Here is a 268,389-nt window from a genome sequence, read left to right as displayed (position 1 = left end):
AGTGAACTTTTTCCTAATACAAAGGTGCGCGCTCGTCGTAATCCGCAGAAAACTTTGCCTCTGCCGGAGGAACTAAATTTATAGTCTCAATCTCGGTGCGATTCGGGTGCACAAACATATCCTCGTAAGTGGATGGAATATGTTTGTAAATAATATTTTAAATATAAGCTCCGACACTAGACATTTTATCTAGGCAGTCGATACCAGCGTACTTGTAACCGGCAAAGCAGCAAGGAGTTCTTTCAGAAGCCAAACCTAGCAGTGAAGAAACTAAATCATTGCGCTGGTAAATGGGCTAAAAACAAACACGGTCGAAAGGAAAGCAGGATTTGCCTGAAGAAAATGGGTAATCCAGTCCTATCAAACTCAATGCCGGTCGAACCAAGGCCTAAAGTTAAGGCCCTATAAGTTGTTTTTAATGAGATCCTCTCTAAAGGCGCGCATGTACATACTGTTCACCTTAATGCATCTCTAATTATAGAAATAGTTTACCGCCATGGATGTTTACTGGCGCAAAATATCGTTATGTTAGTTTGTTTGAACTTATTGGCGGCAAGAATTAATTAATCTAATTTCGTTTCCGGATCCACAACTCAAGGAAGCCTACAAAGAAAGTTTTCTGCAAAGAAAGTTCGTAAGAACTGTTCAAAATGTGCCAACCCCCTTTCACAGCTCAGAACTAAGCATTAAATAGCAGGTAACGCCAATTAGAAAAGTATACGACAACGCATTTGCAAGAGACTCAAAGAAGACTTAAATACTGAGTCTGGTTCTTAGGCACCTTTAACTAACCATGCACTGTCTCCACCTACAGAACCCAGATAGCAGGGAGACACGTGAAAATACATACGGACAACAAATGAAAGAGAACAGTCAGCCAAGGCTGCTTAAATGGCGAGATAAAGCATTCGCCTTAATATATTTAACTTTAAAACGCTGCGCACAATTATCCTGAACTCCTGAAAAAATGCGATAAAAGGTCCACATCCTGTTTTTTGTTCGGTTCGCTCTGTAGGTCGGTTGCATGCGTACACTCGCAATAGTTTGGGTCTCTTTTTCGTTAGGAGCCAGCCTTACCTCATCATTAGTGTGGCGTTTTTACGCGATATGCCTAAAGTTATTTTTAATTAGCGCAATATTAATATTATAATTGCTGTTTTGATAGTTTGCTTTTTTTGCTGCTGTGCTATTTTTGGACTGCTGCACGAATGCCTATATAGAGGCGTGGAACTATTGTCAAGCTGTCCTCGAGATAGCTTTCATTCATTCATTCATTCATTCATATTCATTCAAAATCCTTCTTACCGCAGGGTATCGTTATTCGGCAGTTGTGCATTCCTCGCTTGATTTGGACACAAAGTTCGGTCGCAGAAATGTAGGTTGGTTTATTGGGGTTTAACGTCCCAAGGCGACTTAGGCTATGATGGACGCCGTAGTGAAGGGCTCCGGAAATTTCGACCACCTGGGGTTCTTTTAACGTGCACTTACATCGCACAGTACACGGGCGCCTCTTGCGTTTCGCAGAAATGTAGTGAGACTATTTAGGTGTCTGCTTGGCGTGAAAGGCGCCGCCGTAGACCCTAAAGTCGTCGTTGTATTGGTTATTTAGTGCGAAATTTCCGCATTGACACGTTATTGGGATGGAGGTACAGCCATCGAGCGCCTAAAGCACGGTAACAGAGGTTTACTTTTTGCATCAAGGCTCCATGATAGCTGGTGTTCCGCCGAAAGATGTCAGCCACTTCACACCTCCTGCACAGCGTACTGTGTCAGCTTCCCCGCGAAATTTTGCAGAAAACATGGACAGTGGAGCATTCGTGGTCCCCGCTGGAATGGACTACTATGAGACATTCCTAAACGACGGTAATGAACGCCGTCAGGGCCGTGGTTTGGTTCAGTGAGGTGAAGCGTCTGGGGCCCCAGACTCCCTTCACGTTTCTCCTGCACCTAAAAAAGAAAAAATTGAAAATAGTTACAGTGGAAGCAAGCCGCCGCACCATGATGTAGTGTTGCGGCACGGATCTCCGAGGTTTTGCAACGGGTGGAAAACTTCTTCGAGCGTCAGAAGGGAAGAAAGAAGGGGGGGCGCATAATGCGTGGCGGAGCGCTTTCCCCTCACGCTTTCCTCGCCATCAGTCATCGTCGGCAAGGCTACGCGCCTGTAGACTGAATCTCCCGCGCTGCGTCTTCCTGTACGCATCTGCTCGCCGGCAGGACAAAAAAGCTGGATTACGTAATGTGCAGAAAAGCTGTCTGAATCCACGAGGTCTCTCTCGCTTAAGTCAGTCACAGAAGCTTACCATCCCGGATTACTGCGCCGCGTTGTGGGCCGGGGCTGAATCGTGATATTTGCGACAAAATTTTCTTACCACACGGTGAGCGTCAGAATGAGTTGAGGCATACAGGATGTTACAACTAAAGGAAACCAAAATATTAAAGAAGTTAGAGCGTTCTGATTTCGTAAAACCCACCGAGTGCAGTATAGATAGATTATATTAACTTCTACAATTTCTATTGCGTTTTTAGATTACGAGAACGCATTCGACGCCGAGCGGAAGCCTCCGCAATCACGCCGGCATTACGAAATCAGTGTGTACACGAGAACATGTACAACTAAAATTCAAAGAGCAGACAGCCCTATCCTAAAGCATAGAGGTTTTGCCGCTGAATCAGAACTTACGTAGTTTAACTGCTGGAGCGCGACACTTGATTTGCTGCGTAACATATCGGAGGGTATGTGGAGCCCGGGTCGAAGCTCTACGAGCGGGCATATGCTGCATCCTTGCTAAGAGGCGAATGGCAGTACGGCGCCTTCATCGTTCATCCTGTGATCTATTTCTCCAATGTAAAGAGAAAAGAACGCAAACAAAAACTGAGATAACACGACATTTCTTAACCTGCCCTTTGCGTTCTTAATGTGTGACTACGGGTGGGTTTTAGCTTTGGTTTAGAAGTGGCCGGTCGCTGAACGCAACGGTGGGCGTAGGAGGGAAGAAGCATTCTGAGGCAGCGGTTAACCTTAGAGAAAGTATACGCAGCGCAAAAAACAGGGACAGCAGAGAAGACACAAACAACAGAACTGGCGCTGTCTGTCGCCCGCGTCTGTTGAATATACCATGACTAACGTGAGAGACCCCTTCGCGGGCGGGGCTTGATCTCCAGCACCGATGTTCCGACGAAGTCAGTTCCGTGGTGACATGTTTCGCAGTGCTCTGCCACAGCGCTTGAATTTCTCCTCTTCATTTGCCTGACATCAGCCATGTGCTGCTTCATACTTTGGGGGAAATTCATGCTTTCGCTGACATACCACGTCGAGCATACCAAGGAGGGGATGTTAGCCTTGGGCGTGCTCTTCATGATGGCGGTCTTTTCGGCGGGGCAGTAGGCTTCGGATGGTGTATCGTTTGCAGCCCTCCCGTTCACATGTGGAGTGCATAACGGCTTTTTCTGATGGCATGTGCTTGAGTCATAGGTGGAATAGTTTTGTTTTTGTTAAGCCCTTTTTTGGTTTTTAAATGATATGTCGAAAAAAAGAGTTCGAATATAGGTTTTTTTTTCAGCCTATATCCAAATGGTCAATAATCTTTCTATACACTTTATAGAATATATTGGCGTCCTTGAGCCCTTTCCTTCTGTCTTTCCTTCTGACCTTTCCTTCAGACAAACTGCCGCATTGCCATTCACTCACCGTCCACCGTTCACATGGACGGGTTGTGAATGGTAATGCGGGCGGACATCTGGCGGACCACTGAAGTGGTTTTGCGAGTATGACTGCGGATCGGACTGCGAGTTCAAGTGTGAGCCTATGCCTGGGGAGTCCGAAATTAGGGCCAGGGCGAGGGACCAACGCCAGAGGGAGGTATCGAGGCCTGGCTCATATCCAGGGGAGGTGACTGGTGCGCATGTAAACCATCGATTGCCTTATCCAAGAAAGAAATTGGGTTTCTGGACGGTAGCATTGGTTATCCCCGTCTTTGTGTGTTTAGGTTTCCCTTCGCTGGGTGCCTTGTTTTCTCGTACTGTTTTCTCTCACTTCATTGTCACTGCTTTTGCTTCGTTTTTTTACGTTTTTATTTATGTTGTTGCTGGGGGTCTCCTGGGGTGTTATTTCATTGTTTCGCTTATACCCGTTTGATTCTGCGTTTGCTACGCTTAATGACTTCCGCGTCTCAGCCTTTGATACGATATGACTTCCTGTTCTGTTGCGGTTCGTGAGTCATCCGTTTTTTTACTGGAAAATTGCAGCGCAGAAGAAACAAGGACGAGACGAGAAGGACGCAAACACAAGCGCTGACTAACAGTTGTTAACAGTGACTAACAGTGCTAGTCAGCGCTTGTGTTTGCGTCCTTCTCGTCTCGTCCTTGTTACTTCTGCGCTACAATTTTCCAGTATGCAGAACCAACTAGCCAGTCACTATGTTTTAAGCAAATCCGTTTATTAGTAGCTGCATGAGCCTTCCCGTGATTTTCGGGCTGCATGTTGTTCACGCCCTCTGTGATAACCATTTGAGTTGTATTGATGCTCGTTAGAAAATCTTATGGCAATTCATTATCTTCTTGGACACGTGATGGCCTGTCTGTATTTAAAGCTCTGCCGTTTTCAATAAAATTTCAGTCGTTACTTCAGCGCCATGCCTGTTTGTGTCTCCTCTTCTGTCTCTGTTTTTTGCGCTGCATATACTTTTACTTAAGATTCTTCGCGTTTGGATGAAACGAGAACTATTTCAATCTGCGAACATTTCTTCAGATTAACAGAAAGCAATTTTAGCAAACCATCCACAAAGACACCACATTCGTATTGAAGAAGCGTAGCTTGTTGGTCCAGTTGGTTCATGGTAAGTAGAAAACCAGCGGAAAGGACGCGTTCACAAGGAGGAGAAGTACACAGGACAACGCTGGAAACACAAGTGAAAATTCTTTACTTGGTGAATCGCCAACATCAGAACAGGATACATATGCGCGACAGCAAATACAAACGTTAACAAAACAACAATAACAACATTGATTAAGCGAAAGAAGATTGCATGTGGCAACCTATGTCCCATTCATGAAATTGTACTCTTTTGCCGTGAACCTAACACAGCTGTCGCTGAGGCATTCAGTTCCTAACGGCTTGATTTTGAAGACTTCTAAGATTTCCTGTTCTATCTGCGTTTTGCCCCAGCTGATGATTCTGACATTATGGAACAGAGGGGTGCAGTCTGCTGCCACTGCAAAGACTGCACCTCTCTGTTCCATAATGTCAGAATAACGACCTTCGTAGTGCTGCGGCAATGTTCCCGCGAAGTGATCTTGGGCATGGATTTCCTCAATGAGCATCAGGCGATCATCGACCTGCGATCCAAGCTGATCACACTTTCCACGGACGAGGCCACCCCGTCGATGAGGACTCCGGAGTATCACGTTGCATTTAGTGTCCTGGAGGAAAGAGTGAGTGTTCCACCCCGCTCAAGCGTCATCGTCACCGTAGGCTCCACAGAAGCGAATAACACTGAAACCATTATCGAGGGGAACATGCAGTTGTTTCTCGACCGAGGAATTGGCATCGCAAGAGGCATCGCACATTTCCGCAAAGGACAGGCCGAAGTACTGCTGACTAACTTCAGTGAAGAATACCGGCACGCTAGCAAAGGAACAACGATTGCTTTCCTCGACTAAATATCCGACGTACGAGACTTATTCGTCCTCTCCGACCCATCCGCAGAAGATACGCCTGACAGAGAACTCGCCCAATTTCGACATAAACCCAGCCCTGCCCCAGATCCGCAATCTCTTTTGAAGGTACAGCGAGCGCTTTTCGTCTTCGCCGAAGGTCCGACCAACGCCGATTTCCAAGCATCGCATTATAACCGTCCAGCACGGCCGACCACTCCGCCGAACCCCTACCGAGTGTCGCCGCGAAAACGATAAGCTATCCGGAACCAAGTGGAGGAAATGCTGCGCGAAGACGTCATCCAAGCTTCAAAGAGCCCCTGGGCCGCACCGGTTGTTCTAGTGAGAAAGAAAGACGTCACAGTTCGATTCTGAGTTGATTACCGCCGCTTGAACAACATCACAAAGAAAGAGGTCTACCCCCTCCTCGCATCGACGACACACTGGACCGGCTCTGCAACGCTAAGTATTTCTCATCGATGGACCTCAAGAGCGGCTACTAGCAAATTCAGGCCAATGAAAGAGATCGTGAGAAGACCGCATTCATCACTCCAGATGACCTCTTCGAGTTCAAGGTGATGGCGTTTGGTCTCTGTTCCGCACCAGCGACATTTCAGCGAGTAATGGATACAGTGCTGGCAGGCCTGAAGTGGCAGATTTGTCTGGCATATTTAGATGACGTCGCTTGTCTTCCCCTTGAACTTCGAGGAGCACCTAAAAAGGCTTTGAACAGTACTAAACGCAATCAAATCGTTCGGCCTAACTTTGAAAGCAGAGAACTGCCACTTTGCCTATAAGAGCTGCTTTTTCTAGGCCACATTGTTAGCAAGGGTACGCCGGGACCCGCAGAAAGCAGCGGCTATCGCGATGTTTCCGCCACCGGCCAATAGGAAAGCAGGCGCAGATTCCTCGGACTGTGCGCGTATTACCGACGATTTGTCAAGAATTTTTCGCGCATCGCCGAGCCAGTGACCCATCTGACAAAGATAGACGTGCCATTTAAATGGGAAGCGCCGCAAGGGAAAGCCTTCAAGGAACTTCAGCGTAGTTTTAAATTCCCACCGATTCTCGCGCATTTTGATGAAAACGCGGAGACTGAAATTCAAACCGACGCAAGTAATGTGGGCCTAGGCGCGGTATTCGTTCAGGAAACTGACGGAGTGGAGAAGGTCATCGCATACGCTTGACGTTCCCTGTCCAAAGCCGAAGCTAAATATTCGACAACTGAGAAGGAGCGCCTTCCCATCATCTGGGCTACGTCGAAATTCCCCCTACCTGTACGGACGACCCTTCAAGGTGGCCAGCGATCACCACGTACTGTTCTGGCTCGCCAGTTTGAAGGACCTCTCCGGCCGCCTCGCTCGACGGAGCCTACTGCTCCAGGAGTTTGTCGTAACCGTCGTTTACAAGTCCGGACGCAAGCACTCTGACGCCGACGGCCTCTCACGAGCCCCTGTAGATGCTCCGCCGCCGGACGGCGATGAGGACGCCTTCCTGGGACCCATCAGCTCCAGCTCTTTTGCGCAACAGCAACGCGCGGGCCTCGACATAAAATGCCTCATTGAATACTTCGAAGGCAAGGTTACTTCACCCCCCGCCTCGTTCAAGCGAGGATTGTCTTCGTTCTGTTTACAGAACGATGTCCTCGTGAAGAAGAACTTTGCAGCGAACAAGACAGCCTACCTCCTTGTTGTACCTGCCAGTCTGAGCGGAGAAGTTCTTCACGCCTCAGACGACGAGCCGACAGCTGGACATCTCGGGTTTTCTCGCACCCTCCGCCGCATTCAAGACAAGTATTACTGGCCCCGACTGTCTGTCTGTGGCGCACATTATGTGAAAACCTGCCGAGATTGTCAGCGACGAAAGACCCCTCCAATCCGACCAACAGGATTTTTGAACCTCATTGAACCCCCCTCAAGGCACTTTCAGCACATTGGCATGGATTTGCTTGGCCCTTTCCCGAAATAAACGTCTGGAAATAAGTGGATCATTATAGCGACCTACTACCTGACCCGCTACGCCAAGGCAAAAACCCTACCGAACGGAACAGCAGGAGAAGTCGCCAAATTTTTCGTGGAGTACATTCTTCTGCGACACGGCACCCCCGATGTGCTCAGCACTGACAGAGGAACAGCATTTACGCCGGAACTGACGCAAGTCATCCTGCGTTACAGCCAAACCAGCCACCGGAGGACAACTGCATACCACCCGCAGACCAACGGACTGACCGAGCGCCTCAACAAAACCATCACCGATATGCTCGCCATGCATGTCGGTGCAGAATATAAGACCTGGGACGTCATCCTGCCTTTCGTCGTTTTCGTCTACAACACCGCAGTGCAGGAGACCGCCTAGATGACGCCTTTTAGGCTCGTCCATGGCAGAGAGGCCACGACCACGCTAGACGCCATGCTGCCCAACGTTACCGAGGGAGATAACGTCGACGTCGCTGTCTACCTCCAACGCGCAGAGGAAGCCCGAAGACTTGCCCGATTAAGGATCAAAGACCAACAGCGGACCGACGCCAGACGCTACAACCTACGAGGACGCAACGCGCAATACAAGCCAGGAGACCAAGTCTAGGTTTGGACGCCCATATTCGCCGCCGACGATATAGTGAAAAGCTTTTGCGCCGCTATTTCGGCCTGTACAAGGTTCTTCGTCGGCTAGGTGAATTGGACTATGAAGTGGTCCCTGACCAAATATCTGCATCCCAGCGACGCCGCGTACGACCTGGGGCGCGATTACGAGTCGCTCGAAATCGTCTCAATCGGAAAGTGTCTCAAAAAGTGTCTCATTTGCCCCGTTCCTATTGGTCGGTCGTGACCAGTGGCCATATTGTTTTTTTGCGTCACCGGCCGACGTCATAAAACGGGCAGAAGTGTTGACGTTGCTTACCTAATTATGCGAGCCGATTGAGACGATTTTTCGGGATTGGAACGAGTGGTCTCAAACCGCTTGAGACAGAAAATGGCGGTTGTTTACATGGCCGGTGGCCGCGCGAGCAACGGTGTAAGAGGGTGCATGAAGACGGTTTTGCCGTGCTGGACGAGCTGTTTCGACGTTTTAACATAGGAAGGAGCATAATGGCTGTGCGACGAACTCGCCGTTCAACTTGGAGGTGTGCGGGTGAGTGCGCGGTCAGTGGAGCGGCAAGTGCTGTGCGCGCCTTCGCCGCCGGTGGGTTGCAAGACACCGTCGGAAATGAAGTAAACGTCGGCGTAGCCCAACCGACTGTGAGCAAGTGTTTGCGGTGAGTTGCGGAGGCCACTGTCAAAGTTAAGTCGCAGAAGGTGCGCGCTTTCCGGCGAGACCCCCAAGACAAGGCGGCGGCGAAGGAGGACTTCCTTCGCATAAACTTTCGCCACCGCAGTATCCCCGGCGGCGTCATCCGAGCATCATCCGAACGGAACGGCAACAACACCAACACGAATGTCAAGTGCTTAACCCGAAGCGGACGGCATGAGTTGGTTACGAAGCGTCGTGAGTGATTGTTGGCGCAGTGACCGGGCGCGTGCCGGCTCTTAATTCCCGCAGTGAGATTGGAAGCTCCCAGCAGCTGCACCGGTCTGCTCCCATGTGTCGGCAGTTTGCTGCAGTGTGATTATTCATGGTCGCCTGGTATTTTTTTAACAAAAATAAATAGAACCACGCATCGCCCTTAGAGCTCATTTGCCGTCGATATCAGGCTAGGTGAGTTCACATTGGCGAGTCGCGGAGGTCGCGCGACAGGCTTAAATCGATTTATTACGCTCCCTCCCCGCTTTACATGTACTTCGGAAACCGTAACTAATTGACCGAAATCGGTCGCCTAGAATACTAGCGCGACGTTTGCAACTTGCCAGTGTGAACTTGCCTTGAAGCTGCCTTCGCCGGTTTTCAAGCCAAGCGCTCCTTCCAAATTGACCTCGGCAGACTCGTAGCAATCACTGCCTTTAAACAGATTTTTCCGCGCACTTAAGACGTCTGCGCAGTACTTTGATTCAACGTAATATTTAAAAAAAGAGGACAGCCGTCGAATCAGCTGATTTTTTTCCTGGCTGCCATGCTTACGATGGGTGAATATGTGGGTGGAGGGATAAGGCTGAATGTAGCTGAATCCTTTGAATCAGGCGGCAGCTCACGCCGCCTAGCCGACGCTTTTCCAGCGTCAGTGCGCTCTCGCGGCAGCAAAAGTGACTGAAGAGCAAACTTAATTGCATAACTGAGGACGCTTCTTGTTTTGCTTAATGATGTTAGGTTTGAAACATAGTTTGTTGGGAAAATAAAACATTGTTCATTTTATTAACGGCTTTTTTACAGCAAAACGTTTGCATACGGTCCCCTATTGCGCAACTAAATGCTTCCTGGGTGGAGCCTTGCTACTAGCCGCTAAAGCCCCTAGCTAGGGACTTCACTGGCCACCGCTGATTGGTTGACTTTGCGTTCGCATCTCGCGGTGTCGTCATTTTGACGTCAGAGTCTCAAAATTGAGACAAAAACTCGTAATCGCGCCCAAGAAGTACTCCACGTCGTTCGTCTTAAGCCCTATCATGCACGCTAAAGACGTCGCGTTTCCACATTCGGTGTTTATTTTTGCAGAATTCGTTTTTGATTGGTTGTAGCCGCATTATGTTCTAAAGCACCGAGTCGTTGCTTCTTTCTGAGGGGAGTAATGCCGCGAATATTTGTAGCGTTTGTTTGTGGTGTTTGTTTGTTCGTGCTTCAAGGCTGCCGACATACCGCTTTATCGCCTCGTTTGTGACGCAAGACGCGCCTAGATTTTTCTCGATTGATCGCATCTATGTGGAGCGGGTTCTACTTTGAGCCAGAATGTTCTAGTAACTTTCCAAGCTTTATCTCCAAGTTCGCTATCAGCTTTAAAAAGAGCACGGCCGACAGCGGCGGGCATTGTGTTCGACGACCGCTGAGCACGCTTGTTGCTTACGCCGCCGCCGAGTGATTCAGTTCTTTGCGGGTCAGCCTAAATAAAGTGTTTCGTTTCGAAGACATTCTCGCTGTTTTCCTGTTCGCCGGACTGCAGTCACCACTACGTGACAATATTATCATGCTCTTTGTGAAGCCTGTGTGGTGACGTTTTTAAATGATTGTGGACTATTTGTAAGCACTCCAGCGACAGTGATCTACTGAAGGAACAAAAAGTGCAAAAGGAACAAAAAGGAACAAAAGTGCAAAGGAACAAAAAGATGGAATGTCATGGACAGTCGATAAACCTGTGTCTACTGGAACAGCAGACTTTGTAGACTGTCTAGATAAAAATCTACAAAAAGTGTAACGTTGCAATCCATACGTTGTCTGTAGACAGACTATGGACATCATTGACGAAAGGCAATAGAGTCTAAAGAGTGTCCAAATGAACTTTACTCACAAAGATTAGAGACGACTTCATTGTTTTCGCTTCTTTTTTCTTGTGCGAAGGAAGAGATGGTGTCCGCTGTCTTTAATAATGGTGCTACGACGCATGCCTTGTGGTGTGAGTAGAGTCGAATTGGAGTTACCGTATCTTGTTGGTTAGCTGTCTGTACGCCGAGAGCCGTAAGCCTTTTTCGTGCCGTGTGAGCAAAACGTCTAGAAAGAAAAGGCTGGACTACTATTCACGCTCGACGCTGAACTGTATGGCTGCTTCGCTGTAATTTTGATGGGAATGAAGGTTTTCTATTGGAGAACTTTTTGTCATGCAGAAGCAATTGCCTACTTAAATTAGGAACTTTAGGTCGGGACTGAAGGTGCAAAGCGCCCGTCTCTCCATCTTAAGTTAACTATTGCGGCTCATACCAACGCTGCCACCGCAGTTCCGGTTGTTTTCTTAAAAATTGCCCTTGGAATTGAAGTAGGTACTGCGGGGAAAAAAATTATTAAGGCAGCGTGCCTCGTAGATTTTCAGTGGTATTCACTCGTGCATTGTGGTGGGTAGTAATTTACTGCGCTGCGAGCAGCAGACACAGCAAGGGGAGTTGAACACTAGAGCAAAAGGGCCTCAAGTCAAAAGAGACCAAGCTCTCGTCACATTCAATGGACGGGTCCGAGACATGTTCGACGAAATGTATGGAGTGTCACACGTGTGGCTGGGCTCTGCCGGACAGTGTGGCTAGTAGCTTGCGCTGGTAGTCTGCAAGACACCTCCTGGGAGGTAAGGTGAAGTCTACAACTGTCCGAAGGTGGAGGTCAGGTGTTTGAAATTTAGGCACGCCGTAGAAGCTCGGAGCGGAACCATTTCTGGAAATGATGTAGAGCCTTTTGAAACCCGGTTGAAGACTTAATATGGCTGCAACGCTTCTGCTGAGGCTCGCTTGAATCCCCGAAGTCTGATTACAGGCAAACTTCTGATATGCCCCACTGCTTAGGAGCGCTAAAGCCTCGACCTCGCAGTTGCGTCGGTATATTACCAAAGCAGAACTGCCTTTGTCAGCTAAGAACTATGTTGGCATCGTCCAAGAGTCCGCGGAGGGCTTCATTTTCTTGTGGGGACAGGCTATGGCAAGACTGAACCCGTCCGGTTTTCGAAGCCGAGAATTTACGCGGCGCTACGTCATGATAGAAGAGGTTCTTTATGAAACCGGTACTTGGTGTGTTTGGTTGCCTATGTTGCAACTTTAGTAGGGTGGACTGTTCCCGTTCTTTTGAGGAGCGGTGCTTCCTGGCCTCATTCGCAATGTCGTCTCAGGCCAAGGCATATACAAACGGTAAGAATCCTGGTATCGTAAGTTCCATTTCGCATCGGGCGAAAAACAGGTCCAGCTCTTCTTTGCGCAGATTCGAATTGCACTCCATTATGCGCGTGCTCCACAAACGTTGCTCGAATTTTGGCACCAGCCATAGACATATCCTGCAGCATGTTTTCTGTGTAATCTGTGTACATTCTTCTACGCGTGTATTCATGTCGCCTAGTATAATTACCTCGCCCTCTCCTCCAAGCTCATCAATGTCAGATGCATTTTTGTGTTTTCCTCTATGACATTACCTCTTGTCCACACGCATACAACGCCAAGGTTCGTTTCCGACCCTGCCACTTTTCCTTTTAGCCATAAATGTTCCTTTAATTCTTGTTTTACCATTTGCCAATTCATACTTTTATGAATGAATGCCCAACTCCACAAACCTTACTGCGGTCCTCCATTCTATTGAAATATTCCCATGGGTTCCATCTCGGTCGCGGCGGTCGAATTTCGGTGGAGGCAAAATTATAGAGGCCCGTGTACCGTAACGATGTCAGTGCACGTTTGAGAACCACAGGCGGTCGAAATTTCCGGATCCCTTCACTACGGCGTACCTCACAGCCTGGCTGGCTTTGGGACGTTAAGCTCCATAAACCAAAGCAAACCGCGCGTAGTCAGGATTACAGGAAGGTGCTCCAAAATTTGTTTCTACCAACCGATATAGCAATACTTCCTCCCGCCTTAACTGTTCTATTTCCACCCAATTCAGTCTATTCTTCCACGCAGCGACGAAGTAGAAGCAGAGCATCCGCCCCGCGTGCAAGATGACCGGGGTTCGAATCCCGGTGCCGCAAAATTCTCCCCCGGGTTTAAAAAAAAAACTCCGCGTGTCGACGAAATTGCATAACCAAGCCAGGGGTGCAGCCTGATCTCTGTCACCAGCACCGACAACGCACTCAGTCACTAGTACACGATTTGGCCAATCTGCTTTAGTACTTGGCTAGAACCTTCTATGAACAAACCACTCGACTCTCGGCCCTCAGCCCCCAGCGCCTATGGAGAAACTGACCAAGACAGTGGCCAGACCTGCGACAGAACAGAGGGTGATAAGAATCACTGGCTCCGGACAGGCCACTAATGGAATCTGAACCTGGAAATGTTTAACGCTGCAATCCTGTGCAAAAGGGGCCTCGTACACGGCCCTGTTAACGTCCGTTACTCAACTAAAATTTGCTCAGGGTGGATGTTTGGGCGAGTTGGTTGCTCATGATGAAAAACTGTAGCGCTCGAGGACACAACGAAGACGACAACACATGCGCTTTGTTGTCGTCTTCGTTGTGTCCTCGCCTCGAGCGCTACAGTTTTTCATTAAAATTTGCGTTTGGGCTAGCTGGCTCATACTTGAACCATAAGAGGACAGCGAAAAAAATGGCAGAGAACATAGCCGTAACACGGAAAATTACACCCCATCCAAGTCGTCGACTCAGTACCCTAATGCAAGTTATGCCTCAACGACCCTCCTTTCCATCCCGCTATAGAGTACCTCTGGACCTCTGGGATTGTGCATATGGCCACATGCACGCTCTCAGAGGCTTCTCTAAGCCGACGCATCCCCGCTTCTGACTGCCTCTCGATGTTCTGGCTCCTCCCTTTCAGCACATCATTGAGACCAGCGTCGATAATGACAAGGTTTTCATCATCCATGTTGTTCCGAACCACCACCTGGGCTTTGGCCACTGCATCTACCATGCACTTCCCTCCACCTGCACACCCCCGTTTACCTTCAATCTCGTTAAAACGCCTTCCTGTACACTCGCTACGTTCGAGTCACCCACTACCAGAGCTCTCCTGCGCTCTAACCATTCCCTTCCTGCCTGCGAGTACTGTTCTCCAGATCACGCTAGCTTGCCCTCCTGCCGATGTACGCTACTTTCGCACGTCACAGCGCCCGTTGCTACCTTTCCATCATCGCCACTCTAAGTCTGCAAAGGTCTTCAGGTGTATTACGCTGTCCTTCTCCACCATCTGACGCTGCCCCGAACCTGGGTGACCTACTGGCAGCCACTTTAGCGCCTGTACCTGCTCGTCTAGCTCTTCTAGCTTTTCCCAATCTTCTTTCAGCTTGCCCACAATGCGCTCTAACAAGTCGGCCGAAAGGAGGATTCACACTGGCGAGTCGCAAACGTCGCGCGACGGATTTCGGGCAATTAGTTGGTGTTTCTGGAACACTAGTAAAGGGAAGAGGAACCGTGGCAAATCGATTTAGAGCTGTCGCGCGACCTCCGGATGGATGAATGGATGGATAGGAGCGCCCCCTTTGAAACGGGATGTTGGCTATTGCCACCATGCTCAGCTTTTCTTTCTTTATTATTTTTTGTTTACTGTGATGGCAATTCTCATTAAGAATCGCCATCATCTTTACCTACGGTTTCCTACAATTCTAACCTTATGCCACATCTCTGCTTTTCAGCCACCAATCCTCCAATCGCTTTTTGCTGACTTCCACTGCAGATTTATTTACGTGATCATTGTTATCTTTAAACCCTAGGGCCTCAGAAAGAGTGCCTGCATCGACATCCGGATGGATACCATCACATTTGATTATGAGGCGTTCAATTGTTTCCACATACCTACCACACACTGCACATGTGTCATCTTGTTCGTTAAATTTTTTTTTTGTAGCTGCGCGTTCTAAGACACCCTGACCTAGCTTCAGAAAGTAGGGCACTGCCTCTTGAGTTTTCATAGAAAAATTTGAGTTATCAGGGATAGCAGGTAGGGTGTGGAAATGCAAAATCTTCCACGAATCGTCAGTGTGCCCCCGCCTTTAGCCCCCTCCCCCTTAAGCAACTCGGCGAACTGAGTTTCTAGCTTAATCCGCTCCTTTCATGCCACCTTCAGGTCCCCTTTCAGTGCCTTAATTCTAGGTGTCCATTCCTCTTCTATCGACAAAACGGCCTCCCCAATAGATTACATAGCCTGCACGCGAAGCTAGCCTCCTCTGCCTAGGCTACACTTCCGAAATCCATCTCTCCAAGAAAGAACACTTGCACACCTCGCACTGCACTAGCTCTCCGTCCACCCTTGCTTTCCTAGCTTGCCGACCCATCGTCTGCTCGACCACGTACCGTAAAATCACGGCAAAATTCCTAAGCAAAGCCCGATGGCACATACTATACTATATCCTGCTACGTTCGCTATACTTCTTAGCTCTATCACGTTTTACAACTACGGCCCCTACAGCGTGCAAAAACTCCCTACCAGAAATCAACCAATAATACCAAAAGCTCTTAGCTTCGGACGAAGTTCATGGAGCTTGAATAAGGCGTCCTTCTCCGATGACGTCACCAGCCAGAAAACAAAAACAAAAAAAGAAACACCTAGTAGCGCCATCTGTCGGCCGCGGGCGGCGACCTATTTGTACATGGAGGAGCCACTGAGGAAATGTTCACGCTTTAATTTTAAAACAGCTGTTAAATTTTAATAGATGCTGTGAAGGGCTCTTTAATTAGGAGGGTCTGATATTCAGACGCTTTGCAAAATCTTCCTTACGAAAGGTTTCCAAAGTTCTGACCGACTAGTTGCGACAGCAAAAGAAAACGAATAGGTTGTATATTTGACGGCAAAGGCGCAGAACTACAAACCTGCCGTGAGCAAATTTTCGGATAAAATTTGTTGCTACGATGAAATCTGACGTTAGGCGCAAAAATAGCGCTCATAATGTCTGGCACGGGGAACTGGCAAGCATTTTGGAAGCGAGTGTTGTGGTGAAATTCACCGGAAAGAAGTAGTAAGTAGTGATTTATCTAAAAAAAAACAAACAAAGGAAAATACTTTTACTACCCCCAACTTCTGCCATCGCTGCGGGAAGCACCTGAGCTGGGGCAGCGGAAAATGAAGGGATAGCAGGCAGGGTGTAGAAATGCAATGAAAGAGGTAAGGGGACAGTCAGAAAAGGATAAGGGGGAGAGGAACACTGTACATTAATTCTATTTAAATATTAGAATATAGGTCGCACGCGCGTGATCTTGTTAAAGTAGAATGCAAGCACACGCGCACGACACAATGCACAGTACAGCTGGAGTGATGCGTTCAGCTGATAATCATCCAAGGTAGCATGCATGGAGCGTTCGTTCACTGCGCCTCACTCCGTGGCGGATAACAGAGGGGAAGTCAAGCCCGTCTGTTCGAGGAATGCACAGATGCTCACCATTGTTTGCTCACGGGTGCGCTCACTGCCGTGCGATCACATTAGCGTGGTGAGGGCGTCTGGGAGTATGCCCTGCGTCCTGTAGGCCGCGAGCATGTCGCGACGAGCATCGGAGCTCGCGGCACAGCGAAAGAGCAGTGGCACCAAAGTTTCAACCTCAGAGCATCCGCCACACACACCCCTCGTCGCGAGTCGTCGTTCCCCGGGCCACACGGAGGATCATCGCGCGTTCTGACCGCGTATCTGAGCGGCAGCCGATAATGATGTGGATGCGCTCACGTCCTGCGATGCGTGGGTCGGGGACCGGTAAGGAGCGAGAAGCCGGGTTTTCGGCAATTCATTGACATAAAAAAATAATAAACATAAAAATACGCACAGAGCGGCGCTTTCTTTTTTCAATTTTTTTGCCTGTTCTTTTGTGGTTGCATTCATCCATGCAGTCGACTGCTGAGAGCTTCGGTGTTCAAAGCCATATTCTTCGTTGGAAGCGAAAAATGGGCGCCAGTGCTTCGTTGGGCGGCTGTCAAGCTACGGAATGCATTGTGGCAGGAATCCGGCACTAAAGGTTCATGTGGCCGCAGCGGTGGCTCAGTGGTTGTTGTGTTCGGCTGCTGACCCGAAGTACGCGGGTTCGATCCCGGTCACGGCGGTAGAATTTTAATGGAAGCGAAATTCTAGAGGCCCGTGTACTGTGCGATGTCAGTGCACGTTAAAGAACCCCAGGTGGTCGAAATTTCCGGAGCCCTCCACTACGGCGTCTCTCATAGCCTTAGTCGCTTTGGGACGTTAAACATAATAAACCGAACCTAACCAAAGGTCCACGTGTAGTGATAACTAAGCTCGCGCTTTCACCGCATGACTAAACAGCAACGATGCGAACATCGATATTTCAAGATCTGCCATGGTTATTATCAGTGCGCATCAATATGGAGGACATCAGTGGCACCTTCGGAGAGCCAAACAGCGGTTTCAGCACACATCGAGGGACAATCGGAGTGCCGCGGCCGCAGTTTCTACGCTGAATAAAATTAATGAGGGCGGAAAAATTCTAATGATGATTACTGTACTCCCTAATGCGAAATTTAAGCGCAGCTCTGTCTGCTTCGGTGGCGCGAAAGGCAGCTTCCTCTAGGCGGCGGCGCTTAGCTGCTGCTTCGGCAGCCCTGAGCCTTTCCTCGGGTACTTCGTATAGCAGCAGTGGCAGGCGAAGCATTACAGCCGGTTGCGTCACTCATTCTTCCCTTTACATAGTGGTACATTGCTTGTGAAATCATGGTTGAAAGAAAAAGATTTGTCCGTTCTATGGTCGATTGACTGCTTAATATACCGCAAACCGGAAACCACGGCCACATTTTTCTTGACTGATGGGACGCAGTATTTCTCTGGGACGTCTTGCAGCGGACTTTGGAAAAGGACGTGCCAGTCACGCCAAGTCGTATAAGCTGGTTACCTGTCGATAATGAACGGGGCGTGCTATACGACATATTCATGTTGCTCTGCCTGGACAGCGTATTGAAATCCAGAATGGCTTTAAGACACGCTGATGTGGATACTCGCCCAGAGAACGAGTACTTCATGGAAAGTGTGACCTGGCAAAAAGAAATGTACAATGCTCAGAGCGAGCAACCTGAATGAATGAGTTTCGACAGATCTTGCAAACTTGAAACGTTTTTGAGTCATAGGTAGCCTCAACTGCGGTTCTCACTTTGAATACCGTTTCATTGTTAATGTTATTTTGCTCTTGTGGCCATGAACCAGAAAAAAAAAGAAAAAAAGGTATCGTGGTGTAGCAGTCAGCGTGCTGGAAAACTGGATGCAATGACTGCAGTTTGACCCCCTCGGTTCCCTTTCATTCGTCATGGATTTAGTTTTTAATTTTCATAATATTTTGTTTCCTTCTCCAATATATCTATATAGTCATGGATTTCTTTTTTAATATTCATAATATTTTGTTTCCTTCTCCAATATATCTATATAGTTATGTGCACTTATCCCTGCAGTGGTTGTCGCCCTGTTTTAGTTATGGTGGGTTCACAGCGACATGTGTGGGCGTTGAGTTGTGTAGGGCCACAGCCAAAGCCTCCTAGAACACTTAAGGCCTGCGCACTACCCCCCATGACGTGGCGCAACTAGACCGAGTCATGCGGGAAAGCATCTGCCGGCAATTCAGGCGAAGGGCTTGAAAGTGGGTTCTGTATAAGCGTCCCGCACAAGCTCTAAATATTTGCGCAAAAGCTCGTCTTGGCATATGGCCAGGTACGGAGATGTCCTCACGAGTCCTGAAAGATAAAACGAGGATGACACAATTTCCGTTCAAAATAGAAGCGCCCACGAGGAGAAAACTTCCGAGATTTCTATTTTAAAAGTAGTAGTGCTTAAAAAACGCTACTGCTATGTCCTCTCAATCCAGACACCAGCTAGCCCAGCTTTCTGCTTTAAAAGTAGATTTGGAGTCTAAATATTGAGACAGAACTTTCTGTCGTATTTTCCAAAAACTTCTTATAGCATTGTTTCCGGTAAAGTTAGCGTTGGCCCTAAATGTGGCCGATTTCAGTAAAATCGATATATTTGTAATTAATTGACAGAGCAACGCAAAGGCATAGTCTAATGCAAACCGTGCTATAGCAGGGTCTTATACAATACTCCTAAAAAGTTCTGCCTCAAAGTTTAGTCTCGAAGTTTACTTTAAAAACGCGGAAATCTTCAAATTTGTTACCTGCTAAGTGTTTCTATGTTGAACCAAAGTGACCTCATCCATGGTTTATTTTATGAGGCATAACAGGGATTCTCAGTACCTGACTACATGCGGAAAGAAACTTTTTCGGCACGGAATGGTTCCTGAAAATATTTTTGTTAAAGTACCCAGATCAAGGTGATTTCTTACATTTTAGAACATGATTTTTGGAGAAAAACTAATTCTCTTGCAAATAAAATCTCTACAATTCTATTGGGACTTCTCGTAATTGAATGGATTTTTTTTTCAGCTAAATCTAAAATGTTAAGAATTTCGCACGTCTCTCTTCGCGTGCAATGACCCCACTGCCGGAAGCCAGACACTTTTTTATTTACATTTGTCTCTGCATGTCCCTTCCATCAACGAAACCCCGCGGCGTTCGTGCACAAGCAAGAGCTGCGTTTTTCCCGAAACCAGAAGTGAAAGTCAGAGTAAACCACATCCTATTAGAGAGCTGCCAAGCTCAAGCCCACCAGGAGGACATCTAGAAATCACGTGATCCCTGTGGGGGCTAACATCCGTAGGCCAGTCGACAGGACTCAAGATCAGAATGGATGCACAAAAAGGCGCCGACGTGTTTATTCTTTTTTCCACTTAGAACAAAACCACGTTGGAAACAAACCACTCGCAATACGGTGCTGCTGTACGGCCTCCGAAGAAGCACAACAACAACTGATGGGCACGTTGGTCAGACGTAATTTCTTGTGCAACAACGCAACGGCACAAGGCCAGAGGAAAGGAAGGGACTATACACAGCGCTGACTAAAAACATAAGTTTATTCAGAAAGCTATGCTTTAAAGGTGCCAGCGACACTGGAAAACAGAAAAATGCAAGTAAAGTTTCAGGTTCTTTATCTTCCTCGCACCAGAGGTGCCCCGCCAGAGACGGTTGGTTTAACTCGAAGACTGAAGCTTGATCTTCGCACCAGGGGTGCCCCGTCAGAGACGGTCACAAGATGAATTACGATGTAGGGGTGAGGCGAAGACTTGAAGTTTATATACAGCTATTTACAGCATATACAAGTTAAGGCACTGAAGATATATTAAGCAGCAAAAGGACAAAACAACAAAAAGGCGGAACTCGCTAACACTAGGGGAGGCCCCTACTCGGCGTAGCCGAAGATGCATAGCGTCTCACCTTAGCCCAGAACCCCGCTTCCGGCTCCGGGGCCCGGTTTTAAAGCCCTAAAGGCCCGGCCCACATTTGGTAGCTTCCAATCATGTTGCCTTCTTAACATGATTGGCTCTTCAAGGGCATGGCCAGCCCTCCGGCTTCTGCAAGGTAAACCACCCTCTCTACCACAAAATAAAAATAAAAACAAACACTAATACACATTCGTGCCAGCACGTGCGCGAATCCGTAACGCGGGGCGGGGGGACACCCGTAGTTCCCGGCGCGTTCGCGAGCGGCCGCGTTCCAAAAAAGGAGACGCTTCGCTTTGAGCGCCCCCAGCCGCGTTCCGATGACCCCGCGTACTCTACCGATCCCTTACACGCCCTTCCCAAGATTCTACAAAGGGCTCAAATGCCACTTTTAGAATTACAACAAAGAAGGGATCGGGTCACAAAACCACCCTGTGGGTGACATCCCGCAGCTACACCAGCACTGGCATCAACAAAACCAAAAGTAAAAAAAGCACACGGGCACCAACACTACATTACGCAAAATGCTTACGGACACCAAGAAAACATAAGCAAATTGGACACTAAAATACACACAGTGGCATGCCTGCCGTGCGCGTAACACGGCGTCCAAGTTGGTGGGTTGCACCCAATTCACCACCTCCAAGTACACACTCGTCCTCGCGAATGGGCACACGTGCACACAGACATTTGCAACCGCAGCGTTCATTGGCACTCATATTGGGTCCGTAAGCGGCCACGTGAGCCTCCTTAGTCGCACCGCGCGTCCCTGTGTGCGTTCGAGCCAACAGGTGTCTCGATCGACACGATTAACGCCTAATGGCCGCTACGCTCATTTGACTGGTGCCACAGCGGGGCAAGAACTCAACAGCTGGTGCCCTCCAGGATCAAACACGTCCCGGTACTCGATGGGTCCAAACCCCTGATCACACAACGCACCTAAGGGCACGCTCTCTCCGGCGCTCCGGTACGAACCGCGTGCTGCGCAAGGAGCATGGCCCCTGGCCCGTCCAAATATATCAGTACGGTCAGTCTTGCTACACTTGATTTGGCGACCTGTAGCACGGAGCGTACTGTTCCTCGCACCGACTTTCAATTTGAAAGCCTCGCTCTTGCCTCCTAGTACTTTGCCTCGCTTCAAGCCATTTGTCTCGTTCCTGCAAGGGCAAACATTGAAATTGCCGCTCCCTACTTTATAGGCGCTTGCCGGCTTCACGGCATCATCTGACTCTGAGGCTGTATGAGGTGACTTGTAGTCACTTGATCCGAATTTGCCTTGAGTCAAGTCGTCACGCATTTCCTTCTCCTCGAAGGACCTGGTCGGACGCCCATCGGGTGCGTTCGACAATTGCGCGGCGCTCCGCCCGGTAGGTTCAACAGGCCCACCTCCGTTCTCTGGCTCGGATTGAACGCTCCTGCCATCACTAACGCTACGAGGCACTTCCTGCCACCTGCCCGACACCGCCTGCCGTTGCGGCAACGTTAGACTTCTTCCTGACACTAGCTCCGTGTCGGAGATCACACTCTCATTCATAGAGCCTGCAGGAATTATATCGTTGCGCTGATTGCTATCGGACAGCTTGGTCTCGATTGGCCCTAGATCATGAAAATTGGGCTGCTCCTGTTCTTTGCTAGCCGCCCGCGGTGGCGTAAAAGCTGTGATATTTCCGCGCCCTTCAGGAATCTCGTTTTCACTTCCTGAACCTTTTGAGGCCTTTCCTAACGAAGATGCGTTCCCGCATACCGGCTGATTGCTTTCAGCGTCCTCACTGCTGTTTTCCTGACCTGTGCATGACAAGCATAACGCTTTACCTTCCAGCACAGGTGGCCTCTCCTCTCGGGACTCGGAGCATTTCTCCCTGGCTAGTTGGCTAGCTCTCCTAGACTCTTTGAGCTTAGCCAGCTCGAGCTCTAGCTGCTGGCGCCTTGCTTCTAACGCCTGCAAATCCGGAGGTTTTTCCTCGCATTGCGCCGCCTTTCCTCCATTCACTTTTGCAAGCTCAGCCTGATAATAAGCTAAACGCGCCTTCGCCAGTTGCACTCGGTACTTCACATCAAGTAAGGGCCGGCTTGGATAAATCTCCATACCGCCTTCCGTACCCCTCAGCTGTCTTACCAGCTCGAACACAGGGACGTGAACAATGCGACCAAGGAAACTCACGGTTTCGATGCGTCGATCCGCATTGCCAGCTCCTTGGCGTCGGAGTCCACCGCCACTTTCCCCGGACGCTGCGATGAGCTGTCGCACGCCGCTGGTCCGCCGCCGGTGACCGTCAAGTTATCGACGCGCTGCTTTTCTGGACCGTATGCAGTCCCGCGTCGCTGGACTACTGCCGTGGTCCTTGCATCCTTGCCGCCGTCTCTCCACAGGTCCTGTCTCGAACGCTGACCTGTTGCCTTGTCGTCGCCTTTCTCCCTGCCTTCAATCTTCTTCCTGCGCCGTCTTCCGATGGCCGCAGGATCCTGTCGACTGCGCCAGTAAAGTTTCAGGTTCTCTATCTTTCTTCCTCGCACCAGAGGTGCCGCGCCCGAGACGGTTGGTTTAACTCGAAGACTGAAGCTTGATATTCGCACCAGGGGTGCCCCGTCGGAGACGGTCTCAAGATGAGTTACGATGTAGGGGTGAGGCGAATACTTGAAGTTTATATACAGCTATTTACAGCATATACAAGTTAAGGCACTGAAGATATATTAAGCAGCAAAAGGACAAAACAACAAAAAGGCGGAACTCGCTAACACTAGGGGAGGCCCCTACTCAGCGTAGCCGAAGATGCATAGCCTCTCACCTTAGCCCAGAACCGCGCTTCCGGCTCCGGGGCCCGGTTTTAAAGCCCTAAAGGCCCGGCTCACATTTGGTAGCTTCCAATCATGTTGCCCTCTTAACATGATTGGCTCTTCAAGGGCATGGCCAGCCCTCCGGCTTCTACAAGGTAAACCACCCCCTCTACCACAAAATAAAAATAAAAACAAACACTAATACACATTCGTGCCAGCACGTGCGCGAATCCGTAACGCGGGGCGGGGGTGGTGGTGGTGGTGAAAAACTTTAATTTGCAAAGAGAGTTTGAGGGTCAAGAAACCCTGCTACATGGTCGGTATCCTTAGTCCGGGACACCGCACGACGAGGCCCCGTCTCGCGCCCGCTTGACCAGAGCTCTTTGAGGCTCCAGCGTGGAGCAGTTGAGGAGGGCAGTCTCCCATGCCTCTCGGGTGGGGGTGGGGGAAGGGGGAAGGTGAGGATTCCGAGTACATGCCCACACCATGTGAAAGATATCGCAGATCTCTCCACAGTGAGGGGAGCGCCCATCTGTGTTCGGATCGAAGTGTTTTGCTATGGCAGGACAGAGAAGAGTTCCTGTCTGCAGGCGCCGCAGAGTTCGCTCCTCCGCCTTACTCAGCCCCTTGGCAGGTACTGGATAGAGACGGTGGCTGTCGCAATAATGAATTAGGATTTCGCGGAACCGCAGAAGCGGTTTATGAGCTTCTGAGCCAGGAGAGCTAGGATGTGAGGAGCCCGGTGTGTGAGCGCTCGGGCGGCCGCATCAGCGGCCTCATTGCCTCGTAGACCCTGGTGGCCAGGAGCCCAGATCACTTTTGTGCGAGTTGGATCGGAGGGAGCGCGTCTTAGAATTTGGGAGGCAAGAGGGGATATTTCGCCTGCAATATCCCTGCAATCGCCTGCAATAGGTGTGGCTTTTATAGCCACACCTATAAAAGGTGTGGCTTTCACCGAATAAATTCAGTTGACAGTTAGCGCTTGTGTGTGTGTTTCCTCTCTTTTTTGTCCGTGTCTTTGTTTGCGCTATAATATTTCTAATTCAATATGAACTACCAACTCGCCCAACAGGAAGTTTTAATGAAGATAATGTTCACAAGCCCGGCGAGAGTCCGTGATAACTGTTCTCGATTTTGGATCGGCGGCAGCGAGAGCTATTGCGACTTCCTCCGCTCGCGTTGATTTTGGGGCCTGAAAAGATAGGCCCTCGACATTCATTCCCCGGTGGACTACGGCAGCCGTGAAGAATCCCGTGGGCGACGGCCCTGTGATGTACACGTAGTAGACGCCCTCTTTATATCCATACTGCCTCTCAAGCGTGCGAACCCGCGCTTGTCGTCTGCCTTCATGTGAAGCCATGTCCATGTAACGAGGGAGCGGAGCGACCAAGAGCATGTGGCGCCACAGCACCGGGTTGTTCTCCGTCCCCTCTGGTATGCATGTGTGTTGGATGTGTAAGGGGTTTATCAGGCGGCGCCCAGGAACCGTCTGCAATATCCGCGTATATTGGTTCACGAGGTGGGCCTCCCGCAACTCCTGATAGGAGTTTACCACTCCCAACGCCTTCAGTTTGGCGTTGGAGGTAGCCACCGGGAGGTCCAATGCTCGCTTTGTTGCCTTCCTGATGATGGCGTCAATGCGCTCGTCTTGTTGTTTGGTGGTGCGTAGGTACGGCACGGCGTAGAGGATCCGGCTGGTCACGAAGGCATGGGCGAGCCGTAGCGCGTCCCTGCCCCGCAGGCCACCCCGCTTGTTGGAAACACGGTGGATCATGCGCCCTACCTGTTCACCTATGCTCTTGAGTTTTGCTACAGTAGAGTCCGGCTTAAGTTTGTTATTGATGAACAGACCCAGGATCCGGAGCTCTGCCACTTCTCTGATGGGACCGTCCGACAGAGATATTTGTAGAGACGTGTTGTCCTTGTGGTTTGTCCTGACGTGTAGAAGCTCTGATTTGGCGGGAGCACATTGCAGACCACAGTCGGCAGCATATGCATCGACTATGGAGGCGGCCTGCTGAAGGCGGTCCTCCATCTCCCCAAGGTTCCCCTCGGTGGTCCCGATTGTAATATCGTCTGCGTAGAGTGCGTGTTTTATGCCCTCCACCTGAGCCAGTCGGCCGGGCAGGTGCGTCATGGCGATGTTGGAAAGGGGCGGTGATAACACCGCCCCCTGTGGTGTACCTCGTGTACCCATAGAGTACGGGCCGTATTCCTCGTCCTCGATCCGAAGGAGTGCCTGACGCACAGAGAGGAAGTCTCTGACATAGGCGAAGGCCTTCGCCCCGCAGTTAGTGGTGTTCAAGTTAGAGAGTATGGTGGCATGTTTAACATTGTCAAACGCCCCCTTAAGATCGAGGGCGAAAATGGCCTTGTCGTTTTGTTGCATGGCTGTGGGTCGTATTATGTCCCTGTGTAGTTGGAGTAGGACATCCTGTGCAGACATGTGCGGGCGGAACCCGAACATAGTGTCTGCAAAGAGGCCCTTACCCTCTATGTATGGAGAGAAGCGATCCCGAACCATCGTCTCCATGAGTTTTCCCACACACGAGGTCAATGAGATGGGTCTCAAGTCGTCCGTAGTCACGGCTTTTTAACTGCTTTGGGGATGAACGTTAGAAGCGATGTTTTCCATTCGAGTGGGAGTGGACACCCTTCCCAGATCTGATTTATGTATTGTAGCAAGTGGAGGTATGCACAGTCGGAGAGGTTCGCCAACAGTTTCACTGTTATGCGATCCCGACCCGGTGCCCCACCTCGACGCATTTTAGCCAGGGCCGTCTTAAGGTCATGCAACTCAAAAGGGGCGTCTAAATCCTTATTTGACTTGCCAGAGTACTTGTACTCGGGCCCAACCGGATCATTTGTGCGGCAGAGATACCTGTCGCACAAACTGTCCGCAAGTTGCGCCGTCGTACCTTGGTACCAGTGCAGAGCCCGCCGGAGCTGTTTTTGCGTCTCCCCTTTCGTTTGAGAAGGGTCTATGAGGCTGCGTAAGAGACGCCAAGTCCCCTTCGAGCTCATCTGACGCGCTGCCGAGTTGCACCGTTCTATCCAATTGGTGTCTGTGAGCTGGGCGGCATATACCGCAGCCTGCTCCGTAAGTTGTGTAATGCGAGCTCTAAGCTTGCGAATCGTCTTGTGTTTCTTCCATCGTTTTGTTAAACTCCGGCGCGCCTCCCACAGGTGCAGGAGGTGATTGTCCAATGCGGGGATCTCGTCTGTGGTGTGAAGTGTTTGCGTGTGTTGTTTCTGTATGTTGGTGACCTGTGTTGCCCACTCCGCATTGCCGTCGGAGAATAGTACGGGAGGGATGTCCTGAGTTCGAAATTGCTGCCAATTGGTTATTTTCGCCTGTCCCTCCTTTTTACGGGCTGCCTTCGCCAAAAGCGTGATGCGGAGAAGGCAGTGGTCGCTGCCCAGGGTATCCCTCAGGTTCTCCCATGTGGCGTTTGTAGTGTTCCTAACCGAGATAAGTCAGGACACGTGTCATGGGTGACCGAGTTGCCCACACGTGTGGGGCAAGACGGATCCGTGAGCAACGTAAGACAAAGGGTGGAGATGAGCTCCGCCAGCTTGCGTCCCCTGGCTTTCTGGAAGTGATAGCCCCAGTGTAGACTGGATGCGTTGAAATCCCCAATGATCACCAGGGGTTCATTGCTAGCCGATTTGAGAGCACGATAGAAAATTTCGCTGAAAGTAACACGCGGCTTATGTGGGGGGCAATACACATTAAGTACATGTATTGACGGGTCGCGGCGCCTGAGAGGCAGAACCCTCACCATGGTGTATTCCTGCTCAGTCTCCAGATCAAGATCGACCTGAATCGCGGTGTATGCTTTATGCACCAGGATGCAGGTCGAGGAGCCCCCCTGAAACGAGCTATACCCAGAGAATTTAGCATCATTACCGGGCTCTTGCAAAGCAAGAAGCGCCGGCATGTCACCAAGGGACTGCAGGTAGAGCTGGAGATGTGACCGTTTTTTGTAGGCTCTAAAACCCCTGCAGTTCCATTGAATGATTTCGAATTGGTCTAACTTTTTAGTTTTGTGAGAAGGTTTGCCAGCCATATTGATGTTTTTATTTTACGGTGCTGGGTAGCCACTCGGTTCGGGGGCCGGCGCAGCCCCAGGTAAGGGCTGCATCAACGCCGCGGCTATCGGGCCGGAACCGCTTTCTTCCGCTGCCTGTCGAGGAGCTATTTTGCGTTTTAGCTGCGGGGAGTCGCAGGAGAGATAATTTTTTATTTGGGAGCTGACCCAGGGCTGCACCGCCTTAAGGACAGAGTCAGTCACCTGGGCCGCAATGTCGGGAAGCATTGCAGCAAATGCGGACCTGAACATGTCCTGAAAGGACTCGCGGACCGCAATCATAATTTGGTTCGGAAGCGCTGCCACCCGCTCCTCCAACTGCTCGGCTTTATGCTCCAGGGCCTCGAAGCGGCCAGCGTCCGCAGGGGCCGAATCGACCACCGTGCCCGCGGTTTGCCGCGAGACGCTAGTTAGGCAAGATGATACTGAGGATCCGTCATCGCTATCCTCGGGCTCAGCGTTCTGCATGGGCTCGGACTGCCCGGCCTGCTTAGCTTCTAATTCTTGAATTTTACGGGCGAGAATTTGATTTTGGCGCCTGAGCTCCCCTACCTGCCGCTGTAGGGCGGATTCGGTGGGGGAGGGAGGGGGGTGGGTCCAGAGACTAACCCACTCCAACTGCTCACCTGATTTTGGCGCGGTACCAGAGGCGGAAAATCCTCGGCTTTCAGGACCGGTGGCCTCGTCGGGTTCCCGGACTTCACAAATTTTGGCGGCCCGGACTGGGCCTTCTTGGGTTCGGGCTTGGGTCCCGGAGCCTGCTTGGGTCCGGCCTTGGGCGTCTGGGTCTTTTTGGGTCCCGGCGTCTGCTTCTGCTTTGGGGCGGGTGGGGGTCCCGGCTTGATGACCTTGCGGTACTTGCCCGCGCAGTCAGGCGCCCCGGTGGGATGGCTGCCTCCGCAGATGAGGCAGCACGGGGAGCACTGATGTTCTGCTGGGCCGCCGTCAGGAGCAGCAGGAACCTGAGCCCCGCAGCGTTCACAGCGTCCAGGCTGCGGCCGTGGGCAGGCGTCGGCCCGATGCCCCACCGTGCCACAGCGTGGGCAGGCAGGGATCGTTTTCTTATAGAAGCGGACGGGGAGACGCTCGCAACTATAGAGCACGGTCCGCGGCACCCTTGTCCCCACAAAGGTGATCACAGCAATCTGTGTTTTACCCAGTTTCCGCACAGATATCACATTGGGATCCTCACTCAGTTTCTTCCTCACGGTTTCGGACGTCTCGTTCGGGGAGACTGTAACGACGCCCTTGCAGAAGTCTCCGGAAAGCTTGGGGTGGCCCCGGAACAGTATCTTGCGGCCTCCTATTGGCAGCATGATGTCCCGGAGCAGCTTCTCCGCAGCTTCGACAGATTGCAGAGTGCACACGAGAAGGTTCTGGTCCCACACGGGCCACACAGCAAGTCCCACACTTGCCGCGTTCCCGAGGATGCTGCGAACGGCAGCGCCGGCTTCGCCAGGACCTAAGGTAGCCTTTAGGTCGATGGTGTCGCGTGGCTTGAGCACCACGATAATTTCTTCTTTGCCGATGCGGGGCGTGTACTGTGGCATCCATCGGGGCTGTTTGGCTTGTTGCGCATCAGCGCGCGACGCGTTCTCACCCTGCATATGCGCAGAGCACCCCGCCACCCTTTGCTGGCCGGCGTTCGCGTTGGCGTTCCTGGGGGTCTTCGTCTTCTTTCGTCCGCGCCACACGTGAACCATATCTTGAAGATATTCCTCTTCGCTGGGAACAGGCTCCTCAAGTTGCACGGTTTCCATATTGACGATCCTTAGGGAGGTTGGATCGTAGCCGGTGACTTGGCCTGGGACCGCCATAGCCGGGCAATCCCCGAACGCGGCCGGTGCAGGCCTTGCCACCGTTAGGCTTAGCGCCGCAGAGGCGTGGCGGTCTTCAAGGCTCTGAAAATTCAACAAAATTGAGCGCACCTTGGCAAATGTGGTATCCAAGGATGCCGCCTAGCTTGCCGGAAACGATGATTCCAAGGTTGTGTGTGAAAAAAGTTGAGGATCGCAAATAGCATCGATCATTGGCAGAGCCGACGTGGCGTGCGACCGCTCCCGCTGCCGACCACCGCGTTCTCCTGGGCGGGGGGACACCCGTAATTCCCGGCGCGTTCGCGAGCGGCCGCGTTCCAAGAAAGGAGACGCTTCGCTTTGAGCGCCCCCAGCCGCGTTCCGATGACCCCGCGTACTCTACCGATCCCTTACAGTACAAATAACCGTGACAGATATCCCTCGGACCAAGCACGTATTTGATAACACAAGGCTAACACGCGTGCAAAAATTCATGTTCTTTCTGCAAGATAGCGACAGAAGGGGTGCACACACTTCTGACCCAGCTTCATGATCTCAAACGCTTCGATAACTTCTCTAGTCAGCTGATCTTTGTTTGGTTTGGTTTGGTTTATGGGGTTTAAGGTAAATAAATGAGAAGAAAACAAAAGCTGTCATATTTCGTCCTAAAAACAAAGTACTTCCTTCCCCCATCGAGATTAAACTAAACTCGTGACGTATAGACATAGTTGAACAATTTAAATGCCTTGGAGTAGTTTTTTCTTCCAGCATGTCTTGGGAACACCACACGGACCATATTGTTACGAAACCGGCTCAAATAACCGGAGTCATAAGTCGGCTCAGATACGTCATTCCAAGAACAGTAAAGTTACTCCTCTATAATTCACTTTTCTACTCCTATTTAAACTACTGCCATCTAGTGTGGGGCACAGCTACGGTTAGCTGTCTTCAGCGTATCTACATTTTTCAGAAAAAGTTTCTTCGTCATGTTTACAATGTCCCCTGGGACTCGCCAAGCAAAGATCTGTTTCTACAAAGTGGTGTGCTAAAAATACACAACTTGTATAAATATCGCTTGAGTGTCCGGTTTAAACTCGAAACACGTAGAAATGTAAACCACATACGTAAACTTGCTGAACTACATACCCGAGATGCAAGCTACACAACAAGGTATGCGGAGACATGGATAGTCCCGACCCCACGGTTAAACTCGGGTAGAGAACGCCTGCAGTTCACTCTTCCGTCCCTGCTAAACGCGTATATAAATAATAATTTTGACCTTTTCAGTTCGTCAAACAGGTCTTTGCGTGCTTTGTATGCTAGTATGTAAAATTTTTGTTTTGTGCTTTTTTTTCTTCTTTCTCTTTTTTTTCTTTGCTGCCATTACCTGTGTCTACCCAATGTGAATATTGTGTCAATATTGTATAATGTTCTTTCGTTTTCTCTTGTACCTGCTCATTATTGTATACTTGTTATCACGCTTTGAAACTGCATTTTGTATTAAAAGCCTTGCTGTCAAGCTGCTGCCAAGGGAAAGGGGGCTGCGGCTTAGTCAAGCTGTCTCTCAGCTTTTTCTGCGCCTCCGCTGTCTGTATCTTTACAAGGCAGAAATAAAGAATTTGATTTGATTTGAAAAAGCGACTAAGGCTATGAGAGACGCCGTTGTGTTTATCAACAATCCTGCTTTTGTCATATAAAGGCTGGCAAGAACAATCACGGCAGTGAACACCGATGTGGCGGGCAGCATTCTTGACATCGTTTTTCACTGTTGCTGGCACCTTTATAAGCATGGCTTCCTGAATAAACTTCTGTTGTTAGCGCTGTGTATCGTCCCTTCTTGTCCTCTGGCCTTGTGCCGTTGCGCTGTTGCACAAGAAATAATCTCCGAAGCAGGATGGCCTAAGTTTAGGCGACGCCAAGAATCGGCCTCCTCAAGTGGTGGCGCCTGCACTCGTTTTTCGCGTTTTCGCACCTCGCCGCTGCCTGGTGCTCCAGCACATCACTGTGCAAGACACACACACGCGCACACGTGTCACACTCACGCTGCGCAGTGACGTGCGCTGGTTATCATTGCTTTGTGTGTACTCGAAGTCACGAGCTGGCTGCATGTACATACACACCCTTCCCTGGCCGCACACCCTCCCACGCCCCCGAACTTTTCGAGCTGCTGAGATTTTGCCTTGGCAACACTTGTTTTCCTTGCGGCGGCAGCTTCTGTCAGTAGACAGACGCCACGGAAATGGGTGCGTCATATCCGTTACAACGGCCAATTTAGTAATGGAAGCCTTAGAAGAAAAGGTACAACCACCTTTAATCCTGCACCGACAGCCTTCTACCGCTACGTAGAGGACTGCTTCTGCATTTTGAAGAAGCAAGACGACTCACGCTTCCTGGACCGCCTAAACGCCAAGAATACGCATACACAGTTCACCCTGGAACTTGAGAAAGTCAGCTCATTAACTTTCTTGAATGTACTGGTCAGTAGGGATGAGGGTGCCCTCTCCTTCTCGCTCTAAAGGAAGCCTACGCACACAGGTCGCTACCTCAGTTTTACCTCTTGTCATCCGGCCAGCCACAAGACGTCAGTGGTGCCATCTTTAATAACATCTTCCGTACGCATCTGCTCATACGACAATTCCTTGAAAAACGAACTGAGTACGATCCATCGTGAGCAGTTTTAAAACGGCAAGATTGACAAGCGGATATTGAAGCCGGGAACACAGAGCAACAATACAATCCAGGAACGTGCAGCTATTCCTTACGTGCAGGGAATCAACGACGCCCCATCGCGTGTATTTCTCAAAATACGAGATGTGCATTGCCCAGATCCCGACCAGCAAGCTCCGTAACCAACTCGTGAACGTGAAAGACAGACTGCCGATTGAAGCGTTTCCAGGTGCCATCTACCAGACCCTATCCGCTGCACCCAGGCTTAGATTGGCGAAACGGGAAAGTTCTAACCCTTTCACTGCCAGGTTTGTTTACTCACAGCTGCACCCACCCTGCCGGTTTTTTTTTTGCATGTTAGTTTCCTGGAAATTTTTTGCTAGTAACGCCCTAAAATGCTCTGCAGGGCATGTAGACATGTTTATTCAGGATAATCGTATAGATATTAGCTGTACTGAATCAAATCTTCGAGCACCAATCGTGCCTCTCGGATTTCCTCTTCTTACGCCGGTTTTTCGGTGGAAGGGGGACTTCATCGCTGACATCACTCGAGAAGGCACTTAGGTGGGCTCCTTCCTCGTTCTCATTATCATTGTACTCCGAATTCACAAGCGGTTTTGAAATTCTTCGTCCGTCAAAGCGCGGACGAGTGTGGCACATTGCCTCACATGGCTCCTGTGCGGAACCAAAACGAAGCGACTTGGATGTGGAAACATGCGCGATATCTGTTGTGTAAAATTTACCCTACAAGATCTATGAGTTAATAGCGTCTCTCCCTTGACGGCGCTACATGTTTGCATCGTTTTTTTTACACGAGTATTATCGGGAGCGGCAGGGGGGGGAGTTAAAAAGCCAAAACGAGTTAACTCGGGAGAGGCAAGGGGTGTGCATATGTGGTAGCCCGAGTTATCTCGGGAGTGGCAGATTACGGGCTAAAGATGTCTTACCGACCACAAACGTGACGTAAGAAATAATAATCATGCGGTGAAAGCCACTTCCCAGCATGTGCAAGAATATGATCACGCGATTGACTGGGACTACGCCACTGTCGTCGCGAAGGAAAGGAACATGTCATCTCGGGGGCTGCTGAGATTGGCAATCATCCAATCGACACCCGGTACCATGAACCGAATGCACGTAACTGTGCTACCCATCTACGCATGATCGTTGCGCCAAGTGTTGCGTACATAAGTAGCTACGATTCTTTGTCCCGCTTAGCGATCAAGCAACCCATGCGAGGTTCCGAAACGTCTCGAATTTCTTGACTTGGTCAGTAACCGTGTTCTTTTCCATTAATTTAGTGCCTGACGTGGCGAATTTTTGTTGAACAATTGATTAAGATTTATACAGGTGCGCTTGATCGCTGGACATCGTTGCAGAACAGCGGAGGGCGCAGTGTTCAAATGTAAAATATTTTAGCGTCTGTTAAATTATACAGCTATCGGTTGATAACATGATGCAAGACACGCCTGATGTTCAATAACAACCATTTTTATCGCTGTTTAATCTGAAACGACCTCTCGACGTATAGTACTCTCTACGCAACCAGGACTCATGGTCAATTCCATCTTCCAGGGCGGGCCATGGAGGGAACAGCATGGAAAAACGTATAAGCAGGCTTCGAAATGAGTTAATCTCATAAGATGTAAATGTATACACCATGAAACCAGTCGGACTTACGGCATATCTGCTGAACTTTGAATAAATGTGCGTGCAACCAATCACTGCTCTAGGTCGAAACTGCTTAATATTTGTGGCAGTTTATCTTCTTTAGTGTGCCTCATTTCTTTTTTATTCTCATTACTATGTCATATTTTTTTAATGCTTGATTTTGCGATGATTTTTGTTGCACTATATGAAAACAATTTGTAAGGGCACGGAGGCCCTGTCAAGCTATCTGCTAACAAGCGTTTTGTCCACAAGCCCTGGATTTCCTCGTATGGAATGCAGAGTTACCTGATTTCATTCAGTCGCATTTTGTAAATTCTCAAAACTGATGTGACTAATATTTTCTACCAGCCTAGAATCTCAACCTACAGCCAATGGCCTAAACTTTATAGCTGAAAAGCTCTTTGCTGTAATTTATTTAGCCTGATCTCTAGTGGTCACATTCACAACACATATTGTCTATTACGGTTGGCACCCCTTTGTAGAAGGACACTACCTTATGAGTGTAGAGGCACTATTGTGAGACATTCCAGCTGCTGTAGAAGCACACAGCCTTGGTTAATAAAAAGGTGCAGGACCGGTTGTGGACGACAAATGATAAACACAATGCTACCACAATTCTTAAAATTTTGCTATAGACATGGTATTACTCCCGAGCTAACTTAAAGAAGTGAACTGAAATTGCTTTTTTTTTTCACAGAACTCCGTTCATGTGATGGTGTATTTCTCGCATTCTGCATATGTACGCTGGGCCCTTGATTGAGTAGCGTTTGTCTCTTCGTACTACACAATGCGCATTGTTTTTCTTCGTCTTTTCCTTTAGTCATATAACGTTAAGTTTTCATTTTCAAACTTTCTCAGATGTGTACGTTCACTTATCGCCGGTGTCTCAAGTAGTTCAATTAGAATTCTTGGTTGTTTTGCTTTTATCAGCCGATGTGGGTTTGTAAAGAAGTTATTTATGTATTGTGTTTTGTGCTGTTCTTCTTAAGTCGCTCTGCCAAGATTTTTGTTATTTTTTATTTTTACTTCTTTTCTCCTCTTCTCTTCTTTTTTTTTGCTGAATTTCTGTGGTCTGGGGAGCTGGGAACTAGTCAAGTTGAATTTTCATGGTTTTTTTCCCGCACTCCCTCACTTCTTTAGTGAAACAAAGAATTTATTACTATTATTCTTATTACTCTTATTATTGTTGGCGGCGATTCGCTGGGCACATCAGTGATACCTTGTACATTTCACAGGAACTAAATGGACTCAGCTTGCTACATCACCTTCAACGGACATTGCAATATTCCCATGATTACAAGCCACTAGCTGCCGCCAAATCAGGATTCAGCCCAGGCCACCTCAAGCAACACTGAACCAGAGTTTCAAGATAAAAGGAACCGCCTTCCCAGACCCTTCTGCAGTCGGCGGCGATGCGCTGGGCACATCACTGATAGCTTGTACATTTCAAAGGTAGTTTGTCTGTTCTCTTTTGTCATTTAATTTTTTTTTTTCATTTTGCCGCCGACTGCTCACTTGTGCTATTTTGCCGTACAATGTTATACACGATGCATAATTGCATAGCGTGTAAAAGACCTACCAACTGATGGGCGTATAATAACGTGTTCTGAATGCGAGCACTCATATCACCTAGGGCAGGGCTGCTCGGGAATAGCACCCAATACTTTTAACACAATGGGCCAGGTCAAACGCGATGCATGGACTGGTAAACCTTGCAGGACTGCAAAAAATCGCGCTGGTAGTTCATCACAGCTTGATGCTGAAGGCGCAAACGAAAGCGCGGAAGCAATATCAGCCTTGACAGATGAGATTAAAGAAATAAAAAGAAATGTTGTAGCGCTACCAGCACTAGTGGTTAAGGTAGACTCTTTGCTACTCCGAAAACAGAAATCCTTAACCTAGCGAAAACTGTAGGAGACCTGGAAGAATCAGCTGCTTTCTTGTCGAAAGAATACGACACATTGAAAGAGCAGTTAAAGACGAGCCAGGAATCAGAATGCGCTCGTGACAAAGAAATACAGGCCTTGAGGGAGATCGTAGACGAGCAGAGTGCGCAGTTGCACAGCATGCTCAAAGAACAAAATGATGCAGAGCAATACCGCCGAAAAGCTAATCTTGAGATATATGGAATGACAGTCACTTTAAGTGAAAATCTGCTTCACAAGTTACAAAACGTGGCGGAAAAACTGGAGCTGGAAAACTGACGACATTGTCGCAGTACATCGCCTTCCTGCCAAGAAAGACAGCATTCCTATCATCTTGGTACGCTTCTCTAGCTTAGCAACTAGAGAGAGGTGGTTTAGCGCTCGAAGCAAGCTCCGAGAACTTCATGGAAGAGAAGTGCGGCCAAAGATATTGCCACCGTACGAACCATTCAGTGGCGCCGTACCGCGGCCGAACTGTTTAAGCTGGGATTTGCCAAGCCTTGGGCACTCGAGGTGCTCGAAGAATGTCTTCTTCCTCGCTCGAGCTGCCTGCTGGCTGGCACGCCCACCTCGTCTACTTAGAACCTGGTCTGTTTCTTCAACCGTTTGTCGGTGACATATTTGGTGGAGGTGCGGGGTAGCGTCCCATGTACTCTGACTGCGAGGACTCTCTCGACACCTGTTCTCCACGCGTGGACACAACACCCGTCCACAAAGCGAGCCGCCGCCTGCGAGGCCTACAACCAGAGTTCGGCCAACTGGCAACGCCGGTAAGAGCGGTAAGAGCCATGACATCAACCGTGGCTAGCCAGACAACACAGCGTTCCGGAAATGCCCCGCCATTCGTGCTTCACACACCTCGGTCGCCGCCACCGTTCCACGGGGACAGGTTCGAGGACGTAGAAGACTGGTTGGCCAGCTTTGACCGAGTGGCGGGTTTCAACGAATGGGACCGCGAGCGCAAATTGCGCAACGTATACTTTGCGCTGAAGGACTCGGCCAAAACATGGTTCGAGAACCACGAAGCTTCCTTTACCACCTGGGAGGCTTTTCGCCGAGAACTCCTAGCGACGTTTACTACCAGCGAAAGAAAAGAAAAGGCTGAAATCGCTCTGCACTCGAGGTCCCAGCAGTCCAACGAGAGCGTCGCGATGTTCATCGAGGACATGACGCGACTGTTCAATCGGGCCGACCCTGCTATGCCAGAGGCGAAGAAGGTGCGCCACTTAATGCGCGGCGTAAAAGAACAGCTATTTGCCGGACTGGTCCGTGACCCCCCCAGAACAGTGGCCGACTTCACAAGGGAGGCAACGAGTACCGAGCGCTCTCGGCAGGAACGGGGTGCGCACTACGGACGTGAGGCTACTGTAGCAGCCGCTTCCCAGTACACGCCTACGTCGCTGCCCGCCGAGGAGCTTCGGGAGCTTGTAAGAAGAGTTGTGCGTGAGTAATTGGCTAAACTTCGTTTTGAAGCTCCACAGGCCAATGTCGCTGCCGTAACCGACATGGTCCGTGACGAAATCCGACGAGCTGTGCAGCCGCCCCCAGCTCCACACCCGGCGCCCTCTGTTATGACGTACAGCGAGGCACTACGAAGTCCTGGGCCAGCGAGGCAAGCCTTTTCCCCCGTCGTCCCCATGCCAGTGCCATCTCTGCAGTACCCGAGTGCAGCAGTACCATCTGTGCCGCAGGAGTACAGGGCCCCCATGAGCAAAGCCCACGTATGGCGAACGCCAAACAATCGGCCGCTCTGTTACCACTGCGGGGAGCCCGGCCACATCCTCCGTCACTGCCCCTACCGGAGAATGGGTTTAAGGGGGTTTTCACCTGACGCACCTCGACCGCGCTACGGTGAAAGACCACGGGATATCGAGCTGTACCTGGCTGATAACGTCCAGTCCTCGACCCCGCAGCGGCGTCAGTCCCGATCGCCATCCCCAAGGCGGTTCTCTTCGCCCGGCTGCCCGTCGTCCTCTGGCCAGTTCAGAGGTGCGTCCCCACATCGGGAAAACTGAAGACGGCGTCCTCCGGGGGTAGGGCCGCCGCTACTGAACCGTGTCAAGAGCCTCCATCCGAAAATTCGCTGCGACGCTCCGACCAACGACGCCCTGACCCGACGACCTCAACGACGCGCTGCGACCGACTGGTTTCTGCCAAAATTCCGGTATCCGCCGACCACCACGACGTTACCGCCCTAGTGGATACCGGCGCCGATTTTTCTGTAATGAGCAGTCGGTTAGCCACGGCCCTGAGGAAGGTTCTGACCCCTTGGTCTGGGCCGCAGATCCGGACAGCTGGTGGCCACGTCATAACTCCGATCGGTGTCTGCACTTCACGAATCCAGATCCGCGGAGTTATTTTCCCTGGTTGCTTTGCTGTGTTACCCGAGTGCTCCAAGGACCTCATACTTGGTTTGGATTTTCTTCAGGAGTACGGTGCCGTTATCAATCTGCAGGAGCTAATCGTGTCGTTTTCCACCCATGGCTCTGTCGACGACGATACTGAGCCACGCAGGGCTAAGCTATGCGTCTGTGACGACCAGGTAGTAATCCCGTCAACCCACCGCCGGGCACCCACCGGTCAAAAGGGTACAAGCGTCTCCCGGCCTGGCGCTCGGCTTCCTTTAGGGGTGTAGGTTTGGGAGAAGTGAAAAAAGGGCCACAAATTGGGCTTATGCCGAACGAGGCGGACTTATGGTTGCTTGGCAGGGGAACTTATCACTCATCCGCCAAGGCAACTGTTTGGTCTAAGACCCTTTTCCCAAGCATTTCACCCTAGAAGAGCCGAGCACCAGGCCAGGGGAAATCTTGTACCCATTAAAGAAACCGCTGGGTACCCGGCGGCACTGGGGATCGAACCCAGCACCTCCCAAATGCGAGGCGGATGCTCTACCACAAGGGCGCGCTTCGGTCCAAACGCCAAGCAACCATAAGTCCGCCTCGTGCGGCATAAGCCCAATTTGTGGCCCTTTTTTTCGCTTTGTCTACACGACTCTCTGCCCACCCTATTGAAAAATCCGGTATCGCGGCAAACCGGATTTTACCGGAACATATCGGTTTCATACCGGTCCGGTATCACTCTCATACCGGCGAGACCCGTCCGGTTTGATGGCTATACCGGTTCATACCGGTCCGGTATCGATTCCAAACCGGACAGACCGCTCCGGTACGGAGCTCATACCGGACAGTCCATTCCCGGTTCGAAGCTCAAACCGGACAGACCATTCCGGTACGGAGCTCAAACCGGACATACCAGCCTGTATTCAGAGCGATATGTGCCGCGGTTTTGGTGCTTGGTCTGCAGATTGACTGTTGTACGCCAGCAGATATTTTTAGGGGAAAGGGGGGGGGGCAGCGCGCGCATAAGTGCGATAATCAACACATACACGGTTTTGTTGAAAGGGCTAGGAAAAGAAAAGGGCTAAGCGTGAGCTTCGCAGTGGCAAAACATGCAGTTTGTGCATGATTTGGTGATTTGAGGGCAACCGCCATATTGGCTTCCCGTGCAGCACCCTGACAAAGTCAGGGCGGCTGTGTGCGGCCACACGGCTAGTATATATCCGCCAGCAGCCTTCGTAAGTCCTGCGCAGATTACTCTGGATTTCACAGTGCAGAACTTCACGACTGGCTGATAAACATGGCGAGCCTCCGGTGACTGCGCCAGAGGCTCCAAAAGGTTTGTTACTGTCGCGTTCATTGCAGCAGCTTTTTTAATGTTCGCTAGCGGCAGTCTGTAGCGACGCATCGATGAAGAAAGAAAATTCTTGGTTTTCGTGCAGGAATTCTTTGCACTTCTTCTTCGTCAAGTGATTGCCCATTGATAACGCAACTTGTCCAAGTGCCATCCCGAGCGGCCGCACCCTTCACTTTATCAGGAAGGCATGCTAATCACAAATCGCCCAGAACATTTCTATCGACGAACAAGAAAAGGTTAATTCAACGGAGCCGGCAGCTTGCGGTGTTCCCTTAAGGGCGACGCTTCGTGCTAGCTAGAAGATACAGCGCTCGAGAGAACAAAATAAAAACAAAAACCACCTGTAGAAACCTTACACGAGTAACCCGTCTTTACGCAAATTTTTTAAAGCTTTTTTTTTCTCTCATCACCGCCTTCTCTGCTTTTCCTGGGTCCGTCACAACAAAAAAAAAACCTGCGCATTCCTGGTTTTTCTATCGGGCTTTGTTCCTTCCCCTTCGGCTCCTCTGTGTCTGTCAACCCACGACCGAACATTTTAAGCCGCCCTCCCGACCACGCTCCCCGCGACTTCCATGAAGTGGCGAGGAGGTTCCGATTCTGCTTGTTCACTGTCCCCGGCCGCTTCGCGGTGACTTTTTGCAAAAGTGCCCCCCCCCCCCCCCCGCCTTTCCTGCGTTTGTTTGGAACAGGTTTTTACTTCTCTCCTGCGGCTGGGTTGAGTGTCAAGCGATGAAGGTAGCTGGGAAAACACGCTGGCACTCGCTCGTTGGCGTTGAATTTGTGTTATACAATTTTTTGCGCCTCTCTTCGTGTTGCCTTGATCAATCCATGATCAAAGATGACATCGCCTTTCGTGCGTACGTCCAGTGCAAATATGGTGGAACCCTATCATCCTTGTCTCAGTGATGAATGACTTCGGCCTGAAAGACGTGAGTGGTGAATATTTGACCGGTGGAGGCCGGTGGTGAACATTTGACCGATGGAAGGCGGATTTTATGACGGCGACGTCGTGCTGCTAGGACGTAAGTACGCATTTTAAATCACTCTGTTCTTTAAGTACTGCCTCCGTCTCGGTTATATGCTCGGCGTCAACAGAAACGTTCTAACTGTTCAGTGTCTTTTTAACTAAAACTTTGTAGACTGCACAGCGTAGAGGGACGAAATAGCGCAAAATTTTCTTTCAGTTACATACCGAAATTGCTTGTCCTTCATGATAGCACGACTAAAATTAGTTTTATAGTTTGTATTATTTCTTTACAGAGGCACATGGTGTATACGTGCAAGAGCAATCATTGATAAGCGTCCTGAGGGGGAGCGGCTCAAGACCTTGAACAAACATCACGCATCGCATCGATGCTGCGGTATGTGCCGTAAATAATGGAGGATGACCACGCAAGCATCGCAATCGTCTGAGCAATCTGTTTACACACCAACAATGTTACGACACAGATTTTCAATACATTATTGATTCAAATATGGAAGGCGGGAGGTGCATTCACGATACTGAGCATTGCCAATGCTCAGGGCCTGGCGTCTTGAGACGCCTGGCTTGTCTGTGGCTTGTCTGGGCCCACGAGGGCCCGCAATTCAGAGCCCCGTTTGTGCTACTGGGGTATGCATTTGTAATTATTGCATACAGGTCCACCTCGGGAATGGAATTTTTATTCCTTCGGCAACGTGCGCAGCAGTTATGGTGGCACCCAAAGATTCGCGTTTCTGTAAAGACGCAGCCTTTGGACGACTCCACAACTCCTGGAAAGGGGCGTTACAGGGCAAGCTTGCCATTGGAACCTGAAGTCAGAAGCCTCCACAGTGGGCAGAAAGCCAATGACCCCTGAAAAGCTACAAGCCATTGGCCGTAAGTTGCATGTCACAGTGCTCAATGCATTATGTTGTGTGTCAGTGCGCAATTAAATGATAAGCTGGGGGCATTATGTACTACCAATCATATTTTCTTTTCTGCAGGTGCTTTTGACTACTTCATTGGCCAGCACCCTGTAGAGACCCTAGCGCCGGTAGATCGTCGCAAAGGGTTAAATTATTACCTTAGTGAGCTGGTTCAAGACATGCGGAAAAAATAAACATCTTTTGGAGTTTTTGATGCATTATAATACTCACCAAGCTACCAATACTTTGGTAAAAGGTGGGAGCAAATAACACAATGGCACATCGACTGCAATGCGAGTTGCTGATAATCGCAGATTACCAGTTTCTGAGGCTCTGTATATTTCAGCATTTGGCATGTACACTTATTTCCCCAGTTTTTGGGCAGATTTAGTCCAAGTGGGATATATTTGAAGCATTTTATTCTGCCTTTGTCCTGTGATACAGGGCCCTCCTGTATAATACGGGCCTAGCCTGTTTAATACAGGACTGTCCTGTATTCCGGTATGAATTTTAAACCGGAACCGCATACCGGGTTATTGTACAGGATTTGCGATACCGGAGTATCCTGTACAAAACATGAGAGTCCTGTATTATACAGGACTTTCCTGTTTTATACAGGATATTCCAGTAATCCGGTATCGCAAATCCTGTACAATAACCCGGTATGCGGTTCCGGTTTAAAATTCATACCGGATTTTTCAGTAGGGCACAGTGACGGTATTTGAAGGCGGAGGCTCCTTTCCCAAGCAATGTAGCCCTAGTAAGCCGAGCACCAGGCCGGGCCGTAGCTTGTACCCATTTTGAGAAAACCGGTGGGTAACCGGCCGGTGGCGGCAGTCGAACCCATCACCTCCCGAAGCCGAGGCGGGCGCTCTGCCACGAGGCCACGACTGTGGTAGAGCATCCGCCTCGCATTCGGGAGGTGCTGGGTTCGATCCCCAGTGCCGCCGGGTACCCACTGGTTTCTTTAATGGGTACAAGATTTCCCCTGGCCTGGTGCTCGGCTCTTCTAGGGTGAAATGCTTGGGAAAAGGGTCTTAGACCAAACAGTTGCCTTGGCGGATGAGTGATGAGTTCCCCCGCCAAGCAACCATAAGTCCGCCTCGTGCGGCATAAGCCCAATTTGTGGCCCTTTTTTTCGCTTTGTCTACACGACTCTCTGCCCACAGTGACGGGATTTGAAGGCGGAGGCTCCTTTCCCAAGCAATGTAGCCCTAGTAAGCCGAGCACCAGGCCGGGCCGTAGCTTGTACCCATTTTGAGAAAACCGGTGGGTAACCGGCCGGTGGCGGGAGTAGAACCCATCACCTCCCGAAGCCGAGGCGGGCGCTCTGCCACGAGGCCACGACTGTGGTAGAGCATCCGCCTCGCATTCGGGAGGTGCTGGGTTCGATCCCCAGTGCCGCCGGGTACCCACTGGTTTCTTTAATGGGTACAAGATTTCCCCTGGCCTGGTGCTCGGCTCTTCTAGGGTGAAATGCTTGGGAAAAGGGTCTTAGACCAAACAGTTGCCTTGGCGGATGAGTGATAAGTTCCCCTGCCAAGCAACCATAAGTCCGCCTCGTGCGGCATAAGCCCAATTTGTGGCCCTTTTTTTCGCTTTGTCTACACGACTCTCTGCCCACAGTGACGGGATTTGAAGGCGGAGGCTCCTTTCCCAAGCAATGTAGCCCTAGTAAGCCGAGCACCAGGCCGGGCCGTAGCTTGTACCCATTTTGAGAAAACCGGTGGGTAACCGGCCGGTGGCGGGAGTAGAACCCATCACCTCCCGAAGCCGAGGCGGGCGCTCTGCCACGAGGCCACGACTGTGGTAGAGCATCCGCCTCGCATTCGGGAGGTGCTGGGTTCGATCCCCAGTGCCGCCGGGTACCCACTGGTTTCTTTAATGGGTACAAGATTTCCCCTGGCCTGGTGCTCGGCTCTTCTAGGGTGAAATGCTTGGGAAAAGGGTCTTAGACCAAACAGTTGCCTTGGCGGATGAGTGATAAGTTCCCCCGCCAAGCAACCATAAGTCCGCCTCGTGCGGCATAAGCCCAATTTGTGGCCCTTTTTTTTCACTTCTCCCAAACGTACACCCCTAAAGGCCGTTGTACGATCGCTTTTGAGCGGTTCCGCCAGGCAGGCGGACTGGCGGACCGAATGACCAGACAATAGGCATTCGCCCCGTTCGGCAGGCGAAAGGAAAGTTGGTGAACTTCAACTTTGGAGCGGACGAGCGAAACGCCCGGCGGCCGAATAGCAGCGATTGGCTGCTTTTTACGTGACGTAGGCATCCGCTCCTGCCGAGCAAGATGGCCGTCCGTCGACTGAACTGGGGAGCGAGGCATAGGTCGTGGCTGTAGTGGTGGCACCTATGCCGCAAGGCATACTATATTGGCCACATGTTGATATTACGAGTGTTCAGAGCGACTGCGAACTTCTCCGCGTGCAGCAGCGGCGAGCAGCGACAGTTTCCCGAGTTGAAATCGACGCTGATGTGGTTGACAGAGCGCCTCTTCAAACCGACGCAAGACCTACGCGTTGGCGGTGTCACGAAGTGTTTATATGGAGCTGTTTGTGGTTGCTGCAAGCGTTCCTAATTCCTGCGAGGATCATCACGCACAGCGGCGAACAACAGCTGCTCACGGTGAACTTTTGTGCGTGCATGAGCTGCGTAGCACAGTGACTAGTGTCCGCGTAGTGAAAGTGATTGCGATCGAAGCGAGTGCTTTTACGTCAAGGCAGTGAAATGTGCGCCTTCGAGAGCTCACTACGCACGCCGTGCTTTCCGAATGCTGAAATGAACGTGGCGTTGTGCAGCTAGTCGCATTCGTTGCGATGGTTGCAGTGATCGCGACCGAAGCGTGCACATGACGTTGTTGCTGGCTACGCATTCGTTACCATTTTGTTCGCGATTCGTGTTGGCACTGTGCTTGAGAATTGCCGTGTGTGCGACGTGACGCGACGCGAGCTTGGCTGCACGGCCGTAGGACTGTTTTGCGGCGACAACAGCGATGTCGCCATCCTTCTGCGCTTTGGTGCTCCATTCAGTACGTTTTGTGATGATGGGTGCTCGGTTTACGACTCGCCGGAGAAACTGTGTAACCTGTGTGAAAACATCGGTGCAGTGCAAATGTATCTTCGGGAGCGTGATTTATTTTTATTTCCTGCCGGCTGTGCGCACATTTGCCTGCAATAAACATATCGGCGTGATGAATGGGTGACTGAACACTTCCGCTAGCCATTTCGGTTTAGGTTGTAACAACATGGTATTACGCGATTACAAACAAGAATCATTGCCGCTTTTGAATCACGACTGATTGACAGTGTACAAATCTCTAATATGTGCCAACTCATAAGTCTGTTTTTCATGAGCATTTCAATTGATGTAGTGCAGAAAAAAAAAAGTGTGGCAGCAGCTTATGCAATCAAAACTGACCACAGAGCAAGTTGAGCATAACGAGTCTTGATGAAAAAGAAGGAAAAAATATTGAGAAAACCTTTGCCATTGCTTTTTTTCTCTTTTTGCTTAGCATTGTTAAGTCAATATTGACAAATGCTTGGCAGTATTCAGTTTAAGTGGGATGTTGGTTTCCACTGCAATCAGAAAAATACAGTGGTCTTGAAGCACCTCATAGGCAATGACAGTGTCTGTTGTTGATTTTGCTCATGGTCCTTTTCGATCCGGGGATCAGTGGTCCGAAATTGGATGTGTTCGCAATGCTATTGTTGCAGAGCTGCTCGCGAAATCGGCCTTATTGGTGTTAAGCGGTTGTTCAGCGGCGCTTCCTGGGTCAGCTGCAGCACTTTGTTTAACAAGCCATTCTCGAAGCTTTGAGAAGATCTCGTCGATGCACTTGCATATGTCTGTCTGCTACCACCTTCATTTGCCTGTGACTGCTTGCTACAGACATGACTACTTGCAGACTGCAAAATAAGCCCTCTGGAGCTGGTAAAGCTACGCTAGGAACAAAGACGATGGTAACAACATCACTGCACAGGGTAGCAATTATGCTCTGTTGTCATCCCTTAGCACAGTTTCGACATGCCAACTTGCCACCGGTGCACCCCACAGTATGCTATGATCAAGTTCTGTGAAATTTACAGAAAGCAACAACGGGAGAGGAAGTAGGTTGTATAGGCATATCTAGTGCATGCTGTACAGATAGCTTCCTGCCTTATTATAGCCTGGCCCCTCTGTTTTTAATCCTTCATCACCCAGCACCTATGGCCCTATTGTGTTATTGGCATGTGCTGCAAATCACCAAACACATTTCATACTCTTGACCCTGCTAGATTGTTTTGGCCCATTAAGTTGTTTGATTCAAATCGGCAAGCTTTTAGAAGACATTTCTGCAATAGCCAACTTTTTCTTTTTCTTCACGACATGCACCTTGACTGCAACATCCCCCTATGATGCTTTTGTTCTTTGCTTTGAAAAAGCATGCGATTCCCCTATTTATGTGAGGCTGGTTTTCTCGTGCTTTAACTTGCATCCGATAGCTCTAAACTGGATCCAAGCTTAAACAGCCAGCCTTCGGCAGATTTCCCTTGCCAATTCTTATGTATCTTGCCTTTTCCTGCCATCTCGGACGTCCGCCAAGGCACTCCTTTGGGCCTCAGCTTTTCATTACTTGCATTATTACCGTCCCTTCAGTGTTTTGTCATATGCCTTCACTGACAGCCATATGGGGTGTGCCATATTGCAATCAATACCAGCATTTCAGTTGTTCAAAACAACAATTAGCATGCCCTGGATTGTCCTGTTTGCTAATGTTACTAAGAATGCAGTAATATTGTTTTTTATTGTCAGCATTACATTTTGCCAACTTATAAGGCCTTCCGATAAAGGTATATTCACTGTATACTGGTTCAAATACCTAATAATCCTCATACACCCACCCACAACCTAGGATATTTACACCATGACGTGTTGTTAGTATCACCGTCTTCCAAGTTACTTGCATTCAATTCCCCTGTGTGTCATCAACTTGGGGGATTCTAATGGCACATGGCACAAATCTAATTTAACTAGAATCCTTGAATTAGTTCAGTCCTGAGCCGCTTGTTTTATTTTCTGAGGCCATTTTTGAAGGTCCAGTGTGACAGCACTAAAAGTGCATATTTGAATGTCTTCATCTTATGCAGGTTTTTTTTGCTCCTTACCAACACGTCCCCAACTAATCAGTCCCAACTTGTAGTCTCTCGTGCACTAGGTGGACTAACACTCTTGTGCCTCATTTAGCTCATATGCCACTGAATTTCAAGATCTGTTTTTGTTCGTGCCACAGAAGGCTCTAACGGTCTTGCATCCCACAAGGCTATGTATCTTACTGTCCTTCGAAGTGGTTACTACAGAAATCATGCTATAAATTACGAACTCACTGAGCTCCTACCAGGCTCACCATTTTAAAGCTCGCTACTAAACTAACGTCATTTAGGACCACTGAGGTGTGATAAATATGAAAACAAATAGATCTGATATAGTGCGCAGTCACTCGGTCACCTCGGCAAACCAGTACAATGCTCTCTTATGCATAACGTGTTCATTGAGAACTTTGTTCATAATTTATTTCAAACTATATCGGGGCAGATTTACACAATAGTAGCATTTGGGCTAACTTTGCACAAGCTAGCTCTAGCTACCTACATTCGCTCACTGCAAAGCTAAACATGCATTAGTGCACCCACCTGTTGTTGACCAGGCTTCTCTTTGTGCTTGTCTGTTCTGCTCAGCTGAGCAACACACTTACTTCATGATGTGGCTCAGTGAGAATTCTACATGTGTATGCTTATCCATGTAACTTGTATATAGTCACATGTACTAAGGATAGTATTAACTGGGCAATTGGTTCAGCTTAAAAGCTCTCATCATCAGATTGCAGCAAAGAGAGAGCAATAAAAGACAGAAGTCATCGCTGCCTTTGTTTTTCTTCGTCATCCTTCGGCCTGACTTCAACTTAGTTTTTTTCCACCTTCCTTAAGACTACTGATGGCTCAGTTAATTCGTTTCCTTGCAACCCAGACTGGCAGTGGAATAAGGATATTTTGCTAAGAAATTGGTTATTAGTAACTAGTACGACATTATTCTATATATAACAAGTGGTGCAGATATTGATTAACAAATACAGATTCTCTCTTTTGCTTGCTGCTTTGGGAATCAGAGTTGCCCTTAAAATTTCTCATATTATTTTTTACTGATCAGAAAGGACGTACCTTCAAGATTGCTGTAGAGCTTTACTGGAGAACTTAAGCATCTATGGCCCACACATACTTCAATGGCTTATTTTTCAATTCATTCTGTCCTGAGACATCATAGCTCTTATTTCTGAAAATTAACTTTTTCGCATTCTGCTTCATATGATTGTGTTTGTTTGAGGTAGCTGCAAAATATGAAGCAGTTCCCTTGACTATACAAAGCATTCTATCCTAGTCTCCGCCAATATTTGCTATTTAAACTGTCCAAATCGGTTCTTGCATTTCCTTAACCTCTAGGTCAGTGTACTTACTCCCTTATCTAATTATGTATGGATTAATGAGGATGGCACATGTATACTTTTCTGAAATACGGAGCAACCACTTTGTTTTAAATTCATGGGACAGTTAAGAATGCTTTGTGGTCATACGCACAATACGCCTCCTTGTTTCTGTGCATGTCAACATTGATTGGCTCTCAACAGAACTTTTGCACACTTGTTTACTATGCTGCATACTGGTTTGCACAATGTTCACTGCAATGTCACCTCAGGAAGCACTGGTAAAAGGAAGCGGCCTGCCCACTGTCACTGCAGAACAAAAGCGTGCACTTTAGTACAGTGATGCGCACCATATCCGCTTTGAAGCCACTGAGTGGTATTTCTATTTCGATTTTCGTAATGGTGTGAAAAACATGACGAAAAAAAATCAGAAAAGAAATCAGTATTATTGCGTCGCCATTTTTCTGTGATATTGTAAACACCTGCAGTTAACACTGATCTTCCATATTAGTAATGGTTGGGAACATTGTAATTTCCTCATGTATAGATGCATTCATATCTGATGGTAACATGCTAAAATATGCTGATTTTTTCATGCATGCATAATACACACATACACATACACCTTTTCTTTAATGAGAGACAGTGGCGTGTTTGATCTCATTTGACCACACATACTATGATGTGGATAGAGTTGAAGTGCGGCGGGGGTGAACAGGGACACAAGAAGAATGATATACAGGTGATGCTGGATTTCCCACAGCTGAAGAACCAAGCTGGGCAAAAATGATCTGGTTTGGTTTGGTTTATGGGGTTTAACGTCCCAAAGCGACTAAGGCTATGAGAGACGCCGTAGTGGAGGGCTCCGGAATCGACCACCTGGGGTTCTTCAACGTGCTATGACAGAGCATTGTTAAAGGCTGTGGACAAGCAGTCCACATCAGCAGCAGCAGATGCCCTCTCTACAGATCCAACAACCAATCTTGTCAAGGTCACCTTGACGTCAGAAGCAGTAGCATGGACTAAGCCTCGGTACTATTCCCTTTTATCTAAGAGCACACAGAGGCATCTGCTCTACGTCACCTCTTGTGTAGGACAGTCCAGCATGCACTGTTCGTGATATCGCTTTGGACATTTGGCAGTATCAGTGAGGTGTTTGTTGCGGGTTGTCTCTTTTTGTTTCATGTTAACTATGCGTATCTATTCCTACAACAAATATTTTTGTTTGCATTGAATTGGCATCTAAGCTCAGCCAACAACCAATGTTCAGTTTTGGTTTTTGGCTGTCAGAACATGTTATCACCGAACACTATAGTCAGATTCAATTTAAGTCTGCAGTGAAGCTCTGCCATCTGGACCGCCGCACAGAATTCTTCCGCGCCAAAAAAAGTAGTCCGCTGTTAAAACTGTTATTGTATACTACCATAAGAAGCTTATTACAAGAAAAAATGATAAGCTGTAGAATTCTGATTCCTGGATAGATTAATAAAGTCAAACATCGAACAACTTATTTTGTTTACTGTTATTGGTTAGTGGAGTAATACAGGATGCCTCGGGCCATGACCGAGTGCTAACAACTGCTGTTTCTTTTAAGTTTTATCCTACTATACATGAGTTACGCGGTATGTGAACCAGAATCATAAAATTTCAGTCACAGCAATTTCATCTTGTTCAGATGTTTGATGTGTGTTCCACAAGGTCACCATCCTCAAATCCAGCAAACCATTGTCATGAAATGCACCATTATTTTTTTACTTACAGTTATGTTGTAGGTAGGCAGCCAACGTCTGTGTTAAAGTACTCCACTCAGGATGTCGGTTTGCTTCTGCAAACAATGGAAACTCACTAAAAGCATGTGTTTGATTGCACAGACGGTTACCAGTTGAAAATAATAACAGTCATATTCAGCCGACATCACTGCTATCATTCAGCAGCACAGAGAACCCTACGCAACGTCGTATAGGCTTGCGCCTGCGCTTACGCTGCTGCTGAATGACTGCGTCGGCAGCGACGAACTGCGCGACTAATGGCCAGTTCACCCTGTTTGTGTTGCCCATGTAAGCAGTCAAAACCTCTACAGCCGAGCTACTCATCTGGTAGCTGACGAGAGACGCGTACAAGAGCAAGAACTTCAAAAACCACGCCATGGCTATGCCGAAGTTCAGCCTAAGTGCCGGTCGCCGAGGAGCAAAAAAAGACCACGTTTTCGCGCCGTCTAGGTTGCCAACAGGAGCATGCTATTGGACAGACGGCAATCCCGGGCGCGCCAATCGGAACGCTTTAAACCATCCGCCTCGTCCGCCAGCTCCAAAATGATCGTACAACACCCATTCCGCCCCACGCCCGAGCGAAGGCCGAAAGCGAGCGGTTCGCTCGCTGGCGGATCCGCCCAAAAACGATCGTACAACGGCCTTAAAGGAAGCCGAGCGCCAGGCCGGGGGACGCTTGTACCCTTTTGACCGGTGGGTGCCCGGCGGTGGGTTGGTTTCGAACCACCCACCTCCCGCAGCCGAGACGGGCGCTCAAACCACTAGGCCAAGTTCAAGAAATGCTCCAGGACGACGTGATACAGCCGTCGACGAGCCCGTGGGCATCTCCTGTTGTTCTTGTGGCAAAGAAGGATGGAACCCTACGGTTCTGTGTTGATTACAGGCGTCTAAACAGTCACCAAAAAGGACGTTTATCCTCTGCCGCGGATTGATGACTCCCTGGACCGGCTACGCCACGTCACGTATTTCTCGTCACTAGATTTACGTAGTGGCTATTGGAAGATGGAGGTGGATGAGCGCGACCGAGAAAAGACCGCCTTTATTACACCGGATGGCCTGTACGAATTCCGGGTGCTCCCTTTCGGACTGTGCTCGGCTCCTGCCACCTTCCAGCGGATGATGGACACCGTGCTTGCCGGCCTAAAATGGCAGTCCTGCCTCGTGTACCTGGATGACGTTGTCATCTTCTCCGCTACGTTCGAAGAGCACCTGAGGCGCCTGCGAGCCGTGTTCGCCGCAATTCGTTCGGCCGGTCTTTCCCTCAAGCCCGAAAATTGTCACTTCGCTTTCCAGGAGTTGAAGTTCCTGGGCCACATCGTGAGCGCTAAGGGAGTAAGCCCTGATCCCGATGAGACTGCCGCCGTCGCTGCTTTTCCCATGCCAACCGATAAGCGAAGTGTGCGCCGCTTTCTGGGCCTCTGCGCCTATTATCGGCGTTTTGTGCGGAACTTCTCCCAGATTTCTGAGCCCCTCATCCGCCTCACGAAAGATGCCGAACCGTTCTTCTGGGGCCAGGAGTAACAACAGGCCTTCGAAGACCTCCGCACTCGTCTGCAAAGTACGCCCATCCTTGGCCACTTCGACGAGTCAGCCGACACTGAACTGCACACAGACGCCAGCAACATCGGCCTCGGTGCGGTCCTTGTGCAGTGGCAGGATGGTCTCGAACGCGTAATCGCATACGCAAGCCGCACCTTGTCACGCTCGGAAGCGAACTATTCCACCACTGAAAAGGAATGCCTGGCAATTGTGTGGGCAGTGACCAAATTTCGCCCGTACTTATACGGCCGCCCTTTAGAGTCGTCAGTGATCACCATTCGCTGTGCTGGCTGGCGAACCTCAAAGATCCCTCGGGGCGGCTTGCACGCTGGAGCCTTCGCCTTCAAGAATTCGACGTCACCATCGTCTATAAGTCCGGCAGGAAGCACAGTGATGCCGACTGTCTGTCTCGTGCTCCTGTTGAGGACAACGAAGCTGATCCCGACACCGATTTTGTTATTCTCGGCGCCATCTCCACGTCCGTCCTCGATCAACACCAAAGAGACGACACTGAACTACGGCCTCTCATTGAGTATCTTGAACGAAGTGCTGAGTCTCCACCGCGAATCTTCTCACGTGGACTGTCATCGTTCTGTTTGCGCGATGGCGTTCTGTATAAGAAAAACTACCACCCGACAGAAGCTGTCTATCTGCTCGTCGTACCCGCGGCCTTGCGCGACGAAGTCCTGCAGGCGTGCCATGATGACCCATCTTCTGGTCACCTGGGTTTTTCCCGCACTTTGGCGCGGATACGCCAGAAGTACTACTGGACCAGGGTTGCTGCAGTTGTACAGCGTTACGTCAGAACTTGTCGCGAGTGCCAACGTCGCAAGACGCCACCGACAAAGCCAGCCGGACTACTGCAGCCTATTGATCCGCCACAAGCCCCCTTCCACCAAGTTGGTATGGACTTACTCGGCCCATTTCCACAGTCCTCGCTGGGTAACCGCTACATTGTGGTCGCCACCGACTACCTCACCCGGTACTGTGAAACTAAAGCTCTCCCTCGTGGTACCGCTGACGAAATTGCGAACTTTTTCGTTCAAAACATTGTGCTTCGTCACGGTGCACAGACCATCGTTGTAACTGACAGGGGAACAGCGTTCACCTCGGCCCTTACGCAGGAGGTTATGCGCCTTAGCGGCACCTGTCACCGCAAAACAACCGCTTACCACCCTCAAACGAACGGACTCAACAAACGGCTCAACAAGACGATCGCCGACATGATCTCCATGTATGTTGACGCAGACGACCGGAACTGGGACGCCATACTTCCTTACGTAACATTCGCCTATAATACTGCTCTGCAAGAAACGACGCGCTTCACTCCATTTCGTTTAGTGCATGGTCGCGAAGCCACCACCATGCTGGACGCAATGTTGCTTCCGAGCAGTACTCCCTCAACTGTTGTGGGTGCTGACCACTTCGTTCGTCACGCCGAGGCCGCCCGCCAACTCGCTCGACAGCGCATCCGGCACCAGCAAACCCACGACGCTCGCCGCTATAACCTCCGCCACAGAGCTGTTAGTTACCAGCCCGGCGAACAAGTCTGGGTTTGGAGCCCAATCCGCATGCGTGGACGCTCCGAAAAGCTTCTGCGCAGATATTTCGGCCCCTACGAGGTACTCCGCAAAGTCAGTGAGGTGAACTACGAAGTTCTTCCCCTAGGAACAGTTCGCTCCTCCAGACGGCCGACCTCCGAAGTCATCCATGTCGCCCGGATGAAGCCTTACCACGCCCGCTAGCGCTTCAGGCGTGTCTACAGCTGCCGCCGGACACATGCGGCGTCCATTATCTTCGTGCTGCCCACTGCCGCGGCACCGAGTCGGTGCCCTTCAGAGAGGGGGAGCAATGCCACCGTACGAACCATTCAGTGGCACCGTACCGCGGCCGAACTGTTTAAGCTGGGATTTGCCAAGCCTTGGGCACTCGAGGTGCTCGAAGAACGTCTTCCTCGCTCGAGCTGCCTGCTGGCTGGCACGCCCACCTCGTCTACTTAGAACCTGGTCTGTTTCTTCAACCGTTTGTCGGTGACAATATATTTCAATGACAACTTAACAGAAATGAACCGTGACTTATTCTGGAAGGCCAGGAAGGCAGGAAAAGAAAAGCAGTTTAAATTTTTTTGTGCAAGAGGAGGCAAAATCTTTGCCAAGAAAGAGGAAAAAGCTCCTCTTATCCGTGTGACATGTGAATCAGACTTAGCACAAATAAAATGAACAGCGCTCCATCAGCTACTCTAAGTTTTCCGGAATTGAATCATTTAAAAAGGGCTTTGTGCCAAACTCGGACACAGAATTTACTCTGATTAATGTCAATATCCGAAGTTTGCGGAAATACTGGGACGAGTTCAGAAAAATCGCAGAATAATTGCTGCTGTAGATATATTTGTGCTAGATATATCAATGTTCCTGATTCTTGCCTAGATTTCTTTATGCTAAACGGTTATCGACCAACGTTCGCAACTCGCTCTTCACGCAAAGGAGGTGGTATTGCTGTTTTTGCCCGAGACACGTTTGCTGTATCTAGGATAGATATATCATTTGCACATGCAGAATGCCTACCGTTGGAACTTTGCTCCAAGCTGATGTCATTAATGTTGCTGGCAATTTGCCGACCACCATCAAACAGTATCAGTCGTTTCCTACTGGAATTGGAAAATATCTTACAGGACAATAGTACAATAGATCAATTTTGCATAGCAGGTGACTTGCACATTGATACATTATGTCCCACGAAAAGTGTTGTGGTAGATTACCTAGCCATTCTTTCAGCTTGTGGCATAGAAAATTTTATCATCATAGCACCATCTCGCGAGGAAGTGCTTGGCGGTAGATTAGTTCAGTCTTGTCTACATCACACAGATATAGGTGCTCCAGACTGCAATCTTTTTTCAGCGGTCATCACTCAACGTCTAGCCGATCATTACTTCACCGTTTGCCGATTCCTTGACCGTAATAATTGCAATGCTCTAGGGCCGTCATCTTCTAACGTCGCTCAAAATGACTTGCGCGTGACTATAGTCGATCAATGCTAATTAGACAATCTAATTAGGAACTTTGACTGGTCAGCATTATGTAGGTCTAATCCCCCCGATTTAGTTTATTCTTTATTCTGCCAACAATTAAAGATGTTTGAACAAGATTCGAAGCGGGTCATCCGCAAAAACCAAAGACGTAATCATAGCTGGTTTACTGCAGCCATTATGAAGGCAATTTTATACAGGGATTGGTTATGGAAGCGGTGTAAACGCGCCCCTCAAAATCATGAACTGCGCATCGACTACAGAGCCGCAAGAAATAGAGCTGTTGCGCTTATTCGTTCCGCTAAACGGCAGTATTACCGTGAGCAATTTAAACTAGCTGCCAACAAACCAACTGGTCTTGATGGCATCGCAGCGTCTCTACTTCAGAGAAATTATGGAAATCTTGAGAATATCCTTCTTTTTATCCTTAACGGATTCTTAGAGACTGCCGCAATACCGAACACGTTAAAAACAGCGATTGTGAGACCAATACACAAAGGTGGCAAGAGAGAGAACCTTGAGAAATATAGGCCAATATCTGTTTCGCCAGTAATTTCCCAAATTTTAGAGAAAATTATTCTAGAGTGCATGACACCTTTTGTGAAAAAGTTTTCTATTCTGTCTGACCGCCAGTTTGGTTTCATCGAAGGTCGTGGAACGCTTTCACTTCTCGAAGAATTTGCACATGAATTGTATACAACATTTGATCACAATCAATTTGCATGTGGCTTGTTTCTAGATATCGCCAAGGCATTTGACAAAGTAAACCATAAAATTTTGTTGCAAAAATTATACCTGTTTGGATTTAGGGGACCATTTCACGACCTATTGAGAAGTTATTTAGAAGATCGCTCACAAGTCGTAGCCCTTGATTACACCACAGCCGTTAGCAGCCGTCAGATGTTGGGGGCTGGCGTTCCTCAAGGGTCTATCCTCTCACCATTGCTTTTCAATTTATTTATCAATGACTTCGCCTCAGCAGTAACAAATGCCTTGGTCTTTCAGTACGCCGACGATACGGTTTTACTTACGAAGCATATTTCCTACAAAAGTGCTGCTGCTTTACTGCAAGCAAATATCTGTATCGCAATGAACTGGTTCTCCATGAATGGTCTTTTGGTAAACCAACAAAAAACAAAACTGGTTTGTTTTAGAAACCCATTGAAGACAACAGTACTGAGCGAATCGGTTTTTTTCACTCCCACAATGACATCTGACATCGCACACCACACGGGCGCCTTTTGGGTTACGCCTCCATCGAAACGCGGTCGCCGCGGTCGGGTTCGAACTCCGGCTCAGTTAGATGAGCGTCCTTACCGCTGAGCCACCACGGAGGGTAGTGGTGCGAACTCAGTTGTTTCATGAGTTGGGCGTCAAGCGGTTCTTCGAAGCATCTGAAATACGACACGGGGTGGTGTTAAACCTGCCCTCTTTACAGGCACGCCGAGTCTGTTAGTTCGCATCAAGGCAAGCGCGCGCGTATACACTAACTTTCAAAGCGCAGTTACTCTCACCGTACCGCCGGTGGGTGAGTCGCCATTAGTCGAGAAGACGTCCGGCCTTTCTACCACGGCAGAACGCCGCCGTTCAAGAGATGCGTGAAAGTAGCCTGTATGCTGTGCGAACTCAGTGCGCGTTGAAGATCCCCAGGTGGTCTAAGTTATTCCTTTGTCCTCCACTTTATGATATAGTGCTGTACGCGATAGTGCTGTACGCGATAGTGCTGAAGATCCCGTTGGCCAGACATCCGCTGTCGGCTGAAGGCATCGGCATTGTGAGCGAAAACTCCCGAGCATGACTCGGGCAGGTGGTGGCCAGAGAGCAGCCTAGGATCCTAGGCAGGTGAGCCCTCTAGGTCACATGACCTTGCAGCGACATAACAACCTGCCCACCTGATTGTGAGCAAACTCCCCATCGTGGCAGATGACAATTAATGATTGTTCGGTTGGGAATAGCAACCTAGCCCGCACGAGACCCACCGCTGGGAGCACCTGCCATCGCAGGGTAGTGGCGATTGCTTAACCTCTGCATCACTGTGCCAGGAGGGGTAGGAGGACCCCCAGGGATCTATGAATGCATAGTAGAAAACGACCTTCTGCATTTGGGAATTAACCAAATACGCTATCGCTTCATACCCTTAAGGCGGAGCTTCACAGTCCCCTCCAGTGTTTAGTTCTCTTTGCTGCCCATTTTCTTCTTTGTAGCCCTCCACTACAGCATCTATTTCTCTTCATCCTTCATCTGTTCCTTCACGGCGCAGCTGAGTTGGTTATCGAGGAGTGATGCTGAGGAAGGGTCCTCTTTTATGAGTGTTCCTACAGGAATCCTGAATAATGTTCTTGTTCTCAATCCACAGAGATTTTTGTTTCTGCTCCTAAACAATGTATCCAGTGTGCGTCATTGCCTCATAACGGTTCTGGGCCAGCATTGTGTCTGGCGATGTGGGAGCGCTGCGCATAATGTCGATGATCATTATGTGCGTGAAAATTTGTGTGAATCCGTACCACGGCTTATTGACATACACATTGTGCAGATGTCTGTGCAAGGTCATATTGAGCGGTTATAACATTTCGAGCTTAAGCGCAACCCTTACTGCTGGCAACGGGAGTGATGGGTGTTATATGCCTGTATGTACGGCGACAGGCCCGTCAGGTAATAACCAAAGAAATAGCAAACTGAACAAGAAAAAATTAGCGGTGGCTTAGCTCTGGTAAAGCCTGAGTGACTGCGAAAGCAATAGCTCCCTGGCTGCGCTTGGCTTTTAGCAAGCCGTTCTTCTCTCCGGTTCGGTGGGTCTTCTACGCGGCGCTTTCTTCTGTGGTAATTATATCGCTCTGCACTACTCATAGACGATTCTTCGGCATTCAGAGAGTCCATGAAACTACTCTCGCTCACTGAACTTGTAGAACGCCGCCGGGCTCGCCATTCTGCGGCATAGGCGCGTTGCTTAGCCAACCGCTCTTGCCTTTTTTCATCTGTCTCCTCGGCACGGCGCCGGCGTTTGCGCGCAGCACGTCGCTCCAGTGACGCCTTGTACAACTCCTCAGACATGACTAAGCGGAGCGCGCCTGCGGCGCTCCGTGTATCCTCTCCTAGCGAGCGCCCTCACGCGGCGGGCCGAAGAGGCCGTCACGTGGTAGCCGCCGCGCCAAGCGAAGGAACGACTACGGCCGAAGAGAAGAGTTGGGGCCCCTGCTCTCCTCTGGTCGTGACGTCACGCTGTCACGTGGTCGTGCGCCGCAGCTGCGCCGGAGCGAAGGAACGACCTCCACCGACGGCAGAAAAGTGCTAGCAGTATTGCTTTCGCAATAAAAGTGCTTTGATCGCCCTCTGGTTCTTTCGTGAACTTAAACGCCTAAACCCTGGAGGCTCTTTACTTATAAATCCAAAAGTGTTGTTTCTATGCTCCTCAAAAGCCTTCATGGCTGCCTTCCATTGTGATGGGCAGAATAATAATATGAACCACGCTTCCGCGCTCAAACTCTTTTTGTCGCGTGGCGTAACCGGGATGGAAATGTTTGTTGCCTCTAGATGCAAAAGAACATATAAACTTTATTTGCATATGCATCAAATATCCATTAATATTCGCCATGTAGCGCGTCACAAGACTGAGAGCCGAGGCGCAGTCCATTTTGTTCGGTCCGCGATTACATATCAGAGATCCGTCGTAGGCTGTACTTTCTTTTCTGCTTTGTGAGAAACCTACTGGTTCACATTTTCATATGACACACCTACACAGCTACACAGCAGTGGAATGCGCCAGAATCCATTAAAGATTAGGTTGTGTTCTGTCACGAGGCCAACGCTACGTGGCCATTGGATAGCATAGTCGGAAAATAAAAGCCAAATTCTGACCGAATAATTGCGATGGTTGCCAACCGTTATAGGTGAACGGACCGAAAGTCCATAGGTCGTGGTGCAAGAATCAGTTCTGTTCACTAATAGACTAGAAGTTACCACCGTGCTCCTAGACAACAGAAGACACCCGTCGTAAATATCTGTCCTGGCTAGGCCTTGAGCGAGCGCCACAGGCAGCACCTTTTCGAACAGAACACTCTCCATGAGGTCGTGCACGTGGAAAGAGAGAGGAACGGCATCGAAATACGTCTGGCTTCAGTATTTTATTCTCTTTCTCGTTAAGCGCACGTACTCAGCGATTTTTGTCTTGTTCAAAACTATATGAAATCCAGTATAGGAGACAGAAAAATTAAGCAATACGAAGAAAGTCAAATAGAATATACGTGTAACAAAATTGTTCAGAAAGGTGACAATCTTTGCGAACTCCCATTTATGACTAACCCTCTGCTGTGTTATATTGATGTTCTTGTTATCCAGAAACATTTTTCGCCTTCGGTATTTTGTATTCGGTGTTGTTGTATGCGAGACAGGCGAATAATAGATTCTATTCATATTCTTTGAGAAACATGGCAGCCACGAATGCTAGATGTGGGGCGTACACAGTCTCTACTTTAGTCAAATTTTAAACGCTGAATTGAATAAAGAGGTATTGAAATACATTTAAAGGTGAGAGACAGAGAGTATCATGGCGATGAAGAGGAAGTAGTTTGCTCCGAGGATTCAAAAAATGCATACTAGGCTTTGTATGTGCGGGCTAGATGAGGTCTGTCCTTTCCCTTATATGAGTGGATTGGCAAAAAAACTACCTACCCTTCTAAAATGAACTTTATAAAGCTCTAAACTGCAAAAAAATTAAGAGCACTCGGTTTTCTCTAAAACATGGAAAACAGGAACGTGCACTGTATGTAGTTTGGTAGCTTCCATGCTTCTTTCTGCGTTTTCAGCATGTAGCCAGAACAGCTGTGGCACCATTATACGCTCGTGTGATTTCACTGTTTTTGCCCGCAGCTGCCGTTTACCAGTTTACCCTTGGTTCTGAAACCAGCCGCAAGGTGCGTCTGCGCAGTTTGCCGTGGCTCACATGGCTTCATTCGTTGCTGTGACGCGCATGAATGAAGCGAAAACACCGAATTTCCGGCGCAGTTGGGACGCTGTGAGAACGCGTGTGGCAGCGAAGAGCGAAGGTTGCGTAGGTTGCTGAGAGGCCGACGCGCCACACAACAAGCGCAGTGCGCAGATCCACTCCAGGCGCTCACCCGCGGAAGGAAAACCAAGGTGCGCATGATTTTATTGCTTTTAGTCCGTAACTTCTGCTTTGTGATGAGCGGCTCATTTTTATGCTGACCGCACAAACTACATCAATTTCGTGAGTTATATAGCGATTTCTTGGGATGGCATTGCGCACACGAACAAACATACACAGGAAGAGGCAGAAGACAGAAAGAGCGCTCTTGCGCTCTTTCTGTCTTCTGCTCCTTCCTGTGTATGTTTGTTCGTGTGCGCAACGCCATCCCAAGAAAGCTATGCACCAACTCGCCCAGCAAGAAGTTCTTCTACGTTAGATAGGGATGAATGACAAAAGGGCAAAGCGTTTGAAAAAGTGTACATATTTTTCTACACCAGGCAGCACTAAGAGCCCTCATGCGGTAATTCTCTTCGCAGAACTACATTCTCAAGCCTGTTATTTGTCCTCCTCCATTGTTTTCCTTCTCCCGATGATCCATCGTTAATCGCACTAACGACACTGCTCAGTGTGACATATTATTAAGTGCGACTTATATTTCTTGAGAGCTAGCCTTAACGAAAGTTTGAGTTCCAGGGGAGCTACCTTCTTTTAGACTGTAAACTTTATTAGTGGGTGTCGATAATGAGAAAACAAAACTCATGCAACTGCCGAAATTTCTATCTAACCTATAAGGATAGCTGCGCGTTGGAACACCTTGGCTGGTGGCTTTCTGCACTCTTCTTAGGTGAACCGCGACCCTGCATTATTCAAATGCCAGTAAGTTGCACCTTATAGTGCTAGCCCAAATCATTAAAGGCTTTACGAGCCACATAAATGTTTCCCTTTATCAGCACTATGACAGCCTTGTGATTAAAAATGTCATTTTAGCTGCCGTGGTGTCTCAGTGGTTGTGGCACTCGGCTGCTGACCCGAAAGGCGCGGGTTCGATCCCGGCCGCGGTGGTCGAATTTCTATTCTAGAGGCCCGTGTACTGTGCGATGTCAGTGCACAATAAAGAACCCCAGGTGGTCGAAATTACCGGAGCCCTTCACTACGGCGTGCCTCATAGCCTGAGTCACTTTGGGACGTCAAACCCCCGTAAACAATAAACGAAAAATGCCATTTTGTCCGGTATTCTGAGGTAACTGCGCTCAGGGAATAATACATGGTATCTGACGTCCATCGTCTCTGTAACCCCAGTTTTGCCAAACACTTTCATTTTTTTGCTCATGTGCTCTTTACTCCCTATTGTACCGTCTGTAATTACTTGTTAGTAATGGATTCTTTCCAAGTCACAGTGCCCTTAACTATAAGTTGTAGCTATAAATTGTTTTACTCAGAAAAAAAAGAAGGTACTCCTGAAAACACGGCAGCGCCATTTTCTACCTAGGCACGGAGACTTCATAAACTTCCTGCCTAACAGCAATACAGCAAGAGCAAAAAGCCTCAGTTGGAGTGTGGTAGGCAGGAAAGGGTTGGGGCCGAAGGTGGAGCAGCGCAAGTGTAGCTCCAGTCACTCAAGGTTTTTTTTTATTGCCAGTGCAGTGCATTTAGGGGAAGCGCCATACGCGGATTAGGTTTTCTTTATTGATTTAATGTCGAAGTTATGACGAAATTCAAAAAAATATTAAATCCACAAAATGGCAATGCCAAAAGACTGTTACCACCACTATCACTTGTGTATGTTTTGTAAATATTGTTATGGTCGAATTGTGGTTAAAGTATGCTGTTTGGTTTTCCGCCGAAAGCCTGTGTTTTGTAAGGATGTCTTATGTATTGTGTAAAAAATATTGAATGTGTGTTCTATTATGTAATGCTCTTTCTTGGTTTTTGTAGCCTGTGGTGCCGCCTGTCATCCGGGTGGCGTGGCCTCGTCAGGCAATGTATGCCTTTTGCCACGTCACCCTGGACAACCTCTCCGTTGTCTGAAATAAATTCAGAATGAATGAATGAATGAATGAATGAATGCATTAATGAATGAATGAATGAATGAGTGAATGAACGAACGAACGAACGAACGAACGAATGAATGAATGAATGAATGAATGAATGAATGAATGAATGAATGAATGAATGAATGAATGAATGGCAAAAATTGTGAGAAGTCTGTGTGTCGCCAACTAGTACCATTACCATTTGGTCCATGCAGTGCAGCTAGTCCGGGTTGCGTCATAAACCAAATCGAAAGCCTCCAATTAATTCGGCGGGCCACAACGAAAAAAAAATTATCCAAGGAATGCATTCCTTCCAAAATGTTTTGATCGTTTCGGCCACGTGGTTCAATCTGTCAGCCAGCTTTATTACCTCAGAGCATAGAGCGCTTGCCGTGGAGAGGAGAGCAGAAATTCGGAGAAGAGAAATTGCAAGTCCGCTGCCAATTCCTGTGGTGCGCCAACATTAGTTGGTGCACTACAGGTGCAACACCGAAAACACATGCGGCCCTTGCGACGACACGGGCCACAACTGAGGCGAGCTCTCCACGGTGGGGCCAGCTCCTGACGGAAACGGGTAATCCCTTGATGGCCCCGTCCCTTTAGTCCCGTCCCGCGATCGGGCGCCCTTGGTTCCGTCCGTCGTCGGTCTCTGTTCCCAAGCGTCCGGGAAGGTCATCCCCACCCCACGAAGCGTCAGAAAATCCCGCAGGCGCTTCCTCAACGCGGTATCCTTCTTCTGGGTCGTCGGCTGTTCAAACGGCGGGTCGCAAGCTGGGTCACAACAAAAGGACAGTGGACATTTGGAGAATTAACACATTACTGGCACCTCACCTCGGTACTCGATTGAGTTTTCGAACCAGCTCGCAACATATCCTGACGTCAGCACTTGTGGAATCACCTCTACTTCTCCGCCCATGCAAATAGTACAGTTCACGCTGTGGCACAGGCCGCGAACCTGAGAGAGGCACTGGGAAAGTACTCCAGTTATAGTTGGGGCTCGTGCTGCGAGCATAAGAGTGTAAATCATCGCTATATCGGCAGTTGTACTTGTGGCTCGACAATCATAAGAATGTCGCAGTCGTACCAGAAAAATTCTGACGCTTCGCGGACGCGCAGACGCTCCCGCTTTTTGCTGCGCAATATCTAGGTGTTGTGCGGGAGAGTTCCCTCAGTAGCGAAAGCTAATGGGAAGCAAATGAGAACTCCACACGATAAACCTCTCTGATTCTGATTTGTTCTGCTAAGGCAGCTTGTTCTTTGGCACAATCCGGGCTATGTCTGAAATTGTATAGATACGTGCGTGGTTGCTCTGGCATAGTGCGAGGATTGTACTGTCTGCTTACTATACTTCCTGCTGGTGAAAGATATGAGTCGGATGCGCTTTTTCGGAGATGAGAAGTGAGGTGGGAATTTACGTTTGCCTAGATTATACAGTCGAGTAGAGCGGCCGTAAAGCCAGGCTGCCTAATTGGCCGTTGTTGGCAAGGCAACTGCCGTCCTGCAGGCCATCGTGGCATTTTATGTCGAGCATGACTGGGCTGTAATGACAAAAGGAAGTGTGGATAATAGCATAATGGTTCAAAGTTTGTAATGGTTGTTTATGCTCCATGCCGCCGATACGCGGCTTTATTATTTTGTTTCTTACACGAGATTCCACCTGACTTGTTAGGAATGTTGGCAGCCGTGTCCAACTGCTTCTGTACTATTTGAGATATTAGTAGGTTGTTCCCGCCCCTTTGCTCGAGAATTCTTTGTCGCTTTAAATTGCCGTGGCTGTGAGCGGCGGTAATTATCTTCTTGGACGAAGACCGACAAAGTTCGCTGCTATCGCCGTCGCTGAACTGTTTGGTTCTTGGCAGGCGTAAGTCAGCCCGTAGAAGGGGTTATTTTGGAAGCTTTTCGCTGTATTTCTGCCTCCAGGGCTGTGGTAGCCCCCCCCCCCCCCGCCCCCCCCCCCCCCCCCGCCCCCACCCCCGTTGGCAATATTGTACACGTTGAAGAATGGACGCAGTTTCCGTCGGCGGTGGGTACTGTTGCAGTTTTAGGACTCAGAGCAGTCTTGTTGAGGGCTAAGCATTGTGATGCTCGATGCATTCAGTGCCCTCAAGAAATCATGTTTGGCAATATCTCCCTAGCTGTAAGCCCTACAGAAGACCCGAAGAGTGCGGTGAGGTATGAAATTCTGTAACCATAAAAGCTGGGCAAAGAACGGGGCGCTAAAAAGACAAGTGCACACGACGAGCGCCGTTTAGCTTTGAAGTGCAAGTGAGAAAGCCTAAGGTTTTTCTACGCCTCAGCCTTGCTTACAAAGTGCAAAAAGGGAAAGTCCTTGGGAAGGTGTGAATACTATGCGCCACAGTTACAAAGAAACGAAAGACGATGATTCCACGTTGCGTACAGTTGCAAGCTACTTTAAGGACTCAGCCGACACTTTCATATTGGCCGAAAGGAAGAAGGCTTTGTCGTGTTGCTTCTGGCGATGGTTTCAGTTTTCGCGACATTAAAATAAAGGCCTTCTCGAGTAAAATTTTATCAGTTTACATGGATACCTGACTGACAAATGCAACTAGGAGAAAATTAGAACATTTGCTAAATGTTCTGTAAATAAAAAATATTTTTCGTGGTCAAATGCATTAGCCTTTTTCAAAAGTTAGTTCACTTCGGAGGAAAAGGCCCGGAGAACGCTTCAGGGTGAATGATATGCTTTGGTCTCACGTCGTCAAGCTAAAATCAAAACGTACTTGCACCAGTGAAGATATTTCAACCTTGCCTCCTTTCCTTTTCCAATGAACTGATCATCATCGAGCAAATGTACTGTATGCTTACTGCCCCCATTAAGCCGGCTGCACTAATCGAGTGGTTCGCTTACAGCCACGTTAATGTTGGATAAACGCTCTCTCAGCCGTGGCCTCCTCCCGGATTCTTACTTGTCCCTGCACAGCTTCTTTTAAGCTGTTTTATATTCGCCCCTAGAAGTCGTTAAAAGAAGAAAATAACAGTTGTGCAGTGTGTTGTGAAATGTCGTTTGCAGTTTAAGAAACGCAATACATTTACAGGGACCAAAATATATACTACAAATAGATTACGCCATAAAACAGACATAGTACGTTAATGTTACGAAACGACGTTCTAAACCTGTAATAACCAACAGCGGACATATCTATAGGAAGGTGCTCCCACTTATGTTCCATGAATGAGGAATAGGCTCGTAAGACATGTTGTATAACTCAACTACGACTTTGCAACGATGATCCATGTGTTTTGCTATACCCCTCTCACATTAGAGGATTCGACGTCATTTCATTCGAATTACAAATGTGATTCGGTCTCTTTCGTCGCTACACAGTAAAAATGTCATGTTGTCAATTAAGACGCATCTGTGTTCCTACAGTGTGTTTTATATTGTCACCCGCAAACACGGCTAATGTATACATGTAAAATGGCTGATACGAAGGAGCGTGGAGGCACACGGGAGGTAGAAATGAAATTTGGGAGATTAAGCGCTCAGTTACAGTTTAAAGAGCTTCTGAGCTAAACGTACCAACAAACACAGTGTTACACAGTGTTTGTTACACAGTGTTTAGCTCCAGGGGAAAAAGTTTAAACTACATTGCTATCACCTTGCATGTAAATAATGAGCCCTTACAACATGTAACAAGTTTTAAATACCTAGGTGTGCATTTCGATTCTGATATGCACTGGAGAAATCACACAAAACAAGTTTGTTCAAAACTTGCGTATGGATGCCATATTCTCCTGAAAGCGCGAGAATGTTTTGAATTCTCTGTTCTCCGTATACGATATTTTGCTTTTATACACAGTCAGTTAAGTTACTGCATAGAATCTTGGGGCAACACGTACCCTACATATCTTAAACCCATAGTCAGATTACAAAAGAGAGTTCTAAGAATTATCACATACTCAAACTACACTTACCCAAGCAGGCCACTATTTCAGTCGGCACATATTTATCTTTACATTCTATCTACACGTTAAAAACAGCACAGGCAATTCATAAAATACCGCAATTAAATTACCCGTTTCATCACAGTATCTTTATAACTCCTAAAAGGGACACTAGAGCTGCAAGTGCAAATCATTTAACCTACCAATATGCCACAATACTTACGAAAAAAGGTTGATTGAATTCAACGGCGCACAAATAAGGAATGGCATCCCTAATGATGTTAAAATAAAAATTAATTTTTCACAATCTCTTAAAATATTTTTGCTCAATCTGTAAGTTTCCGCCGGTTTAGCTGTAAATTCTGTACCCAAATGACTGTAAAATTGTTAATATTTAAGGTTATTGCGTACAAAAAATGTGTACATGATAACAAGTGTATATATGAGCTATGTAGCTTGTGATCTTAATATTTTGAAATTATTTATGTGAGAAGTGTTCTCTCCACCTGCTGCATTTTTGCAATTTATCATTGTGTCATTGTGTTGGACCCGACACTAGCCTTGGCTATGGGTCCAGTACCATTGTACATAGTTTGCTTGTATTCATTTCTGTGTTCAAATAAAAAATATAAAAAAAATAAAATGAAAAAACACGAAACACAGAGCCCACAGTGTTATACGGTCGTGGGCAGGGCCCTGTTTCATGCTCCACTGTTGCCGTTGGCAGCTGCTGAGGCTGAGAGTAATGCCTGCCCACCACAGCCGTCCAGTGCGAATAGTCTTACACCAAATTTCTTTACGCTCCGATAATTCACACGCTTGCTAGTGAATAACAGTGGTAGCTAAGTAGATAGCGAATTGTTGCTCGATTTAAACAGTGGATGTACTTTCCCAACCTACAAATATATATGTCAGTGAGATCGTTTAATATGTAACGCAAATATATGCAAAGATTATTCGAACACAGATTATAATAACAGAACTCAACAGCAGCGCTCATTATTATTGTTTATGAACAAAGGTGGTATTCTACTGATGTCGCATTTTGCGACATGTCCACTTCGCTCTTCGCTGATTGACTCGAGCCGCGGTGACGGAGGTGTGACGACAGCGGATCCGCCTTCCTGCTACGTCATCGTGATGTTGCCTCCATTTACTATGCTTTGTCGAGCAACGGAATGCGTGGAAGCGGTTCGCGCGGGCCATAGAGTTTCTCACTATTCCCTAGAGGGAAAACTGGCGGTGCGCTGCACTTCAGCCACCATGGACGCTCAAAGCATCATGGGCCGGTGAGCTACTTGGTGAGGGGCAGTCGGATTTTTTCGGTAACATGGGGGGTGAATACTAAGATTTCTCATTCATAAAACGCTGTTCGTGTGTGCGCAAACGAGTTTGGCGCGAACGCAGTGTGCAAAATCCATAGTAGCGAAACCGTAACAACACAGGTCGCCTATCAAAGGTTTCTTTACCCGAAATTCTATTAAAAAAAACTTTTAAAGTAAAGCAGAAATTTGGGTAAGTTGGTACGTATTCATTTTTGAAACAGCGCAACAAAGACGGGACGTGGAAACTGAGGGGTAAAGACAAACAGGCGCTGTTTGTCTTTACCCCTCAGTTTCCACGTCCCGTCTTTGTTGCGCTGTTTCAAAAAAAAAAAACCTTTTAAAGTGTTTAAGCAACAATATTTTTCTGAAAACATATTTCCTTTAAAAAATGCGCCTGTTAATTACGAAATGTTAAGTTTTTGTAGTGTTCAATACTTGGCCAATAGGAGAGCGAGCCATCTCTTATTTTGGGCAAACTTTGCATTTTCATGCTTTTCTGCTCATTTGTTGCAATCATTAGACAGGGTATTGAATTTTAGGACATTCTTTATTATCGAACAACGTTTATTCTTGCATTATTTTTTGGCCACAAGTTGTAGTTCTGCAGTCGCGAGCTCAACGGCCCATGATGCTTTGAGCGCCCATGGTGGCTGAAGTGGTTTTGAGGGGGCTCCACGCAAACTCCCATAGAAGGGGCGCCAGCTTTCCCTCTGGGTAATAGTAAAAAAACTCTATGGCGCGGACGACGCGCCAGGAAATTGATACTAGACGCCATGGATCCCACTCTCCTTGCCTGGTTTCTAAGCCGCGAAGAAGAGTGCCATGTCCGCGTATATCGCGACCCATTTTCCTTGCCCTACGAATCTTTTCGGCCGCATTACCGGCTGCCGAAAAGCACAGCACTGTGGCTACCGTCTGCTGAGCCGCGCTGCCGCTGGCCATGCGAACTTACTTTGCACCGTCGTGAACAGACGACGAAGCAGACGTTGCCCGCTGCGACGAGATGGCCTTGGCAGCGCTTGCGCTCGCGGCTACATGACCCTTCAAGGCGTTTTAATGCACGTTAGCGCCACACAACAGTGTCCGCACGAGCCAAAGAGGATTTAAAGCAATGTGTCGACTTTTATATACATACAGCTGAACATTAAACACTTTCGTGTTGTCGTTCCCATGCTTCAACCATCGATGCGGCTGGAAACAGCCCTGGACGAGGCCATAAGGCATGCTAGTGCCCATAAATAGTTGCCTCATACGCTAAGCAGTCACAAAACATACATGATAGCGTTCATACAAGCATTAAGGAATAACGCTAATGATTTGTCGACAATATGTTTCAGACCCCGACATGTCAAGCGCAATTTTCTTCACGGCTTAAACCGCAATCGCACTCGCGAAACGAATGATATATTTAAATAAGTGCCATCAGTCTTGCATTGTAAATACTCATTTACTGTAGTACGTACATTATGCTGCTTGAAATAAAAAAACAAATATCTCTGCAACAATTAACAACTACTAATCGAAAATACGAAGCTACTCCTCCTAGTGAATCAGCAGTGGTAAATTGTCGCTTCTCGGTCTGAATGAAAGCACCGCCGATGAAAGTGCCGGGGGCGTTTTCCGTTTCTTTGAACAACTGTACGCACTTTTTTAGGCCCCGCCCTAATGCGACCTGTCGCAAAAGGCGCAAAAGGGTCTGGTGCTGAAAAGAAAAAAGAACCAGGAAAAGAGAAATACAAAACACAAATCATGAAACAATTAAAGCAAGCAGTAACCACATCTTTGAGGTGACATGAATGCAGGACCTCGGCCCGCGAAAGGAGCCAATAATGCGATAGCGACATACCGTTGACAATGAGCTGGAGTGTCTCCAGAACGTTTTATGTCAAATAGATCATAATGGGCATCAAGGAAGCCATGTGTTCTTAGGGCTTTTCGGCACGATAACGAAGATGACCGCACCGTCCTGTTCGCTCTTCCACTTTTGCTATGTAATTTTAGTCTAGTTACGTTCCATCAAGCTAAGTGCGACTCGAAACCGTCTCAGTGCTTCGTGGCACCTTTAACGTAGTTTATTTGCTTACATGTGCAATCCAAACTTCTGGGTCACTGCCTGCCTAAAGATGAAAAAGCGCTAGGAGGAAAATATTCGGACTACTTTCTCTGTGGCATAATTGGAAAGGGTTAATCGGAAAGGCTGGTGCATTGAAGGCTGATCAAGGTATGAATCAATGCTGTACGAGGCACAGACCTCGAAACCAACAGCAAGATGAGCATCCAAAGCATCTTGGTGCTTTCACGGAAATCAAGAAGATAGAAAAATTAAGAATTAGCAGCAACAGAAAGATATTCCGCTTTGCCAAATCTTAAGAGGTAAAAACAATTCTCCTCGTTCTGCCCGAAACCTGCACCACCACTTCACCGTTGCAGTCGCTGCATGCCATGTTAGCAGACGGCAGGACCGCGATGAATATCGATGAAGTGCCAGCGCCGATGGAGTGGCTCTAATGCCAATTTTCGAACACGCCTCATCAAAGGGAAATCCCAGACACTTCAACCTCCTGCGGGGCAAAAAAGGGGTCAGTAACTGACGGGGACATAGCACCTGACCCTGGCGCCGGACACAGGCAACAGTGCCGCAGCTGTCCCATTCTCGTGTAGAATTTCTCGTTCGACCTGATCATTCGGGCTTGGGCCCAACAGGGCAATTTTCTTTTCTAACAGGAAGTGAAGGTAATAGCTTTTGTTTCCGTATTACGAAGCTGGTGAAGAATTTTTGCTGTAATATGTGATTTTTCCCGTGAGGTTGCAAGGAACGATGTATCGCTCAAGCTGCAGAAGAGCTGAGCGTATTTCGATCTTTCTTTCTTGGCGAAAGTATTTCACGGATGTGAAAGGAAGAATGAGACAGGTCGAGCAGTGATTAGTAACTTTTATTAAAGAGAAAGCAGGATTTATACGCAGTGAAGAAACGATGAAATAACGCAAAGACAAGAACCCAAAAAGACACCAGCGATCAAAACTTATGGCCCTTAAACTTGTCCACGCATCCAAAAAGAAATAAAAGAAAGATAGGACTCTTTCCTTTGGATCAGTGCACAGCCTTGGTCGCCAGCCGTTTTGACCGCCGGTTTCTTCACACAGGCTCTTGTCCTTTCGTTCTTTTAGCGTTGTGTTTTCATGTCCAAATCCTACTTTCCTCCTAAAGGTGAACAGAGAGGATTGTAAGCTTGTTTGTTTAACACGGGAACTCGACCTGCACGCTCCGAGCATCCTCAGATACTTCTAATAATTGCCCTGTGCAGCCTATTATCATATTGAATCGAAATAAACGTCCCGCCTCCCGCTCTCTTTTCGAACTGAAAAGTAGAGGAGGGCCAACCAACGCGTGGAGTACCTTTCAGCCAGTCGCGCGGCCCCTTCACTTTTATTTTATCTTGTTTTATAGGTTTGTGCGAATAAATAGTTTCAGTCGCAGACAACATAGCCGCAAATTAGGCGCACGGAAATAAAGATACGCGTGTAATAGCTCTTTGCTTTACGTATCACTCTGCCTAAGTCAGAGCGGCAAGTGCCACGCTACTGGCTGAAAGGCACTCTTCCCGCTGGTTGACTCCTCCTAGTTTCAGAGAATAGTTAAAAAAAAGAAGACGAGAATCGGGACGTTTAACTCTATTTAACAGAGAAATCGGCTGCATGGGAGAATGATTCGAAGCTTCTAAGAATTCTAGGATCATGTAGATCGTTCTCCCGCGGTAAAAAGACGACCTCGGACTCTACTTTAGTGCACATTTAATAAAGATTAGTGAACGTCGGTCTCCTCCCGTCTTATTCTTCCCATGACATCTGTTTCAATCTATCGCATTGTTTCTATCACGAGTCATGCCTTTCACACTGCAGTGGCGCGAGCGGCCCAGGACAGACGACTTGGCCACTCCTTGATAGCCTCAGCAGTACGCTCTCCTCCAGTCCAATGGCCCTCCACCCGTTAGACTACGTAGCCTTCTGCGTGCTCACATCGTCCAGCCTGGCCCTGGGTCTCTTCTACTCGGTGCGGAGGACCCGCGGAAGAAGGAGAGCGAGCCACTGTTTCACGTCCGCCACCCAAGGACGGCAGCAGGAGGAAGTGTTCCTCGGAAGCCGAAGCCTGCCGGGATGGTCGCTCGCCGTGTCTCTATTGGCGACCGTTGCCTCGGGGGTGGGCGTGGTGAGCTTGTCGGCTCACCAGTACGCTTACGGCTTCCACTTCGCCTGGCACGTGGCCGCCATGGTGATGACGACGCCTTGCATCGTGTGCTTCTTCCTTCCGGTTTTATACCGCCTGAAGGTGACCTCGGTATTTCAGGTGAGTGTAAGATCCTCCTCTGCGAAGTATCTCAAAGTACTTTGCAGGTAGATTGCCTTAGATGGCGGAAATATGGGCACAATTGTTTTAAGACGACCGCACATAAAGTTACCGTCGAAAACGATTGCAATAGCTTGGCATGGAAGCACACTGAACGAGATTTTGCAGCGTAACAATACCGTGACTGGTGTCCATGGCAGTGAGAGGGCACGTAGATAGAGAGGGGGAAGCTTCAGGGTGCTTGCTAACGTTTCGACAAGAGGACTTGTCTTTGTGTAGAAGGGTTTATAGCGCAAACAAAGACACGGGCAAAAAAGACGAAACACATACACAAGCGCTAGTGTTTCTTCTCTCTTGTCCGTGTCTTTGTTTGCGCTATAAACCCTTCTACATCAAGATGAGCTACCAACTCGCCCAACAGAAAGTTTTAAGGAAGGACTTGACTTCGTGCGTGCAAAGCGTTCATCATTGGTTGGCTGAATGGTCCGTTACAAAAAGATTCCAGTTAGCCTTTGTAGAACAAGACAATATGAAGTTTATCTTAGTTATTTCAATGCGAAAGCATTACTAGGCTACGTCGGCGGTGATTTGTCATCAAAAGTGCGTCCGCAGCGATTGTGGGAAACCATAACGAGATATCGTCGAAACCAATCAATCAATCAATCAATCAATCAATCAATCAATCAATCAATCAATCAATGGTTGGTTGGTTTATGGGGTTTAACGTCCCAAAGCGACTAAGGCTATGAGAGACGCCGTAGCAATCAATCAATCAATCAATCAATCAATCAATCAATCATTTTATTCAGACATGAACTTGTATGCACAGTACATGCCCACGAGATGAGACAAAAGGAAGAAGCTGCTGGTATTCTTCCTGACGAGGCCTCACCCCGGGTCACACATCAAAGGCAGAAGGGTGGTTACATTCCTTAAAACTCAACAAGCTCTTTAGTTCAATGTTCACAGAAGGCACATGGGATTACAAAGTGAAAAGAAAAAGACCAGTAGCGCTACAGTTCGCAACACAATAGAAAATATGACAGGAGTGAGGCTATCACTGTAAACAGCATATATCACAAGTATTTGATAGGTTAGTGGTTATAATCGCAGGAGGACGATGTGAGGATGCTGCGCAAAAATTTGCCTGTTCACATACACTAGTAGTATTGGAAGTGTTATGTGGAAGACCGTAATTTTTCTGACGTCGTGCACTGAAACGGGCAAAGTTTCGCTAAAATGTTTGTTTGTTTATTGTGCTTTACACATTAGAGAAGCATTGTCCAGGGGCAGAGGCAAAAGGTGATAACAGGGATCACCTGACTAGGCCCCTCTCCCAACAGAAACGTGCAGCCCAATCAGGCACCAGTACTGACACGGCAGAGTGAATGTAAGCATTTAGCAAAAAAAAAGCAAAGAAGAGAGCATTATATGCAATCGCGATTTTTCAAAAGTACAAAATTAGTAACATTAAGCTATGTACTTATTTGAAGTTAATTGCGGTCCTCAAGATAACAAACACAGCATATGAAGCATTTGAGATCTTTTGTTATAGTCGGTCACTTTGATTACGGAACGGAAATGCAATATTGCCCTGAAAGTTTGACGTTCAGTAAGGCATGCTGACGGGCTAGTTGGTTTTGCATCTAGAAACTTGGAAAAAAAAACACCTAGGCGCAAATAATAACCTAGGCGCCTGTCCGTTGTCTCCTCGTCTCTTTTTTGTCCTTGTGAAATTATTTGCGCCTAGGTGGTTTTTTTTCAAGTTTCAGTATGAAAGTTTGACGTGTTTGTTTTTAACCGTTTTCTTTTATACCCGCTTCTCACGCAAACATTATTTACTGTTCCCATACAAGCAAGCTGCCTTGTTTATGGTACACGATATTTGAATCAGCGCGACCATGGATGCGCACTTGCACCGCAAGGCTCACGATAGTTCTCAGGTATCATAACATCTCATCAACTTGAAGCGCTCCCGTAATTATATATCTGCGCCATGTTCAAACTTAGCGTGGTCGACAGCTTCTTGCATTCTAATTGAGAGAACTGTCGATATGCGTGCCCGCAACACCACTGAATAATTTCTTCTAAGTGCGTGAGTTCCATCGATAAAGCGTGTAATATCAGAGCATTTCAGTCCATCTTCCAAGTCGACACCGCCTTTGACATCTGCTGGAGAGGCTGTACCATCCACCCACAGTAATACAGAAGAGGGAGGCTGTCGCTCAGTAATCGCCTCTGCTTGTCACCAGACTCAGAAGCCGCCTCCATCCAATGGCTACGACACAAAGACGAGGAAGAATGGCGGGAAGTGCTAGACCATTGGCAGCACTCATCTTGTAAGCATACAGAACGAAGCTGCAGCACATCTTTGCACTTCGAATACGACTGTAGCAGCGACATGGCACAGGAATCGAGGTGTATCCCTGCTGACTTGGAATACTTCAAGAAGCTCCGACGCATACTCATTCCACAGGGAGAAAGCCATGCTGCCCTTGAAGTAAAACAATCCAAAACCGAATGATATGGTAATCACGTTCGTTGAACAAATAACCCTTGTTCATGCAGGATTGACGGGGCTTGTTGCCCAGCACAGCCGGGTGTCCACCGCTGATACGATGGGTAGGAAGGAAGGAAGGAAAAACTTTATTTTACTCTAGTCCTTTTTCCTGCGGTTTGGGAGCATCTTCAGAGACGTTTTCTCCTTGATTTTACCCCCGGGAGTCTTCTCTGTCGAAGTCGTCCGCCTCTAATCAGTGGTCGGTTGCCCTCAGTCCAGGGCTCCGCTGGCCACTGCCGCCCGTTGAGCTCGCTGTACCAGACCTTCTTGGTCTTCACAGCGGTCGCTGGACAGCAGAGTCTCCCACTGCTCCGCACTCGGGTTTTGTATTTTGGGGACCACGTCTATCTTTTGGCAGGCCCATGTGATGTGATAGAGAGTGGGTTTTCCGTCGCACCAGGGACATTTGTCCGCGTATATGGTAGGGTGCATTTTGTTTAGTATATGTAGGTTTGGGAAGAAACTTTCCCATCGCAGGGTGCTGGGCTTCTTTAGGGTGAATTTCTTGAGAATTGGGTTTTTGACCTCACCTTGAGTAGACGAAAACACCTTGTCCTATGATTCTCTATGGCCACAGATGTCTTTGTGCGATAAAAATTCATGGTGGTCATGATCATCGTAATCATCTTCGTCAAATCACGCTTGTCAGTCCCACAGATATTTAATTGCCTGCGGAGAAGAATCCCAACTTTCTGAAGCTGCCGTCTAAGAAACTCACATCTACAGAACAACACACAGCCCTCCAAAGGATGTTTGTTATCACTTTCCTAAGCCTCGCTTAGGTGAAGGCAAAAAACTTAAGCCTGTGACTGCAACTACCGCATCGCGACTTGACTACGAGGGGCCGGAGCTCTGATATTGCGAGATGTCGTCAGTTGCAACGTCAGTGAGTGATAATGCCTAGTGCTGCCTTCCTCATCTCAACTTCAAACTGCAGCACTAGATGTACCTGAAAAAGTAACGAGGTGCCCGGTACCTCAGAAGCAACGGCGAAAGGACGAAAAATAATTGCACACATCACTGCTCTTTGAACGCAGGCTGGGCCCCGCAGAGGACAGCCTAGTATGTCAGAACGCAAGTTTGTTTCTCCTCAGTTGAGGAGTGGTAGGGAACTGCAGCAAGATGAGGAAGAGGAATAGCAGGGCGCAACTATTAGTACAGCTCGCAGAAGGATTCAGTTTACGCATCATGAATACTTTCTTCCACGAACAGCAGAACCAGAAGTGCATGTTGGCGCGTCCGAATGGCAAGCCTAACATTAGAAAAACAACATTATGTACAGCGCGAAAAACTAAGACAGGGGAAGAAACACGCAAACAAACAAGCGCTGAATATCAACTGAAAATTTTATTAGGAAACTCGTGGTTATAAAGGCTTCAACCCTGCACGCGCAGGCGCACAAAGCCTGAAACAACAAAACAACAAAAACAGCAAAACCGAAACAGCAAACCAAACCACACGTGTGCATTAGCCTCATTGCACTGCCGCAGTACTATCAATATATTCCAGTTCTACCTGGTGTAACGCCACCAAAGGTTTTGCAACGCATGGAATGCGCGATGTGGCGATCAGATACGCCTCTACTATTTCCCGGCACTTCTGATCCCTGTGCCTGAAGACAACGTCAGCACGCCCCAAGTCAGGAGTACACACGCTGTCATTTTCCTTACTGCAGTCACGGCAGTGCAGAGCGAGATTAGAAGAAGCGGCAGACGTCCCCAGCGACCTCTCGTGTTCTCTCAGGCGAACGTTGAGGCACCTTCCAGTCTGCCCATAATAAATTTTCCCACATGATACGGGTATTCTGTACACAACGCCCATGTTGCACGGCACGTATCTGTTGGCGTGTCTGACAGCGCATGCTCCTGCAATGGGCCTCGACTCTTCCATCCTTCTCCTGACCGCGGCACAAATCTTGCCAACCTTATTAGATTTGTGACGCCGCTCCTATCCACAGACGTCAGTATGGAGCCTCCAGTACAGAACGGAACATCATCCAGCTGGAAATGGACAAAATGCTTACTAAAGACATTATAGAGCCCTCGTCGAGCCCTTGGGCCTCAGCAGTTGTCCTAGTTAAAAAGAAGGACGGGAGCTGGCACTTTTGCGTTGATTACCGGCACCTTAACCGCATCACGAAAAGGACGTGTATCCTCTCCGAAGAATTGATGATGCTTTGGATTGCCTTCACGGAGCCAAATTTTTCTCGTCCATCGACATTCGATCTGGCTTTTGGCAAATTGCAGTAGATGACCAAGAGCGTGAAAAGACTGCATTCGTCACACCATACGGCTTATATCAGTTTAAAGTTATGCCGTTCGGTCTCTGCAATGCGCCAGCTACCTTCGAGAGAATGGACTCCTTGCTTCGAGGATTTAAATGGGTTACATGCCTATGTTACCTAGGCGACGTTGTGGTTTTTTCGCCCTCCTTTACCACGCATCTCGAACGACTTACGAGCATTCTTTCTGTCTTCCGTAAAGCCGGGCTGCAGCTCAACTCGTCGAAATGCCAATTCGGTCGTCGCCTACTGACCATCCTTGGACATCTGGTCGATGCTTCGGGTGTCTGCCCGTACCCTGCTAAAGTTCAAGCCGTCAAGGACTTCCCTCTTCAACGATCGTCCACGGATGTGCGCAGCTTTGTAAGCCCGTGCTCCTATTTCCGACGTTTCATCAAAAATTTTGCTGGCATCACTCGTCCCCTCACAGAGCTCCTCAAGAAAGACAGCCCTTTTACCTGGGGCCCTGCCCAAGGACAGACCTTTTCTTCCTTAATCCAAATTGCTCACTTCACCATAAACTTTATCATCATCCATCACTTCATAACGACTTTTTTTCTTTGCCTACTTCGATTTTTGACCGCCGCGATCATCCGTTTAAAGTTAGACGTTTCACGTGCAGAACATTTATCTATGCGCATTCATTCTTACCACGCACAATATCTGACTGGAACACTCTGCCTTCACATATCGCAACCACCACTGATCCTGATAAATATTTTAAACTTATATCTTCAATAACTGCTGCTTAACTCTTCGCATACATTGTTATTTTATTTGTTCATGGCTTCCTTTTTTGCAGGGTTTGTGACTAAAAAGATTCATTGTATTAGTGTTCTGTTTGTATAATTTTAATAATGCAGTAATATTCGTTCTTTGCCGCGCTGCCGTTCTTTGATTCTTTTGCTTACTTATATGTCATGCAAAGTGTCTTATTTGTGCTTTTGATTGATTCTTTTGCTTACTTATTTCATCCAGTGTGTCTTATTTGTGCTTTTGTTGTTTGTTTCATATTTGTGGTTTTTCTTTTATTCTGTTCAATTGCCTGCGCCCCCCCCCCCTATGTAATACCCTCTCGAGGGCCTTTAGGGGTATTCTGTATAAATAAATAAATAAATAAATAAATATATTGGCCCATTTGGACCCGTCGGCGCCAACACAGACGCCAGCGGATGTGGTATTGGCGCTGTGCTCGCCAAACGTCACCAAGGTCAAGACCGTGTCATTGCATATGCCAGCCGTCTTCTTTCAACCGCCGAGCGCAATTACTCCATAACGGAGCGCGAGTGCCTAGCCCTTGTTTGGGCTGTCGCTAAATTTCGACCCTACCTGTTTGGCCGTCTTTTCTCGGTTGTGACAGACCACCAAGCTCTTTGCTGGCTTTCTTCGCTGAAGGACCCCACAGGCCGCCTTGGTCGTTCGGCATTGCGCCTGCAAGAGTACTCTTACACCGTTGTCTACAAGTCCGGGCGCCTACATCAAGACGCTGACTGCCTTTCTCGTCACCCTGTGGAGTCGCCAGATCCTGGAGACAATGACCTCGGCCCGTGCTTATTCGCTATCTCTTATCTGCTTAACATAGCGGCCGAGCAACGGCAAGATTCCTCCTTGCGTCCCCTTATTGACCCCCTCACCTGTGCCAACCCCGATCCTTCGCTCCAACTCTTTGTTCTTCAGGATGACATCCTATACCGCCACAACCTTCGCCCTGACGGCCCATCGCTCCTGCTCGTCGTTCCTCAGCGTCTCCGCTCGTCTGTCCTCTCGGAACTACACGACCTGCCCACCGCGGGCCACCTCGGTGTCTCCCGCACGTACGATCCAGTCCGACGCCGCTTCTTTTGACCCGGCCTTTACAGTAGTATTCGCCGTTATGTTGCCAGCTGCGACCTCTGTCAACGCAGCAAGCGGCCGTCCACTTTGCCTGCTGGCCTTCTGCAGCCTATCGGCGTACCTATGGAACCCTTCCACCGCGTAGGACTAGACCTCCTCGGACCTTTTCCTACGTCCAGTTCCGGCAACCCTTGGATCGCTGTCGCGACTGATTACGCCACTCGGTACGCTATCACGCCTGCATTACCAACCAGTTGCGCTACCGATGTCGCCGATTTCCTATTGCAAAATGTCATCCTTCATCACGGTGCCCCACGCCAATTGCTGACGGACCGCGGCCGCTACTTTTTGTCCCGGGTAGTTGACGACATACTTCGGTCCTGTTCCGCGCAGCATAAACTCACTGCAGCGTACCATCATCAAACGAACGGGCTTACCGAGCGCCTGAATCGGACCCTGACGGACATGCTATCTATGTACGTCGCACCCGACCATCGTGATTGGGACATTGCATTCATTATTACAGCGCAACGACGGCACAGAACAAGAGGGGGACACAACGGCGCTGACCGCAACTTGGGCCCCCGGCCAAGGACTTGCCTGATGTTGTCGGGAAAGGAGATGCCCTCCATGACGTGGATCTGTTGTCCGGTGACTGGAGTCATCTTAGGAAGAAGTGCACGAAGCGCTGGGAGGGTCTGTTGCGAAAGGAACTCGCTTGTACGGTCAATAGACCGTGATAAATGGTGCCACTGGGAGAAGACTCCGATAGTTCATGTAGTCAAGAGTTCGACGGAAATCCGTCTGGTCAGGCATGGTGATGCAATGAAGTGAAGTAGCAGTCACTGACCATAGTCGAAAAAAGAAAGGCGTTTCGAAACCCGTACGGGTTTCTTGTTCACAGTGAGCAGGACAAGAGCGGTGGCGAATTTATATCCGGAGAATGTGACGTAAAGATCGGGCGTAGATGCCTGGCATGGGGCCAGCGTTCTTGTTTAATGTTGCTTGTGTTGTTTGGATGAATAGCGATTCCAGCAGAAGGCGCGTCGTCAGGTTTCTCTCCTTAGATAAGATGGAGGCATTGCCCCAGTCAATCTGGTGGCCAGTGTCGTGAGCATGACCCGCCAGCGCATTTGTGGCATGCTTTTCGTTTTTCACATCACGTTGGTGGTCCTTTATGCGTCTTGAGAACTTCCCTGTCTCACCGATGTAGGCATGATTGCAGTTCAGGCACGGTATTTTGTAGACGACTCCTGGAAACTGCTCATTTGGTAGTCGGTCTTTCACATTCATTAGCTGATTCCGCAGCTTGCTGACAGGCATGTGGGCCACGCGCAAGTCGTATTTTGAGAACACACGAGACAGCGCTTCGCTGATACCAGGCATGTATGGAATGCCTGCTCGTGTTCGATACGTCCTACAATCAGTGGTAGCTGGATGTGCAGCTCGTTCTTGTATCTTTGATATGAAGCGGCTCGGATAACCGTTGGCTGACAGTTCTTCGTGCACTCTTTTTAAATCCTTTTCGAAACCCGTACGGATTTCGAAACGTCTTTCTTTTTTCGACTATGGTCAGTGACTGCTACTTCACTTCATTACATCACCATGCCTGACCAGACGGATTTCCGTCGAACTCTTGACTACATGAACTATCGGAGCATTTACGGACAACACGTGGTCACCAAGATTCGTCGCTTTGTTTCACTAACTTCGAGAGTCGTTCAAGACCCATCTAGACTTCAACCTGACATGCAGGTGGGAGAACCTGGTACCCAAGTCTCTCCGTCTGAAAACTCCCGTCAACTCCGTCTGGGGCCACCAGATCATTCAACACGCCGAAAGGAAACTGGTACTTGCACGTGTTCAGGAATGCCGGCAGAAGATAAAGCGCCTCGAGACCGACTCGTTTTTCGCGCGCAGACAGCTCGAATACATTGTCCAAGAGCGCTTTCCGGACGTACAACTGCACGCCAACTACACGGCAGCGGTAAGAGAACGGCATTGCAAGGCATCGCATGAGAAGAAGATTGATGCTCTTCGGATTCCAAGAAAAGAGAACAAAAGACAGGTTGTGGTGAACCTCTCCTCCTACAAGCCAAGCGCAGCAGAAACCTCTGTCCTCTGCCGCGGTTTGAACTTTAATACAGATCGCCCACCAGAAAAGAAAAAGGTAATCTGTGCGGTTGAGCGTGCGGTAAGCCTGCTACCTATGAACGTCCGAGATGAAGCCCGCACTCGCGCTATTGGCGTTCTCTCGAAGTGGCGGCATAAGCCCCTCTTCTCTGTGGCTGAGAAACGAGCCATACGCGACCTCAGAAGGAACCCGGAGATCGCCATCTTACCGGCAGACAAAGGGAATGCTACCGTCCTGCGCAACCGCAGTGAATACAATGACAAGATGATCGGTTTGCTGAACGACGGCACCTACTTGTCTGTACCACGCGATCCTACGGCCAGATTGCAAACGAAATTGCAAGAACTGCTGGCGGACCTATTTAAGCTCGTGCCCCCGGATAACAAGAAACTTTACTACCGCCTCCTATGCACAAATGGTTCGGCTCCTGCTATATACGGTCTACCGAAGATCCACAAGCCTGGAGTGACCCTACGCCCGATAGTGGACTTCACAAGGTCGCCACTGTATCGACTTTCGGGGTACCACCACGAAGTGTTCAGCCCTTTATCCGGAAAGACTAGGACGTACATTGGGAATTCTTCAAATTTTGTTCAGAAACTGCATGACTTGGAATTGGACGCAGAGGACGTAATGGTCTCCTTCGACGTCACGGCACTCTTCACCAGTGTCCCGGTTGACCTAGCCGTTTCCACGTGCGAGGAAGCGTTGGAGAAGGACTGCAATCTGGCAAGTCGTACGCCCTTCAACGTTCCAGAGCTGAGCACACTGCTACGGTTCTGCCTAAGCAATACGTATTTTTCCTTTAATTCAAAATTCTACAGACAGACCCAAGGCACTGCGATGGGCGCTTCCATATCGGTCACCACAACAAACCTCGTCATGGAAGCACTAAAGGACAAGGTATTGAATGCTTTCACTCGAGCACCCAAGGTCTTCTACCGGTATGTCGACGACTGTTTTTTGCATATTAAGGAAAGAGGACGCGTCGCGGTTTCTACATGAACTAAACAGTGTCGAACCAAGCTTGAAGTTCACGGCCGAGTTTGAGCAAGAAAACCGCCTTCCCTTCTTGGATGTCCTGGTCGAGCGGAGGGACAATCGCCTTTCGTTCTCTGTGTACAGAAAACCTACGCACACAGCCCAGTACTTAAATTTTAATTCAAATCATCCAGTTGCGCACAAAGCCTCCGTCGTCACATCTGACCAAACGTGCACACGTGTCTGCAAAGGCCAAGAAGATCAAGAAAAGGAGTTAAAAAGAGTGCACGAAGAACCGTCAGCCAACGGTTATCCGAGCCGCTTCATATCAAAGATACAAGAACGAGCTGCACATCCAGCTACCACTGATTGTAGGACGTATCGAACACGAGCAGGCATTCCATACATTTATTTATTTATTTATTTATTTAGAACATACTGCAGGCCTACAGTAGGCCCAAGCAGGAGGGGCGAATACATAATATATGCAAAAAAGAACAGGTTTAGCAAAATTAAAAAATGTTAAATACAAGTTGTAACACAAAATACAGCAATAAATACAAGGCTCAGATGCAAAATACAAAAAGTAAACGTAGAAATAAATGGCTGGTATCAGCGAAGCGCTGTCTCGTGTGTTTTCAAAATACGACTTGCGCGTGGCCCACATGCCTGTCAGCAAGCTGCGGAATCAGCTAATGAATGTGAAAGACCGACTACCAAATGAGCAGTTTCCAGGAGTCGTCTACAAAATACCGTGCCTGAACTGCAATCATGCCTACATCGGTGAGACAGGGAAGTTCTCAAGACGCATAAAGGACCACCAACGTGATGTGAAAAACGAAAAGCATGCCACAAATGCGCTGGCGGGTCATGCTCACGACACTGGCCACCAGATTGACTGGGGCAATGCCTCCATCTTATCTAAGGAGAGAAACCTGACGACGCGCCTTCTGCTGGAATCGCTATTCATCCAAACAACACAAGCAACATTAAACAAGAACGCTGGCCCCATGCCAGGCATCTACGCCCGATCTTTACGTCACATTCTCCGGATATAAATTCGCCACCGTTCTTGTCCTGCTCACTGTGAACAAGAAACCCGTACGGGTTTCGAAACGTCTTTCTTTTTTCGACTATGGTCAGTGACTGCTACTTCACTTCATTGCATGGGAGAAGACTCTGCAAGACTCTCAGGTCGGAATGGCTTCAGCAAGTGCGAGCGTACAAGGAGCGCTTGAAGGTTTTGGTACAGTTCCATGCTGGGCCAGAACATTCGAATGCACAGTGGCACCATTTATCACGGTCCATTGACCGCACCACCGAGTTCCTTTAGCAACATACCCTCCCAGCGCTTCGTGCACTTCTTCCTAAGAGGACTCCAGTCACCGGACAACAGATCCACGTCATGGAAGGCATCTCCCTTCCCGACAACATCAGGCAAGCCCTTGGCCGGGAGCCCAAGTTTGAGATCAGCGCTGTTGTATCCCCCTCTTGTTCTGTGCCGTCGTTGCGCTGTAATAATGAATGTAGGTAACCAACTCGCCCAAAATGTTGTATTATGGGACATTGCCTTGCCCTATGTAACATTTGCTTAATTCATCGCGGCATGACACCACGGGCTATTCGCCTTTCTATCTTCTCTATGGCCGGCATCCTGCGTTGTTGTTGGATACACTTCTGCCTTCTTCGGTCTCGACCGCGGAGTACTCACGTGACGCCATCGCCCAAGTAACCATGGCCCGCGAAATCGCCCGCGACCGTCTCACCGCCTCCCAGGCCTACCAGAAGTCAGTTTACGACCGCCGACATCCACCAGTACACTACGCGCCAGGATCACTCGTCCTCGTTAGGTCTCCCTCTCGCCGTGTCTGTCTTTCCGAAAAACTACTTCGTCAGTATAAGGGCCCTTATCGCGTGCTCCGTCAGGTGACCGACGTGACTTATGAGGTTGCCCCCTCGATCCTCCGTCGTCATCCACCCCCCTGCCACTGACGTTGTTCACGTAGTTCGCCTCAAGCCGTACCGTGCACCTGCTCTGACTTCCACTTAGCATTGGGACGATGCTTTCGCCACCGGGAGTTATGTCAGTGGACAACGAAGAAGACAGTGCTGAGCTCGTGCACGGAGCGCGAAGAGGACGAAATGTGGTGTGTGCGCCATTGGCCGGCAGTGGTTGGACTGAGCTGCTGTCAGCATCCCTCTGTGACTTCTCCTTGTGTGCGTATATTTACGTAATAATATTTTACTCGAGAACCGCTTGTCCTAATCAGCATTCATCGCAGTGAGCTTTAATTGTCCTCCTCTGCGGCAGTGACTAGAGCACGAAGGAGGGCGCCCCATGAGTAAGTTCTTGCCAGGCGCGCACACGGTCTCTCATGCGGGCACGCTGTGGGCGAGCACGCGACGCCCTGGTCTATTGGCTCTCTGACAGCTTCAGCATGTGTTTTAAAGCGTGGTTGTTTAGAGACACCGGCTTTATCTTATCGTGGAACAAAGGCGTTACATCTATTATCCATTTCTTTTCCCATGAGGACACTGACAATTCTGGGAGTTTTCTTTTTAGCGCTAACCACCATGCTTTAGGTTGGCTTGATGCTGGTGCGGCCTCGCCCGCAAATGCCCTTCAAGTGCAATGCCGGTTACGTAGGCTAAACAGAGACGCCTGAAGAAGAGAGTAATGGAGCATGAAAATGCGAGAAAAAAGCGGCCCTCTTTGCCACGTTGCAGTTCACTGTGGTAACTGCAAGTGCAAGTATGACAGGGATCAAGAAAGAAGCTTGAAAATAATGGCCGGGTTTCTTCTATCCCAAAGTATCGTTTCAAAAGATGCAAATGAGCACCGTTCTACAAAAACACACCTGTGTATTTTCGTCATGAGAACAAGGTGACGCGCGAAATCATAGAAGGGTTTTACATCCACCATCGCAGCGTAAAATGCGTCAGCAAATCCTTCTGTGACAATAAATGACAAGAAAATAGGATATCTTCCCTTCCACTTGACATAGATTCCATCTTTCTGACTGCGTTTTTAAAGCTTTTTGAATATCTGATTGTTAGATTTCGCTATAAATGTGAACTTTTCCGTCCTTCAATAAATTCACTTGTTAGTCAAGAGTATCTCCTGCCTGTTCCGCCGTTGTTGCGTTGTTTCGCTGCAATGAATGCATACCAACTCGCCCAAATTTCTCCTTTCCTCAGTGTGGTTGCTTTCATCGGCACAATCCTTCCCCCGGCACTGGCCACCCTGAGTAGCCACAAGGCAGGAAAAGGCAAAACTTTACCGATCGGCGCAACGCTAAGCTTAGCCCTCAGGGCAGCACAGTCGTCACACCATTCCGCTTATCCGGTGAGGAAAGCGTGTCAGGCATGCGCACCTGAGCGCCCGCTGAGCAATCGCTCCCCATTCACATGCTTCTTTCAGTGGAACTTCGACAGCGCTTGCCAGGAAAGCGTGAGTCATGCACACGAAGGATCTCGAGAACTTGAGCTCAAAAAAAAAGATAGCTTGTCGTCTTGTCAGCTTGTCAAATATTTTGTTCTAGATGTATAGTTTGGTCAAACTGCAAAACAGTGAAAAACAGTGGCTGTGGCTGGCGAAGTAGCTACTAGTACAGTTCTTATTGAAAAAAGGAATTCGGCTGTTTCTGGGAAGCACACACGCACGGCTAAATATACGCGAGTCCTGTATCCCCATTATACAGGGCCTGTGCAAGCACGTCAGAAAGCAATCCTTAGGAACCGTTCATTGAGTAAAGAATTGCGCAGCGTACATGAAGCTGGAACAGGGGGTGCCTGTGAGCTGTAAACCGCACTGTGAATTTCATAAAGTGAACGCAATGTGAAACTGTCGGGCACAGCAAACAGCGACTGCACGGTCTGAAAGCTGCGGCAGTAAACGCTGGTCTTTGTGGTTGCTTAGTAACGCACGCACAGGTGGTGACTGCGACTGAAATAGAAACAAAAACACGTACATTGTTTCAGCGCATGCTGCAGCTGTTCCAGCGCACGAGCGGCTTCATTTGCGCTGCACCCGTGGTTTTGAACCCACAGACAAAATACAAAACCTTATGTAATTGAGGTAAATAAACTGACGATTCAAGCATAGGAAAAGCTACGCAGATGGCTAAGAGAGCAGCAGCGGCGGTCACGTGAAGGCCAACATACGATATCATCCGTCAGGATGGCGAAAAATTCAGGGGGCACTTTGGCTCTCTAAAATGCCGCAAGGCGAAAGCGTTGCCTAGCACACTGCTTGCTTTTTCATTCTTTTATTTTTCACATTTCTGTATTTTTTGTTTATTTTGTTATTTTTATTTTATTCGTTTTTGTACTTGTTTCTTTTCTTATTGTCATTTTTTTAATTTCTTTCATTTTATTTGTGACACTCATGCATTCACTAAAACGGAGAGTTGAGCTAGTTGGTACATACTGCTGGGAAAAAAACCGCGCTCAGACGAGGGACAAAGAAAGAAGAGGACAACAGGATCGGCGCTGTTGTCCTGTTCGGCTCTTCTTTCTTTGTCCCTCGTCTCAGCGCGGTTTTTTCCCCAGCAGATGCATTCACTAGATGCGCCGTTATTCATGCTCAAACCCTGAGCCTCCGTGGCGGAGTGGTAGCGTCTCCACTTCTAATGCCAAAGGCCCTGTTTCGATTCCCAGCCTCGACACAGGTTTTCTTTTTAGTAGTGACGCCGAAACGCGGACAGATTTGCTAACATTCCTTGGTCACGACAATATGAGGCATTAAAGGCTTCCGCCTTAAAAATGCAGCCTAACTTAGCATGGCCGCTGCACAGAGCATCCCTTTCATTGGCAGCCGGCGTCTGTGCGCTGACCGAGCAGAAACGTCCACGCTGCCCCTAGAGCACTGCGGACTTTCAGAAGGGTTTTCTGGCGGGGTGGTTGGTGCTTGTCGTTCATGATTAAACTGCGCGAAATAAACACGGACAGAGACAGAAAACACGTACACATAGAGCGCAGACGCTCTATGTGTTTTTTTTTTCGCGCAGTTTAATCATGGACTGTCAGAGGCGAAAATCTAACGCTATCCCGCAACTTCCGAACCGATGGCAGGCTTCGAGCTTCCCGAGAAAACCTAATGCGAGACAGCAGTCACAGGCAGCCAGAAAGTTGCCAGGTAATGAAAATCCAGAAGCGTGTGAAGAAGAAGAAGACTGTTATCTTCGGCGACTACCCAGCTCACTTGCTACTATCACCACCGCAGAGCTCAGTTTTATTCATAACTACGGCTCACCGAAATAAGCAGTTTTAGAGTTTGTCGTCGTCACCGCAGCGCCGTCGCCACAGCGGGCACAATATTTTCACGTGTCGCTGTTTCCACCCATGGCTGCAACGCGTGTTCATTCGAGGCATTCATGTTCAGTGAATGTCGACGCAGCAACGTAACACATGAGTTATCGACCCTTGCTGACAGCGACGCAGTGCCTCATAGTTTAAAAATATCCTTCTAAGTCGACGGTGCAGTACGCACCAGCTGTTAACTCGGTGCACTGAACTTACGGGCGCGTCTGCTAGAGCTATTGCCATAAAGCGCTCCGTTACTGTTCTTGAAATTCCTGCGCACGTCGTAAACGAAACGTAATACACAGGCAATGCCGTTTTAGTCGTAGTAAATCATGCACAGAGCGGACTTTTATGAGGAAAACTCCTGCCTAATATATTGCTTCAGAGCTTTAAACTCTTCATATTGTATTTCACCGGCGTTTGAATAGTCGCTGTTAGGCACACTCTACTATCTCTCTGCCGACAGTTGTTCACTGAAACTTTCTCTCGTGGCACCGCACAGTTGAGCATCAGACGGCTTTTACTCGAAGCTCTACACCAAAGAAGTAGTTTCAAAATAAGCCAATTTTCAATGTCAATAAATAAAAACTTCCATATAGTTTGAATTTCTCACTGTAAGGCATACTCCTAAATACGTCACCTGACTGTCCAAAACTGTTGTCAAAAAGGAGCCTTTGTGATTTTTGTCACTCTGTATTCAAAGTTTGCCCCCCAATTTGAATCCTGACTCCTACAGTCAGGTTCCTCTACTTGTACCGAGCACCGACTGCCATTTCAACTTATTAAATGCCGTGGCCATGTCAATTTCTTCTTTTTCAGTATCCCCTGAAACATAGTTGTTGGGCTAGTCGGTCAATCATGGTAAATAAAAGGGGGTACTGCGCACAAAAAGACACGGACAACAAGATAACACAACTGCGCTTGTTGTGTTATCTTCTTGTCCGTGTGTTTTTGTGCGCAGTACCCCCTTATATTTATAACCTAAAACATTTACACCTTAGATTGCCTATCTAACGCACGCTCCTCGCTTTCTGTCGCTTAAAAATAATGCTTTCCATAGCTCGCTTCTCTGTCCTCAGTGTAATAAAACTTTTGTTGGCGTCAATGTTTCGGTTCCATAGCTTACAACTGTCAAAACATTACTGGTTTCAGCATTTCCTTTAAAGAAAAATGATTCCCGGGGTTCATAACTTGAGAGCTCCGGCCAAAAGCTCTCCATCTCATTCTTCAGGTGCCGCCGCGGTGGCTCAACGGTTATGGTGCTCGGCTGCTGACCCGAAAGACGCGGGTTCGATCCCGGCCGCGGCGGCTGGAATTTCTTTGGAGGAGAAATTCTAGAGGCCCGTGTACTGTGCGATGTCAGTGCACGTTAAAGAACCCCAGGTGGTCGAAATTTCCGGAGCCCTCCACTACGGCGTCTCTCATAGCCTTAGTCGCTTTGGGACGTTAAACCCCATAAACCAAAACCAAACCAAATCATTCTTCAGGTGCTCTTTCTATTTCATGGCACAAATTTACGATCTCTGCTCGGACCGATCATATTTTAAAACGCAGCTCTTGGGCGCCCGTTTCTCGTTTCGCGGCGTCACCGTCGCTGTTGTTCGTTGTAACCGGCAGTGGACACTTTACTCGCGCTGTAAGTTGCGAAACCAATGGAGCGGGAGCCTGGAAAGCAAAGAAAAGGCGCATGACGGCCCTTTTGGAACAGTGGACACCTCAATCATGCTTTAAGCTACGTGGTGGTAGTGATAGATGTGCGCTGCATGTGTTGGCATTGACAGCACTGTGCCATTTTAAGGAAAAGAAGTGCGCATAACTGTCTCCCTGGCTCAGTGGACGCTTGAATAATGCTTATATGTACGTGGGGGTGATACGAGAGACATGTGGGCTGCAGGCATTGACATCGTTGTGCCAGAAACGCGGTGCTGAAGCCATAGGCCGTCGGCGTTTAATGTGTTCATTGGCGTTGGCGTTGACAACGTTTTACACTCTGATCATTTTAAGGAAAGAAAGTGTGCATAACTGGCTCCTTGGGTCAGCGGAAGCCTGAATCGCACTTATAGGTACGCGGGAGGATGAGAGAGAGATTGTGTGCTGCATGCGTTAGTGCTGACAACGCTGAGCGAACTCTCGCGATCAACCGTTAACTGCCACCTGCCAGGGTGGCAGAGTAGGTGGGGACTTTAATGTACATAAAAAGACAGAAAGGAATTTTTTACCGCTTATGCAGGAGAACATTCCGTTCCTCTCGCTCGTAATGCCTCCTACGGCTGTGACAACCACGCAAAATACTTGTATAGACCTCGTCTTTGAGAACTAGGCATTGGTGCAGCAAGTCGAGCATGTATCCGTCTATTTCTCTGACCACGAAGCTTCCTTCATGACAATCAAGAACTGTTAGTGGACCGTTATGAAGGAGGAAATTGTGTGAAAAATAACAAGTTTTCTGTAATTGTACATACAGCTCTTGCTCGAATTCTTTGCCTCAATCTATCGAAAAGCTGAAACAGCTGGTGAGCTGCGCTCAAATTTCGCATTAGCAAGTTACGTAACCGTCGGCAATTTTTGATTACTTCCTTAGCACTTTCGCTGGCCAAAATGGAGAAATTCGGGCTTGCTGGTTTACGGTCATGCTTGAAGAAGCGTGATGGACAATGCAAGAGAAGGAAACCTCTCGAGGCGTCGGTCACTTTCCCGTCGCATCCTTCGTATTGTTTCAAGTATGTTCGATACCTCATTGCCTGTCATGAACTGGTGCGCCCTACCCAGACTTTGAACAAAGAAATGAAAATTCGTTTTGCGGAAAGAAAATGACGCAGTAACCGCATCTCATATCTCGGTACACACCCGAACCACGTAAGGAAAGGGATAAATGAGGGCGTGTAAGAACAAAGGAGGGAAGAGGTGTCTAGGGCGCTCATCTACGACCCGGAGTACCCAGGTTTGAACCCAACCGCGGCTGCCGCGTTTCGATGGACGCGAAACGCAAAAGGGGCCTGTGTGCTGCGCGATGTCGGTGCACGCTAAAGATCCCTAGGTGGCAAAAATTATTCCGCAGGCCTCCACTATGGCGCCTCTTCCTTCCTTTCTTCTTTCACTCCCTCCTGTATCCCTTCCTTTAGGGCGTGGTTCGGGTGTCCATCGAGATATGTGAGAAAGTTACTTAGTCATTTCCTTTCGTCAAAAATAAATTTTCAATCTTCAAAGAGGTACCGTAGCGGAGGTCGCTGGAATTAATTTCGCCGACCTGATGATCTTTAACGTGCACTGACATCGCCCAGCACACGGGTGCGTTTTGCGTTTAAAACATAGACGTGGTCCCCAAAATACAAAACCGCAGTGCGGAGCAATGGGAGACTGTTGTCCAGCGACCTCTGTGAAGACCAACAAGGTCTGGTATAGTGAGCTCAACGGGCGGCAGTGGCCAGCGGAGCCCTGGACCCAGGGCAATCGACCATTGATTAGATGTGGACGACGTCGACAGAGAAGACTCGTGGGGATAGAACCAAGGAGAGAACGTCTCTGAAGATGCCCCCGAACCGCAAGAAAAAATAAAGTATTCCCTTCCTTTTTCCCTTCCTTCGCCTTGCGTTTCGAAACGCGGCAGCCGCGGTCAGGTTCGAACTGGGCAACATTTTGTAACGACCTCAAGGGTACATTAAGCACTAAACGCACGTGGTCCCTCCTACGTGCTCTCTTGGATCCAACAACCATTAAATCTCAGACACAAGTAAACACACAACGTCTAATACAACTAGAGCTCCAAAAGGGCACCGACGTAATTGGCCAACTGCGGGACACTTATATACCCACATCTCTTCAGTCGGCAGATCCACCCAATCTACCTCCACCTAACCCAGAACTTGATGCCGACATCACCTTAAACGAAGTCCGCCGAGCACTCTTCAGTATTCGCCGCTCTACGGCGCCGGGGCCGGATGGCATAACGTACAAGGCACTACTCAATCTGGACGAAGTCTCCCTCCAGGAACTCACGGAGCTCTTTAATAACCACTGGCAAGCTGGGACGCTCCCATCAGCCTGGACCCATGCCAGCATGCGATTTATACCCAAACCGGGCAAACCCCTCACTCTTCAAAATTTGCGCCCCATCTCCTTAACGAGCTGTGTCGGCAAGCTCTTCGAGCATGTCATTCTCAATCGCCTGCAACCGTTTCTAGAAACAACAGGCTTTCTATCCAACGTTCAATTCGGCTTTCACCCAAACATCTCGGCGCAAGACGTACTTCTTGCCCTTAAAGAGTCCCTCTTTTGCACCAGGCGCCGTACAGCCAGTACGCGAGCCATACTGGCCCTGGATATTCATAAGGCTTTCGACACAATAAGCCATGACCATATCCTCACGACATTAGCCACCACGGGATGCGGCACCCGCATATGGCAATATATTCGGGCCTTCCTTCAGGGACGCACGGCAGAACTCCACCTTGGGGATATTGCCTCCCAGCCTTTCCCCCTGCCTAACCGGGGTACCCCACAAGGGGCGGTTCTGTGACCTTTACGTTTTAACATTGCCCTAGCGCCCCTGGCAAAGGCCCTTGCTGCTATCCCAGGGCTGCACACAGCCATATACGCAGATGATATAACCCTCTGGACAACGGGAGGATCCCTTGGAACAGCCCAGGATATCCTGCAATCTGCCATAGACATCACCACCACTCATTTAGCAAACACAGGCCTCCGTTGCTCTCCAAATAAATCGGAACTCCTGCAACTGAAGCCCCTCCCCAGTGACCCCCAGATCGAACTACACATGTACGGCAATCCAGTGCCCATTGTGCCTCAGGTGAAGATTCTCGGCCTTCTCATCAGCAACACACTCGATACAACCACCACCCTTCAGCTCTTGCAAAAACAGACTAAACAGGTCGCTGCACTTATCAGGCGGGTGGCAGCACGCAATCATGAGCTGTCTGAACGGGAGACCCTCAATATGGCAAATGCACTAATCATTAGCCGCATTATATACCACCTCCCATACCACATACTCACTCAGCGGCAAACAAAACAGGCAGACATCCTAATACGCACGGCTGTCACCTCCGCCCTACGTCTTCCACGGACGGTTAGCACGAAACGTCTCCTGGCCACTGGTACACACAATACAGTGACCGAATTAATAGAGGCTCAACGCACCAATCAATTAGTCCGCCTCAGTCGCACAGAAACAGGACAACGCCTACTGCGGCAGCTACGTCTCAATCCACCCATTCCCACCCCAACAAGTCCTACACCTTACATGATCTCTCTGCGCACTCAGGATCACATATATCAGAAGCCCCTACCGCGCAATATGAGCGCTAGTCTCCATCAGGGTAGGCGGCAGGCACGAGCGAGCTATTACACGAAAACATACAGCAACCGCTGCGATATCCTTTATGTCGACGCGGCAGAAAATTCAAAACCAGGATATTTCACGGCAGTCGCAGCTTATGAAGACGGCACAGTGGGGGCCGCCGCCACTATCCCGACTAATTCGCCTGCAGAAGCGGAAGGAGCCGCCATCGCACTTGCTCTGGCCCACTCCACCATTGACAAAAACGTAACCGAAATTTGCACAGATTCCCAGGCTGCGTACCGCCACTACCTAAAGGGCGTGGCGACGCCGGCAACACATCGTATTCTTTCCACAGTCACCTCTCTCGACAGAACGGTTACTCTGTCGTGGGTCCCTGGGCATGCCTCGATCCCCGGTAATGAGCGCGTTCATGCGCTGGCCCGAGAAATTTCCTCCCGGACCCCGGATTATCAGGCACCCAGCCCTGCGAAAGAGGCTACATCGGTCCTGCATACATATCAAATTACAACATTCTACAAACTCAGCCGCATGACACTGCCACCACCCCACAGTACCTTGGATGGATGGATGGATGGATGGATAGGAGCGCCCCCTTTGAAACGGGGTGGTGGCAATTGCCACCATGCTCAGCTTTTCTTTATTTATTTTTTTTTTGTTTACTGTGTTGGCAATTCTCATTAAGATTCTCCATCAACTTTGCCTACGGTTTCCTACTATTCTAACCTTATGCCACATCTCTGCTTTTCAGCCACCAATCCTCCAATCGCTTTTTGCTGACTTCCACTGCAGATTTATTTACATGACCATTGTTATCTTTAAACCCTAGGGCCTCAGAAAGAGTGACTGTGCCTGCATCGACATCCGGATGGATACCATCCCATTTGATTATGAGGTGTTCAATTGTTTCCACAGATCTACCACACACTGCACATGTGTCATCTTCTTCGTTAAATTTCTTTTTGTAGCTGCGCGTTCTAAGACACCCTGATCTAGCTTCAAAAAGTAGGGCACTGCCTCTTGAGTTATCATAGAAAAATTCTTTCCTGATCTGCCTTTTCCAGAATCGATATAGTTCTACACTATGTTTCTTTTCCATTGAATTCATCCAATTTTTAACTTCCGCGTTTTTAACCTTGTCGCCCTCATTCAGCGCCACATGGCGACAATTACAGACAGGCTGTTTTATTTTCCCCCACCGTCTCTCATGCTTTCACCCCACCTTTATTCCTGATTGTACCACCTGTGGCGTGCCCAGATCCACACTTTTCAACTAGCTTTGGAAATGTTCTTCCCCAAAGGCAGTACCCCCCATACCGAATCCCACTCATTCTTCCTGGGAGGCTGCTTTACGGACCGCTCAGCCCGCCGGCCAGAAATGGCTGGTGGATCGGGCTTTACGTGAAGCGCACGCCCGTGGACTCCTGGACCAGTAGGGGACCACCCTGGAAATTTTTTTTTTGTGTGTAATAAAGTTGTTTCCATCCATCCATCCAACCCTGGTACTGCAGCTCAGTAGACGAGCGACTTAACCGCTGAGCCAGCGCAGCGGTTCAGGTTTTTTTTAATAACTTTCCTGTTTTCTTCACATTCAGTTTTATATAAGTTATATAAGCTTACCTTTGAACTTTGCCGATTATGGTTTTGAGTAGTAGGCTACAAATCCTTGAAGAAATTGATTAGCTGTGCAATGACATCGGCAGATGAGAGGCTACTAGGGTGTTTACCATTGACTCTGATACCTACTGTCTTCCAAACCAAAATTTTAGTGCTTCCAATCAAATCAAAGAAGTTTATTGCATAGCTGCACTACAGTACATGGTTATGGGGTATATGTACATCAGGAGGCCCAAAAGTCGAAACTGCAAATACAGCCTCCTATGGGTACATTAACAGAATACATAACCCGGCGCATGCACAACAATCCGAGGTAAAAAAAAAGAAAGGCAAATAAACAGACAAAAAGGAAAGAAGTGTACAGCAAATCAATGTTACATAGTGATTGCAAACACAACAACGTTATTAAACATCTAAGGAGTGGTGTTTTAACATTTTTTTTTAACTGGTAAAATCAGGAGGTCCAACTTTAGGTCTTTCTTGCTAATGTTTACCTTTTCTTTTATGCGAAGCATACTAAAATAGCCCAACCCAGCTCCTCGAGCGCGGCGGCGTCGTTACCATTGACCTTTCGTGACCTCCATGTCATACCACGTGAGGCGTGACGTCACAGCAGATGTAAAACGGGGGCCCAACTCGCGACGTCGCGCGAGGCGTCGTGAGCAAAGATGACCACGTGGTGCGTGACGTCACAGCAGATGAGAAACGGGGCCCCAGCTCGCGCCGTCGCGCGAGGCGTCGCGACCAATGTGTTTCCTGCTTCTGCCGCTAGGTGCGCTGTAGTGAACACGTGATGCTGGAGCGGCGGTATACATGGAGGAAGAAAAAAACTAGGAGGGAGCATGACGTCACAATCTTGAAGCCTAGTCATAAAAAATATAGTGGAAAGCATCATGGGAAAAAGGCCCTCACGTGACAAGGCAGCGGTAGCTCTTAGCCGGATTTCGGTTTCGGTTTCGCTCTCTCGTTCTACGAGCAACTGCGCGACCATCTGCTTGTGTTCACTGACGGCTCCGTGGTGAGCACAAACTACTCGCTCGCCGCAGCGACCACCATCCCCGAGCGACGCGTGCGCTGACTGCGGCGCAGTGGAGATATTGGAGCACATGCTCCTTCTCTGTGCCGCTTCTGCAGCGCCGCGTCGCGAGATGCTCGCGGCCTACAGGGCGCTGGGTATCACCCCGGACGGTCTCGAAGCGCTCCTGTGGGCGCGCGGCAGTGCGCGCATCCGTGACAGAACAATGGTAAGCCACTGTGCGTTCATCAAGCTGGCGGACTTGACTTCCCGCTTGCTCTTTGCCAGGTAGTGCACGCGTGACACGAACGCTCCGTTGGTGCTACCTCGGACGGTATACGCGGCCGGGCGCCCCACCCCGGCCGCTAGTGCAGTGTGCCGAGCGCGCGATTAGTCCGAGACAGGACGCTACATGCGCGCGGCTATGTAGTACATACAGTTTACTTCTTTTTGTAAGTGATTGTGCGCAGTGGCCGGGAGACCCCGCGCAGGGGCAGACGTATAAACCCGCCGGCACTCCCTCTCGACAGCGATGAGAGAAATACTTCACTGCCGCATTTCACGTCGGAACCGCGTATGTGCGCGAGCGTATTCGGCGCGACTTGTGCCTCGAGATTAGCGGAGAACGGCGGGCCCATGGGCGGGCCGAAGTCCGCCTGCGCGAGAAATAGAATCTCGCGCAGCGCGCTGGAGCGCTCGTTACCGTCCGCCGTGAGCGCTCTGGAAGCCACTGCACCCTTTTTTAGAGGCTCGTTTTCTTCGCCTACTCTCGAGTTCTGCGCTTATAGCATGCGCTGAAATAAACGCTCCGTATGTGTGTATAACGACGAGAGGAATTGCTCACTATTCTCTATATGAAACACAGTTGAACAGTGACGAGGTCGCGGCCGCACCCTTTGATGAAAAGTTTACCTTCAGTTTTCTACAGTGCTCCCAAAAACTCAAGAGTGTAATCAACAGAAGTGTTGAGACGCGGAGCCTTCAGACAACCTCGAGCTCGGTACGCATTCCGCCAAAGCTGCAACACAGGCGCTGCGCTTCTGCGCTACATCGGAGCACGGACATTCACTAAAAAGCACCGCTGGTTGGCAGTCTAGTAACTGTGGAGGAGAGCCTATTTCCCAAGAGTCAGTGCGCAAAAGGGCCCTCGGCAGCGGCGTCAGAGGAGGATGGCTTGCAGAGGCTGAGCGCACCCTCTCCTAGTTTTTTTGCCTCCATGGCGGTATACAAGGGGGTGCGCCTGCCTCTGCTAGGCGTACACGGGATAGAGATGCCTCCTGGAGACAGGGCTGCTCGTTGGAATGAGAAGCGAAAGTTGCGGCGTGCTACAGAGACTGATGAAGAGCGTGAAGAACGTCTAGCCAAGCGGCCTGCTCGATATGCAACTCGGCGACAATATGCTTCGCATCTGACTAGGCTTAACCTGAGCTAAGCCTCAGCCATTTTTATTTTGCTTGTTCCTTTCTGTTCACCTGTGTTTGATTTGTATTCACTTTTTTTCGATGAATTCCAGAGTGCACTGCTCAAATTTTTTATCATGTTTGTCATTTTTGTTCTTCCACCTGCTATGGTCGCTGATGGGACTGGCAGTAATCTAAATAACTAAAAAAAATAAATAAATGACATTGGGAATTTCAGTGAAGGGAGCAAATTATTCCAAGTGGAGATGGCAAAGAACGATGTAGTTTGCTTTCCATAATTAGTCCGTACTTTTGGCAACAATAAATTGTTCGACAAAGCAAAACGCGTGACGTTATTATTAATTAGTATTTCTATTTTCAGGAGCAAAGTTAACACATATATACTTTTTGATGACCTTGAAAAGAAAAACCAGGACCTGAAATTTGTGTAGATGTTCAAGGGGCAGGACATGTAGTGAAGGGACCAAAGGTGCAGACGGCTGTGCAAAAGAAGAGAAAGTGATGATTCTAAGTGCTTGTTCTTGCATAGAAATGAGTATAGAAAGATGAATTCTGTATGTGCTGCCCCATGAAGTGATACAGTAATTAATATAGGAGTGTATGAATGCGTAATAGATTGAAAGCAACGTATGTAATCTAATAAACAGCCTTGTTCTGATAAGAGCCCTTATTCCGAAACGAATTTTATTAACAACAAAGGCAACATGATGATTAAACTTTAGGTTCGAATCAATAATCACACCTAGAAATGTAGCAGAATGTGTTTGCAGTATGGAAACATTATTGATAGATATTGATAAATGTGGCGTAATTTTTCTTTGAGAGGCGTGAAATACCACAAAACTAGTTTTAGACGGATAAATTTTAATACAGTTAGCGTGACTCCATTTCTCTAAGGATAGCGGCAACTAGTCAAGATTTGTGGTTAATTCAGAAGACGTGTTACCAGTAGCCATGATGGTCGTGTCGTCAGCGTACAAGAGACATTGGGTTGTATTTAAATAAGTCTGAAGGTCATAAATATAGGCTAGAATAAGGAGGGGTCCTAGAATTGAACCTTGGGGCACTCCTTTATTAATTAGTCTATGAGATGACAATATACCTTCAATACACATGTTCTGGTACCTATCGGATAAATAACTTTTGATCAGAGTCAACGCCGGGCCTGTAATACCATAGCTTTCGAGATTAGAAAAAAGACTACAATGATTAATATTATCGAAGGCTTTGGTATAGCCTATGGAGACAGCGCCGGCTATCATACCGCTGTCAAGTTGTGTTTTGATCCATTCAAAAAAATATAAGAGGGCACTTTCCGTTGAATGACCACGTCTAAAACCGAATTGAAAAGGAGACAAGATATTAATTTTTTCGTAATAGGAATGTATTTGTATTTCTAGTAACTTTTCTACAACCTTGCTTAAAGGGAGACTGAAGCACTTTTTTTAAAAATCGGGCTGGCAGCGGCATCCTATAGTTTTTCATGCTGCATACTGTAATATCCCATCCAAATAAGGCAAAAACAAGCGCGAATTGCCTTTTTTTAGCCGAAATATGCGGCCTGTGCCGCGGGGCACGCCGCGCGGCGCGCCGCCGCCCGTGATTGGTCAAGAGAGGTCGTGACGTCACTTTGAGGACTGGAGAAGCTGCCGATGCGGATCCGGCGCTGCGTTGAGTGCAGATCGCAGCTTTCCGTGTCGTTGTAAAAGCGAATACGGCGACTATTTTTTTTTTACTGACCTCCGAAGAAAAGGATACTACAGTTTGCTCATTCCACGTATCGCCTGAAACCAAAAAAGACGCAAGCAAAAAATTCTACGCCTAGCACAAGCATACGCCAGCGTCAAAGACGCGATGCAGACCATGCGTAAAAGGTGCCGGCACAACCTCGGCTCGTATTCTCGGAAAGGAAGTGGTGCGAACAATACTCAAGTCAATTACCACCACCGGACGCCTCCTGGCTCGCCCGGAAGAGCGTCATCCTAAAGAAAAGGCCCAAAGCACTGTGTACAAAAAATCCTGTTCTCAGTACCCGGCGTTGCAGGTTGGGGCAAGAAAGTATTTCAAGGAAACGATGAAGGAGCACAAAGTTGGTGTCAAAATTAGCGAAGCGCAGTGGCCAAGCACTGCGAGGCATGTGACCACAAGATAGTGACGCCATCATAGTGCGCTGGAAAACAAGCCAAATACGCGCACAAGGCTGCTGCTTCACTCATGGCGCGTTCAGCAGATGCCAGAAAATATTAATCGCTGCCTCGGAAACGTTCGCCCTTCCTAGATTTGCAGTTTAGGTTCAGTGAAGTAGTTGCCAACTATATGTGTGTTTAAAAGCCAAACTAGCTGCAACTCGCCCGCTGCCACAACTTTATGAAGAAACCGAGTAAGGTTGCGGTGTTTTCTTGCAAAAACTCGGTTGGCATTCATTTCTCTCATAAATTTGCATCCGAAATCAATGTCGAACGCTTTCATTTTAATTGCTGAGCTACGATTCAACGAGATGCTGCATATGAAGAGCTTCGATGCTTGCTTGCTTTGCTTTATTGTGCTTTGCTCTGCATGCTTGCTTGCTTTGACACGTCGAACCGAGTATAAAATCACTAACTGAGCCTTGCTGAGCACGTCTCAGGTGGTCTGGCTGCACCTGAGCTGAGGATAGCGACACATGCTTGAGCCTCTATAAGGTTTCTTCATGGGCTAAGTGAGCATGTTTCTACTTGTAAAAGAGGCGCTTCTTCGGAATGGTGACACGCCTCTCATGCGCAAGAAAATCGAAGGAACTGTGTCATGGTTCAGCCGCGCCTTTTCGACAGAAATCTCCAGAGGTCACATTAGGGACAAGCTCTGCATGTAGCCGCTCTTACGAAAATGCTTCGAGCAGAGTAGGCTTGCTTTGGTCAGCTTGAATTCTTCGTCACAGCAGCGAGCGCTTGCGCTTCGAGCTTTTGATCTTGCTAAAAACAGTGGAAGACGACACAGTCTCGGCCGTATTTGTTCATGGACACGAACGCAGAGTAGTACCTCGTGTTGAATCTGATTCTCAAGGTCGGCTGACACGCTTTGTACGTCACAACGCACGCAACACGAGAAACAACGAGCGCTGAAAGCTCGCTCGGGTGCGCCGAAGTATCCCCGGCTCCTCAACGTGACGTCACGTTGGCCGACATGGACGAGGTTTCCCTCTCCGCTGTTCTCCTCTCCTACGCTTGCGCGGGGCGCGGGAGATTTGAACATCGCGTTTTTAATTGGTGATTGCGCCACTGTTTTAGCCAAAATCGAAAAAAATAATTTCACAGACATGATCAGCAATAACACTACTTCAAAACCCTAAAAAATTAGCCGATTCGAAAACCGCCTCAGTATCCCTTTAAGAAGGGAAGTATAGAAATAGGGCGGTAATTCTGCACTTGTGATCGGTCGCCTTCCTTAAATATTGGAACTATCTTAGCCCGTTTTAATTGAGTAGGGAAAACTCCTGTTTCAAAAATGACATTGATAACGTGACAGAGGCTCGCAAATTAGGTGCTTGACACTTTTAATATTGGAAGAATGTATACTGTCTAATCCAGCACATGTGTTATTTAGGTTGCTTATTACACCTAAAACGTCCTGAGGCGTGCATGCTCTTAGGAAGAAGGACTGCGGCTGACGTGATAAAACAGGAACTTCAACGTTTTGAACCGTTTCAGAGGAGTAAAAATATTCACAAAACGCATTGGCTATCGGTAAGGGGTCGCGAAGATCTGAATCATCTTTCTCGATAGTCTTAATAGAGTGTTGACTAGGTCTCGTGTTTATGAATTGATTGATCAGTTCCCACTTTCTTTTCGGATTATTACTGCATTCGATAACCTTGGTTTCAAAAAACTTTTTTTTTGCATTTTTAAGAGACTGGTTTATTTGTTCAGATAGAATCTTGTAACGATGTAAAAGACGAGTACTAAACTTGTTTTGCATATGCAGTTAATTAATAACAGAGAAATTGCGCCACGGTACCTGACACCTTTCTTTATTGGTTTCCTCTCACTCTCGCTCATAGTTTTTGAGGGAAGGAAATGACACAGTAATTGTCTCATATCTCGGTCGACATGCGAACCGGTCCGTAAGGGAAGGGAGGAAGGTGGGAGTGAAAGAAGAAAGAGAGAAAGAGGAGCCGTAGTGAATGGCTTCGGAATAACTTCGAACACCTGGCAACCTTTGACGAGCACTTACATCGCACACCGCACGGGCGGCTTTGCGTTTCGCCTCCATTGAAACGCGGCCGTCGCTGCCGGGCTGGCACCGAAGTACCCCGGCCCATCAGCCGAGCGCCTAACCACTGAGCCACCGCGGTGGGTGGCCTATAGCTCCAGTACCGTGTTTCTGCCACAACGTTGCAAATGCCAACGCAATCCACTCACATTTCTCGGTCATCACCCCCACCTACATCAAAGAGCGATTGAAGTGTCCGCTACCCAGAAAATCAGTTATGCGCCTTCTCTTTTGTCGGAATTAACGGCTTTTAGAGCGTTGTAAACGCCAATCCCAACGAAAGCTATCGCGGCAGTACCGCGTTTCTGCCACAACGTCGTCAACTCCAACGTATGTAGCGTATATTTCACTACACCCTTAATATCGGTTCGAAATAACCTTAACCAACACCTGTGGTTCGGCTAATTGACACTCCATGATCTCAGAAGAACCAGCGAAAAAGAAAAATTATCACAGTGCGTGGTGATCGCTGACCACCTGGAAGCGTGGCCTGTACAGGTAAGGGCGGAATTTCGGTGGAGCGCATATGATGCAATGCAGTCCTCAGCTGTCGATTAATCATCCTGAGCTTTGGCCAGGGAACGGCTAGTGTTTGCGATGAATTTCTCCACTCCGTCAGTTTTCTGAACGAGGACAGCGCCTAGGCATACGCTACTTGCGTCGGTATGAATTCCAGCGTCAGCATTTTCATCAAAGTGCACGAGGACCGGCGGGGACTGTAAACGACGCTGAAATTCCTGGAAGGCTCCCACTTGTGGCGCTTCCCATTTAAAAGGCACGTATACATTTGTCAGGTGGGTCAGAGGCTCGGCGACGCGCTAAAAGTTCTTCACACATCGTCGGTAATACGCGCGTATTCCGAGCAATATGCGCACAGCTTTCGTATCGGCCGGCGGTGGAGACCGTCTGATAGCAGCTGCTTTCTGCGGGTCTGGGCGTACTCCCTCCTTGCTAACGATGCCGCCTAGAAACAGCAGCTGCTCGTATAGATAAAGTGGCACTTCTCTATATTCAAAGTTCTGCGGGAAGACTTGGTTGCATCTAATACAGTTTGAAACCTTTTTAGGAGCCGCCGCGGTGGCTCAGTGGCTATGGTGCTCGGCTGCTGGCCCGAAAGACGTGGGTTCGATCCCGGCCGCGGCAGTTGAATTTCTTTGGAGGAGAAATTCGAGGCCCGTGTACTGTGCGATGTCAGTGCACGTTAAAGAACCCCAGGTGGTCGAAATTTCCGGAGCCCTCCACTACGGCGTCTCTCATAGCCTTAGTCGCTTTGGGACGTTAAACCCCATAAACCAACCAACCAACCTTTTTAGGAGCTCTTCAGTGTTTCAGGCGAAGACAACGACGTCATCTAAATATACTAGACAAATTTGCCACTTCAGGCCTTCCAGCACTGTATCCATTACTCGCTTAAAAGTGGCTGGTGCGAAGAGAGACCAAATGGCATCACCTTGAATTCAAAGAGGCCATCCGCAGTGAAGAACGCTCGTAAGAGAAGTTTATTTGGACTCTCGATCAAAAAGGGACATCCGTCCCTATACGAAAACAAAGATGCAATGCGGCAACTGAAGAACGCGGCCTTCTCGCGATCTCCTTCATCGCCCTGAATTTCCCAGTAGCCGGCCGGTTTAGAGGTTTATCGATGAAAAATAGTTGGCGTTGCAGAGCCGGTTCAGAGTGTCGTCGTTGGGGGGGGGGGGGGGGTAGATGTCCTTCTTTGTTATGTTGTTCAAGCGGTGGTAACCAACGAAGAGTCGAAGTGCGCCGACTCTCTTTCTCACTAGAATAGCCGGTGCCGCCCAGGGGCTCTTTGAAAGCTGGATTGCGTCGTCGCGAATAATTTCTTCCACTTCGTCCCGGATGGCTTGTGGCTCTCGCGGCGACACACAATAGAGGCTACGGCAGAGAAGTCGGACGTGCTGGTTGGTTATAATGCGATGCTTGGCAATCGGCGTTTGTCAGAACCTTCGGCGATGACGAGAAACATTCTCTGCAGCTTCGAAGCAGATTGCCGATCTGGTCTTGTCTGTTCCGGGCCAGCGCTAGGTTGGTTCCCAAAGGGGGCAAGTTCTCTTGATCAGGCGATTCTCGAATCGATGCTTCTTTGAGAGGGGAGTAATGCCGCGAATCTTTGTAGCGTTTGTTGTGTTTAATTGTTCATTCTTCAAGGCTGCCGGCACGCCGCTTTATCGCTTCGTTTGTGACGCAAGCTAGACGCGCCTAGGTTCATCTCGATTGATCGCATCCAGGCGGAGCCGATTCTACTTTGTGCCAGAATGTGGGTAGATGTCCTTCTTTGTTATGTTGTTCAAGCGGTGGTAACCAACGAAGAGTCGAAGTGCGCCGACTCTCTTTCTCACTAGAATAGCCGGTGCCGCCCAGGGGCTCTTTGAAAGCTGGATTGCGTCGTCGCGAATAATTTCTTCCACTTCGTCCCGGATGGCTTGTGGCTCTCGCGGCGACACACAATAGAGGCTACGGCAGAGAAGTCGGACGTGCTGGTCGGTTATAATGCGATGCTTGGCAATCGGCGTTTGTCAGAACCTTCGGCGATGACGAGAAACATTCTCTGCAGCTTCGAAGCAGATTGCCGATCTGGTCTTGTCTGTTCCGGGCTAGCGCTAGGTTGGTTCCCAAAGGGGGCAAGTTCTCTTGATCAGGCGATTCTCGAATCGATGCTTCTTTGAGAGGGGAGTAATGCCGCGAATCTTTGTAGCGTTTGTTGTGTTTAATTGTTCATTCTTCAAGGCTGCCGGCACGCCGCTTTATCGCTTCGTTTGTGACGCAAGCTAGACGCGCCTAGATTCATCTCGATTGATCGCATCCAGGCGGAGCCGATTCTACTTTGTGCCAGAATGTTCTAGTAACTTCCCAAGCTTTATCTCGAATGTTCGCTATCAGCTGTAAAAAGAGCACGGCCGACAGCGGCGGGCATTCTGTTCGACGACCGCCGAGCACGCTTGTTGCTACGCCCCCGCCGAGTGATTCAGTTCTTTGCGGGCGCAAGTCAGCCCAAATAAAGAGTTCCGTTTCGAAGACATGCTCGTTGTTTTCCTGTTCGCTGGACTGCAGTCACCAGTAAGTGACGATTAAGACGGACATTCAAATCACACAAAACAATACCCGTTCTCTCCCTGTTCGGGAAACCTTTGTGCCACGTGATCTACTTATGTTGATGGGTCTATTTAGTCTCTGAATGAGCCGTATGATGGACCACCAAGCCCTAATCGCTGCGGTCATTGAAATCCTTGTTCGTGCGGGGAGTATACGTTGCCTTGAAAGAGCCGCCTAGCTTGCCCCTCTATGTATATGAATGCGTGCGCCTCAGATATTAAGGCGAAAACCTTTAATGCCTCATCGTTGTCGACAGAAGGTTGTCAGCAGAGGTGTCACGCTTTTTCTAGTAAGACCAGAAAAAAATCTTTGTGCACAATGAGATTCGAACCACCATCCTTCCGTTCCGCATCCGAGCGTGCTAATGGCTACGCTACTTCCTGCTAACGCATATGTAGTTCTCCTTATCTAGGACGCTGGAGAGTGTTTGCAGAAAGGCATGGAATCAGACGGATGCCTCCCAAACACCCTCCAGTGTCTCCAGCATTCACGATTCACAAAGAATTATGTACTTAATTCACATAGTAACCATACATCAGTGACACAAGCAGCAATACCGCGCTGGCTGAAAGCCTTGGACTCCCGGAAATTTACGTCAACAAAGTGCCCCCCTGATTTTTTTTTTAATCTTTGGGAAGATAGGAACTAGCGGGGATTTGGTGCGCTCGTATGACACATCATGGTGTTTTGTGGCATCAGCATATTTGCAATTTCCTGCTCGGCAATCTTTCCAGGCAACACAGAAAAAAAAAATACTACGGTGATAGCATAGCCTTCTCGTGTAGTGGGTAGCGAAGCTAACCAGTTGGCGCCGCCATGGTTTCGAAATCCACTAGCGGCAATATTTACTTTATTTCTGCAATTATAGGTCAGGGATCAAAAGTCGAGGCTTCAGAGACCCTTTCAGAGAATCATTCAGACACCCATCGGCTTTTTGAGGATTGCTAATGAAGTACCTCTTTGCCACTAAAATAAATAGCTCCCTTTTCGCTAGTGTTACGATTAAGTGTCGCAGACTCGTGCCTTGAGCCGGTAGTTATGTATTGTAGGACTGGTTTCCTAGGTAACACTTTATCGTCAATTTAAGCGCAGAATTAACCTTGCATAAAATTGAGGTGTCGAGAAAAATGCCATATGCATTCGTTTTCTTTGAAGTAATTTCAGCGACGTTTTTCTTTTAGCTTGAAATAAACAATGCAAGATCGTCGCGTAGTTACAAAATGCCGCGTGAGCGCGGCAACGCGCCCTGATTGAAATAGGTCGTTTTCACAAAGCCGCGACGAATAAATATGCTATCGGTACTGGCTCGTGATCCTCACTTCCGCGGGGACCTTAGTTTCTTCCTAGGTATAGTCTCTCAGTGGTTTGTGGTTAACATGATAAATGTCTCACTCTTCTTCATGTCTTACTTGCTGATGTTTTTTAAGTGCCGCTCACTACTCCATTCTGACAATTGTGCCAGCTCCACTTAGTCTTGGAGCCTTGAAGCCGAACACCTGAAACGAAGTGAAAATAAAAATGATGGCGCAGCTGATTCGCATTTGACCTAACTGAAGTAACTTATCACGATGACATCCTGGGAATAACGGCCGTTTATTCACGGGCATGAACATACATATATAGCAGAAGGCTACGTCACGCACTCCAAACCAGAGCGACGCTTCCGCGACTGATAGCGCGCTGATAGCGTGCGCTCATCGCGATGACGCGCTATAACATTCCCTCCTTCCCACAACCAAAAGTTTATTTCGTGAAGTCCTCATGCTGAAAACAGTGTGGGGGTTTTCGCACACGGGAGCTTCACCGAAGAGGTTGCTATTCCGCTGTTGCGGCTGGCGGGAGTGCTGTCTCGGTAGACCGTTGAGACTGAGAACTCTACTCTGCCATAGGAGCCACCGGCCCTGTGCCAGGCGTTGCACCAGTCGAGTCTGGCAGTGGCTCGGTTTTTGGCGGTGCAGTCGCAGACTCTGCCGGGGCAGTCACGGTTGACGGTACCTGCTCGGGAACATCCGTGGAAGACTGTGCTCGGTGCTCTTTCAGCACTGGACGCGCAGGACTCGAGATGGGATCTGCATGCCGAGGACGCAAGTGGTCGGCGTGCACAAAGCGAAGCTGGTTCAGCACTTTCACCATATAGGTCACCGCACTCTCTACGAGACACACTACGCCTTCTTCCCATGACACTCTCTCCGCGCACAGCTCTCACGAACACATGGTCCTACACATCAAACACACGCTCAGTCCCGCGCCTCGTGTCGCGCTGCTCCTTCAAATATGCCTGCTTCTGTTGCATGGAACTGTGAAAGTTGGCCTTGAGTAGCGACATTATCGTGCGAGGATGTCGCTTTAAGAACAGTTTTGTGGGTGTGCGTCCAGTCATGCGATTTGTAGTGTTGCGGTAGGCAATTAGGAAACTGTCAAGACTCTCCTGGGTGGAGCATGGCACCCCAGAAACCCGACTTTCGAGCGACTGCTTGAGCAATGCTTTCTTTAGCGTTTGCACCATGCGTTATGCTGCGCCGTTTGATGCTGCATAGTAAGATAGAAAACGAATGTGCTTGATTCTATTCCGAGACAAGAATTCGGTAAATGGCGAAGCCGTGAACTGGGGGCCGTTATCTCTCGCTAGCACCTACGGCAAGCCGTAAGCTGCAAAGCTGCTGCGGAGTTTCTCAACCGTTTTGGCGGTGGATGTCGACGACATCAGCCACTCTTCGACCCATTTAGAAAATTAGTCTACTAACACTAGAAACACACGAGGACCCTTCGAGGCGCAATCTACATGCACGCGTGACCAACATTTCACCGGATATTTCCAAGGATGCAGTGAGCGGCGGGCTGAACCACTTGGCAGATTTTGCACCTCGCTACATGCTGCTCAATTGCAAGATCAATGCCAGGCCACTGCGCGAAACTCCTAGCCATCATCTTCATGCGACTGGTGCCTGGGTGCTCCTCACGCAGCAAGTTCAGTACGCGATCCCTCATTTCTTCCCGAAGCACCACTATAACACCCCAGGTTACGCAACCCTGTTCCAGTGAAAGCTCATCGCGGCGCCTATGATAGGCTTCGAGTTCTTCTGCGTACTGTCCAGGCCACCCATTAAAGGTGAACTCTGGCACACGAGGCAGGGTCCTGTTTCGCTTTGTCGCCGTAGCAATGTCATCGGCAGGCATTGAAATACCACGAGACATTCCCCCGGAATGTCCTCAACACTGACAGGCTGCGGTAATCTCTAAAGGGCGCCGGCCACTTGAACATCTTTTCCCCGGCGGTACCGGAGGCGGTACTGGTACGCTGCCAGTATCATACCCCATCGCTGCATTCGCGCTACAGCTAACGTGGGCGTTGGTTTCTCCTGCCCAAGAATGCCTAGTAGTGGTTGATGGTCTGTGTAGATCGTGAAAATCCTTCCGTACCGGTAGCGATGAAACCGTTTAAGCCCAAAAATCAAAACTAATGCTTCACGCTCACACTGCGCGTACTTTTTCTCAGTTTCCAGCAGCGTTACGGATGCGAACGCGATCGGCCTTTCCTCGCCGTCAGCCATTTCATGTAAGATAACAGCGCCCAAACCATACGCCGGCGCGTCACAAAGCATTGATATCGGCGTATCAACATAGTAGAATGTCAGTACCTGGCTGCTCGCGAGCAGCTGTTTTGTTGCGGTAAAAGCCTGATTGCATTCCCTTGTCCATGACCATTTCTGACCCTTCCTTAGCAGACGATACCGCGGCTCTGCGGCGATGGAACCATTCTTTAAGAATTTAGTATAGCAGTTCTGCATGCCTAAGCAAGCCCGCAGTTCTGTAACTGTGGAGGGCTCGCGTGCTTCCAAAATTGCACTCTTCTTTGCCTCCGTGGGATAAATTCCACCGGCGGTCACAGTTGTGGCCCAAGTATGTCACGCTGTTCTGAAAGAAACGGCACTTGGCCATTTTCAGCGCGATACCATGCTCACGCAACCTGTCCAAAACACGTTCGAGTGTCTTTTGGCAGTCTGCCGTGTCAGACCCCGCCACGAGTACATCATCAATGTAGCATCCGATGTGCGAAATGCCGTTCAGCACCACATCCATCATCTACTGGAAAATCGCTGGTGTACTCGCCACACCATAGGGAAGGTGCTGAAACTCAAAAAGCCCCAAACTTGTATTAATGGTCAAAAATGGTCGTGACTCGGGTATGAGAGGCACCTGTTCATACGCTGTAGATAGGCCATGGACACAAAAACCTCGCCTCCGGCGATTAATGAATACAGGTCCTCTGGCATGGGTAAGGGATAATCATCAGTCTTCATGACTGGCTTTACGGTCATTTTGTAGTCCCCACACAACCTGATACTACCGTCGTGCTTGGGGACAACAACTAACGGCGTTGCCCAGTCACTGTGCGAGACTTGGCGAAGAATTCCTTTTTCCACCATGCTGATCAGCTGGTCTGTTACGTGCTGTCGGAGAGCAAAACGAACTGATCTAACGATGCAGAAAACTGGGGCGCAACCAGCTTTCAGCACTACCTGCGCTTCAAACTTCTGCATGGTCTAGTGCGTCCGTAAATACGGAAGGGTAGCTCTTTTGCAGTGCTCGCACCCGATCTTCCGACTAATTTGGCCAATTTCCCACGAGTAAAACTTTAGGCATTCCAGCCAATTCCTCCCCAGCAGCACTGGAAGTTTTTTGCCGTCATCCGTGACAACTATCAATGGTAAAGTGACTCGTTGGTTTTTGTACCTCACAAAGACCTTAAACTGACCCTTAAGACGCATTCGTTCTCCCGTGTACATGCGGAGAGACATTGTGAAAGATTCGCATTTGGCATGCGGGAAAAGGGACGCATACACACTCTCGGGCACAATTGTAACAGCCGCCCCTGTGTCAATCTGCATGCGTAAGTCTTTCACCTCAACTTGCACATTCACTTCGTAACACGAATTGTTCGAGTTTATGAAATGATACACTTCGTGCTCCTCCTCTTCATCAGAACATTCTACTGCATCCGTTCTCCTGAAACGAGTGTTAACTTTCGGGCACATTTTCTGCAGGTGTCCTTCTCTCGAACACTTCCGGCAAACAAAGTTTTTGTACCAACACACGTCAGACGAATGTCATCTACCACACCTTCCGCATTTGTCTCTCTCTTCTGGCCTTGGTCCCGTTTCACTTCCTTTGACCTCCCTAGTGAACGTCTGTTGGCCACGTTCTGCGAAGCCTCTCTCTATCCTCCTTGCATTAGCGCCGTGTTCCGTTCCGCTAGTTCTCTATCGAGTACGATCTTGCAAGCACCTTCGAAAGTCAGTTTCTCGAGGTGGAATAGGGCACTCTGACTCTCTTCATTTCGATTGCCTGCAACTAAGCTGTCACGCAGGGCATTTTGCAAAAAGTCGCCGTATTCACACTTCCTTGCCAAATGCTTCAACTCTACTATGAAATATTCATTCTGCTCACTCTGCTCACTTCATTCATTCCTGTTCTTCCTGCTCACGGCGGTTAAATTGACAGCGCCCCGTTATCACCGAGCTCTTCGGTCTGTAATGATCTTTTAGCAACTTCGAAACCTCTGCGTAAGACTTTCCGCTCGGCGTGGAAAGCACAATCAGGCCCTTCAATACCTCATAGGCTTCTGGGCCTAGCAGTGTTAAAAACACCGACAACTTCTTTTCGTTTGCTTATGTAGTTCGCCACCAGAAACTGCTGAAATCTTTCCAAGTGCGATTCAATGTTCTGTGTTTTGGGGTCGAACTCTGCTATCCTTCCTACACTCGGAATTTCGTAGCAGAAAGGAAAACTTGGTACTCATCCGCTTGGCTTCTTTGCGTATCCACTCGTTCATCGTTGATACAAGGCGGCCCACAGGCCCTTTCAGTGGGCGTTGCACGCTGCCATGCGTCGGTAATTCCCGGCGTCGGTCGGTGCTCCGGTTAGATGTGATGCCTCCAGGAGTACGTGCTTACTCGCTACGGTTTCTATCGCCAGCCGAAAGCGGTGCTTGCGCTTCCCTTGCTTGAACCGGCTACCTGGCGCCTGCTGCTGCCTACGCGGTACGTATACACCCTCGTCGCCAGATGAAGTAACTTATCACAATGGCATCCTGGGAACAACAGCCGTTTATTCATGGGCATGAACATACATATACAGTAGAAGGTGTCGTCACGCACTCCAAAACAGGGCGACGCTTCCGCGGCTGATAGCGCGCTGATAGCGCGCGCTCATCGCGATCACGCGCTGTAACATTAACTACGCAAGTACACCGCAAATTCTATTTTTAAGTACATGCTTTTTTAGAGCGCAGCTCTGAGGCGCCCGTTTCTGCGTTTCGCGGCGTCGCCGTCGTCGTTGTCCGTTGTAACAGGAGAGGGTAAAAGCGCAACCTCCTCCCTTCCTTAGCAAGAAAAAAAAAACAGCGCTGCGCGGACGGCTCTCGCCGGCGCGCGTCTTAAAACAGGGGAGAACGAACCCCTGGAGGGCGACTAGCCTTGTGTGTGTGGCTGCCCCCTCTCCCACCGCTCGCCGACGCGACGCGCTGGGGGATGGCCGTCGATTGTTCTAGACTGTCCGAGTCGCTTCTACGTGATGTTGACGGAGAGGGCGTAGCCTTGCGTGCGCTAAGCAATGCCCTCCACTTCTTCACTTCCGCGACGGCGGCGACGTCACGACAGAAAGTTCCAGATGCTCCTCGAAGCCACTCCCGGCCTTTGACCAATGAGGACGCGCGCCCAGCGCGACAAGGAGAAGGAGACTGCACAACCGACACTGTGTGGATGTGCATGCCTGCCTTGGCGCGAAGAACAGACAGACGTAAAGCGAGCCTATATATCAATCAATCAATCACTTTATTTCACCTTTTTTTTTCAAAAACTGAGGGCGGCAAGAAAAAAGCAGTCATTACAACCGCTTGACAAGCCTCGCCACCCCTACAAAGAAGCAGTTTGGTAGCGACTATGATGGTTACTTCATACACTGGTAACAACGCAAGGTACACGGAAAGACAAGGCATGTAAATATATGCATAAAAGGAAACATTTTTTTAAATACGTGCATAAAAAGAACCTTTTTTTTTAAATACATGCATGAAAGGAAACTTTGTTTTCATTTTGCATAGACAAGTAGTATTTCCGCACAACATAATAAAGGTTTTACACAATATTTACGGTTCAATGCAGTAGAATTCTATACATGGGTACGCATACTGTGGGACCTAGCTTGCAAACACATTTCGAATAGCCGAGACAGACATGCTGAGCAACGTGTCGTAAAAGGGCGTCTTCAAGTATTTGGGAAGAATGTATTTTAGTGTGGAAAAGCCATAGTTTGTTCTGCATCGTGGTAATGAATAGATGATACGCTGTCGTGTCATATACGGCGTCCGATGTGGTGTAAGTGTCACAATGCTAGAAAAAAATGTGTCGTTTTCGGCTATTATTTTTTTATAGAAGGATGCAAACCTGTAATCGAACATTCTTGTTACGGGTATCATTCTGTATTGCTGGTAGATAGGACGTGTCGGAGCATCATACGGTACATTAGCAATTACGCGAAGTATTCTTTTTTGCAGTACTAGAAGCTTCTGGATGTTAGATGCTGTGGTTTGTCCCCATAAAAGGAAGCAATACGATACATAAGAATAAAAGAACGCATAGTACAGATTCAGCTTAGTTTTGGCGGGTAAAATATGTTTATTCCGCGAAATTATCCCAATATATCTGGAAAGGAATAGGCACACTTTGCTTACATGAGCGTTCCACGACATAGTAGCAGTAAATACCACTCCGAGTAATACGTACTCAATTGGGGCGTTGTCGAAATAGAGTGGGGGCACACTGCCTATATGCTGCCCCTTCGGATGGAACAATAAAGCTTTAGTTTTTTGTTTGTTTATTTTTAATGAGTTCAAATATGACCACTCAGATAATGATGACAAAACTGTATTTGCGGCGCTAGTTAGTTCTTTGATGTCAGGTGAGGACAAAAATAGACTGCTTCCGTCAGCATATATGATGTATTTAACTAAATTACTGATGTTGCATTCGTCATTAATATATATGTTGAATAGGAGCGGCCCCAGAAGGCTGCCCTGGGGCACGCCATTTGTGATTGCTAACAAGCCCGAAGAGCAGTGATTTAAAGCAACATACTGGCGACGAGCACTGAAATACGATTGAATGAGACAGAGGGCGTGGCCACGTATACCGTAAACAGAGTTTCGTGATTCAGTGTATCGAATGCTTTGCTAAAGTCTACGAAGACGCCTAAGGTGAGGTGTTGAGCTTCGAAGTTATTTAATATGTATTCTTTTTGATCAAGCAGAGCATGCTCAATTGATCTATGCTTTGCGAATCCATACTGACAGTTGGCTATTACACAGTGCTTCTGTAGGAAATTGTAGTAACGTCGATGCATTATTCGCTCTAGCCCCTTGGAGAAAAAAGGAAGTACAGATATTGGCCTGTAATTTCTTAAAACGTTTTTATCGCCTTTTTTTATAAATAACCACAACTTTGGCAACCTGCATGCCAGCGGGAAAACGTCCTGTGCGAAGCGCGGTATTGTAAATATGTGTAAGGCATGGCACGATCAAAGGTAGTACGTATTTTACAGGTAAACTTTGAATATTACTTGGGTCAAGACTTGTCGTGTTCTTTAAACTTTTGTACACCGAGTAAACCTCAGCTTCGTCGGTTGGTTCAAGAAACATCGATTCGTTTAGCCTGTTGCCCAAAAATGGAGACATACCTGGTTGAAGGGATTTGCAAGGGACGGCCCAGCGATTTCCTTGCCATGCATAACTAGGCTCGCAAGGTACTGATGTTGGTTATTTCGATTTAGCAGAATATTTAGGCGTCTCCACTTTTCTTTCGGGCGGTCTGAGAGATGCGCATTAAACAAGTTATTATAGTAGGCAGTCCTGGATGATTTAATTTCGCTATTTAAGCGGTTCCTTAGCGACTTATAAGTGGCTAACACTGCGGGGGCTCTACTTTTTATGAAAGTCGCGAAGAGCTTGTGTTTCTTTTTTACCAGTCGTACCAAGCGAGCAGTCGTCCATGGCTTTCGTGCTTTTTTTGAAGGTTTTATCTCAACGATAGGGAAACACTCATTATAAATTTGGAGAAAGAGCCGAAGGAGCTCACTGTATGATTCATCGGGTGTTGTGTGCTGGAAAACAGGATTCCAGTTCACAAGTGAAATACTGTTCCTGAAATGGTCAAGGCGGCTTTGGGAAAGTAGCTGTCGATGGACTTTCAAGGCTGTCTTTGCGGAAGGTTCTTTTTGAAGACGGACGAAGATAGGAAGATGGTCGCTAATGTCTATCGCAATACGACCGGCAAATGACGCATCCTCGCGATTGGTGATTAGTAAATCCAAACAAGAAGAAGAATGTGAGGTAACACGTGTAGGTCCGCGGATTTCATTTTGGAAGCCAGCTGTTTGTATGGTGACTAACATGCGCTCTTGCACTGAACTGCTTGTGCTCATATCTATGTTGAAATCGCCCCCGATGCACACCAAGAAGTTTTCAGAAAGAAAAGATAACTCGTGTTCGAAGCTGCCAACAAAATTGGCTATATTGCCATGTGGGGGACGATGAACAAAGCAAAAAGTTTGACCGCCACACCTAACTGTCAGCATTTCTATGTCATCGTTACTTAAGCAGTGATCAGATAAAATGTCACAGGAATAGTTTTCTTTGATAAACATTGCTACGCCTCCGCCCCGCTTCGTAGTACGATTAAGAAAAAATTATCTGTACCCGGGAAGATGGATGACGTCAACGTCTCAGCGATACCATGTTTCCGTCAATAGAATGACATCGAAGGGACAGGTTAAGCTGCATAAAAAGTATGTTAGTTGGTCAGCTTTATTTACGGCCGATTGCATATTCAAATGTATGATTTGGCAGCATTTGTCTTTGTGTGGGGAAAAATATGCGTTGAGCTGTGAAGGTGTGAAAAGTGGCGATTCCTCCATTGGCAATGTTAGAAGAGCCATTTCCACGTGTGCTGCTTTACGGCGTCCCTAATTCATCTTCGATAAGTCTGCTTGTTAGTAAATGTGAACCACCGAAGAATCGTCAGTTTGGCGGGCTAGAATAGTGCCGTTCCTCGTGCACACGTTTCCACGAGACCTCCTTCTTTCTCGCAATCGCAGCGCCTAGAAGCCTTTTGTTGTCTGGTGTCAAGTGTTCATTTACATAAATCGGTGGTGAAGTTGGCAAAGAACAATCTATACTGATGTCCTCATTTGTCAGACGTATTTTTTTCGCATTTTCCAGCACTGCGTCCCTTTTTACACGGGATTTAAATTGAACAACAATGTTTGAATTATTAGGGTCACGAGTGGGCACTCGGTGGCAACACGCTACGTCCGACTCAGTGATAGTTTCATGAATAGCATCTCCAAGGTTTGTAACAAGATTAAGAACATTTTCCTCGTCTTGCTTCAGGACACCTTTAATTTCAATGTTCGACCTTCGTGAATACTGTTCCGTATGATTAAGCTTTCTCTCAAGCTCCTTTGTCTGCTTTTCCAGAGCAGCACACGCCACGCTCAATTCGTTGGTTACTTGCTCCAACTTGGCGTTCTTTTCCTTTTCATTTTTTAGTTCCCTTTTTAGGTCCTCAATTTCAGCATGCGCGTGGTCAATGCTCTTAATCATCTCAGCTTGCTCATTGCGAACTATTCGGATTTCATTGCGCAGGTTTCGTTCGACAGATTCTCGTGAAGCTTTCAGTTCCTGCTTTATCTCTTCTTTCATCTCTTCTTTCAAGAAGGGCGTTGACCGCCCGAGCCGCCGTTTAGGCCTCAGTGAACAAATTGTGTTTTGTTTGTTTGCCCCTCTCTCTTGTGGTAGTGCACATTAAGTGCAATATTCTTTTGTATTGCAATCTCTGTCAAGTGTAACTTTGTTGTTAGTGGAGTCGTTGTTTCTTTAAGGATTATGTTTGAAAAAAAAAGCTCTCTGTTATTGTACATACATGTCTTGTTTGCATTCTTTGCCTCAATCCATCGAAAAGCTGATACAGCCGATGAGGCACGAATTTCGCATTAGGAAGTAACGTAATCTGCGGCAATTTTTTTTTTGTGAAAGCATCCCGGTTCCTGTCTAAGTACAGTAAATTTTGCTTGTATTGCAATCTCGGTACTTATCATATTACTGTTGGATTTGAATTTCTTTTCCTTAGGCCGGCTCAAGCCAAATATCGTTATTGAGCATGATTCTCAACTGCTGCGGTTGTTTCACAGCTACTTAATAATCTTCATTTTCATCTGTGCTTTTTGATACCTACGTGACATTAGTGTTGCGGAGAGGCTCGTTTTGTTATCTTTTAAACTTCTCGAACTACTACTTTCCCCTGGGCGGGGCATGCTAAAACCCCTGCCTGGATATATGACGGAAGCCAAGAATCACCGAAACCAAGGAGCATAACGGATATCTTTTTTGTAATTTGGAGTTTTTCATCAATGGGAGAATGTTAAAAGAAGAAGAAAAAACAGGCACAGACCGTCCTGGCTCATGCTATGAGGGACTCGGCAGAGAAGGGCTCCGGATAATCTTCACCGCATGGGGCTCTTTAATGTGAAATGAAATCATACTGTACACGGGTCTCTAGCATTTAACCTCCATCTAAATGCGACCGCCACGGCCAAGGTCGAAACCGGGTTCTTTCCGGTCAGCAGTCGAGAACCATAACCACAGAGCCGCAGAAACGGCTTGCAGTGAAATGAGCCGTTAAACTTGTGCCCTATATATTTGTCGTGTCCGGTCGCTGTGTTGAATGCAGCGAAAGACGCACACGGTACTTTAAGACGTTGTTTATTTAAAGCTGATGAGGGTGCGACCAGCGTCGACCGAGGCAGGAGCCGAACTGGCCGCCCGAAGAAAGGAGGGAGCGGAGAAGCGTCCACGGGAGGGAGTGGCTTCCCAAAACAGGAGGAGGATGCGGGGGCGCACCATGGGGGGCATCTGGCGACAGCGTGCGACGAGGGGCAAGTGGTCGTTAGGACGGAGCACTGCACTGGTAACACACAAGAGGGGGGTGCGACGAGGGGCAAGTGGTCGTTAGGACGGAGCACTGCAGGGTTAACACACACACAAAAGCAATAAGGGGACACAACACTTCCTTCCCCCTTAGAAAGTTGCCTGGTATCGTGCAGGGGGTCGGCGCTCACGCGTGGAGGCGCGCTGGCTTTGTGCGCTCGGGGGGGAAACACTTGTAGGCTGGCTGTTGTTCGCTGTGTCTCCTAGGTCTGTCCTGGGCGAAGTCTCTTCTTCCGGGGAGAGGTGCCAGGCTATGTGGGAAGATGGTGCACGTGTTCTCTCCGCTGGCGGACAGCTCTCAGACGGCGTCGTAAATCTACGCAGCTGGTTGAGATGTCGGCGTGCTACTGTGCCATGTATGTTGACGAGCCAAGAGCGCAGGCCTATGCGTCTGACAATTGTAGCTTCCTCCCAGCGTGGCTTTTTCAGAAACTGTCGGGCGAGGACGCGCTGCCCCTCATTAAGCGTGCCGCAGCGCGGAATTGCTTTTTCTTCCCAGAACGTCTCTGCCTTTGGCTCGGGGAGGATGGCTGTGAGCTGGGTTCGCATTTCACGCTCGAACATCATTTTCGAGGGGGTCTCGCCTGTTGTGCTCTGAACCGTCGTGTGCTGCTTGAAGAGAAAGCGCGCAAGGCGGCGCTGCAGCGAGCCTGTCTGATCTCTTTCAACGGCGCGTTTTAGCTCGGCTACGTAGCGCTCGGCTTGTCCGTTTGTCGCTGGGTGGTAGGGGGCCGATGTAACTGAGGAGATCCCGTTGTCGCGATAAAACTTGAGAATCTCCGCAGACACAAACGGTGTTCCGTTGTCCGATACTACCTTGCGTGGCAGGCCGAACTTTGCAAACAGTGATCGGAGGTTGTCAATGACTGCTGCTGAAGTCGTCTGTCCCATTTGCCTTATCTCAAGCCACTTTGTGTAGGCGTCTACGACCACAAGGAAAGTGCAGCCCTCAATTGGTCCTGCAAAATCAATGTGCAATGTGTGCCAGGGTGTGTCTGGCTTTTCCCATTCTGGGACAGGAGCTTTCGGCGGGGCGCTCCGGCTGCTCTGGCAAGGCTTGCATTCTCGCACCACTGTTTCGATGTCGTTGTCAATGCCAGGCCACCACATGTAGCTTCTGGCACACTTTTTCATTGCAACGATGCCCCGATGTCCGGCGTGGATGAGAGACATAGCTTGTGCGCGTAGTTCTCTCGAAATCACAACTCGGGACCCAAATATTGTCACGTGTAGTGACGGCAGTCCAGCGGTCAGGAAGACACCAGAAGGACTTGCAAACGAAGCTCTTTATTTGGGCTGACTTGCGCCCGTAAAAGAACTGAATCACTCGGCGGCGGCGTAAGCAACAAACGTGCTCGTCAGTCGTCGAACTACGAAAGTCAGCTGCTCGCGGCATCCCTCAATTTAAAGCCGCCAAGGAAACTTCCAGATAGCAATACAAGATCATCTACAGTAATCTGGAAAAACCTAGATGCAGCCTTTCATGGCTGCGATCAATCGAGATTAGACTGGTCGCTTCTCGCGTCACGAACAAAAATGATAACAGCCCTTTCCTGCAGCCTTGAGCGGGAACGAACAAACACTACAATGATACGTGGCATTACCCCCCTTCCAAAGAAGCATCGTCTCGATGCTTTAAAATGAAATTAAACGCGGAGAATGCTTCGAGAACTTAGAGTCCTTTAGCGTTCCTAATAAGGTGTAAGGGCAGCGGTAAAAGCTTCAAGTCTGGCCGTATCGTCGTCGTCGTCGGTGTTGTCGTCGGTGTTGTCGTAGTTTTTGTCGTCGTATTTGTCGTCGTAGTAGTTGTCGTCGTCGTAGGGGTCGTCGTCTTCGTAGGGGTCGTCGTCTTCGTAGGGGTCGTCGTCTTCGTAGGGGTCGTCGTCTTCGTAGAGGTCGTCGTTGTCGTAAGGGTCGTCGTTGTCGTAGGGTTCGTCGTCGTCATAGGGGGCATGGTCTTCTGTTTTCGTCGATGCAGGATCTTAGTTCTTGCTCTCAGAAGCAACCTCACCTCCAGAGGCTGCTTTATTCAGTTTAACCTTCGGGGGCTAGGGAAGCGTCCACGCACTGCCTAGCCTCGGCTAGGAGATACTTAGCGCGGTGACGATGGCGACGGAGAACGCGATAGGCGGCTCGGCGATGAGTATCCTTCCCGACGCAAAAAAAAATCTTCGATTGCGGCTGGTCGCTGGCCGGGTCGGGGTCGTGGGGCGCCGTAAGGGAACCCTCGGATGCCCATTCTCCTGTATGGGCAGTACCGGAGAATGTGACCGGCTTCTCCGCAGTGGAAGCATCGTTGGAGGCGCTGGTCGGGTGTTCTCCACTCGACGCATTTCCTCGGCCGTCTACGACGCTTGTAGGTCGGGCGAGTTGGGGCGAGAGGGCACAGGACGGCGCACTGCTGCGGCGTAAGTCATGGCTGGAGGCTCCAGAGGCTGCGTGGTAGACTGGAGTCAGGTCTTCCGGCGAATAACTCAAAGGGCTGGCGTCACGACTTGCAGGGGTTGTCCGGTATCTGGAAGGCTACCCCGCACCTCCACCAGATGTCACGTGTAGTGACGGCAGTCCAGCGGTCAGGAAGACACCAGAAGGACTTGCAAACGAAGCTCTTTATTTGGGCTGACTTGCGCCCGTAAAAGAACTGAATCACTCGGCGGCGGCGTAGAAAGAGAAGTTTATTTTATCTGTCATAGCATAGAAAATACAACAAAACAGATGAACTTAATTCTCTGATCATTCAAGCACATGCGCAGTGACGCAGCACTGAGCATGTCAGTAATGCAGTAAAAATGCCGATACTCGACCGCCGCGCAGGACGATAAAGTATGTCGACCATTTGCGCAAGAACTCAGCCTCGCTCATTGACAGAGCGTCCATGCATGCTTGTTCAAAGAGGCGCGTGCGCAGGCGCTGCAACATTGGGAACATTGTTCTTTGCGGACGCCCATTTAAGGATGCCACTCCACGCTGCCGCCACAAAACGAACATGCCGACACACAAGAGCATATTTTGAAACACTTCGGGAGAACTAGTGCGCGCTTCCAGGCGGGTTAAAAACATGCGTGACACTAATGTCCAAAAAGTGCGCGCAACTACACACTCAAACATTGCGTGCTGCAAAGTTTCAAGCAGACCGCACTGCGGGCATCGGGCGGAGGGCGCCACGCCCCACGCCGCAAGGCGGTCTCTTGTGGGCAGGACCCGCCAGCCTCGCAGCCAGCCGAAGTCCCTGACATCTGCAGGAAGCGTAGCTGAGGTCAGTTGGCGCCAGCGTGCCCGTCTCGTTTTCTGGAGTTGTTCGCGGGTCAGCGCAGCGACCGTTAGTGCTTCACACATTCTGGAGGGTGGGGTTTCATCAACATCCAGATCGGGCACGCTGGCAGTCAACGACGTCAGTGTGCGACGCACATTAACGAAAAATGCCGGCGGCTGCTCGGCTGTAGGGCCAACCACGTGTTGTGAAAAAAACACGTTACGCGCTGTACCCAGAAAATATGTGAGGAGTGTTCTCCCGGGATAGTCTGGGTTGCGTACAAGATCTCGTACTCCTCGCAAGGCGAGCACATTGCACATGGTGCGGATACAAGGTATACCAAACCCACCCATGTACGATGGAAGGCGCATGAACATTCGTGACACAAGTTCGGTTTTGCCCGCCCAAACGAAAGAGCCACAGGCCGAGGTTAGCCTGCGCGCAAACGTGCGCGGTGGGTTTGCGACGCGGGCGACAAAAAAACATGCGGCTAGGATTGTGGACTTAACTATATAGCAGCGCTCTGCCATTGAAAGGCGGAAAGTTGACGCCACCGAGAGGCGTTTCTCAGCGTTCGTGCGGAGGTTAGTCCAGGTTTCGCGGGCTACTTCTCCGCTGGCGAGGAATACTACTCCCAGGACTTTCACTCCCTGCACCCACTCCACCTCGCCCGCAAGGTTCGGTGTGAAGGTGCCAAACCTTAGTGCCTTGCTTTTTCCCCTGTTCAATAGGGCCCCAGATATCTCGCTGTACTCGAGAAACAGCCGCGAAAAAGCGGCGTAGCTATCCTCGTCCTTGAGGAAAAGCGACACGTCATCGGCGTAGGCCGATACCTTGATTTGGCCCTGGCCAGGCAGAGGGAAGCCGCGTATGGATGGGCTGTCGTTAATGCGCCGGATGAGTGGATCCAGGCACAACACGAAGAATGTTGGGGAGAGAGGGCATCCTTGCCTTATGCCCCTGGTGACTGAGAAGGGAGCGCTCTGGTGGCCGTTTACGGAGAGACGAGCATTCAGGTCTGCGTAAAGTAAGCGCAGCCTGCTGACAATTTGCGGAGGGAATCCGAAGGCTTCAAGGACTCCGAACAGATACGAGTGTTCCACCCGATCGAATGCTTTCGCCTGGTCTAGTGAAACAAAGCACCCGCTGAAGCCCGTCCTGCTGGCAAATGTGAACAGGTCTCTAGTGAGTGCCAATGCATCAAACACAGAGCGGTCAGGCACGCTGTTGGTTTGAGCCCGGTGGATTAGGTGAGGTAGGATCGTCCGCATTCTTGTGTTCAGTAAAGATGTGACTATTTTGTAATCTGCGTTTAAGAGGCTTATGGGCCGCCATGCTTGCGGGTCGGAGGGGTCACCGCCCGCTTTCGGAATGAGTATGATGCGACATTCGCGGAAAGAGTTTGGACGTAACCCATCCGCGAGGAAGCCGTTGACCATCTTCAGGAGCGCTCCTTGGATCTCGTAAAAAAAGTTTGAATAAAAACTTGTTGGAATGCCGTCTGGACCGGGGGCAGAGGCTGCATTCATACTCTGCAGGATGGCGTGCAGCTCTTGGCTTGTGGCTGGTGCGCAAAGGTTTTCATGCAACTCTTCAGCTACTCGTGGCAAGTTTCCAAAAAAACTTTGTAGAAGCCCGTCATAACCATCTTGAAGATGTAGCCAACTGTCCGTAGAGAACAGGTTCGAAAAGTGGCTTGCGAAGATCGTGCAGATATCGGCCGTGGTTTTGCTTTGGGTGCCGTCTGGGAGTGTCACGAAAGGCACAGTAGCGGGAGCGAATTCCTCTGCCGTGCCTGCGCGTACGTGTCGTAGCACAGCCGGGTCTGATATCGGCCGCCCGAGCTGGTGTGCACGACTAGCTGCCCGTGATGACTGGCAGAGCAACACGTGGTAACGTGCTTTAAGTAGACTCAGGTAATCGCTCATGGCAAAGGTTAAGGGTGCTCCCCTTTGCACTATATGGATGCGCTTGAGGGTGTCATTCAGTGCATGAGTTCCCGGCGTCTGCGGTCTTGACCGGCCGCCACCAGGGTTGCTTGCCAACGAGCCTTGAGTGTGTCCCATGAATCAGTCGCAACGAAGCTCCTGCACGATGCTGCCAACGCCGTACGCAGCGACGCCACGCTTTCCGGGTCCGCCAGTAGGCTCGTGTCCATGCGCCACGTAACAGTACGTGGGGTGTCCTCACCAAAGTCGAGCCTGACTGACAAGGGGTGGTGATCGGAAATCACCGGCGTGCCTGCAGGGAACGCGAGAACTTCGCAGCTAACGACAAAAGAAGCGAGCTCTGGTGGAAAATAGAATTTGTCTATCCGACTCGCTGACTGTGCTCTCTCAAACGTCGCTCCAAAGGCATCCCCGTGAAGCTGCACCCACGCATCAGACAAGCGGAACTGAGTCACGAGATCGCGGAGCGCGGGGGCACCGCAATAACGGCGACCGTGACCCTGTCCGCGGACGTCACGGTCGATGTTAAGTACACAATTGAAGTCACCGACGATGCAAGTGGGGTAGGGATCAAGGAGGAATGAGTCGAGGCGCTCAAAAAAATCAGAACTATTAGTCCGCCGTGCTGGCGCATATACAACCAACGCACGTACCCGCCGCTGGTTTAGTGTGAAGTCGACCGCAAGAGTGCGGCCGTCCAGCCCGAAAGTGCAATGAGCACCCGCGCGCAGGCAGGGGTTTACAAAAACGACACCAACACCGCACATATGAAAATCAGTCAACGAAAAATAAGCAAAACCAGAAAACCGGGTGGTGAAATTCAGCACATCAAGTGAAGTACGGAAGTTGCATTCCTGTAAAAACAGGATGTCGACGCCCCTAGCCCTGGCAAAGTGCATCACCTCTCTCTGTCTGTCTACGGATTGAAATCCCCGAACATTCAGGGAGAGGAGATGCACAACCGCCATGACTGCTAAGAGCACCGACGGCATAGCATACAACCTAAAGAGCGCTGCCATGGGCGGCGCTTGGCGCGCGCGGCACTTTTTTGCTAGAACGTTCGTTAACAGTCCCTTCGGATTCCGATGATTGGGGGTGGGCACGTTTGAAGTCTGGTCGGGAAAAGTCCATGTTTTCGGGCCCGTCGGCGCTTGTGGCCTCGCTCACCGGTTGCTGCGTGGTCTTGGCGACGCTCGCAGCTGAAGCCGATGCCGACGCCAGGGTCGCCGATGGGAGGGTGTGGCTGGCTGGTGACGGGAAGCGCGCGTCGTCCGCACCTCCAGGAGTCGTCGTTCCTGACACCTGGCCGCACGTCAAGTCGCCTGTCAGGCGAAACGGCGTGACTTTGTCCGGTACGTCCACCAGGTCGCCCGACGCCACGCTCGACTCATCGCCGCTGCTGCTCTCGGTGTTGAAGGAAGCTGTGCGGGGTAGCGGCGGCAAGGGTTCCGCGAAAACAGCACCGAACGGCTCCACCTCGTTTGAAGGCGTCCCCTCGAGCTGCTCCTTCACGGGCACCTCCGTCGCGGGGGCGGGTTCGGGCTCCCTCGGGCGGCTGGTCGTTGGGTGCTCGTCGGCAACAGGCGTCCGGACGGTTGGTGGGCTCCGCGTTTCTGCGGCCACGTTGTCCTTACTCGGTTCCTTCCTCGAGGCGGCGGCCGCCGCATAGGACCGTGGCCGCAGGCAGTCCGCTGTGGCGTGGCTTCCACCGCAGCGCCTGCAAGCCGCTCCGCATCCGGCCGTGTCGTGGCCGAACACCTCGCAGCGAGCGCACCGCGGCGTTCGACACGCCCGCCGATGTGGCCGTCCTGCCCGCAGCGGGAACACACCTTCCGGACGCCTCGGTAGTCAAACATGACGCGGTGGCCCTGGACGGTCAAGAAGTTCGGCACCGCCTGCTTCATCTCGATCCGGACCACGCGCGTCCCGTTGCCGACGTGACGACGGCCCTTGAGGACGGGGTGGGTGATGTCCAGCACCTTGCCGAAAGAGCTCAGTGCCGCTGCCAGCGCCGCGTCTCCCACGAACAGCGGCACACGAAAAGCCGTCACGTGGACCACGGCAGGACCCACGCAGGCTACTGGGACGGAAGTGCCGTTCACGTTGAAGGCGCCTTCCACGAGCATCTTCTCCGCCGCCGCAGCCGAGGCCATGGCGACGCAGAACTTCATGCCTCCATGGTGCTGGAGGCTCTCTAGCCCTTTCGGGCCGACAACCAACTCGATGCCGTCGACGATGTCGTCAGCTGTCGCGTCGGATGTAACTGTGAACGAAAAACAGTGCGCGTTTGGGGGCGGCGCACGGAACACCGGAGGGGCAGCAGGTCCCGGGCCTCCCATGACGTCACGGGCGGCCGACTGGGCTGGTGCTTGAAGGCCAGGAAGTTGCCCGAGCACCGGCAAAGGCACGGCGCCTGGGCTGGGAGGCTGGTTGCGGATCCTCGGGGTCGCAGTGGATCCGAGGCCCGCCTGCACTTGTCAAAACTTCTCAGCAAGCCAGCGCCGAAAAAACTTCGCTGGTTCTGGACGAGCTCGGGCAGCAACAGGCGTGCTCGGCGGTCGTCGAACTACGAAAGTCAGCTTCTCGCGGCATCGCTCAATTTAAAGCCGCCAAGGAAACTTCCAGATAGCAATACAAGATCATCTACAGTAATCTGGAAAAACCTAGATGCAGCCTTTCATGGCTGCGATCAATCGAGATTAGACTGGTCGCTTCTCGCGTCACGAACAAAAATGATAACAGCCCTTTCCTGCAGCCTTGAGCGGGAACGAACAAACACTACAATGATACGTGGCAATATGATACAGCCGCGATGGGTGCTCAACTCTGTAGCTCGCCTGCGGTAAGCGTCGAAGTTGTCCCCTTTGAGTTTGTGCACGTTGCCTTGTTGAACAGCTGTGTAAACTAGCCGGAGAGCTGCGCACTTCTGCGTAGATGCTGCAACTGTGCCTGCTGTAAGCGGAGGTTCTGGCAGTGCTTCGAACATCAGAACGTCTCCTGGTGGAAATGGTTCGTCAACAGTTGCGTCTAGTGGCAGACGGCTTAGCGCATCGGCGTTTTGATGTTTACTCCCATTGCGGTAGACCAGAGCGTAGTCGTACGCTGAGAGTTTGATGCACCAACGTGTCATTCGCGGAGACAAAGTTGGTGGCATAGGCCTTTGTGGTCCCAGAATGCCCAATAGCGGTCGGTGATCGGTTATAAAGGTCACCTTTCGGCCGGCAATGTACTGGTGAAAATGTGTCGCCGCGTAGACGATGGCTAGCCCTTCTTTGTCAAGTTGCGCGTAGTTGCGTTCTGCTTGCGACAACGTACGTGAGGCGAAGGCGATGGGAGCTTCCCTTCCTTGCTCGTCAGTTTGCGATAGAACCGCGCCGACTCCGTACGGTGATGCGTCGCAAGCCAAAAGCAGAGGCTTCCTTTCGTCGTAGTGGCGGAGGACAGTACATCTTCGAATCAGGTCTTTCAATGACTGCTGATGGCGTGGCGACCATGTCCATGTCACATCTTTCCGAAGGAGTTGGTATAAGTCGTTGGCCACGGTAGCTCTTTGTTCCAAGAACCGGTCGTAGAACGTCAAGAGTCCGAGAAAAGCCTGTAGCTCCTGCTTGTTTGCTGGAGCTCGTGCTTCTGTTATCGCTCGCACTTTGTCCTCGGTAGGGTGAATGCCTTCTGCATCAATTCTGTGTCCCAGAAATTGCACCTCTGGCACCGCAAAACAGCATTTCGCTTTGCTTATGCGCAAATTTGCGTTGGCTAGCCTTTCGAGAACGAGCTCTAGGCGCACTGCATGCTCTTCAGTGGAAGTGCCACTGATGATGACATCATCAAGGTTGACACAAACTCCTGGGAGGCCCTGAAGCACTGTCTCCATGAATTTTTGAAATATGGCCGGGGCTGCAGCTACGCCAAAATGCAGTCGCTTGACTTTGTACAAGCCTTTCAGTGTATTAATTGCCAATAATTCAGCAGTTGATTCGCTCACCTTCAGCTGCTGATACGCCTGGGTGAGGTCCAATGTGCTGAAGACTCTTGCGCCACGCAGTACACTGAATACTTCTTCAGGTGTCGGTAGCGGGTAAGAGGACGCTTCAGTCGCAAGATTGACGGTGCTCCGGTAGTCTCCGCAGAGGCGTATGGTTCCGTTCTTCTTGCGAACTACGACAAGTGGTGTGGCCCATTCTGAATGCTGCGTCGGCTCGATGACACCTTGCTGCTCCAGTTTGTCCAACTCTTTTTCAACTGAATCTCGGAGAGCAAACAGCACCGGCCTGGCCTTCAGAAATTTGGGTTGCGCGTTGTCCAACAACTCCAGTGTGACCGGGGGCCCTTCGTTTCCTGGAATCTCTTCCGAGAATACTCTTTCGTATTTCTCCTGCAGTTGCTCAACCATGTTCTGGCTCGGCGTCTGGTGTATGCCGCATATCATCACGCCTAGTGGAGAAAACCAATTTCTCCCTAGAAGGCTTGATCCTGTGCCCTTCACAACAAGCAGAGGTAGCGTATGGGTCTGGCCGTTGTAGTTTACCTTCACGTTGGCAGAGCCCAATAGTGGCAGATTCTGTCCTGACCACGTTCGCAGGTGCGTGTCGTCTTGTTGCAGGGCTGGTGCGTCAGATGGCCATGAAGTTCGGAACGTGTCCTCACTGATCAGAGTACAGGCTGCACCGGAGTCCACCTCGAACTTAATCAGCTGGCGATGTACGCTTACTTCTGTAAAAATCTTCGGTCGCGTGCCGAGATTCATGGTGTTCAGGTCGTACAACACAGATGGTGTTGCTGATGTTGTTCCATGGAGATCAGATAGCGGCGTATTCTCTGAGGCGTTGACGCTGTGATTAGGCTGGGAAGGTGACTTTATCTTGGCAAGTCTCCGTTTCGTAATGCATGCTCTTTCGATATGCCCTCGCTTGTGGCAAAAATTACACGTGGCTGACTGGAATCGACATCCCTGGGGGTTGTGTTGGTCGTCACACCGCCAGCAGCGTTGTGCCTTTTTGACCGATTTTACAACAACAGAAGGCTTGCGCACCTGGTTGCTTGTCTGGTGTACCGGCTCGGTGTTCCGGCGAATCCCTCTCTGCTGGTGACCGGCGCTCTCCGCTCGAACGGCGATGTCGTAAGCTTTGCTGAATGTGAGGTCCTTCTCAGCGAACAGGCGCTGCTGCAGTGACTCGTCACTCAGTCCGCACACAAATCTGTCGCGTAACATCACGTCCAAGGGAAGCATGGTGGTGTTAGCAAAAGAAGCTGCGTCTCCCTCCTGCCCGGTAGCTGTTGTCGACAGCGTTCCAAAATTGCAGTCGGCAGCGAGCTTCTTGAGCGCGGCTACGTAGGCGCTCACAGTTTCTCCTCCCAGTTGATCTCGTCGTTGGAAGCGAGCCCGGCTGTAGACCTCGGATGGCCTTGGGTCGTAGTGCTTTTGCAGTGCTGATACGATGTCGTCGTAAGACACTACCGCTGGTGTGCTTGGCTGAATAAGGGCGCAGACAGTGTCGTAGGTCTGCTCCCCGCACAGCGTCAGCAGGTTGGCCCTCTTCAAGGCTGGGTCTGTGATATTGTTAGCTTCAAAGTAGAACTGAAGGCGTCCAACCCACGATGACCACGATGAGCCGTTGAATTCTGGTATTTGATTGGGAAACCCTCGCGTAGCCATGGCTTGTCAATAGCGTTGCGTAGCGCAGGTCGAATCCACTTTCTCGTCGCCACTGCCGTGTCCGGTCGCTGTGTTGAATGCAGCGAAAGACGCACACGGTACTTTAAGACTTTGTTTATTTAAAGCTGATGAGGGTGCGACCAGCGTCGACCGAGGCAGGAGCCGAACTGGCCGCCCGAAGAAAGGAGGGAGCGGAGAAGCGTCCACGGGAGGGAGTGGCTTCCCAAAACAGGAGGAGGATGCGGGGCGCACCATGGGGGGCATCTGGCGACAGCGTGCGACGAGGGGCAAGTGGTCGTTAGGACGGAGCACTGCACTGGTAACACACAAGAGGGGGGTGCGACGAGGGGCAAGTGGTCGTTAGGACGGAGCACTGCAGGGTTAACACACACACAAAAGCAATAAGGGGACACAACAATTTTTGATGATCATCATAAATTTTAATGGCGCAAGGGCATCTGCGGCCAAAAAGCATCATGACACAACGTATTTTTTTTTGTATTCAAGGTGGGGTCAGAGACCCGTTTCTCAAGTATTTCACCCTAAATAAGTCGAGCACCAGACCATGGGAAAAGCTTGCACCCATTGTAAGACCGGTGGGTACCCGACGGCACTGGGAATCTAGCCCCTGTCACCCCTTCGCGCACTTCAGCGTGCGTTCCCAGACACCCTTAGAGCGGCGTGTGGGGACAGCGGTCTCGGACTCAATAGAGATGCCCTCGACTCAGCGTGACCAGCTCAGCGGATACCAGCTGCCAAGTGACAAGATGTTTTTGGTCGTTTGGTGCCCAGCTTTCGCCGGTCGCAAGCCAGAGAATGGGTCGGAGCCAAAGGTTCACAAACACAGTGATATTTATACAGCATAGAGACGATACAGAGGATTTCACATTGACTAGTACCAGCACATGCAAAGCAATTAACAAAACAATGCAACTTGCAAAGTTGGTCAAATGTTTAGGGGAATCCCCCAAGGTGGAGTAAATTTGTGATAAGGAGTAATTACTCATTGACATCCACCCAACCGCAGCCATATGGCTACAAAGGAAACTTACACTCGAAAGAGATTTCAATGCAAAAGAATTATTGCACCTAAAGTGCACTAACACAAGAGAAAGGCAAACAAACAAACCACAATTTATTCACCGGGCACTGCTATATTCCGACGAGCAGAGGTTCCCGACGATGCCGTGCTGCAGACTGGCGTACGCTGCCTTATTAGACCGTCGCTGGGCGAGTGGTGTTGTCTCGAGAGTCGAGCGGGCGCGCTTCTCTGAAGCTTAAACGGCGGCTCGGGCTGACCGACAGTGGTCAACGCCCTTCTTATATATCTTGCTCCACGTCTGGCTGTTCTCCGCGTCAAGGCAGGCGCGCACATACATGACATACAGTCTCGGCTGTGCAGTCTCCTTCTCCTCCTCGCGCCGGGCGCCCATCCCCATTGGTCAAAAGCCGTGACGGGTTTCGAGTAGCTTCCAGGGCTTTTTGGGCTGGCGCCGACGCCGACGCGCGAGTGAAGAGGGGGAGGGCCTCTCTTAGCTCACGCAAGGCGACGCCCTCTCCGTCGGCTTCGAGTAGAAACGTCTCCGACATACCAGTACATTGGATGTCGTGGCTGACGCAATCCCTCGGCGCGTCGCGTCGGCGAGCGTTTGTGGAGGATGCAGCCACACACTCCAAGATTGTTACTTTCCGGAATTTCCTTCTCCCGGGTTTTTCGTTCCGCGCTTACGAGGTGCGTCTGCACGGCGCTATTTTTGCTTCTTTTTTTTTTTCAAAATTGCGCCGAATTTTTGACAACCCCGTACCTGCCCCATGCGAGGCGGATGCCCCTAGGCCATCGCTGCGGTGCACATTATTTTTACATTCTTCATTATTAGTATTATATCACAGCCAGACTTTTGTCCGGCCAGTCTCTTTGGATAGGGTCCCAACTCATAAGTGTGCACTACATTCAGTTAGTACCACTAGTTCAAAGTTTTTCCGTAACTACAACGCCTTCTCTAGAGTTAAAAGATTTATTCTGGTTCTTGGTATTACTCTACTCACTGTAATTCTTGCTGAATGTTTGTTTACGTGAAATATCAGTACAATGCACCTACCGGGTCTGTTATTCGACTCTACACAGCCTTAATGAGTCACTGTAACTTTTCTAAGTCCTCTGAAATTCTATTCAATCTCTGATCATTCTTCGGGGAGTGTACCGCGTGGCCACCCTCTCTTGATGTTGTGCTTGCGTCAACCGTTTTGATTTCTAGTTTCGATTCGCGGTCTGGCCATATGAAAGGGGTGTATTTACCTGCATCTACGTCGCAGCTCTAACGAGAGCATGTGTCAGATGCTTCGTACTCGCTCTGCACTTAATTATTCTGTATATATATTTTCTCATAGTTGAAAAGAATGGGTTGGGTGTTTCGTGGCCGAATTCTACGCTTATCAGTAAATGTGGTCCCATGTGAATGCTGGAGGAATTTCCAGAAATTGCTGTCACTCTGCAAGAATGTTGAGTGCGAAACTTAATAACGGATAATCAAGTATTGCTAGTTGCCCTAAAGTTAACTCACAATATGTCGCGCAAAATATGCCACTAATCACGAGTACCGTTTCGTGGCTTGCCAAGAAGGTGTTGTCTACGTCATTCCTCTATCCTGCGCCAAGCAATATATTGGCTAGACGGGCAGATGCCTAAACGAACGGCTCAAAGAACACAACAACCACATGCATAACACTTTGAAAGAGTATCTAGGCACTCAGTGTGGAGATTGTAAGAGCGCAAATTGCCAGCAGGAGTTCGAGAAAACAAAGGTAATAAGTAAACACAAAAATCAACTAACGCGTGAAATAATTAAATCCGAACAAATCGCACGGTCAGCAGAAACTTGTGTCAGCAGCCCCTCTTTGGCAATTTCATGTAAAGAATTGCACTTTTTAATCACATGCAAGTGGCACAGCGATTGGCTCATTGGGTATCATGATTGAATGTGTGTGTCATTTCTTTTGTTGCTTGATGGCCACCTATTTGATTTCACGGTCCAAGCAATGAATATTTATTTATTTATTTATTCAAAATACCCCCAAAGGCCCTCATTTGAGGGTATTACATGGGGGGGGGGAGTAAGTACAAAGCATTGTTATAAGGTTAAAAATATTGCACTAAAATAAAATAGAAATCACAAGATATTAATGCCGCCGCGGTGGCTCAGCGGTTATGGTGCTTGGCTGCTGACCCGAAAGACGCGGGTTCGATCCCGGCCGCGGCGGCTAGAATTTCTTTGGAGGAGAAATTCTAGAGGCCCGTGTACTGTGCGATGTCAGTGCACGTCAAAGAACCCCAGGTGGTCGAAAATTCCGGAGCCCTCCACTACGGCGTCTCTCATAGCCTTAGTCGCTTTGGGACGTTAAACCCCATAAACCAAACCAAACAAGATATTAATCATAAATAGGCATTCACAGAAAGGTTCGCAACAATGCACATAACAGCAAAATTTCAGAAAAAACAACAGCACCGCTAGAAAAAGAAAAAGACGACACTGGAAAAAGTACGCTGAAGTACAAAACAAAAAATATAAAATAAAAAGAAGACAAGGCGGAAGAAAGAACGCTGAAAAAAATACCTTTTTAGTTGTTGAAACATGAGTGCATAAGATGTTGGAATTTATTTAGATCAGATTCTGTGGCAATTTCTGATGGCAAAGCGTTCCATTCGGTTATTGTGCGTGGTAAAAAAGAATAGGCATAATGGAATGACTGGCAGTTAATGCGTTTAACTTTGTCAGGATGATCGCGACGTGGAAAGATAACTGGCGGTGGCTGAAAGAATTCATCATGAAGGGAAGGATGGTGATAAAGCTTGTGGAAGAGTGATAGACGGGAAATTTTTCGGCGCAGTGCTAAATTATCTAACTCGGCTTTAGTCTTCAATGAGGTGACGCTGGTGTAACATGAATAATCAGAAAAGATGAATCGCGCAGCACGGTTTTGCAGGGCTTCGATGTTAGTGATGATATAATTCTGATTTGATGACCTGATTGTTGATGATGACCGGGTAGTTGATGACCTGAGTATGTATAATATGCTCGAGTAATTTACAAACTGTACTTGTCAAGGAGATGGGACGATAGTTAAGCGGAGAAGCACGATCACCTGATTTGAAAATGGGTATTATCTTAGCTATGCGCCAGTCGTTAGGAATGGTGCCAGTTGATAGTGACTGGGAAAATAATGCGGTTAACATGGAACAAATGCTATGTGATGTATTCCTTAAAATTTTATTATTGAAGCCCATATGATCAGAGCTAGAAGATGTTTTGAGATTGTTTAGTAGAGATAAAACACCAGGCTCACTGATGACTATCTCGTCCATAGTTAGTCCCACTAGTGTGCTTAATGTAGGCAAGGAAGTAATGTCTTCCATGGAATGGAAGACATTACTTCATGGAATTCTATGCATTTCCGTACCTTTGGAGCAGGAGAGTACATACTTTGTTTTGTTTATGTTTAACGCGAGCCGGTTACTTCTCAGCCATGAGGTTAAGCCCAACATCCAATTGTTTGCCTCCCTGAACAGCGCATCTAATTTCCTACCCGAAAAGAACACATTGGTGTCGTCCACATATAAAACCAAATTCGAGGCACCCGGTATATATACAATATCATTTATATAGATGAGAAATAAGACTGGCCCTAGGATGGACCCTTGTGGTACACCATACAAGAGAGTGTTAGTCTCTAAACATACACCATTGATAACGGTATACTGCTCACGTGAAGTTAAATAGCTCACGAGGAGAGTCCCAGCTATACCCCTTACACCATAATGATGAAGCTTTTTTAATAGTATATCATGTTGCCCACTATATATCGAACGCTTTTCTAAAATAGAGGAATATACCCAGAGTTAGTGCCTTGTTTTCGATATTGTGCAGAATTTCATCTTTTATTCCAAGTAGTGCCGTTTCTGGCGATTTGTTTTTCTGGAAGCCGAACTGTTGCCTTACGGCAATATTTTGCGAGGTTAGAAATCCAACAAGCCTTTTCTTTATAATATGCCCAGCTATTTTGGAAAATACCGGAAGCACAGAGATCGGCCTGTAATTGTTCACGTCATCGAAAGAGCCTCCCTTATGTATAGCCGTCACACGAGCTAGAGTCATTTTGGCTGGGAAAACTCTCTTTTTCATTATAAGATTGCAGACGGGTGCAATAGGAGTACTAACTATTTGACTCACAGCCTTCAGTGGTTTTAGTGTGATCTCATCAGTCCCAGATGCACAACCGTCTTTTAGAGACATAATTACATCTTGCACCTCGCTAAAATCAGTGGGGGACAAAAATATTGTATTCGTATTGCTTGCAGTGACATAATTTTCCCATGGTGTAGAAGAAGGTGCATTTGTTGCGTCAGCTAAAGGAGCACCAGCAGTAAGAAAATGTTCATTAAACAGGTTTGCAACCTCTGCTTCAGATAGATCGGCATTCCGAAAGTGCACCTATTTTGTTTCTGCATTCTTATAGATTAACTCTCATGGTTTGCCATACCAGTCGTGTATTACCGTTCACCTGTGTAAATTTATGTGTACGAGGTCTGTTAGAAAAGTATCCGACCTTTGCCCTAAGAAAAAAAACTGGCATAACTGGAGCGGTAAAAACCTAATAACCTACAAAGTAGTCTCCTTGGGGCTCCATATACATCTCCCAGCGGTGCTGCCATTGTTGGAAGTATTCCGAAAAGGCCCTTTTCGGAATGGAATTTAGCTCTGCTGTCGTTGCAGCCATAATGTCCATTCTTTTCTGAAATCGCGCTCCTTTCAATGGCATCTTGATTTTAGGAAATAGCCAGAAGTCGTAGGGGTACATATCAGGAGAGTAAGGAGCCTGTTGAACTACAGGAGTCAGGTTTTTCGTCATAAAAGTCTGAATCAAATGCGAGGAATGTGCAGGAGCAATGCCGCGAGGGATGCGCCAATTTTTTGTTGACCTCAATTCCGGTCTCTTGCGCCGCACAGCACCACGTAGGCGATGGAGGATATTCCTGTAGTACTCTTTAGTCATTCTTTGACCCTGTGGGGTGCGTACTCGTGGTGTGCCACACAGAGGGAGTCAAAAAAGCAGTCAGCATCACTTTGACATTGCTGCGCACTTGGCGGGCCTTCTTTGGTCTTGGTGACGTGGAATGCGTCCTCTGTGACGACTGGGATTTGGTTTCCGGGTCGTACCCGTACACCCAAGACTCGTCACTAGTGATTACGGCGTCGGTAAAGTCAAGGTAATTGTTTGTGGAATCCAGCATCTCCTGTGAGACTTCAACACGAAGCTGCTTTTGCTCCACCGTGAGCAGCTTCGGCACGAATTTCGCCGCATCTCTCTCCATGGCCAAATCTTCGGTGATAATGGAATGTGGAGAAAAATTGCTGATGTCCGCCTCTTCCGCAATTTCTCGGATAGTCACACAACAGTCCCGCATCACCACAGCGTTCACTTCGGCAATTACCTGGTCATTTCGGCATGTTGATGGCCGACCGGAGCGTGGCTCTTTCTCCACGGTTGTGCGGCCGTCTTTAAACCAGTTGCACCACTGCTTAATCTGTGTGCTGCTCATAGCATCATCACCGAAAGCCGCCTGAACATTTCGAATGGTTTCCACTTGGCTATCGCCAAGTTTCTGGCCAAATTCGAGGTAGTAGCGCTGCTCCTCTCGCGCCGCCATTTTCATTGCAACAAAAAACCGACGAGAGCACTGCGCACTGCCTCACTCAAACGCTGCTTCCCAGCGACTGACGCTATCGGCAGGCGGGAAAAAATTCGTGCATGCGCACGAGGGTTCAAGGTCGGCTGCTGTAAGCGCGCTTGTTTCATATCCATCAGGTGTTCGCAAAAAAAAAATAAAGTCGGATACTTTTCTAACAGACCTCGTATAGTATTCGAGCTTTGCTTTTTTTATGTCTAAATTTAGGAGATTTCGTACTTTCTTGAATGCGTGAAAGTCACTTTCATCTTTTGTTTGCAAGAATGTTTGGAAAATCTGTTTTTCTGTTTGATTCTTTGAAACAGTTCACGAGAAATCCAGGGCTTTCGTACTTTTTTGTTCTTTTTTCGGGGCTTAAAGTCTGTTTTAACCTAGCTGTCCAAACGAGTGTAGACCTGTAATGTAGCCAGAAAAAAAATAGATGAGTAACTCTTCTTGTGTATTCTATTCCTCTGCAATTTATGCGATTTAGAATACTAGTGTACTCTGATGTTCATGGTGCCATCACCGCTAACTAGATGTTAAATGCGTGTGCATTCATTCGAACGCTGCAAGCGCTTAGGTGAAGGCGACCCCACACACACTCAAAAAACAAACACAACATGCATGTCACACACGGTTGCAATGAAGTGGCATATCATTCCAATGTCTAGATGCAAAGCAAATCTAAACAGCGACAAATAACCTTAAAAATCCGCTTTGGTCCCAACTGTTGGGGCTGTGCTGCTGAATATGTCAGAAAGCGTACCGTGACATGAAGATACGCTCTAATTAGCGAAAGATAGTTGTGTAGAATAATCTTTCTAATGTGGCTAGACACAGCGGGTCTATAAATGGCAAGCTAAGGAATTGATTGTTGTGATGAAAAATATCTCTTTGTTCCTTCCTGGGAGAGAGTCTGCACATCCCTCGGGTGCCTGTGATCTTATATCCAAGTTTTGTCTTAAAATTACGTGGCGTTTTTTTATGCAGTTCATAGGCTGGCGTGCACTTCCCAAGCCCCTGTGATAATGCTGACTACCACTTATAATTTCACTCGTTGTCTGGTGATTGCACACCCACGTTTTTTCGTTACTGTTCTTGAAACCGTTAAGTGATCTGCATGTATTCACTTTTATTATCCTCCCAATACTTGAGGCACTTATTATGAGACTAACCATCACTATCTAACACAAATGCTTAGTCCCTCGTGCACTGCCTCTTGCGTTGAAGGTGCTAGTCATATGAACAGCTGCGCATCTCCAGATGAGATGTCTTACACTGGAAACTTTTTTTTTCATGTAAGTACATTTTGCTTTTTAAATTTCAGTACCTTCGAATGCGCTTCGGGAATGGTGTGGGAGTCACGGCTTGCGTGATCTACTTCTTCTTCAGTGTAAGTGCAACTTTTTAAAATTTCTGGTGCATAACGTACAGAGAAAGTTAACGACAGAGTCATTGTAAATGCCCCATGCTGCTTCCTGTAAAGGCAGTCTCCGCAAGTTGAGTAACGTGTTGTGCTACTGCCAAGGTACATCAAATGCCTGTATTCGATGGAGCAGCCTTCTTGGGTGCCTTCTTCATCAATTACTTTTGCTGCTCTAAGCCCGTCTGGCGTTGAGCCTCCGACGTTAGTGTAACAAAGATGTAGCGTTTGTAAGTTGGCAGCGAGAGTGATCAAAACATAAACTGCGTGACATTGATTACTCAGGCACAATGAACGTGGTTCGAAAATTGAAGTTTTGTAATTGCGATCCGATTGTAGCTCGCAATAAGAAAAAGAAAAGCGATATTAAAGACAAGCGCAATATATTTCGTTGAGGGGAAGTTGCTCTGTACTGTGCATGACTTAACGCTGGCACTGTACGACGGATATGGTCATGCTCTTTGTGTAAGTAGACAAAGGCTGCAGCATGGTTATTGGATAAGTGCCAAAGGAGCATAACTACACGAAAATTCTCACCACACATGATTTCTCGCTTTAATTACTTTAGGGGCATCTGATGTTTTCTTCCGCACACCTTCCGCTAAACAAGTCTGGTCCCTAGTGTAGCCTCCCAGTTGATGTTCGGTAGTCGGTTCTTGCAGAACTGCGGGCCGGTGTTCATTACTAACTGAAAAGATCTTTTAAGTTTGGACAGGACAGAATGGTTCAATTGCAGTGGCACGTATAATGGCCTGCTACTTCACAATACAATAGAGAAGGAAAGTGGTAAAAATAGAAAAAATAGAGAGTGGCTGATAAAATTTTACATTGAGATGCAGTAGAGATACGGAAAGTCACAAAATGTAATATAGATGAGATTGTTGAGGGTTTGCGGGGTCGCAGCGGAGCACCACAGAGAGACGACCAGCGTGGCAGGCTTCTAGTTCCGAACTGCCCGTGCCGGGCGTGCGCCACGAGCACGCGCTGTCGTTCTTTATTTTCTTCTGTCGCGGGAACGCCGATCTCAGCGCCGGCGCTATATAGCGTCGCCGGGCGCTACAGGGCCCCCCGCCTAGACGGAACGTCGGAATGTACGTGTCGACGGGGCAGAGATGGAGTAGCCACGGCAGGCAAGCAGGCAGCTAGAGTAACAGTGTCCCCACGGGGTCGCTACAAGGTCCGGTAAGTTCAGGTCAGGGGCCGGGAAGAGCAGTCGGGTGGAGTACGCCGGCTCAGGTGGACGAGCCTGGCTGCTGCGCAAGGGGCGAATGATGCAGGGTGCCGAGCTGACAAAGCATATTAGGGCAATGGAGGCCATGGTGGGGCCGTCACCGACTGTAGTGCTGCCCGCTGGCACAAGTGTCATTGGTGCTGGACCGTTGCAGCTGATGTCGGCGGGAAGCTGGCACACAGAGTACGCCGTCACAAGCAAGGGAGCGGTCAAAACGGCTCCGTGGACAGATGTGGTCTTTATCGTGGTGTCGTGTCGCTGCTGTAGCGCCAGCTTCAAGTCGTCCAAATAGGTGGAAATGGCTGGCTTACATGGCTCAGGTGCCCCTGATGTAGGGCGCGAGCAGTGCGGTCCGGCCACTAGGGTTGGCACAGGTGTGACCGACGAGACAACGGTGACAGCTGTGGTGATGACGGAGGAAGTTGCTGGGTTCAATTCCAGGTGCTGGGGTAAAGCGGGAGTGGCCGTCCGGAGCGACTGGCCAGTGCTGATGCGCGTGTGGGCATGGTCGGGCTTGAGAGCAAGCGCTGACACTGGGTCAGGAACTGTTTCAGGCAAAGTGGGGCTGGAGGCGATCGCCGTGCTTGTTACTGCTGTCATCGGGTTGGCTTTCCCATCCTGCTCCTGATGACGAGTAGTGCTCTGCGGACCTTCTGAGGGGCTGGGAGTGTGACAAGCAGGCTTGGTCGTTGTCGAGGGCTCTTTAGCATCAGCGGGCGACGGCTTCAACCTCACAGAAGAGGCCTGCAGAGCTGTTGGCGGTAGTGACGAGGTAGATGTAGATGCCGGAAGCCTCGGCACGGCTGCTGCCGCAGAGTCGTCTTTGGCTGCAGGAGGCTCTGGCGACAACGCCACTGAAGAGCAAGGAGGCAGAGCCAGAGACGCGGGTCGGATAGTAGTGGGAGCAGGACGCGAGGCGGAGCTCGTGCGGATCCCACCTGGTGTGGCGTCGAGAGAGACAGCCGGGCTGGAGACGCTGGACGGGAGTGGCGGCGAGGCGGCGAGGGGCTGCTGAGGCGGGCCGGGTTCTGATGAAGGCTGCGAGGGCGCGAGCGAGGCCGGTGCAGGGCCAGAGGCTGGCGGCGGCGAAAACGGGTCCGCTGCGTCGTAGAGCGGTGGCGGAACATAGTAGGCGCCGAAGTCAGCCAAGACGGCCGCACGCAGCTCATCGTATGGCCGGCCGCCGAAGGCAGAGTAGGTGAGCCGACGCAGGAGGTCGGGCGGGAGGATGTCACAAAGGACTTCGTGTTTGAACGGCTGGATGGTGATGCCGTTCAGGTACATCGCAGCCTCCAGTTGGGCGAACCACCCGCCGACACCTGCAGGCCGGAACGCCGGGAGCGGCGGGTCGAAACTTGGGTGCTGCCAGTACGCCATGCTGGAACGCCGCTGGGTGAGAAGGCACGGTTCGCCGGGTCACCACTGTTGAGGGTTTGCGGGGTCGCAGCGGAGCACCACAGAGAGACGACCAGCGTGGCAGGCTTCTAGTTCCGAACTGCCCGTGCCGGGCGTGCGCCACGAGCACGCGCTGTCGTTCTTTATTTTCTTCTGTCGCGGGAACGCCGATCTCAGCGCCGGCGCTTTATAGCGTCGCCGGGCGCTACAAGATCAGCAATAATGGTGCTATGCTACTGTTGAACAGACAAGGGAAGCTAGCCTGTGAGACAAGGGTAGGATATACTATGTGACGGAAGCCTTTGCGCATAGATTAGGGGTGTGCGAATATTCGAAATTTTCGAATATAATTCGAATAGTATATATTAAGGCGGAAGCCTTTAATGTCTCATCGTTGTAAGCAGCAGTTGTCGACAGAAAATGTCACGCTTTTCAATTGGTGGAAACGGTCGTGACGTCACAGTGCGCGAATTTCAAACGGGGCCAATTGTACTTTGGCTAGTAACCATGCAACCAATTGAAGGGATCATTAGTGATGCTCCAAGTAAGTGGGACTGAGCTTAGTTAATTGCTTAATTACCCAAATAGCTTAATCAGCTTTACTAGTCAGGCCATATCAATAAATAAAACCGATTAAGAAATTGGTCGAGCTCGGGAATCGAACCCCGGTCTTCGGCGTGAGAGACGAGCATGCTATCCACTCCGCCATACCAGCTCGACGGTTTGGAATGAACAAAGGCGCGTCTAGTGAATACGTTGTTTTCACTCACTCTCATCCTCCTCCATTCCCTTTCCGGCGAGGTTTAGGTGTCCACCGACAAATGAGAGACAGATACATTTCCTTTCCTCAAAAACCAATTTACCGACGAGCGAGGCGTAGAACCGAATGGGCGATGGCGTTCTGCGGACTCCCTGGCAGCGTTGCAAGACGCTGTCGCGTTCCACTCTTAGGGGCGAAGCTTAACATCTTAACCACACATCAAAAACCACACTTTAGGTCAAAAAAGTGCCCCCCTGAATTTTGTGAGACAGTTACTGCGTAATTTCCTTTCCTCAAATACAATTTTCATTTTCTTCATTACGGCTCCTCATTATCTATCTTCTTTCACTCCTACTTCCTCCCTTCCTCTACGGTGCGGTTCAGGTGTCCACCGAGATGACAGAGAATTACTGCGCCATTTCCTTTCCTCAAAAAGCGTTGCGTTCAAAGGGCAAGGCATCGCGCCGAACGGGTGGTGGCGTCCCGTGGACTCCCTGGCAGCGCTACAACGCGCTGTCGCGTTCCACTCCTAAAGGCGAAGCTTAAGCGTCATTAATTAGCAGTTAATTAGTATTCAGGCATTAATCAGTAATTAACCATTAATTAGTGATTTGTCATCACTTAGTGATTAGTACTCAATTATATGTGATGCCACTAGTGCCACAGAAACGCGAAGGTGGTGCGGAAAACGCTTCCGCCTCTACCCACTTTAGACAGTGAAAGTGCCCCCTGAATTTTTTTAGTATTCGTATTCGATTCGAAATCCAAGTATTCGTGTTGTTTGGAATATTCGACCCAACGCGAATATTCGTACCCAGCCGAATATTCTATTGCGAGCACCGGCGTTCATGAAATACCTCGCAATACGTGCCAGTTCAGTGCCAAGTGAGGGGGCATTTTTGTCGCTGGAGAAGTCGCTTCAGCTAGAAGGGAACTAACTAATTCTGCCTGACCATGTGGAGCAGCCGGTTTTCCTTCACGACAACCTTTTATGTTCATCCCAGCAACGCGCTTTTGTACCTATGTCAAGCTAGCCTTAATCAATGCTGTGTACTAGCCATCTTCTCTTATATTTTCTCTCTTCTAAGAATAATGTTCGAGACTTTGATACTTTTTGTGCAGCCACACACATCTTTTGTGTTCATTTCATCACTGATAGTTGAACTGTGATGTTCTTGGGTGCTCAAATAATGTTTTGTAGTGGCTAAATGCGTCTGTCCTTGATTATTCGATATTCGATTCGATATTCGGAAACAAGTATTCGTATTCGATTCGTATTCGAAAAATTTGATATTCGCACACCCCTAGCGTAGATAGTTGGCTCTAAGGCAACTAGAAGCCTTAGAAGCCGGAAAGTCTTAGAATCCTGTTCTTTTTAAAAGGGATTTCTTGATATATGTTCCTACCAAGGCCCAATATTGTGTGCGTTTCTTTTTGCGTTGCTAGCCAGTCTCAGACTCTTCTCCTCGGTTCTGTGCGACACTGCCTCCTGCGGAGTTACAGATGCAGGCACATTGGCGTCATGCTCTGGCTCTTGGGTTTCTTCTGACGGCAGTAGCATTGGTTTTAAACATGACGTGCTGCCTACTGAGGAATATTTTCCTATATCTCTCTTTCCCTGATCTATTCGTTTTTTCCGTTTGGAAAGACAAATGTTTGGCATATATGTGCGACTAAGCTCCTCTAGTATGTTTACCAATTCCTTTGCCTTATATTTTTTGCAGCAAACACTAGGGGCTGTGAGCATCTACAGCGCTGCAGTTGGAATGTCAACAAGTATGACTATTTACATTTGAGCCTTTTATTACCTGTGTTAGTGACGCGACATTTCTCTGCTTCTCTCATAGCGACAGATTTCTAATGCATGAAGGTCTGTCGTACTTTAGATGGTTGTCTGGCTTCGCCTTTAAAGGATTCGGCAAATCAAAAAGAATTAAGAACACTGGCCTCAACGGCCATAATTAATCCGCTGATGCACAAGTCCATTTGAACCTCACGACCGCAGGTTGCGTCCTACATGCCTCCTGCCTTTCATGCTAACTTTCGCAACATTGGCCTTGGGATCAGAAGATTGCAAGCACTTCCGGTGACGTTGTACTGCGACGAACCGCTCTGACGAATGGCATTTACCATGAAAAAAAAATCGTTCTTGCAATAGTTTTGCTGGCGGAACCGAATATTTAAGAGAGTAGCGCGTCCAAAAGAAAAACCATTGCATACATTTTCTGAAAGCATCTCCACTCTGACCACATTTCCGCAAAAGCATGGAAGTTCTTTGAGGCGTTGTTCGGCAAAGGAAAGCATTTAACATCTGTATCTTTCCCGCACTCGCCTGCAGTACAGAAAAGTGGAAGGAAAAGGAAAGGTCTGAAAATAAATTCAGAATGCAAATAAAAAGGTTTCCCATTAAGAGACCGTAAAATGGCAGAGTGGGTTAAGGAACAAACACGAGTTGACGATATCCTAATTTAAATTAAGAAGGAGCACGGGCACGGCATGCACTGCTGGGAAAACATGGCCCGTCTAAAACAGACCATCGCATTTCTAAGCAACCCGCTGTTTTACTAAGTAGGGAAATCCACTATTCTAAAGGCGTGTTTTATCAGAGAGGGCAAGTGTAGTGGGGAGGCGACAGACAGTCAAGTGAGGGGAGAAGGGGAGGCATTAGATTTTAAAGCTGGCGGGGATAAAGTAGGCGCAGCTGACGAATGACAGGGTTATTTGGATGCATATAGGAAAGGCCTGCGTCCTGCACTGAGCGTAGTTGTGCGGATCATGATGATGACCCTTCAAGGGCTAAGCTATTCCGCAAGCACTAACCTCTGTTGTTAGTGCAATCTTCATGCGCGGCCCAAAAAGAATGCTGCGCCTCATCCTTCGATGCTGGGCCCCCACTACAGGGGTAGTGACAGCGTAAAGTTGCTGAATCACCGCATGCTACTTTTATTGTTAACTTCACGGCTGCAGTCCACACTTTCCACGAATAAGTTACACATGGTGATCTCTGAAAATGTTCGAAAGCAAATTATCGGTAGTACATCAACGTTTTGCTTGCACGTAAGCTGCGCGGTAACGTAGACACAACGTTAGTGGATAATGCAGTACTAAAAAGAAGTTACACGAATAGACAAGGACGAACACAAGAAAACGGCGCTGCCACGGTCGCAATGAACTGTAATAAGTATTAAACATATTCAGCCACTGCACTTGGCGTGAATGCGCATATAAAATTTAAAGCAGCAGACAGAGAAACTTTCAGTTGTGTGCTGTTTTTTTTTTTTAATGATAAGCAACACATCAGCAAACGTGTAAATCCGCGTGGTTTGCGCCAGCACGGGAGAAGTAACTTGTAATTGAATTTTCTCATCTCATGCTGTTTCAGTTTCAGCAGCAGAATAACGGTTGTGACGCAGCGGGGTATTTGAGTTGACGTGAGACATACAAAAACGTCAGTACAGTCGTCGCGTTCTTTGTATTGCGCTGTAGCATCAGGAACCCTTTGAGGCATTTCCCCGGCGTTCTTGTGGTGTAGGTGTCACACTCGGTGAGGTGGCTATTTCTGGGTCAGACTCTGGGCTCTCCAACTGTCGCGCTAGTGCGTGACTGATATAATTCAATCTGCGTTAGATGTAGCTCAGAATCACTAGTCTCAACTGGCGCCACCTATCGCTCAGGAGTCGAACCTTTAACCAACATATGCAAGGGTGTCTATGGGGGTGGATCATACTATGGGTGTCTATGGGGAGCGGCTATGCTATCACTTTGTCACACGTAATTAGCGGTAAAGCTTACCTCTACGGGAGAAATTTTAATTCACACCAGCTCTTACGCAAGCCTGCCCAAGGGTTGAAATCAGAAAAAGAAAGAAAGCGCAAATATAACGCAGTTCAAGGTTGAAGGTTCGTTTATTGCATGTTTATGGTACAAGAATAAAAAAAAACACTGGAATACAGAAGGAGGTCCCAAAGTCAGAGACTGTGGACGGGACCTCCTGTGAGAGCAATTGTAGAAAAAGAATGTACAGTCAGCAGATGCGAAAATTATAAAGTAAAGCATCAGTAAAGAGCAGTGACAGAGATGCGAGAAAGAATGAAAATACTTATTTGAATGAAAAAAGATTACTCACCTAAAAGCGTACAGAACAACACAAAGCAAAAATCATAGAATTATATAAATGACAAAACTAGTACCATTTACCATAAGAAATACTACTAGGGAGACGAAGAGCGTTTTTAAGGGCACAGATATTTGATGATTGCTTAACGGTAACAGGTAATGAGCTCCACAAAGTGATAGCTGAGAAACGAACTGTTCGTTTACCATAATTAGTGTTAGGTTTAGGGAGTAAGAAGCTATTGTGATTAGCAAAAGAAGTGTCGTGACGACGCGTTATTTGGTCACCGGTAGTTAGCGATAAAGTAAGTAGCTCTCTAGCAGATTTGTACACAAGGGTACATAATTTGTATTCGATTATTTTGGGCACCGACAAAATACTGTGTGAGAGGAGCAGATGAGGCACATTTACAGAGTAGCGACAATAAGTAATAATGTGAATTGCTTGGTTATTGGATAGTTTGCAGAGATGATAAATGCCATATGTAATAAGGGAGTAATTACTCATTGACGTGAATTACTCATACGGCCACAAAGGCCGTATGGCTGCGCCAATGGACGTCAATGAGTAATTATTCCCTTATTACAAATCTATTCCACCTTGGGGGATTCCCCTAAAATATTTGGTCATCACTGTTCCCGGTTAGCTCAATTGGTAGAGCAACTGCTCCGGTGTGGCGGTGGTCCCGGGTTCGAACCTCGGACCAGGACGAATTTTTCTTTAACTACGAAGTTTCTGTGAAAGCTGTATAGCTTTCCTTTGTGGAGTGGACGTCAATGAGTAATTACTCCCTTATTACAAATCTACTCCACCTTGGGGGATTCCCCTAAAATATTTGGTCAATGCAATATGTGTTTTCCCAAGATGAAGTGCAATACTGAATGTGGGAGGGGATGAACAAATAAGAGTGGGAAATGAAATGGGGACATGAAAATACGGGAGAACTTTAATTGGTACTCTGATACCATACGCCATTTTTCGGGAAATGGATGTAATGTGGGCCTCAAGTTTCAGATGCTTGTCCAATACTACGCCTAGAAAGGATACTTGATCAGCTGAAAGGATCGAGTTTGATCTAGCAGAAGGGTTTTCGGAAAGAATCTTATAGGGTGAACTAAAAACTATAAAACTAGATTATATTGTCTTACGTGACCTTATATTTATTATCTGTACATTCTTCCGTTGTGGAACCCACAACAGTGTGGAAAAAAAATAGTGCTATAAATTTTTTTCTAATTTTAGAGAATTATTCATCGTGTCTGAAGAATTGTCTTGCGCACAATTACGGAGAAAAAAGTCTTCTAAATGTTTGGTGTCTCTGCTCCTTTTAGCGGCGGTAGTACCTCATACTTTAGAATTCCCATGCACTCTCGTGTCCCTTGATATCCACCTCCAAATTTTTAGCTCACTTCTTGCAATGACTTAAGCGAAGCCGCAGAGTTAGGCGGAAAACTTCTGCCCTGTGTGAGGCAGCTGCTACGGGTGGCGGTCGACCTGTTTCGCTATCTTTTAGTGAAAAAAATTGTCAGGGGCTTAGCTTTGGTTAAGCCTGGTAGGTTGCGAAATCGACTGTTTTATACTGCATATGCAGAGCCTCTAGCGGGAAGAGCGCGGCGCACCGTGCCAAACGGCCGCCGTTACCCGACGAGCCGAGATGGTAGCCCGTCTCTCGCTCCAGGTATGATGTCACGCTGTGACTTTACTAGGCATGGTATGACGTCTGGGGTCATTATAGAGGTCAAACGAGCCAAGTGGCTGCCGCTACGCGAAAGGCCGTTCTTGGGAGTAGTATTGCTTTCGCAATCAACGAACAGCTATGAGCGTACGTGGTTGGGCTAGTCGGTCAGTCATGGTAAATAAAAGGGGGGGGGGTACTGCGCACAAAAAGACACGGACAAGAAGGTAACACAACAAGGGCAGCTATAATCTTCAGCAGTTGCTCCCTACTTCACCGAAATAAAGTCCATGCGATACAGTTCCAACGAATGCATCCTTTTCCGTCATCCAACGCCTCTTTCCAAGGCAGTACTATCGAACCGTAGCATTACAGGTTAGGCTCTTCTGCCCTCGGCCGCTTTCGGTTTCCCTGTGCTCCTCGACTTTGCCGTCCTAAGAGAAGCTATTATTTGCTCCGTGCATTGCACCGCCTGCAGAAGTCTGTTTCGTCATTTCAGCTGCAGGGTCATTATTTGGTTTGTGCGCTCACCCGCGTGCCCTTTTTCAATTAACGTTACCACTTTCCTTTCAATAGCCCGCTCTGTTGTCCTTATTCTCATATCGGAGGAATTATTACTGTTGACAGACATCAGTTATGTAATCTCCCTCGAGAGGAATCACGAAAGTAAGACATACGAGTCATCATCATCATCATCAGCAGCAGCCTGACTACACCCACTGCAGGGCAAAGGCCTCTCCCATGTCTCTCCAATTAACCCTGTCCTTTGTCAGTTGCCGCCACTGTATCCCTGCAAACTTCTTAATCTCATCCGCCCACCTAACTTTCTGCCGTCCCCTGCTACGTTTGCTTTCTCTTGGAATCCACTCCGTTACCCTTAAGGACCAGCGGTTATCTTGCCTTCGCATTACATGCCGTGCCCAAGCCCATTTCTTCCTCTTGATTTCAACTAAGATGTCATTAACCCGCGTTTGTTCCCTCACCCACTCCGCCCTCTTCCGATCTCTTAACGTTACACCTATCATTTTCCTTTCCATAGCTCGCTGCGTTGTTCTTAACTTAAGCTGAACCCTCTTTGTTAGCCTCCACGTTTCTGCCCCATAGGTGAGTACCGGTAGGATACAGCTGTTGTGTACTTTTCTCTTCAGGGATATTGGTAAGCTACCATTCATGATCTGAGAGAACCTACCATATGCGCTCCACCCCATTCGTATTCTTCTAGTTATTTCCCTCTCATGATCCGGATCTGCGGTCACTACCTGCCCTAAGTAGACATATTCTCTTACTACTTCCAGCACCTCGCTACCAATTGCGAACTGCTGTTCCCTTGCTAGGCTGTTGAACATTACTTTGGTTTTCTGCATGTTAATTCTTAGCCCCACCGTTCTGCTCTGCCTGTCTAACTGATTGATCATGCTTTGCAGTTCTTGTCCTGAGTGGCTTAGCAAGGCAATGTCATCAGCGAATCGCAAATTACTCAGGTATTCTCCATTAACTCTTATCCCCAACTGTTCCCATTCCAGTCCCCGGAATACCTCCTGTAAGCAGGCAGTGAAGAGCATTGGCGAGATCGTGTCTCCCTGCCTGACCCCTTTCCGTATTGGAATTTTATTGCTGACTTTATGGAGAACTATAGTAGCTGTGCAGTCGTTATAAATATCTTCCAATATTTTCACATAACACTCTTCTACACCCTGATTCCGCAATGCCTGCATGACAGCTGAGGTTTCCACCGAGTCAAATGCTTTCTCGTAATCAATGAAGGCTATATATAAGGGTTGGTTATATTCTGCGCATTTCTCTATCACCTGATTGATAGTGTGAATGTGGTCTATTGTCGAGTATCCTTTACGAAAGCCTGCCTGATCATTTGGTTGACTAAAGTCCAAGGTTGTCCTGACTCTATTAGCGATTACCTTAGTAAATACCTTGTAGGCAACGGACAATAAGCTGATTGGTCTGTAATTCTTCAAGTCCTTCACATCTCCTTTCTTATGAATTAAGATAATGTTAGCGTTCTTCCAAGCTTCTGGTACTCTCGAGGTCACAAGGCATTGCGTATAGAGGGTGGCTAGTTTTTGTAGTACAATCTCTCCTCCGTCCTTCAACAAATCTGCTGTTACCTGATCCTCACCAGCTGCTTTCCCTCTTTGCATTGCTCCTAAGGCTTTCTTTACTTCCTCCTTCGTTACTGGCAGGATGTCCCATTGCTGTGCTTGACTGCCTCCCTCAGTAACTTGATGATTACATTCGCTACTGTATAGATTTGTGTAGAACTCTTCGGCTAATTCAACTATCTTATCCATATTGCTGATGACATTGCCCTGTTTGTCTTTTAGCGCATACATCTGGTTTTTACCTATGCCCAGTTTTCTCCTCACTGATTTTAGGCTACCGCCGTTCCTTAGAGCATGCTCAATTTTCTCCATGTTAAACTTTCTTATGTCGGCTACCTTGCGCTTATTTATTAACTTCGATAGCTCTGCTAGTTCTATCCTGTCTGTGGAGTTAGACGTCCTCATGCTTTGGCGTTTCTTAATCAGATCTTTGGTCTCCTGAGATAGCTTGCTGGTATCCTGTCGAACCATCCTACCACCTACTTCTGCGGCGCACTCTGTAACGATAGCTGTAAGATTATCATTCATTGTTTCAACACTGCGGTCGTCTTCATCAGTTAAAGCGGAAAATCTGTTTTGCAGCGACATTCTGAATTCCTCTACCTTCCCTCTTAATGCTAACTCGTTAATAGCCTTTCGCTTCACCAGTTTCCTCCGTTCCCTATTCAAATCTAAGCTAACACGAGACCTTACCATTCTGTGGTCGCTACAACGGACCTTACCGAGGACCTCCACATCCTCTACGATGCCAGGGTGTGCGCACAATATGAAATCTATTTCATTTTTAGTCTCACCATTGGGGCTCTTCCAAGTCCACTTCCTGTTTGCTCGTTTGCGGAAGAAGGTATTCATAATCCGTAAATTATTTCTATCTGCGAACTCTACTAATAACTCTCCCCTACTGTTCCTAGAACCTATGCCATAGTCACCTACCGCCTTGTCTCCAGCCTGCTTTTTACCTATCTTTGCATTAAGGTCGCCCATCAGTACAGTGTACTGTGATTTTACTTTGGTCATTGCCGATTCCACATCCTCATAGAAGCTTTCAACTATCTGGTCATCATGGCTTGATGTAGGCGCGTAGGCCTGCACCACCTTCAGCTTGTACCTCTTATTAAGCCTAATTACGATAGCTGCCACTCTCTCGTTAATACTGTAAAACTCCTCGATGTTGCCAGCTATATCCTGATTAATGAGGAATCCCACACCTAGTTCTCGCCTATCTACTAATCCACGATAGCACAGTACATGCCCGCCCTTTAATACTGTATACGCCTCATCTGTCCTCCTAACCTCACTAAGCCCTATGACATCCCATTTAATACCGGCTAATTCCTCCAATAGCACTGCTAAGCTAGCCTCACTTGATAAGGTTCTTGCGTTAAACGTTGCCAGGTTCAGTTTCCAATGGCGGCCTGTCCGGAGCCAGAGATTCTTAGCACCCTCCGCTGCGTCACAGATCTGACCGCCGCCTTGGTCAGTTGCTCCGCAGCCGCTGGGGACTGAGGGCCGAGGGTTAATTGGTTTGTTCATAGAAGGTTGTGGCCAAGTACTACACCAGGGTGGCCAAATCCTGTTCTGGTGAGGAAGTGCGTTGTCGGTTCTGGTCACCGAAATCAGGCCGCACTCCAAGCCTGGTTATGCAATTCCATCGACACGCGGAGTTTCTTTTTTTTTTTTTTTTAATCCGGTGGAGAATTGCGTGGCACCGGGATTCGAACCCCGGCAGCCGCGATGGCGTAGAGGTAGAGCATCCGCCTCGCGTGCAAGAGGAGACATACGAGTAGCTGTTGTCAACGCATTCGGGGCCGAGTTTGCAAAAGTCCTCTCCTGTCAGAACGCCCTCTGCTTCACTGGCAAATTAATTTTTATCGCGCGTTGAGCTGTGAAGATTACTTTGAAGCTTTGAAGATTTTGTGATCGCCCAAATAATCGCCAAACATTCTTTTTCCGTGACGGAATATTTAGTCCCCTCTTTTGTGAGCGCACGGCTGGCGTAAGCAACGACGTACTCAGCGGAGGATACGTGATAGGGGCGTTGGCGCAAGTGTCCATGGGCGCCAGTGTCGATATGGTGGCGAACCCTGTTGCACGACCCTGCGGTGCTTGGTCAGAGTCAAAGGATGCGCGGGAGCGCTGCAGCAAAGCGATGAGCTGGGCGCGTTGGTGAGGTGGTAGAGCGGCATCGACAGAATGGGAAAACATATCCGGGGAGGACGGGTCGGCGACGTCGACGGGAGGAGTGAGGGCGTTGATGTCATGGGCGTCAGGGTCGTCAAGGATAGGAGAAGCGTCGTCGAGATCGATGACATCAACCGTACCAAGCGACTCTCCCTGAAGTAATGTGGCGGGGAAAGGAAACGGGTTCGCGACGTGCAGGGTGCCACAACCACCAGAAAGTGTGAGCACGGCATGAGGGAGCATGACAGATTTGCGTAGCGCACAAAGGGAAGAGGGTGAATAAAGGACAGTATAGCGTCAGAGAGGGCAGCACGAGTCAATGGCACAAGAACAGAAAAGAAAGCTGTTACGTCGATGTCGTTAGCGGCGAGAATAGGCGCGGCGACAACAGGGGAGCTGTCCAGAAGAGCATCACACAGCGGCGACAAATCAGTTTGAGCACGTGCACAGTCAATGATGGCGTGATGCGCGGACAGAACGTCCCACCCGAGGATGATGTCGTGAGAGGAGCGGGCGAGAACGAAGAACTCAATGGTGTAGGAGAGACCTTGAATGACGAGGCGGGCAGTGCATGCTTCGAGAGGGCGAATGGGATCAGCACTGGCAGTGCGAAGCGAAAGGTCAGAAAGCGGCGTCGTCCCTTTTTTTAGTTTGCGGCACAAGTTCCGGCTTATGATAGAGACGGCAGCATCAGTGTCAATAAGCGCGTTTACCGAAACACCTTCAACCAGCACTTCAATAACGTTCATAGGAGCGGTGATAGGGATTCAGACGGTCGTTGACGGCTCAGTTCTTGCCTCCGGAACTGCGGCGCCCAGTTTTCCGCTTGGAGGGGTGGTGACTGGCGGCGCATAGGAGAGAGCGAACGGCGTCGAGGAGACGGCGACCGATGGCTTCGGTTGTAGGAGTCGGAGCGAAACGGAGAGGGATTCTGAGGTGGCAGAGGAGAACGGACATGGACGGAGGGCAATGGAACGTCGTACCTTGGCGAGCGCCCGTAGTCGTGAGGAACGGATCCGCGCGTGCGGCACCAGCGGGCCACATGACCAGCGAGACCGCAGGCATAGCATATCCGGCGGTTATCTGGGGTGCGCCACGGATTCATAGGGCGGGGACCGGTGCGAGGCATAGGATGGTGAGTGAGTGGCAGTGCAGGGGCGAGCTGATGCTGAGGGTACACTGTGAGAGGTGGCGCATAAGTCGGAAGAACCGGCTGAGGTCGTGGCCAGATGACTGCCTCAGCATATGTCAACGGTACAGTGACCAGAGGAGGTGGATTAGTGGGCGGCAGGACTTCAGCTACCTGTTCCTGGATGACACGCTGAATAGAAGGCGACAGTGATGGCGTTGGGGCGGGTTGGCAGGTAACCAGCGATAACTGACGGGCGACTTCCTCCCACACAAACTGCTTGATGTGCTGAAGAAGGGTCAGCTGATCGTTAACAGGACCGCCTACCGCCAAACTCGAAAGGTTGTCGTCCGGGAAAATGGCACGCCGAGTGGCATGACGCTGTTTGCGGAGCTCGTCGTAGCTCTGACACATGGAGACGACGTCGGAGATGGTTTGACGATCTTTAGACACCAATATTTGAAATGCATCGTCCTCAGTTCCTTTCAGAATGTATCTAATTTTGTCAGCCTCGCTCATACATGGATTGAGCCGCTTACACAAGTCAACAATGTCCTCGTTATAGCTGGTGAAATTCTCAACGTTCTGCTGGGCACGACTGCGCAAACGTTGTTCGGCACGAAGTTTTCAGACAGCGGGGCGGCCGAAGACGTCAGTCAGGCTGATTTTGAGAGCTGCCCAGGTAGTAAAATCCGCTTCGTGGTACGGGACCATAAGTTGGCGACGTCGGTCAAGTAGAAGATGACGTTCGTGAGCTTAACGACGTCGTCCTATTAGTTGTAAGCGCTCATGCGTTCGTAGGAGGCGAGCCAGTCTTCTACGTCGGTATCGTCAGTGCCGCTGAAGATAGTAGAGTCGCGCTGACGGACGGCACCGGAACAGATGACAGCGGTGGGGACAGGCTGGGCAGGTTGGGCCGGGGTGTCGGACGTCGTGGTAGAGCCTGGTAGCCTCGACATCGTGGCATAGCTCCAGGGGAAGAACAGGCAGCACCTCCACCAAGTGTAATGAGGCGACTCGCACATTTAGTATGGACGGTCACAGTCCTTGCTCCAGCGGTGCTGCTCAGCAGGCCAGCGTTCGGAAGCGCAAACCCGAACTTGTTGTTGCTGCTGTCGTCAGCTTCGTCTTCCTTCTTCTTTCTCTCCTTCGTCGGCGCTAGCTGCTGGGGCATCAAACCCCGACTCTCTTTCTTACAGTTGGATTACAGGCTTGCGTGCTTTGGCGCTTCTTAATCAGATCTTTCGTCTCCTAAGAGAGCTTGCTCGTATCCTGTCTAACCATTCTACAGCCTACGTCTACTGCACAATCCGTAATTGTAGCTATGAAGTCGGTCACCATGAACTTCATGGTCCTCGCACTTGGTTACAACGAAACAGCTGTTCTGCAGCGACATCCTGAATTCCCATTCTCCGTTTGTCCGCTAACTCGTTTATGTGTTTCTGACTCACCAGTTCCTTCCCTGCCCTCTCCAAGACTAGGTTAATTCCAGACCTTACCATCGCGTAGTCGCTACATCGCACCTTTCCAAAGATCTCCATATCCTTCACGATGCCAGGGTGAGAGCGCAGTATGAAGTTTAGGTTTGGGTTTCGGTCTCCACCGTGAAGCGAGCCATTACTGCGCCGTTCCTTTCCTAAAAAGCAACCGGCGGCTCCCCACGGCCCTCTGCTCTCCCCCGTCGCATGGAAGGAGTGAAAGGGCACGGGTGCCTTTCGCCTCCATCGAAACGCGCCCACGGCGGTCCCGTTCCAACCCAGGTATTCAAGCTCAGTACCCGAGCGCGCTAACCATGGGCCACGGCGCCGGGCGAAGTCCATTGGTACTAAGTAGCCAGACTAGCAAACACCATCATTCGTCAAGCAGCGGGCTTCCAAAGCCTCCGGGCTTCCCTCTAGGAACCGCTTGTTTCAAAAAATGTTTGCCATTTAACCTAAGTGTCCGTTCACGTTAACTCTGAACTTACCTCTGCCAACTATGCGTAAGTTTAATATTATATAATGTTGGCATTCCGAAAGCGGATACCCGTAGATCAACTTATGCGCGTGGTGCGGTGAGAACGGCGGTCGGAGTAAACCTGAAGCATTCAAAAGGTGCAGAACACCACCGTCAGGAGAAGGATAAAGGAGGGAGTGAAAGGAAGAAAGAAGAGAGAGGTGCGTAGAAGAAGGTTCGGCAAGTGCCTCGTTAAGCCACGGCACCTCTTTCTGTCTTTCTCCTTTTACTCCCACCTTCCTCCCTGTTCTGCGTCTTTGATTTCTTCCTTGTAATACTCGCATGCTAGCTGTACCTGCGGTAAGGTGTCCACCGAGATTCGAGACAGGCACTGCGCCCTTTGCTTCCTTCAAAAGACGCGGCTGCGGAGTCCAATGCTAAGTTGACGAGGTGCGAAGAGGAGTCTCCGACGCGTGTTCGCGAAAACTTTGCGCCGTGGGATGCTCGTAGATTCGCCATGCCTGATGACGTGGTTATTCTCCATTCCGATGGGAATGTCGGAAGCTTGTTGATGTCCGAGCTGAACGAGCAGGGGCGCACCGCTAGCGGCGGTGCAGGCTCACGAAGCGGCGAAGCCGAGTGGCCGAACGAGCTCGAAGCAGGGAGGCTAAGAAAAGTACCTAAACAAGCTCGACATGGTCGACATACCTAAACATGCTCGAGAGTGCCTAAACATGCTCGACATGCTCGAGATACCTAAACATGCTCGACAGCCAAGTAGCTAGACAGGCTCGAACAGAGATGCGAATCCAAGTAACTATTTGTGTGTCACGTTGGCTCGTCGCATTCGTAAAATGTCTAAATCTGCTAGTGCAGCGCTACCGCCCTCGTTGCATGCATGTGGCAAACCAGCCTTGCATGCTGGAAACACCGCGAATTCCAACCAGGTTTCACAGAATAATGCGCTTAGAAGGCAAGCTTCGCTCTGATAATTTTTAATCCGGAGGAAAATTGCGCTGAACCGGAATTCAAACTCTGGTCCTCTTGCACGCGCGGAGGCTGCCCTGTCTCAACGCTATCGCTGCATCCGGCATCGTTGCATACCTGCCGTCGCAAGAGCCCATGTGCTGTCCCTTGTCGTTTCCTTGCGTTGTATATTCACCGCACAGAACCAGCTAGCCCGTCAACACGTTCTTGAGTAGCCTTTCTGTTTTGTTTTAATGTGACATTAGAGCCACTACGGTGAAAAAAAAAATTGTCTGCCTCCTTCGTTCGCAGGTGGCAAAGTAGAGGCAAGAAAATCCTCTTCTCCCCTCGCAGGGCTGAGAAGGAAAGGGAGAGGGAAGAAAAAGCAGGCTAGAAAGCAATGGGTGGGGGAGAGAGAAAGTGGAGAGCAGGTATGGCGTGTCACACAGTGATTGATGGGCTCGATCACTGCACCCACTGACACCATCTGAACCCCTCAGCGGCAGGGGCTGCTACGTTCCGCTGTCTTAAAGACGCAGTTGATGCAGACTAAACGCTTGTCCAAAATAACAAGTTCGGCAATTCATGTAAAACCATACCATGTGCTATGGCTTTTACTTTGAAGTGATCTGAGTCATGCACACAGGAACGGCAAGCGTTTTCATTTTCTTTGTGGAGTCTCCTCGTATTGTAGAGAGGGATGGTTAGCAGCTGTCAGTTTATGTGGAGTGGTCCCTCTTGTGACCGAGGTCGCAAAATTACTGCAGTAAGCTGCAAGTGAATCTTAGCTGCACCCTAATTAATATACAAAGGAAGGCGTTCCCGGGTTTGGGCACTTACTAAATACGGAGACCTGTCAGCAGAGCCGCAGCTCTTTTTCTGAACGGGACGAAATGTCTTTCCAAAAACGCCTTTCTTCCTGGCGGCTTAGCCGCACATGTCTAACATTCTTGGAAAAAAAAAATTATGAATATTGAAAAATTGCAAGGTACTGTTATAGAATCATTGAAGGTTAATCGTCCGTTCTTTTGATGCGTAGCAAAATCTTTCTTTTAAAGTTTTTCCATGGCTCGCATGCAACCGTCAAGACTGCCTCAGAAAACCGACGGCACCGCTTTTGACGACAGAAAAAATGTTAATACAACAAAAATCACAACCTACCGACGGGAGAACTGCGGATATATTGAATGTCACAGCGAAATCTAACAATATATATATAAAAACTGTGTTCATAAACTCCTTCCCGCTCAAAAATGCTTTTGTCCAAAATTGTGGGGGAAGTGCGACCCACAGCATTTCCTTCTAGCGCTCGTTCTCAAGGAGAAGCGAGTTCCACCACCACGGAGTTTATTGATCGCTTAACTAGCACAAATATAGCGTATTGTAAGCTGCAGTAAAATAAGGGAACCTTTGATATGCGTTGATATGGGTCGAGGGTGCCCGACACCAAGACACAGAAACAACACGCAAAGTCGGACAGCTGTTGTTACTGTCACACTGCTCTTTGATTTATTTCTCTTTTTTTTTTTTGGGGGGGGGGGCGTTGTATATGTTCTACGCAGAAAATATTGTCCCCTTATGGAGGGCTTTCCTCTAGAGTTGAAAATGTGTTTTCCTTGTGAGCCTCACATACCCTACAGGGGGCCCTGACCTAAGAGGCAGTTATTTTGATTATGGCTGCATTGCCTTATATGAAGGAAAATGACGCGTTAGTGTAAGCATGTTTACTTCTTCTTTAACCTTTTTTTCTTTTCTAAAGACACCTGAAAAACGCTTCCGTACAAACGCTTTGTTTAATGCAGATTTCTTTTACCCTCTTTTTCTTTCAATCCAGTACTCGGCGTTCCCCTGCTTGCCTGCAACGTGCTGATTGGCGCTCTTGCAACAACCTACACGGCACTCGTAAGTTTTCGTATGTGTGTAGTATTTTAAGCACCGGCTTCACTCTGCTTCTCTGTTACGCTGTCTGCTAATGAGCCATGAAGGCCTCTTCAATTTTGTTTTATTTATTGATACTGTTAAGCCTCTCATGAGGGTCGTTACAGGGTGGGTATAGAATGCAATGTACAGCAGACAAAATTCATATCTCATAACGTCAAGTTGGACGCCCTCTACACAAATATCGAATGAACGTTCGAACTTCTGCACGACCGATTGCTCGACAACTTCAACAGGCAAAACGTTCCAAATTTCGATCACATCACGAAAAAAAGGGTAACGAATTAACATCAACTTGTGAATCGTAAGGCTTGATTGATCGAGTGCGGTTTGTTCTCGCGCACCGTTTTCCCGGCTAGTACTGAACTCATCTGTGTTTATCTTAAAATGCCCTTGAATTATTTGATAGACAAGCTTTAGTCTAGATCTTTGCCTTAGCTTTTAAAGTAACTCGAGTCCAGCCCACATGAGTTTAGCATTTCCGTCACTGAGTCCCTTCTCCTGTATCTTGAGGAAATAAAGCGAGCGGCCATTGTTTGAATTCGTTCCAGTATATCTTTTAGAACTTTTTCGTGCGGGTTCCAGACAACACAAGCCTACTCCAAAGATGGGCGGATGAATTATTTGTAAGCCATTAATTTGAGATGTTTTGTTGAATATTCCAATTTTTTCTCAGAAAGTAAAGTTTTTGGGAAGCTGTTGAGCATATATATTAATACAATTATGCCACTGCAGATTACATGTAATTGTGAGTCCCAAATACTCGAAGGTATCAAGATTTTTTAGATTTATTTTTTCCAGCGTTATAAGAAAATAACCGCATAATCTTCTTATTAGTTATAGGCGTAAAAGTAGATTTTGTGTAATTAATTTACATGTCCCATTTTTCCCACCAAAGACGCAAGGAATGAAGGACTCGCTTTATTCTAATCTGGCCGTTAATTTGTGTTACTCGGGAATAAATTAAACAGTCATCTGAAAGAAGCTTCAGTTCTTCGGGAGGATCGATAACCTCGTTAATATCGTTAATATAAATTAGGAACAATAATGGCGCTAAAACCGACCCTTAAGGAACGCCAGAAAACACTTCTAACACAGAAGAGAAACAGTCATCCAGTCGCACAACCTGCCTGCGATTGTTCAAATAGGTTTTTTTATTTTATTTTTATTTATTTCAATACCCTAAAGGCCCAATGCGGGCATTACATAGGGGGGGATTCATGAAAGAAAACAACAGATATAAAACACAGAATACAAACGGCTGAAAACAGAAGTAAACAAGTTAAGAAGGCAGGTACAAGTTAATAAGAGGAACAAAAAAACAAAAAACAAAAGAAAAGGCTAATCCACTTAAGAAAAGTTTCTCTAATTCCCTCTTTATGTAACTTCAAAAGTAATTTATTGTGTGGAACATTGTAAAATGTTTTTGCGAAATCTACGCAAATGCCTCTATTTGTTTCTGGGCATCTACGGCTGAACTGAAATCATGTATCGTTTCTGCGACCTGTGTTATGGTACATAACCCTTTTCGGAACCCGTGCTGATGCTGATAAAAGAACGCGTTATCCTCGAGGAAAGTTAGTATGTATATGTTTACTTATGATATGTTCTAATAGTTTACAACTGATATTTGTCAGGGAAATTGGGCGATAATTATTTGCAAGTAGTCGGTTGGCGCTTTTAAAAACAGGTGCTACGACTGCGCAACGCAAATCTTGTAGCCAGGATTGAGTGTGCAGGGACTTTGTAAAGTTATCGTCAAGAAAAAAGATATCCACTGTGCGTATCACTTTAAAAACTGGGTTGGTATCAAATCCGGCCCGCTAGCCCTTTTAGAATCCAAAAGTAACAATTGATTAAGCACGCCGGCCTGAGTCACGACCAGGTCTTCCATCGGACATGAAAGGGAGGAAGGCTGATACCCGTCACGGTCATCATTGTTTGGTTTAGTAAAAACAGACTGGAAAAAGTGATTGAAGTGATCTGGTATTTTTGTTTTTTCTGTCACTGTTTTATAGCCAATTTGAATTCTATTTATTTCTCCTTTATTGCCACTAAGGTAAAGAAAAACTTGCTGAGGTGCTGTTTTCCGAAGTGGCTTGAGGTGCTGACTTGAGGTGCTGTTTTCCGAAGTTATTTAATTTTCGGGTAAAAAATTTCTCTTTTGATTCTAAGAGAGCCTTTTTTAAACTCCTCCGCAATTTCGATACCTCAGCTGAGCTATCTTTCCTCCTCCGCAGCCGCTTTATTTTTCGCCTAATGTCTATAATAGGTAGATTAATCCAAGGAGGGGACGCCGTAGTGGAGGGCTCCGGGAATTTCGACCACCTGGAGTTCTTTCACGTGCTCACTGGCATCGCAAGTACATGGGCCTCCCACCCGCCGCGGTGGCTCAGTGGTTACGGCTGCTGACCCGAAAGACGCGGGTTCGATCTCTGCCGCGGCGGCAGAATTTCTATGAAGGCGAAATTCTAGAGGCCCGTGTGCTCTGCGATGTCAGTGCACGTTAAAGAACCCCAGGTGGTCAAAATTTCCGCAGCCCTTCACTACGGCGTCTCTCATAGCCTTAGTTGCTTTCGGACGTTAAACCCCGCTAAACGAAACCAAACATGGACCTCTAGAATGTCGCCTCCATCGAAATTCGACAGCCGCAGCCGGGATCGAACCCCCTTGTTTCAGGTCAGCAGCCGAACACCATAACCAGTGAGCCACCGTAGCGGCAATCCAAGGATTACGGGATTTTAATTTCTTTTCCCGAGGGGGAACCAATCTGTAAACGCAATGTTTTATGATATTCTTGAAGCCTAGCCATAGGTCTTCAACCGGTTCACAATCGCAGGCAAGTTCTAATTCGCTAACTGACAGTTGTAAAAAATCTTGAATAGATGTGTCTTCTGCCTGTCCTAATCCTAAACTTACACACGTACAAAGGGTTGACCACGAGTGCTTGTTCTGATCAGGATGGGCACAGAAATTTTGCATTCAGTCAGCGTACGACACAATATCGTTAATCAAAGCGAGCAAATGTTTTTAGTACAATTGCGTTAGAACCCCGATGGGGCCGAAATGCATAGTCGATTATGAAATACGCCCACTGGCTGGAGGGAAGTGACGTCACCAGAACGAAAGTGGTGGCACCAGACCGGACGTGACGTCATTACGGTGACGACATGAACAGCTGTTCGTGCTAACGCAATGCCAACACGTAATAAAAACCAGTTAGGGATTTTATTTCGAGTGTCGTATATAATAAAACGCGTCACAAACTGGAGCAGCGGCCAAACCTCATTAGTCGAAACACCGGAAGCGGATGCGGCGGTTCGGATGCGCAAAAAGGATCTATAAAACCGAATTATGACGTCAAATGCATAGCGTACGCTTCATAGCCGCAGATGTTCAAGGACAGCCAACATGGCTGCGTGCTCTGAAGCGGAGCCTCTCGTTTCGAAGTGAACTCATCGCTGTTACTTGGTGTTTCGGCACGTGAACTGGCTACTAACTTGGCACGGGACTTTCGTTTCGTCTCATCTTGCCTATAATAAATTGAATGGACGATAAATTTGGCCAAAGTAGAAGCCTAGGCGAGTCGGTAGGTACTCGTGCTGTACGTTTCTTTCTGTCGTCCTTGTCTTGTCTGCGCTGTTTTAAAATGAATGATAAATTTGGCCTGTTCTTTTATTTCTTTGGACAACCCGGTGGCACATAGGCCTTACGGGTACCAGTTTGTTGCAGAAATTGTTCTCTTGGTCCAAAGCGGATGGTGCCACTATTACCGGGATTGTCTCGTCTGCGTACATTGAATGATGCAACATAAAGCACAATGTACCGCAAAATGCTTGCGTTTCGCATTTTCTATTCTATAACTCTGTATTAGCTCTTGAAGCGTCCTGGATCATGATCGTGAGTAATGTCTGGCAGCGTGAAACCGCTCATGTGGACGTATAGTCAGTCGCCAGCGACGCGCTGCTACACCGACGCGGTTGACATGCCGGAGGTGGTTCTTCGGCGTCCTTTACGGTTCTCATTAGCCGCGGTGGTGTGGCTCTGCACTGAGCTCGCGAATTAGCTTGCAAGTTAGTTTTCAGTGTGGACATGAGTGTGCTTCGTGTCATGGCAAACATATGAAAACTTCGTCTGCGAAGTCTCCCAACGAATATATGAAGAGAAACACAGCAAGATGTTCTTAGCTCATCGCTTTTATTTATTTGCTGCAGAAACTTAAAATGTTAACAGCGGCATCTGACGGTTCTTGCAGTGCCTGCAGAAAAGGAATGACAAACATAAGTTACCGTCTGCACAACCGTCCGATAACAGCAACAAATTACGTTCAGCGATGTTGCAGACGACAAACCGTCACGGCATCTTGATGGCTCAGGACGGCACGGAGCGCGCATTATGCAGCCAGTGAGTGCGTGCCACAAATTTTCCTCTCCGTTCATTTTACCCTCAAGATAAATGTTAAAGTCCGTGTTGAGCGAACAAGATAGCTGCCATTTGTTTGCCATCGGCTGTAGCGACCGCATAGAGTTTCTAAATATTGCCGAGAGAGAAAAAGCTGGCGCCGCCGTCTACAGGGAGTTCCGTATTTATATGTCCGGGTTGTAAAAAATTATCCTGCGCATACCACCGGTCTATTTCGGCTCAAGCACAAACCACCGAGTAGCTTATGACAGCCTACGTTTTTCGACAGAATTTAAACATCGGAACTTGGCTGAATTGTCCGGAATCAGCGCAAAACTGCAGTCATCTGCGCGGAGAATTTCAGTCTGTGCGATCGGAGCAGCAGCTTTGACAGGCTGCGTCATCTGGGGGACTGCAAGACCTACCCCAGCTCCAAGGATTAATGGTTGCCTCTCAAATCACCAGATGGCGCTGCCTTTCAAATCGGCTATCCCGCTTGCCTTGATGAAAATTCTTCGTGCAGACTAGTCCAGTTCTTCACCGATTCCGGGCAGTCCAGGCAAGTTCCGATGTTAAATTATTTATCGAAAAATGCGAACTATGATTATCTACCCTGTGGTCTGCGCTTGAGCAGAAATAGACCTGTGGATTGCGCAGGAGAATTTTTCACGACCCAGACAGATAAATATGTAATAAGGGAGTAATTACTCATTGACGTCCACCCGAGCGCAGCCATCCGGCTACAAAGGAAAGCTGTACAGCTTTCTCAGAAACTTCGTAGTTAAAGAAAAAGTCGTCCTGGTCCGGGGTAATGAGTAATTACTCCCTTATTACAAGTCTACTCCACCATGGGGATTCCTCTAAACATTTCACCAACAGATAAATATGGAACACGCTGTATGTGAGTTTCTTAAAAGGCATTTCATCCACTGTGGGAATGCCGGGAAGACAGCATGGCGTGCTTAGCATGACCCAAAAACATGATTACGACGGCAGAAATACAAATTTTCACCAATTATATGTTGCAAGGAAGCGTTGTTTTGCAATCAGTATGTATTGTAATAAAATGGTGTATGTATATCACAGTAATTTAGCATAAGAGCAGATAGTCGTAAACGGCCACCTATTATGCCCATGGCGAGAAAGATTTTCTCTTCATGCTGCGAAATAGAGAGAACCGCGGGGAATATTTTTTTGCATTTAACAGACACACTTTTAGAGCAAATATTCTTCAAAAAAATAAAAACGCTCAAAATAGTACACTATAGAAGCTTCCGTTGTCGCATTGTCAAAAACAGAAACGTTTCATTGGTGTAGTCTGCTATTGCGGGACGCGCCCTATGTCCGTGCATAGGATCCGTTCGTGCCGCTAGTAACATGCCTGAGCCCTTGCTTTTCTATGAGAAACTAAGTAGGATACAACTTCAAAAAACAGCACTTGTTAACACGGGGCCACGGTCCGCGGCGCACTGTAATACCCCGCTATCCAGTCACAAAAGTTACCGAAATCAGAATTCTAAGGCTTAATTTTATGAAACAAACCAGGTATCAAAATTCTAGTGCGTATAACCATTTTTTTTTTCGAGTAATGTCAAGAAAACTTTTAACAGCGGACAATTTTTTTTTCTGTGCAGCGGTCTTGAATGTAGACGGAGATTCACTGCAGACTTAAGTTGTGTCCGACTATAGTTTTCGCGCACCGCACACCACGGACTATTTTTCGGACTAGGCACTTCATCATTTCATACGTTAAATCATTACTCGCCAATGCACCATAATACGCATATGATGACCACATTTCATCTTCTCCCCTATTTATTTTTTTATTTTACCTTTTCTGCACCGCTTTCCATCCATCTTTGTTTCCCAAGTTCCCTTCTCCAAGCAGAGTAGCTTGCCAGTGATGTTTAACTTGGCAGCAGCGGCAGCTAGCCGGCACTTCGACTTATCGAGCGCATTTCTGCACTGCAGGTTGGATAGCGAATAGTGGTCATACCCAGCTAGCATCCACGTGACCCACTTGGCTGCGGCAGCTTTCCACTGGCGCTGACTCTACCGGAAGCTATCGGAAGCATCTTCGTCGACTTCCCGGGGACTAGCTTCATAAAAGGACTGCGCGTGACGGACGGACCACTTGGCAGCAGCGGCAGCTAGCCGGCACTTCGACTTATCGAGCGCATTTCTGCACTGCAGGTTGGATAGCGAATAGTGGTCATACCCAGCTAGCATCCACGTGACCCACTTGGCTGCGGCAGCTTTCCACTGGCGCTGACTCTACCGGAAGCTATCGGAAGCATCTTCGTCGACTTCCCGGGGACTAGCTTCATAAAAGGACTGCGCGTGACGGACGGACCACTTGGCAGCAGCGGCAGCTAGCCGGCACTTCGACTTATCGAGCGCATTTCTGCACTGCAGGTTGGTGCGAAGCTATCCTGTGGCTGGTTGCTTTGTTTTTTGTTTTTGCTGTTGCTGTTGCCAAGCTTGTGTTTCTTCTGCAGCGCTATTGAGCTTATTGAGCTTTTTGTTTGTACGGCTTGTGCATCTAACTCAGAGCAAGTGGTAATGCCTAACCCATCGCAGTCCTCAGACCGGGACAACCGTTCCGACCTGCGCGATCTTCGTGCAGAGATTAAAACGCTGAGAGACAGCGTGCAATTCATGAGCGACGAGTTTGAGAGCATGAAGAAGCAACTGGCTGAGGCGCGGACAGAAACGGTTGCTCTAAGGAAGGAAAATGAAAGTTTACAAGCTAAATGCCAGGAAAGTGACGCCGCACTCAAACGACTTGAAAGCAGAATGGTTCAGTGTGAGCAGTACTCTCGTAGGACCAACGTAGAAATCCGAGGCATCCAAGAGAAACAGGATGAGAATGTTCTTGACATGGTGACTTCGATAGGTGAAATTATAGGCGAGCCTGTAAGTCCTGCCGACATCGAGGTGTGTCACCGTGTACCAACTAGAGAAGAGGGCAAGAGCAATGTACTGGTGCAGTTCAAAGGCAAACAAAAAAGAGATGCATTTCTTGAAAGGGCACGTCGAACTGTAATCAAGGATAGCCAGCTCGGAATCCAAAGTGAAACACAAAACGAAATGCGGATCTTCGTAAATGAACACCTGTGTCCTGCACTGAAACGCCTGTTGCACCTAGCTGGCACAAAAAAGACTGAACGCGGATGGCGTTTTGTGTGGGTGCGGAACGGCAAGGTCTATGCGCGAAAAGAAGAGGGGTGCGATGCAATACGGATTGCTTCTGATAGGGATCTATGTAAGATTGACTGAGCGTTTTTTCTTTGTCTTTTTCCCTAAGGCTTTACTCACCTGTTCATGTATAAAGAATACACTTTACCCTGCGACATTTCACTTCCCTGCGGTCAAACGCAGAATAGCATCTCTGCTATTCATATTAATGCACGGTCTCTGGCTTGTAAAGAAGATCAGGTCACTGTGTTCCTAAGTAGCTTCCATTTAAAATTTGACGTCATCATGTTCTCGGAAACCTGGTATCAAAATAGCAGCCCTGTACTGATCTTAGATGACTACACCCATTACAACATCAACAGAACAGGCATGCGTGGAGGGGGTGTTGCACTATATGTTAAACGATGCATATCAACAGAGGTTTTCAAGGAATTTACACGTGCCACAACTGATTACGAAAGCTTGTGTGTGATATGTGGCCTTGAAATGTTTCTTGTCATCTACCGCCCTCCATCTGGCAATCGCAACGAGTTCATAAATTTTCTAGAAGAAATACTTGAATATGCCTCGGTTCACCATTATCGGTTGCTACTTGGCGGTGACATGAATATTGACATGCTGACTGATAGTCAACATTCTTGTGAATTAGGAAACAAGTTTCTTGCTTCTGGGTTCCACAACGTCATAACGACGCCAACTCGTGTAACGTCGACAAGTCAGACACTTCTCGATCTTTTCGTTATTAATTCAGACACTCCTGTTCTAGCGGCTGGTACAATCAGTACTGACATCAGTGACCATTGTCCTATATATATAAGTTATTCTACCAATTTAGTCCGACAAAAACAGTGCTCAAACAGGCTAAAGTACAGATGCTTGTCAAGTGATAACCTTGAAACATTTCGCAGACGAATAATCCATGCGGACTGGTCATCCATTTTTTACAAGGTCTCCAGCAGTGACGCCTACGCTGACTTTTTGTCAATATTCCGTCAGCTGTATGAGTTGTCGTTTCCATATCAGAATGTTAAACTTAAGAAAAAAATAAGGAAACCTTGGCTAGGACCAGAACACATAAAAATGATAACTGAAAAAAACCTTCTTTTTCAAGCCTTCCTCAGGACAAAAGACCTAGCTCAACTTGAAATATTTAAGAAGTATCGGAACAAACTAAACGCGGAATTGCGAAGAGCAAAGAAATACTACTACAACCACCTTTTCAGTACTGCAAGAAAAGAGCGTCCGGACAAAGTTTGGAAAATATTCAACGAAGCCCTAAATAGACAAATAACCCGAGAAAACACTTCTGAATTGACAATAGATGGTAAAAAATTATCCGGAATTCCTCTAGCCGAGTATTTCAATGAACACTTCGTCAATGTGGCAAAGCCAGCAGTCGACAACTCGACTAGCGCTTTGCTTCACTACCAGTGTAAGGAGACACTATTTCTTTACCCAACGGATGAAACAGAAATCTATCGCACATTTATAAATTTGAAAAACACCAATGCCAGCGATATTGACGGCTTTCAAATAAAGGCAGTGAAATACGTTATCGATATTATTGCGCCGCATCTAGTATATATATTCAATCTGGCTCTTACATCTGGATGTTTCCCGGATAGGATGAAAATCGCTAAAGTTTCAGTTCTTTTTAAGGGGGGCGATAAAAACGATGTTAACAATTATAGACCCGTCTCAGTACTTCCTGTATTTTCTAAGGGTTTAGAGAAGATTATTCTTTTACGCATGAACAGCTTTTTCGTTAAACATAACATGCTTTCAGATGCTCAACATGGCTTTCGGAAAGGCAGGTCAACGGAAACAGCACTATTAACTCAGAAGGAATTAATAATCTCTAATATTGATGAAGGCAGACTTACCCTCGGAATTTTCATTGACTACAGCAAAGCATTTGATCGCCTAAATCATGAAATATTACTAGACAAACTGTTCAGTTATGGTGTCCGAGGAGTTGGTTTCGCTTTACTTAAATCTTTTCTTTTGAATCGTCAGCAGCGCGTCTCTATCGCTCAAAGTGACTCATCACACAGATTACTAACTTCCGGCGTGCCACAAGGAAGTATTTTAGGGCCGTTTCTTTTTAACATCTATGTGAACGATATCGTGCAAAAGGAAAGCAATGCAATATACGTGCTCTACGCAGATGACACGAGCATCTTTTTCACCGGTAAAAATGTAGACGAACTAATAATAGAAGCCAAAAAAGAGCTTGCAATAATTTGGGATTGGTCAAGTAAGAACTGTTTAAAAATAAATGGCAATAAATCTAAGGCCATATTATTCATGGCCAGAGGGAAGCAAGCACAGATAGAAGAAAGGTTGGTTCTTGGGGGTGCACCCATAGAAATTGTTAAGAAACATAAAATTCTTGGCGTGACCTTTGCTGCTGACATGTCGTGGAATCATCACATTCAATCATTATCAAGGACACTATCTACGTCAGTCGGCGCACTAGCACGGTGCCGTCATTTTCTTCCAGATAGAGCAAAACTTCAAATTTATCATGCACTGTTTTCCTCTCACATAAATTACTGCACATTGGTTTGGGCCACAACCACACAAACAAATATTCAAACACTGCTCCTTCTTCAAAAGAAAGCACTTCGTTGCATTGCAAATGTGTCCTATTTACATTAATCTGCACCATTGTTCACACGGTATAACATAATAAGCGTCGAAAAAATTTACGAGTTCCGTCTACTGTACTCATACTTATTTTCCGATGAAAAGTTTAAGAGCCTCATAAAATTCCTTTCGCATTTGCAGAAACAGAAAAGTGATTGTCGCACCCGTGGATCTGAGAAATGGCTGATACCACGCAGACGTACAAATTATATGCTACAGTCGCTCACGCACAACTTGCCGTGCTTGCTTAACAAATTACTGTCTGCAAATATTGACGTAAGCGCATGTAATAGAAAACAGACGCGTGAAATTTTTTTCTCATCCCAGTTTTTGTGCAGCTAATCGTATTCAATGTATTTTCATTGCCTTTATGTTTTTCGTACTGTATACTTTCTTGTGCTGTGTTTTGATGTGTTTCGAATGTGTTCCGATGAGTCAATTTGTGTGAAAGTGTAACTGAACATGTGTTCAGAATTTTGTGTTGGCTATATGCTGCTGCCTTGTACGGGCATCAGGCACCCTCAAGCTGCCAATGGCAGCTTTTTTGCCTGATGACCCCCAACGAGTCGTTGGAAATAAAGTTTTGAATTGAATTGAATTGAACCGCCGGCGAAATTCTCTGTTTTTCTTTAACGGGCTTCTGTCTTTCTCTATTACCCTCCATTATTCTTCCTTTCCTCTTATAATTTGTGCTCCCGTTCTTTCTCTTCACCTGCAGCGTCTCTCTGATAGCCTGATTGGTCTGTCGTTACGGCATTTTGCTGTATATATAAATGTTGACGGTTGAGCGAACAGGAACTCGTGCGTGATTTTCTGGCACTGAGAAACATATAACGCACAAGGGAACGCTCAAAGACAGTACGCATCCTCTGTGACGACTTTCCTTTTCTAAACAAGACACATACCCGCTATAATATTAGCAGCCAGCGGGATTCTTACTGCTTTGCATCCGCATTGTAAAAATGGCAATGCAAAATCATATCCCCATGCTCGGACGCGGTGTACCGCTGAAATTATTTGTTTGTATTGGCTTGATGCTTCCCGAGCATGGAGAGGGGTGTCCAGTGCCGCACGCACTGAAGAATAGAACGAAGAGCCCGGAGGAAGAAGCGTGCTGCGGCTCGTGACTATTCCGACGTTCCTGCTGAAAGCTGCTGTTCCTGCCTCTTCGGGCTTCGTCATTGACGCGGGGCTGTTCGCCTACGGAAAAATGTACTGTTCGTGTGCACAATGTAGTCTTTACAGTCCCAAAGCTGCGCATGGCCGGGGATAGGCGCCCTAGAGGAGGACTCCAGATAAAATTCAACCAGCTGAGGTTCTTCAACGCGCCCTGATATTGCACAAAACTCGACAGCTTTTGCACCTGACCTCCCTCGAAATGCGAGCAGTGCGGCTGGGATTCATTCCCGCATTCTTGAATTTACTAGCCGAGTGATGAAGCCACTAATCTACAGTAGTGAACCCGAGGTCATTTAATTTAGTTTCTAATTTAATTCCTGCAGAACAGTAATTCTCGTTTTGGTGTTATCTAATTGTTCTCATTTCCTTAATGTGTCTCCCTAAAACTAGCATCATATCTTCCCTGCCTACGTCGCCAGAGACAGTTAAGCTGCTTGGGTCTCTGTCATGGTTCATTGTTCCTAATAACACCTAATAATATGAATCGTCTATGAAGCATTCATGCCCAACCTCGGCTATCAAGAAACACAAGCTGTCCTAAAACATCGTCCATTCACATGCTAAAGTGCTTTCACATCCTTCTTCGGAAAGCATCACACTCCCCTTCCTCAAGCGCCTAGTTTCCATCGGTTCATCTGCACACGCAGCTGGCTTTAGGGGAGGGGGCATGGCGAAGAAAACCATAAGCACCTACTTGCAAAAAATTATTTTTTTCGTGCCTCCTCAATCTAGTCATCAACAATTTAATTTAAAATGAAATATATCAATTGAGCGGAACCATCTACTGTGACAGACGCCGCAGTGGTTAACTGGATCAGACCCCAACGTGGCGGGTTCGGTCCCTGCCACGGCGTCAGTACTTCGATTGCAGACGAAATACAAAAAAACACCTGTGTCCTGTGCGATATCAGCTCACGTGAAAGAATGACTGATATTCTAAATTAATCCAGGGCGTCTTCTACGCCGTCACCTATAGCCTGAGCCGCTTCGGTACGTCAAACGATTACAATCGGTCACACGAAATCCGTCGATGAAATCACTGACACTGAGGCCAATTCACCCAAATGTACGCCGGCGGCCTATGCTCCACTGCACGCCAATGCATGCAGGGCACATCTCACTGTTGCTACCGCCACACAGCTCAAAGTGCGAATATTATTTTGATAGTAGTACTAGATGTTCCATGGCCAGCGCGAGAGGTTGTTGCACTTTTTACACAAGGTGTGTTCGGCTGCGGCGATAGCGTAGTGCTCTCGCGCAGTGGCCAGCGAAGCTGACCTGTTCGCGCTCGTGGTTATTTATTTGGTTTAGTTTTATTGCGAAACCAATACTACTTGCACTCTCGGCCCGTCGCGTAGCGAGGCCGGTAGCTACTATATTAGCATATTGCATTGTATAACCGATGCATCACCACAAGTCCAACCACAAGCACCAACACCAGCTACACTACCAGCTGAACCATGGCGTAGCTACGGATATTAAGGCGGAAGCCTTTAATGCCTCATCGTTGTAAGCAGCAGTTGTCGACAGAAATGTCACGCTTTTCAATTGGTCGAAACGGTCGTGGCGTCACAGGGCGCGAATTTCAAACGGGGCCAATTGTACTTTGGCTACTAACCATGCAACCAATTGCAGGGATCGTATGTGATGCTCCAAGTTAGTGGGACTGATTTTAGTTAATTGCATACTTAACCAATTAGCCTAATTAACCTTTCTAGTCAGACCAGATAAATAAATAAAACTGAGTAGGAAATTGGCCGAGCTTGGAAATCGAACCCCGGTCTCCGGAATGCGAGATGAGCACGCTACCACTCCGCCATGCCAGCTCGATGGTTTGGAATGAACAAATGCGCGTCTAGTGAATACGGTGTCTTCATTCACTCCCATCTTCCTCCCTTCCCGTTACGGCGAGGTTTAGGTGCCCACCGAGATATGAGAGACATATACATTTTATTTCCTCAAAAATCAAGTTAACGACGAGCAAGGCGTAGAACCGAACGGGTGATGGCGTTCTATGGACTCTCTGGCAGCGCTGCAAGACGCTGTCGCGTACCGCTCTTAGAGGCGAAGCTTAACATCTCAACCAGACATCAGTGACACAAGTAGCAACACTGCGCTTAAGGCTTTCGCCTCACCGCACTTTAGGTCAACAAAGTGCCCCCCTGAATTTTTCTTTCGCCATTACCGGGCTTAGCCAAGCTAAGCCACAGCCATTTTGTTTATTTCTTTGACTTGGTACAAACCCACAAACGCCGCAAGATCTTGCTCGTGGTTTATCCATCGGAATAGTACTTTTGCTCTTAAAAATGGAGGGGAAAAAGTCGAGCATGGTGGACACTGCCACCACCCCGTTTCAAAATGGACGCTGCTATCTGCCATTCGCCCATCCATTGTCATATATGCAGCGCAAAGTGTCCGAGCGTATGTCTTTCTTAGTAAAAGAGGTGTCCGCAGAATGGACATGCTTTGCTGAAATCAGTTCGCACAAGCACGGCAAGGCGCATTGAGAGTCCCGCATCAGTGCATGTTTGGAAATTTTGATTAAGTGTGCAGGAAAAACAAAATCCAAAGACGAGACCCAAGAAGAGGATGTGGAACTCACGAGTGCTGTTTTGCACTGGGACGCCGTTCTCTGTTTCACATTTTGAGCGCCCGGCGCGGTGGCTTAGTGGTTACAGCGTTCGGCTGCTGACCCGAAAGACGCGGGTTCAATCCCGGCCGCGGCGGCTGAATTTCGATGAAAGTAAAATTCTAGAGGCCCATGTGGTGTGCGATGTCAGTGCACGTTAAAGAACCCCAGATGGTCGAAATTTCTGCAGCCCTTCACTACGGCGTCCGTCATGGCCTGAGTTGCTTTATGACGTTAAACCCTAATAACCAAACCAAACCATTTTGAACGCGACAGCTTTAACGAGCTGGCGTCGCAGATAATCCGGCGTCGACGTAATCGTTGGACATGAGCGAAAAAACCAGGAAACATCTCCATGAAAACAGCATAGAGGCAGGTCGGCCACCTAGGTCACGTAACTTGCGACGACGTCACAACCTGCTCACCGGATTGGGAGCAAGCTACGCACCATGGAAAGTGGCAGCTAAACTCATGTCGTTGCGTCTGAAGGAGGGATGAAAAGGAAAGTGCAGTGGCCTGCTGACTGGCCTGAGCCCAGCCACCACCGCTGCCACGTGCAGACAGAGGAGAATTAAAAGATGAAAGGAAGGAGTGAAAGAAAAGACGCGCGTCGCAACAACCGCGTCCGCCGAAGCGAGGACGCTGGTTGAAAGAACAGATACCCCAAGATCTTTATGATTGTTTGCGAGAGCTAGCTCGTGCGGAGTTACCTGTGTGTCACAAGTTTCATCTCAGGCTAAAGGCGCATCGCTTAACTGCAGGATCACTCCGTCAGGAGTGGTATGAAGACTCCTAGGAATCTATGAACGACAAGCAGAGAATTGTTAATTCTGCATATATGGGCATTAACCCAGTAACACTATTGCACCGTAGCCTTAAGGTGAGCTTAAATGCCCTGTTCTCCTTTTTGTTGGTTCTTGAAGCGAGGAACATCTGCTTTCCGGTGTGCCAAGTCGGCGCGCAGAGAGAGCGCCTGCAAAAGCTACGGCTCACACATGTTTTCTCTGCAACTAGTTTGAACCGCTAGTTTTTTTGCCAGTGTATCATTTGTCACTGTACTATCAGTGTCAAATGAAATGCGAACAAAACACTTGAAACGTGAGGACAAAAAAATCAAGCATATTAGAGACTGGAGGTGAAATACAGGCGTAGGCTATTAACATTTCAGAAGAGCGGTCTTTTCGGCTTCGGTGGGAAAATCAACTGCTCATGTATTCTGCCTCCCTAGTATAATATCTGCGAGTTGTGCTGTTCGTGTTTAAATTGGCTTGTTCGGGTTTCATGTGACGCTGATAGTACCTCTTACCTTCCTAATTGTGCCTTATTACCTTCCTATCTATTTTGCATGCACCAGCCTTATCACTCGAGAAAAATAGGGAAGTCAAGCGCTACCATTCACCATTTTGCCCTGTGTGCATCTCAGGGAGGATTACGAGGCGTCGTGTGGGCCGACTGCGTCCAGGGTTTCGTGCTCTTTGCGGCCCCCTTCGTCATCATCGCCAAGATTGCTTTCGACTCAGCGCACCTGGAGACCCCGCCGAGACCACTGAGGGACGTCAGCAGCGACTACTACTTCAGGTTTGCTAGAATAAATTACGCACGTTTATTACTCGCCATATGCACGACTTGAGGCTTCGGGAACTTTTATTAACAGCGGTGCAAAAAAATAGTGGCAATTAGACGAGGGCCATGTGGGCCCACAGTTCAAACGTGGCTGTAGATGCTCTGACGTCGCTTTCACTAGAGGTAACAATGTAAGCAAGTGTTTTATTGCGAAAGCAATACTACGCTCATGAACAACCTTTTGCGTAGCGGCGGCCGGTAGCCACGTTTGACCTTTATAATGACCTCTGACGTCATACCAGGGTGAGAGATGGGCTACCAAGTCGAGTCGTCGCGCAGCAGCGGCCGGTAGCCACGCTTGACTTGTAGACACGACGCACTGTGTTCCTTCTTTAGACGCGGCGCGCCGCGTTCCTTCCGTTAGAGGCGCTGCGCTCGCTTTCGCAACCTACCAGGCTTAACCAAAGCTAAGCCCCCGCCAATTTTATTTGTTTATTTTTTAAGAGCCCAACTCTGGGATATCTTATCTTCCTTCTCATGCCATGTTAGCTACATGGTGAACCCTATGTACAAGCACGGCTGGAAATTGGATCTAGGAATTAGAGACATTACCCTCCACTCATGTATTGCGATGCTGCTTGATTAAAATAGTGCGTGATTGCTGTTTTGTACAATTGTCTCCATAGACAACGTTTGATAGTAGTAGTAGTAGTAGTAGAAGACGTTTATTCGGCCAAAATTTACAGGCCGAGCATGTCGACCACCTGGGCGACCAGAAGTCGCTGTTCTTCCTCCCCTTCAGCGCCAAGCCAGTCGAGCCAGGTGGTGATGGATAAAGAAGGTGGGGGGTAGGAACCCGACTTCTGAGCAGCCGGGCAATAGAAGAGGCAATGGGCAAGGTCCGCATAGATACAGGGGCAGTTCTTGATAGATACAGGGGCAATGCAGAGTCTTGACTCTGCATTGCACTCGCGATCCACATGGTCTCTCTTCAAATCCCTCCTTGGCACTAAGCCTTCCCTTGATATTGAGTGGAAAGGGATGGCGGACAAAATAAAGAGAGAAGAAGGAAACAATACGGACAAGCCCTGACTCGCAGCTACAAGTTTTGTTCAGAAAATTTTGGTTGAGACCCTTAAGATTGCTTACGTGTCGGAATCCGAAAGCATCAGTTATTTCGCGGCCGAGTTTCATTGAACTTCTTCCTGCGAGATGGTTCACCTCCACGGTCTGTAGTGCACGAAGACCGGCGCCCATTACGAACTTCGAGCTGCACAATTCCTCGGCGGCGTCACTCTTTCGCTGCGGCCTGTCATCTATGCAGCGCGCTTGGGCTTGGAAGGTAGTTGCCGCGGCTCTCTCCAGGCGACGCCACCTGCTCCTCCTGTAGCGCGCTTGACGCAAGAGACGGCGCAATGATGTCATCTTTTTGGGACTATCTCTCGGCCTCAACAACGAGGGTCGCCGACGGAATTTCGTCTAATGGGGCTGGAAATCCTTTCACTTTAAAACCATGTAGAAGGGCTCGTCTGTGTTGTTTACTTCTACTGTCTGCCTCTCGTCCAGCTGCGCTTTTCTACCCAATATGCACCTACACCAGCTCACGCAGGCATCCTACTAGAGTGTTTCGCAAAGGACTCTTGCGACGTTTTGCATTGACCATCATCATTACACTGACTACGCCCACCGCAGAGCAAAGATCTCTCGTGTAGTGTATGTGTCCGAAGCAAAATTAGACAAAAAATATTGCGATCAAAATGAGCTTCATATTCCTATGAAAACAATCAGCAAAGCCCAGAAAGCCTTCCGCATTGCAACTAAATTACGTGTTCATCATCATCATCATGAGCCTGACTACGCCCACTGCAAGACAAAGGCCTCTCCCATGTCTCCGATTAACCCTGCCATGTGTCAGCTACAGTCAACCTATCCCCGCAAAATTCGTCCCCCCACTTAACTTTTTGCCCTCCCCTGCTTCGCTTGCCTTCTCGTGGAATCCACTCCGTTACCCTTAAGGACCAGCGGTTATAATGCCTTCGCATTACATGCCCTGCCCAAGCCCACTTCTTCCTCTTGATTTCAACTAGGATGTCATTAACCCGCTTTTCATTCCTGGCCCACTGTGCCCTCTTCCTCTCCCTTAACGTTGCACCTATCATCATCTCTTCCATAGCTCGGTACGTTGTGTTCAATTCAAGTTGAACTCTTCTCGTTAGCCTCCCCGTTTGTGCCCCACAATGGAGGACAGGTATGATATTGCTGTTATACATTTTGCTCTGGAGACCCCGCCGCGGCCGCTCAGTGGTTACAGCACTCGGTTGCTGACTTGAATGAAGCGATTTCGATCCTGATCGCGTCTGTCGCGTTTCAGTGACGTCGAAAGGCTAGAGGTCCGTGTACTGTGCGATGTCGGTGCGCGTTAAAGAACCCCAGGTGGCCGAAATTTCCGGAGCCCTCCACTACGGCGTCCCTCATAGCCTGAGTCGCTTTGGGACGTTAAACCCCTATAAACCCATAAACCCAACTTTTATCTTGAGGGTTGTTGGTAAACTGCCATTCATGATTTCGCATAATGCGAAACTTTACTACACTCTTAAAAAAAGATGTGAAAAGAAGGTAACGTAACGATTCATGCTATCTGAAGATAAACGAACTAACCATACTCTCCGCTTTCACCCACGTGGAGATCATTTGTCTTTTTCGCAAAATTTCCACTCTTTTTACTCCTTACGGCCAGCGCTGAAGTAGTTCTAGTTTTGGTTCACGCCATCTTTGGTTTAGTGAGAAATCTAAAGCCCCTCAAACTTCTTAAACTAGCGATCTCTCACCTCCCCACCTACGCTTCCTTCTCTCGTTTTGATGCTGAAACCTCTACCTAGCCAGCAAAAATTGCGTCCAATGTATGCCTTTGGAGGCGCAGGACGATTGCGCCCAGCGTAGCGCAGGATAAAAGAGCAAAGGGTGACTGCGGGGCGACATTCTTCAAAGGCTACACTACTTAACTAGGTTAGATGGGCTTTAGAAGCCACAAGGCATACCCAGATGCCCTGCCTCGGGAGGCCTTCAAGATGTCGCCATCTGAACATATCAAGAGCGTCGGGTTAATTTTCGTCTTAGGAAAGAAAAAAAGGAACCATAGGGCTACATGCGTGCAGCTTACCCCTTCATCTCTCATGTCCCCCGCCTCCCCCCTTCCGCAAGTTCACGGACCGAAGGACGGAGGGACGGACGGACGGGCAAACGAGGCTGAACCCTTTAAATCGGGTGGTGGCTCAAGCCACCTAGACTTGACTCGTGAAATTTCGTTCTTGATTTTCGCCATCAATCAGAAATCTTCCCCGGCTTACTTAGAACTCCTTTGCCGACACCATGTTCGGTTTCCGACCCAGTAAGTCCGCACAAGACATCCTTTTACAGCTTCATCACGAGGTTCTCGAACCCATAGAACACCCACACAACGACAAAATAGTCCTAGCCCTCGATCTCAAGGGTGCGTTTGACAATGTTAAACACGGCATCATACTAAAGCACCTTAGCGAGACCAACAGTGGTCCTCGTACATTCAATTACATCAAAGATTTCTTAACAGACCGCTTGGCCTATATACGTATACAAGAGACCGAGTACGGCCCGTTTGAGATGGGAACGCGGGGCACACCACAAGGCGCTGTGTTGTCCCCGCTTCTCTTTAACATTGCTATGATGTATCTCCCGGCACAGCTGGCGGCTGTCGGCGGTGTTCAGCATGCGCTGTACGCCGATGCCATCACCATCTGGGTCACTACGGGAAACATAGGAGAGATGGAGGAATGCCTGGAAGCAGCGGCGAGCATAGTTGACCACTATGCCACGTACTGCGGCCTCCAGTGAAGTCTGCATTTTGCATATTCGATCTTCTCCGAAATGCAAAATCTCCGTTCAGCTTTCTCTCGCAAGCGGCCCCATCCGTGAAGCGAAGGAGCTACGAATAATCGGTCTCTTCATTAATCAACATCGTAAGGCAGACACAACTCTTGCCAAACTCCGCAAAGTCGGCGACCAGGTGGGCCGAATGGTTCGCCGCGTTTAAAACAAGCGAGGAGGGTTGCGAAGTAAGGATGCGATGCGGCTCGCGCATGCCTTCGTAACTAGTCGAGTACTGTACTCGACTCCCTACCTCCGCTTACGGAAACATGACGAAGATCACTTGGAGATTGTACTCCACAAAATTTTCAAGAGAGCCCTCGACCTCCCGATATCCACTTCCAACGCGCGACTCCTCGCGTTGGGGGTGGTGAATACCTATCGAGAACTCCGCGAGGCGCATCTCGTTAACCAATACACGCGTCTCGCCCAGACCGTGTCCGGTCGACGCCTCTTGGACCGGTTACATATCAGACATGATCACCATACCATGGAACGGGTTCGAGTGCCAGAACTGTGGGGAAGCGCCCTCTACGTTCGACCCCTTCCGACTAAGATGAACAAGGAGGACCTAATGTCCGGCGCCAGGCGCGGGCGAATGCCCTGCACCGCCACTATGGCTCAAAGAAACACGTCTTCTACGTCGAAATTGCAGGCCCCTACCGCTCCAGGGGGGAATGGTACACGGCAGCAGTCATACACGAGGGAAAACAGGTGGACGGCCTCTCGTTCAGAGCACCCAACTCAACGCATGCGGAGGAGGTGGCGATCGCCCTCGCAGCCTCCCATCCCGACTCTAAATTCATCCTCACAAACTCTCGCGGAGCCTGTCGTAACTTTTAGTTCTGTTGGATCACTCCACTCGCTCACCAAATTTTACACCGCAGTACTCGCGACGGCGATCCAACTCATCGCTCAATCATATGGGTCCCCGGCCACCAAGGCATGCCAGGTAACGAAGCCGCCCAGGAGGCAGCCCGCGGACTCACTCACCGGGCAGCAGGCGTCCCTTGGGAGGAGCTTAACCTAGATCACAGCCCTCTCCTCTCTTTTAAAGACATTACTGGGCACTATCGTGCCGAACACCGGCGATACCCAGTTCCTATGAAAGGACTGGGTAAAGTTGGTGAAGGAATTCTCGTCAGGCTCTTTACAAACACCCTGCTGTGCCCGGCGGTTCTCAAGCACATTAATCCTTCATTTGACGGCCGCTGCTCGTTCTGTGGGGAGGTGGCCGACACCTTCCACATGGTTTGGGCATGCAGAAAAAATCCTTCTCTCCCCCCAATCACCCCTTCCCCTACCCGAGAGGACTGGGAGGCGGCCCTGCTCAGCTCCCAGGAACTATCGGCCCAGCAGGCCCTGGTTCGGCGGACTTGTGTAGCGCTCTCGACCAACGGGATCCCGGAATGAGGGACTCCGCCTAGTATTGTAAGGGGTGAGACCCATTAGGGGCCTCTCCCCGAGCACCTCTCTGTACATTACTAAATAAATGCTTTTCTCCTCCTCCTCTACCAGTTTAAAATATATTTGTCCTTCACTGTTCTTAAGCACCATAGTTTTGAATAAATCAGCCCCGCTGTTTTGATCTGTAGGGTGAAGCTCTTTACAGATAAGTGTCAAATGTTCAGCCGTGTCCTCCTCTCCAGAGGCACCGCGTAACGTGCCAGTCTCGTTGTACCTGACTCGATATGTCTTAGCCTGCAGAACTCCCGCCTTAGCTTTGGTCATTAAATATTTGTCATGCTCTGTCAGATATTCAGCACCATTATTTATCCACATCCCAAGATGCATGTACCCATCCACTGCCTATAGCCTGATCTCCTGAATTCTATGATTGCTATCATCATCCCTAAATGTCATGGCTGCGGATGTTTCCATTCTAGTACCCTAGTCTCTCTCCCTTTGTACCTCAGATGTCCATCAACTTCTGCAAATCTTGCTTGTGCTCCTGCATTGTGCTCCTTGTTCCTGCATTGTAGTTCCATTTAAACATGACCCCCGAGGCCGGATATCGTTCCCACCTCCTTGGGCTCAGAGCTTAGCACCGCCGCGGCGAGTGCCGCTGGCGAGCAATTGAGCGTTACGGCGCTTGAAACAGCAAGAGAGACTTTGTGTATGGAACGAGAGACGTTGAATGCACAGCCTAACATGGAAGGAAAGTGTTTGAACGCAGCGGCATTTAACACTAGCGAGCCGAGTGGCGCCCGCCGAAAATGTGTCAAAGAAGAGGTAGCGCTGACAAGGAAGCTGGGCCCTTCGCCTCGGTCGGACTCGTCGCCACCCCGTCGATAGGCACAATTGACACATCTTTTAACAACTGCGGTAGAGGTCGTGCAGTCGACGCGAACTACCGCGATATCTTGCCCCCGCATGGGCATATGATACATGCAGATGTTGGTGAGTTGCGACTCCAAGGGTTCCTGAGCATCCGCAGGAACATCCCCGCAGGGGATGATGGTGAGCAGTGTGTCGCCACAGACCTGAACACCCTCGCTTAGCCTTGCGTGACTCAGCCTTGTGCGGCGAAAAGTAGATCCTGGTGGCTGAGCTGATACCGAGTGTTTGGACCTTTATGGCCCCTCGGCGGAGGCAACACACCACTTTGGCTCCCGGTTCCTGTAGACGGCACCACTGGCCTGAACCAATCGAGGAAAATCAGCAGTCGCCTTTTCTTGTCCTCCCCTTCTTTCTTCTTTCTCACAACTTTCCTACCTCGCCCTTCCTTCTTTTTTTTTCATTCATGGCGGCTAGGGTTAACCCTGTGTGGCGGACTACCCTGCGTTTCGTCATATTGGATTTTATTTGGGGTGTACCCAGTAAAAAAACCATAGGGTCCAATTGAGATTTCCAATTGTACCCAACTGGATCCAATTGGATCCAAATGGACCCAATTGGACTCAGAAAAACCAATTGGGTACCCAACTGCTTTCCCTAATTCCAACTGGTTTCTGAACTTCCATTTGGACTCAGGAATCCAATTGGGGATTCCAACTGGTTTCTGCACTTTCAACTGGACTCGGGAATCCCATTGGGGAGTCCAAATGGTTTCTGAACTTTCAACTGGACTCGGGAATCTCATTGGGGGTCCAGATGGTTTCCCTCGTTCCAACTGACCAGTACAATTTGTTCTCTCAGCTTCCAATTGGGGTCCAGTTCGCTCTGCCCTTCCCACTGATTTATCGAACTGGTTCGAAGGACTCCATTGGCTTCATCATTTTTGGCTGGACTGCCCCGTTGGTGCCCTAGCTGTGTTCCAAACTAATGGTCAAATTGTGTAAAGAAAGAATTGGTTCTTATTAACAAGTATCTAGTCCGCTAGTCAGGTCCGCTAGCCTTGCTCCAAATGAACCTTCCACAGCACACAGTAAGTGAGCCAGTAGGAAGGTCCAACTCGTTGCTTCTGTTGGTTAAAGATGCACGACTGGAAAATTTCCAATTGGAAAAAACCAATTGGAAGCCAAAGGCTGCCTTGATTGGGATCAGAATATTGCTCTCTATGAACACAAAACTGGGAAGTAATGAGGTCTTAGTAAAAAGATAGCTGCTGTATCTACTGCATTAATTTAATCATTTGAACTATCACTGGCGGCAAGAATCAATGAAATAACTTTGCTCAATGGACAAGCGCCACTGGCTCCAGCAGCAGTGTCTCATGAATGGGATATATAAGTTAGAGCAAAAGTATGTTCTGTGTATATATATATATTCACTTTGCTTGTGCTCATTCTGTGTGATATTGCAGGCTTCTTTGTCTTGACTTCCTGAAATGCTTGCAATTATCACAACTTCAGTTCCCATGTAAAAATGTTAGCTCTAAACCACGGTGTAAAAATATTCCTACACCGTGCTCTAAACGCACAACGTCTGATAAACTCCTGTGAGAAAATCCATTTGGTTCTACGCCCTTCAAATCAAACTGCAACTGAATGTGAAATGAACTAACTCGTTGGTTTTAATCAAAACACGTGCTCTGATGACGTAGGCCGAGAAAGGTCTACTGGATCAGACCAAACGAGGTCTTTCAATTGGGGTAAACCAAGTGCATGCCCAATTGGAACTGAACATTTGGTGTCGGCCAATTGGAGTGGTCCAAATGGTATTTTCCAATTGGTATTCCCTAAGGGTGTCGAAAACACTTTTGGAAATATCCAATTGGTTCTAGTTGTTAATTTCCAATTGGCACCCAATGGTTTTTTTCGACTGGGTACAGCTAGCGTGGGCAGGACTTTCGTGCAAGTTCCTGTGCCGTCCCCTCGTCGGGCTCTATGGTGGACGGCTGGCACCGTGCCCGAAAAACAAGGAATCATCATTGTTTCCCATGCAACCAAAAATGTGCGGACCGATGAAACTAAGCAATTCTTTCAAAGAACAAAAGTTCTTTATAGAACGAAACAGCAGAACTGAAACGAAGGACCAGAAAAAGAGACAGGAACACGTGTGTTCTTGTCTATCTTTTTCTGATCCTTCGTTTTAGTTGCGCTGTTTCGTTCCTTAAAGATGCAATACCAACTCGCCCACTATGCTATGTTACAACAAAAGTTATCCCGAGGGACGCTGTGATACATAGTGAAACTGTAAAACCAGCCCGAATCATTTCGCCGTCCGTTGCCTCCAAAATTATGACCGACGCCCTAGGTATTGGCTTCAACGTTACGAAGCTAGCCAACGGCGGCCTCCTCCTTGAGATCCCAGATAATGTTGAATGCTCCAAAATCGAAAACAGTGACCTTCGGAGAGATCCCTTTCTCCATCAGCTCCCTTAGATCACTAAATACAGTTAAAGGTGTAATCTCAGAACACCATTTCCTCACTCTAACGGAACAAGAGATGTTGGAGGGCCTGAAAGACGAGAACGTGTCGGATTTCAAACGCATCAAAATCAGAAAAGACGATAAGGAAACACCAACAAAGCACTTAGTCCTGACTTTTCCTCTAGCTAACTCCCAGAAACCATACAAGGGGGATACATGAAAATAACTGTCCGACCGTACTTCCCAAAATCCCAGAAGGTGCTTCAAATGTGAAAGATTCGGCCATGGCTCCTAGAGCTGTCGGGGCCGGAAAATCTGTGCCAAATGTGCATCAAATGACCATGAATCTGTACAGTGCAACGCAGCACTGAAGTGCGCTAACTATAATGAGGACCACCCGGCGTACTCGAGATCGTGTCCATCCTAAAAGAAAGAGATGACTATCAAAACCAAGGAAAATATAATATTCCAGGAACCAAGACAACGATTTACAGAAGCGCAAGGAACGTTCCTGTCCACAGGAAAAACTAAATTCGCCGATGCGGTGCGACGGGGCAGGACACCACACCGGCCTACGGTTCCTGCCCAGGCCGCACACAGTGAGCCTGAGGCAGTGCCATCCGCGTACCCGGCAGACGCAGCAAAGGCTGCCCTGCCCGCCTCTGACAAAGGGCTGCCGGCTCGTGGGTCGGCAGCCGGCAAGGCTTCTCCCAATCGGAAGAGGCCTAAAACTCATGCTCATGCAGCGACTCTGTGGTCCTCAAGTGCAGGCGATGGACGCAACGTCAAGTTCGCCTCTGCTTCAGCGGAAGGGTAGCTCTCTTGCGCAAAAAAAGGAGAACCCCAATAACGGCCCAAAAACTCCCGATATCTAAACTTTTTAACTACACTCCCTAAAACTCTTTAACATGACGTTTTTGATTCATCGGAATTGTAGTGAATTTTTAAAAACTGCAGCGATGTAAAAGATATTTGGACGCTTTCCCCGATCGTCCTATATCTACGAGAGACCAACTTAGGACCTATACAAAAAAAATGTTTTCAACAGATATAAAGCCTTTCTGCGTGACCGAGCGCAAGCAAGTAGGCTGTCGGGAGGGGCTGCTATTGTTATCTATGGCTGTGTTGGAATCCACGAAATAAATCTTAACACCAAATATGAAGCTCTAGCAGTCACCATCCTTCACTTTAAAACAGCAACAAATTGCTCGGTATATCTTCAGCCACATCAGTAAGACTACATGACTTAGAAGCACTTTTTGAACAGCTGCCAGTGCCATATCTGGTACTGGGGGATTTTAAGTCACACACTTCTTTTTGGGGCAGTAAACAACCAGACACTAGAGGCCATAATTTAGAAGATTTTACCCTGTGCATTAACGTTTGCCTGCTGAATAAGGGAAATCAACCGTGCTGCTCTCCGAGCCCTGGAAAATAAGCTGTTTTGATTTATCTTTTAGATCGCCTCCTGTTTATGCCGATTTTAAGTGGGATGTTTCCGATAATCCGTAGGGAAGTGACCATTTGCCTGTCAGTATCAGCCTATCATCCTGACCGTCAATGATCCCTACAAAACCTCGCTGTTGGAAGCTGCATTTGGCTGACTGGGCGCTTTTTCCAGAGAAGGGGAATCTAGAGAAAGTGTTTCAGATGATAGCGGCATGGACGAACTGAATGAAATGTTCACGACTTTTATATTCACTGCCGCACGGCTGTATATTCCTCAATCCTCGAGAATGGTGCCACAAGACCATAAAGTTTGGTATGCGCAGGAATGTCGAGAAACGAAAAACAAACGAAACAAAACTTGGAACATTTTTCGTAGATACCGAAAACACGAAAACCTTATCATTTTCAAAAAGGCGAGAGCACAAGCACGGTATATTCGGCGCAATGCCGAGAAAACAATGGAAAGTTTGTGTCTCCTATAAAGAGTTCAGCCACAATGAAAATAATGTTAGCGCAAGTTAGAAAACTAAATGGCAGCTACTTACCTGTCCAACTCCTGTTTTTGACAACACCTGATACACAAACAATTATAAGGGAACAGGCAGCCATATTGGGAGAGAACTTCGCAGCTGTTTCAGGTTCTTCACACTATAGCCAGTCAGTTTTAAAGTAGAAAAACTCTCCGAAAAACAAGTGCTCCCAACATGTACACGTGCAAATTAAACATAAAGTAGTCTAATTACCCTCCAAGAAGTCAATAGGGTACTGTCTGTCGGCAAAAAAAAACGGCTGTGGGACACTACAAGACACCTATGAAATGCTTGCCGATCTTTCGCAGCCAGCCGTAGAAGCACTCGAATTTCTTTAATCAAACATTTATAACAGGAAAAATACGCAACGAGTGGAAAAGCGCCACTACAGCACCATTTCTGAAACCTTCAAAGCTGTCAACCTCTCCTAGTAGCTATAGACCAATAGCTTTTACAGGCTGTTTCACCAAATCTTTTGAAAATCTTAATATCAGATTTACTTTTCTCCTTAAATTTCGAAAACTTCTTGAAATGCATCAATGCAGTTTTAAAAAGGCATGCTCAACAAATAACCGTGTAGTTCGCCTCGAAAATACGATGACAGAAGTTTTTACGCAAAACAGCACTGTCTTGTCGTCTTCTTCGATATGGAGAAAGCATGCGACATCACGTGGAGGCTTGGGATTCTCCGCGACCTTGTAGAACTAGGCATCCGCGGCAGCATGTTAACCTGCCTGGATGATTTCCTGTCGAACCGCTCATTTTAAGTACGACTAGAAAGAGCCCTTTTCAGGTACTTCGTTCAAGAAAACGGGATTCCTCAGGGGTGTATTTTATGCACAACACTCTATGTTCCAAAGATGAATTCCATCAACGAAATAATCCCGAAGTCAATGATGTATTCAGTCTACGTTCACGATCTTTTAATAGCCTGCACGTCCTCGAACGTACAATATGCGAGAGAAAAATACAGTTCATAATTAAGAAACTAGAGACATGGGCAGACAATAGATTCCAGTTCTCACCGCAGAAAACAGTGGGTGTTCTGTTCACAATAAAACGAGCCCTGCAAACCAACCTCATCTTACTTCTAAACAAAGCCAAACTACCTATAAAAAATGAAGAAAGTTTCAAGACGCTACTTTTGACAGAAAACTAACATTCCTAACTCATAATAATTGGTCTTAAAAAGAAAGCCTCTCGATGCTTGAACATACTTAAAGTACTCTCATAAAAACACTGGGGTTCACATAGAACGCGTCTTTCACAAATTTATCGCTGCGTAGTACGTTGTACCTTAGATTATGAATGTATAGTTTATGGGTCAGCTAGGCCACCGCATATTAAACGACTGGATATGGTACATAATTTTTGTTTGCGTCTCTCCACCGGTGCATACAGGCCGTCACCCAAAAACAGCCTTACAGACAGAAGAGCTTATTTCACATGCTCGTACATTCTAAAAATCCGTTCGCCGCGAAAGCGTCTATGTTACCCTATAGCTGCAAAGTGCACATATACAACACTGCTTAACAACAAACCGCAAGTTACCAGGCCACTGCTCTGGCGATTTGAAGAGATATGCCAGGATCTTGGCATACTAAACACATTACCTGGTATTGAGCAAAGACGAGATCCATTTCCTCCATGTTACAAAATTGCAATTTGTGATTTCACTATTACACACTTTCGTAAAAAACAATCTCCACGACAACATAAAATACAAGAATTTCTTGCACTCGACGAAGAGGACAGTACTTCTGGTTTGGTTTATTGGGGTTTAACGTCACAAAGCAACTCAGGCTATGAGGGACGCCGTAGTGAAGGGCTCCGGAAAATTCGACCACCTTGGGTTCTTCAATGTGCACTCACATTGCACAGTACACGGGCCTCTAGAATTTCGCCTTCATCGAAATTCGGCCGCCGCGGCCGCCATCGAACCCGCGTCTCTCCGGTCAGCAGCCGAGCGCCGTAACCACTGAGGCAACGCGGCGGGGCGACAGTACTTTTACAGCTTTTTACACAGGTTGTTCAAAAATAAATGTTTACGCTGGAAGCGCACTGCCACAATAAAATTGGAATGAAATGGTAAGGCTTGCAGAGTGTGTATTCATCTTCATTGCCGAATATAAAACGCCATCAGTGTAGCCGTAGAAAAAATTGTAAAGGAGAACCTCTCAAGAAGTATTATTTACATTGACTCACTAAGCTTACTTACAACACTTCATACTAAAAACGCAATTACTCCGCTGCTTGGCGACATCATACACAACATAACCGCCATAGCTCAAGGACAAAACATATTAACCCTGCTGGGTACCGAGTCATGGCGGAATTAAAGGCAACGAGAGAGTAGACATGTGTGCTGCTCAAGCTGGTGGCAAGCCGATAAAGAAAGCAAATCTACCTTTTAAGGATTGCATGAAGTTCGTACACCGTAAATTAAGAACAAAATGACAATCGGCTTGAAGCTATGGAGCAAACAACAAACTATACTTGGTAAAGCCAGTTTTAGGTGAATGGAAGCCACGTCTGCACCAAAAGCGCTTCATAGAAGTTATTTTATGTCGTCTTCACATAGGCCACACACATCTTGCACACAACATTCTATTGAGAAATGAAGACAAACATGTCTGTGAAATATGTGAAGAACTAACAGTTAATAACATTTTATTATCATCTACGAAAGTCGAAAACCTAAAGAAAATATATTGCACAGAGTTTTATAATAAACAAATTTCTTTACACCCAATGCTACTCAAGCGATGGTTTGGTTTATGGAATTTAACGTCCCAAAGCGACTCAACCTATGAGAAACACCGTAGTGAAGGGCTCCCGAAATTTCTGCCGCGTGGGGTTTTTTTGGCGTTCCCTGACATCGCACTGTACACAGGCCTCTGTACTTTTGCCTCCATTGGAGAAGATGCAATTGTCGACATCTCTAGTGTGCTTTGCATTTTGAACGAAACTGGTTTCCTCGACAAATCCTAAATTTTTATCCACCGCTTCGCTTCTGCTTCGCTTTATTTTTCACACACCTCAGCCACCTTCTCACTGCTGCAGAAAAACGCTGATATTTTGTTTTATTGGTTGGGAGGCGCAACACCCTTGCCAGTCAAGGATGGCTGCTGAGATTACCCGACCATTTTTTAAAGCTTCTAATAATACCCAATCATAAAATTTCTCTCCTTTTCACTAGGTAATACAAAACACTGTTTTAGGCCCTCTACACCAGTGATATTAATATTTCTGCAAAATTCTGCACACAACAGTTTCCCTATACCTTGAGTTTGCGCATGATGGCCTGAGTTGCCTATCTGCTATAAAACCCAACACAACACAACGTGATATGTTGTATATGGTGACGAAACGACGAAACCTCCTGTTCTTCTGAGATCGTCGCTGGTCACGCGGATCGCAAAATACCGAAATCACCGGAGGTAGCCTAGCGCACCGTCTCTCGATGAGAAAAGCTACGAAAACAATTTTACTGATTGCCACAAAGTGCGTACATGCCTTTTTTTTTTCTTTTTTCTTCTCCGACCAAAGTGGCCACGGCGCCGGTTGTATGCGGGCATGTCGCGACGCAGCGGCGATGATTTTGCTTCCCCCGCGTGGGCGGTTGACCTCTCGCGACGCTGGGGGGTCAAGGCTACGCCGCCCCCTCCCGGGATTATGGTCGGGAAGCGAGCGATTGCACTAGGGGGGGGGGGGGGGGGGGGGGGAACGGGAAGCGGCCGGTGAATGCCCTAGCACCCGTCCCAACCTTGGCAAGTTAGCATCGCTCCTCGTTAGGACCACACCTTTCCTTCGCGTCCCCTTCAGTTCTTCATGTTTCTTCTCCCCCCTTCTCAACATCTGTAAATCGTTGGTGCACGGGGCGGAGAGGATTTGGTTGCTTTTATTTGTCTTTTTGTTGTTTCTCACGGGAACGCGGTGGCGGGAAAACCGCGAGCGAGGGAGTTGGCCTGGAGATTTCGGTGCGTGCGGACGTGTGTGAGGTCAGCCAGGGAAGTGGTCGGCAAGCGAGCCTAGGCGGCGTCTGACGCGTAGAGCGCGGCGACGGCGGCCCCGAAAGACGCGTGGAAGACGCGTGACCCGTGCCCCAAGTTCGCCCGTATCCGCAACCCCCCATCAGCACAGCGCGCTTCCGCAGCCCGACGCTCCCTGCTACCGGACCTTGCCACTACGCAGCTAAGCCACCGTTTCTCGCCACTCGCTCTGCTCTTTTCTTTGTTCTGTCGCTGTGCTCGTCCTATTCTTTGTACATTGCTTTAATCGTGTAGCGTTACTGTATAGTCTCGCCCTGTTGTTTTCCTCTTCTTGTTAATAGTTGTTTGTGTTCTGATTCTGTGTTATTCGTGTTTTGCCTGTGCATTGCCGCTATTTTGTTGGGCTTTGTTTTGTAACTTTTTGTTGTGCTGGTTTGCCCAAGTATAAAAGTGTTTGATAAGTAACTTGCCTACGCCTCATGCCTCCGGTCAACGGCTAATGAGGCGTGGCCCCTATCGCCGGTCAGCAGTCAAACCTCATCTTCCGCACGCGGGGTGGAGAGGTTTGTCGCTCCTCCCCCTCCGAATTTACGGAGAGTGCAGTAGTGGGCAGGTTGGCCCGAATAATTATAATTTCGGCGCCAACCAAACATCAAGCCGCCCACAATATCGTGACACTGATGCCGGATGCTTCAAGACTACAGTGCGGCTACCTTAGTTTAAGCCGTACTTAAGTGTGCTACATCTTTTCTGCAATGAATTTCATGCTTGCTTGAACTCTCGACAGCAAAATAATGCCGTAAATTTCCTGAGTTCTGAATGCATAAAAATCTAACCGGCAAAAGCATGAGAAGCTGTAGTAAACTCTTTCGCACTGATAATGCCTGGACACTGTGTATTGCATTGCGAGATTTATCATATTAGTCGCAAGAACGCATTGTTTTAGTGCGCACAGTTTTCACTGTTTCTAAATTTTGACCAGAACAACTTATAAGTAAAAAATGTACCTAAGCTCTTTGTGGCCCATTTTATAGCACTTAAAACTGTAACTGTGTCCTGGCACATGCCATAATGATTTTTATCCCTACTCATTCTCTCCGTCTCTTCAGCCATTGGAAGCCACCGCATTAGATGTGACAGCTGTCAGCTACCAAGTAATGCTCCTAAGTGGCTGTGGCTTCAAAGGCGGTCCCGGTAAATGCCAGAAAAGCCAAAACAACGCACGTGATGGAAAACGGAGGTTACGAAACAAGACGCCAGGTTTTAAAACAGCGATTGGTCGAAACTTTCTTACGTCATCAAAGGAGGGAAAGTACAACACGTTAACCAGTAATAGACAGTACTGGTACTTACAACTACACCAACTACACGAAAATATGACTTAATTATAGAATAGATATAAAAGACAACAGCATAAATTACAACAGCACTGAGGCAGAATTGGAATAGAATTGCAATGCTTTTGCTTTAATGGCACGTATGCTCCTTAAGAGTCACCGCAAACTTATTCTATTCTTTCACCTGTCATTTCGTTCCATCTGCATGATTGCCAGCCGTCCACTGAGATAGCACAGCTTGCTAGTTTCAGGTTTGACGGCGCCGGCAAAGCTACCATTTCCTATGGGGCAAAAGAGTGAACCATGAATTTAAACCTTACAAAATACGGCTCACAACTTGCAAATGGTTTATAACAGCTAGAATTTTTTCGTCCGTGGGGGTCGAATATTCTGGGCAAACCGATACGCATACAGCTGTTTATCCAAAAAAGTAACTGAACTCGATTCCCTTCCCCTTCTATTCCTATTCCAGGCTGGAGCCTGACGTGACGAGCGACGAAACTGTGTGGGCCAACGCCTTGGCGAGCGTGCCCTTCCACTTGGTGCGAGAGGGCATGGACCAAATGGTCGCGCAGAGGTTCCTGGCGGCGAGGAGCTTCCGAACAGCGCGCAGGTGAAGACGCATCTGCATGCTTTTCACTCAGTACAATCTTCAGGGCCGCTGCAGTATAAATGTTCTTCGGCAATTTTATTTAACACGAAATGCTCTGAGGTCCCAATGTCGGCAAGCTAAGGCGAACGCCGCACAGAACTGGCTACGAGAAAAAAAACACACACGAAGGAACGAATATGCAGACGCATCACGTTCCTTCGTTTGCTATCTCGTATTTCAATAAGTTCACAGCGATTCCCTTTATTTGCCACAATTAACTACGAACCTACTGTTATTCAAATTTGTTACTGCACAACATGTTTATTCTTTGTGATGTGTATTAGAAGTTTTTTCTCCTGTGCATTTACCGCATTCATTTGTTATATTTTCGGACTTCATAAATTCCAGTTCCCACAATAATCCCAAGTGAGCCCTGAAGGCGTTCAAAATTATTAAATAAAGAAATGAACAACGAACCATTTCCCATTATTGCCTTGTTAGCGTCGTATAAAAACAGCGGTGAACATAAGGCTCAGCCTGGACACGAATTCATCCGAATTTCCCGACTCTTTCTATCAAACTTTTTTTTTTTAAATCCCTACGTCATGGCCTCAAACGCGATTCTCACCAGCGGCGGCTCGTTTCCCGAAGCCTAGACACCTCAGGCATCGCCGTAGCATCGATCATTTTGTGGTGTATATGGCATACAGCACTTGCCACCTGCTAAATTATTGTCACCATCCTTGATGTGGGCATTCCGCGATCACAACTGATCACCCACAGTACCGCTACCACCGTGGCCGTGCAACAGAGCCCAGCCATTCGAATCTTTTACTATGTCGTCGAAGACAGTTTCATGTGGTCGTGCCAGAAGGTTGAAATGCGGCTAACGCCAATGTTTGGCTCGTAGTTTACTGGTGCCTATCGACACTTGTGACCCTTTCTTTTTCGTTTGTTTTACGCACACACCTGCCTTTAGGACTGATGTCGTAATTCTTCCACGAGTCGAAAGAGGGCTAATAGGTGGTCTTTTAAAAGAGTAATTCGCTTGAGGTAGACTTCATTCGTGCGAATATGTTCACAACCCCCATCATCATCTTCACCATACTCAGGATGTATATTAACTCGTCAACGTTAAAGGCCCCGTTACCGAATCTAAAGTGTAGAATGACTTTACCCATACATGGCGATTACCCCATTACGCTGTCGCGTCATACTCTTAAGGCGGAGCTTAAGTGTTTCTACCAATTTTTGAAGATGTTAACTATACACTTTCTGTGGCTGCCGGGAAGAATACTGTAAGGGATCGGTAGTGTACGCGGGGTCATCGGGAGCGGTAATCCTCCCTCACGACCCCGCCAGCTACCGTCTTCAATGGACGCCACCGGCGTGGGCGCTCAAAGCGAAGCGTCTCCTTTCTCGGAACGCGGCCGCTCGCGAATGCGCCGGGAAGTAAGGGTGTTCCTCGCCCCGCGTGTATTTTTGCGCGAAGGAAAGGATGTTTTACCTCGCACGTGCGGGCACGACTGGGTGTTTGCACTTGCTTTTCTTTTATTTTTTTTTTATTTTTGCGAGGAACGGAATGTTTTACCTCGCACGTGCTGGCACGTCTGAGCGTGTGTGTTTGTTTTTACTGGTATTTTGTGGTGGAGAAGGTGATTTACCCTACGGAAGCTGGAGTGCTGGCCATGCTCTCGATGAACCAATCATGTTAGTAGTATAACATGATTGGGTGCTACTAAAGGTGGGCCGGGCCTCTAGATCTTTAAAACCGGGCCCCGGAGCCGGAATAAGGGTTCGGCGAATAAAATGTTTTACAATCAAGGGTTCTGCGCTAAGGTCAGGTGCTATGCATCTTCGGCTATACCGAGTAGGGGCCTCCCCTAGTGTTAGCCAGATCCACTTTTTGGTTGTTTTGTATCTTTGTTGCTTAATATCTCTTTTTCCGCTAAATTTGTCTCCAGTGCCTAAATTTGTGTGATGTAAATATCTGTATATAAATCTTCAAGTATTCCCTTTCTTTATCTCTGCGTTCCAACTCATCGGAAGACCGTCTCTGACGGGGCACCCCTGGTGCGAAGATAACGATTCAGTCTTCTAGTCTACAAACCGTCTCTGGCGTGGCACCTCTGGTGCAAGGAAGAAGAACCTGAACTTCACTGGCGCAGTCGACGAGGATCCTGCGGCCATCGGAAGACGGCGCAGGAAGAAGACTGAAGGCAGGAAAAACGGCGACGACAAGGCGACAGGTCAGCGTTCGAGAACGGACCTGCAGGCAGATACAGCGGCAAGGACCACGGCTGTAGTCCAGCGACGCGAGACTGCGGCCGGTCAAGGAAAGCAGCGCGTCAAGAACTCGACGGTCACCGGCGGGTCACAGCAATTTACGACAACGTGCACAGGACCAGCAGCGTGCGACAGCTCATCGCAGTGTCCGATGAAAGGGGCGGTGGACTCCGACGCCAAGGAGCTGGCAATGCGGATCGACGCATCGAAACAGTGATTTCCTTCGTCGCATTGTTCACGTCCCTGTTCATGTGTTCGAGCCGGTAGGACACCTGAGGGCTACAGACGGCGGTATGGAGGGTTATCCATGCCGGCCCACACTCGACGTGAGGTACCGAGTAGAATTAGCGAAGGCGCGCTTAGCTTATTTTCAGGCTGAGCTTGCAAAAGTAAATGGTGGAAAGGCTCCGCTACGCGAGGAAAAACCTCAGGATGTTAAATGCGTCTTGAAGGTAGTAGAAGCAAGACGCCAGCAGGTAGATCTCGAGATCTCTAAGCTCAAGGAGTCTAGAAGGGCTAGTGAACTAGCCAGGGGGAACTGCTCCGTGTCCCGAGAGGTGAGGCCGCCTGTGCTGGAAGACAAAGGCTTGTGCTTGTCAAGCACAGGTGAAGGAAAGAGCAGTCAGGTCGCTGTAGGCAATCAGCCGATATGCGGGAACACCTCTTCGTTCGGTAAGGCCGCAAAAAGCGCCGGAAGTGCAAACGAAAATCCCGAAGGGCGCGAAAATGTCACAGCTTTTTCGCCACTGCGAGTGGCTAGCAACGAAAAGGAGCAACCAAATTCCAATGTTCTGGGGGCAATCGAGACCAAGCTGTCCGATAACAAGCAGGACAGCGGTCTAATTCCTGCAGGCTCGATTACTGAGAAGGAGACCCCCGACACGGAGCTAGTGACAGGTGGAAATGTAACGTTGCCGCAAACACACACTGTGTCGGCCATAGGGCATGAAGAACCTAGCGTTGCTGATGGCAAGAGCCTTTGATCCGAGGCACAGAGCGGAGGTGGGCCTGCTGGGCCGACCGGGCAGAGCACCGCGCTACTGTCGAACGCACCCGATGTGTGTCTGGCCAGGTCATTTGAGGACCCGGAAATGAGTGGCGACTTGCCACAAGGCAAATTAGGGTCATGTGACTGCGAGGGAGCTCATGGAGCAGACGATGCCGCGAAGCCGGCAAGCGCCTATCAAGCAGGGAGCGGCGATTTAAATGTTTACCCGTGCAGGAGCGGGGCAAATGGCTCCAATTGAGGCGAAGTAACAGGAGGCAGGGGCGTAGCTTTCACACTGAAAGTCGGTGTGAGTAACAGTACGTTTCGTGCTACCGGTCGCCGAATCAAGAGTAGCAAGACTGACCGCACTGGTACGGTTAGACTGGCCAGGGGCTGTGCTCCTTACGCAGTACGCTGTTCGTACTGGGGCGCCGGAGAGAGCGTGCCCTTAAGGGCGTTGTGTGGTCAGGGTTTTGGACCTATCGAGTATCAGGACGTTTTCGATCCTGGGGGGCAGCAACTTTTGAGTTATCGCCTCGTTGTGGGACCAGCCTAATGAGCAGATAGACTGTTAGGCGTTAATCGTGTCGATTGAGACACGTGGTGGCTCTAACGCACACAGGGACGCTCGGTGCGACTAAGGAGGCTCACGTGGCCGCTTACGGACCCCATATCAGTGCTACTGATCGCTCCAGTGGCGAGTGTCGGTGCGTGTGTGTGCTCGTTCGTGAGCAGGACGAGGGTGTGCATGCAGGTGCAATAGGTCGCAGCGCGAAAACTTGGACTCCGTTATACAGCACACAGCAAGCATGCCACCGTTTGTATTTGAGGGTGCATTTTGTTTATGTTCCTCGTCCTGCGAGGGTTTTGTTGGTGCCAGTGCTGATGTAATTAATAATTAAGTGCTGCTGTACGTACGTCTTCTCAGGGCGATTTCATGAGTTCGACCGATCCCTTCTTTGTTGTAATTCTAAAAGTGGCATTTGAGCCCTTTGTAGAATCTTGGGTAGGGCGTGTAAGGGATCGGTAGAGTACGCGGGGTCATCGGGAGCGGTCATCCTCCCTCACTACCCCGCCAGCTGCCGTCTTCAATGGACGACACCGGCGTGAGGGGGGCGGCCGGCGCGCTCAAAGCGAAGCGTCTCCTTTCTCGGAACGCGTCCGCTCGCGAATGCGCCGGGAAGTACGGGTGTTCCTAGCCCCGCGTGTATTTTTGTGCGAAGTAAAGGATGTTTTACCTCGCACGTGCGCGCACGACTGGGTGTTTGCACTTGCTTTTCTTTTTTTTTCTTTTTGCGAGGAAGAGAATGTTTTACCTCGCACATTCTGGCACGTTTGTGCGTGTGTGTTTGTTTTTACTGGTATTTTGTGTTGGAGAAGGTAATTTACCCTACGGAAACTGGAGTGCTGGCCATGCTCTCGATGAACCAATCATGTTAGGAGTATAACATGATTGGGTGCTACTAAAGGCGGGCCGGGCCTCTAGATCTTTAAAACCTGGCCCCGGAGCCGGAATAAGGGTTCTGAGCTAAGGTCAGGTGCTATGCATCTTCGGCTATACCGAGTAGGGGCCTCCCCTAGTGTTAGCCAGATCCACTTTTTGGTTGTTTTGTATCTTTGTTGCTTAATTTCTCTTTTTGCCGCTAAATTTGTCTCCATTGCCTAAATTTGTATGTAATGTAAATATCTGTATATAAATCTTCAAGTATTCCCTTTTTTATCTCTGCGTCCCAACTCACCGTAAGACCGTCTCTGACGGGGCACCCCTGGTGCGAAGATAACGATTCAGTCTTCTAGTCTACAAACAGTCTCTGGCGGGGCACCTCTGGTGCAAGGAAGAAGCAGAACCTGAACTTTACTAATACTTCTTATGCCCCTTCTGTTTCTCACTACTTGCATGCAAAGTTGAAAATATATTCATTTTATATATGTTGTTACCGCCTTAAGGAACTCCCACGACGGAAGAGAAACGTCAACGCAGAGTTCTCAATGCGACAGTTGGCAGTAACCCAATACATGCGCAAAAATCGATACCCAGAATAATTTCATTTGTACATTTCGGAAGCACTGCAAACTCCGCCGTGAATGCCATTCTGCCGAGGCACACCATAACACAGCACATTCGAAGAGGGCGCCACAGCTTACCGCCTGCGCCATGAAAGTCCACATTTCGGTCCCGAAGAAACATATCTTTGCGGTCTAACTGGTTCTTTAAGCGGGTTAACAGCTGAGCTAGTTGGTTTTCAGACATACTAAAGTATTTTTGGCGCAACGGGGACACAACACAAGAAAGACGACAACACGGGCGCTTACTCCAACTCTTTAATCAGGCGACAGCATACGAAATATATAGCCCTCCCAGCGCATGCGCACGCGTACAATGCACCCAGATACAATATGCATCAATCTTTCACAGTAGGCGCGACAAAAATTTTTGCTCAGCTTGATATAGAAAAACAGAAGTTTCACTAACACAGCTCAGACCTGCATTTTTGATATAAAAGGCTTCCAGAATTTCACGAGCCGTCTGATGTCTACCTCTGCCCAAAATCCTCACCTCGCAGAACCGTGGTTTGCAATTGTTGCAAGCCATACAGTGCTCAATAAGTCGCTGGCCTTCATTATTTTCAATATCTTTTGCGTGTTCCCTAAGTCGGTCATTCACGCATCGTCCCGTCTGTCCAATATAGGATTTTCCGCAGGACAACGGAATTTCTTAGACAACGTTGGTGGGACACTTCACGAAACGCTGGCCATGCCTCTTCTGGCAGCCGACTTTTTTGGCTTTCGCAAGTTATGCGACGGCTGAGCTGAGCAAACTTGAAGGGGGCAGAGAATGCAACCGCTACTTTAAACTGGTTTGCGACTTTCTTCAGGCTGTGAGTGACTTTGAGGATTTAAGGTACCACTACAGGCCTCTCATTTTCCGCCGGTTCATTTCTGCAAACGCCAGCATTCATCTTCTTCCGGAGCCTTTTTGGCCACAGGGAGCAGGACCGACTCAGGGAAGCCGGCTTCAACAAGCCTGTCTAATTGATTATTAAAACTAGCTTGCATCTCATGCACGCACGATTTCTGGAGTGAGGACTCCAAGCAGAGGGTTGCGATGCTCCTCTTCACAACCTTTGAGTGGGCAGAATTAAAAGTCAAGAGGCCCTTTTGAGCACGAGGGGAATAAGCCCAGCAAACGTGTCCATCTAAAAACTTTAGCTGTAAATCTAAAAACTGAAGCATGCCATTATTAGGTAGTTCAAAAGTAAAAGTTAGCCCTTTACCGAGTATTCTAAAATCATCTAAAATACCATTCACGGTTGCCTCAGTCGACTGAGTCAGTTACTTGTTTAAAACAGTTAAAAAGTCGTCCACATAACGGAAAACTTTAAGGACCTTGTCATTGTTAGTATGTTTAAAACGATCGTGTAAATAGCGATCGATAAATGATAAAAAGATGTTGCAAAGTACAGGGGCTATGCAAGGGCCGATGCAGATGCCTTTCTTTTGCAAATAAGGTTCTTAAACGAGAAATTTATAATAGAGATAGTGGCGCCCGTATCCACTGAAGCCAGTGTGGGCACACCATCCACAACCATAAGAACCGTGGTCTTCAGCATAATAACTGGTGGAGGAAATTCCATAGGCAGCACACAGTCTCCAGCGGCCTCACCTCCAGCGGCCGCGATAACTAGTTTTCTGGGGAAAGCGATCAAGTCCGTCGCCGCGATGACGAACGGTGCGAGGAGAAGGAAGTCGGAGGAGAGAAACTGAGTTCGGAAGTTGCAGAGCGACTGTGTTGTCCGTTGGACCGGGAATAATCGCTCGAGGTCGATGGTCATTGCCAATGATTATTTGTCGGAGCACGGTTGACAAGTCGCTCGTAGCTAGCTGGTAAACGGCGGGGTCTGTGGCAAGCGATGTGCCCCTCGTTGCCGCAGCGGTGACACACGGGAGCGGTGCGACTAAGTCCTTGTTCCCAAGAAGACTGCGAGGCAGGACACAATTATTACCCAAATGCTTCTTCGGGCCTTCTGGCTTGGCGCCGGAAAGAAGGTGCTCGTGAATGGTATTCATAGCCGGGATAGTGGCGTGATTGGAAGTCAGCCAGGAGTGAGTCGTAGGAATTCGGATGACGAGGGCCATCGAACCTTGATGTGAGTGCATCGGGGCAGGCGCCAGTGTGAGCGGCATACACTGAACTAAGCCCGGGCATCGAGAGGACTATGAAGGGAGAAACGGGCAAGTCAGATGGCACAGAGGGTGCGCACCGTGCATAGGGCTCAAAACTCTGAAGTTACGTGCAAACGAGCTTTCGGATCGCCGAAGATAGATCCATGAAGCTGTCTTCAACGCTGGCAGACGTTGGGAGTTTGGCCAAACGCGCAAATTTGGACGTAATGCGACAAGTTCTCAACGTCTCGGATGTGTGGACATTCCGAATGATATCCCATCTCATTCTAAGTCATCTCTTGTGATCAGACCATTGTAAACATCGTCGGCAATGCCCTTCAGAAGATGTCCAGCTTTATCTTCTTCTGACATATGAGTGTTCGCGGTTTTAGATAACCTCCTCGATATATGTTGTGCAGGTTTCGCCCGTTAACTTGAGCCCGGTGTGAAAGCATTTGTTCGGCCGTCTTTCGTCGCGCCAGGGTGTCGCCGAAACACTGCCGCAATTCGGTAACGAAGCATTCCCAGGCTGTGAGGGAGCCCTCGCGATTCTCACATCAAACTATAGCAGAGTGAGTAAGAAAGAAAACCACCCTGGCAAGCTGAGCGGCAGCGTTCCATCCGTTATAGCGGCTGACTCGTCGGTAGTTGATCAAGCACTGTTCGACATCTTCGCCTGCTGCTCCCGCGAAAATCCGAGATTTCTGATAGTGCTGGGAGGAGCCGTTCGTTCAGCATGTAGGCCGGTTGGCGGTCTGGACCGCAGTGTTACGTCGCACTGCTGATGGCTCCTGGGCCGGATGCATGGTGCCTGTCAGCGGCCCCAAGCCGATAAAGTGACGCCTCCGGCGAGGCTCGTCACAGCTGTGCCGTTGATAGTGCCTGGGGATCGTTGCATGGCTCCTCCACCACAATTTTAAACTCGTAACTTCACAACATGCCATGAAGACACGGCTAGCGGGAAGCAATCCAAGTACCGCAAGGGAGCGTCGTTGTTGTAGTTGTTGTTGCTGCCTCAAAAAAGATGGCACATACCCACGGTGGGGAATTGGCCATGGTTTAGTTGAACGGGCCAAACACACTTCAACCTCCTCGTTCTTGCTTCCGTTTTAGTGCCCGTCGTGGGCCTTCCTCAAGATCGTAGCAATATAGGTATACCCTTGGGGCGAATACCATTGCTAGTCACAGGAAAACAGCTTAGCTCAACAATCACAGTAACCCATGCAGATCTCTCAACAAAAAGATATAAGATTAATAATCCTGCCACTTGCAAGTATCTCTACTCGCTCTACACTATTAGCTTTACTTCATGCAGCCTATTCTGGCGTAAGAAATCACGTTAAAGCTTAATTTATGAAGTCAGATGACCCGCGTGCCTTTCTCATTACAGCACACATGAGCCAGCTTCTTCACCCCAAACGCTCATCTTAAAAGCACTCGGTCGTTCGCTATGCCGTATAATGAATTCTACTTGTGGAGTTCAACACGAACAGTACCAGGTTTCTTTTTTTTCTCAGTTATCACACTGAGTCGCGAAACAGAGCGCCTAAAGGGTAATCACTTCAGCGCACCGATACTGCAATGAAGCTTAAGGAAGAAGTAGGTGAGATGATCACACTTGAACATAAACTGATTTTGCACAGAAGAACTACACATCAAGGTAGAGCAGAGAATTCACTGGTCCCAGAGTTGCACAACTGTTTTAAGAGGACGAGCTGCATCCAACATCATCATCATCAGTCTGACTACGCCCACCGCCGGGAAAAGGCCTCTCCCATGTCTCTCGAATTAACCCTGTTCTTTGCCAGTCGTGGCCACCGTATCCCCGCAAACTTCTTAATCTCATCCGCCCTCCTAACTTTCTGCCGCCCCTGCTACACTTGCCTTCTCTTGGAATCCACTCTGTTGCGCTTAACTAACTCCGTTACGCAAACTAACAGCTTATAAATCCCTGGTCAGGCCGGTTCTTGAATACGCGTCAGTGGTGTGGTCCCCTCACCTTGTGCATGATAAAGATAAACTTGAGTCGATACAGAAAAAAGCGATTAGATTCATTTTTAACCAGTACGATCGCAACTTTTCCTCTTCACTACATTACCATGTTTATCACTGAGTTCCCTCGAGCATCAACGAAAATGTGACCGGCTTGTAATGCTACACAAAATAGTGCACAAATCCATTTCTTTAGCTGCCCTCATTTCATTCCCTGGTCGTACTGCACGTGTGACCCGCCGCACCGAACCCATGAACATCACACCATTCAGATCTTTCCTTGATTGCCACAAATTTTCTTTTTTCCCGCACACAGTTGAGATGTGGAATTCTCTTGATGGTGCGTTGCGACAGCTTCCACCGGCGCAATTTGTAAAACAAGTGCCTCTTCATGTATTATGATTTCTTCTTTATGTAACCACTCCTGCTATGTCTCGAACCTGAGACAGCAGTATCTGTAAATAAAAAAAATAAAAAAGGACCAGCGGTTATCTTGCCTTCGCATTACATGCCCTGTCCAAGCCCATTTCTTTCGCTTGATTTCGACTAGGATGTCATTAACCCGCGTTTGTTCCCTCTCTCACTCCGCCCGTTTCCGATCTCCTAACGTTACACCTATCTTTTCTTTTCATAGCTCGCTGCGTTGTCCTTAACTTCAGCTGAACCCTCTTTGTTAGCCTCCACGTTTCTGCCCCATAGGTGAGTACCGGTAAGATACAGCTCTTGACGGTTATTGGCAAACTGCCATTCATGATCTGAGAGAACCTGCCATATGCGCTCCACCGCATTCTTATTCTAGTTATTTCCCTCTCATTATCCGGATCGGCTGTCACTACCTGCCCTAAATAGACATATTCTCTTACTACTTCCAGCACCACGCCATCAATTGCGAACTGCTACGTTGAACATTACTCTGGTTTTATGCATGTTAATTTTTAGCACCACCGTTCTGCTCTGCCTATCTAACTCATTGATCATGCTTTGCAGTTCCTGTCCTAAGTGACTTCTCCATTAACTCTTATCCCCAACTGTTCCCATTTCAGGCACCGGAATACCTCCTGTAAACAGGCGGTGAATAGCATTGTCGAGATCGTGTCTCCCTGCCTGACACCTTTCCTTATTGGAATTTTATTGCTGACATTATGGAGGACTATGGTAGCTCTGCAATCGTTATAAATATCTTCCAATATTTTCACATATCACTCTTCTACACCATGATTCTGCAATGCCTGCATGACATCTCATGCTTCCACTAAGTCAAATGCTTCCTCGTAATCAATGGAAGCTATATATAGGGGTTGGTTATATTGTGCGCATTTCCCTATTGCCTGATTTCTAGCGCGAATATTGTCTATTGTCGAGTATCCTTTACGAAAGCCCGCCTGATCATTTTGTTGATTGAAGCCTAAGGTTTTCTTGACTCTATTAGCGATTGTCTTAGTACTTAGCTTGTAGGCAACAGGCAGTAAGCTGATCGGTCTGTAATTTTTCTAGTCCTTGACTTCTCCTTTCTTATGAATTCAGGTAATGTTAACGTTCTTGCAAGCTCCTGGTACGCTCGAGGTCACAAGGCATTGCGAACTGCATCCCTCCTTGCTTAAAAAATATCGTGGTGCCCTCTCAGACTAAGCCTCCTCACTTCGCCTTCCCCGCATGTGACTGTCTTTCTCTGTGTGGTTCACCTCGTATTTTTGAGTAAACTAGTCTTATAAAGGCGTTCTGCTTTCACAAGGCCACAGTTTGTTGCTTGAAGTAGTATTCGGGGGAGCAGTTGTCGGCCCTGCTCTAGAGGATACCAGGGTGTGTGGCTCATTAAGGGCTTTGCGGCAGGCCCTATATGTCCCATGCATTTTGGCCGCTGTGTGTGACCGTTTTTCTCACTACCTGCTGGAGTTAGAATATTAACCTTGATATCATTTTAATCAGCTCTCCGTGCTGTATTTACTGAAAAGAATTATTCTCAATAGAAATTACAATTTTTGTTTTTGTTTTTGTAGGCCTTCCGAATTTTCAACCCTCAATAGAAAATAAACGCCACGAGACACAAAATTTCCTGCATTAGTTCCCATAATTCTGGACCACTACACTATCCCTTACGTTAGTGATTTTATTTTAGTGGAAAAATGTAACGTTTCTAGCAGCTGTGGTTCCGGAGAAAAAGGGTTTAATGTTGCAGAAATGCACATTTTCAGTTAACCGCCTTCGAATTGAAAGAACAAAGAGTTTTATAAAAAATCATAGCCACCAGCTAGGTAGCCATCGTTACAATTATTGACCCTCTTTACCTGCTGCCTTGCCTTCCGGGTGTCGTTCGTGATCAGCGGTGTAGCTCTTTCCACAAAGTAATATGTTGGTCGGGCTCACACAGCCATTGCATCTAGTAGCTTACTGGTGAAACACGATATTGCAGAAATGTAGGCTCCGGTAATGCTACCATCAATAAAAGTAAGCGCAGCATTCATCCTGGAAATCTTAAACGCCTGAAAGTCAATAAACACACTCTACCCAGCACGCTCCTACACTAAATTGTTGAAGACTCATCTTCGTTTAGTGACGATGATGATGATGATGATGTCCTCAGGCTTAATGGCACATACCCATGGCGGGGGATTGGCCAGGGTGCATAGCTGATACAATCGCACTCATGTACAGGGAATGGAGTATATTTAAAATTTTGAAACGCAGAGCTAGAATTTTTACAAAACAAAAAAATTCGGAGAAGGAAAAGTAGTGAATTCACATTCTAGCAGAGGAATCTACCAGATGCTTTCTCATGGAGGCATTTCTTTTTCTTTCTCAACTAGTATATAGTCATTGTCAGTAAGTCACCTTCAGCTCGTCCATCCGACCACGCTAGTTTTGAGGAATAACTCGCGCTAGGCGGTGCCCACCATGCAGACAGCGCCGGGCAGCGTTGCCAAATTCAACAACATAATCGGAAAAGCAGGCTGACAAGCTCATAGCTTCAAGAATCCCTTCTTTGGTGTTAGTCATTCGTTACCTGTAACACTCGAGCCACAAAGGCATAAGCAAACCATTACAGCTCGTGAAATCGCGCCGACGAAGAGCGAGAATAATCCCCATGCTTCAGGCAAATCACAATCTGACGCTGAATTTAGCTAAAAACACAAGACCAGGAAGCTTTTTACTGTTGCCAGATGAGCACTAACAATATCTCTTGACCTCAAGAACTTCCCTGTATCTTTGTTTTTTTGTTATTTAAGTTTAGCACTGCAGAATTGTAAGTTTTCGCGTTAACAAAGCTTCGCATGCAAGTGAGACAATGAATCTGGTTTATTAAAAAAGCGGAAATTTAGTGACAAGATTAAAAGGATAATTGTTTTTTTTTTAATTGTAGCCCACTTTGTTCTCGTAATGGGGCAGTATTTATGAGCATGCAGTGCCCTACTTCGTTACATGTTTGCCAGAAAATTACACTCGCATGCTGCAGGTGTGCTACATGTTCTTTGAGATGGTTCAACAGCGCAAACACACACAGACCAAGAAGGAGACAAGACACACACAGCGCTGAACTTACAACTGATGCATAAGATGTAAGTTCAGCGCTGTGTGTGTCTTGTCTCCTTCTTGGTCTGTGTGTGTTTGCGCTGTTGAACCATCACTATGAATCTACACCAACTAGCCCAATCTGCAGTTCTTCTAATGTTCTTTGACCCTTTGACCAACAGGGTTGTGTGGGCCGGCACCGCCATGGTGGCATTTTTCATCTTGACGATAACGCTCACGGGCCTGGCTCTGACCTACTGGTACCGTGACTGCGACCCAATGCTCATCGGGGCCATCACCCGCTTCGATCAGGTGAGCTTTCCCTCAAGCTTTGCTTGTGTGTCGGTTAAAACACTATACATCGCCTTGACCGGAGCAAGCAGAGCGCACTGCTACGCGGGGTATGCGCTTTCGCTGATTTCAAAGAATGACCGCTTGCATTCTAGTCTACACGCTGTCATCTTAGAATAAAAATAAAAAGTAGTCTGGCAACGCCTTGCTGTTTAGTACCTATATTGTCTTCGGCCGGCGCAAAACTTTCCTTTAGAGAAGAAAAAATGACGCAAGCTATAAGGTTGTTCCGGCTCAAAGCGTAAATACAGCATTCCAATACTAGCGCCATGGCAAACGTCGACGAGGGAGCTTTGTGCGATTACTAAAAAAAAAAAAAACAGCTGTCGCCCATTTATAAGCGCGAGAACCGTCAGGACTCGAGATCCGACGGGCGTACTGGCATGCACTAGAAACTTAATGTTGAATGTAAAACAAGCCATATTTGCAGACTCTACCACAAATACAGTAGCCATATCCTTATGTCTGCTTATTTTTAAAAAAAAAGCGCAAAAACACAGAGAGAAGAGTACGGAGATATGTGGCGATGCTCAAGAGCTACAAGGAAGGAGGCACATATGAAAATTAACAATATGCAGCAGAAACAAGCGCGATAGCACGCCCTTCTGCTATCTATGCATACACGCACAGTTGCCCTGCGTCGCTTTGCATCTTTAGAATTCAGCGTTCACAGAGTTGTACAGGAGACAGTAACGGGACTCGACCGCATTGCGAACAGCTCGGGAGCAGATTTCTCTGTCCTCAACCCGTTCACTGGGGCAGCGATGTTCGGTGCTCTACTATCTCTGAGGGCAACCCTTAATAGGGTGCCGTGTGGCCCACCAGGGAGCCACTGGCGAAACCACCTTCTTTCATCTGCCAACAGATGACGGTAGTGACCGTGCTTGTGTGATCTGCGCGGGTTTTTTAATGCGAAAATATTACTAGGGTATGTCGGTGGGGTCGTGTGCTCAGCAGCTGTTACGTCTTCAGAAGAGGTAGCATCAAACGAGTGGCTGTAATCAAAAGAGAATGATGCCTGGGTGCAGCGCAAAAAAAATAATGTCAGTAGGATGTGTGGTTAATTAATTGGAGCAAAAATGTCGAAAAGCTTCGATATAGCAAGGACGTCGATAGAGTGAGAGGATGGGAAAACAACCGTGGGCAGCAAAATAGCTGAAAGATAGGCCAGGGAGAGAAAATAAAGTTTTAATTGAATTGGAAAACGTTTATTGTCAGCACTGAGGCCTAGTGAGCATTATACTAGGTGGCTTCGAGCCCATGGCTCTTGGCGACCTTGTGAGCCCACTCAGTGGCCCGGACTTGCGTCAACGGGTCTGAGCTGGCCAGTATAGCCTCCCACCGCTCTAGAGAAGGGACTGGTAGTAGGTCCGCCGGTGGCGGCGCCTTTTTGCAGCTCCATAAAATGTGCTCATACCCGGCTATCTCGCCGCATTGTTTGCAAGTAGCCTTGTATTGTGTTGGATACATGTGTGCTAGTCTCGACGGGCTAAAGAAGGCTCGCGTCTGGAGCCGACGCCACGTTACCTCCTGGCTTTTGTCGAGCTTTTTGTCTGGTGGCGGATAGATCCTCCTTTCCAGTTTAAACTGATTGGTGTATTCGTGAAGTGATATGAATGCATCTCTCGTGAAATTTGGGGACTCAACCCGGCTCACTGCTCGGCTGACATAACCTCGAGCTATACTGTGAGCCAACTCGTTTCCCCTGTTCCCCGAGTGTGCCGGCACACATATTAGTTCCACCTCTCTTTGGTCCCAGTCTTTATCTCTTAGGATTCGTTCTGCCTCCTGGGAGATCATACCCCGCGCAAAATTGTTGATAGCCACCTTGGAGTCGCTAATTATGGTTACTGCTTTGGTGCTGGCCATTGCCATGGCGATAGCCGCCTCCTCCGCTGTCCCTGAGTTTTTTGTTTTGACCGAACCGGCCGTTAATGTTTCACCCGAGTCGTTCACGGCCACGACCACAAAGGAGTCGCCTCCTTCGTATTCCGCCGCGTCTACATAGGTTGTGTGTTCCGAGCCTTCGAGCTTGGTTTCAAGGGCCTTTGCTCTGGCTCTCCTCCTGCCTTCGTGAAAAGCAGGGTGCATGTTTTTTGGAAGTGGTTTAATAGTGAGTAATTTTCTAACTTTGAAATGAATCGAAATGTATTTGATCAGTGATAATTAATCGAACGAAAAGGTTTCATTGACATAGAATAATTAGTTAATTATCAGAAGAAACCATTGGACGTTTGAATAGGCTGGACGGGGATATAGCAAGTGGACGAGAAATCAACCACGGCGCCAAATTAGAAAAACCAAATGGTTGACTGAGATAAAAGGAGGTATCGTCAGAGTAAATTAATCGATCTTTAATTATTGCATAAGAGAATTACGCTAATTCAGTAGTTAAAATAATCAACAAACAAAAAGAAAATGATAAAGAGAGGCAAAGAGAGGAGACGAGTGGCCAGGAGGCGTCAATGCTTTCGAATTTTCCCAATGCGGCTCGTTGCAGGGATCTCTGACGTTTTTGGAGCTTACTCAGCTATCCCACGGATTCATCGCGTGGCTCAGTATTCGTGGCTCCACATAGTACGTACAGGGCGTGACACTGGTGACTCTCTATGCAGAGAACGCGCAAAATGACATTTGACGGACATTAGCAAAAAAAAATTGGAGGGGGCACTTAAGCTCCGCCTTAAGGGTATGGCTATGGCGCTATAGCGTAATTAATTCTTATATATGCAGAAGGTCATTGTCTACTTTACATTCATAGATATCTGGAAGTCATCCTACCCCTTCTAGCTGAGTGGTGCGGCGGTTAAACAATAATCCACTGCCCTCCGATGGCAGGCGACCCCAGCGGTCGGCTTTGCACGCCACAGGTTGCTGTTCCCGAGCTACAAATCACTTAATTTAACTACCACCTCCCATAGTGGGCACTGTGCTCACTATCCGTTGGGAAGGTTGTGGTGGTGCCGGAAGGTCCTGTGACCTAGGTGGCTCACCTGCCTCCTAGTCTGGTCTCTGGGCACCACCTGCTAGGTTCGTGGTGGTGATTTTATGCGAAGCATACTGAAATAGCCCAACCCAGCTCCTCGAGCGCGGCGGTGTCGTTACCATTGACCTTTCGTGACCTCCATGTCATACCACGTGGTGCGTGACGTCACAGCAGATGAGAAACGGGGGCCCAACTCGCGCCGTCGCGCGAGGCGTCGTGACCAAGGATGACCACGTGGTGCGTGACATCACAGCAGATGAGAAACGGGGGCCCATCTTGCGCCGTCGCGCGAGGCGTCGCGACCAAGGAGGACCACGTGATGCGTGACGTAACGACATAGGAGAAACGGGGCCCCAGCTCGCGCCGTCGTGCGAGGCGTCGCGACCAATGTGTTTCCTGCTTCTGCCGCTAGGTGCGTTGTAGTGAACACGTGATTAAAGCCCCTAAATAAACTAAAAGTAGCGACATCTCCTCCCTCCTCCTCCTATGCCGGCGCTCCTTCTCTCGGCTTCTCCCGGGCGCCGACGGTGGCGGCACCTAGGTCGGGAGCAGCTAGCAGACGCTCCCAACCGTCTTTTTTTGGCGCCCGGCAGACCGCGCACCCAAATGAACTTCGTGTTGCGTTTTGTGACTTGGCTTCGGTCAAAATGACATCATGAAATGAGAGATTGAAAAATCAGTTACTGTAATAACTGCCCAGACCAATGTTGGATTCCTTTATAGAAACTTCTTGTCCTTCGATCGCTTTGACTGCGGAGCACACGTTGGAAGTGGCGCGCGCGAGCGAGTTCGCGTCACTAGAGTGACTACCATCGTTCGACGAGTGGCTTTCTCGTCGCTCGCGCTTTGGCGCGCAGCGGACCGCGCACCCGCATGATTTTTGTTGCATTTTCTGCCTCCGATTCGGCCGCATTGAGATTGTGGCGTGGGAGATACAAGGCACGAAAAAAAATATAGAGCGTGACCTTTCATAACTGAAAAAAGAATACACAAGTGTTAACACGTCACCACTGCGCATTAAAAGCCATGAGGAGCTTTTCCAATGTCGAACTTTGGAAATCGTCTGGATCATTGCTCGCGCCCCTAGTGTTCATTTGACACCACCTATATCCACGTTACATAGCTCCACACAGCGTGATTTTCGCAGGAATTCGCGGCAGCGACGACAGCCTCAACCCAAAATGTCTGAAACTATGTTATACAGAGGTCCTTGCTTGCATTCTCAAGTATTATCCACGCAGATATCGAGTATTCAAGCGACAGGTGCGTTAATGTGCCTAGGCACAATAACGCCCGATTTCGGTTTAGAACGCTGCTTGAAAAATACGTTCAGCAATGCGCGCAACATGAAAGTTACACCTTAATCGCAAGCAGCATGAGAAGGAGGAGCTTCAACAGCAAGTAACACACCTTTGGTGTCGAGTTCGTGAGCGAAGGAGTGCAACTGTAACAAAACAAATACGTCTAGCGATGCGCTCAACATGAAAGCTAGACCTGCACCGCGAGCAGCATGAGCAGCGTAGGCTCAAACAGCGAGTACCGCCCCTTTAGTATCGAGTTCGTGAGCCCAGGAGTCCCGCTGCAGCAACATAAATACGGCAAGCAATGCGCGCAACATCAAGCCTGGACCTTCATAGCGAGCAAGGTAAACGGCCGGGCTCAAACTTCATGCGAACGAGCCCGACTGAAACCAAGCCGACGCGCCGCGCAAAGCGAGCAACATTAAACCTGCGCTTCAGCACGGCTTTCGTACCTGCTAGCGAACGAGTCTATTTAGAATCATGCCAAACGGCATTTAGTGCGAAGAAAGACTGCAGCCGCTGGCGCTTCACACCAAATCATCCGAAAAAACACGACTGACAACTGAAAAACGACCACTTATCTCACAAACACGCGGATCCACAACATTATCGAAGTTTGCCCGGCCGATCCTGTGCTGCCAAACCTTTCGGCGAGCCGCCTTGCTTTTTCTGGAAGGAATTACAAAAAATCTTTTGCCACTGCCACCTCGGTCGTTGCATCCATACGCGCAACAGAAGCTCGGCATCGCCGCAACACGTACACGCCGTCAAAGATGAAAAAGAAAAAAATGCTTCCCGCCAAAACTGTTGCACAGTCAATACAAAATTGAACCATTCCAGATGTTGCATTCAAATTTGCACATTGTGCCGTCCTCCCATCTTCGAACTCCCAGCTAACAGGACCCCTTTCGTTGCGTCGTTCAATCTGTCAGCCTATACCCTATTAATTCTCCTTTTCCTCTAAAGCTCCTAATCATTCCAACAGTTCACCGCCTGTGTCTTGGCCACTCCCCCGTAGTGGGTATGTGCCATTCTACTTGAGGCCAACCAACCAACCAAAACGAAGCGCGACTCCCAGCCCCAGCAATGGCGCCGGCGTCTGCTGCGGAGCCAAAAAGCGCGCGCTAACACGTGACTACGACGCCTCGGCCAATGGGAGGCTCTATTCTCCGGCGGCGCGCCAGGAGAGGAGGAGTGTCGGAAAGTTCAAAGCTTTTCGCTACTTTTGTTTCATTGAGGGGCTTTACACGTGATGCTGGAGCGGCGGTATACAAGGGGGTGCGCCTGCCTCTGCTAGGCGTACACGGGATAGAGATGCCTCCTGGAGACAGGGCTGCTCGTTGGAATGAGAAGCAAAAGTTGCGGCGTGCTACAGAGACTGATGAAGAGCGTGAAGAACGTCTAGCCAAGCGGCGTGCTCGGTATACAACTCGGCGACAAAATGCTTCGCATCTGACTAGGCTTAACCTAAGCTAAGCCTCAGCCATTTTTTCGCTCACAACGCCGACGCGGATAACGCCGACAGCGGATTAACTGGACAACTAGTGGTTTAACGCTGTCGCGTTATAATTTGGCAGAGCCCGAAAGCGCCGCAGAGCCCACTTTTAAAAGTAGCTAAGACATCAGAAAAAGAATCGGACTTAAGAAATGAAGACAGAAAATAGGTATATACGCATGTGTGCATCATGTAATAAATTAAGCCCACACAACAATGGTGGAACAATGCGTAAGCAACAGTGGGTATAAAGGAAACACCTCTGTCAAACCGGCAACAAGCGGATTGTGCCTTGTTCAAAAGGCAACAACTAAAACTAAAGAAAATAGCAAGAACGGTTGGCACATGTGTCGCGTGAAGGAGTCCTCATCGTTGCGCATAGAGCCCTTCTTCTCGAAGAGGGCGAACGGGTCACGATTAGAGTTCCTCGTGAACGATGGTCCATAGTACTGTGAAAGCACTACTCCAGACGTACCAACCCCGAGCAAGAGTGTTGTCTTGCCTTGTGTTATATTGTCGGATAATATACTTTAAAAGAGTTAAATGTGGGGCCAGTTGCTTTTCTGACAAAGCATTCCTTTTTTAGCACAAACACGAAAGAAACACGCAGAAAGAAAGACAAACACATGCGCTACTTGCAACTGATTTATCGAAGGTAGAACCACTCTATATATATATACATAGGCCTACGCAGGCGCCGCCTAACACGTAACTTGCAAACTAGCCAGACGAAAGTCGTCGCACTAGACGCGATAGAAAATTGACCACAGCATTGTACAGTGTCACTAACACAATCCGATCCTGCTTTCCTGACGAAAAATTCATCCATGGTTTCACAAGAGGCTTTTTGATAACTTCTGCCTATGATTGACACGCAACGGAAATGCCGCTTACAAGCTATGCAAGCCATGCAGTGGTCGACAATATTCGTGCGTGCCCAGGTCTTCTGCCTGCTCCCTGAGTCGGTCGTCTCCGGCCGTGGAGCCTCCTGACTCGCCGGAGCTACTCGGCTTATTGGCCGCGGACGTGGTAGCTACCTGGCGTCTGACAGAATATAACCTATAGCCATCTCTGAACTGATATAAGCAGCAGCGGCGGCGCAACGGAGAAGGGTGCGAGCATGAAAAAGTCGCTTGGAAGGACACACCAAATTTCTCGCGTGATTGCTGGTCCCCTGCTGTGTGTAGAAGTGTATTATTTGGCTTACGTTTCTATGACAACACAACGTAGTGATTGAGCGAGTTGATGTGCTCTCCTTGGAAGGTGTTTCAGAGCCCTTTTAGTTAACAAAACTTGTCTGATATCGAAAGCACGAGCTGATGGGCGAGTTGGTTGTACATGATATGATTGAAACAGCGCAAGGCCGAAGGCCAAAAGGAGAGCAGAGGAAAGGAGCCTTGCGCTGTTTCAATCATATCTTGTCTGATATCCCTCCCAATCTAATGCCTCCGATGTCCAGTTTTCTCGGGGAAAAATTCTGAAAATTTGAAAAATATAACACACTGTTATTGAAATTCCGAAATTATTGGTCCATTACTCTGTTATGTAGCAAAACCTGTTTTTATGCGAAGCATACTAAAATAGCCCAACCCAGCTCCTCGTGCGCGGCGGTGTCGTTACCATTGACCTTTCGTGACCTCCATGTCATACCACGTGATGCGTGACGTCACAACAGATGAAAAACGGGGGCCCAACTCGCGCCGTCGCGCGAGGCGTCGTGACCAAGGATGACCACGTGGTGCGTGACGTCACAGCAGATGAGAAACGGGGGCCCAGCTCGCGCCGTCGCGACCAAGGAGGACCACGTGATGCGTGACGTAACGACATAGGAGAAACGGGGCCCCAGCTCGCGCCGTCGCGCGAGGCGTCGCGACAAATGTGTTTCCTGCTTCTGCCGCTAGGTGCGCTGTAGTGAACACGTGATTAGGGTGCCTCGATGCGCGCGCCCTCTTGGAGGGTGGTGCCATTCTTTGAAGGGGCGAACGCCGCCTCCGGAGCGGCAGCGGCCATTTCGCTCCCCACGCGTCGCCGCGGCTGCTTGGGAGAGGCACGTGCGCGGCGTTTTCTGGGACAAAATGCCCGGGTGTTGCGTGCCCCAGTGCACGAACCACTCACGAAATGAGTGGAAGATGTACCGGTTCCCTAAAGAACCGAAAAGACGGCTTCTCTGGCTCGTAAAAATCAAGCGCGACAAGTGGCAACCCACGGACCGCTCGTGTGTATGCAGCGTAAGTTATGTTTCTAGTGTATTCGTAGTTATTCTTTCATTTGCATGCTTTATACCGTAGCGTTTGTCAGTCTTGTATCCTAGATATCTGGCGCATATGCTTGCGTGTTTAACTCGTTTATTTCTGGGCAACACGACATGCTTAGTTCTTATAATCTCTTGTTGTACATGTAGTACTGCGAGCGCGTAAAGATGTGCGCTCTTTGCTACCGGATCCTTGTGCAATTTCTTTTTTGTGCGCAGTGGAACGTAAGGGGAGCTCTAAGTTACCTTTTATGCTATGACATACAGAGCGCTTTGAGGAATTTTCTCGGCGTTGTATTCTTGTGCCGCTGTCCAACTCAGACGGTGTGCGTGCGTGCGCGTGCCCGTTTGTGTGTGTGTGTGTGTGTGAGAGAGAAAAAGAAATGAGGCGTATGACCAAGCAAGACGCATGTGTGGCCATGACAATCATGTCAGGACTCGTTATGACTAGTTTACTAACGGCTAATTGGTAGTTACTGCATGTATAAAGGCACGCTTAACTTGGTGATCGATATGTGTTTTGTGATCACGCTTGTCTAGACATTCGCTTTTCTTTCCCCATTCGATGACCGGTGAATTATCTGAACATCTGACTGGAGATGAGTGACGAGGATTTCATGACTACGGAGCCCTTTAACAACGGAAATTTCTTAATGGTGATGACAGGATCAGACGAAAGAGAAAGCTGTTTCATTGAAGCTCCACAAAATTTGTGGACAGCATGATCGAAAGCGGGAAGTCGTGAAAAATCCAGGATTGACTTACAGCATTGCCTTCTTGCGCGCACATATATGAGTGCAACGTTTTATTTTTAAAGGAATTTCTTAGCTCACTGCCCATGTTCCACCTAGCAGCAAAGGCAAGAACCTTTAGTATCTTAACATGGGAAGCACACATCTCTTCAGTGTCCAATAATTTCCTCGCACTCTCCCCGTTTTTTTTTTGTTTTTTTTTTCAGAAAGAAGTCGACGGTCTTTTGCCTCTTTCTTAGTATATCTTAACAAGCACCTGAATTTCACTTATAACTGTTTGGGCATATCCCTGTTTGTGTTACTTATTTTTAGCTGTTTAGAATGTTAGTGTGAAGCCCTCTCAATTTAAACATTAATAAGTTTGTCTGATCATTGCATGTTTCTGTGTTACAGGCACATTTTGAAGAAAGCGCCTTTGAGCAGAATAGGGCTGACGGGTGGAAAAAATTGAGGCCCAATGCTGTGCCAACGCTTTTTTCCTTCAGAGGTATAATAAGCCACATATTTCTACATTAACGAAAGTTTGCAACGCTTCTTTCCTAATCCTATTGCTTCTTTCATTCTTAGCCTGATTGTTCTAACTTAGTACTGTAATGACCGGCCATTTGTAGACTCACGTGGAGCGATTATTTTTTTTTTTTTCATCATACTGCAGACCCAGTGAAGGGTCCTAGCAAGAGGGGTAACAATTTCAGAACAAAACACAAAAGCATAAAGTGCAAAAACACGAACATAAAATTCACACAAATGTTTCTTCAGAGAATTAGGCGGCTCACATTACAGTAAGACTCTTCATACCTCCGGTCAATAGAATAGCTCGTTTTCATTTTTTACAGGGAGGTAAATCAGCCGCGCCTTCCGCCCAGAAGCATGATGCTGACAATTTTGCATTTTATTTAATTTTATGTCTAAACGTAGCAAGACTTGGAGCATGCTCGTTCGTAATGATAAAATAATGCACCATCTGATTTGCAGCATGTGTGGCCTCTCTTTTTTCAGCGATGCCTAAGCACAGGAAGCCGCCAAAGGAAAGGTTACAAGGGGTGCCTGCGGCAGCAGAGCAAAGGGGCACTCTGCAGCATCAACAGAGTGCTTCTGATACCACATCAACAGAAATTCAGGACCAATACGTCAACGACATGGCTGATATGCCACACACGGCAAATCAAGAACTGCAGCCATTGCCCAGTGACGACAGGGAGACGGCTCAAAGTCAGATGAACAACTCACCTCGCCCAAGTTCCATTCCAGAAACTTCAATACCCGCCACAGATGATTCCCTGCAAGTTGCCTGCGCACTTCGTGCAACCCGTGCAGAGAAGTGCAGTAACAGCTCATGTGCTACACTTAATAAACAGCTAGAGGACATGAAGAAAAAATACGCGAAACTTAGCGAAGTTCACAGCAAAACAAGTGCTACAAATAAGTCAATTAAAAGGAAGCTTCAAAAAATGGAAAAGGCCAGCGAAATGTTACGAAAAAAACTGAAGTTCCTAAATCAAGACCAAATGCGAGCCCTGTCTCGGAACAGCAACAAAGGTTCCACCTGGTCGTCCAAAACAATTAAACAAGCCCTTCAGATCAAATTTGCGAGTGGAACTTCAGGCTACGAAACCCTAAGAAGACTTGGGTACCCACTGCCTTCTAATAGGACTCTTGTCCGTCGTCTTCAGGGACTCAAGTTCCTACCAGGAATCTTAACTGAAGTGATTGACGTTCTCAGAGTAAAAGCAGAGGGCATGGAAGATATTGAAAAAGATTGTGTGCTTTATCTCGATGAAATGGAAATTGCACAAGGGTATGACCTCGATCGTGCTGAAGACATTGTGTTTGGAGGGAAAACATTTCCAGCAGTTCCAGATGAACCTGCATGTCATTGCTTAGTGTTTATGGTCGGAGGATTGAACACAAGGTGGAAGCAGGTAATCGCATACCATTTTACAGGAAGCTCTGTCGACGGGGGTCTGCTTAAGAGTTTTGTTCTGGAAATCGTGCAGCTTTGCGCTGACATTTCTCTTAGAGTGCTTGTGGTAACCTCTGATATGGGAGCGTCCAACAGAGCTATGTGGCGCGAGTTAGGTTTTTCTAGCCATAGGAATTCTAACACTGTGTGCTCAATCCCTCATCCGATGCTTCAGGGAAAGGAACTCTTTTTCACTGCGGACGCGGCTCACGTGATAAAAAATATCCGAGGTCAGCTTTTAAACTCTATTGACTTTACGCTGAGCGATGCAACTGTCTGCCAACATAGCTTACCCTCAAACAAAGTCAAGCTGGAGCACGTGCGCGCTGTCGTAGAATACGACTCTAGCAAAGAGCTGAAAATTGCACCCAAACTTTCTGAAGCTCATGTCAGCAAAGGCCACTTCACAAAAATGAAGGTCGGCATAGCAGTTCAGTTCTTCAAGGAATCCCCAGCCGCCATTCGTTGCCTAATAAGAGAGAAAGTGCTCGAACCAGAAGCTGAAACCACAGCATGGTTCCTGGAGCTCATCGCAAAATGGTACAAACTGATGTCCTCACGACATCCGTCAGTTGCACTTAGTTGGCAAGATATGGCAAAGTACCATGAAGCCTTGCACATGTTGCGCCTGGCAGTGGACACAATTCAAGGCATGCAGATGGGCAGCACATCCCAGTGGAAGCCCTCACAGGCAGGTCTCATGATTGCAACAACAGTTGTCCTTCGTTTGCAAGATATTGTGCTTAAAATGGATGGCTACAAATTCTTTCTCACCGGGAGACTGCTACAGGACTGCCTGGAGAATCTTTTTTCTGTTGTGCGTCACAGGAAACCCGTTCCAAACGCGTATGACATGAAATGTGCTTTGAAACTTGTATGCGTCAGTCAGTTTTTGCACACACCAGCAACCTCAAGCTATGAAACGGATGATTCTGAGTACCTGCTTGATATGATTTCACAAGGAAAAAAAGAGTACGTTGGAGATGTTGAAGAGGAAATTGACGATGGGGAAATTCTGTTCATTGAAGCACTGACTTCAATTGAGTGCAGTATTTTGCATCATATTGGCGGATTTGTTGTGAAAGGAATTTTGAAGAAAACGAACTGCGAGCAGTGCAAGGCTGCAATGCTTGGCTCGACGAACCATGAGCATGCATATTTAACTGCACTGAAAGAGTACGTCCAAGATGGTGAGAACTTGTGTTATCCGAGTGGTGCGGTTATGAGCCTTCTTCAATCCTGCGAAGAGCACTTTAAAGGAATCACGTCCTGGACAGACAATCTGTTCACCCTTAAGTCCCCTCTAAAGGCTGTCACAGAATATTTAAACAAGAACACACGATTCACTATGGAGGCCTGTCAGCAACACAAGGATTCTCTGGCAAACATACTGATATCAAGTTATGCAAGAGTACGGCTACGCATTCACCTGCGTCAGCTCGAAGCTGCGAGAGTCAATGGGCATGGAAGCAAGACATGCGCTGCAGTTAATTTGCAGTGAGTTGTAGCGCTTGTTTTTGACATTTTAAGGTTTCCGACCAAATAAACAAGCTATCACATCGGAAATCGCTAATTATCGGATGCAGTTTCTTTTTTCATTGTTCAGAAACCGTGTGGCTGCTTTACTTTAGCGGCATCGATATCTGATTTATAGTAGTGAGCAGTTTACATTATATTGCTGCATAAGATATGCTAAACAGGGCTTATAGTCCGTGACTGCGTGAGTCAAAATTTAATGCTATAGAAACCATATGTGTGAAGCACCAAGTAATCTGGCATGTATTAAAAAGTTTGTTTATCTCCATCTGCATATCGAAAGTAACGCGAAAGAAAGGAAAACGAAATTCAGAATAGCTATGGGAATGCTTTTCTGAGCATAAAATAGCCGTAAAGTACTATATTGTGTAATGTAAAATGAAAGAACATGCCTATATGTATACTCAAGCTTAACACAAAAATGTTCCAGAAGTCGTTTATTTTGTAGTATTAGCGAGTAATGCTCCGCAAAAATTATAAATCACGTTTGAAACTACAAAGAAACATTAAAAGTGGCCCGGATGTGTTCGCTGGGCGGTATATGGCGCTCGGCTGCACGGGCGCGACACAGCCGCGGCGGCCGAGTTTCGATAGAGCTGAAAAACACAGTGCCTTGTACTAGGTCGATATCGGTGCATGTTAATAAAAACCTGAGGTGGACGAAATTTCCGATGTCCTCCACCACGGCTTCATAACAGCCGATGTCGCGAAATTACAAAAACCGTGAATGTGACACTGGCTGGCTCGCCGCCCTTGGCTGCGTACGGAGCGGGCATCCTAATGGCGGACGTCGTAGCAGACGACGCGGTTGTCTCCACCCTGCACGGCGGCGGCGGGAGGAGCGCGCGCATCGAGGCACCCTACACGTGATGCTGGAGCGGCGGTATACAAGGGGGTGCGCCTGCCTCTGCTAGGCGTACACGGGATAGAGATGCCTCCTGGAGACAGGGCTGCTCGTTGGAATGAGAAGCAAAAGTTGCGGCGTGCTACAGAGACTGCTGAAGAGCGTGAAGAACGTCTAGCCAAGCGGCGTGCTCGATATGCAACTCGGCGACAATATGCTTCGCATCTGACTAGGCTTAACCTAAGCTAAGCCTCAGCCATTTTTTTAGGTGTTTCCATCGATCGCATCGAAGAGTAAGACTGCCATAGAAAACCAATGGGGAACGCTATTTACGATAGCCAAAACGTGGATATAAAAAAAAATACGAGACTCTCGTCGGGTGATCTGCGGATAGATTGATTGTTATAGTGAAATTTTACGTTACATAAAAAAAAAGTTCATGAATAGCTTCCTGCTTAAAAATGTTTTTTCCAAGCACTGCTATGTATTAACATTAGAAAAAATACAAAATCGCACTTACTGCCGCTGGACGCCGTACACCATGGCACACCCTCTATTACAAGATCATTATCGAAGTCATCAATGCGTAGCTGTTCTGCCCATCCGTCGTGTAATGCCCCATACCTAGGGCCTTTAGAATATAAATAAACAATTAAAATAAATAATGTCTGCACTTACCTGCGAATATCCCTCTGAGAAAGTGCCAAAGATATCCGGTAGTTTTCATGCATTGTCTTCTCCTTTATGCACCAGAAAACTGCGTTTTTAGGCGGCACATTTTTGTGTACAAATCGAGCTTTATCGCTTTTATAGACATCTCTTCAGGGGGGCGAGAGCCAACGACGGGCCCCATCAAGGACAATAGAGGGTACTTTTCAGGTTAACCAGTTTCATCTGTTATTTTTCCAGCAGATATTAATGAAAGTTATCTTATCGGAATCTGTTCGTAAAGATTTATGTGCCGTTCTCGGCGAATAAAGCATGGAAGCATTCTCGTGCGTGGCCATGGATGCATTTTCTACTTGCGTCCAAGGCTCTAAATGAAATAAAAACTATGGGAGTGGCTCACTCACGCACTATTAGACGTTCCAAGTGAAACCATAGTTCAATTAACATTTTCCGACCGGGCGACACCAACTGCAAATGCAACTGGGCCTACCGCTTCGAGCATCCAATCTCTTGAATAAACAGCGCGAACGAAGACGAGCACAAAAGCCAAGGAAACGGACGACACTTGTCTTTTGCGCTGGTGTTCGTTCACGCTTATTCAAGATGCTTAACCAACTAGCCCGCCAAAACGTGTTTACCCAATCTCATTCGTTGAGAGCCGTGCAAGTTCCCTCTCAAGGAGCTCCGTGTTTCGGCGGTGCATCATCATTTCAGTGACGCATACTTTGATGACTTGAAGAGTGCTGCTGCTGCACAAAAAGCTGCAGGCACGGCGCGTTGCCGTTGTTTTCCACAGCAGCTATATTCTTCTTTCCCGATTGATTACTTTTTCAGATAGTTCCTCTGTTCGTTGCTGAACGCTTGTCAAGCGTCGTCGGCCTGCGCGGCCTGTTCCTCGCGGGCCTTGCGGGAGCCTCCATCAGGTAGCACTTTCAAGACAGTGAAAGCTGACTATTAGAAGTAAATAAATTCAAGTAAAAACAATTTCAAATTGTTGATAACCGATTATGTGATAAACAAGCGTGATTAAAGAATAAAGTTTGGCTAGTTGGTGCTTTTTATCCACAGACTGCAACGTATTACTAGCGCTAAAATACACACAAAGGACAGCGAGCAGAAACACACAGGACAGACACCAGCGTCTGTCTTGTGTATTTCTGCTCGCTGTCCTTTTTGTGTATTATTACGTCGCAGACTGAGAATAAACAAGCGGAACAACTACTTTTTTCATTTTCTCTCTTTTTTTGGAATGGTTAACCGCCTAACTATTTCATCACAGTGCAGGCATTGTCGATGCGGCTCACTTTTGGTAACGTTAACCGGTGTGTTCTTCCCTCTCGCATGCTAGAGTTATTTGGCCCCAGAGAACAAACAGAAAGCTCGGAAGTTCCTTCCGACCTTATATTACGCAGTCGCTGCTACAATTTTCTTCGGTAAACATTAGAGCAACAAGAAACAATCGTGTGAACGGAAGGCAGGACTACGCGCTTGCTTTCACGTAATTGTTTCATGTTTTGTGCTAAGGTTTACCGAAGAATATGCACCAACTCGCCCAGCAACAAGTTTCCCTTGTTGCTACAGCTTTAGCATGAATAAACAAAACGCGGCTTGCACCAATTTCATGCTGCTACTAAGCTACATCAATTCAACGCACTGCAACTATCGTTACTTCCTAACTTACAATCATGCAGAAATGAGCAGCAGAAGATCAGAAAAAAAACGCTCACACAAGGACGTGCTGGAATTCTTGAGTGCACTTTTCTCTGTTGCCTTGTGCTTTTGAGGTGCCTTCTGCTTGTTTTTCCAGGACCAAAGCTAACAAGCTCAAATTCCAGAACTTACAAAATACTGCCGTGCGAAATACATCTTTGCAAATCTCAACCTTTGCAGTACAATTTCATCGGTGATCAATTCCCACGCCGCCAATTTTTACGTAGACATCGTATCACCTCACTTTCAATTGGGTGAGGTCCAGGCCATCAGGGTGACACACCTTTTGGGTGAGACACATTTCAACAGGAATTCTGCTTGTGAGATGACATATATTTAGGCATTATTGATTAGATGTTTAGGGGAATCCACCAATGTTGAGTAGATTTGTAATGTGGGAGCAGTTACCCAGTGCATCCGCCCTAGCGTCGCCATGCGGATACAAAAAAAAGCTAGCTTTGCTTTGTAGCCGTATGGGTGAGCTTTGGTGCATTACAATGAGTAATTACTCCTTTATTTCATATATATGCATGTGTGTGAAATTGTGCACTAAATATATTTTCACTGAGGCATTACTGACAGTTAACAGGCCAGTTGCCAATTTTTTTTCGTGCACGTGGCAACGATACAGTCTACTTGACTTTGTACCGGTTGCATGACATCATCATCACCCTGACTGCGCCCACGGCAGGGCACTTTCCCGTGTCTCTCCAACTAACCCTGTCTTTCGCCAGTTGCGGCCACCGTATTACCGCAAACTTCCTAATCTCATCTGCCCACCTAACTTTCTGCCGCCCCCAGCTACGCTTGCCTTCTCCTGGAATCCATTCCGTTACCCTTAAGGACATGACGGTTTCCTTATAAATTTCCAACACCTTAAGCCATAGCCACGGTTTCAGTACTGTGGAACCCTTCCCTGTTTCCTTGTCGCAGGCATGCTTTACCAGATTGCCTCAAATCTCCACTGCTAAAGGCTGCTTGTCCGTTTAGCAGTGGTCGCCGACTTCTTGAACGCCCATGGATTAACACCTAACCGATTTTGAGGGGCTTGCAGTTGCGACTAATCTCTATCCTACTTAATGTCGGGTTTTAGGCAGCGTTCCGCATGCAGCATGATGCGCTTCTGAGAATCTTGAGAAAGAAAGGCACTTCTGTGAAGTCCTGGAGGCCTTTCTTTTCTCAAGTGGCCATGCGCGTCCTCGGTCATCCAGCTCTCTCGCCTTGTTTCCTTTCCAAAAAAGCGCCTGCCTCTGAATTTCTACTTTTAAAGTTGTTCGTTTCAATTTATTTTCTGTGTTTCGCCCTCGTTTAAAAAAGTTAAATTGGTGGTGCAATGTGTCTCGCTGTCCCTGCCTTGTCTTTTTCTAGCACTTTCTGCCAGCGTCATGAGCCTCTGGGACATGAACGTTTGAGTGCAGTGGGGCCGTGCGGGGGCCCAAGGACCGACGTGTCCAAAACTCTCTTGTTACAAATAAAGTTTTCATCATCATCATCATCTACCCTAGTGTTCGTGCCGTGGCTGCTGTTATGTAGATTGTGCAGTGTTTCGGTTCATTCTCATCGTCTGTTCCTCCTTATTTCTCCGTTTTATTTTTTTGTTAATTTTCTTCTCTTCCGGTAAGAGTGGACATTTTCTGGTGTCTATTCTATGTAGTTCAATGAAAAACAATACTGTTCATTCGCTTCACTCTTTCTTGTTTCCGCCCAAATGTTCTGCTCAGAACTAGGAAGTGGTGCCCTGATGACAGCGTTTGCCATCGCGGTGCCCCACATGGGAACAGCGACAAGGGTAAGAGCACGAGCCCAACGACAAGCCTTTCGTCAAGGCTTTTTTAAGGCGGAAGCCTTCAATGCCTCATCGTTGTAAGCAGTTGTTGTCGACAGAAATATCACGCTTTTCAATCGGTCGAAATGGCCGTTACGTCACACGGCGCGAATTTCAAACGGGGCCAATTGTACTTTGGCTAGTAACCATGCAACCAATTAAAGGGATCGTACAGTGATGCTCCAAGTAAGTGGGAATGAGTTTAGTTAATTTCTTAATCACCCCATTAGCCTAATTAACCTTTCGAATCAGGCCAGATAAATAAATAAAACCGAGTAGGAAACTGGTCGAGTTCGGGAATCGAACCCCGGTCTCCGGAGTGCGAGACGAGCATGCTAACCACTCCGCCATGCCAGCTCGATGGTTTGGAATGAACAAAGACGCGTCTATAGTGAATACGGTGTCTTCGTTCACTCCCATCTTCCTCCCTTCCCGTTACGGCGAGGTTCAGGTGTACACCGAGGTATGCGAGACAGATACATTTCCTCTGCTCAAAAACCAATTTACCGACAGAAAAGGCGTAGAACCGAACGGGCGATGGCTTTCTGTGGACTCCCTGGCAGCGTTGCAAGACGCTGTCTCGTTCCACTCTTAGAGGCGAAGCATAACATCTTAACCACTCATCAGTGACACAAGCAGCAACACCGCGCCTAAGGCTTTCGCCTCACCGCACTTGAGGTCAACAAAGTGCCCCCCCCTCCCCCCCTGAGTTTTTTTACAATTGAAAGCGACAAGACTGCGCACACACTAGTGGGTCGAGTACACTGCAGTTTCATTGAGGCGCACGCAGGCTCATATTGAAGGATCGACAAGTTCGCGGAATGCCGGTTTGGTCACAAACTTTCGCTGACGAGCCTACTGTGCGACAGACATAGTGAGTCAGCACAACCTGGCATTGTACGATACATCGTATTCACATTTATAGTCGCACGTGGCAAAGAAAGCTGCTGCTGCTGCACACAGTTATTTGACAACATCGCTATCTTGGTAACGCATACTCTAGAGGCTAGGAAGCCAGTCATAACAACTATGCGTCACAGCCAAATATCAGTTGCCACAGAATAAAACGACTAGCACATCTTAGCTGCATTCTGATGTACTTCACTGCTGTCAGTGTTATGCCGAAAAAAGCGCTCTTATAGCAGCCTAATTTTCAAAATTGTGTTAAGTTTTGCATGAACCACCCTGTATATTTGAAGGTCGCCAGTATTCGGTGAAAGCAAGGAATGTACACGGCGCGTTGCTTTTATTTTTCGAGTATTGATAACAGGGGAAATGGACTCCACAATTATTTTCCATAGAACATATTTTGTGCGCTCTTTTCCTACTTCTTTGCTTCTTTACGCTACTCCTTCATTTAGATCATTCGTGTGTATCATGACGCGTTTACTTGCGTACACTTACGTGGCCTCTTGTGTTGCATACTTTTGTCGACTGTAGAGTCTCTGAGTGCCATGAACAGTGCGAAAACGAGGAAGACGCAGCAAGCACTTGTGACCATTGCTGCGTGTCCGTCTGTGTCGCGCTTTTCAGGGTGTATAGCCATAAAAAAACGCTGAATTTTCGTTCCGCTGCCCTGAATATCAGGCGATGGTTCCCTACGTTGCATCCAGTTGGTCAAAACCTTCCATTAATATTTTTTTCAGAAATGCATGTTGTTCTACACGGAATAACAAGATTTGTGTTTCTAATTTTATCTTTACATCTGAGCAAACTGGTTGATACTTTTAATGCCTTAATAATAGGCTTTCTGAAACTAGTGTCATCCCCTCACTTCTGCGGATTACAGGGCAGTATCATTTTGCCAAGATTCATTTAACATGTGCTCTGAAAAACAGCGAGTGCTGATTTGGCCAACATGCTCTACATGTATAAACTGGTAAGAGGACCTTAAGATCAACGATATCACGAAGCTGCTCGTGTTACAGAAAATAAAGAAAATAACAGTAATTTCTATGCTACCATCACTTTGTGCAGATCTTGATGGCCTTATACAGTGGGGCATCCGGGCCATTTGCTGGCATGATCATTGTTGCGATCTGTCTACCCTGGGCCAATACTAAGGTACGTCCCATCAGCATCTCAAGCTTACATAAAAATCACCTTAAGATAAGGAGAGAGTTTTTCTGGTGCTAATTTATTTTTTTACAGCAAACTATTTCTCTACTATTATACATACGCACTACAATCGCCCACTGAGCATGTTTCGGTAGGGTCCTTTCCTTCTGTTTTCGTCACCCTGTCTGCATTGTCCCCAGGATTCGAGCTTACTAAGTAATGCATGGCCTAATTTCTTCATAATCTTGCTGAACAGCGACAGTGGGAAATTCTCTTCTTGCATGTTACAGAGGTTATGTTTACAGAGGTTATGGGAAAATTAAAGAGATGAGTTGGTCCACCTGCAAACTAAGCAGCTCAATAAGCAGTGAGAACAGCTCACTGGCCAGTGAGACCTCTATAAAAAAGATACAAATTCAGCCCTTCTCAAAAGCTATGAAGCTGTAGAGCTCTGTAGGAAATGAACGATTGCAGCGACATCTCTGCTAGTGCTTATGTATCAGCAGCGCGAACACAACACTGGAAGAAGAAGGAGAACATAGTACAGAGCGCTGAACTTCCAACTTTTATTTGAACAAAACTGAACCCGCACTTGCATGCACATACGAGGCAAAATCCAACCAGGGGGGGTAATCGAGGCGCGCGATCGAACTGGGATCCACACGATGTCCAGGGCATCAAAAAAAATAACTAGAATCGCACTGTACAATGAGTTCCATGAAATGTTTCCTGTGTTGTGTTCGCTCTGCTGATACATATGAATCGCTACCAACTAGTCAGGCAGATGGTGTTATTCTGCTAGTGCATGGTGCCTGCACTATGGCTCTTGTGGCAGAAGACGTCAACGTCCGCTTTATCTTTGTAAGATTGTCAGTTAAGAGAAACAAGATTAGACGCATTATGGAATTTACGGGTGGTCTTAACTGAAGTGTGGCCGCTAAGCGCTTGGAAGAAAGTGTCAAATTTAAAGACGGCTTCATTAAAACGAGCACTTAAGGCAAGTTCATATGTCATCAATTTGCCTCCAGGCACTAGAGTATCGAAAGTGCAGAATTATGCAAATGTAGACCAGCTCACAGATCTTAAAGAGAGATGGCATCTGAAAATTACAAAAAAAAAAGTTAGTTTTCATTTCACTGCTGAAAAATGCTACCATCCATGAAGAACACATCCTTCAAGCGGCGTGCCCATATTTATTTATTTATTAATTTCTTGTACACCTCAAATGCCCCTGAATAGGGGTATTACATCAGGGGAAACAATACACAAAATGAATCGGAAATGAATGACAGTGGGTTTAAGACAGAACATTTTCAATGGCTTTTTTTTAATATGAACGGGGTTGGTGTAGAGTGCGGCATCTGCAGGCAGGCCATTCCAGTCTACTGCAGTCTGGGAAAAGAAGGAATGAAGGTGCGCAGTGGTGCGTGCGCAGGGGGGATAAACGGCTTTGCTGTGACTGGTGCGAGGACACGTGATGAGCTGGTTTTAGATCTGCAAGGGATGAATTATAAAACTTGTGGAAAAGGATTAGTCGGCAGATTTTGCGTCGCAGCTCGAGGTCAGGCAGGTTAGCTCTTGACTTCATGGCAGTCACACTAGAATGATAAGAGTAGTCAGAATGGATGAATATAGCTGCACGGTTTTGCACTGATTCAAGTGCTTTAGTTAGATAAGAAATGTGAGGGTCCCAAACTGCGCATGCATATTCCAGCTTGGGACGAATCAACGTTATGTAGGCGAGTTTTAATAGACGAAGAAGCTACTGGCAAATTACGTCGTAAGTAAGATAGGACACGATTAGCTTCATTAGTAATGGCAGTGATATGGGTGGACCAAGAAAGATCATGCCATATGTTAATTCCCAGGTACTTACATGTTGATGTCGGACATATAACGGAACCGCAAAGTACGTAGCAAGGAGTTCGGTAAGTGCGTCGCCGATGAAAAGAAATTAACGAAGATTTTTTCACATTCAGGGACATTAACCATGTTTTGCACCAAGTTTCCATGTGTGAAAGGTCAGTTTGGAGGGCATGAGCATCGGCGTGATTGTTAATAGGACGGTAAATAATGCAATCGTCGGCAAATAGGCAAATGGAAGATGAGATGTTTGAAGCAATGTCATTAATATATATTAGAAAGAGTATAGGACCAAGGACAGTACCCTGAGGCACACCTGAAAGTACGGGAGACCTGGAAGAGGCGGTATTGTTAACATACACAAACTGCTGGCGGTTAGTTAAGAAATCACATATCCATTCATATATGCGCATATCAAGGTTAAGACACGAAAGTTTTAAAAATAGCCGTTTCTGAGGAACCTTGTCAAAAGCCTTTTCAAAGTCTAAAAATATGGCATCAATGGGAATGTTATTATCGAGGCTACAACTAAGATCATCAATGAATAATGCTAGCTGAGTGCCACAAGAGCGACCCTTACGAAACCCATGTTGGCTGGGATGAAAGAAATTATTAGATAATAGAAAGTTTACGACATGCGAGTGAATAACATGTTCCATTAGTTTAGAACAAACGCAAGTGAGAGATATAGGACGATAATTGCTGGGTGACTGTGAAGGGCCTTTTTTCGGGACTGGAATGACCTTGCCTACCTTCCAATTCTGTGGAACAGTGCTTGAAGAAAGGGACTGTTGGAAGATATGAGATAAAATGATACTGTGAGCACTGAGAGTGATTTAAAGATGTTTGAAACCACGCTAATGCGCTCTTAACACTAAGCACCACCTGAGGCAAGCATAGCTTACACTACTATATTTCGCGTCTAAGAAAAGTGACGGAGCCGTGTTTTTTTTTAATTTGATAGAACGTATCGCAACAAAGTTTATTTCCAATGATCCAGTTTTCGATGCTCTGCCAAGTCGGTGTTTAACTGCCGTAATTCTTTTTTTCTTTTTGCTTCCCGTGCACCGTAGTTCTTGAGATTTACGAGAGCTACCACCTGCTTTGTGCTTTTCAGATAGATTAAAATGTAGCCATGGCTCGTTTTTTTTTCGGCACTGAGCGAAAAATCAGGGGGCACTTTGGCTCTCTAATGTGCTGCAAGGGGAAAGCGTTTCCTGGCGCACTGTTTGTTTTTATTTACTTTTTATTTTTCATATTTTTTATTTTTGCTCCTGTTCTTGTTTTTATTGTTTTTTATTTTATTTTCATATCCTATTTTCTTTTGTTTTTATTTTTGCTTACTTTTATTTCTAGTTTCTTTTTTGACTTTATTGCTTTTATTTTATGTATGAAACCTATGCATTCACTAGATGCGCCTTTATTCATGCTGGATCCTTGAGCCTTCGTGGCGGAGTGGTAGCGTCTCCTCTTCAAATGCCAAAGGCCCTGGTTCGATTCCCACCCTCGGCGCAGTTTCTTTTTAAGCAGTGACGCCGAAAGGCGGACAAATCTGCCGACGCGTCTGTCGACATTCCTGCCGACGCGTCTGTCGACACTCCTGCCGACGCGTCATCTAACGACAGTATGAGGCATTAAAGGCTTTCGCCTTAATAAATGACAGCTCTGTGGAGACCAGTGTTACTACAGGTGTGTTTTGCGAGGAGGCGGCCAACCATTTGAAGAACAAAGACAAATTTTCAGACCTCTGCTGAGAACAAGGAAATATGATAATGAAGCTCTCTGCCAAACAAAGGTTCAGAATGAGTTTGAAGGAAATTATTCTGAAGACAATCTTTCGCCTGGCTCACTTTGGGCCTCTCTTGATGAAAGATCCCTCTTGAAAAACGTCACAGTATCGATAGATATAGCTGAGTTTTTCTGCGGCTGAAGCATAAATTAGTAGGTGTCAAACACAGGTCATTTGGCCCATATTTAATTCAGGATACATTCCAAATAAACCAGTGTCGGTAATAACACAAACTATACATTTGTTCTTTAGTTTTCCACTCACAGTTGTCATTCAGCGGCGCTATGAAAAACTGACAGATTTTGACATTATAGTGCGTAATCCGAGGACTCGGTAATAGTTGTTAAGCTTTGGTAGCTGCGCTACTTTAAAATTTCTTTTACTGATATTGTTTTCATCACATGCTTCGTGCGTGCCCACCGCTCATTTTCCAGATCAGCATGCACTTTTTTTCTTGCGATGACCTTCGCATTCGAGTCCCTTGACTACCCCGCCATATAGTATCACTTGCTTTTTCTTGACCGTTCTCTCCGCACCGTGCTCTATCTAGAAAGGCGCAACTCCTTGCAGTCACCACCCCGCCAGCGCAGGAACAGCTATAGCGCTGCGACTCCTTAATTTCATCAATACCCGGACTGACCCACTCCCCCCATTCAGCAGCCAAAACTGCCCCCTACCGCGGCGGCCACGTTTCGATGAAGGCGAAACGCAAGAGGCCCCCATGTGCTGTGCGATGTCAGTGCACGTTAAAGAACACGAGGTGGTCGAAATTATTACGGAGACCTCCACTACGGCATCTCTTTCTCTCTTTCTTCTTTCACTCCTACCTTCCTCCCTCGACTTACGGCGCGGTTCAGGTGTCCGCCGAGATATGTGAGACAGATACTGCGTCATTTCGTTTCCTCTAAAATAAATTTACCTTTTTTACCCCTTCGCCGCGATCCCTCCACTATAGCGTGTCTTTTTCTCTCTCTTCGTTCATTCCCACCTTCCTCCCTTCCCTCACGGCGCGGTTCAGGTGTCCTCTGAGAAGTGAGACTGTTACCGCGCCTTTCATTACCCGATAACCATTCATCATCGCGCCTCTTCTCTTCCTTAACGTTGCTTGTAACTACGAACCCTCACCCTCCGTGGTGCAGCCCCGCGTTTCCTCTCATCCTCTCCACTCGGTGCCGCATCTGACGCTGCGATGGATATGCTCTCGCTTCCTTTATCTTCCGTGCTGCGACTCTACAGCGCAGTGCTCTTCCTCTGAGACATATTGGCCAGGTTACATGACCCATCTGTTCTGGGAGCCATTTCGGACGTCTGCGCCGTTGGCGCCAACATTAGACAGTTTTAGTTTTACGTACGTAGAACCTTCACGTACGTAAACGTGCAGCAGTCTACGTAGCGTACGCTCGTGTCGCTTCGTACAGTTTTAGCTACATGTACGGGACGCAAACTGTGTAGATCTGCCATAGAACTAAAAAATGCGCTATCATGTTATGCCGCGCCGTCTAGTAAAAATAAACAAAACTAATTTTGTTTAGTCGAGCTGCTTGGAGCCGAGCCAAGTGAAGCCACAGTGCGCTTGTAGTCACAATTTGCGGTCGCGCGTCGCGCACAGTGCGGATGGTAAATACTTTCCCCCTTTCTTCTGACAAACGTCGAGCGATTTCAGTCCACCGCCCTGGATGTTGCATGTTATCTTCAAAGGTACTGCATTCCCTCACGTCCCGCAGCATATCTGAATCATCGCTTTTCGAGAGGCGAAGGCGCGCTGGTGTCCCACTCATGTTGGCAACGTGTGTGTCTGGAGCGAAAACGTGCAGCGTTTTGCTTTTCCCGCTGACTGTGCCAAGGGTCTCATGATATCCCGCGAGGTTTCGAGTCTCGCGTGGTCTCGCGAGACCCTCGGCACACTCGGTCTCTGTTGCTCTGACGACCACAAACGCTTCTCCGTCAGGCTTAGGAGCTGCTGAAACGGATTTCTATCTGGAAAACAAAAGCTAGTTATCACCTAAAACTTCATGCGAGAGCAAGAATGGACCAACTGAAGGCAAATACAGCAGTTTACAGCCCGATACCACGTCGAGGGATTAGCCACGAAGCTGTTATCGTTGCGAAGCGGGCGGGCAGGGCGCCGCCATCTTGCCAATGCCACGTACCCAAGCAACGTGAAGACCGCAACGCAAAGATCCGAATCTCACGTACTTCCGTGCGACCCACGCAGACACTTCACGTTCTGCGCATGCGCACTGGTGACCCGTAAGAGCTCTACGTACGTGAAACTAAAACTGTCTATTTATGAAACGCTATGGCTATAATAATACCACTCCCGCGTCCTCCTCGACTGCTCCGGTGGCGTGGTGGGACTAAATGGATTGTTTCGTTTCCCTCGCAGGGAACAGCAGTAGCCAGCTCGGCAGTTTTCGCTCTCGAACTCTGGCAAACCGTGGGCAGGACGCTTTCAGGAGTGGAACCACCGAGGATGAACACCACCACTTTTCGCTGCGCCCAAGACGTTGTAGAAGGCTCTGCGACCCTCGACATCTTCAGAATGTCACGACAATCGGGCGGTGCTATCAATATCACCTCCGTCGAACGAGGAATATTGCCAAGGAGGTAAATCTCGCTCGAAGGACAGATATTATATTAAGTGTAGTTATGCTGCAAAAGACCCTAGACCTCAAAGCATAGTCCGAATTGAGGAACTTCTTCACAGCAAACTGCTGGCGCATGTAAACGTGCGTAGAGACAGCGGTATTGGAACTGAGCTAAAGTGGCTGATCGACATTCATTTTATTCGCTTATTAACGCTGTACCCTGCGGAACCAAGGTGCGAAAGTTCGAACGAGTCTTATGGGCGGAAACACAGAAACAAAACAAGAAGAGTGGAATTACATCTCGCTCACGAAAGAAACAGAAGTGCTGCTGCTGGCACTTGGCATATGCGCTGGAAACGCATTCCATTCAGTGAATCTTTTCGGGAAAAAAAGAGGATTTCATGCAATTAGTTACGCACTTAATTTCGTCAATCTTGTTTTCGTGGCACCTTCTGGCTGACGTGTAGTGGTGCACTTAGTGTATTTATTGCTCTAGAATTTTTTCACATTATAATAAATGGCGTGCATGAGCTTGAGACTAAATTATTTTCCGCCTCTCTACCAATAGGTCTAGTCCGGTAGTATTTTTCTTGTCAGTGACACTAGCTTCTCTTGAATATCGTTTCCATAAGAAACTGTCTGCCAGCTTATGTGTACATTCTAATTTATCTGTTAAATTGTGTTGGTGAGGGTCCCATAAAACGCTAGCGCATTCCAAGTGCGGCCTTACGAACGCGTTAAAAGCTGCAGGGTTTTTTTTTTTTTGTGGAGAGCGTTACGTAGTCTCCTGTTTGCTAAGTTAAGAATTCCGCTTCTCTTATGTAGCATACTTTTAATATGTTGATTGAATGTGAGATTTTTAATGAGAGTAACACCTGAGTACTTTATTTCAGATGTTTTTGCAGTGATTTTTTTTTCAATTTCATACGAACGAAAACTTTTAGCCTTTTCCCTCCTAATTATGACGTATTATTTCTTAGTATCAAACTGTAGCCCCAATACTCGCACCATGCGGCTATGCCGTTTAAATCTGCCTGAAGAAATTCTGTTTTGCGGCTACTTAATATTGTCACGTTGTAGTGACGTCAGTCCAGTGGTCAGGAAGACACCAGAAAGACTTGTAAACGAAGCTCTTTATTTGGGCTGACTTGCGCCCTCAAAAGAACTGAATCACTCGGCGGCGGCGTAAGCAACAGGCGTGCTCGGCGGTCGTCGAACTACGATTGTCCGCCGCTCGCGGCATCGCTCAATTTATAGCCGGCAAGGAAACTTCCACATAACAGATCAAGATCATCTACGGTAATCTGGAAAAACCTAGATGCAGCCTTTCATGGCTGCGAACAATCGAGATTAGTCTGGTCGCTTCTCGCGCCACGAACAAAAGTGATAACGACCCTTCCTGCTGCCTTGAGCGTGAACGAACACACTCTGCAATGATACGTGGCATTACCCCCCTTCCAAAGAAGCATCGTCTCGATGCTTTAAAATGTAAATAAACACGGACAATGAACACTTCCAGTCCTTTAGCGTCCATAATATGGCTTCAGGCGTACGACATGTACGACTTCCGGGCTTGTGCGGCGTCGCTGAGATGCTGTCGTGCCGTCGGGGATGACTTCGTAGTCGAGGTCACCGATGCGACGGAGAACCTTGTACGGGCCAAAGTAGCGTCGCAGCAACTTTTCACTCAATCCACGGCGGCGAACTGGCGTCCATATCCAAACACGATCACCTGGCTTGTAATGCGTGTCTCGTCGGCGCAGATTGTAGCGTCGGGCGTCGGTGTGCTGCTGGTCTTGAATGCGAAGGTAGGCGCGATGAAGGTAGGCGGCGACGTCGAGGTTGTCTTCGTCAGAAACGTGCGGGAGCATTGCGTCGAGTGTTGTCGTGGGCTTCCTGCCGTATACCAGCTGGAATGGGGTAAACCTGGTTGTCTCCTGGACGGCAGTATTGTACGCGAAGATCACGTAGGGCAGAATGGAGTCCCACGTCTTGTGTTCGGCGTCGATGTACATGGAGAGCATGTCTGCGATAGTCTTGTTCAGACGCTCTGTGAGTCCGTTGGTTTGCGGATGATAGGCAGTTGTCCTCCGATGGCTTGTCTGGCTGTACTTTAAAATGGCTTGCGTCAGTTCCGCTGTAAATGCTGTTCCTCTGTCTGTGATGAGTACTTCGGGTGCGCCGTGTCGGAGGAGAATTTGTTCGACAAAAAATTTTGCAACTTCTGTTGCGGTACCACTAGGCAACGCTTTTGCTTCGGCGTCGCGGGTCATGTAGTCGGTGGCCACGATGATCCCCTTGTTACCTGATGATGAAGTAGGAAAGGGGCCGAGTAGGTCCATCTCGATTTGCTGAAAGGGCTTAGTTGGCGGTGGGATGGGGTTCAGGAGTCCGGCTGGTCTAGTCGGAGGCGTTTTGCGTCGTTGACACTCACGGCACGTTTTCACGAACGTCGGTAGCTAGCCGCGGCCAATAGTACTTCTCCTGGATGCGGTGCAACGTGCGAGCAATCCCGAGATGCCCTGCAGTCGGCTCATCATGACATGCCTGCATAATTTCTTGCCTAAGATTCTTGGGCACGACAAGAAGATGTACTGTCCTGTTGGGCGCGAAGTTCTTCTTCAGGAGGACATTATTGAGAAGGACGAAGGACGACAGTTGGCGCTTGAACCCCCGGGGAGGCGATGCGGTCTTGCCTTTCAAATAATCAACTAGGCTTTGCAACTCAGGATCCGAGCGCTGCTGCTGCGCGAAACTGCTGGCGCTTACCGGTCCTAGGAAAGCATCGTCGTCGTCTTCTTCCGGTGCTGCGTCTACGGGGGCTCGGGATAGGCAGTCTGCATCGGAATGTTTGCGGCCAGATTTGTAGACTACAGTTATGTTGAATTCTTGAAGACGCAGGCTCCAACGAGCAAGGCGGCCGGAGGGATCTTTCAAATTGGCCAGCCAGCAAAGAGCATGGTGATCGCTCACAACCTTGAATGGTCGTCCGTATAGGTAGGGGCGAAATTTCGACGTGGCCCAAATAATGGCGAGACATTCTTTCTCTGTCGTCGAATAGTTGGCTTCGGCTCTCGACAGTGAACGGCTAGCGTACGCTATAACTTTCTCCTCTCTGCCATTTTTCTGAACGAGGACGGCTCCTAAGCCCACACTGCTTGCATCGGTATGAACCTCGGTTTCGGCGTTTTCATCAAAGTGCCCGAGCACAGGAGGGGACTGTAAGCGGCGCTTCAGCTCGTTGAAAGCTTCCTCTTGCGGCCTTTCCCATTTAAAAGGCACGTCAGCCTTGGTAAGTTGGGTCAAAGGTTCAGCGATGCGCGAAAAGTTCTTGACGAATCGCCGGTAATAAGCGCACAATCCAAGGAATCTGCGCATAGCTTTCTTGTCATCAGGCTGTGGAAACTCTGCAATCGCAGCCGTCTTCTGGGGGTATGGGCGAACTCCATCCTTGCTTACGACGTGACCAAGGAACAGCAGCTCCTCGTAGGCGAAGTGGCACTTCTCTGGTTTCAGTGTCAGGCCTGAAGACTTGATCGTTTCCAGCACTATCCGAAGCCTTCTGAGGTGGTCTTCAAAGTTTGAGGCGAAGACAACAACGTCATCTAAGTAGACGAGGCAAATCTGCCACTTCAAGCCTGCGAGCACCGTATCCATTACTCGCTGGAACGTCGCTGGTGCAGAGCAGAGGCCGAATGGCATCACCTTGAACTCGAAGAGTCCGTCTGGCGTGATGAACGCAGTCTTCTCGCGATCTCTTTCGTCGACTTCGATTTGCCAGTAGCCGCTCTTCAGGTCCATCGATGAGAAGTACTTAGCGTTGCATAGCCGATCCAGTGTGTCGTCGATGCGGGGGAGGGGGTAGACATCCTTCTTCGTAATGCTGTTCAGGCGGCGGTAATCGACGCAGAAGCGAAGGGTGCCGTCTTTCTTTTTCACTAGGACAACTGGTGCTGCCCAGGGGCTCCTTGATGGCTGGATGACGTCGTCACGTAGCATTTCCTCAACTTGCTTGCGAATAGCTTGGCGTTCTAGCGGCGATACGCGGTAGGGGCTCTGTCGCAGTGGTCGGGCGTGTTCGTCTGTGACAATGCGGTGCTTGGCAAGCCGGGTTCTTCGCACATTCGATGCTGATGAGAAGCAATCGCTGTACTTTTGAAGAAGACTGCGTATTTGTTCTTGTCTGCTCCGTGGTAATGCCGGGTTGATATCAAACGTTGGTTGATGGCCTTTGTTAGATGGTTCTACGGGTTGGTCGGGTAGGGCAAATATGTCTCTGATGTCTGCCAGCTCGTCGAGGAAAGCGATCGTCGTACCTTTGTTTAGATGCCGGTATTCTTCGGTGAAGTTGGTTAGCAGCACCTGGGCTTGGCCATTTCGGATTTGGGCGACTCCCCTTGCGACGCCCAGTCCTCGATCAAGGAGTAACTGGGTGTTCCCCTCGACGACGCCTTCGGCAGTTTCGACGTCTCCAGTACCTATGCAGGCGAAGACACTTGATCGGGGCGGCACGCTCAGTACTTCGTCAAGGACGCTTAAGGCAACGCGATGAGTCGCTGTCGTCGCTGCAGATATGGCTTTGTGCGTGGAAAGCTTGATCGACTTGGATCGAACGTCGATGATCGCCCGATGTTCATTCAGGAAGTGCATTCCTAAAATCACGTCTCGCGAGCATTGCTGTAGGATCAGGAAGGTTGTCGCGTAGGTTCTCCCATTTACAGTAACTCTCGCGGTGCAGCGTCCTGACGGCGTAATCAGGTTACCACCTGCGGTGCGGATCAGCGGGCCGTCCCAAGTTGTTGTTACCTTCCTGAGTCGGACAGCGAGTGGCCCACTCATGACGGAGTAGTCAGCTCCGGTGTCTACCAAGGCAGTAACCGCGTGATCGTCGATCATAACTTCAAGGTCACTTGTTCGCGTTTTCGCATTGCACGTTGTCTTCGGTGTACGATCTCGGCTTCGTCGAGTAGTGAGGCTGCGATGAGCGTACTGCGACGTTACTTCACTGGGCAACGGTAAAAGCTTCAAGTCTGGCCACGTCGTCGTCGTCGTCGTCGGAGCTGTCGTCGTCGGAGTTGTCTTCGTCGGAGTTGTCTTCGTCGGAGTTGTCTTCGTCGGTGTTGTCGTCGTCGGTGTTGTCGTCGTCGGTGTTGTCGTCGTCGGTGTTGTCGTCGTCGGTGTTGTCGTCGTCGGTGTTGTCGTCATCGGTGTTGTCGTCGTAGTTGAGGCATGGTCTTGGGTACCCGTCGATGGAGGATCTTTATCATTGCGCTTAGAAGCAACCTCACCTCCAGAGGCTGCTTTATTTAGTTTAACCTTCGGGGGCTGGGGGAGCGTCCACGCATGGCGTAACCTCGGCTAGGAGATACAAAGCGCGGGGACAATGGCGACGGGGAACGTGATAGGCGGCTCGGCGATGAGTATTCTTCCCGACGCAAAAACTCCTCGATTTCGGCTGGTCGCTGGCCGGGTCGGGGTCGTGGAGCGTCGTAAGAGAACCCTCGGATGCCCAGTCTTCTGTATGGGCAGTGCCGGAGGACGTGACCGGCTTCGCCACAGTGGAAGCATAGTGGGCGGCGCTGGTCGGGAGTTCTCCACTCGTCGCATTTCCTCGGCTGCGCGCGTCGCTCGTAGGACGGGCGGGTTGGGGCGAGTGGGCGGCGGTCCAACGCAGCTGGCTGAGGGTGATAGGGGCTTGGGTCCCGTCGTCGAGGTGCAGGACGGCGCACAGCTGCGGCGTAAGTCATGGCTGGGGGCTGCATAGGCTGCATGGGTGTCGGCGTCACACCCAAGGCCTGTTGAACCTCGTCCCGGATGACGTCAGTGAGCGATGAAGGTTGCGGCTGCGTTCCCGTTGGCAGCAATCGTCGGAGCTCCTCTCGCACAACTTGACGTATAACCTCCCGCAGGTCATTGCTGTTAGCGGTGTCCAGGCAGCTTGCCGAGAAAACGCGCTGCTGGCGGTCATACTGGCGGGCTCGGGCATCAAGACTTTTTTCCATCGTGGATGCCTCTTCTACAAATTCCGCGACAGTTTTCGGTGGGTTGCGGACGAGGCCGGCAAAGAGCTGCTCTTTAACTCCTCGCATGAGCAGCTTTACTTTTTCTTCTTCCTTCATGCTTGCGTCGGTACGCCGAAAGAGACGCTTCATTTCCTCAGTGTACACAGAAACGGTCTCGTTTGGGTGTTGTATGCGAGACTGTAGCAGCTGCTGGGCTCTCTCCTTTCGCACGACGTTCGTGAAGGTCTTTAGAAGCTGCTCCTTGAACGTTTCCCAGTTCGTGAGGTTAGCTTCCTCATTCTCAAACCAGACTTTTGCTGGTCCCTCCAAGGCGAAGAAGACGTACCTAAGTTTCGTGGCATCGTCCCAGTTGTTGAAGATAGCCACACGGTCGAACTGCTCCAGCCATTCTTCGGGGTCGGCGCCATGCGAAGCGTCGAAGGTTGGTGGCACCCGGGGCTGCTGAAGAATGATTGGAGTCATCGTCTGGGGCACGCTCATGGTAGATGTTGCTGCTGGCTTTCGCTTCCGGGTAGGGTCCGGCAGAATCCCGAACTCTGGTTTGTCCCCTTGCAGGCGTCGGCTTGCGCGGTGGACTGGACTCAGGTCCTGCGGTAGATGACTCAAAGGGCTGGCGTCACGACTTGTAGGGGGTGTCCGGAACATGGGAGGCTACCCCGCACCTCCACCAGATGTCACGTTGTAGTGACGTCAGTCCAGTGGTCAGGAAGACACCAGAAAGACTTGTAAACGAAGCTCTTTATTTGGGCTGACTTGCGCCCTCAAAAGAACTGAATCACTCGGCGGCGGCGTAAGCAACAGGCGTGCTCGGCGGTCGTCGAACTACGATTGTCCGCCGCTCGCGGCATCGCTCAATTTATAGCCGGCAAGGAAACTTCCAGATAACAGATCAAGATCATCTACGGTAATCTGGAAAAACCTAGATGCAGCCTTTCATGGCTGCGAACAATCGAGATTAGTCTGGTCGCTTCTCGCGCCACGAACAAAAGTGATAACGACCCTTCCTGCTGCCTTGAGCGTGAACGAACACACTCTGCAATGATACGTGGCAATATCGTCCAATAAAGTACATAATCGTCAGCGAATAATCTAATATGACAAGATATATTGGTCGCGACGTCATTCATATAACAGGTTTTTCAGCGAAGGTGAACCAAAATTTCTTAAAATAGGCTTTTTCAGGTACGAAGGCGACATTGGGGCGCAGTAATACCGGCGTTGGCGTACATCAGAAAACAGGTAAATAATGTTAATAAAGTTAGGCGTTTAGCTAATTTCTGATAGTAAGCTTCTTTACTATAACTGTAAGGCTACTGGTCGCAGTTAAACATTCGCAGCCGCTCGTTAGTAATAGAGTAATCAGTTTTTAGAATTTCGAAAACGCGGTTACCCTTAGCGCTGTGGCTCGACAAAATCTGGCTATTTCAACTAGTCCCGTGCACTGGAGGGATTATTTAGCCTACACGCTTTACAAAAGCGCGTGTATTTTGGCCTGTTTTGGCCGCCTGTTTACAGGAGATATTCCAATGCCTGAAATGGAAACAGTTGGGGATAAGGGTTAATGAAGGATACCTAAGTAATTTGCGATTCTCTGATGACGTTGCCTTGCTAAGTCACTCAGGACCTTAACTGCAAAGCATGATCAATGAGTTAGGCAGGCAGAGCAGAACGGTGGGGTTAAAAATTAACATGCAAAAAACCAAAGTAATGCTCAACAGTCTAGCAAGGGAACAGCAGTTCTCAATTGCGAGGTCCTAGAAGTAGTAAGAAAATATATGTACCTAGGGCAGGTAGTGACCGCTGATCCGGATAATGAGAGGGAACTAACTAGAAGAATAAGAATGGGGTAGAGCGCATATGGCAGGTTATCGAAGATTTTGGATGGCAGTTTGCCAATATCCCTCAAGAGAATAGGCTACAACAGCTGTATCTTACCGGTACTCGCCTATGGGGCACAAAAGTGGAGGCTAATGAAGACGGTTCAGTTTGAGTTACGAAGAACGCAACGAGCTATGGAAAGAAAAATGACAGGTTTAACGTTAAGAGATCGGAAGCCGGGAGAGTGGGTGAGGGAACAAACGCGGGTTAATGACATCCTAGTCGAGAGAGAGGGAGAGATAAATGGACGGAAAGGCAGGGAGGTTAACCAGGCGACGCTCAGTAGGCTACCCTACACTTGGGGAGGACATCCTAGTCGAAATAAGGAAGAAGGAAGGGGCTTGGACAGGGCATGTGATGCGAAGGCAAGATAACCACTGATCCTTAAGGGTAACGGAGTGGATTCCAGGAGAAGGCAAACGTAGCAGGGAGCGCAGAAAGTTAGGTGGGCGGATGAAATTAAGAAGTTTGCTGGGATACGGTGACCGCAAGTGGCACAGGACAGAGTTAATTAAAAACATTCCGGACTGGCCGCCATTGGAAACTGAACCTGGCAACGTTTAACGCTAGAACGTTATCCAGTGAGGCTAGCTTAGCAGTGCTATTAGAGGAATTAGCGTGTATTAAATGGGATGTCATAGGGCTTAGTGAGGTTAGGATGACATATTAGGCGTTAGGAGCTTAGGAGATTAGGAGGACAGAACTAGGTGTGGGATATATTCTTCTATTCTATCTATAGTCTTCGAGCTTCTTCTGCGCGTTGAACGTAGGCAGCGACGTCGACGTTGCCTCCTTCGATAACGTTCGGCGGCATGGCGTCCAGCGTGGTCGTGGCCTCTCTGCCATGGACGAGCCTAAAAGGCGTCATCTGGGTGGTCTCCTGCACTGCGGTGTTGTAGGCGAAGACGATGTAAGGCAGGATGACGTCCCAAATCCTGTATACAATTTTGGTATACAGTTGTAGAGTAAAATTTGGCGACTTCTGCTGCTGTTCCGCTCGGTAGTGCTATTGATTCGGCGTAGCGGGTCATGTAGTAGGTCTCTATGATGATCCACTTATTTCTAGACATTGACTGCGGGAAAGGGCTAAGTTCATGCCGATCTGCCGATAGGGCCTTGAGGGGGGTTCATTGGGATTCAGAAACCCTGCTGGTCGGGTGGGAGGGGTCTTTCGTCGCTGATAATCAAGGCAGCGAGGTTTTTACATAATGTGCGACATCGGCAGACAGTCGCGGCCAGTAATACTTGTCTTGAATGCGGCGGAGGGTGCGAGAGATGCCGCGATGTCTAGCTGTCGGCTCGTCGTGTGAAGCCTGAAAAACTTCTTCGATGAGACTGGCAGGTACAACAAGGAGATAGGCTGTTTCGTTCGCTGCAAAGTTCTTCTCACGAGGACATCATTTCGTGCACAGAACGACGACAATCCTTTCTTGAACGAGGCGGAGGGTGAAGAAACCTTGCCTTCCAAGTAGTCGATGGGGTGTTTTAGGTCGGGGTCTGGGCATTCCTGCTGTACAAAAGAGCTGGGGCTGAAGGGTCCAAGAAAGGCGTCCTCATCGTCGTCCGGCGGCGGTGCATCTACAGGGGCTCGTGACAGGCAGTCGGCGTCAGAGTGCTTGCGTCCGGACTTGTAAACGACGGTGACGTCAAACTCCTGGATGCGCAGGCTCCACCGAGCGAGGCGGCCGGAGGGGTCCTTCAAATTGGCAAGCCAGCACAGCGCGTGGTGATCGCTGACCTCCTTGAACGATCGTCCGTTCAGGTAGGGGCGAAATTTCGACGTAGCCACCTTTTCACATGTCGAATAGTTAGCGTCGGCCTTGGACAGGGAACGGCTAGCGCATGCGATTACCATCTCCAGTCCGTCAGTTTTCTGAACGAGGACAGGGTCTAGGCCCACGCTGCTTGCGTCGGTATGTATTTCAGTCTCGGTGTTTTCATCCAAGTTCGTGAGGATCGGTGGCGACTGTAAATTACGCGAAAGTTTCTTGAGGGCATCTACTTGCGGCGTGCAATTTAACTTGCACGTCTGCCTTTGTCAGGTGGGTCAGAGGCGCGGCGATGCTCGAAAAGTTCTTGAAAATTTGTCAGTAGTAAGCGCACAGTCCGAGGAATGTGCACACAGCTTTCTTTTCTGCCGGCGGTGGAAATAATGCAATCGCAGCTATTTTCTGTATGTCTGGGCGTACTACCTCCTTGCTAACGGTGAGGCCTAGAAATAGCAGCTCTTCATACGCAAAGTGAGACTTCTCTGCTTCCAAGGTTAGGCCAGACGACTTGATTCCGTCTAGTACTGTTGGACGCCTTTTTAGGTGCTCTTTAAAGTTCGAGGTGAAGACAACGACGTAATCTAAATATACAAGACAAATTTGCCGCTTCGGGCCGACTAGCACTGTATACATTAGTCGCTGAAACGCCGCTGGTGCGGAACAGAGACGAAATGGTATCACCTTGAATACGAAGAGGCCATCCGGAGTGATGACTGTTGTCTTCTCGCGATCTCTATTATCAACCTCAATTTACCAATAGCCGCCCTTGAGGTCCATGGATAAGACATTCTTGGCGTCGCAGAGACGGTCTAGTGCGTCGTCGATGCGAGGGAGGGGGTAGACGTCCTTCTTTGTGATGTTTTTCAAGCGGCGGTAATCAACGCAGAGCGGAAGTGCGCTGTTTGTCTTTCTCACTAGAAGAACCGGTGCCGCCCAGGGGCTCTTTGAAGGCTGGGTGACGTCGTCGCGAAACCTTTCTTCCCTTTGGTTCTGGATGGCTTGTCGCTCTCGTGCCCACTCAGTACGGCGCTTTGGCCGAGAGGTCGGACGTCCTGGTCGGTTATAATGCGATGCTTGGCATTCGGCGTTTGTCGGACCGCCGTCGACGACGAGAAGCACTCGCTGTAGCTTCGAAGCAGATTGCGGATCTAGTCTTGCCTGTTCCTGGGCAGGGCGGGGTTTATGTCGAAAGTGGGCGAATTCTCTTGTGCAGGCGAATCTTTTGCGGATGGGTCGGAGAGCGCGAGGAGTTACATCGGACATTTCGTCGAAGAAAGCAATCGTCGTTCCTTTGTTAACGTTCCGGTATTCTTCGCTGGAGTTTGTTAGCAGTACTTCGGCTTCGCCATTGTGGAAATGTGCGATGTCTCTTATGATGCCGATTCCCCGCACTAGAAGCAGTTGCATGTTCCCCTCGATGATGGGTTCAGTGTTAGTGGCTTCCGCGGCGCCTAAGGTGACGATGACGCTTGAGCGAGGTGGGGCGCTCACTTGTTCTTCCAACACAGGGCAACGTGATGTTCCGGAGTTCTCATCGAAGGTACGGCTTCATCCGTCAAAACCGTGATAACCTTGGATCGCAGGTCTATGATCTCCTCATGCTCATTAGGGATATTCATGCCCAAGATCACTTCGCGGGAACATTGTCGTAGCACTACGAAGGTAGCGGGATAGGTATGTCACTTGAGCGTCACTCGCGCTGTGCATCGTCCTGATGGCGTAATGAGGTGGCCCCCTGCGGTGCGAATTTGCGGGCCGTCCCAAGCGTTCGCTGGTTTCCTCAGCTGCGCAGCGAATGTTCCATTCAAAAATATTCAGCTCCTGTGTCGGCTAGCGGTAACTTTACGGCCGTCGATAACCACTTCTAAGTCGGATGTCCTGGCTCTGGCGTTACACGTCGTCCTCGGCATCGGTTCACGGCTTCGTCGGGTATGCGAATCGTGGGTGGGGCGTGTGGTCGAAGATTTTCTGAATTGCGGCATCGTTTTGAATTCGTTTCTCGTTGTGGCCGAAGTTTTCATTGTATGCGGCGTCGGCATGGTAGGTGCGGCGTCTTCATACGGCGTGGTCGCTGGAGGATATTCGTCGTTTCTTCGGCAAGCAACCTGACGTTTAGTTTCCGCTACGGGGGCTAGGAGGCTTTCCTTGGCGATGCAAAACGTGTGGTGGACGGCGATGGGGAGCGAAAGAGACTGCTTGACGACACGTACGCACCTCTGCGTAGGTAGTCATCGATTTCCCACGGTCGCCGGCCGGGGAGTGGTCTTAGGGCGTCGATGGTGATACCGCGCAGGCCGATGCGTCTGTACGGGTAGTGGCGAAGTATGTGCCCGGCATGGCAGCAATGGAAACACAGTGGGCAGTTGTCGGGAGTCCTCCACTCGTCGCATTTTCTAGAGCTGTTGCGTCGCTCGTAAGGTAAGCGTGAGGGCGCTAGGGGCCGTCGTTCTTGTAGAGTTGGTGCCCGTCGAAGGGGCTTGGGGCTCTCGTCGGCGCGAACTGTGTGGTGCGGCGGCGTAAATCACGGCTTCAGCTTCCCCTGGTGTCGTCGGTGACGGGGAGAAATGTTCATGCTGTACTTCTTCATGGATAGTGTCCGTGGGTGACTCCACATGAGTCTGCTGCATCTGCTGTGTTGGGGATGGTAGTAGTCGGCGAAGTTCTTTGCTAACAATTTTGCATATTAGATCTCGCAGGTTATCCCCGCTAGAAAGGGATATGATCTTGGGGGCTGGCCGTAAGCACTTGAAATGATCAGTTGTTCTGACGGATCCGGGCATCAAGGGTCTTTTCGGGGGTAGAACCTTCGACTACGAACTCGGCGACGATTTTTGTAGGATTCCTGGTCAGACCGGCGCTACTTTACGCAACGCATCAGAAAGGTGAGCTTCTTTTCTTCAGTCATGTCAGGGTTGGATCGCCGGAAAAAGCGTTTCATTTGTTCCGCATACGCAGTCATGATCTCATTTGGGTGTTGAATTCGTGACTGCAGCAGGACTTCCGCTGTTTCTTTCCATGCGACGCTAGTGAACGTACCCAGTAGCTGCTTCTGGAAGGTTGCCCAGGTCGTGAGGGAAGATTTGCGGCTTTGAAACCCCGTTCAGACAGACCTGTCGAATGCAAAATAAACGTTTCGAAGCTTAGCGCTGTCGTACCAGGCGTTCAGCGCTGCCGGACGGTCGTGCACTTCCAGCCAGTCTTCTACATCTTCGTGTGGTTCTCCCATGGAATGCCGGTGGCTCTCGGGGCTGCCTAAGCACGACGGGCGTTTCACTAGGTTCCATCGCGGGGGACATATCAGGACTGCACGTCAGCCTCTCCACCAGTTGTCACGTAGTTGGGACTGAAGTCCGGAGAGCAGGAAGACAGCGAAAATGGCTTCAAATTGAAACTCTGTATTTGGGCCCACTTGCGCCCGCGAAGAACTCAGTGATTCGGCGGCGGCGTAGCAACAAGCGTGCTCGGCGGTCGTCGAACAGAATCCCCTCCGCTCTCGGCCGTGCTCTTTTTAAAGCTGATAACGAACTTTTGAGATAAAGCGCGCGAAGTAGTCGTATACAACTTAAGTCTGGAGTGAAGCTCCGCCCTTATTCAGCCTCCGCGCACAAAATTCCTCCACGACGACAAAGTAGTCAGCTGCTCAAACGTTTCTTGTTACGTTAACAAGCTTAACACAGAAAAAAAAATTACGAGCTCTAGAATTTTGATGCGCGGATTTTTTGATATAGTCAAACATTAAAAAGACGATTTCGTTTACAGTTGCGATTGGCCGTCGGAGTAATACAGGACGCCGCGGACCGCATGCCAGTCCAACTGCTGCCAACTGCATGCGAAGTGCTGTTTTTTTTTTAAGTTCCATCCTACCACAGAGCACTCTAGAACAACGTAGGAACGCCTCCGCCTCGATGCGACGAGCTGCAATAAATGTGGTCGCATCTTGAGTCGCAATCGATTCGATAAAGAGTCTTGCCGGCAGCTTTGAAGAATGAACAAATACTGTAAAGTTTCCCGCAAAGTAATCGCATCATAGAATGCTGAGGAGATTTGTCAAAACTAGCGCCTGAAGACAGGACGGAAAGGTGAAACACACACTTACACGTTACACTTAACTGACAAATGAACTTTATTCATGAAGCAATGCTGAACATATACAGCGCAGACAAAAGAGTCAGTCAGTTCCGTCACATGTTCCTTAGTACCTTAACTTCTGTCATTCAAAAGCGCGCTTTCCTTCGATAGCAGTGAAAAGGATACTCACGCATGCATTCCAAGCAGCACGGCAGTAATGACCCGTAACTGGTCGAATACCAAGAAAAACTGACTCCAACAGAGGCCTATCATGGCATTTTATCTGCACTGTGTATTATAGCATGGCTTTACGAATAAAATTCTTTTGTTAGTACAGCGCATTATGTGTGTATGTCACCTTTCTGCCCGTGTCTTCAAGTGCTGGTTTTAATAAATAACCGACTCACCTAGAAAACAAAATTAGTGTGGATATCCTTATAGGTCGAGAATTTTGTCTCCAGGTATCGTCAGGGAAGCTGCAGTCCCCGGCTGACATTTTTCGCTAATCAGACAGACAGGCCAAAATAAAATCTAAATATTTGATAACATTCCCGCCTGATCTGGATGGAGGATAAAATGCGCCCAAAGATAACGTTCTGCCGTCGCGGTACGTAGTTTACACCTTACGGACTCTGACACCTTGTCCTAGATTTCAATTTGCGTACATTCTGTGTTGCTTTTTGCTCCAATCAATATGCCACCACCACGAGACTGCCTACCCTATCGAGATTTTTGGTAGCGCAAAGCAAATATTTCACAGTCTTTTACATTATTATCCAGGCACCTCTAGGCTGCAAAATTAATATCTGGGTTTAAAAACTTCAGAAACGTTAGAGATCACGGCGGCGACCCGCACTGGGAGAATGCTAAATCATTGACGCCTCCTCGGCGCTCGTCGCCTCTCTTTGCCTCTCTTTATCATTTGCTTCTTGTTTGTGAATAGTTAAACTACTTAATTAGTGTAATTATCTCATGCTTCAAAAGAAAGTCCATTTATTTACTTCCATTATACCTTACTTTATCTCAGTCAACCATTCTGGCTTTTCAAATTTGGCACTGTGGTTGCTTACCCGTCCACTTACTATATCCCCGTGCAGCCTATTCAACTGTCAAATAGTATTTGCTCATAATTAATTAATCTATGTCAATGAAACTTTTTGTTCGATTAATTACCACTCATCAAATACATTCCACTTAATTTAAAACTTAATTTTCACTTCTTTGCCTTTTTTCCACTATTTTGCCATCCACGGCTGTTTTCCCGGCCACTCACTTTATCGACGTCCGTGCTATTTCGACGGTTATCTAATATTTTTGCTGTAATTAATTAAGTCACCACTCTATTGACATCAAATTTCTTGCGCATCATTCTCACATCTTTATCGCTCACAGCCATTTTTTCGAACCTACCTCTCCTGAGAACGACACAACTACTGCGAACACGTTTTAGTGGCGCGATCTCGCCAACATAGCCTCGTAAATTAATGCTTTCGCATTAATAACCCGTGGTATGCATGAGTTTTGTTTTTAAGACTGGCAGTTTATCACAAGCACAGAGCAGGATTCCTTTTTTTCTTGTTGCCATTTGCTGGTCATGGTTTCAAACACATCTTCGTTAACCGCAAGTTTATCATATACCACAGATGTCATGTATTGATCGTTGCTCATTTTTCATTTGCCAATAGCCCAGAGATTCCGCCTAGCCTCTCGAACACGAGCCACGCCGCGGTGGCTCAGTGGTTACGGCGCTCGGCTGCTGACCCGAAAGACGCGGGTTCGATACCGGCCGCGGCGGTTGAATTTCTTTGGAGGAGAAATTCCAGAGGCCCTGTACTGTGCGATGTCAGCGCACGTTAAAGAACCCCAGGTGGTCGAAATTTCCGGAGCCCTTCACTGCGGCATCCCTCATAGCCTGAGTCGCTTTGGGACGTTAAACCCCAATAAACCATAATATCGAGCATGAGGTGAAAAGTCCCTAGAAAATCCAAACTCAGTGTCTTTGAATTTCTTTGTTTACTGAGCATCTGTTCCACATCATTTTAACACATAAAATTTGCAATCCTTGGTCGGTTCCGTCCTTCTTCATGTGTTCCACATGTGTGCTCTCTGAACTTACCCAATGCTCATCTTAAGCTTATCACGACAAAAGTCGTTAGTGATCTTGTCTGATCATTCGCAGGATAATCTTGGAGTCACGGTCTTCAACTTGACAAAATACAAAATTTAATCTTCTGCCCCTGTCCCAAGATCGTTTTAGCCGATTTGGCAGCGATTTCGAAGCGCACCGTACGTTCAATACTGCGCTAAAAACTTCTGATAAGAACCATCCGTGGTGCCGATATTGCGAAGAGCAACGGTGAGAATTAGCACGTTGATATGACCTTGCGCTGGCAACTAATCACAAGGTCAAACTGGCTTTCGCATAAAGAGCGCCTTATACTGAGCTGTCGGTGAGCTGCTGAGGCCAGTGTTGTCACCCAGCACATGTTGGGGATGAAGTATAATAAACAAAGTTATTTTCTTGCAGTTCCAGGGGTAGATTTACTGTTATTTAAAGATGTTAAAGTGGAACTTTAATTTTTGATGTGTCAAAGAAAATTTCCGTGCTCGTTGTAGGAAAACAGTTCTTTTTTTGGACATCTTACTGTTTTTATGGTCGTAGTTTCTGTTGGAACGCTAGTGCACAAAATCGGCACGAGATATATTAAGATAATGCAAGTCCGACTACTAGCTTTATAAGCGAATGGATCCCTGATTATTCTGCTTATGTACGCGCGCATGGCAGCGCAGCTGATGGCGTGTTCCTGCTGTACCAGCTGTCCTCCTATTGGAGCTCCTTCGTCGCCATGATTGCCACGGTGTCTTTAAGCCTATTACTCAGCCTTCTACTGGGTAAGTGCGATATAATTGCTTTGCCCTTGGGGTTGTGCACCTCACACATTGTTTCCGACTAACACAAGATTTACCTCTCATCGTTTGTTGCTGAATGCTCCTGTGAACTCTCCTGTACAACAACCTTTTCTTCAAAACTCAAGTTAACCGCCTATATCCACTTTGAAACCTGTTTCAGTTTCCATGGCATTGGCGTTCAGTGCATTGATGAGCATTGTTTTTGAAACTCGAATATGAAAACGACAGCCAAATCTGCGAAAACACGTCACGATGCCTCTACTTTCTCCCTGGGCGTTGACGCCAGTTAAGCTTGAACGCGACAAAATTCAAGTCTTAGATATCAATTTAATCAAAAGTCATGCTCAGTTCTTAAGCCTGGGGCGTACTTTGAGTTAAAAACCAAATCAATTCTGCTTGGGACTTAGCGCAGAAGCTCGAATGCATTAACATCAAAGTGCTCATTAAAACTTCCCGCTGGTGCGCGTTAAAAAGCTCACTTTCGCAAACAGGAAGTTCGGAGCAGTACAGCAAATGATCAGCGGGACGATGTCCTGCCTCCACAGGCGTTTAAGGGCAATGCGTACCCTGTCGAACATTGTAGTAGAGGATACGGTTTACTGTGTCATACACTCCCGGAAAGTACAGGAGTAAGGTACGAGAGAAAGTACTTGATTGTAGCTAAAACTTCAGCGTGTAATCTTGGAGACATTAAACTAATGTCGCCGCGTACTCTCTCCCAGCATCGCTCGCAGAGTAGCGAATATTGCGGCTTTAAACCTGCGCATTAAGTTTAATAGTTTAATAGCATAAAAGCTGATTTCCTAATCTAATTATTAGCAGTAAAAATAAACTTTTGAGTGATACTTTTGTCTTTCGTCCCGTCTTTGGTGCGCTGTGAGCAAAATTGAACTCATCTAATTTTTACGAAATGCTACTAAACGAGCTTTCTCAGAATAAACAAATTCTATGCATACTGCCACCTACTCACTACGTTTCGTTAAAATATAGCTTGTTCTTGGTAATATTTAAGACACTGAATTTAGTTCCCGATTCTATCCTGAATTCTTATCTCAGTTAAATTTTACAACTTGCTTAGTGCTTTCATATACAAGAAAAACCCAGCGTTTTAGGTTATACGTTTGTTACCCTAGGAAGTACATAAAACCACTGCACTTGTTTCTGTATTTAGTAGCTTGACCCGCCGCGGTGGCTCAGTGGTTATGGTGCTCGGCTGCTGACCCGAAAGACGCGGGTTCGATCCCGGCCGCGACGGTCGAATTTCTTTGGAGGAGAAATTCTAGAGGCCCGTGTACTGTGCGATGTCAGTGCACGTTAAAGAACCCCAGGTTGTCGAAATTCCCGGAGCCCTCCACTACGGCGTCTCTCATAGCCTTAGTCGCTTTGGGACGTTAAACCCCATAAACTAACGAAACCAACCAACCAGTAGCTTGAAACTTTACCATTATGCAGAATGTCAGAGATATAGTTATCCTTGTCGTTCTCTTTTATTATGCCTTGAAACTGTGGACTATTTTCGTCGCTGTGTTTTGTGCAAACGCAAGTCCACAGCTGTACACTACTGTAATGGCCCTTTTCTTCGGTTGACAGTACAAAGAAACTTTAAAAAATACAGGCAGTGGCAAAACATCAAAGAGGTTCCCAGGAAGGCCGCAGTAATAACCGCAGGCCGGTTCAGCTCTGAGCGCGTAAATAATTTAATCCACCGCGGTGGTTCAGTGGTTATCGTGCTCGGGTACTAATCCGAAAGACACGGGTACAGTCACAGCAGCGGCTGCCACATTCCGATGGATGCAAAATCCTAGAGGCCGTGTACATATCAGTGCACGGCAAAAAACCCCGAGGTGGCCAAAGTTATCCGGAGCCTTTCGCGACATCTCTCATATCCACAGTCTCTATGGGTCGTTAACCGCATAAGCGAAATATGAAGGCCTAATTAACAAAGGCAGGTTCAAGATTCATTCAGACCACCTAGGAAGCTTTCCTCGCCTGTAGATGGACGAAATCAATCGATAACTTTGCGTTTGTGCAGCGTCTCTTGTAGCCAATGAAGTAACATTTGAAAAACTGCATAATTCTTCGGATAGAAGTCGCATCGTTGGAAACGATGGTGCAAGCATAAGTTTGTGAAGTCATGGATTTAAGATTGCCGTTGAAAACTCTGTTCATAGTACGCAGCATAGTGAAATACCATTGTGGGTGGTACAGCGCATAGAAGGCGAAAACACAAAAAGAAAGAGACACCACAGACGATAGCTGACTCGCAAGTCATGTGACATTACAGTGCCAAGACCACTTGCACAAGATATTCCATAGGTTTGACTCAAATGATCTCGGCTTCGTAACGTCACATGACTTAGATGCACAAATTTCGTGTTATTTTCAATAAAAATTTTAGTTGCTAGTCAGCGCTCGTCTGTGGTGTCTCTCTTTTGTGCTTTCGTCTGTTTCGCGCTGTGCCACCCCTCCCCCCCCCCCCCCCAACGAACTTTTACCAACTCGTCCAGCTATCCATCCTTCTTCAGTGAAACACCACTTGCAGGAATGCCACCTTACCAAACTTTCCAATTAAACAAAATTTCGTCAAATCATGCGCCGAATTGCCATTATATCTTAAGTAAATCGCTTTCTATTAAATGTGTGTAAGCGTGTGGCACCTTCCAGTTCAACAAATATCTTAGCGAAAACTGGCGCAAACTCTTCGGTCAGAATGCATGCAACGTTATTTTATCCGCGGAGCTTCGCAGAGAGCAACTGCGATGGTGCGCAGCTTGCGAAACTTCACATCGCCCTGTGTTCGCTTCTGAATCTTCTGCCTGCTGTACCTATACTTTGGTTTGTGACGTCGTTGGCATACAGCTCGAACAGTAGCTGAAATTATTGGCTTCGTGCTTTCCTCGCTTTCAGTCACAGGCAGATGACCCTTAAAAAGGTGCACATTTATTCTCATAGAAGCTCAGAGACACCCAGCAAGAATTTCTACGAAAACTGACGTATGAAGTCAGCCACGATATTGGGCAGTTCACGACGTTCGCATTGACAAATACAAATCACCGGCAGTAAAATTTACCATTTTATTAAAAGTATTTAATGCACCATAAATATTTGGTCTCATGAACGGCTTCGATTTTAAAAACATACTTAGGTTCAATGCAGTAAGCCTCTTCATCGTTATTTCAATTCAGTGAGCTTTTACCTTACGTAAGCATTCCCCCTGAAGTTCCTACAAGTGCTATTTCACAGTATTCCTGCTTGGTTGCTAAGAAACTGGGAGAAATGAAAAAACTCTAGGCTTCAAGGCCCCCATCCTGGCCGATGAAGTTACCGCTTAGGTTCACTAAAGATCTTCATCGTTATTTCACTTCGGTGAACTTTTACCTTGCTTAAAAATTCCACTGCTTAAAAATTCAAAGTGGTATTTCACATTATTGCTGCTTGGTTACTGAGGAACTGAGAGAAATGAAAAAAACACAAGGCTTCAAGGCCCCCATCCTGGCCGATGAAGTTATCACAGAGCCATAACGCACTCGCCTCCACCCCAATAAAACTGCCAACTCCACGGTCCAGCCCCCCGAATCACACCAACGTACGGGCCAGGTTGCCTAGAAATGACTGCTTCGTAGCCCGTGGCGGCCAGATTATAACTGGACAGCTGGTGACAGTGGAACACTTTTGTACAAAGAAAGTCCTATTACAGCTGCTGCCATCATAAAAGCGGTAGATTAACGTCATCGATGCCGCAGGATAGTACTGGTGTGATCTGAGGGCGCTACAGTTGAATTTTACGTTTCTGAGTTAGCGAAATATTTTTAGGCAGCTTTAGATGAAAAACTCACATCCACTTGTTGGCTGACTGGTTATTTTAATTCATTTAAACCTGGTTCTTCTAAATCAACCGCCATCCATTTTATACCTAAGCCGCGGCACCTTTCGAGCGCTTTCGTTGTGGACAACGGACCGGTGGGGGTTGCAAACTGCCATATGTTTCATTTTACTCTGCTTCATTTAGAAAATCTTTCCTTTCTAAACGAGCATGACGCTTTAGCACTTCCACTTGTCTCTCTGGTTTGTTCGATTCGGCAGGCGGGAAGCGAGAGCTGGACAGGAGCCTACGACTCTCCAGTCCCGCCTTCCTGCGGCTATGGACGAGGTTGGGTCTACTCAACGAGCAGCTAAAGGTGCGTTGAGAAGACCGGCCTTTAGCGTCGAGCCCGTCCTCGGCATGAAATACGTGGGATGCTACCGACCGATGCTGCTTACCAGCCTTCGTGTACCATTGTCTTCGCGGTGGCGTCTGGAGAAAACTCCGCGAGACAGGCAGCACAGATTGAAGCACTTATGTACTTATGTGGTAAAGTAATAGAAAACGTGTGCGTTAGCACTATTTTTAGAAATTTATTGCGGGTAGACAGGTATTAATGTGTTCTTCAGGTGACGACGCTAATACGCGGATTTCACAAATAACACCGTAGAAGCAAACATACGGAAGACTACGAAACTTAAGCGCAAAACTGAAATTCGGTCGATGAAAGGAAAATAACTGCACTTTAAGCTTGCACATAAGATAGTCGCCATTGTAAATGACAAGTGAACAAAATTACTCTTATGTACTCATTACCGATGGAGAACCCCCTTACATTCGTCGACATTGTTCTTCCTGTTTATTTCAGGCTATTACAGCTTTAAGCTCCTGCAAATACCCTGCCTCAAACAAATCTTCTTTTTTTCCAGAAAAGCGCTTAAAGCTGAACCATTTTGAAATAAATCGGCTCAAGTAAAAGCAAGCATTGTCTTCAGACGAACAGGTGGTCAGTTGAAAACAAATGAAAAATTAACCTTAAAACACATTCCGCTTCATCGCTGAGGTTTTCATACGGGAAGCGAGTTTACCTATTCGCTTGAGAGAAAATGACAAGAGTGCAAATATGAAAGATATTGCCATGACTTCGACAAAGTGAACGGCAAATAGGGGGCCTCATGCCGAACGCCGCTTGCTCATATAGTTCAGCTCTTCGGCTGTGTTCCTCTACACATATGTAATTCCTCTTTTCTGATGACATAGTCACGTTACAAATCATAACTGACCTCATTGTTTCGTTCAAGTTCACCGTTCTTGATTTAATGCCATATGGCTGAGCCAGAAGGCTACTTATAGCTCACCATTCAAGGAGACATGGAACGATGGTCTCATTGAAACTATCTATTTCTTCGGCTTTTATCGTTGAAAGAAAAAATGTTTTCAGATTGTTTTCGTGTCCACCTGCAGAGTCCCTGAAGTTAGTGATGCTTGCTATTCGTTGTTACCATCATCTAAAAACGGTTGATTGCGGTAAGCCCGCTAGAAGTAGGTCTTAGAAACAAAACCAATGCTTTCACTAATACGGTAATTTTTCTACGCTCTAGTGTTAACAATTGCTTTTAAATATGTACGCATGCTGTAGTTTTGCTGTTGTGCTGAAATTTATGCAAGTGCTCAGGGATTTTAGAAGGTGCAGTGATCTAATTAAGCTGCAATATAGAGCTCAATTCTGCATTAGATCTCCTGGGGCTCAAAAAAGGAATAGGCATTCAAGACAAAATGTTCGGGCTCCAAAAAAACATTTATTCAGAAGGAGACTTTCGGCGTGTTTTGCAAGTTTGCTCTTTGTGAACAGAGAGCTCGGGCAGTCTATTACAAGGCTAGTACTCTAAAACACCTCATGCAAGCTTCACTAACGGTCACCATGTGCAATCACGTCGCAATGACTCTCGCAATGAGATTTTGCGGCAAATTGTAAACCTTTACGGGAATTAGGCTTATGTGTTTTTCTTAAATTAGGACTGCGGTCATGTTTGTAGTGGTTCACTGCTCGAAAGTTTTTATTCTTTCCAGCCGAGGTGCGAAAATGGATACTCCGGATGGGCGTAGTGATGAAAACGAAACTAAATATAGCCACATAGCCCTAATTGTTTGGCAGTAAGTGCAACAACTAGCACACAGTTATATTAAGTCGAGAGTTGGACGAAAACTCGTATGGTCGGGGACAAATGTACTATTGTGCACGCACCGCATAATATTTATGTGCGGTGCGTGCAAGTGCATCCTGTCGCTCAAGGGCATCCAGCGGGCATGTTTCAGAAAATATATTGCTTCCTTCCATTCACAAAAAAAAAAGTTGTCGTTCATAACCTTAAGAGAAAACGGCTAAAAATTGAGAGATGCATGTCGCAAGACAGCACTGCCTGGGTCCGTCTATTTCTAAAGGGATTGCACAGGTTGCATTCTCTGCAGAGGCAGGTGTGAAAACGACAGGCTCAAACTTAGTATTCGGCTCGTATAAAAGAATAAGTAGCTGCTAAAGAGATTAAAAGAATCAGTTTTGTCTCAATGTGGCCTCCAAATTTTATACTGTGAATCACAAATTTACTAGAATTTACTAGAACACTTCTTATCACTATTTCTCTAATTTTTCTAATAATAAGCGCAATTAAAGACGCAGGCAATAGGGCTATCGAACAAGCACTTTCACACGAACCCTTAAGAATGATTCAGCATCGCGGTCGTGCGAAAATTTAAATATTTAGTGTTCTCCAAGTGTCTAGCCCGTCCCTGATTAATCTTGATCTAGTTCAATGCATTGCTTCGCAGGAACCGATTAACGAAGCGGACTTGAAAATCATGGAAGATGGCGATCAAGAGGAGCTCCCTCCAATCCTAAATCTCAGCGATTTGGCTGTCGGTCGTGCTTCATCCAATGGCGGCAAGGGCGTGATCGGCTAACCTTCCGTATTCATGCGAGTTTGTTCGATCCCACGACTGATGCCTGTCGAACATTCTCGGACAAAAATTTTGAATATTGGAGCGTTATAAGGTGCTGCCTTAGAAATAATAAAAGTAAATGGCGGTGCGTAGCAATATCTTTCTTTTAAATTGTTTCCGTAGCTCGCTTCGATCAGTTAAAGGTGCACTGAAGAGGAATCTCAATTCCTCTGTTTTGCCGCGGGAACTCGATCTACACGTTCAATAAATTCTTAGAAACCTCGATTTATTGCCCTGTGCGGCGTATTTCCCTAATTAAATCTAATTAACGTCCGGCTCCACCTTTTTTTTTTTAATTCTCCCCGTACGGTGGGTGAAGTCGACCAACGCTTGGAGTGCCTTTCAGCCAACTCCGGGGAGGCTTTGCTTTCGCTTTGATTTTGTTTCTTTTAGGTTTCCGTGAATAAATAGGTCTAGTCAGAGACTATATAGCTGCAAATTAGTCCCACGGTAATAAAAATACGCGCAGACTCTTTGCTTTCACCGATCACTGCGTATCACTCCGCCGGTGGCAGAGCAGCAAGCCACCACGGGACTAAGTGAAAGGTTGGTCGACTCCTCCCACCGTCTGCGCCAATTTAAAAAAAAGGAGTTGGGACGTTTAACTAGATTTAAATAGGGAAATCGGCCGCACACGGCAATAATTTGAAGTTTTTAGGAATGCTCGGAATGTGTAGTCCAGCGGTAAAAAGACAAGATCAGATTCCTCTTCAGTGCACCTTTAAGTCTGCAATAGCAAACAAACGGGAAAGCTTTTGAGCGTCGCAAAGACGCTAATAGCAAGAAGAATGCCAGCCTCCCGATGAGAGATCTGAGGATATATTGATGGTTATAGGGAAATCTTACGGTATGTGACAACATTACATAAATATGATAATTAAAATGAAATTGAAAACTTAAGGGAAAATGGCCCAGTAACTGTCTCACATACCTGGGTGGACACCCGACCCGCACCGTAAGGGAATAGATAAAGGAGGGAGTGTAAGAAGAAAGGAAGAAAGATATGCCGTAGTGGAGGGCTTCGGATTATTTTCGACCAACTGTGGGTCTCTAGCGTGCACCGACATCGCAAAGCACACGCGCGTCTTTTTTGCGTTTCGCCTCCATCGAAACGCGGCTGCCGCGGTCGACTTCGAGCCCGAGAACTCCGACTCAGTAGCCGAACGCCCTAAACACTCAAGAAAAGGTAGGAAAAGGTAGCAGCTCATGAAAAGGTAGGAGCAAGTTGAAGGTGCTCGGCCAGAAGACGATTTGTCTCAGATTAGCATTGATCTAAATGTCCTGGAATTGGGTAGGAGGAAAAGGAACTTTGATACACATGGTATTCTTATACGGAACACGAGAACATTGTCAGTAAGGTTAACGAGCTAGCCAAATTTATCCAGGTAACCTACGTCAGTGCTCGTGACCTCAAGTTCTGCCACAGGCTTTCTACAAAACGGAACAAAGTATCCGCCATTCTAGTTCAATCTGCGAGACTGTAATATAGGGATGAATGATTGCGGCAGAAAGGTTCTCTGAAGGAATGCACTGATGACATTTTTCTTTATAAGAGTTTAAGTTCTAGAGCTAGAGACTTCTTGCAGGCTGCAGATGAATGAGCCAAAGACTATAGTCAAAAGTGTGTGTGGCACGCCTATGGAAAAATCTGTTAACGTAATAACATTGTAGTGCAAGGCCAGACTCAGGAAGAAGAGGGAACCAACTGCACTCTGTTTGCCAGTGCCTGTCAGTTACTCAAGAAAAAACTGAATATTAAATGCCCTCGGATAGAGAAAAGGCGCAACAACAGGGCTCGTCCAATTGTTCTGAAGCTCCTTGATTATCATAAAAAAATGAACGTAATGAAGAATGCCTCAAAACTAAAAGGTTATAAAGTTTACATTCCGGAGGTTTTTATGCTTACGGCTTGCTCTGTTCGGCAAAAGCTGTGGGACGCTTCGGCTTCTTTTCGCAGTAACGGTTTAGCTTCAGTTTCAGGTTATTCACTTTGGATGAGGGTTATACAAAAGAGGGCGATAAAAACATCTGAGACCTTATCAAGCTGCTAGTTCGGGCCCATGCAATAAGTGAACAAAATAGCGTACCCAGGCATCCACATAAAAAATGTGCACATTTATATATGCATAGAAGATATTACACCAAACTAACAATCAGTTAAAGCAAGCTTATGCAACCAATGAAATGAATGCAAAGAAAACAGGGGTTGTTCGTCACAAACATTGAATAATACATAAATATAGATTCAGGGCTATTAGAAGCTATTAGATCATTCTATACAAACAAAGTATAGAACATTTCGACAAGAGCTGGAAAGTTATTTTAATAGATAATGTCCTTTACTAAGCGAGAGAAATTTGGGGTTTTGTAACCATTACTGGACGAGGGTTGCAAATTTTTGTAAAAGTATATGTTAATATACTTTGGCACGTTTAATTGTGTATGTTGTAAACGGCAGGTATGCAAAAATTATAATCATCCTCACTCCATGTGTGCCTTTTTGGGGGTATGAAGATGGTGGAGGGAAATGGGTTATAACTTGACAGAATTTTATGCACAGCACATGCTGTTTTGTAATCACGTGCGACTGTGAATGGCGTAATCTGCAGTTCGGAAAGTAGTGCTGCAGTGTGTTCTCTGTAACCTGAAAACGTTAGAATGCGCAGAGCACGTTTCTGCAGAACGATGAGTGGCTCTAGATGTGAAGAATAGGTATAGCCCCATGATTGAGCGCAGTATGTGAGATGAGAGTGAAAATTGCGAAGTATATTACTCTGAGCATTTTTAGGGGAAAGATTTGTCGTGCAATATATATATATATATATATATATATATATATATATATATATATATATATATGTATTCAGTAGGGGTTCCAATGGCCCAGTTTACTAAACTATATATATATATATACTCTGACGAAGGCCAGACCCTGGTCGAAACGTTAGAATAAAGTTGTTGTCTTTCTACCGTGTGTCAACCGAATTACGTTTATATATATATATATATATATATATATATATATAAACGTAATTCGGTTGACATTCGGTTGGCTCTAGATGTGAAGAATAGGTATAGCCCCATGATTGAGCGCAGTATGTGAGATGAGAGTGAAAATTGCGAAGTATATTACTCTGAGCATTTTTAGGGGAAAGATTTGTCGTGCAATATATATATATATATATATATATATATATATATATATATATATATATATATATATATATATATATATATATATATATATATATATATGTATTCAGTAGGGGTTCCAATGGCCCAGTTTACTAAACTATATATATATATATACTCTGACGAAGGCCAGACCCTGGTCGAAACGTTAGAATAAAGTTGTTGTCTTTCTACCGTGTGTCAACCGAATTACGTTTATATATATATATATATATATATATATATATATATAAACGTAATTCGGTTGACATTCGTAATTCGGTATATATATATATATATATATATATATATATATATATATATATATATATATATATATATATATATATGTATATATATAGGTTGCCAAAACGTGAAGTACTAGACTGCTTATAAGTACACGCTTCGTTAAAGGAAACATATTTATTCAACTCGACGTTTCGATCAGAAGAACCTGAAGAAGATCGGTCTTCCGATCGAAACGTCGAGTTGAATAAATATGTTTCCTTTAACGAAGCGTATACTTCGCTATATATATATATTATGGCAATAACCACACATAATATAACAAGGAATCGCTACACGTGCTTTCTGTGATTACCATTGGGGTCTTCTCATGTACTGCGTTTCGTGCTATTTAAAAACTAGGAAACTACAGCGTCCTGAGTAAAAACAGATTGGACACTTCCTTCATCACAACAGTTTTCAATTTCATGTGTTACTTCTGTTAATTTCAGTTTTCAATTTCATGTTTGATTCGGCTCCCGAGAGGTACCTGCTCGTTTCATGTTTTTCACGGTACCATGTATATATTGCGTAGAGTCAGCAATAAACCTCAGTTGTGAGTTAGCGCTTGTCTCCGTCGTCCTGTCCGTCTCTCGTTTTCCTTCGCGCTCTTTTTTTCTAACTGTTGTGTCCCCTTGTTGCTTTTGTGTGTGTGCGCCCCCGCGTCCTCCTCCTAACGACAGTTCGCATCCTCCTCCTAACGACCACTCAATCCTCCTCCTAACGACCACTCGCATCCTCCTCCTAACGACCGCTTGCCCCTCGTCGCACGCTGTCGCCGGATGCCCCCCCACGGTGCGCCCCCGCACCCTCCTCCTGTTCTGGGAAGCCACTCCCTGCCGTGGACGCTTCTCCACTCCCTCCTTTCTTCGGGCGGCCAGTTCGGCTCCTGCCTCGGTCGACGCTGGTCGCACCCTCATCGGCTTTAAATAAACGAAGTCTTAAAGTACCGTGTGCGTCTTTCGCTGCATTCAACACAGCGACCGGACACGACAGTGGCGACGAGAAAGTGGATTCGACCCGCGCTACGCAACGCTATTGACAAGCCATGGCTACGCGAGGGATTCCCAATCAGATACCAGAGTTCAACGGCTCATCGTGGTCATCGTGGGTTGGACGCCTTCAGTTCTACTTTGAAGCTAACAACATCACAGACCCAGCCTTGAAGAGGGCCAACCTGCTGACGCTGTGCGGGGAGCAGACCTACGATACTGTCTGCGCCCTTATTCAGCCAAGCACACCAGCGGCAGTGTCTTACGACGACATCGTAAAAGCGCTGCAAAAGCACTACGACCCAAGGCCATCCGAGGTCTACAGCCGGGCTCGCTTCCAACGACGAGATCAACTGGGAGGAGAAACTGTGAGCGCCTACGTAGCCGCGCTCAAGAAGCTCGCTGCCGACTGCAATTTTGGAACGCTGTCGACAACAGCTACCGGGCAGGAGGGAGACGCAGCTTCTTCTGCTAACACCACCATGCTTCCCTTGGACGTGATGTTACGCGACAGATTTGTGTGCGGGCTGAGTGACGAGTCACTGCAGCAGCGCCTGTTCGCTGAGAAGGACCTCACATTCAGCAAAGCTTACGACATCGCCGTTCGAGCGGAGAGCGCCGGTCACCAGCAGAGAGGGATTCGCCGGAACACCGAGCCGGTACACCAGACAAGCAACCAGGTGCGCAAGCCTTCTGTTGTTGTAAAATCGGTCAAAAAGGCACAACGCTGCTGGCGGTGTGACGACCAACACAACCCCCAGGGATGTCGATTCCAGTCAGCCACGTGTAATTTTTGCCACAAGCGAGGGCATATCGAAAGAGCATGCATTACGAAACGGAGACTTGCCAAGATAAAGTCACCTTCCCAGCCTAATCACAGCGTCAACGCCTCAGAGAATACGCCGCTATCTGATCTCCATGGAACAATATCAGCAACACCATCTGTGTTGTACGACCTGAACACCATGAATCTCGGCACGCGACCGAAGATTTTTACAGAAGTAAGCGTACATCACCAGCTGATTAAGTTCGAGGTGGACTCCGGCGCAGCCTGTACTCTGATCAGTGAGGACACGTTCCGAACTTCATGGCCATCTGACGCACCCGCCCTGCAACAAGACGACACGCACCTGCGAACGTGGTCAGGACAGAATCTGCCACTATTGGGCTCTGCCAACGTGCAGGTTAACTACAACGGCCAGACCCATACGCTACCTCTGCTTGTTGTGAAGGGCACAGGATCAAGCCTTCTAGGGAGAAACTGGTTTTCTCCACTAGGCGTGATGATATGCGGCAAACATCAAAACGCCGATGCGCTAAGCCGTCTGCCACTAGACGCAACTGTTGACGAACCCTTTCCACCAGGAGACGTTCTGATGTTCGAAGCACTGCCAGAACCTCCGCTTACAGCAGGCACAGTTGCAGCATCTACGCAGAAGTGCGCAGCTCTCCGGCTAGTTTACACAGCTGTTCAACAAGGCAACGTGCATAAACTCAAAGGGGACAACTTCGACGCTTACCGCAGGCGAGCTACAGAGTTGAGCACCCATCGCGGCTGCATCATAATTGGGTCCCGAGTTGTGATGCCGAGAGAACTACGCGCACAAGCTATGTCTCTCATCCACGCCGGACATCGGGGCATCGTTGCAATGAAAAAGTGTGCCAGAAGCTACATGTGGTGGCCTGGCACTGACAACGACATCGAAACAGTGGTGCGAGAATGCAAGCCTTGCCAGAGCAGCCGGAGCGCCCCGCCGAAAGCTCCTGTCCCAGAATGGGAAAAGCCAGACACACCATGGCACACACTGCACATTGATTTTGCAGGACCAATTGAGGGCTGCACTTTCCTTGTGGTCGTAGATGCCTACACAAAGTGGCTTGAGATAAGGCAAATGGGACAGACGACTTCGGCAGCAGTCATTGACAACCTCCGATCACTATTTGCAACGTTCGGCCTGCCGCGCAAGGTAGTGTCGGACAACGGAACACCGTTTGTGTCTGCGGAGATCCTCAAGTTTTATCGCGACAACGGGATCTCATCAGTTACATCGGCCCCCTACCACCCAGCGACAAACGGACAAGCCGAGCGCTACGTAGCCGAGCTAAAACGCGCCCTTGAAAGAGATCAGACAGGCTCGCTGCAGCGCCGCCTTGCGCGCTTTCTCTTCAAGCAGCACACGACGGTTCAGAGCACAACAGGCGAGACCCCCTCGAAAATGATGTTCGAGCGTGAAATGCGAACCCAGCTCACAGCCATCCTCCCCGAGCCAAAGGCAGAGACGTTCCGGGAAGAAAAAGCAATTCCGCGCTGCGGCACGCTTAATGAGGGGCAGCGCGTCCTCGCCCGACAGTTTCTGAAAAAGCCACGCTGGGAGGAAGCTACAATTGTCAGACGCATAGGCCTGCGCTCTTGGCTCGTCAACATACATGGCACAGTAGCACGCCGACATCTCAACCAGCTGCGTAGATTTACGACGCCGTCTGAGAGCTGTCCGCCAGCGGAGAGAACACGTGCACCATTTTCCCACATAGCCTGGCACCTCTTCCCGGAAGAAGAGACTTCGCCCAGGACAGACCCAGGAGACACAGCGAACAACAGCCAGCCTACAAGTGTTTCTCCCCCGAGCGCACAAAGCCAGCGCGCCTCCACGCGTGAGCGCCGACCCCCTGCACGATACCAGGCAACTTTCTAAGGGGGAAGGAAGTGTTGTGTCCCCTTGTTGCTTTTGTGTGTGTGCGCCCCCGCGTCCTCCTCCTAACGACAGTTCGCATCCTCCTCCTAACGACCACTCAATCCTCCTCCTAACGACCACTCGCATCCTCCTCCTAACGACCGCTTGCCCCTCGTCGCACGCTGTCGCCGGATGCCCCCCCACGGTGCGCCCCCGCACCCTCCTCCTGTTCTGGGAAGCCACTCCCTGCCGTGGACGCTTCTCCACTCCCTCCTTTCTTCGGGCGGCCAGTTCGGCTCCTGCCTCGGTCGACGCTGGTCGCACCCTCATCGGCTTTAAATAAACGAAGTCTTAAAGTACCGTGTGCGTCTTTCGCTGCATTCAACACAGCGACCGGACACGACACTAACATCATGAAGGGTCTGAATCTGCTATATCACAGCACATGTTTGCTTTCATACCCATACACTCAGCATTGACTAAGCAGATGCTGACCGCCTCTATGGCATAGTTTCTGTGGCGCTGTTGAGCTTGAAGACTCGAGGTCAGTTACGACTCCGGCGGCCATCTTTCGACGGAGCCAAAACAAAACGGCTGTGTGTTGGGTGATGTCTGATCCACAATAAAGTAGTGGCTGTTTGGGCTTGTTGGTCGGTGATCATGAATAAAGCATGCAGCGCCAAAAAACAAGGAGAAACGAAGACGTGAACGGGACTAGCGCTGACAGTCAGCGCGAGTCCTGTCCATTTCGTTGTTTGTCCTTGTCTTTTCGCGCTGCATTCTGTAGTTTCAGTAAAGATCCATAGGTGGTCAAAACTAGCCCGCAGCCTCCTCTCACTGCTCCTGTGCAGCCTTAGAACGTTAAACCTATATACTAGCACCAAATGTGTTCTTACACTCGGCCTAGCCCTCGCTAATGGGAGACAGAGAACCTGTCTTCACTGTGAAGATAACATCTGCGCGTGCAATGGCCGGGTACAAAGATTCTGCGTAGTTACACTGCATAGGTAAAAAAAGATCCTTGTGAGAACGGACGCTCTTTATTAGTAATTCGCAATGCTTTGCTTTGCCCCCTATGTTTACGAAAGGACTTGGGAATATGGCTCCGCGTTTTCGACTTCTGAGCTAACCGAGGGAGAAAGTTGTACATATAACGACCTGCAGGCTTGTTGGAAAAAGAGCTGCCGCATCACCCTCGAGTCAGAGTAACTGCGACCGAGAACTTCAACAAGCAACGGCAAATGCGTGCTCCTTTCTAATCGCCGTCTTCGGAGGAGTCACTCCTAAGTCCTTAGGGCGGCCGACTTTCGCAGTGGCCAGTAATTGTTGCATTACTGAATACTTATTCCTTGTAAGTTCTCACCTGTAGTACGCCTACTGGGACCACCTCGCTGTGTATTTTTACTTCAAAAGTACCCTGCACTGAAGGAGTTGGAGTGGCTTCATATTTAGAATTCAACGCAGATGCCGAAGGACGAAGTAATATGCGAACGCGAGCACTTAAGGATGATAGGTATTTAAACTTACCTTCCATCCATAATATACCGGACTGATATCTACAACCGTTCACTCTGGTGAACAATCGCCTTTCCTGCTAAATTTTTTACTCTGTCCTTAATTTGCCTTCGACCCAAGGTGAATCCCGGGCGTCTAACTGCCGGGGTTCGGTAGTACTTATTCTCACACTTGATGTACTGAAGAGCACAACCCTTTGTATAGATAGTACGCGAGATAAACTGTACGCCCTGCCTTGAGCACGATACTGTTGACGAAAAACAAAAAGAAAATTGGGGACAGTTTAATGCTACATTCACACTACCGCTTTGGATGAACGCATTCGTGCAGCGCCGTGCTTTGTTTCAATGAGTAGACACCAATAATGATCAGGAAATTAACCTCTAAACACCTGGTCGCCTTTCGAGCCGTCGGCCAGCACGGTGACCAGATCAACATGGACTTCAAGAGAAGCCTTGTGGAGCGGTCACGCTCCCCTTGCGCCGGCTTTCCGAACATATCCTGGCGTAAATGTAACGTTATCATTACATTCTTCCTCACAATAACTATTTACATTACAGATGAGTATGTATTGTATATTTTGTCAGATATTACGTTGTCTGTTCCTGCGAAAGCTACAGAGGTATTGCTCGATGGATGATGCTCCGGACTTTAAGGCTAGTACGGGACAGCCAGAATGCCGTCTTTTCTAAAAATGATTCTGGTCGAGAAACATCCTAGTTCGGTTATCCACACATAACTTCCTCTGATAGCTTCAGCCAGTGTTGCAGGCAACAGCGCAAGTGCGCTCACCAGGAAACCTAATCTTATCGTACTCTCAAACAACGTCCTCTGTCAACTTCAGTGTGCTAGCAGGAACTTCCTCTTTGCAAGCACCTGAAAGAGTCGAAATCTTTTACCCCGAAACGACTAGTGCAAAATATTGAAAAAGTGCTTCGCATCTCTTTATCTATTTGCACTGGGTATAGTTCGAATACGATTTCTCCCTTTAGTGTCATGCGTCTTGGCTTATCTGCTGTCTTTTTTTTTCGTCAAACAAATGAAGGCTGCAAGTGTCGAGCCCTACTTTCAAGCAGTTGAGAAAAATAGAAGTAATAATTCGCTGACTCGTGTGATGAATACGATGATGGTTTAGTGGGGTTTAAAGGTGCACTGAAGAGGAATCTGAACTCGTCTTTTTGCCGCGGGAACTCGATCTACACGTTCCTAGCATTCTTAGAAACTGCGACTTATTGCCCTGTGTGGCCGATTTCCCTAATTAAATCGAATTAACGTCCGGCTCCCGCCTTTTTTTTTAATTCTCCCTCGTACGGTGGGCGGAGTCGACTAACGCGTGGAGTGCCCTTCAGCCAGCTCCGTGGAGGCTTTGCTTTCGCTTCATTTTGTTTTTTAGGTTTCCGCGAATAAATAGTTTCATTTGCAGATAATATAACCGCAAAATAAGCCCGCAGAAATAAAAATACGCGCGGACTATTTGCTTATACGGACTATTACGTGTTACTCCGCCGAAGGCAGAGCGGGAAGCCGCCACGGTACTGGGTGAAAGGCACTCCCCGCGTTGGTCGACTCCGACCACCGTACGAGGGAGAATTCAAAAAAAAAAAGGCGGGAGCCGGACATTAGTTCGATTTAATTAGGGAAATCGGCCACACAGGGCAACAAATCGAAGTTTCTAAGAATGCTCGGAATGTGTAGATTGAGTTCCCGCGGCAAAAATACGAGTTCAGATTCCTCTTCAGTGCACCTTTAACATCCCATCGCGACTAAGGCTATGAGGAACGCCGTAGTGAAAGACCTGGGAAATATCGACCACCAAGGGGTTCTTAAACCTGTACTGACATAGCACAGTACAACGGCCTCTAGAATTTGACCTACATCGAAATTCTACCGCTGCGGCCAAGGTCTATCCGGCGTCTTTCGGCCCAGCAGCCGAGCGCCCTATCCACTGAGACACCGCCGCGGCTCCATAGGTTGAGGCAGTCGACCGGTATGAAATTCCGGTTTCCGTTTGCCCATAGAGCAGATATTTCAAGGACTTCGGTGCACGCAAGGGGCTAGGGCGCAACACAAAATACAGTTCTTTGCCAGTGCAAGCATTCTGCCTCCATGCAGGCAGGAGAGGGCATGGTGCATTGCGACTTGTATCGCTGGCGCTGCCCAGTGCGCTCTTTGGGCCCACGCGTAAAGCAGGGGATGTAAGCATTCGCACTCGCTCTCATTCTCGCGTTGATTTATTGTCGCAGGGTAGCTTGTGCAGCGTCCGCTACTGTGCCTTCGCAACACTTGACTGCCAGGCGGGGATGGTTCGCGCACAAAAAGTGTTTTTGCTGAATTGGATGGTTTCGCGGAAAGGCGTCTGTTCTGAGATCTGCATGAAGGAGGCAGGACAAAGACAACAAGCCTCCTGCGCGTGACCCAAAACGTCAATACAGACCCACCTCTTTTTTGTCGGTGTCTTGCCTTCAGACTGTGAACATGTGTTGCATTGTCAAGTAGAGAACCTTCTGTATTTATTATTCGTACCAGGCTTAGCCGTTTTTATGAATGAAGAAAAGTGTATTTTTCTCCACTTATGGATAGCCGGGCTATAAAATTGGCCAAGCGCTTTGCAATATTCAGTGCATTTGTTTTCCCGAGACGCCTTCGTTCCGTACTGTCGCCAACAGAAACAAACTGTTTTAAGCCTCGAAACGCGCTTTACTCCGAGTGTTTCCTTCGCGAAGCTGTTTTTGAATGAATGAATGAATGTTTATTTTCGACAGAAATACAAAAAAAAAGTCTGTCGAGGAGGCTGAAAAAAAGGCAACGAATGCCTGACTAAGTGTCAGCCCCCTTTCTGAAAACACAAAACACTCGAGCAACAGGGGGTAAGAAAAATTACATAAAGTATATACATACACTTAAAATGGAAGGTAAGTGACATACAATCAATAATAAAAACAGTGAACGCAAGTTACACTTTCAAGGAAAACAATCACAGCTGAATAGATAACAGGTACAAGTTCACTTTTTTTTGAAGTTTCCTAGAGATGGCGATTCTTTTACAATACTGAGGATGGTAGGATGATGATTTAGGAAATCTGGAATTATAAAAGATAGCTTTTGCATACCATAGTTTGTCCTTATCTTGCCTGTGTTGTACGTAGTGTGTCTTGTATTATATGTGTGCTCTTTTGGAAGGTATGTTTTGAAAAAGGCGCTTTCATTATGGCTGATCTCTCGAAATATTACAATAGCTGTTTTTTTGTTAATAAGATTTTGTATTGTTAATGTACTATTCTTCTTGAAAAGGGGCGCAGAATGACTTCTATAGGGCGCATTTTCAACGACACGTATCATACGTTTCTGCAAGGTTAGCAAGCTGTCGATGTTAGTTTTCGTCGTGGTACCCCAGACAGATAAACAGTATTGGAGGCGCGAATGTACTAGGCTATAGTACAACTGTTTTTTTAATCGAGAAGGAAAGAGATGCTTTAGTTTATTAATAATACCGATGGATCGTGCAATGTTGGTTTTCACGCTGTCGACGTGGGCGGTCCAGTTTAAGTTTTCTTCAAACGTAACACCAAGGAACTTATGGCAAGTGGAGCGCTGGACGACTTCATCACGGAATTTTATTACTATGCTGTCATCAATGCACTTGTTACGAGGGCGAAAGGCAACGTATTTTGTCTTTTTAATGTTTAGTTCTAACTTATTTACTCGAAGCCATTCTGAAAGATTACCGAGCCAGATATTTGTTTCTTGTTGGAGAGCATACAAGTTTTCGCCAGAAAAAAAAACATTAGTGTCATCAGCGTATATAATTATGTCAGGTGTTAGGGGCACGTTTGTAATGTCATTAATGTATAAGAGAAAAAGAAGCGGCCCCAGAATGGACCCCTGCGGAACACCGAATTTAATTTCACCAAGTGATGATTTGTGGTTTTGAATGTCGGTATACTGCAGTCGGTTCGTTAAGTAGTTTTTAACTAAGTTAAGAGCGGTACCTCTGATCCCATACTCATTTAACTTTTGAAACAAGATATCATGCTTAATAGAATCAAACGCTTTTTTAAAGTCTAGAAATATTCCTATTGTATACAACTTGTCTTCAAAATTACTTATTATTTTTTCTTTAATGTTTAGCAGCGCCGTTTCGGTACATTGGTGTTTCCGGAAACCGTACTGGTGGTCTGTTAAAATGCTGTTTCGGGTGCAGAAATTTAAAATCCTGTCATTAATAGCTTTCTCTACGATTTTTGAAAAAACTGGTAGAACTGAAATCGGCCTGTAGTTGTTCATGTCGTTTCTGTCTCCCCCTTTAAAAATTACCGTTACTCGTGCAACTTTTAACTCATCGGGAAATGAACCAGTACACATAATTAAATTACATATATGTGCCATAGGCTTACTAATAAGCGCCACCACAGCTTTTATTGGTTCTGCCTTTATGCAATCCACACCACATGATGTGGAATTTTTTAACTTGGAGAATAAGCTACTTATTTCAGCTTCAACTGTTGGTGCAAGAAACAGGGATTTTCTCATACTGCATGGAATATATTACTGATAATTCGGGCTGTCAGAAACGAAAGCATTTGACGCACCACAATTTAAGAAGTGCTGATTAAACTTATCTGCCAGCGCAGTCCCTGTGAATACGACACCGTTGTCAGTGAGCTCAGAAATTGAGCTGTGTTCACTGTGCGGGAGCAGATTATTCAATGATTTCCAGACTTTTTTTGGATCATTAAGAATATGTGTAAACTTATTCTCATAATAGCTCTCACGCGCCAGCTTGATGTCGCGGCTTAGCTTATTCCTTACCTTTTTGAATTCCGATAGGTATTCTGGTGAAGAATACCTATCGGAATGATGAAGAATTAATGATGAAGACGCCATGCAAAGCTCAGTGCGCTTTCAAACGAGATTTCCTGAACTGCTACAAGGCTAACTGGACCGCAGCACATAGAAGTGCAATAATGATCCGCTGCTCAATGGGCCAATTAATAATTTCCTTAGGGCGGTTTCTAATAGATGGTAGAACGCTGCTGAGACTTTTGACTAAACTGAATATATTTGAAGTGGAGCAGAGAGTCTATAGGCCTCCTTAAAATACAACAATATTGGAAATACATACTCTCCCCGGTAGGAAACCTGACAATTTTAATTTATATTATTTTATTACGGCTCAAAATATTCAAAAATGCCGGTAACGAAACTATCTCTGTGTTTGTCATGAACCTTAGTAGAGCAGAATGTTGGGCCAGTTGGTGTAGCGACACCAACTGGCCCAACATGCGCTGGTGTGTGTGTACATGTTTCTGCCTTCCGTCTTGTGCTATTCTGCGCAGTTTTCTTGAATTTGTCATGAACCTTCACAAGGAGAATCTATTTATGATTGCAGCAATTTTTGAACGTGCAGAGGTGGGGAAGTTTGCCTGCAGCTTTGCCGTTCTGTAAAGTCCGAGCTTGACAAGCTTTTAACGTGATCTTTACACTCCAGTGATTTGACGCGCACTAAGCTCAGAAGGAGGTGGAAATAGAGAATGTATTAACCGGTCGCAAATTTCAGCACCTAGTGCCTGCTGCCTAGTTTTTCAAAATATGCTGTTTCATAGGATTGAAGAACCTCATTTAAAGAGGAAGCTAGGGACCTCTTTGTTGTGCCCGAGAAAAAGAAAGTAATAGTGGTACGTTATTCTTGAAACTATCTATGCTCCGCCAGTCAGTGCAATACACTACTAATCGGAGAAACATTGCAGTGCTTTACGGAGTGTGTAACCAAAGGGCGGGAAGGCCTGACCGCAGTGAGAGAACTGGAGAAGAACGAGTCTGGAAAGTTGAAATGTATCATGCATGCGCAGGACGACACTATAAACATCTTACAAGACCTTGAAGTAAATTGTTGAGGGTCGTTTAGTTTCAGCTTTTGCCAACGGTTCCAGCATACAGAAAAGTACTTTGCCAGAACAGTCCGAACGACAGTTCAAACATGCACAATGTTTTTGCTGACAATGCTGCTCTAGAGAGCCTCACTATAGCCGCCTGAATGAAGCAAATAACAAAGTTTACTGAGCTTGAATCCTTGCATAGCCGCACAGAGCTCTGAATGGATCCAAGCGCATGCCGCGAATGCTGCCCTGTGTCTTATACAGCGAGGTCTTATCGTAAGCTCAAATTTCTTTTATGCGCACAGAAAGACAACACAATGAGACAAGGTAGGCAGGACGGAGCGCAAACTTTCAACTGTTTTATTCCTGAAAAAGTACATGACATTAATACCAAAAAAGAATGGATAGTCATCAGTGCCACGTGCAAGACAAAACCCGGGAAAAGCACATAGGAAGGGCACAGGTGACTCACCTCTTATGTAATTTATCTAAAAAGGCAAAATCTTTATCATATATTGTCACAGATGGTGCACTGACACATGAACTACCGCTTTTCCTTATATGGTAGGCCTCAGCCAATTCTCCTGCAAGCGTGTCAGTGCTCCTGCACAAGATGCTGGTGCCTTAGAGCGTTGCATCACACAGTTTCCGTGCTTTCTGTTTTTTGTCCTTATCTTTTCCACACTCACTGATGTGCGCCGGCAGGTGCGAACCGGTACCGTTCTTCAAAGACAACTTGTGTTCTCTTAGCCGCTCCTTAACACATCGGCCCGACTGCCCAATGTACACCTTCCCACACTTCAACGGAATTTTGTACACTACACCTTTTTCCCACTTCACAAACTTATTAACATGTTTGATTTTGCAATCTGAGTTGCGGCTACCATCTTGCGACACTAGACGACACAGTGAAGAGAGTTTCCTTGGGGCCGAGAAAACCACGGGTACCTTAAACTTGTTAGCCACGCGCTTGAGGTTATGAGCCACTTTATGCTGATATGGGATGATCACAGGTTTCACTTTCTTTTTTGCAACTGCAACCATTGTTTGGTTCCTATTGCTTTCTTGTTTGATCTTCTTGAGAAGAGCTTCAGCAACTGAACTCACTACTATCTGGGGAAAGCCTGCCTGTTTTAGCTTCGCAATCTGATCGTGAAAGCTTTCCTGCGCCATGTGACAACAGGACTTTCTTAGAGATGACTCACGGACAGCGGACAGCACGGCAACGAACATGATTCTCAAGGTCCCGTCTTCGCTGCTACAGGTGCGTAACTGTTTCTTTACATGCAGAAAAGAGCGACAATCGTTGCCTACTGCTGTTCCCGTGCCCACGGGTTTACTTCGATATTATGTCTGAGTGCCTCAACGATTGCCTTCTGCTACTGATGTCTGGGGATGTTGAATTGAACCCCGGCCCCACTAAACGCGGTGATAAATCTGTCAAACCCGGAAATCCTCCGCCTGCGGCAGAATGTTCAGCGGCTAGATTCAAGTAATGGCGAAATCTTGCGCATCCTTCGCGAATTACAGGCCCAGTCAGTTGCAGCCGCTACCAGCAATCAGGAATTGAAAAAGGGTATCGATGAAGTCCGCCAAGGTACGACAAGTCTCGTCCTTCGCCCGTTCTTCGGCTACTAGCCCGAAGTGCTGCGACTCGCTCAGCTCAGATAACACGCCGGCAACGTAACAGTTGACTTCTTGGACCAAAAGTTCTTCGTCTTTTGGCCTGCCACTGGTGCTCTGGAGAGTGCGTCAGCTATTTCGAGATTTTTGCTGAACCGCATTAGCCGCATTCTGAACCTTTGAATGCGAGGCGGAACCAGGTCAAGTGGAGTCTTTCCCAGCAAAGTAACCAACGGTTTGTGGTCTGTTTCTACAGTAATGTGCAGTCCACGCACATAGCTTTCGAGACGTTCCGCGGCCCATGTTATAGCTGAAGTCTCCTTTTCAATTTGCGCATAGCGCATCTCAGTTGGTGTCAATGACCTTGAGACGAAAACAACTGGCCGCTTTTCTTTATTCGGTTGTACTTGCAGTAAAACTGCTCCTAGGCCGTACGAGGAAGCATCTGCAGAAATAATCGTTGGACGTTGTGCATCAAACTTAGCCATACACCTATCTGAGCAGATAGCACTCTTCACGCTATCAAAAGCTATCTGCTGAGGCGCTGCCCAGACCCACTCAGTGTTCTTTTGCAGCAGTTGTCGCAAAGGCGTCGTTCTCTCAGCGAAGTCTGGAATGAATCGCGAACAATGATTAGCAAGACCTAAAAACCTGCGCATTTCTGCAACGTTCGATGGCGGCTTTAGATCTGCAGTTGCGCGAACCTTCGCTGGACCCGGGCGTATGCCATCTTGGCTCACGCGGCACCCAAAAAAACAAAGCTCTTTTACACTGAACTGACACTTTTCTTTGTTTAGGGTCACACCATTTTCGGCCAAGCGTTCCAAGGTGCGAAACAACCGTTCGTCGTGTTCCTTCTGAGTAGAGCCAAAGACAAGGACATCGTCCATTAAGTTCACGACGCCCGGAATTCCCTCAAGAATCTTGCACATTTGGTTTTGGAAATACTCCGGAGACGAAGTTATGCCAAAGGGTAGCCGCTCAAAGCAATAACGGCCAAACGGAGTAATGAAGGTTGTGAGCGGCTGACATTCTTTTGCTAACCTCACTTGATGGAAACCAGAGTTTGCGTCGAGTTTGGAAAACTTGACGGCACCGCTGAGCAACCCGAGCGTCTCATCGACAGTTGGAAGCACACACCGTTCGCGTTGCACCGATTTGTTCAGTTGAGTAAGGTCAACGCATATTTGCACTTGTCCTGACGGCTTCAAGACGGGCACTATGCCAGCACACCACTCCGTAGGCCCTTGAACTTTGCGAATGACCCCATTCTTTTCCATCTCTTCCAGCTCTTGTTTTACGCCGTCTCGCAGCGGGATGGGTATGCGACGAGCAGTGTGAATGGCATAGGGCACGGCATCTGGTTTAAGACGAATACAGTATTCGCCTTTCATGGTCCCCAGACCGCGGAACAAGGAACCAAATCGCGTCTGCACTACCTGATGAACTGATGCTTCGTCCACAAATTTAACTATTCCCAGGGCTTCTATTGCGGGTAAGCCAAGAATCGCATTGCTCACCGAATCGACAACGAACACATCCTGTCTAACCGAAGCACGCTTCCACAGAATGTCGGCAGTAAACTTTCCCTTCAAGTTCAACCTGTCACCGCCTGGTCCCATCAGAATAACATCTGTAGGCTGTAGTACCTTCGGCAGCGCTGGAAACGATCCTGGGACAACATTTACCTCAGCTCCCGTGTCAACTTTCGCCGAAACAACTGCACCATTAATAGCAATCTGAACAAAGCGAGCCTTTGCAGATGACACAGCCAAATCTCCCACGGATAATGTCACACAGTTCATGTTCGGTTGCTCACCCCGAGGACTGCAGCTGCCTACCTCTGAAGGCCATGCTTCGGGTTCCGTGGTCCTGTGTGCCCGTGAGCAGACAGCTGCGAAATGTCCCCGGCGCTGGCACACGTAGCACAGTGCTCCTCTGGCAGGGCACGACGACCTCGAATGAGGGCCCCTACCGCAAGCGGCACACGTCTGGTGATCCGGACGTCTCTGGTTCGATGTCCGCCTATGAACAGTGTCGACTTCAGCCCTCGTCAGGAATTCATGCTCTTCGCGGTCCACAACGCTCCGAAGATCCTGCTGCTGTCGCTGCACAGCTTCTTTCAGGCGTGCCTTGGTGAGAGCACTTTTTAGAGTCAGCGCCGCATCCATTTGAAGAGCTTCCGACAACTTTGCGTCCCGTAGTCCAACTACAAACCGGTCGAGAATCATCCGCTCTTTCATCTCCCCGTAGTCGCATCTATCGGCCAGCGTATGTAACTCTGTAACATACTGATCTACAGACTCGCCTGGGTCTTGGTGGCGGCGATGGAAGCACGCACTTTCGTAGACTAAGTTCCTTGTGGCGACAAAATGGGTGTCGAACTGCGTCTTCACCACGTCGTATTTCTTCGAGTCTTCCTCGGACAAGTTGAAAGTCTTGAAAATGTTGCGTGCCTGTCGTCCCATCGTGTACAGCAACGTACGCACCTGAGCCTCTTGAGTTCGCTCATTAAGTCCTGAGGCGAATCGGTAGTCATCGAATTCTTGTATCCACCCAGGCCACTCGGACGTCTTGTCGAAGTTGAAGCTCGCTGGCGGCTGCACCAAAAAAGGCTGAGACGAAACCTTCGTTTCTGCCGACATTTTCTGGGCTGTTATCCGGCTGGTATACGATGCTGCTGGCGGCCGGCCACAGGCGGTAACCTTATGTCTGCCGTGGGTCCCGTATAACCTGGACAACCACTTCTGACACCATGTGGTGTTTCGCAGGACGACACATCGATGAAGACTAGCGCGTGGCCCCCAGGCCCACGCCCAAAGGAAAAAGCCCCGTTTATTGCAACCTGACGAGTATATATACAGACACGGAGTACGTCACGCATGCGCCGAGCATCACAAGAGTACACGTGCACTTGCAACGATAGATACTATCACACGAGGATCGATAACGCCACAGTGGTTCCAGCACATAAATCTGGAAATAAGCACTCGCCTCATAACTAACGCCCTATTTCAATCACAAGCATCCCCTGTAAGATATTCGAACGCGTTCTTTTTTCACAAATAGTAAATTTCTTAGAATCAAACTCATTTTTTCATCCTGCACAACATGGTTTTCGGAAGTCATACTCATGCGAGACGCCACTTCTTTTATTTACTCATAGCTTACATACAAATCTTGATCATCGCTTTATCGCTGACTGCATCTTTTTAGACTTCGCCAAGGCATTTGATAACGTGTGTCATAGGCTTTTACTGCTAAAACTGCGCATGATTGGGCTCGATACTAACGTACTAAGGTGGCTAGAGTGTTTTCTAACCAGCCGTCAACAATTTGTAACTGCCAATAGCGTTAACTCGTGTCCACATCCCGTTCTTTCCGACGTTCCGCAAGGAACCGTTCTCGGGCCTTTGCTTTTCTTAATCTTCATTAACGATCTACCTAACTGCGTTACCTCATCCATTCACTTATTTGCAGATGACTGTGTTCTTTATCGCGAAATAATACCCGAAGACGACATACAAGCAATTCAAGCTGATATTAACATTTCCTCTTGGTGCGAGACATGGAAAATGACGCTTAACGTAAAGAAATGTAAATTCATGCGCATATCTCGAACAACTTGCGACTTACCTATGTATCACCTCAGCAATATTGCTCTTCAATCTGCCACGACATATAAATATCTGGGCCTTCATATCACTTCTAACCTCAGCTGGAAAACTCATGTCGAATTCATCATTCGCAAAGCTAATTGCATGCTAGGGTACTTAAAACGCAACTTTCATGCAGCGCCTACTGACACTAAGCTTCTATAAAACACTTGTTCGTTCACAACTCGAGTATGGATCGTCAATTTGGGACCCAGGTATTAAAATCTTGATTAACCAGATCATTGCCATTGCAATGTACGCCGATGACACTAACGTCTTCTTTACAGGTGCAGACCTTCACTTGATAGAGCAGCGTGCTAACATCTGGCTTAACGAGCTTCACATTTGGCTTAATGTGAGTGCGATTAACTTAAACGTAAAGAAAACACAGTTCATAATATTTCGTCCAAAAAACAAACCACTACTCTACGACATAAAGTTGAGCATTAATAACTGTAAAATAATACCTGCAAACTCATGTAAATATCTAGGAGTCTTCTTCAGGTCTGACCTTGCTTGGTCTGAGCACATAAATCATATCCGAGTGAAGTTATCTAGATCTCTTGGCATGATATACAGAATAAAGATTTTTTGCCGTTACGTGTTAGGAAACAACTGTATTTTTCATTTATCCACTCTCACCTGACATACTGCCATCTAGTCTGGGGAACGTGCAACAAGGTAGACTCTGAGCGTCTTTCTTCGTTACAAAGACGAGCCTTAAAAATGATATCTTCTCATCAATCCTCATCAACAAACTCCCTGTGCAATAAGTTGAACATATTGCCACGTATCATTTTAGCGTCCGTTCGTTCGCGCAAGGCCGCAGAAAAGGGGTGTCATCATTTTTCTTCGTGACGCGAGAAGCGACCGGTCTAATCTCGATTGTTCACAGCCATGAACAGCTGCATCTACGTGTTTCCAGATTACTCTAGATGATCTCGACCTGTTATCTGGAAGTTTCCTTGCCGGCTTTAAATTGAACGATGCTGCGAGCAGCAGGCATTCGTAGATCGACGATTGACGAGCACGCTTGTTGCTTACGCCGCCACACAGTGATTCAGTTCTTTTGCGGGCGCAAGTCAGCCCAAATAAAGAGCTTCGTTTGCAAGTATTTCTGGTGTCTTCCTGACCGCTGGACTGCCGTCACTACAACGTGACATCTGGTGGAGGTGCGGGGTAGTAGCCGTCCAGGTACCGGACAACCCCTGAAAGTCGTGACGCCAGCCCTTTGAGTTATTCGCCAGAAGACCTGACTCCAGTCTACCACGCAGCCTCTAGAGCCTCCAGCCATGACTTACGCCGCAGCAGTGCGCCGTCCTGTACCTCGACGACGGGACCCAAGCTCCTGTCGCCCTTAGCCAGCTGTGCTGGAGCGCCGCCCTCTCGCCCCAACTCGCCCGTCCTACGAGCGTCGTACACGGCCGAGTGGAGAACACCCGTCGAGTGGAGAACACCCGACCAGCG

General features: G+C 48.0%; 4 protein-coding genes across 4 annotated transcripts; 2 read left to right on the top strand and 2 right to left on the bottom strand.

The window, feature by feature from the left end:
• Positions 1-58,669: 58,669 nt before the first annotated feature.
• On the top strand, positions 58,670-247,156 carry LOC149337733 (putative sodium-dependent multivitamin transporter). Its single transcript, XM_089553492.1, has 16 exons — positions 58,670-58,820; positions 69,836-70,280; positions 133,055-133,120; positions 138,261-138,312; positions 152,488-152,555; positions 168,071-168,225; positions 184,648-184,788; positions 197,887-198,016; positions 212,687-212,775; positions 213,743-213,852; positions 215,284-215,351; positions 217,365-217,451; positions 223,484-223,704; positions 240,209-240,315; positions 244,417-244,511; positions 246,962-247,156. The coding sequence occupies exons 2-16, from the start codon at positions 69,909-69,911 to the stop codon at positions 247,091-247,093; spliced, it is 1,893 nt and encodes a 630-aa protein (XP_089409618.1). The 5' UTR covers positions 58,670-58,820; positions 69,836-69,908; the 3' UTR covers positions 247,094-247,156.
• On the bottom strand, positions 109,304-109,855 carry LOC149337735 (uncharacterized). The gene has a single exon (XM_089554939.1). The coding sequence runs from the start codon at positions 109,853-109,855 to the stop codon at positions 109,304-109,306; it is 552 nt and encodes a 183-aa protein (XP_089411065.1).
• Positions 205,771-210,406, top strand: LOC149337734 (uncharacterized). The gene is made up of 3 exons (XM_089553491.1): positions 205,771-206,065; positions 207,234-207,327; positions 207,840-210,406. The coding sequence occupies exons 1-3, from the start codon at positions 205,913-205,915 to the stop codon at positions 210,302-210,304; spliced, it is 2,712 nt and encodes a 903-aa protein (XP_089409617.1). The 5' UTR covers positions 205,771-205,912; the 3' UTR covers positions 210,305-210,406.
• Positions 247,157-263,179: 16,023 nt separating the features above from the next.
• Positions 263,180-265,933, bottom strand: LOC149337732 (uncharacterized). The gene is made up of 2 exons (XM_089554506.1): positions 264,955-265,933; positions 263,180-263,383 (listed from the first exon to the last, which is right to left on the bottom strand). The coding sequence occupies exons 1-2, from the start codon at positions 265,909-265,911 to the stop codon at positions 263,180-263,182; spliced, it is 1,161 nt and encodes a 386-aa protein (XP_089410632.1). The 5' UTR covers positions 265,912-265,933.
• Positions 265,934-268,389: the final 2,456 nt, after the last annotated feature.

The sequence above is a fragment of the Amblyomma mixtum genome, chromosome 7 (assembly GCF_055824585.1).
Source record: "Amblyomma mixtum isolate Tamu chromosome 7, ASM5582458v1, whole genome shotgun sequence".
NCBI classification, from domain to species: domain Eukaryota; kingdom Metazoa; phylum Arthropoda; class Arachnida; order Ixodida; family Ixodidae; genus Amblyomma; species Amblyomma mixtum.
The sequence above is the reverse complement of the archived record's forward strand: the minus strand, read 5'-3'. Positions and strand labels throughout refer to the sequence as shown.

What these genes read in the sequence shown, in the direction of transcription:
- LOC149337733 (XM_089553492.1), top strand. Translation starts at nt 69,909, where the DNA reads ATGGCCCTCCACCCGTTAGACTACGTAGCCTTCTGCGTGCTCACATCG. An exon ending in AGCTTCCGAACAGCGCGCAG is followed by an intron (nt 184,789 to 197,886) that starts GTGAAGACGCAT and finishes TTTGACCAACAG; the next exon opens with GGTTGTGTGGGCCGGCACCG. An exon ending in CCATCACCCGCTTCGATCAG is followed by an intron (nt 198,017 to 212,686) that starts GTGAGCTTTCCC and finishes TTACTTTTTCAG; the next exon opens with ATAGTTCCTCTGTTCGTTGC.
- LOC149337735 (XM_089554939.1), bottom strand. Translation starts at nt 109,855, where the DNA reads ATGTCGTGGAACGCTCATGTAAGCAAAGTGTGCCTATTCCTTTCCAGA.
- LOC149337734 (XM_089553491.1), top strand. Translation starts at nt 205,913, where the DNA reads ATGCCCGGGTGTTGCGTGCCCCAGTGCACGAACCACTCACGAAATGAG. An exon ending in ACCGCTCGTGTGTATGCAGC is followed by an intron (nt 206,066 to 207,233) that starts GTAAGTTATGTT and finishes TCTGTGTTACAG; the next exon opens with GCACATTTTGAAGAAAGCGC. An exon ending in AACGCTTTTTTCCTTCAGAG is followed by an intron (nt 207,328 to 207,839) that starts GTATAATAAGCC and finishes CTCTTTTTTCAG; the next exon opens with CGATGCCTAAGCACAGGAAG.
- LOC149337732 (XM_089554506.1), bottom strand. Translation starts at nt 265,911, where the DNA reads ATGTCGGCAGAAACGAAGGTTTCGTCTCAGCCTTTTTTGGTGCAGCCG. An exon ending in AAGTTGACACGGGAGCTGAG is followed by an intron (nt 263,384 to 264,954) that starts GTAAATGTTGTC and finishes CGCACTCTCCAG; the next exon opens with AGCACCAGTGGCAGGCCAAA.